We start from the raw sequence: 288,358 nt of genomic DNA, 5'->3' as shown, positions 1-288,358 counted from the left end.
TAATCAAAAATCTCTTTTGTTAAATTACTAGATAATATTTAGTTTCGAAGAGGACAAATGAAAAAAGTCAGCTGATAAAAATAGCATCATTTTTAACTTGTATTTTTGAGCCAGATTTCAGGGGTTGTCACAGTATGGTTTAGTGGACGTTGACATAAAAGTATTTCTTACCACAAAAAGCTTAAGATACTGTATTGAATCTGTGTAAGTTTTTGATGTCTTAGAATTTTCTACACGTTCATGAAGTTTTTACTCGCACTATGTTAGTACATCGATTTGACTCAGCAGATAGCCCGATGTGGCTTTGCTATAAGAAAACACACACTGATTTCTGGACAAAATGTCAAAAGTGCGGTATACCAGAAGTCAATGCTACATACAACACCGACTGTTCCACATATAGGTACAGAAAATCCATACCAGTTTGCACTCTTACTTGTACCACCCCTTGCGATAGGTTTGTTTTGAATTTCGCGCAAAGCTGCACGAAGGTTACCTGCGCGAGACGTTCTTAATTTTGCAGTGTAAAACTTGAGGGAGACAGCTGGTGATCACCACCCACCGCCAACCTTTGGGCTACTCTTTTACCAATGAATAGTGGGATTGACTGTAACTTTGTAACGCCCCGAGTCGGTTTCGAAACTCGGATTACGTGTCGAGTGCCTTAACCACCTGGCCATGCCGGGCGACCCAGGAAATGTATTTTAACACGTTACTTCTTCGTTAGGCGTATCACTGGAATTTATTTAATTTTTTTTTAACAGATAAACTCTGCCTTATACATTTTAAAGTAAGATAAACATGTTTTTGAAAATATTGAAAACTGTTTTCTGACAATAAACCTTCAACTCATTAAAAATATATATGCATATATTAGGGAACAACCACACGTATTTTGCTTCGTAATTTGTTTTTAGATTTCAAGGCCACCTAAACCTGACGTACTTGGGATATGATAAGAGTGTATTTGTGTAGAGCATTTTTTTTTTGTTTGGGAATTTCGCACAAAGCTACTCGAGGGCTATCTGTGCTAGCTGTCCCTAATTTAGCAGTGTAAGACTAGAGGGAAGGCAGCTAGTCATCACCACCCACCGCCAACTCTTGGGCTACTCTTTACCAACGAATAGTGAGATTGACCGTCACATTATACACCCCCACGGCTGGGAGGGGCGAGCATGTTTAGCGCGACGCGGGCACGAACCCGCGACCCTCGGATTACGAGTCGCACGCCTTACGCGCTAGGCCATGCCGGGCCAGAGCAGAAATAACAAACAGCAAACTTGTTTTTAAAGAATGGAAAACTTTCCCATTATTGATATTGAGGAAATCGGTAAGTAAAATATTTATTGGTAAATATCACAGAATGGTAATGCGTGTTTCATGTTACATTAATAAAATTGCATCACTCGTCACTGGTTTTTCTGATATTTAACTGTAGATTCTTTATTGTCAGCCATTGCTGAATGGTGACGACATCTTTTTCATGTTACATTATACAAAGTCTTTATCGAAATAATTTATAAGCATTTATATATATATATATAACGTTTAACCTTTTATTAACTTTAATAGGAAATCAGTGTATTGTGTAGTAGTTGGAATGAATGAATTTTGCGTCATTTTAATTTAATAAACCAACGATTACACTTTCAAGTGTGCGAGTACAGGGAGAACCAAGTATTGGTGCATTTCGAAAAGTTGCATCGGAGACTCATCTCGCTTCATCTGAATGTTGTTTTTTATATATTAAAAACCACGGAATTCCTGAAAATCTGGTATGTTAAATAATCATTTTTGCAGTTTTACAACGCTTTTTGTACAAGTGACTGAACGTAAAATATTTCGAAAAGAGATTTTTTTATTCACTTATTTCCGAAAACATGTTTGTATATTGATTTTTATAAGCAAAACTCAATTACTTTATTCAGGAAACCTAACGCAATGGGTTATTATTGATAGATACTTAGTGCCCAGTAGAGCTTAACAGTATATCATTTCTATACGTGCTTGTAAAAAAAAAAAGAAAAAGTGATCTCTATTGGCGTGTGGGATGAGTTAGCTAAATTGGATAGACAAGAGGCTGGATGGAAGGGAACAGTCGATTGTTATAAATGGAGTTCAGTTAAGTTAGATAAATGTCTGAAATCTTAGGACATTTGCTCTTTTTGATCTACGTTAATCACTTAGATAAAAGAATGGTCAATAAATTAAAATTTGTTATGATGTTAAGGTCTTTGGTGTTGCTGGCTGTGAAGAGGATGCTGCTGCTTTACAAAAGGATTTAGATCATTTAGTGAGTTAGGCAAATAAGTGGTAGATGGTTTAATTATAATAAATGCAAGTTAATATATGTGTGTTATAATAATTTGGATTGTAATAACTTCAACAGTGTTATTAAAGAAAGGAATCTTAGTGTAGTGCTTTATCAATTTCCCAAGCTATCCAAACAGGGTGGTGCTGTTCGTGGTAGGGTGAATAGAGATTTAGGTCGTATCTACATAAATATTGAATACAGGCCTAAAGAAGTTATAGTTTTATTTGTATAGACCACTGGTTAGGCTACATTTGTAATATTGTGTTCGGTATGATCCCACTTACCTCAGGAAGGATATTAAATGGGTTGGAAAGGGTGCCTTTCGAAGGTGCCTGGGACGAAGTAGTTGCCATACGAGGAAAAGCTGAAATCTCTTAAATTGTTTTTTTCTTGAAAAAGAAAAGTTAGATAAAATCTGATTGAAGTGTTTAAGATTGTAAATGGAATTGATAATGTTGATGCATCATTTTTTCATACTTAACGGCGAGAATAGTAGGTTTTTCTTCTAAATTTCTCTCAAAGTTGCACAAGAGCTATATGCAATAGCCATCTCTGAGGTATCAGCGTAAGACCAGAGCTAGAAGGTCACTCACGGTCAACTGTTGGGCTGCTCTCTTACCAAGGAATAGTAGGATTGACCAGTGGCTGAAAGGGCGAGCATGTTTGATGTAAAGGGAATTCAAACGTCTGACCCCCAGATTGTGAGTCGAGCACACTAACTACTCAGCTATACCAAGCAGAATAGTAGGAAAAGGGGACAGAAATATAAATTTTGGAAAGGTACGAGTCATTTCAGTTAAGACAGTTTTATTTTTCTAACAGGATGGTTGGCCTTTGTAATAGATTGCCTTCGGATGTATGAAAGCAGTAAATTTATTTGAGTTTGAGATAACAATATGAATGATAAGGGCTAGCTTTAAGATTTTTTGTTTTATTGCTTTTAAAGTTATTTATTTGATAGTTTTAGTTTAGTTTCCAATATGGGACTTCTTGTTTGGTTACGAAAAATTTTCTGTGTATAACTAACAGAAATAACTTCGATCTAAATTTTGTAAACGAGATGATTGGACAATTTATAGAAAAAAATAATAATACGATATTAATTTTAGTTAGTTATCACCAGTAGATTCAACCTAGGAACATAGGGCCGCAATCGCTTGCGGATTCTGCAACAAGTATTTAAGTGAGTAGGTTGTTAGCCCACTGCACCGAGCCGTCTCTAATTTAGCAGTGTAAGACTAGAGGGAAGGCAGCTAGTCATCACCACCCACCGCCAACTCTTGGGCTACTCTTTTACCAACGAATTATGGGATTGACCGTAACATTATAACGCTCCCCACGGATAGGAGGGCGAGCATGTTTGGCGCGACGTGGATGCGAACCCGCGACCCTCAGATTACGAGTCGCAGACATCGCGGGATGTCTATAGACTCACAATGCTTGAAAACGGGTTTCGATAACCTGGTTGGATAGAAAACAGATAGCTCATTGTATATCTTTGGGCTTATCTTCAAAGACGTTATAAATTCGTATAGAACAGTACTTGCAACGTAATATCAAGATAAATAAATAATATGACGACGGTTACCTACTGTGTCCACCGAGTGGAATTGAACCCCTAATTTTAGCGTTGGAAATTCGAAAACTTATTGTCCCAGCAGGGGACATGATGACTGTCTATGCAACTATTGTTTATTATAAGATCATACAAATTTAGACGCTATTTGGTAGTGTAAAGACTTAATATGCTTGCCTGACTGAAAATGATTTCGTGAAGGATTTCGATCTTACGATGCGCAGATTGTCCTAACAACAAGGTTAATATAGTTTATGACTTAGGTTTTACTGCACAAAGCTATGAAGACAACTCGCACCATTAAAAACATAAAAACAAAAAAATATTTTCTCTACACCTTAGCCTTTACTCAGATATCGAGTATGAGTTGAAAGAAGCATTTGCTGTGACAAATGAAAACTATTGTTTTCCATCTGAAGAACACGCACCGGGATTGAATCAGGCGTGGCGTGTCTTGAATGTATTTCAGCCACTCTGACTTTAGCTAACCGTTTCTTGAAAGTTCTGGCAATAACATTAGGTGAGTTAACTTATTCAGTTTCTGATCTTTGAGAAACATCCGTTAAGTTTGTTGATGTCTTTGTTCTATGTACATTTTAAATTATTTTAAAAACGTTCTTCTTATATCTGGATCTGTGGATCCAATTTGTCGTCGCACTCTTATAAAAACTTGCCCACATTCTAGTTTCCTTTTTAATTGGCTTCAGTGATTATAAATATTTTATAACAAAATATTTTTAAACAATTGGAACAAAAGAATTGACTACATTTTATTACTCACGTCGTTATGTTTTAATGTAATAAATAGTTCCGTATTTGCACATTTCTTACACATTAAATACAGGTGTAGATGAAGATTTCTTCTTAAAACGTCACAAACACCGACAAAATACAACAGATGGATCCTTCCGAATGTTGTATTATCCTCCTGTGGGAGATGTGAAAAATCCTTATGTTGCTCGTTTCGGAGAACATACAGATTTTGGAACCATAACGTTCTTATTCCAAGACGATTGTGATCGAATGGAGGTGAAGATACTGAGAAAAAAATCTATTTTCGATAATGTTTGTATTTGCTGTCTCTTTTATTGCATTAAGGTTAATTACTTATATGTAAATTAAACAACATAGGTTTAGCTTACTTTCTTAATTTACAAGACAAAGGTTTCTGTGTAACAGGTTCTAGGATTCAGCCACTTATTTTAAATAACTCAAACTGTACTTACTGTACAAACTTACTGTACTGTACTTGAAAGATATAAATTAAAAAGGCTTAGCATTTATTATTTTATCTTGCTAATCCGTGAGGCGAAGTTATTGTAATGATATTTTTAGGCATAACAGCTGTTCCTTATGGCCCTCCAACGGATCAATGATCTAATAATCAATTTACCAGTACCGTTGTCATATTCCGTACGTTTGACGATGTTACTATCTTATAGCTGAAGACGAAGTCAGGAGAATGGATCCAGGCCACTCCAATAAAGGGTACTGTTCTGGTTCCTGTTGCAGACTTTCTGTCCATCAGGAGTAATGGACTATATCCAGCAACAATGAGTAGATAATGTTTACAAGTTATGTTCGGTTCGTCTTTGTAAAATATCAAGCAACAAAAAGAAGCAACGTGTGAATAAGACACAAATAACATGTGTCTCCTTCCTCATGTGACTTTCAAATGTCGTTTGTAAATTCTTTTACTATTCTTATATTGTTAGGATTTTTGACGATAAAAGGGAAATTATTTACTTAATATACTAACAGTATAGATGTCAGTTAACGTTCTTTTGCCATACATTGGAATAACACCAGCATATCAACAATTGAGTTTTATTTCTATGTAACGTCATAGATCTGAAGTAAACTCGTGTTATGTGTTCTTCACCCACCAGCCTGACAACTAATAGTTATCTCAATTAAAGAGGTGCATATATGATACAAATTATTAGTTGAATTTAAGTAACAAACTAGAGGTAAGATTGTTGTTCCCGACGATGACGTCACATTGGAGCCACTCCATAGCTCGAGCCCAACGACTCCACTTATAACTTCGGATTATATTCCTAAAACATTTTATGATATAATGGAGTATTAAGCTATTTACTTGAAAGTATAATTTCTTCTGTGGCAACCACAAATTTCATCATACTTAATTAAATAATCAGAGATTATAATTTCTTATTTTTCTGTTATTGTTTTGCATCTCCAATGTTATTTGTTATGAATGTAAACATACACCACTATTCAGGAAATAAGGCTATAATCAGACAGCCTGACTTATTAAAAGAAAACAAGTATAACTAGAATACAAACTTCCTTATGGAAAGGGAATACGTTTTATTAACAGATGTATCTGATGATTTATGGTTCACATAACAGTACGGATACACAGTCTATCAGATTCAACCTCAATTTGCAAGCCTCGTTTGTGTAAAAATAAGAAAAAATGATAACAGTAACAGGGGATGTGGGTGCCTAAACCCAAATCTAAAACTGTCTTTCAACGCATGCAGATGAGTTATCGAAAGTTGGTTGCTGTCAGTGAAACAAAATTACAAACTAATATTCAAACAGTTGAGTATAACGGAACCCATGAAGATACAAACATGTATATTATTTGTAAATGGCTATAGTACGTGATTATGCAATACTGTTTATTTTCAGCACGTTTGAATGAGTTTATAGCATATTTTGTGTTACTAATTTGGCAAGAGTAACTTCATTTTCAGGTGTTATCACCAGCAATAATTAATTTCTGCATATTTAATTACTAAAACCACTAATTAGAGGTAATTCCACAATGTTCCTAAAAGGGTCCAAGAGTTGGCGATGAGTGGTGGTGACTAGCTGCCTTCCTTGTAATTTTACACTGCTAAATTAGAGATGACTAGCGCAGATAGCCCTCGTGAAGCTTTGCGCGAAGTTCTTTAAACTAAACTTTAAAATGTTGTGTTTGAAGAGTAAATAACACCAAAGTTAAGATTACCAAATATAATTCATTTTTAGGCCTGTAGGTGTATTTATTTCCATTTCTCAAGGTAGTTTTCACCTTAATTCATAGTAACTCCAATGTTTTCCTAGTATATTTTTCAAAACGTAGAAAACTGTGAAAGATAAAGGTAATTTTTCTACATTTTAGCCTCCACCCAGATGTCCAGTATGAGATAAAAGATTCTTTCGCAGTGGCAAATGAAAACTCTTGTTTTCCTTCTGAAGAACACGCACCGGGATTGAGACAAGGATGTCATGAATGTATTTTTTTCACTCTGACTTTAGCTGACTGTTTTTTGAAAGTTCTGGCAATAACATTAGATGAGTTAACTAATTGAGTTCCTGATCTTTGAGAAACATCCATTATGTTTGCTGGTATCTTTGTTTTATGCACATTTTAAATCTGGATATGTGGATCTAATTTGTCATTGCACTCTTATAAAAAACTTGCCCACATTCTAGTTTCCTTTTTTTGTCTTCAGCAGTTATAATTATGTGCAACAAAATATTTTAAAAGATTGGAAAAAAAGAATTGATTACATTTTATTATCAATAGTACCTACAGTTCTAAGTGGAGGTTTGAAATGAGAAAACAGACAAAAAGAAGTATACAGTAGATAATTGGAACATTCAAGTTAAATACACTGAAACAACAAATACGTTATGATCCATGAGTTTCTAATATTAAATTTTGTGTACAAGAATATCATGGCATATGAATGTATGTTTCTTGTCAGATGATTACCTATAAAACTTTTGAATCATTGAAATTTAGTGTTGTTGATGTGAAGTAGTTAATAAACATTTATTTGTTGAAGTATATTTCTTTGTATCAAATCCACAAACTGTACAGTGTTTATTGTTATATCGAGTTGTTAAATCAAATATAATAGATTTTTGAGTTTTGTTTTATAACTTCAAAAAATGGCATCATTCTTTACCTGTCTTCTAACCCAAAGAAAAACATGCATTAATGTCTTTAAAAAGCTCCTTGCAACAAGAAAGGTGTTTCAAACATAACTGTTATGTCTAACTATGACACAAAATATTTTATGTTGGCATGAAAGTTAAGTAGAGAAACTGGTCAAAAGAAAAGGTTTTTTGAAAAACCCAAATTTTGAGGATCTTTGTGTTTATGTAAGCTTCCTGATGAGCTTAGTTTTTAAACTTGTTACTGAAAATGGGTTGAATTTTTTTTCTACACTTTTCTTTTAACATGTTTGATTTTAACTTAATCTTTTTCATTTGCTGTGGAATTACAGAGAAGTGTAGTAGATACTTAGCTGATTCTACGTAATGTTGTTAACTTTTTCATTGTAAATTTATGTGTATATAGAATTATATACTTTTATGAAATTTAATAACTAAAAAATGTCATTTTATATTTACACGATTTTATAAACTTTATTGAAGCTGTCAATAGAATTTATCTTCAGCTATTAAAAGCCATCAGTGTATTAGAGAACTCTGATCTCACAATTCTTGTAATAAATATCAAGCGTTGATGTTATTGACACTTGAAACCTCGTATAATACTGTAGATAAATTTATTACTGAGCTTGATTGAGGTATTGACTGAGAAATTTGGAGTGCGCATTTCGACAGAAGAAGGCTACACAATAGCAAGAATACATGGTAATAAATCTCAGTGGGAAAGATAGGATGCTTTGTGGTCTTTTTGATCAGGTCGTAGTCCTGTTTTTGTAGCCACAGCTGTAGGTATCATAATTTAATGCGGTAAAAGTAAGGTAAATTCACGGAGAAAAATGGGCTCTGTTTAAGAAATATTTAGTTAAGTTTTTCTAATGTGATTATTTAATCCTTTACACTAAATTAACCTTTTTTCAATGAGCATTATCACACAAAAATAAAATTTATGAAAAAAAAGAATAAAAGATTGGTACCACAGCTTTTAAATTTATGTTTGTTTGTGGTTGCTATTGGCATGATAATGTATTAAAACTTCACAGTGGACAACGATTTTTTCACTGTGCACATCGTGATGTTTTAGTGAATTATATTCAAAATTTAACGTTATACAAGATTTAAGTTCTGAATTTTATAATATTAAAATTAAATCCTCAGTTTTCCTAGTGTGAAAATTGTAACATTTGATTGTGGATAATTGCCAATCATTAATATATTTATTACTCTTTCAAAAAGTATGAAATTTAATGTAAATTACTCCTCATGATGTTGTAATCACTTAGGCAAAGCATAATTGTTATAGTCTCCAGTCTAATTTGGTTACAGAGTCTAAAAATGGAAAGTCAGGCCCCCCTCTTTCCATATTCACATATCACATCCTTTTTTTCAGAAGTTGCAAGTAGATCTCTCTAATGTTTAATGTTATTTACATATAAATAATAGAAAGCCAAGATTATAATTTATCCAATGATATATTCTACTATGTTGGTTTCTGTAAAGAGGAGTTTATTTTGCTTCTAGTTCAAACTTTATTCCCATGGAAGATACATAAGTCAGTTCAGCTGGATATTAAACAGCATAGTTAGGGTCATATGAGGTATTCATTAGTAAAGTGATTTACAACTCATATGGCACAAATATTAGTTAAGACGTGGGTTTAAAGGTCAGTGAAACAAAATTTAAGTATAAAAAGATGTTTACTGTTATCAGGTAAGAGATGTTTAGGATAAACAAATGTAGTTAATGTTACAATTTGAAGTTGTTTAAGAAAGGAAAAAAGTGATTGAGATTTATTTTGAATTTTGTTTTGGTGATTACAATATTAGTCAAATTGACCAACCTTATATAAAGAAGAGAAAGTAACAAACTGAAGTTTTAATGAAAAATAACACTTAGAATTATTTAGGAGGTATCAGATATATTACCCAAATGAAAAAGTATATTTAATTTTAACATAAATTACTTAATGCCTCGAGCAGTCAATTAACGTTTGCTTAAAGATTGTGAAATTTCATGAAGATACTCAAAATGTCAAAAGTTAGTGTGGAAACTGTAAAGGTTAATTTGTTGTCATGAATTATATTTGAATGAGTGCATGGTGAGAAAGATAATCAGTAAAATAGAAAGATGGTGCATTTTAATCTTTCTAATATTGTTGTACATGACCAAATTGTATTTACAAAATTTAAGAGAAGTGTGGAAAAATAAGTTGTTTATCTGTTTAACAACTTGTTTCAGAATATTACTTGTTATCCCTAACATTGCACACCAGCTGCCACATTTTGCTTCTTATTGTTATTCCCCTAATGTTTTTATTTTGCTGGAAATATGATTCTATGAGATTTGTGAATTATCAAAGTGTTATATTTTAAAATATTTAACTTTCATTTTTTTCCCATTATGATATTTCATGGTGTTTAAAATGACTTCAATGTTGTAAGCCAATGGCCACATCTTAAATTAAGTGGTTGAAATAAATTTTATGTTGTGTAGTATGTGGAAATTGTTGATTCCTTATAATTTCATTTGTATATTTTTAGCACTTTTGGTATATTCACTGTTATTTTTTATACTGATAATCATTGCCTGGCCTTATGGTAAGAGTGGTTGACTTAGTCTGTTGGCCATGGGTTTAAATACTATTATCAAATGGGTTCTTCTTTTTATCTGTGTGAGTAGGTGATATATTCTAATTGCCATTCCCACTATTCAATTAGAATAGCCCAACAGTTACAGGTAGGTGGTGTTGACCAGCTCATTCCCTGTAGTTTATCACTTCTAAGGAACTTAAAAAAAACCAAAAAACAATTAAACACTTAGAACAGAAATTGTGATGTGCATAATTTTTGTATTGCATAAACCGAACATGATCAGTTTTGGTTCAAGCACAGAATATATGTCATCATTAGTTTTAAAACCTGTTATTGGACGAAAGTGAAACATCAATGAAATCAAAACACTTGAGTAATTATCTGATTTGACCAAAAATGAATAAAATAATTTTCATAGGTTGGTTCTAGAGGTTTGGATATACCGAATGTGAAACATGTGATTAATTATGACCCACTGATTTATGTTGAAGAGTACGTTCATCATATTGGTCGTACCAGAAGAGTTGGGAATTTAGGTTTGTCATTTGTCCATTGTTTTAAAGTTAAAAAATTTAAAAAGCTGTGATTTAATATATTAATAGATTTATAAGGAAAAGAAGATTAAAACACCTTCAACAGAAGTGGTTACCTCTAAACCCTGGGATTATCTTTTATCATTGAATATTTTACTGTGTAGCATAATTTGCAACGCACAAGTTCATTAATAAAGTTGAAAGCAAACTAGAACACAGTTCCTTGTGTCCCAAAAGTACTTAGTGAAATCAAACATTCTCAAAATTAAATTCTTCCAACAATTGATATTAACAATTGTATATAAACGATACATGTAAATCAACAGCTAATCTGTTAAAAGAATATCTTTGTTATGTGACTTTTCCTATGACATATAGATGGAGACACAATAAAATTGAAGATACTTGTAAATTTTACCAAACTCAATCAACATTCCTGATTAAATTCTAATGTGCATATTTCTTACTTTTAGGTTTAAGTGATTGAACTCACTCATTTGATGTTGTGATTTAGTTAACTTAGTCTGTTGGATAAGATCTTAACATTACATAAAATGTTTTCCGTTTATGGTATCCCGGTGTCTTCAGTATAATGTGTAGCAATAACATTATTTTTGTTGAGGTTTTGGAAGCCCCTAACTTGTGATGTTCTGTCATACAGAAATTAGCATGTGTCCAGTGTAGTTTTCTGAATATTTCCATTTGTTGGTTTGATATACAATGTCATTAAAATGCTATTGACCTGCAGCTTGTGATCAATGGCTTTACATTTACCTTCTGCACTTTATTTCTATATGTGCTGATCTAATTATTAAAGATTTAAGAAAGATGCTTTTAGTACTAGCTCATTAGATAGACCCAAGTATTGTTTCTTGGCCCTTGTGCTTAATGTTAAAATAATGAATAACATTCAACATTAAAAGGACACACAATGAGAAAACATTTTAAATTCAGGCTGATCTATGGTTTTCAAAAAGTTAACTACATGTTTTGACACCTCAGTGTCATCATCAGGAGTGATTTGTACCTTTTAAAAAGATGATGCAATCTTTCTTTCACATTATTATTTCCAAAGTTTTAAAGGTATTATTGGCCCTAATACTGGTTGGTTTCATCAGTATTACTGTTCTTCCCTCTAATATCTCGTGTGAAATTCCAAACAAACCATATTTTCCCACCAAGAATGTGTCATCTACATATCCAAATATCAGGTATACATTATGCACCATTTGTGGCTATTGTTTTGAATACATCCATATATGTCACATAACAAAGGTGAGAGGAAGGGTCCCATTGGTAAGCCTTAATTTCATTTAGAAAATTTAATCTGAAATAGTGTATTCTTTACTTTGTTATTCATGATAACTATTGTTCAAACTGCAGAAAATGTCACTGAGCATTCCTTGTTCATTTTGATTTTTCATTTATTCTACAAAATCTAAAATATTTTTAGTTGTACGTTTATTTTTATTTTCAAACATGAATAATTGTGAGCTGTATGCTTCACTAGTTGATATAATGTACCTATACTTGGTGCTTTTGGACTAAAACTATCAATCATTTTATGTATTTTTATATGGTTTGTTAGCATTGTGATTTGGCAATTTCTACTGGAAAATGCAGTTGTTTTAAAATTACTGTTACAAGTTAAAACTTCAACAGTTGTGAAACTAGAGATGTATAATTAATCTAACAATGTTGAGTGTGAATTCATTTTTTTTTGAAGTAAAGAATAATTTTTATAAATAAAATGAAGGATTAACAATGGGATCTCTTTTAATGTGTGGCTTTTATATAGATGTATTAAATGGGACTAAATTTTTTATTGATGTTCACAAAAATTTGAAGTTATGTACAAAAACATGAGGATTTAAAAATGAGTTGTTACTAATGGAATATGGAGCAGGTGAAAAGGGATTTTACCCCGATCACATGACAGCTAAAAAGGTAGATTTTGTTATGTCTCCCAACTTAACTCCTGACAGTGAATGTTGAAGTGTTTAAAGATTTTCAGTCCTTTGGAAGTCATACAAAAGTCTGAATTCATAATTTTATATATCCATTTGAATGTTGTGTGCTGTTTATTATATTGGGTATACCCAGTATTCTTATCCCAAAAGTTTTGCTGTAATGTTATCACTTGTACCAACACAGGACCTAAGAAACTTGATTGATATTTGTTCATACTTTCTATGCATCCGAAAAAGTTATTTGGATCTTTTTTTTTTGCTATGTGATTTTTATTATTCTGTGTGCAAATATTTTTCTTAGAATAATAATTATCTACACTTTTTTCATCACTTTCTTGTATTTTTTCTCTCCAATCTTGTGCACACATAACAAGTACTACATCTATTTTCATTCCAGGGAAAAGTTTGTTAAAAATATTAGCAATAATTTCCCTGCCACAAACATGAATGGTAGTATAATAAAGAGATGTAAATATTTACAATTTCTGATGTTACTTCATATATATTGATGTGTACGGGTATATCATTTTATCTTTTTTTATACATATTTGTATACATCTTATATTCACAAATCAGAATTTGTTCCAGGCACTTGTTGGGCTGTATTTATTGTAATTACAGTTTTGCTAACAAAGAGTGTTGTCTTATCGAACCGTTGTATTTTTTTTACAGGCTTGGCAACGTCTTTTTTTAAAGAAAAGAACATAAATATGTTGCTGGACTTGGTGGAACTTATGGCTGAAACGAAACAGGAATTGCCTGACTCTCTAGCTGCAGTGGCTAAAGAGATTCAGACTGAAAAATAAGCCTCAAATTCCCATAAATATGGAGGTGGTGCTTGCAGGTAAAGTTCGATGGATCTGTTTGACCTCTATGTTTAAAAACAAATAGCATGTAAACTTGTGTGGTAGGAGCATTTCAAAAAACTATAGAAACGTTACCATAGGTAAGAATTTTAGCCTATCTGTGTACATGTACATTCTTATAAAATTTCCAACTTCTAACAGGCACCATTGATTTATCTTTCTGTTTAGGTGCATTTTAATAATGAAAAATAAATCTAGATAGGTTATTTCAGCATACATACTTATTCAACTGAAATACCTATCATGAACCAGATGTTTGATCTATTTTTTATCTTATCACACTCGAGTTCCTGTAGTGCTCTGAATTCTTTTGTATCACAAGTTTTGAAGGATCACTGTTTTTCACCATTTTATAGAAGTCACACAGAATATATGAAATTTACAATATAATAAAATTGGTAAGGAGGGAGACTCCCACACCGGAGCTTTCACAGCAGAATTGGCTTCTAATGCATGCTGTATCTTATAACATGCATTTGTCTAAATGTTTTGCTGATGCACATGTGCGTTCAGAGGTAATGAATATATTAATTCAGTAGTCTGAAGCTTTAAGAAGATTTCATCATTTGAGACAAAAGTGATACTATTTTTAAAACGTGCTTGCAGTTGCCAAACAAATCTGAAAATTGTAATTTGTTCCTCTGGTGTTTACAGAGCTTGATAATTCTAGGCATACATAAATATGTTTTACGTGTGAGAAATAAAGGAAGAATGTTGGAATAAATATCCAGATTTTAAAGTTATAAGTAAAGAGTTCATATTTTGAACTGTTAATGAATATCAGTGTGACCTTTTATAGATGGAACTGCAAGTCTTTTATCTCATTCCCATTAGAACTGCAGAACACATTTCAGATTTCAAGGTCGATTAGAAATTTATTTTACTTATTTCAACAATAATTAACCCAGAAAAGTTTAAGGATTTGTTATTTTGTCACTTTGTAACATTTTTCTTTGAAACATCTATTTATTTTCAGTGAAAAGATTTAATCTGAAAATATGGTTGCATTCATTACATTTTTGTCTGTAGTTCTTATAAAAGTTTAAAAAATACTTCAATTATGAACTAAACTTCTCATTAAAAGAAATGGCAGCATATGTCATAATTTTAAAATGTTTAACATTTGTTATCATGAAACAACTCCCGACAATAGTAAATTTTTTTAAGTAAGAAAAACCATACATAGAATTGTTTCATATAATGCTCGTGCCGTATTAGATATGGGCCTGGTGGCTTTGGTGGTCGAGATTTCAGACTATTTAACGCTCACAATTGACAAGGAAGAGGAGCTTTAGGACCTGAGCTAGCCACCGAGCAAGTCAGACGTGCCAATATGCTATTCCTGAATAGAACGAATCGTTCATCCTCGCCAGTCAGGCCGTTAGTGCCGCCTGTAATCGTCGACGGCTTACCGCCGAACCTCACGCCGTACCAAGTCGCCACGTTGATCGCCAGAGCCAAGCCTGGGGCAACCATCGAACCGTCCAGGACCCGTATTTTACGCCGGGGAGGAATCCTCATCCAACCAGCCACTACTGCAGACCAAACCTATCTGTGCCAGCCATGGAACACTGAATTTAAAGTAAGTTGTTCCCCAACGAAAAGTCCAGTCAATCTTTATTCTGTATTCCTCAGGGGCGTCGACCCATCAATTCAACCAGAAGAAATTAGACAAACCATAGAACCCCAAATACAAGCCAAGGTATACGCAGTTCATCGAATTTATTCTAAGAACAGTAATCATCCCACACACTTCATGAAGATAGTGACAACATCGAAGTACAGTGCCGACTGTATTTTACGAGATGGCTGCTATTATCATATATTTCATTTTAGAGCCGAACGCCCACATCGACGACCACTCAAGAATGGTTCAAACCAAGCACCCAGATATCGTAAACAACCAACGGAAATCTTCCAACAGGAAAATACCAAAATACCGCCGATTCCAGACCGTATTAGAAGAAACACGAAGACGGATTCAGACATCCCGACTCAGAAGAAGACAACACCCATTGTTGGCAACACGCCAAGTTGCAGTAGTTCAAGAAAGAAAAAAGGACAGTTCCTGCCAGACTTCAATCCCAGTTTTACAGAACTCAACAACCAGCCAGACTCAAACCATTACGAAGATAACCATCGACGCGACAGCACAAACTGAAAAACAATCTACCTCCACGCAGAAAACTCAAACCAAAATCTCGAGAAGAAACAAAGCATCACAGACCAGCGAAGAACAACTCACCGAAGAAGAGCCAGTAGTTCCACCACCAAGGCCACGTTTCTCAGTTGCACCAATGGGCTTCAAGTGTGGAAACAAGTTCATGATGAAGTTGCCACCCGATCTACAAGACTGCAGCTAACAGTTTTCACGTACACCATCAACGTAGTTCATCAGTTTTTTTTTTGTTTGTTTTTTTATAAATTTTTTGTTGTTTTTTTTCCTTTTCTTTCCCAGCTACTTCCGGGCACGGTCTGGGTAGACTATTCGGCGCCCAGGCCGTGAAAGTGGGTTTTCTCGGGGTACTCCCGTTTCCCCCCACAGCAAAATCTCTGGCATCGGACCTGTAGGTCCCAGCCTCATTCTGAAAAGGGCCGTTTACCCAGTCAAGGGTATCTAATCAATTACAGTAAATTTTAAAAAACCAATTCGCCAGCCGCCAGGGTTCTCCATCCTCGAGCTAAAGTCTGGCTCACTTCACTTTCGCTGCTTTCGTCCAGTTCTCCCGTCCTTCCTCTCACTCACAAATATTTTTGAAATGTTAAAAATAAAGTAAAAACTCCATGGATATTTTAAAACATTTCTCACGTAAGGGGACGAAGAGGAACTATAAAGTTCCTGAACACCCCAGTTGGAGAGAGAACTCTTTTGATTTCTCTCTCTCTAAACTGAACCCCTGCCACGTTAGTTTAGTTTAGTTAGGAAGAGGAGCACGAAAGTTGGTGAGCAATGGCTTTCCATCTCCTTGCTGTGGAGCCAATCAGATTGTCAGCACAATTAATCAAGTAACCGCTGGATGAAATTATGGATCTGGGACTGAATGGTGGACAGGGGCGTAGATCCATTATAGGTGGGGGTATGGCGCATACAATCATCCCCCCTACAGTTTGGTCTGTTGATTTGTTTTATTGCATCACAGGGCTGCAAATTGTTTGTTCTTGTGATTCTCGTGTTCTTACCAATCGAATTACATAATTAGGCTTAGATGTAGGCTTTTTTCAGTAGCCGAAATGTAATATGAGCGTGCTTCTAAGCTTTTCGATATAAGTGATAGTTCGTAAGTATCAGTCAGTAAGCCTTAAGTATATATGCAAGTATTGTAGCAACAAGATTACTCTGTGACTGCATGTTTACAGCTTTCAGGTTTACGTGATCAGATATTACCAATTTGCAAATTGAACAGTCTACATAAGTGGTTGCAAAAATCATCCCCTCTCATCGGGTGTAAAAATCTACGCCCCTGATGGTGGGGGAACCGATTTCCGTATATTACCAACAACATTTTTGTTTGATCATATGAGATGAAGTTTACAGTTACCACACAGTAGGCTAAACGTGAACTAAGTTTTGTTCTCTGCCTTGCAGTATTTAAAATTGACAGAGGTTTGGATTTGTACCAGGATAATTCTTTTGAAATGTTCATTAAAAACTTGCATGTATAAACTTCATGTTTCCAATGTTTTAAAAATATAGTGCATATTTTAAAATAAAAAAAATCATAGTAGAAGAAACAAATTTTAAATGAGATAAGGAAAATGATGAAAATGAAAAAAATTCCCTCAAACTTGTTTATCATATTTCAGTTCAGAACCTATTTAGTTAAGGAATATATTTGAAATAATATATTTCCAATTTTGTTTTATTTACTTCCTACTTATTAAATACACCAAAAGAAATAATGCATCAAATCCTTTGAATTTCCCACAATTCATAAGGAACTTATTATTACATCTTATTACATGTCTGAAAACACTTTTATGTATAAAGTACTTTGTTGTCCTCCCCAGTGGACAAAGTTTAGATATTGCATTGTGTTTAAAAGATAGTTCTTTTGTAATATTAAAAAGCTCATATTTTATCGTTAAAAGTATAATAGATAATTTCAAAGTTATAACACTTTATATATAACATTTATTTATTATTTGATGAAAACTACAGTTTCTACTCTTGAACATGTACATGTGGTGTTCTTATACACAATTTGATATTAGAAACTTTGGAATCATGGCGAATCAGTTCTGTTTTTTTTGTTTTTTTTTCAAATCTGCACAATGGGTTGTCTGGGTTGTGGCCACTACAGCAATAATCTCCGAATCGTACTATTAAAAGGCTCCTTCGTGGCACAGCAGTATGTCTGTGGACATACCAGAATAGAAAGTGGCTTTCGATACTCACAATAGGCAGAGCACAGGTAGTCCATTGTGTACCTTTATTAAAGGTTCTAAAGCTTGTTGCTTAGTCACCAGGAGTGACTGGACTCTTTTTTTTTTTTTTTTTTTTTTTAGCTGTATAGTTTTGGACACACACAAAATACAAGCATTGAAAATCCATAACCGATTTTATTTCATTGCTATGTTTTAGAAGTAATTTCGTAAGTGTCACACAAGAATGTAATATGAAATCTAAAACTACCAATAGAAGAATTAAAGTTAGTCCAAGTGCTATAAGAAGTTCAGCAGTTAGTTCAATAAGACAATATATTTATAAGTTCTGTATAATTATGAGTTTAAGTGCCGTAATCTAACCAACCACGACGTCCAAAAAATATTTTCTAGTTATATAGTTTTGTAGGTCTTTAACTGTATATTTATGAAGATTGCAGAACTTTGGTACTGATATTTAAAAGGAAGTGTGACTAAAGATAGTAGCATTTCTGTTATTTGTGATGCTTTTTAATACAGCTAATTAAACTGTAAGTCCAACTATTATAAGCGTCACATAAAATAAATGAAAGTAGGGTACTTGCAACGTGTTGGTTATACTTCACTATATTAGTGAAAGTAGTGTCTGGAACGGAAGATTAAACTAGCTAATGAGGGGGTTACATTTTTAAACCTATACACTTTTTATTTAATGCACGTTATGTATCATTGAAGGTTTCAGACAGTTTACATCAGACCAGTAATATAATGCACATAGCAGTTCCGTATCACATTAGAGTTAAAGAAACGGATAATGCTAATTTCCTTCACTCTATTGTATGTTGTTTATCATTACATTTTAACCCGAGTTTAGGTTTTTCAAAAGTGGGGACACTTTTCTTAAACTATATGTGGGAAATGAACCTTTGGTTCTACATTTCAGGCAGATATTAGAATAAAAGGAACAAATGTGAGAAGACAATTTTTTGTTATCTTTCTTGGCTTAATGCTCTTATTTACAGTCTGCAGTTAGACTTAGGAATACACTGCTGTTGATGGAAACTCTGTGATGGTGAATAATCCTCGTAAACAGTATAAGGCCATCTTAGATGCAAAAAGAAATATTACTATCAAACTATGAATGTGGAGTTCCCGTTATCCAAGTTAACAGTATATTCATCGTAATAACGTGGTGTACGTTGTGAATAGAGGTTAATTCTGAAGAATGGTTGATCTGTCCTGTATGTGAGCTATACCTCATCAGGTAATTTAACCATTCCCACAGTGTAGTCATACTCTATGTTTGCATTTTTTATGAGCGAAACTTTGGGAACCTGTTCAGACAACGTCAAAATCAATGGCACAGCGGTATATCTGCGGATTCACCGCTAGAAACCAGGTTTCGAAACCTGTAGTGGGCAGAGCACTGATATTCCATTGTATAGTTTTGTGCTTAATCCTAAACAAACAAAATTGCCTAAATAATCGTGTTTATTTAGATACGTAAACACTGGAAGTACAAAAACAAAAGGAATTAGGGAAAGTAAATATCTAATTATATTATGCCATTTATTTAAAAGAAGACCGAATATCTAGTCATAATCGAATAAATATCAGTTGGAAGGAAAAGTTCGTTATTTCAATGTAGCAAGGTATCTTTCAGTAATATGTTTTGAAGAATTTAATGGAATCGTTGGAATCGTGCTGTGGAATGGTTCCACTGTAACATTCTTTTCAGGAACAACAAAATAGACAAAGAAACTTCTTTCACGTCGTCTTTTGCCCTCATCATTTGGAACAAGCAGTCGATGAAATTGTAAAGTGCAACAGAATAAAATATAAGTTTTGGTACAGCAGAGAGGAGAACAGTCATCAGGGGTAAGATGGATTTACGTAACATAAAAAGTTGGTTAAATGTATCTTAAAATGGGAACCAAGTACAAGGTGAATCATTTTTATCCAAATTACTGCTTCATCAAACAACATCACCGTCATCTAAGTGAGTGCACCACAACGTACCTGAAAAATATGGGCTTGAGGAAGACAGTGAAGGAGCTTCAAGACCACTGTAATTTGCAGACGTGCACAACCAACATGTAATTTACCCGCATTTGGTTCTTCGGCATTTTAATGATTCGGAAGCTCAGATTGAAGCTGATTAGAAGTCGATCATGCATTCGATACAGAATTGTTTACCTTATATGTTCAGATGTGAAAAGACAAGGAGTTGATGTCAAAGATCTCGCTGGTCAAGGACATGATAACACCGCCGTCGTGAGCGGCGAGTATTTTGTGGTGGAAGAGAAAATAAGACAAATCACACCTCAATGTTTGGCACAACTTGATATTCGTGTACTGTATGCTTACGTGAAGTAAAAGAAGTGTCAGATATGCTGAAGAGTTCCAGGTTAGGTTATTTAAAACAGGCAGATCTCGTTGGAAATCTTCTGGCAGAGTTGTAAACCTTGAGATGTTATGACAAAACAGCTCATTATTTTCAATGCACTCGTGATATCGCTATTTGAAATTCCCCAGTGAGACAACAGTAATTCTTTGAATTTACAATTGTAGAATAAGGAATTCAGTTTCCTTCCGTGGGCGAAGAAGACAGCCCGAGGGGACTTTGCTATCAGAAAGAACACGCAAATACTACTTGAAATGTTGCAGTCGGCGTCAGTTACAGAGCAATGTTTGTGGTCCTAACCAAACTTCTAAGAAAGACGCCATACGATATGAAATGAGCCACGTTATTTGCAGCCGTTTACAGTTTTCCTGGAGGACTGAACAAACGATTTATCATGGAAAATATCGAAATTTCATTCCCTATCGGCAACTGACCCCAAATTTGAAGAAATAATTCATCAATATTGACTATTAAACCTCCTACAGCTCATTACAGGCCGAACCTTGAACACATAAAACTGTAAATGAGGCCAACTAAGAGAATGAATGAGTATTCAGGTGTCACATTTGGAGCAGTCGAGGAAGTTTAAAACCTCCAATTATGGCTTTTCCTAAACTTTACAAGATTATAATGATAGCAATAACTATTACAATTAGCAGAAGAGATTGTAAAAGGAGCTTCAGTAAGCTAAAACTAATCAAAAATCACAGTAGAATAGGCCCGGTATTGCCAGGTGGTTAATGCACTCGATTCTTAATCTGTGAATCGTGGGTTCCCCATGTTCCCCATTCAGCCGTGGGAGCGTTATAAAGTTACGATCAATCCCACTATTTGTTGGTAAAAGATTAGCCCAATATTTGGCTGTGGATGGTGATGACTAGCTGCCTTTTCTCTAGACTTACACTGAAAAATTAGGGTCGACTAGTGCAGATAGCCCTCTCGTTGGTATGCACGAAATTAAAAAACAAACAAACACATTAGAACCAATATGTCTAACAGTAACTAATTTGTACAGAGAACGTGCTCGTTCAATTCATATTGATCACGTGTTTCACAGTATTTTGATATATTGGTTTTATTCAAAACGGAGTATGAAACGTTGACTGTAATCCACTGATAGCAGATTAGCTGAAAACGTGTTTAAATGTTAAAACAAATTTTTAATCAAAAAAGTAATAAAATATGGATGAGAATTTCCAAATGACATTTAAAAGTCGAACAACGAAGAGAACGTGTAATAAAAACATGCCTCAATCAGAGGTTGCCCATTTTTTCGTGTTTGATATTTTACTGAAAAAGATTATCGAACATTATCTACTCACTGTTGCTGGATATAGTCCATTACTCCAAATGGACAGCAAATCGTCTACAAAAATAATAACAGTGCCTTTTATTGGAGTGGCCTGGATCCATTCTCCTGACTTAGTTTTCAGCTAGAAGATAGTAAAACTTTTAAATGTCAAGGACATCTATATCAAGACAGTATTGATAAACTAATTCTTAAAAAAACTTAAATATTCAACCCACGGGTAACTGTAACTTTGAATTTCAGCGTTTAAAGCCCATGAGCTGGTCTCTGATCCATGGAAGGGGCACAGTAGAGCAAAAGTATGTGTGTTTGTTTTTAGTGGCCATTACTATCAGGTTTAGTGTCTCATCCCACTTTTGTGCCAGAGTTATCTTACAGTGACATCGTTTGGTGGATGAGCAAGGAAAAATAATTAACGCTAAGCCTTTTTGGGTAATATCTTTTAAGTAAAAGTATGTTGGATTTAACAGTTATTATGTTTTAAAAAAACAAGCAACATTAGGATCTTTGATATCTCCCATAGGAGGATAATACAACATTCGGAAGGATCCATTTTTATCTTCTTGGTATCTGTGACGCTTCAAGAAGAAATCTTTATCTACGCCCGTATTTAATGTGTAAGAAATGTCCAAATAGGGAACTATTAATAATAAAATGTACTGAAGTATTTTGTTCTAATCTTTTAAAATATTTGGTTGCACATAATTATAATTATTGATGAAAAAAAACAAGGATGTGGGCAAGTGTAAGTAAAGTACGACGACAAATTGGATCCCCAGAAGAATGCTTTTAAAATGTACCAACTTACCTAAAGCTATTGTCACAACCTTTAGAAAACGGTTAGATAAAGTCAGAATCGCTGAAATACATTCCAGATATGTCTGCCTCAATCGCGGTGCGTGTTCTTCAGGTGGAAAACAAGAGTTTTCATTTGTCACTTCATGGCCGACATCCGGATCTAGGCTAAGGTTTACAAAAAATTATACTTATCTTCTACAGTTTTATCTATTAGAGTTTTCTATGTTTTTCATAAACACACAAAGAAAGTTATGGATTAACTCTGAATTAAGCTGAAAACTGTCTATAGGAATGGAAATAAATATACTTAAAGATCTGAAAATGAGTTTTACTTGGATTACTGGAAATTATCTGTATTTAAGTGGAATTGTAATATTAGCAAGAAATGTGGATTTTAAAAGCCAGAAATCTGATAATATTTATCAAGATATGAAAATATTAAACATACCAGACTTCTGTTCGAATATTATTGATAAAAGGAAATTGTTATAATTCTGAGAAAGGCAAGAAATAGTCTATGTATTCAGATCGAGACAATATTTTAAAATCAAAAACAAGAAATAATCTGAAACTATTTACGTCTTTCCATTGGAAAATCTATATATCAAAACTGTTATTAAGCACAAAGCTACACAATTGGTTATCTCTGCTGTAACGACATCAGTACGGGAATCGAATATCTGTTTTTAGCGTTTTAAATCTTCAGATTTGCTTTTAAACTTGTGTAGATCTGTTAGTTTTTTAGTGTCAGACGTTTTGTATTCATATTCCAACATTCCAGTGACGTACAGATGATCTATGTTTACCTATACAGTTTGTAGCGTACAGATAGGTGATTTATGTTTATCTATAAAGTTAATGACGTACAGATTATCTATGTTTACCTAAAAAGTTAGTGACGTACAGATGATCTCTGTTTATATAATTTAGATTCATTGAACACCAAATATCTTTTGTGTATAATTGTTTCCACCCAGATATTAAGATTATGATATAATAATAAAGAACTGAGAAGAAAATGGTATAAAGTGGTAAACAGGTGATGAAATAAAAAGGGTTAAAAGCCTACAACCCACATATTTATTTATATAAAACTGATTCGTTAAGAGTGGGAATATGAAGATGAACCTTCTGCTATATGAGAACCTCATTGCCAATTTACAACAGTTTCATAATGGTATTAATATAAAATAAATCTGTACTTCTTATCTCACGCACAGAATACGATACATATTATCTATCAGGCTGTTCTTGTTGTTTTAGTCTCTTCTGCAGTTTGTTTACCGCACTGAATTGTACTCCGAATTTTGGTGCTGTAACTACGAAGAACCCTTTTGTAATTTTTTTGTTTTATTTTATAATGATTAATATTGAAAATGTAGTATTTTGTTTCACGCTTAGAAAAATAAAACAAAAATAGATATAACGAGGAAGAGTTTACTGTTGGAACAGATTGTGATTGATTGCACTTCAGTTGTGTGGAAAGGACCAAATTAGTTCCACAAAAATGAGAATAAAATTATTTCATAGGACCGAATCAGACGTATAGAGGTTGTAATGTGAAACAAGTGCATGTTGAAGACTTAGAACTTCGAGACTATGAAATATTATCTATTGTTATTCGTTTTTATGCCCCTCTCACCACAGTGGCATAGCGGGATGTTTGCGAATTTACACCGCTAGAAATCGGATTTCGATGCCCGTGGTAGGCAGAGCACAAATGACCCATTGTATAGCTTTGGGCTTAATTTCAAAACAAATTTTCTTTTGCATCGGATCTTTAAGTATCGTCAAATTAAATACTTTAAGCTGATGTTGTGTTACTTTGTTTATTGTTGAGCACAGAGCTACCTACACAATAGTTTGTTCTAGTTGTGCTCACCTGAGGTATCAAAATTCAATTTTTAGCGTTATAAGCTTTCAGATTTATCGCTGATTCCTTGGGAGAGGAAGGAGGTTGTTAATATTCTGTAAACCTATACAAATCGATACAACGCAACGAGCCAGTTGAGTACACACTTTACATATGGGTCAGTTGTGACAGATACATCTAACTAAACACCTAAAATGCCAGTCAAAGTTATCTAAATCTTTCGTAAGTATTGAAATACAACATTAAAGTAACAATTTATTACATTTTCTATTCTACTGTAGTTGTTCGATGCATGAGAGACTGTTACATTAGAACATGAAAACATTGATTAGAAATTATTTGGATAATCTCGCGACCTCGACACTTCCAAACAATATAGTTTAAACCAAAATATTCTTACTATTGTTATGGTGTGAATATTTGAGCTGATAAAGCATAATTATAATTAATTGTCTGTGTTATGAGGCGTTATTATATAGGTTTCTTATGTTTAAACTGTATTATATTTTCATTTGATATTTTTAGGATTTTCCAATAAAAGATAAAGTGTAAAGTATTTCAACCACACTGCGTATGTCATGAAATACATAATATTACGGACACAGTAGTGTTGAAATGATATTACATACAATTTTAGAAACCCTCTAAAGAAAAGAAGATCGAATTTTCTTTTAAATTCCATAGTCAGCCTAATATTAATATGTTATGACAAATAGAAATAATCAAAACACACACTTAACTCTTGTAACAATTATAAAGTTAATAATATCTTCCCTTTAATTATTGAGAATAAATATTTTAATGTATTTTTTCATAAACATTCGAGAAATATCTATTAAAATGCTGAAAAAAACAGCTATAATACATTAGTAATATAAGAAATAATAAAAGTTATTAAATACTTACTTTTATAACATGTTTACTGGGATATATATGTTTATATAGATACAATTCAACTTTCGTAACAAAATTATGTATTTGATGTATTGTTTTAAACCTGGGTGGCGAAAGATCAGTGTAAAAGCTATTATCGTAATTAAACATATAAATAATCAGATAGAATATTTCGAAGATGATGGCGCTTTGAAAGGTTCTCAAAAGTTTATTCACAATACTTGGAGTCATCGTTATACACGTAGGGGTGAACTATACTGGGAAGAGTGAGTCAGGGGAACTCACTGGTAACTTCAAGGGGTTGATAAAATCATTTGAAGATAATGGCCAAAAATAACTGTAAATATGAAATTTTGAATAGATCACTAGGGCTGGACTTGTGGGACTAGTTCAGTAGGGGGCCCTGCATGGCCAGGTGGGTTAAGGCGTTCGACTCGTAATCCGAGGGTCGCGGGTTCGAATCTCCGTCGCACAAAACATGCTCGCCCTTTGAGCCGTCAATCCCACTATTCTATGGTAAAGGAGTATCCTAAAAGTTTGTGGTGGGTGGTGATGACTAGCTGCCTACCCTCTAGTCTTACACTGCAAAATTAGGGACGGCTAGCACAGATAGCCCTCAAGTAGCTTTGTGCGAAATTCAAAAACAAACAAACAAAAACAAAAATACAAGCATAATCAGTGCCCTCTCTCGCAATTTTCAAAACACTGACTCAGGAAATCGGTATCCACATGAAGCCCTAGCGGCACAACAGTAAGTTGTTGGATTAATAACGCTAGAAACTCCGTTTCGACGCTCGTTTTGAAAACAGGAGAGATATCCACGAGGCGGAACAGCCGTAAGTCTGTGGACTTATGACGCTAGAAACCAGGTTTTGATATTCGCAATGGAAACAAACAATAGATATTCTACTTTGTAGTTTTGTGTTGAACCACAAGCAAACAAACACAAAAAATGTGCACATTAAAAATATTATAGGTTAGTTTCAATTTGACTTTCAATTCACTCATCGCAGTCCTCCCCTATCCCCTCAGTAGCAAGTTCTGTAAATATTGGTTTAGGCAGTGAGTACTACACAGGTAGACAGATGGACAACGTTTATCAATATCGATATCAACATCAAGTTTCCTTCTTGCCTCCTTCTTCACTTGCAGGATAAAATAAATTTTATGAAATTTGTTTTTAAAAAGTTTCCACTTACATAGATTTCAGGTAAGCTCAGATATTTAGTTCTGTTCAGCGTCAAAATACTTTCCAACTAGTAGAGACACAACAATTTACAGCAATGTACAAGTGTTCAAGTAAAGTCCACAATAATTTACAGCTATGTACAAGTGTTTAGGTAAACTCCACAAAAATTACAGTGTTTTAAAAGTGTTCAAACAATTTCCAGGAGTGTACTGTGTATAATTAAATGTTCGCAACACTTTGCAGAAGTGTACAAGCGTTCAAGTAAAGAATACAATAATTTACAGCAGTCTACACGTGTTCAAGTACTGTCGAAAACAATTTACAGCAGCACACTGGTGTTCAAGTGAAAAGCACAACAATTTACAGCAGTGTAAAAGTGTTCCAGTAAAGACCACAACAATTTACAGCAGTGTGCAAGTGTTCCAGTAAAGTTCACAAAATTTACAGCATCACAAGAGTCTTCAAGTAAAGAAAACAATTTACAGCGGTGTACTAATGTTCAAGAAAACCAAATCACTTTACAGCAGTGAACAAGTGTTCAAGAAAAGTCCACAACAATAAACAGCAGTGTACAAGTGTTCAACTACAGTCCACAACAATTCACACCAGCATACTAGTGTTCAAGTAAAAACTAGTACAATTTACACCAATGTACAAGTTTTCAAGTAAAGTACACAACAACTTACAGCAGTGTAAAAGTGTTCAAATAAAGTCCAAAACAATTTAAATAAGTGTAAAAGTGTTAAAGTGAAGTCCACAATAATTTACAGCAGTATACAATGTTCAAGTGAAGTCCATAACAACTTAGCCGCAGTGCACAAAAGAGCGGCATGGCCAGTTGGGTTAAAACGTTTGACCCGTAATTTGACGAACACGTGTTGGAATTCTTAACGAACAAAAGTAGTCGCCCTTTCAGCAGTGTGGGCGTTATATTGTGACGGTCAATCCCAATATTCGTTGGTAAAAGAGTAGCCCACGAGTTGGCGGTGGGTGGTGATGACTAGCTGCCTTCCCTCTACCCTTACACTGCAAAATTAGGAACAGCTAGCGCAGTAGCCCTCGTAGCTTTGCGCGAAATTCAAAATAAACAAACAGTGCATAAGAGTTGAAATAAAATTCACAACAATTTACAGCAGTGTTAAGGTGTTCAAGTAAAATCTGCAACAATTTACAGACGTTTACAAGTGTTTAAGTAATGTCCAGCAGCATACTTGTGTTCATGTAAAAACCACAACAATTTCAGAAGGATACAAGTGTTCAAGTGAAAACCACAACAAATTAGAGCAGTACACTAGTGTTCAAGAATGACCACAACAATATACATCAGCATACTAGTCTTAAAGTAAAGACACAACAATTTACAGCAGTGCACAAGTGTTCAAGTAATGACCATAATAATTTACAGTTGTGTAAAAGTGTTGAAGTAAAGACCACAACAGTTTACACCAGTGTACTAGGGTTGAAGTGAAGTAAAAAACAATTTACAGCAGCATACTAGTTTTCAAGTAAAGATCGCAGCAATATACAGAAGTATACAAATGTTCAACTAAAGTCCACAACAATTTACAGCAACATACTAGTCTTCAAGCAAATACTACAGTTTACAGCAGGGTACAAGTGTTCAAGTAAAGAACACTACAGTTTACAGCAGGGTACAAGTGTTCAAGTAAAGACCCCAACAACATACAGCAGTGTACTAGTGTTAAAGAAAAGACCACAACAATGTTTAGTATTGTACAAGTATTCTAGTAAAGTGCACAACAAATAACAGAAATGTGCAAATGTTCAAGGAATAAAACCACAAAAATTTATAGCAGTGTACTAGATTTCAAGTAAAACCAATAACAATTTACAGCAGTGTACTAGATTTCAAGTAAAGCCAATAACAATTTACAGCAGCATATGAGTGTTCAAGTAAAGTCCACAAGAACTTACAGCAGCAAGCAACTGTAAAAGTAAAGCCCACACAATTTACACCAGTATACTAGTCTTCAAGTAATGAGCACAACAACTTAAATCAGGATGCAATTGTTCAAGTAAAGTCACAACAGTTTACAAAAATGTAGATGTGTTCAAGCCCACAATAAATTACAATAGCATTAAAGTGCTCAAGTAAAGTCCACAACAATTTACAGCAGCATATTAGTTTAGAAGTAAAGACACAACAATTTACACCAGTTTCCTAGTGTACAAGTAAAGCCCACAACAATTTACAACAGCATACTAGTCCTGAAGTAATGTTCACAACAATGTTCAGCAGCATACTAGTGTTCAACTAAAATCCACAACAATTTACAGCAGCATACTGGTGTTCAAGCCAAGACCACAACAATTTACAGCACAATACTAGTCTTCAAGTAAAGACACAATAATTTACAACACTGTACTAGAATTAATGTAAAGATCAAAAAAAAATTCAGCATTGTACAAGTATTCAAGTAATGTCTACAACAACTTATAGCATCATTGTCGTGTTCAAGTGAAGTCTTTAACAATTTACACTAGTGTCCTAGTGTCCAAGTAAAGCCCAAAACAATTTACAACAGCATACTGGTCCTCAAGTAATGAGCTCAACAATTTACAGCAGTGTACAATTGTTCAAGTAATGTTCACAACAATTTACAGCAGTGTAGAAGTGTTCAAGTAAAGTCAAGCTGTTTGATTATGGCCTTATTTCCTGAATAGTGGTGTAGCTTCACAGATGCAAAACAAAAACAACAGGCAAATTTGAAATTATATATCTGATTATTTTATTTAAGTATGATGAAATTTGTGGTTGTCACAAAAGAAATTATACTTTTAAGTAAATAGCTTAATACTTCATTATACCATGAAGTCTTTTATGAATATAATTCGAAGTTTTTATTGGTGTCATTGGGCTCGTGCTATGGAGTGGCTCCACTCTAAAGTTTCGTTGGGAACAACGAAATAAACGAAGGAGCTTCTTCCACGTCGTTTTTGTGCTTCATCATTCGGAATAAGGAGTCGATGAAACTGTAACATGAAACATGTGGTACTGACTTGCAATCTTACCTCTAGTTTGTTACTTAAATTCAACTACTAATTTGTAACATATATGCATCTCTTTAATTGAGATAACTTTTAGTTGTCAGGCTGGTGGGTGAAGAACACATAACATGAGTTTACTTCAGATCTATGACGTTACATAGAAATAAAACTCAATTGTTGATATGCTAGTGTTATTCCAATGTATGGTAAAAGAACGTTAACTGACATCTATACTGTTAGTATATTAAGTAAATAGTTTTCCTTTTATCGTCAAAAATCCTAATAATATAAGAATTGTAAAAAAAATTACAAACGACATTAGAAAATCACATGAGGAAGGAGACACATGTTATTTGTGTCTTATTCACACGTTGCTTCTTTTTGTTGCTTGATTGTTTACAAAGACTTACCGAACATATCATGTAAACATTATCTACTCACTGTTGCTGGATATAGTCCATTACTCCAATGGACAGCAGGTTTGCAACAATAACCAGAACAATACCCTTTATTGGAGTGGCCTGGATCCATTCTCCTGACCCAGTCTTCAGCTATAAGATATTAACATCGTCAAACGTCCGGATTAAGTATATCACAACAGTACTGGTATATTGATTATTAGATTATTGATCCGTTGAAGGGCCATAAGGAACAGCTGTTATGCCTATAGATATCATGACAATAACTTCATTTAATGGGTTAGCAAGTTAAAATAATAAACGCTAAGCCTTTTAATTAATATCTTTGAAGTAAACGTACGTAACTCGTGTTTAACAATCATTACATTAAAATAAATATCGTTAATTCGTTTAGTTTACTCTTGACCATCTGATCCTATGTTATAAAAGAAAATCAACGTTCACAGTCCGTTTGTACTGTAAGTACTCTTTAACTTATTTAAAATAAGTGGCCGAATCCTAGAATCTGTTACACAGAAACCATTGTCTTGTAAATAAAGAAAGTAAGATAAACCTAAGTTGTTTAATTTACATGTAAATAACTAACCTCAATACAATAAAGAGACAGCAACTACAAGAATTATCGAAAATAGATTATTTTCAGTATCTTCACCTCCATTCCACCACAATCGTCTTCGAATAAGAACGTCATGGTTCCAAAATGTGTATGTTCTCCAAAACGAGCAACATGAGTATTTTTCACATCTTCCACAGGAGGATAATACAACATTCGGAAGGATCCATCTGTTGTATTTCGTTGGTGTTTGTGACGTTTTAAGAAGAAATCTTCATCTACACCTGTATGTAATGTGTAAGAAATGTTTAAGTATGGAACTATTAATAATAAAATGTACTCAATTCTTTTGTTCCAATCTTTTAAAATATTGTGTTGCACGTAATTATAATTACTGAAGACAAAAAAAAAAAAGAAACTAGAATGCGGGCAAGTTTTTATAAAAGAGTGCGATGACAAATTGGATACATCGTTCCAGATCTGAGAAGAACGTTTTTAAGATCATTTAAAATGTACATAAAACAAAAACAAAGCTAATGGATATTTCTCAATGATCAGGAACTGATTGTTTTGGAATTTCGCACAAAGCTACTCGAGGGCTATCTGTGCTAGCCGTCCCTAATTTAGCAGTGTAAGACTAGAGGACCTAGTCATCACCACCCACCGCCAACTCTTGGGCTATTTTACCAACGAATAGTGGGATTGACCGTCACATTATACACCCCACGGCTAGAGGGCGAGCATGTTTAGCGCGACGCGAACCCGCGACCCTCGGTTAGGAGTCGCACGCCTTACGCTCGGCCATTCTCACCTAATGCTATTTCCAGAACTTTCAAGAAACGGGTAGCTAAAGTCAGAGTGGCTGAAATACATTCAAAACATGCCTGATTCAATGTGTTCTTCAGATGGAAAACAAGGAGTTTTAATTTGTCACAGTAAATGCTTCTTTCAACTCATACTCGACATCTGAGTGGAGGCTAGGGTATAGAGAAAGTATTTCTTTTTTTTGTTTATATGTTTTTAATGGTGCAAGTTATTTCGTAGCTTTGCGCAGTAAAACATAAGGCACAAACTATATTAACCTAGTTGTTGGGACAATCTGCGCATCATAAGATCGAAATCCTTCACTAAACATGTTCGCCTTTTCAGTTGTTGGAAACGTCATAATCTGACGGTCAATCCAACGATTCTATCAATTAAAAATTAGGGACGAAGTGATATACGGAAAATTAAATGGTCAAGCAAATTATAAGTTATTAGCATTTTTTAAAAGTATTAACATATTAAGTTAGGTATCTTTTGAATTTCACGCAAAGCTTCACGAGGGCTATCTGCGCTAGCTGTCCAGAATTTAGCAATGTAAGACTAGAGGAAAGGCAGCTAGTCATCACCACCCACCGCCAACTCTTGGGTTACTCTTTTACCAACGAATAGTGAGATTGTCCGTCAATTATAACGCTCCCACGGCTGAAAGGGCAAGCATGTTTAGTGTGACAGGGATTCGAATCCACGATCCTTGGATTACGAGTCGAGTGCCTTTACCACCTTGCCATGCCCGGCCAACGTATTGTGTTATTACGCTACTAAATAATGTCTGAATTTGTATAATCTTATAATAAGCAATAGGTGTACATACCGTCATAATGTCCCCTGCTGGGATAATAAGTCTTCGGATTTCCAACGCTAAAATCAGGGGTTCGATTCCACTCGTTGGACACAGCTGATAGCCGTCGTCATATTTATTTATTTATCTTGATATTATGTCAAAAGTACTGTTCGAAACGAATTTATAACTTGTTTGAAGATAAGTACAAAAATATACATCTTGTTCCATTTTGGAAACCTAACTAAAATTGTCAAATAAATAATTTTAAAAGCAATAAAATAAAAAAATCTTAAAGCCAATTCTTATAATTCATATCGTTATCAGGCTTTCTCTTAAACTCAAATAAATTTACTGCTTTCATACATCTGAAGTTAACCTATTACAAAGGCCAACCATCCTGTTAGAAAAATAAAACTGTCTTAGCTGAAATGACTCGTATCTTTCCAAAATTTATATTTGTGTCCCATTTTCCTACTATTCTGCTTGGTATACCTAAGTGGTTAGCTATCTGGGTGTCACAGGTTCGAATTCCCTTTACATCAAACATGCTCGCCCTTTCAGCCACTGGTCAATCCCACTATTCCTTGGTAAAAGAGTAACCTAACAGTTGACCGTCAGTGGCGATGACCAGCTGCCTTCTAGCTCTCGTCTTACACTGCTTATTTAGGGACGGCTATCGCATACAGCCCTCGCGCAGCTTTGAAAGAAATTTAAAGAAAAGAACAAAAACCAACTATTGTCGCCGTTAAGTATGAAAAAAATGATGCATCAACATTATCAATTCTATTTACAGTCTTAAACCCCTCAATCAGATAGATTTCATCTATCTTTTCTTTCTTCAAGAGAAAAAAATTTTTAGAGATTTCAGTTTCTCCTTGTATGGCAACTCCTTCGTCCCAGGCACCTTCACAGAACCATTTCCAACAATTTTATATCCTTTCCTGAGGCAAGTGGGATCGTACCGAACACAATATTACAAATGCAGCTTAACCTAAAAAATAAAACTATAAGTTATTTAGGCCTGTATTCAATATTTCTGTAGATACGACCCTACCACTAAAAGCACCACCCTTTTTGGATGGCTTAAGAAAATGATAAAGCACTACACTAAGATTCCTTTCTTTGGTAACACTGTTAAGGTTATTATAATCCAATGTATAATTCAAATTATTATAACCTACATACATTATCTTGCATTTATTATAATTAAACCAATCTGCCATTTATTTGCCCAACTCACTAAATGATCTAAATACTTTTGTAATGCAACACCATCTTCTTCACAGCCAGCAACACCAAAGACCTTAACATCATAACAAATTTAAGTAATTCATTGACTATTCTTTTATCTAAATCATTAATGTAGATCAAAAAGAGCAAATGTCCTTTGACTTGAGACATTAATCTAACATAATTGAATTCCATTTGTAACTTATCCCACAAGCCAACAGAGATCACTTTTCCTTTTTTCCTTTTTACAAGGATATAGAGAACTGATATACTGTTAAGCTCTACTGGGAGCTAATTATCTATCGATAATAACTCATTGCGTTAGGTTTTCTGGATTTTTGGTAACTGATTTTTGGTTATAAAAAGCATTATCCAAAGGTGGTTGCGGAAATAAGTGAATAAAAAATCTCTTTTTGAAATATTTTACGTTCAGTCACTTGTACAAAAAGCGTTGTAGAACTGCAAAAATGATTATTTAACATAACAGATTTTAAGGAATTCCGTAGTTTTTAATGTATAAAAAACACATTCAGATAAAGCGAGATGAGCCTCCGATGCAACTTTTCGAAACGCACCAATACTTGGTTCTTTCGGTACTTGCACACCTGAAAATGTAACCGTTGGTTTATTAAATTAAAATGACGGAAAAGTCATTCACTTCAACTACTACACAATACACTGATTTCCTATTAAAGTTAATAAAAGGTTAAACGTTGTCATTATATATACATATATATAAATGCTTATAAATTATTTCGATAAAGACTTTGTGTGATGTAACATGAAAAAGACGTCGTCACCATTCAGCAATGGCTGACGATAAAGAATCTACAGTTAAACCTCAGAAAAACCAGTAACGAATGATGCAATTTTATTAATGTAACATGATACACGTATTACTATTCTGTGAAATTTACCAATAAATATTTTATTTACCGATTTCCTCAATAACAATAATGGGAAAGTTTTCCATTCTTTAAAAACAAGTTTGCTGTTTGTTATTTCTGCTCTACACAAATACACTCTTATCATGAATCAAGTAGGCTTAGGTGCCCTTGAACTTTGAAAATAAATTAGTAAGCAAAATACGTTATGGTTGTTAAATAATATATGCATATATATTTTTAATGAGTTGAAGGTTTATTGTGAGGAAACATTTTTCAATATTTTCAGAAACATGTTTATTTTTCTTTTAAATGTATTAGGCAGAGTTCATCTATTAAACAATTAAATAAATTCCAGTAATAGGCATAGCGAAGAAGTAACGCGATAAAATACATTTCTGATTGGTCTGGCATGGCCAGGTGATTAAAGCACTTTACTCGTAATTCGAGGTTCGAGGATTCAAATCTCAATGATACCAAACATGCTCGTCCTCACAGCCAGAGGAGCGTTATAATGTGACATCAATCCCACTATTCATTGGTAAAAGAGTACCCCAAGAGTTGGCGATGGGTGGTGATGACAAGCTGCCTTCCTTCTAGTCTTACATTACTGAATTAGGGACGGCTAACGCAGATAGCCTTCGTGTAGCTTTGCGAAAAATTCAAAACAAACTCATTGCAAGGGGTGGCACAAGTAGAAGTACAAAATGGTTTGGGTTTTCTATACCTAAATGTAGCATTGACTTCTGGTATGCCGCACTTTAATATTTTTTCAAGAAATCAGTGTGTGTTTTCTTAGAGAAAAGCCACATAGGACTATCTGCTGAGTCCATCGAGGGGAATCGAACCCCCTGAACTAGATTTCCTCGTCTTTGTAGTTTTCTGTGATGACTTTTCCAAAAATGCCTTTCGTCGCTCTACTGTCAAAACATGCAAAGTTGAAGTCACAATAAAATTACAAACTGGTCAGTAGGCGAAATAACAACGCATGTTCTTATTTTATTGTGTATAGAACAGATTTGGTTTATTTGTTCACTTGTTTGTGTGTTTCTTTCCTTCACTTTTGAAGCTCCAGAAAAAAGTGTGTTTTATTGAACCACTTCCAGAGGGTGATATTTTCACAAATTTCGCGGAGGATTTGACGGAAATTTATCACATTTGAAATGGTCCATTAGAAAAGTCTGGTTAGTTTTGTTCTATCTCAGAAATACAAAGCAGAATTAAATAATGTTTTCATGTATGGCACTACACGCACAACAGTTGATTACTCGTTTTCGCGCAAAACTACTTAAGGGATATCTACGCTATTCATTCCTAATTTTCAAATGACAGACAAGAAAGGCAGTTATTTAAGACAATCCACTGCTAACCTTTAACCAGCGACATAGTGATTGAAGTTTAACTGATTTTAGAATTTAAACTCTTCAACCACGCAGTTTAAAGATTACATCACGTGTGTATCACAATTTTGCATATTTTAATTATGTAATTCCATGCTTACTGTAATAGAACCATTTACTTAAACATTTGGATAAAGTTTTGCAACCAATTAGCTTGCTCTGAAGGATGTACTACAATGTTAGTTTATGTCACTATACTGTATCAGCATTACATGCAAGGAACACAAAACAGTTTAATTTTATCATGATATTTATATTTCTAAAAACCAATATCAATATGAGTCATTTACACTGCATCAGCTAGGTTCTGTGCCCACGAAGCCTTTCCCAGAATACCAGAGTTTAAGATAGGTGGGATGCGATGGACACGGTTCGTAGCGGTCCACACGTTCTGTTCGTGTGAACAGTAATTTGCAAATTAGATTTTCAAGGTGGGAATTAATAACCTAATAGTGTTACTGTACTTAACCCTTACTATTTATTTGTCTTATTTGCTTATAACGTACCGGTGTTCGATATGTACTGTGTAATTTTGAAGAAAGCGTTGATAATAAACAACCAAAGAATGCACATTACTAGCATTTCTTTCAGTTTTTCAAGTGCTAACATTTCTTAAATACATTGTTTTCTCACAGAAAAAAAAACGTATAACTTGAAAGAAGTTACATTTAATATAGCTAACTAGTGTATATTATAAACCTGATCTCATATTTCCGTTGGAGGTGGCACTGGCAGAAATATGTTGCTTTCTATGTTGAAGACAATTCGATCTGTGCCTTTAAATATATTAATACAGAAAATTACAAACCAAGTGGTTAACGAGAAACAAGTTTTTACATAGAAATAAAAATAGCCATATAAAATAATTACAGGTATTTAACTCCTTTTAATATTTATGTGAGTCCTTTCCATGCGTATTGCAAGAGTGTATAAGCTCAAAGACCATCATCGCGTTTTCCATTGTTCTAATCTTTATTCAGATCATTTCTTTAGAATACAATGATTTTTGTCACAAAAGTTCAACGACTTCTAAAACATTATAGAAAAGTTTATTACCTGGAGAGTCACTATAATACAAGTCTATATAAAACTGTCATGGAGTACTGAGATAGTGCCAGTAAAAACTTCATGAACGTGTGGAAAAATTTGAGACGTCAAAAACTTCAATACAGTATCTTAAGCTTTTTGTGGTAGGAAATACTTTATGCCAACGTCCAGTAAACCATATTGTGACAACCCCTGAAATCTGTCTCAAAAATAAGTTCCAAATGAGGTTATTTTTTATCAGCTAAGTTTTTTCATCTGTCCTCTTCGCTACTAAATATTCACTACGAATGTAACAGAAGAGATCTGAGATTAAAATACTTTCATCACAGAACGAACTGAACTGTTTTATTATCATCAATTATCCTAAATTTCTAAAGATATCGTTTTGCTACAACTAACATTTAAAAAAAAATCTCGATCAGTTTCAAGTGGAAGAATACATGATTTTAGAAACAAAATTAATATGCAAGTATATAAATATCAACTCAAAACATACGTGGATTTAGTGTTAAATACAAACATTTGAAACGCAGTGAGAACTTTTAAATTTGACTTTGGAAGACATGGTTTTTTCAGTTTGTTGCCCGTAAAAATCTTTTACCAAACTTTATGAACTTATAAAAATCTTAAACAGCAACTAGAGTTAGTCACTGATATCAATATTCGTTTCTTATGCAAGTTTTAAGAAAAGGTTTCGTTCACACACAATGGCTGAGACAGCCTGTTAACGAATGAATCGAATTACTCAATGTTCTCAACAAAATTACACCTCAAGTACTGTTATCACAAAATGAATTACCAGTCTTTAATACTTAAACAGCTTTGAGCTATTTCGTATATCAAAATGTATTAACAATCACAGAAAGATTAGAAATCTTGATGGATAAGGAAGAAAGCTTACAGTGCAGAAACAAATGTTCAACAATTAAGAACACAGAATAGATCAATGAACAAAGAAGGAAACACCTGAAATCAAATGTTAATAAAAAGAAGTTATATATCAAGACTTAATAAAATCTACAAAATAAAAGAAACGAGAAAAATATCAAAGAAACAAAAACTAAATAATCAGTGATGACGAGAAAACCCACTTGTAAAGAAATATACATGTAAACGGCTGGTTTGGGTTGAGAAAATATGTATGTAGAGGAGCGAAAACGTTTCGACCTTCTTCTATCATCGTCAGGTTCACAAAGAAAGAAAGAGGTAACTGACTGATAGTTGACCACATGTTTGAAAGGGGTTGTGTAACTAAGTGTAGGAATGTAGAGGGCGTGCTTAGATGTTTGATTATATTTATTGATATCGGCACAAAGGTGTTCCTTTGTATTGGTTTATTTTGGGCTTGAGTTGTGTAAGTTGTGTAATTTTGCGTTTGTTTATGTTTGGTTTTTATTTAGTATTTAACCACGATTTTCTATGGTTATGTTGTGTTTATTTGATTTGCAGTGTTCGAAAACGTGTGAGGTGACTTTTTCAGCTCTTTGAATCTGGTTTCCATTTTTCTACTTGTTTCTCCAATACAAAATTCGCAGCACGAAAGTCGAAAAGTGAAGTCATATGTACGTGTAGTTTTGTAATATAGCACGGAAAAACTAAACTATGGCAGGAAAGCTAAGTCGAAGCTAGAGAAGTTCAACGGTGAGGCAAGTGATTTTTTGTTGTTGTTGTTGAAGGTAAGGCAACTTAGATAGAACTTAATTCACTGGGACTTAGAAATTAGACTTAAGTGCCATTATGGCACAGAAGATAAAAATCAATAGAAGGAATTCGGTATATACCGATATTCCTGAAGATGCCCTACCGCATGATGTTATCAACGCGGTAGAAGAAAATTCAGGTCCCGAAGCTGTTGAATGTTTGCAGCTGTTAGGATGGAAAAAGTTATGTTGTACTTTCTCGTCGTACAACATAACAGTAAAAGCATTAAGTATTGGGTATTTTACCTTTAAAAGGTAAAGAATACAAGTATATCCCAGCCACCTCAAATGTAATCGTGGTAAGAATTAGGTACTTTCCACATGAAGTTCCTAATGAGCTACGGAAAAGTCTTAAATGTGATAAGAGAAACCCACGACAACACGAAAGTTTTCAACGCTGCCAGAAGGGTACGGATCGACATGTTGACCCCGATACCCAATTATTTCTACATCAGCCAGTTCAGGATAATGGCAAATTATCCTGGAATGAAAAGGCTGTGTGCAAAATGTGAAGAAGGCCACTTCGCGGCCGATTTTACAACTGTAGTGTGCCATAAGTGCGACGGAGTCGGTCACCCACCCAGTGAATGTAAGAAATGTGGAAGAGGCCACCTTCACAAATTATGTAAAAATAAACCTTTCGCTGCAGCCCTTAAATCGGGTGAAAAGGAAGAACACGTGGAGAAAGTAGTGGAAGAAGTAGTTAACGACATAGTAGAGAAAGTAAAAGAAAAAGAAGTTACTAACATGTAGGTGGAAGAAGAGACAGAAAATGTAGTAAAGACAGCAGAAGAAAACAAAGAAGATACAGAAAATGTAGAAAAGAAACAGAAAACAACTGAAGTAGAAAAGAAACAAGAAACTACAAACGGGAAAACAAAAGTGAACGAGAAGAAAACAACAACCGAAGTGTACACAGGAAAACAATGGACAATTCTCAAGAAGAAGAACAAAGAACAACAACAACCTAAAAATACGAAGGAAAAGTACAAACAATGCAGACCAGGGCTAAAGACCTCCTACTGTCGGAGTCATCTTCGGACAGCGAGGACGGAATGGAAGAAGAAAACAAGACATAAAGATCAACGTCAGCAACATCGTTTGAGAAGAGCACTAAGAAATACAGGAGAAACGTAAGTACATAATTCCTTATGTAGTTGTAGGAGCCTCATAGTCAAACTTTTAATTGTAAGTATTCCTAATATCTTATTCTATTTAATTTACTGCTCACTCCATGTTTCATTATAAAATTACACACACACACACACACACACACATATATATATATATATATGTACAATGCAACTTAAAATAATCACTCCAAACACTCAAGGTTTTCTAAAAACCACAAAACAACAGCTCGTAATAGATACGATGAATAGAAATGGAGCTAACATTCTTGTACTACAAGAATGTTATCTCAATAACATAAAACAGATTCGACAATTCAATAAGAAACATAATGTCTTATCGTACTGGTCATTGGGAAAACCTAATGAAGCAGGTGCAGACATTATAATAAATAAAAACTACACAGGTAAAGTTAAAGCAGTAAGACATGATCATTATGTTAGAATAATATAAATAGACATAGAATACAATAGGAAGAAAAGAAAACTAATCAATGTATATGCACCAGCAGACCACACAATTTGAGCAATTTTCTATAAGAATCTCAAACAATACCTATATACAACAAATTAAATTATTCTAGTAGGGGATTTTAACTGTGTGTTAGGTCCTCGAGTAAATAAAATAGGTGGTAATGGAGAAAAATAGACCTCGGAGCAAAATTGTTTAAAGATATTATTGATACTTTTCAATTTAAAGACACATGGAGACACCTGGAAAAAGACAATCCAGGTTTAAATTTCTGGAGTCGTAATGGGTGAGAAGTAAATTGAATAAATTTTATGTGGCTGAAGCTTTACTCCTGAAGACAGACGGAATAACGGTTAGTCTAACAGGGACCCCGAACAATTATGTCAGCGACCACAATTTTGTAAAATTAAAATTTAAAATAGGAGAAACACAACAAATAAGCAGCGGATGTTGGAAGCTTAATGTATCTCTGTTAGGGAAAGATCATGTCACAGAGGAAGTTAGCACTCTGCTGACAGAGCTCTGCGACACCAGAAAATACGACGCTGAATGGTGGAAAATCCAAAAACCAGAATAGCAACTAGGTTCTAACATCTAGGAAAGACAACAGGAAAAAAATACATAAAACAGAAAGACAGCTAACTAGTCTAGCAAGATTTTTAAATGGCGACCCAAATTTCTTAAAATCAGTACACTCAAAATAAGAACTAGTCAACGCGACTACTTTTGAATAGTAAATCAGGTAGTCAAGCGGTGCCAAAAAGACTCTCCAAGTAGTCGCTAAAATTGATGACTACTTAATATGACCATTAAATATTAATCATTTGTACAATTCTGTAGTCGGCAAATAGTCAAGTGATGGTGGCAGGGATACCTGGCAGGTAGTAAATTTGACTGCTCTATGATAGGCGTTATGACTTTCGTTAGGTAGTCATCCTGACCAATGCTGACCACCTGACAATAGTCTCATTGCCTACCTGCAAACCACTACAGAGTAGTCATGACATAGTCAGTTGGACCCTATTCGTCCAAGGAGCGGTTGTCATAATGACCGTCCATTAACAATGTAATGTTGTCATTATGACTGTCCAACGACCATGGAAGATAAGTCATGTTGATCCGGTCAAGACCACCTCTGCAATGTCACTGTTAAGCAAAGATACCATCTTCAGTCAGTTGTGGTCAGCAGAACCATCACTGAGCAGTCAACCCCGCTGCCATCTGATGATTCAACCTAAGTCCCAGTAACCTGCCACCATCCTGAAAATTATAAAATGCATTTTAGCAGCACCATTTTTATTCCAAACTGAACACAAGTGTAGATCAATATACATGTACCAAAATAAAATTGAAAATGCAGCAACAAATTGAAAATAAACAACTGAACTTTACACTTGGTTTTTGAAAATTCACCCTGGATCAAATACACATGACAAGTTACTATTACCAGATCTAATGTAACCTTATGGCTTTGAACACTTTCCTCTTCCTTTACCTTTGGACGTTTTGACAGATTTCCCGCTGCTATGTTTTTGACATTCAAGAGATCAAGCAACTGAAGAACACATCTGTCTGCATCTTTTTTAGATTTGGTAATTTTCCTGGACTCATCATAGAGCTTCAGAACAACTCTTTTAACAAAGATGAAAATTTTTCTTGAGTTTTGTTGGAAATGCAAAGTTGAAGATATAAACACTCCGAACATACATAGCGAACGCTTCCACAAAATCTTCAGTGGCACAAATATCAAAGCCATCAACATATAGTTTGAATTCCTGATCACAAAACTGAGAAACTGAAATACATTGAATGTATATACCACTCTCAGCAGGTTCCTCAACTTCAGTACCCACAATGATACTTTCACTTTCTTTTAGAAGTAAAAGAGATAAAAAGAATGGCAATACTAGATGTAACATCAAGCATGTGTGAGGACTGTTTCATAAGAAATGCTAGCAATGAATTATTTTCTATTGATATGTTTCTGTCCGGCAGGTGAGAATTTACTGAGTCCTTATATTGAGAAAGTTGGACACTCCTTTTTCTGCATCATTTCCTAGCCGCTTAAATTCATTCAATAGCTGTGCTGGTGATGCCACAAGGAAAGGATAATGCTCTATAAGTTCATTGACAGGAGTGTTGTCAATGACCAGTTTCCTACGATCATGCAGAGTTTTGTCCATAAGCAAGTCCACTTTACAAAGATCACCCCTTTTTTCTGCAATGCAGACGAGTTTTCATCCATTCCTTGTGTTTTTCGGTGGAAGTTTTATCCCCCACTGGATTTTCACACAAGTATTGCTTTAATCCATATAGCCTCTGTTCCGAGATGTGGTTTGGAAATGGGATTTAATCTGTTGCAGTTTTCGTCTTTTTCTTTCTTTCTTGGACTATAGTCAATGATGAATCCTTCCGCTTTCTATTATTCTGGAATTTCTGACGAAGCCTCATCCTCCACAGCTCCTGCAATTAGAATTCACAGAATTAGTTCTATTGAGAATGAATAACAAAACTGCCCTTATTAGTTATGAATAACTATAATTATTTTAAACAGTATTTCTTTTAAACCACTTTTGGCAATTTTCAGATTTAATCTGAGAAACTGAAAGTCATACACATACTGGTTAATAAATCAGTTGTACGAGTTCATCTTGACAATGTATTCTCTTTAGCGTCAAATTAGTTGAGTTTCATTAGTTGAGTCATGTTACATCGTATACAAACAAAACAAATATTTCAAAGTATCAAAATAGTATTTTCTACAGCCCATCCTTGGTAGATATATGTACTTGTGTGTGTTTTAAAAAATATAACTTCACACAAAATTTTCACTTGTTTCTTCACTAATATTATGCAACACAAAATATGCCATTTAATTTATTTTGTAACTAATGAGCATATTTCTTGCAGAATACATTTACACTCTTACAAGTGGTGATATGGTCATTCCTGATATGCACTTTCGGACGAATTTTATTGGGCTCATTGGCTTTGGTGCTCATAAAATCAAATGTTTTGATAAAGAATATATTTGTGATGAAAATATATTTCACAACAAACATAACATAATGCACATGTGGATAGTACTTACACGAACACCTTAGGTGTTAGATTTGGCAGCCATAATAGAACAGGACAAATTTAAAACATTACTTGTAGTTTTGTAAGTAACTTTTTCATTTTCACGCAGCTGCAGAATTGTTTTAGCTAAGGTTCTTTGCTTGTCTGTGACAACCATCTCCTTATTACCATCAACTGTCTCATCACTGTCAAAGTTTTTATACCTATGTTCCATAAAGTATTCGGCACATTCACCACCAGCTTCATTATCATGCATACTGGTAGTAGCAAACCATTCATGCTTTTTATTTATATGTCTTTTCAAACATCTGATGTTTTTGAATGGTTTTTCACATCCATTAACCTCACATGGGACAACAAATCTAGGCTCATGATCATGAACCAAAGAAAAATGTGAAAGAAGCTTGCTAAAATGCATAACCTTATAATTACATTAATGCAAGGAAAAATATTGAAAACTTCTGACTGTTCTGTCATGTTTAACTCCAAAGTTTACCAAACGTCACAGTGCCTATTAATAAATATCATGCAAGACATGCGTTCAAATGTCACGGTTTTTCATTCTGGAACGTAAAATGTATCATTTATTCAACTAAATTTAATGATAAATTTCAACAATAACAACTAGCAAATGTCGGTTGCCCTCAATCTAGCGAATAAAAACGTACTTCAAAATGCAAATTCTTGCCACAACCCCCCCTTCCCCGGGGGTGGCCAAGTACATTCATTGGCCAGACCTCAACCTAACAAACATATTCACCAAATTGGACAGAAATCCGAAAGGAATTGTGGACTGTGGTGAACACAAGGAATTTTCTGCAGACTCATATGCATGCTGATGCGTGATCCATAGTATCCCCCGATTTTCGTAAGGGTGTACAATATTTATTATTTTAACTACACAACTCGGTTGCTCATGACTCGATGTAATATTCCCCGGATCCTACATTTCTCTTACCGGTATGGATGTGGTATGGATTATGGAAGGGACACTAAGTCTGAGAAAGTTCCCTGGGAGCAAAGAAGGGAGAGGGGTTGGGGGTATATTTTGCAGGATCACAGACCTTCTATTCATAGTGTACGGCCTGGCGCTGGCTCCTATCTCGCACCATTCGAATTCAAAGTATAGAGTTTAAAATTTAAATACATTTTGTACCTAAAAGAGATTTTTAGATAGTTTATAATATTAAATTAAAATAAACCCACATTAAACACAATATATGTTTCACTTTTTCGCTGTTTTCAAATGATTTATCTTGCCACCCCCATTTGTAACTCCATTGTTGGCTGCACCAGTAGATCCCACCATAATACACACGTCGCATAAAGTGTGTACGCTTTAGCATTTGTAGCTCTGCTGATTTAATAAAAATAAAGATTTATTATTTTCGTATTATCGTATGTCATCTGTCATTATCAAAGGTCTATAAAATAATAACAGGCGAGGTCCCTTTTAATGAGTATACAACTTTCACCTGTGTAGCGGTGGCTGTAACAAATCTTTTAGCAGTGGTGTAGTTGGCGCTAAATTTAACAGAGCAGCAACATGGATCATTGCGGGCTGTTGATTCTACTACAGGATATGCATTCAAGATACCAAATATGTGCATTTGTGATGTCAAGACTGGGGAATGTTTTCGATTTTGGTTTGGTTTTTGGAATTTCGCACAAAGCTACTCGAGGGCTATCTGTGCTAGCCGTCCCTAATTTAGCAGTGTAAGACTAGAGGAAAGGCAGTTAGTCATCACCACCCACCGCCAACTCTTGGGCTACTCTTTTACCAACGAATAGTGGGATTGACCGTCACATTATAACGCTTCCACGGCTGGGAGGGCTAGCATGTTTAGCGCGACGCGGGCGCGAACCCTCGACCCTCGGATTACGAGTCGCACGCCTTACGCGCTAGGCGATGCCAGGTCTGATTTTATACTTGCTTCAAAGTATTACCTAAATATAAATATTCCTACTCTACTACTACTACTAGACTACAGTAGTACAGACCTACACAATGTAACGGTCAATCATCCTTGTTTACACATAACGAATTGTACAAAAAATACGGATGAAATCACTTCAGCTAATCTGGAAAGTTAAACATTCGTATTCTTATATTGTTTTATTGAAACATAATATAGGAAAATAAGACATAAACGATTAATATTTACCTGGATTTCTTCTTTCCGTCAACTGCGCGGTTGTGTGGCAATTGTGCAATGTAAGTACAAGTTTCGTTTATTATAAATTCTATAAACGTCTTATGTAATTCTCTAATGTGCGACAAAATATTGCTGTGTGTGATTTCTCCCTCTCGCCCCCTTTGAGTTTATAGTGTCATCCCTACCTTCGGCTGTCGCTAAAGGGTGGACCGTGCCGTCTTCACTCCCCGTGTATGTATTATTGTATGTGAGCCCCTAAATCCCCCTCGACCACTTTGAGAAATGATCAACCTCTCTCCACAAATAACACCTACAGCCCTCCTTGCACAAGGAACTCCCGCCTTCAGATAAACTCGACCTGGTACACCCCACTGGTAAAAGAGATAGTCTCGCTCGCACCTGATGTAGTTGCCTTCCATTTTTACTCGATTTGCGATCGGACCACTGGACGAATCGGATGCATTTCCCGGACGTGTAGTGTCAGCGCGGTGTTAACCACGTGGGGAAAGCTTATTTCAGTCATAACTTAGATCGTTGTGGATTGTAATAATAAATGTATTGATTATTGGATTTCATATTCGAATATTCCAACACACGCAAACAACAATATAAAAACACAATTGTCAAATAAAACTGTGAAGAAATAGTAGTGGTCGATAAATAAGATTTGTTTAGGTAGGATTTATTTTCTGTGAAAGAAATTTATTCCCCCCCCCCCAAATTAAAGTAAATAAATAAATTCTTGCAAAGTTTAGTCCTGGTCACGTTTCAATTGTTGCATTTACGGAACAAAATGCATGTATACAGTCATTTGCTTGAACTGCGCCTTAATGCTATAAGAAACATTAAGTGTAAATTCATGAGATAATGTTGACTATGGTGTTGGTCTTCCTGACCACAAAGTAGTCCTTAAGACGAGCAGCATAGCAGTGATGCTATGAAGTAGTCAAACAGACTGGGACATGGTCATTCTGACTGGGAAGAAGTCAAACTGACTAATTGCTTAAATTGACTAAGAGTCAGTCAAACTGACAAGTAATAGATCATCGTTACCACTTAATAGTCAATTTCATATCCACGACTACACAATGATAGTCATCTTGATTACTGATACATCTCAGATAGTCAATTTGACAGCGACCACGATAGCTCTAAAGCAGAAAACAGACGTGACTATGCCCTGGTAGTCGTAATGAACAACTTTTATTTAGAGTGAAAGAAATCCTAAAACATGAACTAGATGATATATATAACGAAAGAATCGAAGGACTTCAAATAAGAACAGAAATAAAGGAATTAGATAGCGAAGAAATCTTCAACAATGAATTTTGTTGACAGTATAAGAACAGACTTAAAAAATCCAACATAGCAGTGCTAAAAAATTCAGAAGGACAAACTACCACCGACCAAAAAGAAATAGAGGAAATAATATTAAAATTTTACAAAGACCTATACAAATCTAAAGAAACAGGTGAAAGTAAGTGGGCTGAGGTTACAAAATTCCTCCTCTCCCTTTCATCAGAAGTAAACAATCTTGTTAAACCATTTGAATTAACAGCGATTACTGCTGTGATAAAACGGTTCAGCAGGGAAAAAGCCCCACGTAAGGACGGACTCCCAGTTGAGTTCTACGCACATTTCTGGGGAATAATAGGAAAACTCTTTACAGACATGATAAACAATAGTTTGGAAAGAAGTAAGTTACCTCCATCCTCTACGGAAGGTTTTATCAGCTTGCAGTGTGAGAAGGACTCTTCGGATCTGATAAAAGATTACAGACCTGTTACACTCAACAATGTAGACTACAAAATATTTAGTAAGTGTATAAATAATAGAATTTCAAGTGTTTTAAATGAACTAGTTAAATCAGCACAAACCTCTGCAGTTTCTGGAAGAGACATACTTTTTAATGTCAATATGCTCCGGGATATAATACAAATATCCAATAGCAAAGGCACTCCTACTTGTATGATCTCACTAGATCAGGAGAAAGCCTTTGATAAAATGGATCATAAATTTTTGTTTTAAGTAGTAAAGAAGTATAATTTTCCACGTAAATTAATTCAATGGATATAACTTATATGTAAAAAGGTAACCGCAAAAATAAATACAAACGGACACTTGATAGACAGGTTAAAAATTGAGACAGGAGTAAGACAAGGATGCCCCCTTTCTCCAACTTTATATGTATTAACAGTTGAAACTTTCCTCAGCAGCGTTAACGCAGACCCGGAAATAATAGGAGAACACATCCCAGGTAATTACGGCATTCAACAAAAATGCATTGTACACGCTGATAACGTAACCCTGCCTTTAACTACAGAAAGAGCGATAGCAAAAATCATGCAGACATTGAACACCTATTGTAGTGCGAGTGGAGCAAAAATAAATAAAGAAAAGTCTAAAGGTTTCTGGTTTGGTAGATGGAGAATCAGAAATGACTCCCCACCTAATATCAGCTAAACAAAAACCTCCATAAAAATCTTAGGAGTATGGCTGGGTACATACAACCCAATAGTCTACAACTGGAAACTCAAAATAACATAAATAGAAGAAAAAATAGAAAACTGGAGAGAAAACGACTTGTCTAATTAAGTAAACGCACAAGCCAAAAAACAAGTCATGAATCCAACCGTGATACAGCTAGGCAGAACGATTTCACCCCCGGAGACAGAAATAAATAAAAAAAAAGAGAATAATTTAAAGTTTTATATAGAACTCCGAAAGAGAACATTTGTTACGTGAAATAAATAATCTCCCGACTAACGAAGGAGGCCTACGTCTACCCAAGTTGGATAACTACCTTACCATGACGGACGACCCATGACTTCCCACAGTAAGGATATAATTAGAATAGTTAGTTTGTTCTCTAAGCTGAAGGGATGGAGGTAGGATACAGGAGATGGAGTTAGGAAGTATACCCCATGGTACAGACCGTATCCTGGGGCCTGACGGGTGGCGGACGGCCCTTGGCGGCGGACGGCACAGGAACCCCTGCGTTGTTAGCTGTCGAGTGGATAGTTCGTCATACTGGCAGGTGTTGGGTACAAGGAGGTGAACCCAGAATACTCAGGTCAGTGATAGAAGCCAACTTATTGAAAAAGGAAAGACCTACATGGTCAAGTACTGACTTGGAGTATGGCGACCACACAAACTTGATGATCCGGAGTAACGATCCAAAGTCGCTCAAAGTAGGTAAGACATTAAATTCCGAGCAAAAATCGAATGTAGACTACAGCCAAGTTTCAACGGCAAAGTCAACACGTAAAGTTAAACAATTGATGTCATTGGCAAATGTAGTACATAAAATAATCATATGTAATAGTTCCTCTAGCACATGGTTCTGGGTGACAAAGAGCTATCTTCATCACCCAAGCCTCTATCGTGCTTGGAGAAAACATCTGTGGGAAGATGACGTGTAAAATGTAGGAAATAATACGTAAATCTTAGGTGGGGTTACGTAAGCGTGTTGCCCACAAAAACATCGCACCTCTACATAAAAATTTTCTCAACCCACACCAGCTGTTTTTACATATATAAAAACTAAATAACTCAACATACTCAACAGAGAATCTTCACAAAGCCAACAACCGATCCCTAGGATTTATTTTCCAGGTCAGAAATTATCTTTAAATTCTATACTATTTCTAATATAACCCACAAAATGTTTAACAAGTGTGAAAAACACAAATAAAATTTTCCTAACATGTACAAAACAATCAAAACAGAACTGGCAGTTTTCTAGAATTTATTACAGCAAGTTTTACATATTTCCTGTGTTACTAATATCACTTTCAACCGCACTAAAAATATAAACCGTTTCCCATTGAACACAAGTTTGGAGCAGTTACGAAACACAGTCTCCTAAGTTTCTCTTTAAAAGAGTAAGTGTTTGACTCATCACACTAAAATATCAGTTATTTACCTATTCCTATTTAACTGAAGACTAACATATAACACACATCTTTAATTAGAAATTTCAGAATTGATTCCAATTCCACAAGAAAGTTAGTTCACAACATTCTAACCACAAGATAACGACATTAGCACTGTGTGATTATGTTATTTTTAAACAATCAAAAGTTTAGAAGAACAGATTTTAAATGGTAACAATATATGGAATTTGCAATAAAATCCAAAGCATGTACATATTTAATAACATTATTGAGAGAAAACTTCATAAAGAGAGTTTAAAAGTAAGCGTAAACACAGCATATTTGGAACTGATTAAGAGGAGAAGTTGGTGTTATTAACTGGTGTTGGGTGATTATTGAAAATGGAAAGGCTTTATTTAGTAAAGATTTCATAGTCTGTATTTCCAGAGTCGAAAGGTATGAGGGTGACTTATTATCACCATGCGATCGGAGAAAATTCCAAAACAATCATAGTTAAAGATGTTTTCTGGTATTAATGTGTTTTTAGTATTTATTATGATACTTGTGTTCCATGTGATGAATCATTTTTAAAAACACTGACACAGTGGCATGAATATGATGGGTTATACAATAAAATCCGAGGCATATACATATTTAATAGTATTATTGAGAGGAAACTTCATAAAGAAAGTTTAAGTACAAGTGTAAACACACCATATTTTGAACTGATTAAGGGGAGAAGCTGGTCTTATTACCTAGTGTTGGGTGATTACTGAAAATGGAAAGACTTTATTTAGTAAAAGATTTCATTGTCTGTAGTTCCAGAGTCGAAAAGTATGAGGGTAACTTATTATCACGATGCGATCGGCTAAAATTCCAAAACAACCATAATTAAAGATGTTTTCTGATATTAACCTGTTTTTGGTATTTATTATGAGACTTGTGTTCCATCTGATGAATCAATTGCAAGAACACTGACACAATGGCATGAATATGATGGGTTATGTTTGTTATTACACACTCATTATACCATGTTAAATTAGCTTGCTAGTAATTGAAACATTGTTATTTGAAGAGTTAAACATATAGGTATTATTATTTCAAACAGACTGATTATGTTTCAAAAATGGAAGACATTTTAAATGAAAGAACACATCTTAAGTCCCTCAATAACAACTGTTTAAGTTTACTGTAAGTATGAGTAAAAGCTCCAGACTTTAAGATGTTTTGACACTTGTAAACTTGTTTCTGACACCACTTTTACAGAGCTTTATCCTCCAGGTACACATCTAATTTTTTCGTGTGGCTGACTAGAATTACACTAAATGGTTCACTCGTCAGACCTATTCTATCTACTCTATATCTTCATCTATAGAGTTCCTCCATATTTTAAACCTGAAATAAGCTCAACAACTGAGAACAAATTTACCGTTAAAGGCATATTTTACTTCGTTTAAGAGATATCTAAGTCTTCTAATGCAAACCAATTAGTTTTGGCCATCTTTGTTATTCAGTCCTTATTCCCTAATTTATAAGTTGAGGAAACAAAATAATTATTAAACAGTTATCCCCAACCAACATTACCCTGCACTCTGACTTCAACCAACAAAAATTCACACAAATCCTTAAATTAGTCCTCAAGGACAGTCCGTTTGCTTTTAATGGTCATCTTTATGGACAGAAAGATGGATTGGTAACAATACGTGGGTCTGACTCCTCAAAACGTTTTTATCCATCACTACGAATGTCAACCACTGAATAATTATACCGTTTATTAAAAACGTTTGTTATACAGAAGATGTGTTTATAACACTATTCTATTCTTTTACAACACTAACCATGCAAAGAAGTTTCAGGTTACCTAAACTCACAACATCACAAGTTAGATGAAAGACAACTATAACAGTTTTTTTAGATGTCCAAGTCAAGAATATAAATCATCTCTTTACCACATTCGTTTATTGTACGGAAACATTTACTTGCTTATACGGTCGTTTCGACAGTTTTATGCCAGGCTCTTTCAAACATAACTGTGTTCTAAATCTTCTAAGACAGAGCACATAATGTCTGTTCCGACTACTTCTGTCATGTATTATTATATTGTTGTCATTTTAGTTTGTTCTTTCTGAACTTCTGATTAAATACCATGTTTCTCCGAAAATAAGACAGGGCTTATATTAATTTTCACTCCAAAATATGACACTAGGGCTTATTTTCGGGGGATGTCTTATTTTGATATATTAAAAAAAATGAAGTTACAAAGTAAAACTATTAAACTAACCATTTAAAATAAACTATTATTAAACTATTAAACTAACTGATTAATACTTAAACAAACTAATTAACTAACTATTAAACTAATTAATAAATTAATTTTTTTTATTTATTTCCTCTTCCTGCCACTCTTAACTAGGGCTTATTTTAAGGGTAGGGCTTATATTAAAACTATCCCCAAAAATCACACTAGGTCTTATTTTATGGATAGGTCTTATTATCGGAGAAACACGGTAGTTTCCTTATTTATTCAATAGCTAATATTTTTTTTGTAATAAGAATATTCTGAAACAATGTTTTGAGTTTTAGATATAGATGGGAGTTAAATCAATTCCAAATCTTTCATAATTAAATATGGTTTTTGGTTTTACTATATTTTTAATATTTGTCATTTAGAAATTACTTAAAATCTTAAATAATTGAAAAGGTGTAGAGCTCACAACTTACAGCTACATGTACGTGGCTGAAATTACGTATGTAAGGATCACTAAATATATTTTTCATTTAACCTGTTAACTTTTCTTGTATAATTATTAAGGTTTTTATTATTACATTCTATTTACTTTTGTTAAAAATATACAAATAAAGTAAGTAACTTTGCATTATCTGAGCACTAATAATTATCATGTGCCTACTTTAATAAGTTTTTTCTATGTTTGTTGTCCAAAAGGTAATTCGCATAGCTTAAAAATATACATTTTAGAAGACAGATATAACTTTAAGCAAGAAAAAAGAATGTTCGAAAATTATTTTAATTTCCTTACACCCTTGTGCAAATTAATTGAAACAAATTGTTATTTTACAATATTTTCAGCATGGCGGCCGGTGTAGGCTCGCTGGACACACTGATTTCCTTTAATAGTCATTTTTTTTCACACAGATGGCGTCATTAGCTGTGTTTTGCAGTTCGGTCGATCTATTTTTGGGATATATGACGAAATTTTGAGGAATATTACGCCATTCGAAATTGCGTTAGAAGGGCAAGGAGACCAGTCAGAAAACAACTTCTTACCAACTCAATAAAGAAAAAATCAATGGGGTCTGAAATACAAGAACTGGACGCAAAAACAATGGAGGAAGGTGTTATTCAGTGACGAGACTAATTTCTCCGTACAGAGTCAAAGAAGTTTACATGTTCGCAGATCTCCAGGTGAGAAACTTCGAGAATTTCACATCAATCGGTTCGTAAAACATCCCTTGAAGAAGATGTTTTGGGGCTTGTTCAGCTACTATGGCGTCGGAGGCTTACACATCGTAGAAGGTATGATGCGAGGACCACAGTACATCAAAGTTTTGTAGAGAAGAGTCGTTCCAGAATTGAAAAAGAGATTTCCAGATGGATCTGGCATTTTTCAACAAGATCTGGCTCGTGCCACACATCAAAACTTGTGAATAATTTTATGATTACAACGCAAATAAAGGTGCTGGACTGGCCTGGAAACTCTCCGAACTTAAATCCTATTGAAAATCTTTGAGCGATTTGTAAAGAAAGACTTCGGGGAAAAGACTATACTACGAATATCAAGCTAATTGAGGCCATAATTGAGGTGTGGTACCGCAATCCAAAAATTGGTAAAGATTGCAGTCAACTCATGGACTCGATGCCAAAGCGGATTAATGATCTTCTGAAAAATAAAGGCGGACATATCATGTATTTGTGAGTAATTTTTGGATTCTCAAAAATAAAACGCAAAAAATTGAAGAAATCGTAATATTCCGTCTTGTTTCAATTAATTTGCACAAGGGTGTAGTTTTCTAATTAAACTATAAATAGGTAAAAAAATTATTACTCATTATAATATCAATTTCAGTTCGCATATATCAAGATCTTCTTCATAAATATTGAATTTTACCACATAAACTAAAACTGTAGTCACAGTAATGTGTTTTACAAAGTGACCTTTCTATTGGTTACAACCATGCACTAGTGACAAGTGAACATGAGCAAAGAAGTAATTTCATGAAGACGGACAGTTTGGGGAACTTTGTGAAGGATGCGGTAAATTAAGATATATTTCAGAAAATAAAGAATGTGAGAGGTTCCTATTTTAAATTTTGGCCCATCAAATTTTATAGTTGGTGTATGTATTTGGTGTAAATTTCGAATCCCTTATAATTGAAGAAACAAAACCTAGAGAGAATTCAAAACTCGTGACACAAGGAAGTGAAGACTGAAATTTCATTTAAATATTTCCTTTTCAGATTAAATATTGGATAATATAAAAATTGAATCAATTTCTACTTTTAATGCTATTCTATTGCTATACACTGTTGATAAATTTTAATTAGACATTGAATGTAACCTTGTAAAAAGGTTGTGACATGCACTTTGTTAAACCTCCCACTTGTTTCCAAAGATTTATTTAAATGTTAATTTTAGTTTACGTTTTCCCTTCAAATATGAAGATGTCCAGATAGTTCCCAAACCTTCTTTCATTTTTTAAAATACAGATCACATTGTACTTTTAAGAACTGTTATAAATTTATCAGGTATCAAAACTCCTTTGGAATATCAACATTTATAACGTCCTCTTGGCTGAAAGGGCAAGCATGTTTGATGTGACATGGATTAGAACCCTATGACCCTCAGATTATGCCGTTTGGAGGAGAGTCTTGGTTTGGTTTGGTTTGTTTTGAATTTCGCTCAAAGCTACTGCGCTTGTCGTCCCTAATTCAGCAGTGTAAGACAGGAGAGAAGGCAACGAGTCCTCACTACCCACCGCCAACTCTTGGACTACTCTTTTACCAACGAATAGTGAGATTCACCGTCAAATTATAACGCCCCCAGGGCTGAAAAGACGAGCATGATTGGTGTAATTGGGATTAGACCCGCGACCCTCGGATAACGAGTCGTGTGCCTTAATAACTTTGGCCATACTAAGAGAGAAACCTGTTAGGGAAATAAAACCGTCTTATTTGAAGACGACTCCTACCCTGCCAAAATGTATACTCTTGTCTCCCAGTTCTACTATTCTCACTGTTGAATATCGAAAAAGATTGCGAGTCAAGCACACTAACCACCTGATTGTACATGAAAAGAAAAGCCTTGTACTACCTAAACTAATTACCATATTCAATAGTTTTTTCAATGCAAAAATATAGTTAAGTATATAAAACAAATTGACTGTTTAATTTAACGAATCGTGCTTCTATCTTAACTGGTTTAAGCACTAACAACTGTAGCCATCTGTTTAAAATAAAATATTTTGTTGGCATTTAATTTGACATTTCCTCTCGAACACTTCCAGCATTACACAAATAAATGTTTCCCATGAAAATAAATTACATTGATAGAGCAAATTGCCATTGTATAAATCGTAAGATCACCTGCCTTGTTCAAACTGTAAAATTAATTTGTTGTTCAGTCTTACTTGCTTTGGACAAAAGATGTTTATTTGAGAAGAATGAAATTTACCTGTTTAAAGGTTTAGCTTGTTAAGATGAAGCTAAATTTTGTTCTGCCTTTAACTGTATGATTGTATCTGGTTATCAGCTTCACCATAGCTGAATGCACATTTCTCATGATTTCTCATTGCAGGATTTTTTTTCTATTACAAGTGTTTCTTATTGTGCATCTTAAACACAAAATTCGTTTAATTCTTTGGGAAGTTTAACAGTATTCGTTTTACAATTTAAGGGTTTAGAAGTTTCACAGAGTATCACATCATCGGATATATTCTTTAATTTTTTGGAATATTGTTTAAAGTAATAATTAACAGCTTATGTTTAATGGCCGCCGTTAGATTTATCTCCTGTTAATTTAAGTTAGAACATACGTAGTTTATATTGGCTGTGTGAAGGCTCTGCATATAGAATAACGTTACGTCATTTGTTTTATTACTTTGAATTTCTTTTTCATATGAAAGTCTTTTATATCTTTCCTTACTGTGTGTTTTATGTTGTATTTTCTTTCTGGAATGTCTTGCTATGTTTTCATTTTTGCTTTTATGCAAAGATTTAATACAGTTATTACTTCCTGGAGCCATCTGTTTGCTGCAGGGAATATTTAAAGTAAGATGTTAGTGAACGTTTTAAACACTGTATGTTATGTTTAAGACGTTATTATATTATAATGGTCAATTCAGATCTTTTATTTTATTTCTCCATGCCCACCGCTAGTACAGCGGTATGTCTCCGGATTTACAACGGTAAAATCAGGGGTTCGATTCACCTCGGTGGGCTGAGCAGATAGCCTTTGTGGCTTTGCTAAAAGAAAACACACAAACACACATATTTCTCTATAAATATTAGTTTTTGGTTGTACCATGAGAAAATTACCGCCAGGAACTCGTCACGATTTAAACTGTAACGAATGTCTTAAATTGTTACCGACGTAAGTCGCCACTGCTTCTATACGGTAGGAGTGGTTAAATGAGTTTTTTTGGTTAAAAAGCACGAGGGAGAAATGGAGAGCGAGTTTACAATTTCCAAAGAAATTTTCTTCCACGCTAATAGTTTAAGCCAACAATGAGTTGTGTTCGTTATTAAGGTATACCTAATTTACATTTTAATAAGAGTATTGGCTGTACTAGTTAATATATTAAATGTTATTACTTTTGATTTTTCTTCTTATTATAATTTTGTGATAAAGATTGTTTTGGTTTGTTAGCTTAGAAAATGTATTTAGGCCTAACCTCAGTCTTCTAAGCTGGCTAAACCAAGAAAATAATTTTAACAGTGATGGTACCCAGCTGAGGGAACTATGCATTATATACTTTATAAGTAGGAACATAAGAAAGGTGTATTTAATTAACTGTACTGATGGACAAGGTAATTTTACGTTTTGCTGTAAGCACATTGTTTATTCTTATTTACTCGTGACATCAAAGCATAAAATTGTATGTGTTTTGTACGAACTTAATTCTTATTTTGTTTTCTTTATATAACCGGTTCTGGGAAAACTGCAGCATTTTTGGTTACCATTCTGAACCATATCTTTGAAAATGGACCTTCAAAGGACTTTCCAGAAGTAAGTTTTATGTATGTATAAGTAATGTGTTTGTATGTTTGCTTTTGTTGTTAAGTATAGGCTGATTTTGGTTATGAACTATTTCGTACAGTTTTTCTAAGTATAATTGTTTCTTTCATTCCTTCAAAGATTGGAAGGAAGTGAAAAGGGAAAGTCAAAATCAGCATGAAAAACGATTTCAAATCAACAACCAATCATTTTGGATGTGAATAAAGAGATGATTTTAGTGTAGCCTTCCAATTAATTTTCTTATCCACTTGCGGCCCGCTAGTACAGTGGTATGTCTCCGGATTTACAACCCTAAAATCGGGAGTTCAATTCACCTCAGTAGGCTGAGCAGATAGCCCTATGTGGCTTTGCTTTTAGAAATGCAAATCTTATCCACTTATTTTAGCCTCAGGCAAAATATTGTTGAAATTTATTAAATATCCACTTCTAATTAATTTATAAGTAAATACAGATCAGCAGAAAATGAATGCTCAAAAGTAGGATTTCATCAGTGTTTTAAGTTGCTTTTAGTTTATAGTTCAGGAGGAGGAGCTTAGGTTTTCAGTGTTTGTTTAAAATCATTTTAATCCTGTGGGTTTTGGTGCCATCTTTAAATTCCTCTTTTTGTGTGTGGTACAGATGAGATTCAAAATATAATTAAACCACATTAATATGAAAATCAAATTAATATTATATGTTAATTTTTGTAATTTTGTTACTAATGTTTTAGTTTGTTTAAAAGAAAATCTTTCTAAAAAATACACATTGGAGTTTGTGTTGTGTTATTCACGTGCTTTGAAGAATCTTAACTTCAGCACTTTTTCTCTTGCACTACCATGTACAATAATTTCTATACACTTAAGGACATATGTTTGACCTGATTGACATGTGAGTTCTGAAATCTGTAAGCTGGCTTGCCTGAGAAGCATAAATATTTTCCAACCTTAACTCTTTCACTCCTGGAGGTTAATGTGCACGTTTGGAACATTATTTTTTATTAACACAAGTTTTTATTAAATAATATTTTTTACTAACACCAATGAGACTGGTAACTAAACAGTTTATAATTTAAATTTAAAATTGTCTTAGTTTTTTTTTAATTTAAAAGGAAATATAAAGAAAATTAGGTATCAGTGTTGTTACATGACATGTTCAGTTTCAATTTTATTACATCAACTGTAAAATGCATATAAGTATCTAAATAAATTAGAAATTCAGGTTTGAGATACAGACAAGCTATATATGAAATAAGAGCCTCCTATCTTTATGATTTACTGAGATATCAATATATTTGGAAAATCTGCTAGTGGCTTTGTCCTTCAAACCCATAGTGTGAAAGTTCTAAACCAGTACCACCTATCACAAAGTAGCTCAAGCTTTTAACCAACAGAAATAGTTTCCCCTATATGTAATTCTGACAGTTGTTTATCAGTGACTTGAGGGTAAAAGAAAGAATTTTGCTGAAATTTTAGGTGTGATCAATAAGTCCTGTCCCTGAATTGGAATGGGATTTTTTTTCAACCCACATATGCTTTACTTAGACACTACTAAATTTCAGGGATTTTAAGGATTCTAATACTGTAATTTAATGTCTTTTCTTATAATTCAAAGGTTACTGTTTGAAGCCACAAAAATGCTCTACACACCCCACCATCAAGCCTACTCAAGGCTTAGTGATAGTATGTATGCACGAGTGCAAAATTTCGTAACACTGGTACGTGCTCAAAATAAATGTTTTTCAATGTTTTTCATTTACCTTCTATATTTGAAGAAATGTAACAAAAATTTACACATTTATGAGTAAATTGTAATGTGTACATTTATATACATAAGTAATGTATGATAACCTAAATAGTATACTTTCGTAGGCCAATATGTAGTTGCAAAAATGCAGTAGGCATAAATTAAGGAAAATTTAAAACCACATTTGAAACTTGACAGATTTAAAACAAGAGGGTAATAAATCTTGCACGTATGTGCCCAAATAACACCATATGCACATTGTGAGATTTGACAGACATCAAATAGATGAGCAGTAGTACTGAAACACCTGCAATGTAAATGGATCTGTGAGGCTCGGAACCTACAATGCTTGTTGGACCAGCACATCTTTGAACAATATAATAACTGTTTTCACACAGTCCAGTTGCAATTTTATTACCCTTGGAAATTGTAAATGTTATAGGAAACATAAGCTGCTCCTATAATATTGTGTTCTTAGAGCAAGGACATGAATGAATGACAATTTTCTGCATTACGTAAAGTGACTAGTCAAGGGAATATCAATTGTTAACAGCAGAGATTGACTTTTCTCTAAGGCTGTCAAAAACTTCTCTCTATAGCAGGAAACGACAACCATTCATGATCTTGAAATAACTGCCAGACACTGGGAGCGTGCCAACATCTGGAAGCATGAGAGGGAAATGCAAGTATAAACAATCCCTCAGCTCTGTCCCTAACTGGTAGATGATGCAAGGCACTCATGCACAGAAATATTAGCTGATTGCCATACCTTCTCTGGGTGTTTACAATAATTGAGGTAGGTTATTGATGCCATAACATCAAGATATAAGACAGTGTCTTGTACATCATGATGCTTATTACAGAATATTTTTTGTAATATGTATGACAGCAAAATATGCAGTTACTTTACAATGTCACTGTGATGGAGAAGCGATGTTGACTAGGGACTGACAATGAAATCTAATTATGTAATAGAAGGGTTTAGTGTTATGTAAATCATAATTTGTGTATAAAAGGCCATACTTATAAGTATGTGAAAGTGTTTTATACAATAGTTTTGTTCACAGTTTGTCTGGTTTAGCATATAATTTTCTCACTATTCACAAGTAAAAAAATTGTAATTGGAAGTAATGGCACTGAAAATTGAAAAACTAATATGATTTTATAGTTAATACAAAAAAAAGTAATCCTGACACTATGGTAATGCATCTTTTCTGGGAGTATGTATGATACTATGAAACAAAGTATCACAGAAACAAATTTTTACTACATTTTAGACATTTACAATACATGTGGAAATATTTATGGAGATTTTACCAACTGTAAAACAGTCTTATTTTTTTCCTGAAAATGTATTGAATGACATTTGAGAGATGTGCCCTTTGGAGAATATTCTCCAAGACTATCAGTAAAGAGGAAATATATTTTCTACAAGATTACTGATTATTTATTCTTGATTAAATTTTAGAGCCACAAAAGTTTGATACTTGTGCTAAGCAGTATCCCCTAGCTCTAGTTATTTCTCCAACAAGAGAACTGGCTTGTGAGATTTATTATGAATCATCCAAGTTTGCTGATTGCTCTCGCATAAAGTCCTGTGTTGTCTATGGAAGAGCTGAACCCATTCAGCGAATGAAGAACTTAGACAGAGGTTGCCGCTTACTGGTGGCTACACCAGGAAAACTGATAGATATGATTTAGCTGTGAAATATAGCTTGGAACTTGTGAAGTAAGTACAGGGTGTTTGGAAGGTCACTGTGCAGTTTTTTAATCATGTTTTATTCAGTTTATTTCAAGCCAGCAACTGATAGCAGTGTTTAGAAACAAAATAAAAAGGATCCAGGCCTGTATTGATGCCAACAGGGGTTGCTTTCAACATTGTTTGTAATTGTCATTCACATTTACCTCCTGCATTCTATATTGAAATATGTCTGTTAATAAATATGTGTACAGTGACTTTCCAAACACCCTATATTAGGAGTAGTAATTATGAGAAATTACTTGAATATACATGTCCCATTGAGAAAAGAGGAGCATCAGTATTTAATTGCGGATCTTACATTTAAAGTCATCATTGAAAATCACGAGCTTCTAATTATAAATAGTACTCTATTCAAATAGCATCACAGCTTACATTGTCTCATGGAACATAGGTTGTTTTCTTGAACACAGCCTATTTTGAATATTTTTTTTATATTTGTTTCAATTGGTCAAAAATTCAATCTAATCAGTGGACTTTTAAGAATTATACCTACAATGTGATAATAGTTGAAGTTTAATTCCAACTATTAACCTTTTCCTGGCAACTTCGACATTCAGGTCACTTGCAACTCAGTCATAAAGATCTGTTTATGAAATATGGTTCTTTCTTTTTCAAACAATTTTTTAAAATTCACAAATACCGCAGAATTGGTATTGTAGTAGTTTGTGAAGGCATTTAGTTTCATAGATAAAACGTGAAATTTACACTTCTATTATGTACTAATATTATATTTGTAGTTGGTGGTTTCTTTTAGTGTCTTAAACTTTTATTTACTTTTTCCAATTAAATTTTTACATTTTTGGTTCTCCTTTATTACCTTAATTGTTGCATTCTTAACTGAAGGTACTGTTTGAAGATGTTTTGACTGGTTCTTATTTTTAGAATAAGGATAGTGTAAAACCAGTAACCATATAAGATGCTTGAAACTTAAGCAAAAGAAGGTTAAACAATTTATATAAACCTATATACACCATTTAAAAGAATAAACATATTAAATAATTATTTTCTCACTTCAAATGAATAATTTGGTAAAAACATAATTAGTGGAGTTGATAGGGAATGACTACTACCTGAGTAAACGAGTTAGACAGTGAAATCATATTTTTGCATGTTAACATTAAAAATATCTTAATTGTAAAACATTACTCAGAAGGAAAAAGTGTTTGAGATTTTCACATGTTTGTTAAAGCCAATCATAACCAAGATGGATGAATGTTAAGCTGATTCCATTTACAAGCTCTTAACTAGAACGGCTATCAGCTGTAATTAATCGGAAAACAAAAATATCTGATGGGAAAATAGAAACAATTTAATTAAATTATTGTCGTGCTAAGCTTATGGATCACATTAACTGCAAAAAAAGCTGAAGAATTAAAGCAGGTATCATAGAATTAAATAAGTAGTTGTTTTTGGACAAAGAAAAATACATTGTTTAGTTTTATGATTTTGTAATCGACTCAGTTCAAGAATCGGAGAAGAAAGAAAAAGGTTTTACAGACTGTATATATAAATGTATGTGTAGACTACGTTAACAGATCAGTGTATTTTGTGTTTTATGAAAAGTCATGATAAACCTGGTGGAAATTTTCACTCCAACTCTGTAAATAATTAGCTGCAGCAGTGATTAGAGTTAAGATGTTTGTATGTGAGGTTTAATGTTAACTCTGAGATAGGTCAAAGGCCAAATCATTGCATTTGTTGACTTGCCATCAGAATTTAGCTGAATTTATGATTTTATATCCTTCAGTTATGGATCAAGCTGTGGACTGTAATTCAAATGTTTGTATAATACATTATTTCATAACAAAATAGTTACAAGTCAATTCTGAAAGAGTTAATCTTAGCTTGTGTTTATTTTATGAAACTGCTCATATGATGTATAGATGTTTTGTTTTTTGGTTACCTTTGTATCACTTGTTCTTCCCACTCTTAAGAATACCTTGGACAGTCACAACTGTACGTACAAAACAAAAAATTCTTTTGATATTTAAACACAATTGCAAAAATACAAACAGGATGAACACTTCACTAGAGACCCACAACACCTTTACTTCTGTGGTTGCATTTTCAGACTTTTTTGCTTTTTATCTACAAATGCATAAATACATGAAAGTATGTGTTAGCTCTGTTGGAAAAATGCTAATATATTAAAAAATTAAAGCAATCTCAACTTTATAACGGCAAATTTGTTTACAAATGACTTTAAAAACAAATGAAAATGTTTAATGTATTATAGAAAAGTAAATAATTTTACTCTAATTTATTCTTGAATAAATGGAAGCTTTTTAGTTAGAAATTGTGCTTTAAGTGAAAGCAAAAAATATTCTCCATTGCTTGTGATTTGATGCCTCTTAGATTATTACTGAAAACATATTTATGTTACTTCATTGGAATTCATCTTTCATTAAAATTGCCTTAAAGTTGTATGTTTTTGAAATTCAGTAGATTGACAACTGGAAATTTGATTTTCCTGATAATTCTACATTGTTTTTTATTGTGAAATAAAATTTTATTTGTAAGATGGAGTTGGGTTATTTCCATGCTCACTGATATCATTAAAGTGTGTGTATTTAGTGTTATATTGCCCACATTCATCTTGGATCTCAGTTTTAAGCTTAGTATCTAAAAGAAGTATGTATGTGAGATTTACTGCTGTTTAATTTTCTTCATTTTCATAAAAAGTTACAAGAATATTTACGCAAATTCAACCTCATAATTATAACACATCAGCAGTGACAGTTTTTACTTGTGGAGAAACATTGAAACATAATTTTCTTAAAATTTCTAGTGAAGCTTCTTCATTAAGGTACCTGGTGTTAGATGAGGCATATGCTGATATAGCTGTTGAACCACAGATTCATTGCCTTGTTTTAGAGCACAATATGCCACCAACAGGGAATAGGCTAACAATGATGTTTTCTGCAACATTTCCAAAAAACTATAGGTTAGTATTTCTGTTCTATTTAACATACACTAAATGGTGAAAGTATAATTGTTTATAGTTATTGCATCAATGGGTTTGTAAAGAACCATTCATATGTTTTTCTGTGATGAATAAAAACCCACTTGAAGTAAAAATGTATTTCAGTTTGCCTGGTATGGGTATTAATGCTTTTACTAATAAAGCAGAGTACAACATTTCAACCTTCTTAGGTCATCTCTTTGATAACTTTGTTAACCAGAGGATGACTGATGTTTTCTACTTTGTTAAGAAAAGTGTTAATACCCGTATCAGCTGTTCTAAGATACATGTTTGTATGGTTTTGAATAGACGTAAATACTAATTCTTGCTGTTTTTCGTATAGTTGCAGAATAAAATTGTGTAGTTTACTGCAGGGTGAACCATTTCCAAATATGTATTTCTTTAAATGCTACCAACCCTTAAAAATGAAAACAAAAACAGTATTTTTTATTATTTCATTTATAACTAGCAGAGTACAGAACAAATGTCACTTATTTTAAACCACATTTTTATGCTTAAATATTTAATCATCAGTAAGCCTTAAGACACATAAAAGGAGGTTATAGCTGAATAAAAAATATACCAAAGTATCTACAGACCTACAGAGTTAATGATAATTATATGCAGAAACGTAGTAAGTAGCAAAATTAAGTAGTAGTGCAGTTAAATACAAAAATTAAAAATTAACAATCGATGCTGTGTAACCTCAAATGCTCATTTTGAAACACTGCTGGACTTTTAGGGATCTGTAGTTAAAAGGGTGATCTAGCTGAAAGGTTCTCTGTTGTTATTACCTTTATAGATAGTTAGTGTATAAGAAACTTTCTACTCTCTTTTTTAGGCAAAAATAGACTGTTAGTTATATTTTATTTTTTACCTATTAAGAACTGGCTATGAAGTTTTTACATAACTATATTTTTTTTTCCGTGAGTCGTGTTGCAAGTACATAAAAAAAAAAACATCACTCAAAAGATAGTATGGGCAGATGAACTAGATAAACGGTCCTCTTTGCTGGACCTTTTTAAATGCAGCAGTACTAAAATGTGCAAATACACAAGAAGGATTTCCAATATATTTCAATCCATACTTTAATTAGTGTGGTATTTTTTTTATGTAAACTGTAAAAACAGAATGATCATGTCATGTGAATGAGGGTTTCTTTTCAGATGATTGCCTATACAACCCTTGAATCATTGAAATTTGGTGTTGTTGCATTGAAGTAGTTAATAAAATGTTTTATTTTTATATTGTTATTAAATCAAATATCATAAATTTTTTTCATAATTTAAAATATTTTACGTTGGCATAAAAGTTAACTGTGGAAACTGGTTAAAAGATTTTTTTGCAAAACCTAAATTTTGAGAAGCTTCATGTTTATATAGGCTCCATGATCAGTGTAGTTTTTCAGCTTGTTACCAAAAATGGGATGGATTTTTTTTCTACACTCTTCTTTTAACATGTTTGATTTTAACTCAATCTTTTTCATTCACTCTGAAATTACAGAGAAGTGTACCAGTTGTTGGATACTTACAGCTGATCCTACATAACCAACTTTTTTCATTGTAATTTTATGTGTATGTCAAATCATATACTTATATAAAATTTAATAATTAAAATTCATATTTTATATATACACGATTTTATGAACTTTATTGAATCTGTTAATGGAATAGATCTTCAGTCATTAAAAGCAGTGTATTAGAGAACTCCGATCTCATAATTTTAGTGATAAATATCAAGCTGTGATGTTATTGACACTTGAAACCTGATATAATACTGTAGATAAATTTATTACTGAGCTTGATTATATTTTAGAAAAAAACTATGAAAAAATATTGACTCCAAAAAGTTTTATACTGAATGTTTTTTCAGTATTTACTTAGAAATTTAGTGCACATTGAAACTGTTTCCATTAGCACCTGACTCTTTAATCTTGACCTTTATGGAAACCAAGAAAGGGGCAGATGCACTTCCTGACAGAAGGCTACCCAGTAGCAAGTATACATGGTAATAAATCTGTGGGAAAGAGGATGCTTTATGGTTTTTTCGATCAGGTCATAGGCCTATTTTTGCAGCCACAGCTGTAAGTATTGGAATTTAATATGGTAAAAGTAAGGTAAAATTCATGAGAAAAATTGGCTCTGTCCAATAAATATTTATTTAAGTGTTTCTAATGTAATTATTTTTTCCTTTACATTAAATTAACTTTTTTTAATAAGCATTATCACACAAAAACAAAATTTATGGAAAGAATAAAAGATTGGTATTACAGCTTTTAAATTTGTTTGTTTGTGGTTTTTATTGGCATGATAATATATTAACACTTTTCACAGTGGACAACTATTTTTGGCTGTGCACGTCATGAGATTTTGGTGAGTTATATTCAAAATGTAACACTGTACAAGTTTTAAGCTCTGAATATTATAATATTAAAACTAAATCCTCAGTTTCCCTAGTGTGAAAATTGAAACATTTGATCGTAGATAACTGTCAATCTCTAATATATTTATTACTCTTTCAAAAAGAATGAAATTTAATGTAAATTACTCATCATAATGTTGTAATCACTTTGGCCAAGAATAACAGTTATACTCTCCAATCTAATTTGGTAACAGTCTTCAAATGGAAAGTCAAGCCCCCCCTCTTCCCATATTCATATATCACATCCTTTTTTCAGAAGTTGCAAGTAGTTCTCTAATGTTTAATGTCATACATTTGAATGATAGAAAGCCAAGATTTTAATTTATCCAGTGATATATTCTGCTATGTCTGTTTCTGTAAAGAGTCGTCTATTTTGCTTCTAGTTCAAATGTTATTCACATGGAAAGTATATCAGTGAGCTCAGCTGAATTTTTAACAGCTCTTGTAGCATAGTTAGGGTAATATGAGGTATTCACTAGTAAAGTGATTTACAACTTCTATGGCACAAATATTAGTAAAGACATGGGTTTAAAGGGCAATGAAACAAAATTTAAGTATAAAAAGATGTTTACTGTTAAGAGTTTAGAGCTGTTTAGGATAAACGTGTGTAGTTAATGTTACAATTTGAAGTTGTTCAAGAAAAAAAAAAGTAATTGAGATTTATTTTTAGTGATTACAAGGTCAGTCAAATTGATCAACCGTATATAAAAAAAAAAAAAAAAAAATAATAAACTGAAGTTTTAATGAAAAATAACATTTAGAATTATTTAGGAGGCATCAGAGATATTACTCAAATGAAAGTGTTTAATTTTAACATAAATTACTTAACACCTGGAGCAGTGAATTAATGGTTGCTTAAAGCTTGTGAAATTTCTGGAAGATACACAAAATGTTAAGTTTGTGTGGAAACCATAAAGGTTAATTTGTTGTCATGAATTGTATTTGAAAGAGTGCATGGTGAGAAAGCTGTCCAGTAAAATAGAAAAATTGTTCATTTTAATCTTTCTAATATTGTTGTACATGACCAAATTGTATTTAAAAAATTTAAGAGAGGTGTGGAAAACCAAAGTTGTTTATCTGGTTAATGAATTTCAAACACAGTATAACTAGTTATGCCTAACATTGCACACCATCTGCCACATTCTGCTTCTTAATGTTTTTCCCTTAATATTTTTTATTTTCCTGGAAATATGATTCTATGAGATTTGTTAATTATCAAAGTGTTATATTTGAAAATATTTAACTTTCATTTGTTTTTTTGTCCCATTGTGATATTTCCTCATGTTGGAAATGACTTCAATGTTGTAAGCCAACTGCTACATTTTAAGTTGTTGAAATGAAATAAATTATGTAGTTTGGTTTTAAAGTAAGCGAAAATTGTTGATTCATCATAATTTCATTAGTATAATATTGGCACTTTCGGTATGTTCACTGTTATTTCTCATACTGATAATCCTAACGTGGCCTTACGGTAAAGGTGATGACTTAGTCTGTTGGTCATGGGTTTAAATCCCATTATTAAATGGGCTCTTCTTTTCATCTGTGTGAGTAGGTGATATATTCTATTTGCCATTCCCACTATTCAGAAAGAATAGCCAAAGAGTTAGAGGTAGATGATGTTGACCAGTTTCATTCCCTGTAGTTTACCACTTCTAAGGAACATAAAAAAAACAACACTTAGAACAGTGCATAAACAGAACATGATGGGTTTTGGTTCAAGCATAGAATAGATGCCAGCTTCAGTTTAAAACCTGTTCTTGGATAGAAGTGAAACATTAATGATATCAAAACACTTGAGTAATTATTTTTGATTTGACCAAAAATGAATAAAATAATTTTTACAGGTTGTTTCTAGAGGCTTGTATGTACGAAACGTGAAACATGATTAATTATGACCTACTGACTGATGTATAAGAGTATGTTCATTGTATTGGTCATACTGGAAGAGTTGGGAATTTAGGTTTGTATTTTGTCCATTGTTTTAAAGTTAGAAAGTTTTGTAAAGGCTGTGATTTGATATATTAATAGATTTCTAAGGAAAAGAAGATTAAAACACCTTTTAAACAGAAATAGTTACCTCTAAACTGTGGGATTATCTTTTATCATTCAGTATTTTACTCTGTAGCTTAATTTGTAATGTACTAGTTCATTAATAAAGTTGAAAGCAAACTAGAACATAGTTGCTTGTGTCCCAAAAGCACTTAGTAAAATCAAACATTCTCAAAGTTAAATTCTTTCAACAATGGATATTAACAATAGTATATAAACAATGCATGTAAATCAACAGCTGAGCTGTTAAAAGCATATCACTGGTATATGACATATAGATGGAGACACAATAATAAAAATTGAAGATACTGGTTAATTTTACCAAACTCAATCATCATCCCTATATTAAAGGCTAATATGTATATTTCTTACTTTTAGGTTTAAGTGATTGAAATGTCTCGTGTAATGTTGTGGTTCAGTTAACCTTGTCTCTTGGATAAGATGTTAACATCAGGTAAAATGTTTTCTATTTATCGTATCCCAGTGTCTTCAGACTAACGTACAGCAATAACATTATTTCTTTTGAGGTTTTGGAAGTCTCTAACTTGTGTTGTTCTGTCATACAGAAACTAGCATGTTTCCAGTATACTTTCTTGCTTCTTGTGCATAATGTTAAAATAATGAATAACATTCAACATTAAAAGGACAAAGTGAAAACCATTTTAAATTCAGGCTGATCTGTGGCTCTCAAAAAGTTAACTATATATTTTACCACCTCAGTGGTATCATCAGAAGTGATTTGTACCTTAATAGGTCGTGTGACTTTTGTATATATTTATGGTTTCTGTGTAATTCTTAGAAGTCCTGCCACAGGTATTTGCTTGGACATTCATCTCTGTTTAATAATTTGTGATCTTTCTTTCATTTTTATTTCCAAAGTTTTAAACGTATTATTGGCTCTAATACTCATTGGTTTCATCCGTTACTGCTTTTTCCCACTAATATCTGGTTTGAAATTACAAACAAACTATATTTCCACACCAAGAATGTCATTTACATATCTTGTCCAAATGTCAGGCTTACATTTTCCACCATTTGTGGCTATTGTTTCAAATACATCCATGTATGTCACATAACAAAGGTGAAAGGAGGATCCCATCGGTAAGCCTTAATTTCATTTAGAAAAATTAACCTGAAAAAGTGGATTCTTTACATGTAACTTTGTTATTCATGATATCTTTTGTTCGAACTGCAGAAAATGTCGCTGAGTATTCCTTGTTCATATTTGTTTCACATTTTTTCAACAAAATTTAAAATATTTATAGTTGTATGTTTATTTTTATTTTCAAATATGAATACTTCTGAGTTGTATGCATTACTGGTTGATATAATGTGCCTGTACTTGGTGCTGTTTGACTAAAACTAATCATTTTATGTATTTTTGGAAGATTTGTTAGCATTGTGATTTGCCAAGTTCTACTAGAAAATGCAGTTGTTTCAAAATTACTGTTACAAACCACAACTTCAACAGTTGTGAAACAAGACATGTATAATTAATCTAACAATGTTGAGTGTAAGGAACTAATTTTTTGAAGTAAACAATTTTCATAAATAAAATGAAGGATTAACAGTCAGATTTCCATTTGTATGGTATTTATATGGATGTATTAAGTGGGACAAAAGGTAAGTGTCATACTTGGATAAGCTGTATATGCAACACATTCATATATATGGAGGTACATTAACAAACATTAGTGGAGTTTGCATGCCATTTGAATAGTATAGAATCCATCTGTACAGTTTACCATTGAAAATGAAAAAAAGAAATAAAAGATTGCTCTTTCTTAGATATCTTGGTAAAAAGGAATGAACAAAGAAATTAAAAAATATCTATTTGCTGGAAACCTTCTTCTGTTCTTATCTCAGCACACCGGGAATCACATCATACTGAAGCAAAAACAAATTCCAAAATTTGTTATGTTCACAGAATTTTGAAGTTATGTACAAAAACACGAGGACTTAAAAATGAGTTGTTCCTAATGAAATATGTAGCAGGTGAAAAGGTACTTTACCCTAATATTATGGACAGAACAATTAAGAAATTCACTGTTACTGTAATAAGGGATAAAAGTATTACTTTGTCAAAATTGAACATTTTTAATTTATTTTAAACTTTCCAGGCTTGACTACTAGTTTATTTAATGAAATTAAGAAATGGCAAATATCTCACCTTGTATATATAAGATTGGAAAATTTGGTAATTACAAAATTGGATGTAAAAAAAGACCAATGATAACATAAACCTTTTCTGAGAATTAATTTAATATTTGTGATTTTAATTAATTATTTGGTCTGGTTATTTTACTAGAAGAAATAAAAACGTACAAGTTACCATTATTTTTATTATTTTTTGTCAATTACAAATGGTATTTTTATATGTGCATTATAATTTCAAATTTTTATTCAATAATCTCAGAATTAGTATGATAGAAATAGTGGACGGTTAAGAAAATGGTTGGAATTCTGAGTTAAATTACCTTTCTTGTAATGTTTCTCATATTGAAATCATCTTCTCACCCACCTTGGTTAATCTAAAATATGAAGTTTTTCAAATTTTTTTTTTTTCCCTTATCAATTTCTATTGGAAATATTTTTCTAACTATTTATTTTCATGTCTGTAAGGTTTCAGAACCATCTTTTTAGTATACGACACTACTGTTTCATACATTTATTAGAATTTTAGTTAAATTTGTGAGATTGCCAACAAAGTTTTGTATAGCTTTAACTCTTTCTCTTTTAACTGACTTTGCTGTAATTATGTCCACTGTGGTTTGTGCAAAGGACTCCATGTATATATTTAAAACATGTTTTGTGCAGATGTAATCTGGAACTTTTGATATAACACAAGGTAAAAGAAATTTATATTCATAGAGTAAGGTAGTTAATTTACTGTACCGTGTAAAAGGTTTTATCTCTGAATTATATAAAAAATCGTATTTGTGTATCACTTTACCTTCTAGTCTGTTTTAGATATTGAAAAAAGATTGGTCTTGTTATATTAAATTCATTGAAGTGTTGATTTGTTTTCTTAATTTCCAGTGTAAGCAGCAAGGGGACCTGTATGTAAAAGTTTGACCTATTATTTTATTTACTATTGTGTATTTACTGTAGTAGTAGTAGTAGTAGTTAAAAATTGTGTTATTGAATGGGTGCTTTTAAGGATTACAAGATACCAAAAAAGATTTTTTGCCTTTCCAATTTTTTAACCTTTCAAATTGCCAGAGTTCAAGACAGAAGAATAGACATTATTTTGTGACCAGTAACTGTAACTATATACGACTGAAGTTAGCTGTGTACTTGATAATTCATAATTCATGTAAAGTTCACTGACCAGTTTTCTATCCCCTTTGTGATATGAAAGGAATTTGTCTTGTATATCATTTAAGAACACCTCTCTAATAACTTTCTTTACAGACAAACTGGTTCTTGCATCATGTTTAATACCTCTTATGACAGCTTGTTTTGCAGATATATTGATCTTAGATCTAGTTTAACCATTCCCATCTAGTTGTAATTTGTGTTTGTGAACCTGTATAGTGGTGCTAATTTTGTATGTGGTTGACAGTGTCCTGACAGTCAAATAAAATGTTCAGGTGTAAAATCTGTTCTATTATTCCAAGTACATTAACAGTCTTACAGTGACTTATAATGTTGTATTGATTATGAAGTCTTAATTAGTCAACATTGAAGGAATAGCATTATAATGTTAATACAGATCATCAGCTTTCTCTCGATCTGTGTTATATAATACTTCACATACTACCATGTATTGTGTGATGGACCACTTAGTTAATAGTTCTATTGCAGAGACCTACCTGGTATATTATTTGATTACGTTTGGTTTAATGCTTATATAGATAAATGAAAACTGTCATGAGAGGCTGTGTTTTATCCACAAAATACAGCTTCACTCTGGATTTGGTTGGTTTGACCGTGTTGTAAATAGACTTTACTTGATCCAAGGCAGTATTTAGGAAGACTGAAATACAATACTCTACTGAAGTTCAGTTTATTTAGGTGTGTGTGGGATAATTTTGTATCTACAGTAAAAATGTATATATATAGGAGTATAGTGAGAGAGACTTGGTTACAGATTTTACTCTTTGTTAACTGTGTATTACTGATGTACTAATACTGAAATTTTAAAGTGCACTCTTAACCTTTTGCAATAATTATGCAATAATGCTTAAACACTACTGTTTTATTTCAGTTTCTCAAAGCTGTAGGTGTGGTTATACATTTTCACTTTCACATTTCCCATGGTACCAAAGCAATGCATCAGAAAACGAAAATATTAATATACAGACAGAGGCTACAGGCACACTAATTTTTCTGTGGAAGTTTTCATTTTTTGCTTGAAGAAGTGACTCGGGCTTAACCAAAAAGGAAACTTGCTTCGTCTGTAGGCACTGTACATTCAAGCTTCTATTGTATTAGACATTTACCTTTGAGTATTGTTGTGTTTGTTTGCTTGATATCATTGTCATACCTTTCTTGTACTTCTTAAGATAAAGATGTTTGTTTTCTTTCTCTTTTAATCATGCGAGTTCAGGTCGAGTGTAAATCAGTTCAAACCTTATATCTGCATGTAGATATGTATTGTCAGAATCTTTCAAAATGTTTTAAAATTGTTGCCCTACTGTTTGTAATGGAACGAATCAGCCACTGTGCTATTCAAGTGGGGCCATCTAGTGTCAAGTACTTGCACATTTCATCAAAACTTTCAGAGCATTGATGGGACGAATGTGAAACTAGTTTTCCATTGTATAATTTTAAGTGCCTTAACTGGAATATTTGTGTGTATTTCAGTTTTAAGAGGTGTATATGAGAATCAGTAACTGTAAAAATGAATTTTAGTTTTCATTAATTATTTTGATGGTATAAACCAATGACATATTACCAAAAAGATGGGTACAGGGTGTTTGGAAAGTCACTGGGCACTTGTATATTTATTAACATACAAAATTGCACAGTGACTTTCCAAACACCCTGTACTTCTAGCAACTTCAGATGTTTCAAATAATGTTTTTAAGTTCCCCTTGGTGTGGATTCCTGTACATGGTGAGGGGACCTTGCATGGTAGGTTCTGTTCTTTAAGTTTACCTCCTCTGGGATTTAAACATCTACCCACGTGTTTGCCGTGCATGGCAACCCATGAAGGGGATGAGAGGATCCTGGTTGTTGAGGGGTCCAACCCAAACATACCATTTTGGCCTTGAATTTTTGTAGATGGGCAGCCCTGGGTAGCCCCCTTTGGGTCAGCTAGCTGGTCTACTCAGGCTAGGGTCAACCAACTACCAGTGTTGGGTGTTCTCAACAGGTGTTGCGGACATTATATCTGATGCTGGTGTTTGGGTATAGTGCTTACGAAACCCTGGCATTGCTGCAATGTCCTTGTTTGACATGGTAGTGCGTTCCCTCATAGGGCTCCATGGTGGGTGGAGTCAGTGGGTACTGAAATTTCCCTTTCTTTATTATGGATACTGCAATTAAAAATCTTAGTAAACTAGCGAAAAAACAGTCTAAAGGTAAACGAACACCATCTGTACCACCTGTTGTACCTCATTTTTTTTTATATTGCACTCACTTTCAGACAAACCTTAAAGGCAAATGCCTTCCTTTTTCATTCAGAAGGGACTAGAAGGACTTGCTGGCTCTCCAAAGTCAGTAAAAAGCTTTGCTCTGGTGACATATTGGTGGAAACATCCACATCTCAACACAGTGAACTCCTGTTACATTCAAAGGCAATTGGAGATATACCTATAGAGGTTATACCTCATGCTACTTTGAATTCATTATGAGGAGTTATTGTTGAGAGGGATTTGAAGAACATCCCAGAGTCAGAGATTCTTGCTGGTTTCTTCACCCAAGGAGTTTTTGCAGTGAGAAGTATCTCCACTCGCAAAGATGGATTATGGTGCTGACCAATGTCCTCATTCTGACATTTACGTCACCATGTCTGCCTGCCACCATCAAGACAGGTTATCTTAATTACATAGTATGGCCATACATTCCAAACCCTCTCCGATGTTTCCAGTGTTAACGGTTTGGTCACTAGAAGATATCATGTCATGGTTGTTTGATGTGTGCTCGTTGCAGTGGCAAGGACCATGATGGCTATGAGTGTGAAATGGACCTTCATTGTATCAATTGCAATGGCTCTCTCCTGTCCTACTTTTGTTGCCCTAAATGGTTGGAAGAAAAAGAGGTGTAGAATTTGAAAACAATTTATAACATTACTTATTCTGAGGCTTGAAAATTGCTGTCCACCACCGAATCTCGGATGTATGTTTCTGCACTTTGTTCCACAGCTACTGTGAGAGTGCAGACAGATCTCTCTGTGCCTTCTAAAGAATCATGCTCCAAACAAATAAGTCTTTTGACCTTCATGGTTAGAAAGGTTGAATCAACTTTGGCACCTATCTCTATCCCTTTATATACATTCCAACAAACCCCAAGGTTCACATCCTTTGATTCCAGGCACAGGCATTTCCTCAGATTCATCTTTCTCTCTCACTCTAAGATGCAAAACAATCATTTGTTCACATCCTCAGTCTCTGGAATCCCCTTCCAACAGCAAAGAGCTGACTAATCAATCCAGGGCAGGATCCATGGATGTCTATAGATCTCCCTCAAATAAGGAAAGTAAGGAAAAAAGACGTGGTCGTAAACAAAAGGGTTCTCTGCCCAATTCTCCTACACGTAAATAAAAATGGCCACCCTAATACAATGGAATTGTCAAGGTTTATGTTCTAATCTGGATAACGTTAAAACACTGAATGCTTCCTACCATACTGTTTGCCTCTCCTTACAGGAAAAACCTGCCGATACAGTCACCTTTTGGCAGTTTTCTTTATACAGAAATGACAGGCTGTGTGATGGATGAGTGCATGGAGGGATGACACTGTTGGTTGATCAGCATCTGCCCACTGTTTTTGCCACTCAACACACCCTTGGAGGCTGTAGCCATCCGTGTTTCCTTGGGTCATACCATCACTGTTTGCTTTTTCTATCTGTCACTTGGAGAAACTAATATCAATCAGACCTTGATGGTCTCATTGAACAGTTGCTTTCTCCCTTTTTCATCCTGAGGAACTCTAATGGTCATCATCCCCTCTGGGGAAGTGCTGGTATTGGTAGAAGAGGTCATTCTGTAGAGCATATGCTCTCTGATCACAACCTTTCTGATTTCAATACTAGTTCTTCGACTTATTTCCATGTGCATAGTCAGTCCTTTACTCCTATTGATCTCTGTTTGTTCCCCTTCATTATTTTCCCATTTTTCATGGAGGGTTGACAATAATTCATGAGGCAGTGATCATTTCCCAATAATCTTGAGAGAGACTGGCCGTAGTTGGTGCTTCCTGACCCGCGTGCCCTGGTGGAAGCTGGATCAGGCAAACTGGCCTTCTTTCACTGCTCTCACGGAACTTGATCCTACCATTGTCTGTAAGCCATCAATAGACGACTGTGGCAACAGTAACTGACTTATTATACAAGCAGTTGCTCAGTCTTTCTACAACCTTAATACTTTTTTCACTATATTCTCGTCCATGGTGGAATCCTGTCTGCCACATGGCATGGAAGGCTCAAAAATGAGCCTGGAATACTTTTTGTAGATATCTTACACTCTATCCACATTGCTTTTCAGTGGGTCCGTGCACATGCTCTGTGGGTAAGACGTCAAAACCAGAAGAAATCTTGGATTAAGTTCACAACTAGCATATTTTCTACCACCAGTTCCAAAGTCACATGGAACAGGGTTCGAAAGGTCAGTGGGCACTACACTTTTGTCCCCCTTTCGATCTTATTCTCTGATGGCCAAGAAGTAGCTGATATCTGGAGCATCACCAATATTCTTGGTGATAGCTTTTGCCGGGTATCTAGCACTTCTGCTTGTTCCTCCACTTTCTTGGCCATCAAGACTCGGGCAGAGTGATCACCTCTTTCCTTTCGAACTGATTGTCTTCATGACTATAATCGTCCCTTTACACTCGTGGAACTGAAACTGGCCCTTCATCAGTCTGACAGTACATCTGTTGGACCAGATGATATACGCTATGACACGCTGCACTGTCTCTCTCCTGCTTCTCTTGATATTCTTCTAATTGATTTTAACTGGATCTGGCAGGAAAATGTTTTTCTTAAAGTCTGGTGCCAGGCTATTATCTAACCAATGTTTAAGCCTGGGAAAGATCCAAAGATTCATTCAACCTACCATCCAGTTGCTTTGAGTTGTCTCTGAGACCTTAGAGAGGATGGTTAATGCTCGTTATGTTTGGTTCCTCGTATCAGACAACCTCCTCTTGCCCACCCAATGTGGGTTCCGACAACAGCACTTCACCATAAGCCACCTGATTTGACTTAACGTCAGTCGAAGTCTTTCTCAAACAACAACATCTTGTGTCAATATTCTTTGACATTTAGAAGGCTTATGACACAACATGGAGGTATGGCATTTTGCAAGACCTCCATATATATGACCTATGTGGCCATTTACCCATTTTTATTAAATTTTTTTAATGGACAGGAGATTCCAAATTCGTGTGGGTTTGACACTTTCCTTTTCTACAGGAACTTGGAGTTCCTCAGGGCTGTGTTTTGAGTGTCACTTTTCAGTATAAAGATTAATGCCATCACTGAAGAACTCCCTCTCACTGTTGCAAATGGGCTCTGTGTCAATGACTTTCACATCTCATGTCGGTTGTTGAACATGAAATATATTCAGGGGTTTACTCTAAAACTGTTTGCATGCACTTTTGCCACCAACGGGGTATTCATCCTGATTATGAACTCTGTATTGGTGAAGTTGTGCTGCCTGTGGTCTCTGAGACAATTCTTGGGGCTTATCTTTGACTGTAAGCTTACCTTTATACCAAACATTAAGCAGCTATGGGTCAAATGTACAAGAGCACTGAACATCCTCTGTGTCCTCTCTACCACCAGTTGTGGAGTGGATCAATGTTTTATGTTAAAGATAGATTGTGCTCTTATTCAATCGAAACTCGACTATGGATCACTAGTCTATGGCTCTGCCAGACCCTCGGTCTTAACGATGCTGGACCCAATTCATCATCAAGGACTTTAGCTCTGCACTGGGGCTTTCTGCCCCACCTCAATTCAGAACTTATACATAGCAAATTTGCAAAGAAGGTTCATGAGACTATCTGCAACTATCTTTTACTATATTCTTCGAAACTTCATTACCAAAGCATCCCACCTGGGGTTGTGTTTTCCTTCCTCGGTGGGCCATACTTTTTCAGAACAGAAGATCTGCCATTGCTCCTTTTGACCTTTGCATCCAGGCACAGTTCAATGAATTATGTCTGTCCTTGGATAACATTGCAGAATCCTCTGGTCAGCCCATCCCACCATGGCTTATTACAGTCCCCAAATGTGACCTTTCTTTAAGTCATCTGAGAAGAGCAGATACTCCCGATTGGAAGTACCGTCTTTTATTTACTGAACATCTTTCGAACAATCTTTCCATTCCCATTTATGTGGATGGTTCCAAATAAGGCGACTGTGTTCACTGCTGAATTGTACGCCATTTCTTTTGCCCTGGATCATATTGTAACTAAGCAGTACCTGACTGCATTATTTATACTGACTTGCTTAGTTCTCTACTGGCTCTGGAATCTCTTCACGTTGGTTCACACCCTGTTCTCACTGATATTCAAACCCGACTCGCCCATTTCTCATTGACATTAACTTCTATCCAGTTTTTCTGAATTGCAGGCCGTGTTGGTATTTGTGGGAATGAGCTTGCAGACACAGCAGCTAAATCTATCTGCTCTGACACTCACTACTGTACCTGTTTCATACATGAACTGTGATCCTGTATTCAAGGTTTGGCTCTGTGCCAGCTGGCAGTCAACTTGGAGTGAGCAACGCAAAAACAAGCTTTTCCAAATAAAACCGTATATTGGACTTTGGTAATCTTGCTTCCATAAGGACCAAAAGGAGGAAGTTGTTCTAACTAAACTATGCATTGGTCACAGTTTTTTAACTCATCATTTTCTTTTATCTGAAACTGATGCACCAGTGTGTAGTCTATGTAGCACTCAGATTACTCTAAGCCACATTTTACTTTCTTACCATTGTTACGATTCTCAACGACGGCACCATTTTAAACATGTTCCGTCTCAAGGTTTGTCCATAACATTAGACAGTATTATTGGTGACACTGTCCACCTTGATAAAGTTTTTCGTTTTTTCAGGCCATTAATCTTTTTAATGTCAGTTAGGTGTTTTATATTTATTCATTAAACGTTTTTTATTGTGGTTCACTTTTAAGAATCACAATCTCTAGTTCGATTTGAAATTAGAAAACGGCCAGAACATTGAATAACTCGACACCAGGACTGGAAAGGCCAATTTCAGGTGAATAACGATGCTGTTTGAACTACCCGTTAGTCATCCTGGTGAGTTATTATTACAGTTTTGCTGCATGTCTTTTTAAACTTTTATTACTTTACTTTTTGATAATAGCCGTAATGACACAAAACCCAGAACCAGGACTGGAAAGGCCAACCTCAGGTTCTCGTACTTACCTGTTAGTCTTCCTGGCGGATTACGATAATTACCATTATCCTACAGAAAGTCCTTTACAAATTCTGTTACTGTAGTTTCTCTCAACATTATAGACTGAATGTTAACTTTTGTTTTATGCTATTTGTTTTTAAATGCTGTTTTGTTACACCTTCATTTCCTTTTATGAATTTTACTACATTTACTTTAGCTTTACCTTTTTACCGGACTTTGGCGCAGATAGCCTAGCTGCTATGTGCCATAAAACACTAAATCAACCAACTAATCATATTGTATCATATTATATATAACCTTTATTTATTATTAGATGAAAGCTACAGTTTCTACTCTTGAACAAGTACATGTAGTGTTCGTGTACACAATTTGATATTAGAAACTTTGGAATCATTGCGTATCAGTTCTGTTTTGTTTTTTAAATCTGCACAATGGGTTGTCTGGGTTGTGGCCACTATAGCAATAATCTCCGAATCTTACTATTAAAAGGCTCCTTAGTGGCACAGCAGTATGTCTGTGGACATACCAGAATAGAAAGTGGATTTCAATTCTCACGGTGGGCAGAATACAGGTAGCCTATTGTGTACCTTTATGCTTAATTACAAAATAATTACTGTTAAGTCCTAAAGCTTGTTGCTTAGTCACCAGTAGTGACTGGACCCATTTTTGTTTTAGCTGTAAAGTTCTGGACCCACACAAAATACAAGCATTGAAAATCCATAACTGATTTTGTTTCATTGTTGTATATTAGAAGTAGTTTCGTAAGTCTCACATAAAATTGTAAAATGAAATCTAAAACTACCAATAAAAGAATTAGTTAGTCCAAGTGTGAAAAGAAGTTTTAGCAATTAGTTCAATAAGACAATGTATTTATAAGTTCTATATTATTATTGGATTAAGTATCGTAATCTAACCAACCACGACGTCCAAAATTTATTTTCTAGTTATATCGTTTTGTCAGTGTTTAACTACATATTTATAAAGATTGCAGAACTTTCGTACTGATATTTAAAAGAAAGCGTCGCTAAAGACAGCAACATCTCTGTTATTTGTGATGCTATGTTAATACAGCTAATTAGACAATATGTCCAACTATGAAAAGCGTCCCCCAAAATAAATGAAAGTAGGGTACTTGCTACATGTGATGGGTTGGTTATAGTTTACTGTATTAGCGAGAGTAGTATCTATAACGGAAGGGTTAAACAAGTTAATGAGTGGAGTTTCATCTCTAATCGCAATCCACTGGTGTGAAAGAAAGAGATAACTGATGAGGAATAAAAAAGGTGATGGAGGAACTGCAGAAGTGGTGTGGGTGATTATTGCAAAACTGCGTATCTGCAAGATGGTTATGTGAAAAAGTTCGACAATACGCAATGTCAACCATGCATTATAAATGCTGAATTGAAATAAATTTTATAATGGTTTTTAAACCTATACCTTTTTATGTACGTAATGTGTCATTGAAGGTTTCAGACAGTTTAGATCAGACCATTAATATGATGCACATTGGTGTTAAAGAAACAGATAATACTAATTTCCTCCACCCTATTGTACGTTGTTTATCATTACATTTTAAATCGAGTTTAGGTTTTTGAAAAGTGGGGATGCTTTTCTTAAACCATATGTGGGAAATGAACCTTTGGTTTGACGTTTCAGGCAAATATTGGAATAAAAAGAACAAAGGCGAGAAGATAAATATTTTATCTTTCTTTGGTTAAAGCTCTTATTTATTGTTTGCAGTAAGACTTAGGAATACACTACTGTTGATGGAAACTCTGTGATGGTCATTAAACATCGTAAAACACTATAAGGCCATCTTAAATGCTCAAAAACATTATTAAGCTATGAATGTGGAGTTCCCGTTTTCCAAGTTGAGAGTAAATTCATGGTAATATACGTGGTGAACGTTATTTACAGAGGTTAATTCTGATGGGTGGTGAATTTATCCTGTATGTGAGCTCATCAGGTAATTTAACTATTCCCATTGTGTAGTCGTACTCTGTTTGCATTTTTTATGAGCAAAACTTTAGGAGTCTTTTCAGACAATGCCAAAATCAAGGGCACAGCAGTATATCAACGGATGCACCACTAGAAATCAGGTTTCGATACCTGTAGTGGGCAGAGCACTGATATTCCATTGTATAGCTTTTTACTTAATCCTAGACAAACAAACTTGCCTAAATAATCGTGTATATTTAGGTACGTAAACACTGGAAGTACAAAAGGAAAAAAAATTGTCAAGTAAATATTTGATTATATTTTGCCTTTTTTTTTTTTTTACAAGACAGAACATCTAGTCGTTACAGAATAAATCAAAGTTGGAAGCACGAGTTAATTATTTGAATATAGTGAGGCATCTTTCAGTAATATATTTTGTAGAACTTAATGGAATCGTGCCACTGAGTGACTCCACTGTGACATTCTTGTCAGGAACAACAAAATAGACGAAGGAACTTCTTTCACGTGGTCTTTCGGCCTCATCATTTGGAACAAACAGTCAATGAAACTGTAAAGTACAATAGAATAGAATGTAAGTTTTGGTACAGCAGAAAGGAGAACAGTCATCAGGGGTAAGATGCATATATGTTACATAAAGAGTTGGTTAAATGTATCTTAAAATGACAGCTAAGTACAAGGTGAAATATTTTCATCCAAATTACTGCTTCACTTCATCAAACAATATCACCGTCATCTAAGTGTGTGCACCACAACGTACCTAGAAAATGTGGGCTTGAGGAAGATAGTGGAGGAACTTCAAGACTACTATAATTTGCAGGCGTGCACAACCAACGTATGCTTTACCCGAATTTGGTACTTCGGCATTTTAATAATTCGGAAGTTCAGATAGAAGTCAATGATGAATTCGATACAGATTCGTTTGCCCTATATGCTAAGAGGTTAAAAGACAAGGAGTTGATGTCAAAGATCTTGTTGGTGAAGAGCATGATAGCATCGCCGTTGTGAGTGGCGAGTATTTTGTGGTGGAGCAGAAAATAAGACAAATCGTACCTCAGTGTTTGGTGCAACTTGACATTCGTGTACTGTATGCTTATATGAAGTAAGAGAAGTGTTGGATATGCTGAAGAGTTCCAGGTTAGGTTATTTAAAAGCAGCAGGTTTTGTTGGAAATCTAGCAGTATTGCAAGCCTTGAGATGTGACGACAAAGTAGCTCATCATTTTCAATGCTCTGGTGACATCGCTACCAGAAATCCCCCAGTGAGACAACAGTAATTCTTTGAATTTACAATTGTAGAATAAGGAATTCAGTTTCCCTCCGTGGGCACAAAAGATAGCCCGAAGGGACTTTGCTATAAGAAAGCACACGCACATACTACTTAGAATATTGCAGTCGGCGTCAGTTACAGGGCTCTAGTTTGTAGTTCTGACCAAACTTTGAAAGAATGATGCCATACGATATAAAATGAGCCACCTTAATTTCAGCCATTGATAGTTTTATTGGAAAACTAAATGAACGGTTTAATATGGAAAATATCCGAATTTCACTCCCTTTCGGCAACTGTCCCCAAATCAGAAGAAATAATCGATATTCACTATTAAACCTCCAACAGCTCATTACAGACCAAACCTCAAACACAAAAATGTAAATGAGGCCAACTAAGATAATGAATGAGTATTCAGGTGTCATGTTTGGAGCAGTCGAGGAGGTTTAAAACCTCTAATTACGGCTTTTGCTGAACTTTGCAATATTATAATGATAGCAATAACTATTCCAGTTAGCAGAGCAGATTGTAAAAGTAGCTTTAGGAAGCTAAAACTAATCAAAAATCGCATTAGAACAGACCCGGTATGTCCAGGTGGTTAATGCGCTCGATTTGTAATCTGGGGATAGTGGTTTTGAATCGCTGTCACACCAAACATGTTCCCTAGTGAGCCGTGGGGGTGTTAACGTGACGGTCAATCCCACTATTCATTGGTAAAAGAATAGCCCAAGAATTGGCGGCGGGTGGTGATGACTAGCTGCCTTGTCTCTTGTTTTATACTGCTAAATTAGGGATGACTAGCACAGATAGTCCTCGGGTAGCTTTGCGCGAAATTCAAAACCGAACAAACCCATTAGAACCCATATGTTTAACAGTAATTAATTTGAACAAAGAACGCGCTCTTTCAATTCATATTGGTCAGGTTGTTGACATATTGGTTTTATTGAAAACGGAGTATAAAATTTTGACTATAATCCGTTGATAGCATATTAGCTGAAAACGTGTATTGTAAAAACAAATTCTTATATCACAAAAGTAATAAAATATGGATGAAAATTTCCAAAACACATAAAGTTGCACAAGGAAAAAACATTGAAACATCCCTCAGTCACAGATTGCACATTTTTTTACTTGTGTTTTATCTGCTCACTGTTGCTGGATATAGTCCATTACTCCAGATGAACAGCAAGTCTGCAACAAAAATAACAGTGGCCTGGATCCATTCTCCTGACTTAGTTTTCAGCTCGGAGATAGTAAAAGTTTCAAATGTTAAGGACATCTGTAACACGACTTAAAGTATGGCATTGTTTGGTAGGAGTATCTCAAGAGCTTTCTTAGCAATAAGAGGGTACGCTACAATTTGGTGACATTGAGAACGTTGTTCTGAAAAGTTGCTGTTGAACCTGGCTCTGCTGAAGTTCAATGATTTCTTCGAGGTATTCAACTATGACGTCTGCTGTCGCAACACTAAACGTGAACGGCTGTCTCACTGTGACTCTGGTGGGGAAGTATCCATCGGGAGACTTTGCGAGTTCATCTAAGTGCATGTCAATTCCTTGCATAGTTCCCCTGGTACAGAAATGTCTCCGATTTCAGACACATCTTCGATCTTACTTACACAGTCGTCCAGCAGGGGAAGTTTGCGAAGTTATCATTCTCTGTTCGTCGTTTCCATAACGGTACCTTTTTTTGAAAAGTGTGTCTTGACCTTTGCCGAATCCCTGGGGTTCGATTGAACTCAGGTTAAGAACTTCTGGGTTAGATGAAGTCAGAATCGCTGAAATACATTCCACACGTCTGTCTCAATCCCGGTGCGTGTTCTTCAGGTGGAAAACAAGAGGTTTCATTTGTCTCTGCAATAGCATCTTTGACTTCATAGTCGACATCTGGATGAAAGCTAATGTGTACAGAAATTACACTTATTTACTACAGTTTTCTATATTTTCAAAAACACATAAGGAAGGTTATGGATTAACTCTGAATTAAGCTGAAAACTGACTATAAGAATGGAAATAAATATACTTAAAGATCTGAAAATGAGTTTTACTTAGATTACTGGACATTATCTGTATTTAAGTGGAATTGTAATATTAGCAAGAAATGGGGATTTTAAAAGCCAAAAATCTGATAATATTGTTCTAGGTATCAAGATATTAATCACACCAGACTTCTGTTCGAATAGTATTAATAAAAGGAAATTGTTATTTTTGAGAAATGCAAGAAATAGCCTATGGATTCAGATCGAAACAATATTTTAAAATCAAAAACAAGAAAGTATCTGAAACTATTTACGTTTTTCTATTGGAAAATCTCTATATCAAAACTGTTTTGTTATTAAGCACAAAGCTACACAATTGGTTAGTTCTGCTATGAGGACATAAGTACGGGAATCGAATCTCTGTTTTTAGCGTTTTAAGTCTTCGAATTTGCTGGTAAACCACTGGAGGGGCACTCCAATTTTGTGGAGATTAGTTAGTTTTTAGTGTCAAAAGTTTTGTGTTCATATTCCAACATTTCATAGCTGTTAGAGAAATCTCAGAGGAGATATAAAGTGACGTACAGATTATCTATGTTTACCTACAAAGTTAGTGTCGTACAGGCGATCTGTTTTTACAAATAAAGTTAGTGACGTACAAATGGTTTGGTTTATATAATATAGATTTACTAAACAACAAATCTCTTGTATATATTATTGTATGCACAGACATTAACATCATGATATAATAACAAATAATTAAGAAGAAAATGGTATGAAGTGGTAAACAGGTGCTGAAATAAAAAGGGTTAAAAGCCAACAAGCTACATTTTTAACTATTTACATGAAACTGATTCGTCATACTGGGGACTTTAAGATGAACCTTCTACTGTGTGAGAACCTCGTGCACAACTTAGTTTCGTAATGGTAGTAATATAAAATAAATCAGTACTTCCTATCTCACATGATACATATTATATATCAGGCAGTTCTTGTTGTTTTAGTCCCACCTGTAGTTTGTTTACCGTACTGAACTGAACCCCGAATTATAGCGTTGTAACTGCGTATAATCTTTTAGTAAATCTTTTGATGTTTTATTTTGTAATGGGGTAAATAGAGAAAATGTAATTGTTTCACGCTTAGAAAAATAAAACAAAAATGAAGAGGAAGAGTTAACTGTTGGAGAAGATTGTGATTGATGGTACTTCAGTTGTGTGGAAACCACCAATTTAGTTGTATAAAAATGGGAAGATAATTATTCCAAAGGACCGTAATAAACGTGTAGAGGTTGTAGTGTGCAACAAGTGCATGTCGTACCTTTGTGTTTATGTGAAGCTAAAATTACCTGCTGAATTTCTGTTATGTTTAAGACTAAAAACTTCGAGACTATAAAGTAATGTCTGTTGTTGTTTGTTTCTTTTGCACTTCCCATCACAGTGGCATAGCAGGATGTCTGCGAATTTACACAGCTAGAAAAAGGATTTCGATATCCGTGGTAGGCATAGCACAAAAGACTCATTGTGTAGCTTTGACCTCAATTTCAAAACAATTTTACTTTTGCATCGTATCTTTCAGTATCGTTAAATTAAATACCTTACGCTGATATTGTGTTAGTTTGTTTATTGTTGAGCACAGAGCTACACAATAGGCTGTTTGGAGTTGTGCTCACCTAAGGTATCAAAATTCGATTTTTAGCGATATATGCTTTCAGACTTATCGCTGATTCCTTGGGAGAGGAAGGAGGTTGCTAATGTTCTTTTAGTCTTGAGTCATTTGTTTTATAAATATGAAAATTTATCAGCACAAATGGCCTTAAGCCGACTCGTGCAATCAAATTCCAATTTTCAAACTGTAACAGCATGGCTAGGACGCTCGTCTTGCGATCTGCGGGTCGCGAGATTGAACCCTGACACCTTTACAACCGTAGGGGCATTATAATGTATTCTACCTTAAACTCTAAAACGAACTAATATCAAGTACCGGAAGAATTTTACCTCTTTTTACACCTATATATTTTTTTGAATTATGGTTTAACTCGTACTTCGCATCTTAATTTCTTCTAATAATCAAGCCTATGAAACTATTTCCCATCACAAATGTAGACTAATCTTGTCATTATTTAGTGAACTTACTGTTCATTTTCTCCATTTAACATAACCGTCTATAACGGGGTAATTTCGGTTGAAATTCTGTTTTAATTCTTTTGGCAACATGAGAAAATCCTTTGATTTCTTATGTATATCGGATATCTTTTGAAAACACAAATCATCCAATGCTAGTTCTATGTTAACGCACAATAAAAAATAGAGTTTTTACTTTCACATATGCAAACACAAAAATATAATCAAACTTGTACAAATTGATACAACGCAACGATCCAGTTGAGTACACACTTTACATTTGGGTCAGTTGTGACAGATATATCTAACTAAACACCTAAAATGCTAGTCAAATGTACCTAAATCTATCGTAAGTATCAAAATACAACATTAAAGTCACCATTTATTTCATCTTCTATTATAGTGTATTTCTTCAGCGTATTAGAGACTTTCATTAGAACATGAAAACATTGATAAGAAATTATTTGGATAACCATGTGACCTCGATTCCTCCAAACAATATAGTTCAAACCAAAATATTATTACTGTTGTTAAGGTGTGAATATTCAAGCTGACAAAGTGTAATTATAATTAATTATGTTTGTGATAAGTCGTTATTATACAGGTTTCTTATGTTTTAATTGTATTATATTTTCATTTGGTATTTTTAGGATTTTCCAATAAAAGGAAAAGTGTAAAGCATTTCAACTGCACTACGTATGTCATTAAATACAGAATATTACGGATACAATAGTGTTGAAATGATATAACATACAATTTTTGAAAACCTCTAAAAGTAAGAATAACGAATATTTTTTAAACCAATATTAAGCCTAATACCGATATGACGAATACAATTATTCAAAACACACACACACACTTAAAATGAGAAAGCTTCTTTTGTCCGTTAACACTTGTCAAAACCACAAAGTAAATAATATATCCCCTTTAATTACACTGGTTTACAAAAAAATATTTTTTGTCTGAGGCTTTGTTTTGTAATTTCGCACAAAGCTACTCGAGGGCTATCTGTGCTAGCCGTCCCTAATTTAGCAGTGTAAGACTAGAGGGAAGGCAGCTAGTCATCACCACCCACCGCCAACTCTTGGGCTAGAATGTGAATAGGTGTTTTTTACTAATTTGGGTGTGCTGAATTCAAATTTATAAACAGTTTTGCTCTATCACCTCTAGTTTTCTGGCTTTTAAATAGTCTCATTTTAGTATATACAGAGTATATACGTGCTTATTTCAACAGTTGCAGCAGCTTATTACAGATAAAACAGGATAGATAAAGAACATTGACGGAATAAATATACTTGGATGACACAATGTACACAATTCATAGTACCGCAGACAGTTAGAAGTGTGTTTTCTTAGATGATCTGGTGTATTTTGCCTCCGGGATGTCACGCAAGAGCATCCAGCAGAAGTCTCCCATCATGCTGGGGTTCCACTTGCCTTGGTAGTTGCTCTCCATCTTCGTAATGTCTTGGTGGAATCTTTCTCCGTGCTCATCACTCACTGCTCCAAGGTTTGGAGGGAAGAAGTTGAGGTGGGAATGGAGAAAATGAATTTTGAGTGACATTCGGCATCCCATATCCTCATAAGTCTTTAGCAACTTCTCAATACAGGCTTGGTAATTTGGTACGCGTGTGTTACCAAGGAAGCCACTACAGACTGACTTAAATGCTTCCCATGCTCTCAGTTCCTTTAAGGTAAGAAGCTCCTCAAAATCAGTATCCTTCAGCACTTCTCGGATTTGAGGTCCGACAAAGATGCCCTCTTTGAGCTTAGCAGCACTGAGACCTGGGAACACAGTAGACAAGTGTTGGAAGGCAGCACCATTTTTGTCCATGGCCTTCACGAAATTCTTCATCAAACCAGGCTTGATGTGAAGAGGAGGAAGAAGCACCTTCTTCATGTCAACCAGAGGATTCTCTTTGACGCTGTGTTCGCCAGGAACGAAAGTGCTTCTAGACCCCCCAGTCTTTCTGCTTGTAATGCTGGGATACAGCTCGACTATCCCAGAGACAGAGAAAGCAACAGTACTTTGTAAAATTAAATCATATGTAAGGCAATAATAATTATGTGCGTCGTTGGAAATTGTAATACAAATATATACCCAAAAGATTGTGTAACACAATTGTCGAGGGACACCAACCTCCTGCGCTGACTGCCAGTGCACTACTGGCTGTTGATTGAGACGTGTTGGCTACGCTTAACTGCCAAAATCCGTCTTGATATATAGCTATATATATATATATAATGTAATGCTATCACTTACATTTATTGCATAATAACTAAAAAAGAAGACATAAGTCACACAATATTAGAAATTAACCCTGAATGCATATACGCCTTTATGTACAGTATGTGTACAAAATGTACAGTATGCATATCTAAAAAACTAGAGGTGATGAGTAAAAACGGATTTCAAATCTGAATTCAGCACCCCCAAATTAGGTTAAAACAGCTGTTTTTTGTGCTTGCTTCAATTTCTTTGTAAACCAGTGTTATTCTTAATAAATATTTTTGTTTTATTTCACAAACATTTGAGAAATATCTATTAAAATACTAGCACGAATGGGAGGCTGGGGTTACAGCACACGTCAGTTTGGAAGGAAAGAGTAGATAAGTTATTTTTATTTATTCTACTGCATTGAAGGCTTTAGTTACATAGATTTTATAAACGTACGATAGTTATGGTAATTGTATTATGCGCAATCAATAATTTAGGAGTGGATGAATTGAACGTTTTTTATGTCAGTTACAAAGAGTGTTTGCATTTGATATAAAATATTCGTATCTTAATTATTTTTCTCGAATTAAGGTGACCGTAAATATCTGGCGCTCGGACATTTAAACGAAAATGACGCTGTAATACTTATTCTTTGTATTGTGAGCTATATTTTGTCGTTGTTATGAGTTATATTTTTAATGTGTTAATTTACTTATTTGGTTGAAGTATGGCATTGCTTGATCGCTAGGAATCTAAGCTCATAACCGGAGGATTATGAATTCGATTCCCATCCCCTAACATGCTTGTTTCTTCAGTCATGAGGTTGTTATTAAGTGATATTTCCTTAAACCGTGTATTTCTCAGTGGTTAGGGCACTTGACTTGTAATCTGAGGACTCCAAGTTCGAATCATGTCCTTGAACATGTTTGCCTTTATTATGTGTCCATCAACCTATATAAACCATAGGAAAAAACGAATTGGTAAATTCTAGGGCTAACCCGAAACTACTTCTACCACTAAATGCATCACCTCAATTCCTGAAGTACTTAAACACGAACTTCTAATAGTGATAGTGTAGAAGAATTGAAAGAATTAAAAAATGAGCAATTAGTAACACAGAAAAGCAGGTGTTTCTTGAAAGGATATGTTACATGATCATTAGAATCAAATATATATGGAAAGAGTATTTGTAGATGATGCTAAAAAGAGGAAACTGGCAGCTATAGTGAAGATTTCCATGAATGAACAGCTATTTATAACAAGGATACAATGCCCTAAGGACGTATGTCACAACCAAAATAAATAAAAGGAACTACAAAGAGCTAACCAAACATCAAAACGATTGAAATTAGCTAAAAGTATGGGGCGAAGTTCAGCTGCGAATACTCCATTTGTTCCAAATTACTTAAAAAATTCATTATTTGAAGGTAGTTCTCCACAAGTTCATGCGCTTATTGCTGAAAATTTTTTATTATGTTGGCTGACACTTGTTCTACATCTACAATCGTTTGACCCGATTTGTTAATGAAAGATGGGAAATTACCTCTTCAGATGAAGCGAGAACAGGAATTAATGCAGACAAAGGACAGACATTACGTCTTATAGCTTGTCTTATATTCACTGACTAAATTGATCAGATTTTTTTCACGTCAAAAACAGTATCGAAACTTTGTTAATAATAATGATAAACACTATTTTAAAGTTTATTCGATTGCACAAAAAAAGTGTTATACGGTGCGAAAAATACTATTTTACAACGTACCAGATTTTTATGAATCTCGTGGTTTTTAATGTATAAAAACAAATATGTATGTTCAAACAAAGCGCTATAAACCTTTGATGCAACTCTTCGAAGTGCATCATTACTTTTCTTGTACCTGCACGTGTAAACATTGGTTTGTTGAATTAAATATTGGAAAAAATCGTTCACTTCAAAGGCCATAAAATATACTGAGTTTCAATTAAATATTGATAATTTATTGTACATTATTATGTTTTATTCCAACTAACGGTCCCCTGCTGATTCAGCAGTAAGTCTACTGAGTTACAACGCTAAATTTAGGGGTTCGACTCCCCTCGGTGGGCTCAGCATATAGCCCGATGTAGCTTTGCTATACGAAAAGACACAATTCTCCATAAGGATTTGTTTCTCTTATTTCGACAAAGGACGTCGTCAACACACAGCAATGGCTAACAAGAGAGAATGAATAATTGAAATTGTTATACGCACTTCTTACAAAATTCTCTTCCGGACCAGTAACTAATAATATAGTTTATTGTGAATGTAAGCTGACACAGTCGTTACTATTACAGGATAATTAGATATAAATCGTTCACTCACCGATTTCTTGCATATCAAGTAATGGGACTTTTTTCCATTATTAACAAACACATTTATTTTCAGTTCGAACTTTTCAATCATCTCTAGACTGTGTTACTACTAGGTTGCTCGCCAGCTAGGGTCACAGAATTGATGCTCTAAGTTAATTTAATCCCTAAATTGTCGATTGTAACTGCCTTCAATAGGTGATTGACTTATCTCTAGTAACAGTTTCTCAAGTTAGAGGGCAGTAAAACATTTAATTTCGTCGCTTTCCTCATGATTTGATTTCCTTCCAAATGATACGATATGTATCAATTGTAGATCATATCGCACAAGAGCACTCTCGTAATTGGTCAATCCAAAGGTCAGAGTTCTTGTATTGCTGTGACGAGAATAACAGTGCAAATAAGACTTATTTATCTGAGAGATTGTAAAAGTTTTGGTATGATTTAATAATTAAATAGAAGCCATCGTATTTGGTTGATACGAGCAGCTGTTATATCAATATTTAATAGGTACAATAGTATTGAAATGGTGTATCACAAGCAACAGTTTAGTTTGTGTTTAGATTTTATGGAGACGTATAAATAAAGCGGGTAAAAGACATACATTCCATAGTTATAAAGCAGCAAAGTTGATATATGGGATTATTTAGACACATCTAAATGGATAAATATAAATCATGCCAAATATTAACTTTTATAACGTGTTTACTGAGATATATATCTTATATATATATATATATATATATATACAGTGGAGCGCTATTAAGCCGCGGACCAGTAAACCGCGAAATCGCTTAAGCCGCTGCAACAAATCTTGTGAGCGATGATTATCGCGGCTCACTGCTAATTTAAGATCGTGTAAAAACGCGGTTTACGAATTTAATCCTGGCTTTATAACTTACGGGGATATTTAAAAAGGATTTGCTTTAATTTGGGAAATAAATAAAATATATCACAATAGAAATCGACTGTTAATTTACCTTATCCGCTCTCTATGTCAGCTTCATGGAGGCCGCCATTGTTACCGAATTACACCTCTCCATACATTAAAGTTAATCCGTGAAAAAAGTGATCAATAATTAAAGTATTATTTTTAATTCGATAATCCCATTATAATGATCACGCAATGACCTGGATGAGGCTCCTCGGCGGAGCTGTTGGCGACTTTGGCTTTTCAGTCACAAAGGTTTAAGCCGCGAACCACTTAAGCTGCAGTTAAGCAGGTTGATCCCCCCCAAATACCGCGGCTTAACGGCGCTCCACTATATATTTCAACTTTTCTAACAAAATTATGTATTTCATGTATTGTTTTAAACGTCGGTGACTAAAGATCAGTAGAAAAGCTACTAAAATATCGAAATTAAACATATAAATAATTAGATAGAATATTTCGAAGATGATGACGCTTTGAAAGGTTCTCAAAAGTTTACTCACAACACTTGGAGCCATGGTTGTACAAGTAAGCATTAACTATACAGGGAAGAGTGAGTCAGAGGAACTCATTGATAAGTTCAAGGGGTTCATAAAATCATTTAAAGATAATGGCCAAAAAATAACTATGTGAAATTTTGAATAGATCACTAGGGTTAAATCTAGGCTTAAAATAATATATAAGAATGTGAAGGTCAGCTGGCTAGACTTGTGGGATTAGTTCAGTGGGGGCCCAGCATGGCCAGGTGGGTTAAGGCGTTCGACTCGTAATCCGAGGGTCGCGGGTTCGAATCTCCGTCGCACCAAACATGCTCGCCCTTTCAGCCGTCAATCTCACAATTCATTGGTGAAAGAGTGGCCCAAGAGTTGGCGGTGGGTGGTGATGACTAGCTGCTTTCCATTTTTCCAAATTAGGGACGACTAGCGCAGATAGCCCTCGTGTAGCTTTGCGCGAAATTTAAAAAACAAACAAGTTTTGTAGACTCCCCTTGTGGCACAGCGGTATGTCTGTGGACTTATAACGCTAGAAACTGGGTTTCGATACCTCTGGTGAGTAGAGTACAGCTAATTACAGTACAGTGGCTTGATGGATGAACACAGAGGGTTGTTATAAATGGTGTTTTCTCAAACTGGATTAATATCACAAGTGGGGTACCTCAGGGGTTAGTGTTAAGATCACTGCTGTTTCTGACTTACAACAGTAAAATAAGTGAAGGAATGGCCAATAAATTACTTGAATTTATTATGATGTTAAAGTATTTGGTGTTGCTGGTTGTGAAGAGGATGTTGCTGCTTTACAAAAGGATTTAGATCATTTAGTGAGTCGTACAAATACCCATTGGTAAATGGGTTTTAATCAGGATAAATGCAAGATGTACAATGTGGATTTTTATACTTTAATTATAAGTATAATTTAGATGGAAATAACCATAACAATGTCATGAAAAAAAAGGGTCTTAGTGCAATGGTTGATCAGTCTTTTCTAAGCAATGTGATAGGATAAATATGATTTTAGGTTGTATATATAGAAATATTGAATACAAGTGTAAAAAAGTTATAATTTCATTGTAAAGATTAATGATCAGGTTACATTTGAAGTATTGTGTTCAGTCTTAAGCTCATTACCTTATGAAAGACACTGAATTGTTGAAAAGGGTTCAGAAAAGGGCTAATAAAATGGTACTTGGAATGGAGGGGTTGTCATGTGAGTAGAGGTTTGTTTTCTATTTCGCGCAAAACTACATGAGGGTTATCTGTGCTAGTCGTCCCTTATTTAGCAGTACCTGACATCGATAATTATAGAACTAGGGGATACAAATACAGATTTAGACAAGGTAGAAGCTGTCTTAGCTGAAGACACTGTTATTTTTCTAACAGGGTGGTTACCCTGTGGAATAGGTTAACTTCAAATATTTTGAAAAACAGTAAATTTGAGTGAGTTTAAAAGAAAGCTTGATAAATACAAATTATAATGGCTGGCATTAATGTAATTTTTAAAAAATTTAATAGGTTATAGATTGACTTAGAAACAACAGAAATGTAACTAGCTTACTTGTTGTCTCTAAACGTTACGTTAATCAACATTCTTTAAATATTGTTTGATGCGCAATGTCATTCATCTTTTCACATGCGATGACATACGAACAAGGCCACGTGAGGTTATACGGGTAGTGAAATCAATATAAAGTGAGAATAAACACAAGTTGAAAGCTTTGACCTTTCACAAACTTTGAGAAAAGAAGAATCAACTTCGCCTATCGTTTTGGAGTATGCCTACTGTGTAAGTTGACATGGCAGTGGTTTCATTTACTGACACTGGTGTAGCTTATCAGTGGAACGAATCCACTGTATTGACGTATTCGTACACTGTACCATTTCAACGGAACACTAGCTCATGTATCATGGGGCTAGCTATAAACAATTTATTTGTTTTTTTTTAGACCATAATCCCAGTTTTTAGTTGAAAGCCACATCAGCCGTAATAATAACGTAATAAGACGAGAACAGAGGAAGAAATTATTCTTTATTGAGATATCTTTTTTTAGATCTAATAACGACTGTTAGAAACTGTAAAAAGTGAGAAATACAATGGAACCTATAATGATAATAATAATAAATAAATAATATGAAAAAAACTGTTATATTTTATACGGATTCTTCGTTACTTTATCCGTGTTAATATAAAGCTTATATTTATATTTTCGTTTTTTCATAGAATGAAAATACAAGCATAATCATAGCCCTCTCTCCTCCAATTTTCAAAACACTGACTTGCTCAGGAAATCTTTACGGTGTGCACATGAAGCCCCAAGCAGCACAACAGTAAGTTGTTGGATTAATGGCGCTAAACACTGCATTTCGACGCTTGTTTTGAGGACAGCAGAGACTGTTGATTATGTAGCTTTGCGCTGACCTGAAAACAGACAAAATATCCACGAGGCGGAACAGCGGTTAGTCGGTGGACTTATGACGCTAGAAACCAGGTTTCGATATTCGCGATGGAAAGAAACAACATATATTCTACTTTGAAGTTTTGTGTTGAACCACAAGCAAACAAACACAAAAAATGTGCACATTAAAAATATTATAGGTTAGTTTCAATTTGACTCTCAATTCACTCATCGCAGTCCCCCCTTCTCCCCATTTTGCAAGTTCTGTAAATATTGGTTTAGGTAGTAAGATCCACACACGTAGACAGATGAACAACGTTTATCAATACAGATATCAACATCAAGTTTCCTTGTTACTTCCTTCTATACTTGTAGGATAAAATAAATTTTATGAAATTTGTTTTTGAAAAGTTTTCGCTTACGTAGATTTCAGGTAAGCTCGCATATATAGTTCTGTTCAGCGTCGAAATACTTTCCAGTTGTTAAATAATCATCTTATCTTCATATAGATCACTAATGGTGAGGTATGCATATCGTTTCATGCGAAGTCATTTTGCTATTTCGTGTTACAACACCCACTGTAAATAATTGACCTAAAGATGAGTGAAAACATTAATTTTCTACCTACGACATATTTTGGACTTCGATGGTAAATCAGGGGGAATAACAATGGCATTTCTGTTTACAAGCTTTGTGTAATTTTTATGCCATTAGAAAACCTCGAACTATTAAAGGTAAGAAAACCCATACGCGATTTTGTAATTACCTTGCTGGTAATTCTGGGGTTAGATATTTGACAGAAGCCGTACAACAAATAAAAGCTTAGTAGATGAAAATTATTTCTCTGTTAAGATTTTTAATAGAAAATATTATTTCTAGCCAGTGAACCATCTCCTGACGAAAGTGAGAATGAATTTTTAAAAGTTACTTCATATTTCTGTTGGGAATGTTTGTTTTTTTTTAATTTCGCGCAAAGCTACACGAACGTTATCTGTGCTAGTCATCCCTAATTTAGCAGTGTAGGACTAGAGGGAAGGCAACAAGTCATCACCACCCATTGCCAACTCTTGGGCTGCTTTTTTACCAATGAATAATGGGATTGACCCTCACTTTATAATGCCCCAACGGCTGAAAGAGCGAGAATGTTTGGTGTGATGGGAATTCGAACCAGCGACTCTCGGATTACGAGTCGAGTACCTCAACCACGATAAACGCAACAATCGAAAATGAATTTTGTCGCCAAAACTTTAAGTTCAAGTGTGACACATGCTATAGTATTTTGCAATAAAGACTTAAACTTTCCTAATTTTAAGGGTCGTGAGCCGCACTATTAAATTTCAAACTCAAACTAACGTGGCAAAGGTTCAGTTTAGAGAGAGAGAAATCAGAAGAGTTCTCTCTCCAACTGGGGTGTTCAGAAACGTTGTGGTTCCTCTTCGTCCACTTTCGTGAATTGTTATTAGGAATAAGTTGTTGTGTTTTTTTTAATTAATTATTATTATTATTTTGAACTCTTTGGGTGGAGGATGTCTCTCTAAATGTTGTCTTGGGAACTATTAAATTTGTAAGAGAAATGAAATTTTTAACAAAGAATTTCCTAAAAATCAAGACCATTAAAACATAATTTATTATTATCGCTTTCAAGAAACACGTGGATGTTTTCTTGACTTTTTGTGACCCGTTATCTTCGTTATTTGGTCCTGTCGTAGAAAATTCCGTGTTTCAAAGATTTGAAACAGTTTCGTTGTTTATATATTACTTCAGCTATCGAGTGTCAGCTCAAAGGAACTCGGTAATTTTTTACTGGATTCAAGAACAGGCACACTTAATCTAGTTTTTATTTGTTTACAAGGACACTTCACGACAAACACGTTAAATAAAACTACAAGGAATCAAACGCACGATCCTCAGATTACGACTCGAGGGCCTTAACCACCTGGCCATGCCAGCCCTATGAAAGAGGTATTTTGGACTATCTTTACCGAGGTCACACGGTAAATCATTTTATGCCCATTTTTAGCAAAATTTTAGTGTATTATGCAAGAGTCTATCGGATAATGTTTCTAAATTTGCTTATTTATTTATGGATGAATGCTGATGAAGTGCTGCGCGGTACTTTATATGATGTGATTATGACAGAATTTTGTATTTTCTGCAGTTTGTGTAGTTTTTGTGTTATTTTTAACCAGGCTGGACATGCGTATTCTATAATGAGTCTAATGTTTGTTTTGTAGATTTTTATTATATTATCTGGAGAAGTGCATTGATTTTTACCCGATAGGCTTCTTGCATAATTTGCTCATTTCCAGATTGTAGTCACTAGCGTACTGTTATCTGGTATCGTAGGCTAAGCCTAAAAATTTTGTCGAGATAGCAGTCTGTAAAAGTGATCCGTTCATGTATAACTTAGGTGGATCTCTTTTTAGTTTACTTAATCTTGTGAATAGTATTACTTGGTTTTTCGGTATGTTTACTTTTATTCTATGTTTTTGACAGTATTCTTCTATGTTGTTTAAGACTGGATGAAAGTTTGTTGCTTCTAATGAAGGAGTGGGGCGCTTGTCCAAACCGCTACATCGTCTGCATATTGTGACGCAAAACCTAAGTTTAGTTCCAATAGTGGCATGTTACCCACGTACGTGATAAATAAGATAGGACTAACTACCGTGATGACAAGAAAACCCACTTGTAGAGAAAATTATATATTTAAAAACCGCTGGTATGGATAGAGAAAGCACTAGTAGAGGAGCGAACAACAATTTTGGAGCAGCATGTAAGTGTTCAAGTAAAGTCCACAACAATTTAAAGCAACATACTAGTGTTCAAGATAAGACAACAACAATTTCCAAAAGCATTCTAATCTTGAACTAAAGACAACAATTTACAGCAATGTACTAGTGTTAAAGACCACACAATATACAAAGCATATAAGTGTTCAAGTAACGTCCACAACAAGTTAGAGCAACATACAAGTGTTCAAGTGAAGGCACAACAATTTACAACAGTGTACTAAAGATTAAGTAAAGTCCACAACACCTTAAAGCATTGTAGAGAAGTTCAAGTAGAGTGGACAAAAATTTAGAGCAGCATACAAGTATTCAAGTGAAGTCCACAATAGTTATAACAGCATACTAGAGTTGAAACAAAGTCCTCCAGAATTTATGGAACATTACTAATATGTAAGTAAAGACTACATCAATATTCAGCTGTGTAAGTAAACACCACAACAATATACAACAGTGTACAAGTGTTCAAGTAATGTCCAAAACAATTTCCAGCAGAGTACAACTTTTTAAGTGAAGTATACAAAAATGTACAGAAGTATATAAATGTTGAAGTCCATAATAATTTACAGCAGCATATAAGTGTTCAAGTAAACTCTACAGCAATTTAGTGCAGCATACCTTTGCTTAAGTAAAGACAACAATTTAAAGCAGTATCCTAGTGTTCAAATAAAGTCCAAAACACCATAAATCAGTATACGTAAGTTGAAGTAAAGTGCACAAACATTTAGAGCAGTGTACAAGTATTCAAGACCACAACAATTCACAGTAGCATACTAGTATTAGAATAAATTCCACAAAAATTTACAGCAGAGTACAAGTGTTCCAATAAAGTCAACAAAAGTTACAGCAGCATACTAGTGTTAAAATAAAGTCCACCACAATTCCAGCACATTAATAGTCTTCAAGTAAAGACCACAATAATATACAGCAGTATACAAGTGTTCAAGTAAAGACAGAACAATTTATAGCAGTGCACTAATATTAAAGTAATGACCAAACAACTTACAGCAGCATATAAGAGTTCAAGTAGAGTTCACAACAATTTATAGAAGCATACTAGTGTTCAAGTAGAGTTCACAACAATTTATAGAAGCATACTAGTATTCAAGTAGAGTTCACAACAATTTATAGAAGCATACTAGTGTTCAAGTAAAGACACATCAATTTATAGAAGCATACTAGTGCTCAAGTAAAGACACATCAATTTACAGCAGTGTACTATGGTTCCAGTACAAAAAAAATGTACAGAAGTGTACAAGTGTTCAAGACCACAACAATTTACAGCAACATACTAGTGTTCAAGATGAAGACAACAATTTACAGCAGAGATCAAGTATTCAAGTAAAGTCAACAACAATTTTGAGAAGCATGCAGGTTTTCAAGTAAAGACAACAACAATTTACAGCAGTGTAAAAGTTTTTAAATAAGTGTACATGTGTTTCAGTAAAGTCCACAATAATGTACATCAGTGTACTAGTTTTAGAGTAAAGTCCACAGCAATTTACAGCAAAGTACAATCTTTTTAAATAAAGAACACAACAAATTACAAAGGCATACAAGTGTTCAAGTGAAGTATTCAACAATTCACAGTAGCATACTAGTGCTCAAGACAAGTCCCCAATAACTTTCACCTGCATACTAGTGTTCAAGTAAAGTCCACAAGAATTTACGCTAGCATACTAGCCTTCAAGTAAACACCACAACAATTTACAGCAGTGTATAACTGTTCAATTCAACTCCACAACAAATTACAGCAGTGTACCAATTTTCAAGTAAAGACCACAATAATTTTTAGCAGCATACAAGAGTTCAAGTGGAAATCACAACTATATTCATCAGTGTACTAGTGTTCAAGTAAAGAACACAACAATTCCCAACGATGTACAAGTGTTCAACTAAAGACCGCAACAATATACAGCAGTGTACATTTGTTCAACTAAAGACCGCAACAATATACAGCAGTGTACATTTGTTCAACTAAAATCCACAACAATTTACAGCAGTGTACAATTTAAACCTACGAGTTTATAAGGTTTTGGTATTTTCATCAATGGACGGATTGCCTACTTGATTATGTAACTAATAGTGCAGGTTATATGAGTTGACACTGGAATCGTTTTATCAGTTGAGAAATTACGATATTATACTTGGTAGAAACATCGGAAGTTGATTGTTTAACTGAAATATGAAAATAAGAAATACTAATTAGAAGTACCTAAATGGCATTTCATCGGTAACTGTAAATGGTCAGTGTATTTGTTACGAACATACCACGCAAACAATTTTTTTCGCTAATATTCAAATAAACTGCATGTATAGTTTGTTACTGACAAGGATGTGGAGCGGACGCGAAGCTATAATATACCACATACTCATGTCACAAGTAAATACTTGAAATGACCGTTTTTGGTTTTACAATTTTTTAACCCCTATGGAATCACGGGTGATTTTCGGGCAGATTATTTTTTTTGTCTTTTCTCCAGTTAACTTTATTTATTTGGTCTCTCCAAGGCTACAACAAAAACCCAGACCTCCCACAGCCACCTCGACTACTCTTTTACCAACAAACAGTGTAACTTACCATAATAATATAACGCTGGTTTTCTATTCCCCTCGGTGGACTCAGCAAATAGTCCGATGTGGCTTTGCAATAAGAAAATACATACACACACACACACACACACACACACACACATAATGATATAATGCATCATCAGCGACAAAGATTCGAACACATGACTCATAGCTTGGGAGTTATGTGCTTTAAACACAAGCTAAGTCCCCCTTTTCAAAAATGTAATGTGCTTATATAATATCGAAAGATAACTAGAGCTTTCGCAACTCAGCTCTTAATATGCTAGTTTTATTCCAATGTATAGAAAAAAAACGTTAAATGACAACTGTATTGTTAGTATGTCAACCAAATGGTTTCCATTTAATTGTCAAAAATCCTAACAATATAAGTATAGTAAAAGAATTTACAAAAGACATTTGAACGTCACATGGGGAAGGAGACACATGTTATTTGTGTCTTATTCAGACGTTCTTTATTTTTAGTGTTTGATATTTTACAAAGACTTACCGAACATAAACTATAAACATTATCTACTCACTGTTGCTGGATATAGTTGATTGATCCAGACGGACAGCAAGTCTGCAACATGAACCAGACTTTATTGGAGTAGCCTGGATCCATTCTCCTGACTTAGTGTTCAGCTATAAGATGGTAACATTGTTGAACGTCCAGAATAAGTATGTCACAATAGTACCGTTAAACCGATTCTTAGAATACTTAAATATTCAACACACGAGTAACTATTACTGTGAATAACATATATATAAACACACAGGTCTAGAATCGCGGCAAGAAATATGGTTTCGTTCGTTTTAAATAAAAAATGCCAAATGCGCAATGATACACCGGGGTTCTAGGTCCGAATTCCAGCGTTAATAGTCTACATACCTGTCGTTGATCTAACGAGAGACACAACAGAAGATAATAAGTTACAGTGTTTGTTATGTCTCCATCTTTAGGCCTATAGATAATCTTACAAGAGCTCCGCCCGATGGGGTCAGCAAAACAAAATAATGAACACTGAGCTTCTTAAGGTAACTATTTGGAAAAAGTTGACCAACTCATCCTGAGAAATGTTTATTTCCATGGTTTGTCGTGTTTTAATTAACGGACTGAATATTTGAAAAGTTTGGACCGTTTGTTACACAGCTGACCTGTCTTGTGAACTAATAATGTAATATTAAGTAAAGTAGTTGAGTTTCTATATAATTTAATCAACTTCAACATAAAACAAACAGCTCGTATATAATTATAATACACATGTAATTTTTTTTTTCTCATTATCCTCACCTCCATTCCACCACAATCTTCTTGGAACAAGAATCTTATGGTTCCAAAATCTGTATGTTCATCAAAACGAGCAACATGAGGATTTTTCACATCTCTCAAAGGAGGACAGTACAACATTCGGAAGGATCCAATTTTTGTATGTCGTCGGTGTTTGTGACGTTTCAGGAAGGAATCTTCATCTACACCTATATTTAATGTGTAAGAAATGACCATATAAGGAACTAATAAAATGTACTCAATTCTTTTTTCCAATCTTCTAAAATATTTTGTTGCACCTAATTATAATTACTGAAGACAAAAAAAGGAAACTAGAAGGTGGGCAAGTTTTTATAAAAGAGTACGATGACAAATTGGATCCACAGATCCAAATCTGAGAAGAACGTTTTTAAAATTATTTAAAATGTACATAAAACAAAGACATCGACAAACTTAATGGAGGTTTCTCGAAGATCAGGCACTGAATTAGTTAACTCACCTAATGCTATTGCCAGAACTTTCAAGAAACGTTCACCTAAAGTCAGATTGAATGAAATACATTCAAGACATCCTTGTCTCAATTCCGGTGCGTGTTCTTCAGATGGAAAACAAGAATTTTCATTTGTCACGGCGAAAGAATATTTTATTTCATACTTTACATCTGGGCGGAGACTAAGGCGTAGAAAAATTACCTTTATCTTTTACAGTTTTCTACATTTTGAATAATACACCAGGAAAACTGTCGAGTTACTTTGAATTAAGCTGAAAACTACCTTGAGAAATGGAAATAAATACACCTACAGGCCTAAAAATGAATTATATTTGGATTGCTGGTTTAAGAGGAAGTGTAATATTTGCGAGAAAGTTGGATTTTAAAAGCTAACAACCTGGAAACATTCAACAAAATATGATAATATTATTTAAACCAGATTTCTGTGTGGATATTATTGTTTAAAGAAATTGTTATAGTCTGAGAAAAGCAAGTTATAATCTATGAATTCGGATGGAGGGAATAATTTAAAATTAAACATAAGAAATAACTTGAAACTTTATGTCTTTGCATTGCAAGATCTATGTACCAAAACTGTTGGTTATTAAGAGCAAAGCTACACAATTGGCTATCTCTGCTGTATTGACCATACTACGGGTATCGAAGCTCTTTTTTAGCGTTGTAATACTTCGGATATTCTGTGAACCACTAAAGGGTGGAAGGAAGAGGCACTCCAACTTTTTTAGAGATCATTTAGTTTTCGGTGTCAGACGTGTTATGTTCATATTCCAACATTCCACAGCCATTATTAGTGAAGCCTCTGAAAACAAATCGTAAAATATTTAGTGAGGGACAGATTATCTATATTTACCTATAAAGTTAGTGATGTACAGATGATCTGTGTTTACATAAAAAGTTAGAGACGGAAAGATAATCTATGTTTGCCTATAATGTTTAGCTAAACATCGAATCCCAAAAATGGACAATTTTTAACTTTCTCACATACAAACATAAAAATATTATTAAATCTATACAAATCGAAACAATGCATTGAGCCAGTTGAGTATCCACTTTACATTCGTGTCAGTCGTGACAGATACATCTAACTAAACACCTAAAATGCCAGTTAAAGTTATCTAAATTTATCGTAAATATTAAAATACAACATTAAAATAACCATTTATTTCATCTTCTATTGTAGTGTGGTTGTTCGGTGCAGCAGAAACTGTTAGATTAGAACATGAAAACACTGATTAGAAATTACTTGCATAACCATAACCCAGACACCTCGAAACAATATTTATCAAACAAAATTTTCTCACAATTGTTACGGTGTGAATATCTAAGGTGACAAAGCATAATTATAATTAGTTATAATTGGATATTATATAGTTTTCTGACATTTTAACTCTATATTATTCTATTTAATTCTATCTTCTTTATCTAGTCTTTTCCAATAAAAAGAAGAGTATATGGTATTTCAACCAAACTTTGTCTTTCATGTCCATGGTCAATAAAGTATTTTGTTAAAAACAGATTATTGCAGACACAGTTATGTTGAAATACTATTGCACACAATTATTGATAAAGCCCTGAAAGAATGAATTAAGAATGCTGTGCTATGAACTAAAGAAATTCTATTAATAATATCTTATGGAAAATATGATTAATCAAAATGCATTCACTTAAAATGAAAATGTTTCTGATGCTCATTTATACTTATTACATTGATAAAAGTAAAGAATAATGATATTTTGAAGATAAATAGTTTTCATTTGATATCGTAATCATACTGTAGAATAGAATAAAAATGCCAAGAAGCTGTAATATATTACTGCCTTAAAATATAAAAAAAAACATATCAAAATTCCGTTCTCTCTCAGTTTGTGCTTAACATTCTGTCATTGCTATAGTTTTAATCTTTTCTTTTGTTGTTAGATTTAACATGCTTCATATCTAAGCCATTTGTATTAGTTACAATGAAGTAAATTATGTTCATCTTAAGGATAGAATATTTTTTGTTTGTTTGTAGTTAAGCACAAAGCTACATAAGGGGATATCTGTACTCTGGCCACCATCGGATGTCGAATCTCAGTTTCTAGCGATGCAGATTCGCAGACATGCCGCTGTGGGGCAAGAAGAGAAGGATAGGACTACAGTACACTAGTCTGGAGAGAAACGGGATGTTTTTCTTTTCTTTTTTACTACGTTCCAGTTGCCTCATCTGGTAGCCTTTAGTCATTTAATATTTGTAGATGTACGATAGCTATTGTATTTGTACTATGTGCAATCAATAATTGTAGAGTGGCCAAAATGTACGGTAACTATGGTACGTACATAGAGTGCTCGCGTCTGAAATAAATCTTTTTATATTTAATCAGGTTTTCATGTTGAGGTGTCCTTAAATTTCTGACATTTGGAGGTTCAAATGGAAAACTTTCATGTCGCATTTATATCTGTACTTAGTGTTGTGAGCTGTATGACTGACATTGTTGTGGGTTATATTTTCAACGTTTTAATTTTCTTCTTTAGTAGAAGCATAACATTCCCTGGTTGTTAAGGCACTAGACTCGCAATCTGAAGATTGAGAGTTCGATTTCCCTCATTTAACATGCTTGCTCTTTCAGTTGTGAGGTCGTTATTAAGTGACAGTCAATGGTGATTCCCTAGTTAAAGAGAAACTCAAAATTTGTTGGTAGGTCGTCTTGACTTATCTCGTGTCTATCACTTCAAAATTAGGGACAACGCAGATATTTCTGGAGTATCTTTGACCCAACATTCAAAAAACAATCTGTTTGCAAGAGGGAGGTGTTAGTATGACATTATATGTAGAAAGATTTAAAAAAAATCATCCAGGAATGCCAAGAATGTTTATGAATGTTAATGATCAAGAAAGTTTGTAAAATATGGAGGAATAAAATTACAGTTATAGATACGAGTAAACAGCTGTACAGAGTGCTGGTCATTTAGTAAAGTATTTCTTTCGAAGTTAGTTCAGTGATTGAGAAGTCAGTGAAATATTTAGATCAGTATTAGTTATCGTATATTCAGATACTCGATATGTTAGCTGTGGGATTGTAAAAGTAAAATTAGTTGCAGTTAGTCGTATTATCAACAGCGAATACAATTTTATTTAAAATGAAAACTACTTGTGAAGTTAGGACAACAACTGTGTACTCCTGAGTCACTTGGATTGGATTGAGAGAGAAAATTAAAATAAGACAAAGAGAAAGGAGACAGTAATTTAAGAAAAGGTAAAAATAAAGGAATATATATTATTAAAAGAAAAAAAATAAAATAAATCTGTCTGAAAACAAGATGGATGGAATTATTGGAAATGTTCAATGTGCTTACAACAGCGCGAATGAAGATATGCAAAACGACATCAATGAAGTCAAAATCAAAGGTTAGAAAAGTATACATGAAGTACAGCAAGGTCAATGAAATAGAAAACACACATATACTAGTAAAACGATAAAATATTTGGTTATAGAATTGATATATTGAAAGGCAAATCCAGTACTACCTTTTTCCACCTCTGTTCCTAAATTATGATATATAATAAGAAAAACAACAACATTTATTATAAAATGTGGAATATGTTGTGTGATCAATAACATAATCTTTATGGATTACTCCAGTCGTGTAACTCCTAACTCTAGTTCCAGAATTCAAATGGACAATCCAACAATACTGTCTGATGGAAAAGTGCTGTGTACTGTCAGACTCTGTTATAAATAATATACAAAGTAAAGAGAAGGAATAGTTAAAGAAAGGTTATTCGTATTTATTGGTACCATTTTAAAAGCAACGACTTTAAAAACATACGTATCATTCCAGATGAGAGCCACAACGACTATCAAGCATGCCTTATCCAACAGGACTAGAGTGGCACACTATAAGGAAATATCTACAATAAAGTTTCATAAAAGGATATAGGGAAGGAAGATACCTTAATCACACTTGTAGAAGATTTGGAAAGACATGCCCAATTATATAACCCATGTGAAACGGTGTATTCTTTGGCAATGGATTATGAATCCATTACAATTACAGATAAACTACTAAATGCATCATCTAGCATTTGTGGAATTCTCAATTTCTGTAGTGTTGAAACATGAACTTCTCACAGTGACAGTCTAGAAGAATTGAAAGAATGAAGCGGACAACTCGTAACCCAGAAAAACAGTCGTTTATTAAGAGCACGTGTTACAGTAAATGTAAAATAAAATTTGTATGTAATAAACAATATTTCTATATGATACTAAAAAGAGGAAATTGTTATAAATGGAGAAACTGTGACAGCTGCAGCAAAAACAACTATAAATGAACAGCTATTAATATACCAAAGAGATAATGGCTCAAGGACGTTTATTATAGTCCAAAACAAATCAAAGGATTCACAAAGAGCTAATCAGACATCAAAACGATAGAAACTAGCTGAAATTATGGGGTAATGTTTAACTCGAAGTTCTCCATTTATTTATATTAAGTTCATTAATTTTGGAAAATCTTGTACAATCTCCTGAGTATATTGATAAAGAAAACCTTGTAATCCGTTGCTTGATAATACAAATACAGTTGTTTGACCCAATAAGACATGAGAAATTGTTTCTTATGCTACTAACATTAAGTTCCAGGAAAAAAATATTTACTCTTATTGTAAGAAGCTTATCTTATCCATACCTCATTATATAATTGAGGAATAGAGGATGTTAGAAACTAACTTGATGGAAAGGCATGGTTTTTTAACCGATTTCAACTCGTTATATATTAAATTGATTCAAGTCGGTGAATAATATAACGTCATTGCGCGTAATTTTTTATTTGATATTATTATTATCGCTTTTGTTTTTAAGTAAATTTTTTATTTCACACATAATCTGCTACCTGGTAACATAGTGCTTTACTTGATGGTGCGATGAAGAACCTCACCGTTTCAAGTATAATGTCATCACTTCGTAGTCTTTTATTAAAAGGAACGAAATTTCACCCAGAGTTAAGATAGCATTGAGGTTCCAATTCAATATTTTGATTCATCAGATGGGACAATATTGACCAATTAACATCACGACCTATTTTATGAGATTCCTGTAATATTACAGGTTGATTATCACAGACGATTCATGATATTTTTGTCTACGCTTATTTTTTATTTTAATTATCCAAATTCAAAAGCAAAATTGATTGAATATTTCAAAAATCACACTGTTTTGATGCTCTACCACTTTAAATTCTTAGTAATTAGCTCATAAATAATTCGGTTCCGCCTTTGCGATTTCCTGCAACGTAATATTATTTTTCTAACCACTGTATTCACGAACAAACAACCCATTTGGTAATTAAGAATTCAGTGCGTCTTGTATATAATTATGGCCAACAGAACATTTGCCGTAAGCTAAATTACCTTATCAATTATCCTTTAAGTTGCCAAGATTGTTAAAAATGTTTTTATTTTAAATATAGTAATCATATATATGTTGATATGTCGTTTACCCAGTGTAACAATTTCATTACAATAACATGGTCAATCTTCCAGTTGGAGTTCATCGGTTGTTAGTAGGTATACGTCAGTGTTTAATAATCCATTGCGTTACATTATTTTGAATAAAAAAATGAAATTTCTCATGTAAAAAACAACATCAAATCTTATTGTACATAAAGCTAATAATAATAATAAACACTTTCTCTTTATGGCCTGTCTTTAAATTTATTCGCATGTGTTAAGAGCGTTGTAGGGTGAGAAAAATACTATTTTACAACGTACCAGATTTTCGGGAATCCCGTGGTTTTTAATATATAAAAAAACATATTCAAACAAAGCGCGATGAACTTCTGATGCAGTTCCTTGAAATGCATCATTACTTGGTTCTCCTTGTACCTGAACACCTGAAAGTGTAAACATTGATTTGCTAAATTAAAATGATAAAAAATCGTTCACTTCAAGGACCACACAATACACTGTGTTTCAATTAAATTTTAATAAAATATTAAACGTTATCGTGTGTTTTTTTTCGACTAAGGCTTTGTTTGTTGTATCCCGACAAAGGACGTCGTCAAAACTTACCAATAGCAGATAAGAGAGAATGAATAGTTGAAATAGTATTATACACACTTCTTACAAAAGCCTCTCCCGGACCAGTACCTAATAATATGATTTATGGTGAAAATAACATGACACATTCGTAACTATTACAGGATATTTACAAATAAATGTTTCACTTACCGATTTCTCGAACATCAATAATGGGAATGTTTTTCATTATTAACAAACACGTTTCTGCCAGTTTTTACTGTCTTAAGTTTCTTAGAGCGTTAGGACGGCGGAGTTGCCAATACTTAAATCCACATCAGAAAATACTCTATTGCTATATGTGAACTTCAGTAGGTAGGTCAAACTGTACACTGGCACTGCCATAATTGGTCAACCAAAAATCGATTTTTTTGTATTGCTGTGACGAGAATAACAGTGCAAATAAGACTTCTTCATCTGAGAATTTGTAAACGTTTTTAGTTTGATTTACAAAATAAACAGAAGCCATTGTATTTGGTTGATACGAACATCTGTTACATCAATATTTCATATGCACATCAGGTTTATCCCAAGCACGAATTTAGATTGTGTTTAAATTTTATGGAAACATTTAAATAAAGCAGGTAAAAGATAAAAGGTAAAAAAAATCCATAGTTATAAAGAAGCAAACTTGATATACGTGATTATTTAGACACATCTATATTCTATTTTTTACAAGTTTTTATTGTTTATAGACTATATTTAATATTTAACATGATTTATATTAACTTTTATAACATGTTTTGGTACAAAATTATCTGGTTGAGGTATCGTTTTAAATTAGGTTTATTATAGAGCAGTGTCTGTTTGTTTTTGAATTTCGCGCAAAGCCTCACGAAGGCTATCTGCGCTAGCCGTCCCTTATTTAGTAGTGTAAGACTAGAGACAAGGCAGCTAGTCATCACCACCCACCGCCAACTCTTGGGCTACTCTTTTACCAACGAATAGTGAGATTGACCGTTACATTATAACGCCCCCACGGCTGAAAGGGTGAGCATGTTTGGTGCAACAGGGATTCGAACTCGCAACCCTGAGATTAAACGCCTTAACCCAACTGACCATGTCTGACCAAAGAGCAGTGTAAAAGCTACCAAACTACCGAACTGAAAATGTAAAGAATTAGATACAATATTTCGATCATGATGACGCTTTGAATGCTTATATGTATTTATTACTCTCAAGAAGATCACACCCTTATATTTCATGTCTGGGATATACAAATGTGCAACATGGATATATATATATATATATATATATATATTCCCTTTCCCTCTTTGTTTTTGTGTTACCTACTTCACGAAATATAGCATGATGTCAAATATATACGAAACAACAACTTCACAATTATTTTTTCTTAATATATTAAAACTACAATTTCTACTCCTCAACTAGTATATATTGTGATGTTCTTGTGCACAAAATTTGAATTAGAAACTCATGTATCATAACGTATTTGTTGCTTCAGTGTGTTTAACTTGAATGTTCCAATTATCTACTGCATACTTCTTTTTGTCTGTTTTCTCATTTCAAACCTACACTTAGGACTGTCGGTATTGTGACGACTTCAGGAACTGAACTATGAATGTTAAATCTCTTACACTTGCTGCTGAATCACCGGATATTTTTATTTTAGATGTGTAGTTATTTCACTAAATAAAATAAAAGTAATGAAATTCAATAAATGATTTTTTCATTGATGTAATTTACAAATAATTGCATAAATAACAAACAAAATAAGAATATAATTGCTAATAAATGAATTAAAGATACTTTGAGAGTTTAATCTAGTGCTGACTTAAGGTTAGTTGGATAAAATAAGTTTTGTATGTTCTGTATAGTTATGGTTGAACATGTAGTCTAACCAAGATGGCTACATATTTATTTAAAAATATTACACAACTTTTATACTGATATATAAAGGAGTGTGTGGGTAAAACCAATAGCATATTTATTATTTGTGATGCTATTTTAATACAGCTAATTAGACTAGATAACATGTCTAACGAGCATACGCAAAACGAGCAGAATCATGCTCTCTGTACGCTTACAACACAGCATGAGCTATGAACTTCAAAAGCAAAAAAATTAAAATATTGGTAATCTTAACTTTGGTGTTATTTCCTTTCAAACACAACACTTTAAAGTTTAGTTTCCTTTCGAACTTCGCGCAAAGCTTCACGAGGGCTATCTGCGCTATGCATATCTAATTTGGCAGTGTAAAACTACAAGGAAGGCAGGTAGTCACCACCACCCATCGCCAACTCTTGGATCCTTTTAGGAACGCTGGGGATGTACATCTAATTAGTAGTTCTAGTAATTAAATATGCAGAAATTAATTATTGCTGGTAATTACACCTGAAAATGAAGTTACTTTTCCCAAATTAGTAAAACAAAAGTAGCAAAAATCTCATTCAAACGTGCTGAAGATAAACAGTATTGCATAATCACGTACTATAGCCATTTACAAATAATATACAAGTTTGTATCTTCATTGGTTCTGTTATACTAAACTGTTTGAATATTAGTTTCTTAATTTTGTTTCACTGACAACAACCAACCTTCGACAACTTATCTGCATGCGGTGAAAGATAGCTTTAGATTTGGGTTTAAGCACCCACATCCCCTCTTAAAGTTATCATTTTTTCTTATTTTTACACAAACGAGGCTTGCAAATAGAGGTTGACTCTGATAGACTGTGTATCCGTACTGTTATGTGGACCATAAATCGTCAGATACATCTTTCAATAAGACCCATTCCCTTTCTATAAGAAAGTTTGTATTCTAGTTTTACTTGTTTGCCTTTTATAAGCCAAGCTGTCTGATTATAGCCTTATTTCCTATACTTTTAGTAAATAGCTTAATACTTCATTATACCATAAAATCTTTCAATAAGACGCATTCCCTTTCTATAAGAAAGTTTGTATTCTAGTTTTACTTGTTTGCCTTTTATAAGCCAAGCTGTCTGATTATAGCCTTATTTCCTATACTTTTAAGTAAATAGCTTAATACTTCATTATACCATAAAATCTTTCATGAATATAATCCGAAGTTTTTATTGGAGTCGTTGGGCTCGTGCTATGGAGTGGCTCCACTGTGACGTCATCGTCGGGAACAGCAAAATAAACGAAGGAACTTCTTCCACGTCGTCTTTGAGCTTCATCATTCGGAACAAGGAGTCGATGAAACTGTAATATGGAACATGTGGTACTGACTGACTATTTTACTTCTAGTTTGTTACTTAAACGACGTCACATAGAAACAATGTGCTAGTTTTCTTTCAATGTATTGTAAAAAGCGTTAAGTGAAAACTCTATTGTTAGTATATCAACCAATTGGTTTCCCTTTTATTATAAACAATCATAACAATATAAGAATAGTAAAAGAATTTACAAAAGACATTTGAAGGTCACGTGGGGAAGGAAACACATGTTATTTGTGTCTCATTCAGACGTTGTTTATTTTGGGGGTTTGATATTTTACAAATACTTACCGAACATAAACTATACACATTATCTACTCACTGTTGCTCGATATAATCGATTACTCCAGACGGACAGCAGTCTGCAACAAGATCCAGAACAGTACCATTTACTGGAGTGGCCTGGATCCATTCTCCTGACTTAGTCTTCAGCTATAAGATAGTAACATTGTCAAACGTCCAGAGTAAGTACATCACAATAGTATTGTTAAACCGATTCTTAGAATACTATATATTTAACTCACGAGTAACTATTACTGTGAATAACATATATATAAACACACAGGTCTAGAATCATGGCAAGATACATAGTTCAGTTCGTTTTAAATAAAAATAACAAATGCACAATGCAAACCCCGGGGTTCTAGGTCCGAATTCCAGCGTTAATAGTCAACATGCCTGTCCTTGATCTAACGAGAAACATAACAGAAGATAATAAGTTACAGTGTTTGTTATGTCTCCATCTTTAGGCCTATAGATAATCTTACAAGAGCTCCGCCCGATGGGGTCAGCAAAACAAAATAATGAATACTAAGCCTCTTAAAATAACTGTTTGTTTATAAGTTGACCAAGAGTACGATGACAAATTGGATCCACAGATACATATCTGAGAAGAACGTTTTTAAAATAATTTAAATCGTACATAGAACAAAGACATCAACATGAATGTTTCTCAAAGATCAGTAACTCAATACGTTAACTCACGTAATGTTACACCCTTGTGCAAATTAATTGAAACAAATGGTAATTTTAAAATATTTTCAGCATGGCGGCCATTCTAGGCTCGCTGGACACACTGATTTCCTTTAATAGTCATTTTTTTTCACACAGACGGCATCATTAGCTGTGTTTTGCAGTACGGTCGATTCATTTTTGGGATATATGACGAAATTTTGAGGAATATTACGTCATTCTAAATTGCGTTAGAAGGGCAAAGAGAGTTTTCAGGAAACAGCTTCTTACCAACTCAATGAAGGAAAAATCAATGGGGTCTGAAATACAAGAACTGGACACAAGAACAGTAAAAAATGGTGTTATTCAATGACGAGACTCATTTCTTCGTACAGGGTCAAAGAAGTCTGCATGTTCGCAGATCTCCAGGTGAGAAACTTCGAGAATCTCACATCAATCACTTCGTAAAACATCCCTTGAAATAGATGTTTTGGGGCTTTTTCAGCTACTATGGCGTCGGAGACTTACACATCGTAGAAGGTATGATGCGAGGACCACAGTACATCAAAGTTTTGCAGAGAAGAGTTGTTCCAGAATTGAAAAAGAGATTTCCAGATGGATCTGGCATTTTTCAGAAAGATCTGGCTCTGTGCCACACATCGAAACTTGTGAAGAATTTTATGACTTCAACGCGAATAAAGGTGCTGGACTGGCCTGGAAACTCTCCGGACTTAAATCCTCTTCAAAATCTTTGGGCGATTTTTAAAGAAAGACTTCGGGGAAAAGACTGTACTACGAAAAATAAGCTAATTGAGGTGTGGTACAGCGATCCAAAAATTAGTAAAGATTGCAGTCAACTCGTGGACTCGATGCCAAAGTGGATTAATGATCTTCTGAAAAATGAAGGCGGTCATACCATATATTAATTTGTGAGGAATTTTTGGATTCTCAGAAATAAAACTCAAAAAATTGAAAAAATCGTAATATTCCGTCTTTAAGTCTACGTTAAAATATGCAACATAGAAATAAAATGTACAAAAACAGCCAAATTCTTAGGCGGTTCAGTTGATATATGACACTAGATTAACCAGGAACTACTCCATACTTGCAGATAACCTTCTTTGATCGTTTTAAGGCTAATTGTAGAAAGAAGATTTAATAAACTACAGCAAGTGCACAATACTTTGTATGGAAAAATGTAACTAAAATTATGAAAAATTCAAGTATTTACGTAAGCCACTGTTAGAATTAAGTTTTGAGATCATATTTGTACAGATCTTGTATAGAGTGCGTTCTAAAAATACAGTTTTTATATATTTCTGTTATCTCATAAAAGATATAACAAATTTACAACATTTTCAGGGGAAGGCACTTTTGTCCATCTTCTCCACACTGAAGAAAGATTTATCAGATTCAAAGAACTCCATAGGTCAATTAATTATACACCAAAGACAGTTTGTTTGTTTGTTTTTGAATTTCGCACAAAGTTACTCGAGGGCTATCTGTGCTAGCTGTCCCTAATTTAGCAGTCTAAGACTAGAGGGAAGGCAACTAGTCATCACTACCCACCGCCAACTCTTGGGCTACTCTTTACCAACGAATAATGGGATTGACCGTCACATTAAAACCCTTTCACGACTGGGAGGGCAAGCATGGCGCGACCGGGATTCGAAACCGCGACTCTCGGATTACGAGTCGAACGCCTTAACATACTTGGCCATGCCGGGCCAAGCCTAGGGTAGGATAAATTCGGCTATATTTCAGTTTCACCTCTTTTGGCAACTTGAGAGAAACCTGGATTTATGATGTATATCAGATATCTTGAAAAAAAACCACAAATTAGCGAATATTTATTCCGTCATACAAAAAAATTGATAGTTTTTGTAATTTAGCGTAGGGTTACTTTATTTTCAACAATACATTGGTTATTTAATTCTCAATGTTTTTCAGTAGAGTGTCACATGTTTCACTCACACTATGTCTATTATATTCATAGCTAGCGACGCGTTTCGCTCGATGCAGAATACAGCAGATATAAAAAAAAACCAATCGACTGAATAAAGAAAGTTGTGTTAAAAAATAAACTAAGCGTAAAATTAATATCTATTTTACAAGAAAACAGATCTTCTGTCTATTACTACTTTTTTCTATAAATTGTCCAGTCATCTCGTTTACAAAATTTAGATAGAAGTTACTTCTATTAGTTATACAGAGAAAATTTTTCGTAACGAAACAAGAGGTCTGAAACACGTGAACCTCATTACTGCGATATCTAACACGCGATTCTCACATAACACGCATCTCGAAAACAAAATAAAACAAACATAAAAAACCAGTCTGCAATTCTACTGCACTACAAGACTTGCACAAGAAATCACAAATTCTACAAGATATGATATGTGAAAATGAAGCACAAACATAGTTGTAGATAAGTAAACAAACCCAGAAAAACCATTTCTGTTAAGACATACGAAATGGTTACGTTTGAAGTTATTCTACCAATAATAAAGGTAGTTAGGGATAACCCATAAGGTAAAATAAAAGTCGATGTAAGCACTGAGGCCCACTTATGTTATAATGCAGCACACTTTGTAATTTTACGCCCACTAATAATGCTTAAAGTAATCATGTGTTTTTTCCTGCTTACTAACAATATCAAAATGTCACGAAATTCGCAGTCATAAATAATATAAAATTACAACGTATTACACCATAAATAAAATTGAATCCTTCCAACTGTTTTTAAAAGTTAAGCCTAACTCTCATTTCACGTGAAAAAGAGCTTCTTCAAGAGTTGTTAAAAGTAATCTTCCTTCTATTCAATTTACGTCTGACTTCTTACTACATTCCGCCTAGTAATGTAGCATAGGATGTTTTGAAAGTTATTCCAAGACGTCAGATCATATTAATATTTCTCCGCATATTGAAAGAAATTGTCTTCTAAATGCTTATAATAAACAATAGGTGTATAAACCGTCATACACTTTCCCTGCTGGAATAATAAGTATTCGGATTTCCAACGCTAAAATCACGGGTTCTATTCCATTCGTTGGACAAAGCAGGTAAGTGGGATCGTACCGAACACAATATTACAAATGCGGTCTAAGCAGTGGTCTACAATAAAATTATAACTTCTTTAGGCCTGTATTCAATATTTTTGTTGATACGACCTAAACCTCTATTTGCCCTACTAGTAACAGCACCACCCTGTTTGGATGGCTTAAGAAATTGATAAAACACTACACTAAAATTCCTTTCTTTGTTAACACTGTTAAGGTTATTACAATCCAATTTAAAATTCAAATTATTATAACCTACACATAGTATCTTGCATTTATTATAATTAAACCCATCTGTCATGTATTTGCACAACTCACTAAATGATCTACATTATTTTGTAAAGCAGCACCATCTTCTTCACAGCCAGCAACACAAAAGACCTTAACATCACAACAGATTTTTTGATAATTTACTGATCATTCTTTTATCTGAGTTGCCAACAGAGATCACTTTTCCTTTTTACAAGGACGTAGAAAACTGATATACTGTTAAGCTCTACTGGAAACAAAGTATCTATCGATAATAACTGATTACGTTAGGTTTTCTGGATAAAGTAACTGATGTTTGCTAATAAAAGCATTAGCCAAAGGTGGTTGTGGAAATAAGTGAATAAAAAAATCCTTTTTGAAATATTTTACGTTTAGTCACTTGTACAAAAAGCGTTGTAGAACTGCAAAAATGATTATTTGACATACCAGATTTTCAGGAATTCCATGGTTTTTAATGTATAAGAAAAAACACATTCAGATAAAGAGAGATGAGCCTCCGATGCAACTTTTCGAAATGCACCAATACTTGGTTCTGCCTGTACTCGCACATCTGAAAGTGTAAACGTTCGTTTATTAAATTAAAATGACGAAAAAGTCATTCACTCCAAATACTACACAATACACTGATTTCCTATTAAAGTTAATAAAAGGTTAAACGTTGCCGTTATATATATATATATACGCTTATAAGTTATTTCGACAAGACTTTGCATGATGTAACATGAAAAAAAACGTCGTCATAATCCAGCAATGGCGGACGATAAAGAATGTACAGTTAAACTTCAGGAAATCTCTGATGGGCCGGTAACGAATGATGTAATTTTTTTAAGGTAACATGACATAAGTATTACTATTATGTGATATTTACCAATAAAAATTTTACTTAATGATTTCCCCAATATCAATAAGGGGAAAGTTTTCCATTCTTCAAAAACAAGTTTGTTGTTTGCCCCTTTTGTTTTTTACAAATACACTCTTATCATGGCTGAAGTACATCAGGCTTAGGTGGCCTTGAACTCTTAAAACAAATTACTAAACAAAATACGTGTGATTGTTAACCAATATATGCATGTATATTTCTAATGAGTTGAATGTTTATTGTGAGGAAACAGTTTCAATATTTTCAGAAACATGTTTATTTTCCCTTTAAATGTATCAGGCAGAGTTTATCTATTAAACAATTAAATAAATTCCAGTTATACGCCTACCGAAGAAGTAACACCATAAAATACATTTTGAGGTTGGTCCGCCATGGCCAGGTGGTTAAAGCACTCGACACGTAATCCGAAGTTTGAATCCAAGTCACACCAAACTGGCTCGTCGTCTTAGCCAGGGGACGTTATAATGTGAGGGTCAATCCCACTATTCACTGGTAAAAGAGTAGCCAAAGATTTGGCGGTGGGTGGTGATGACTAGCTGCTTTTCTTTTAGTCCTACACTGCTAAATTAGGTGCGGCTAGCGCAGATAGCCTTCGTGTAGCTTTGCGCGAAACTCATGATAAACTTATCGCAAGGGGTTGTACAAGTACAAAATGGTTTGGGTTTTGTGTACTTAAATGTAGCCTTGACTTCTGGTATACCGCACTTTTAACATTTTGTCCAGAAATCAGTGTGTGTTTTCTTATAGCAAAGCCACAACGGGTTGAGTCCATCGATGTACTGATATAGTGCCAATAACAAACTTCATGAACGAGAAGAAAATTCTGAGACATCAAAAACTTACACATATTCAATACAGTATCTTAAGCTTTCTGTGGTAGGAAATACTATTATGTTAACGTCCAGTAAACCAGATCGTGGCAACCTCTGAAACCTGGCTTAAACATACAAGTTCAAAATGAAGCTATTTTGTTATCAGCTAACTTTTCATCTGTCCTCTTTGAAACTAAATATTCACTACGAATGTAACAGAAGATATCTGAGATTAAAATACTTTCATCACAAAGAACTGAACTGTTTTATTATTATTAATTATCCTTAATTTCTAAAGATATCGTTTTGCTTCAACTAACATTAAAAAAATTCTCCATCAGTTTCAAGTGAAAGAATACATGATTTTAGAAACAAAATAAATAGATAAGTATGTAAATATTCACTCAAAACATACGCGGATTTAGTGTTAAATACAAACATTTGAAACGTATTAAGAACTTTTAAATTTAACTTTGGAAGACATTTTTGTATCAGTTTGTTGCCCTAAAAATCTTTCAAAATTAACCACAATGTTACTGTTTGTTCACCAAGAGTACACTGACTATCTCTTTTCTTGATTATGGTCTATAGTGTAGAGTAATGTTACAATACCCGATCACCAAACTTTATCAACTTATAAAAATCTTAAACAGCAACCAGAGTTAGTCATTGGTATTAATATTTGTTTCTAATGCAAGTTTCTGAGAAAAGATTTTGTTCACACACTACGGCTGAGACAGCCTTTTAAGGAATGAATTGAATTACTCAATATTCTCAACAAAATGACACCTCATATAGTGTAATCACAAAATTAATTACTAGTCTTTAATACTTAAACAGCTCTCAGCTGTATACCTTCAAAAGTTATCATCTCGGTTACGATACAACATAAAACAAACTAGACAACACACGAGTGTCTAGAGTGTTCGAGCATGAAGCGTATGTAAGAACACTAGTTACATTCTGTAATTATGTCTTACATTTTATTGTTTTGATAAAGTAAAACGGTCCGTGAAGAATATTAAACGAGCCTGTTGAAGTTGGAGAAACATTCATTACATCTACATTCTTATAAATATCCCACGTCAAATTCCTCATTATATCCACGTGTTTTTGTGTTTTAAACGTAAAAATTATTGACCTTCTAACAGCGTCAAAACTAAACTCCCAGTTTAGTGTCAGTAGTTCAAAAGTTGTTATTACTGGGTAGCAAGTTACAAATTTAGAACACGTCAAACCATGTTCTATTAACTTCCATTTCTTACAATTATGGAAGAGAAAGGTAATTAAAAATAATAAAATAAAATTACTTGTTTTTCACAAAAAATGAACATTATAATATGCATATACAGGTAAATATCTTTAACTTTGATACGATTTTAACAAAGTAAAATAAGTTAAAGCAGAAAGTGTAAAAAGAACATCAGTGTTTCCCAAACTGTCACAGAATTTTTGCAATTAAGTAATTTTTATTTATTAACGTAGGTTTACTTTAAATGTAATTGTTTTTTTTTTTTTTCAAATTTGATTCATTTTCTTCTTGGTACACAGTCATTTTTATCTTAGTCAAGGAGGCGCTATTAGGCTAGCCATAGAAACTTGTTTGCAAGTGCTGTAAAAGGTTTGAGATAATAAAAGTGTGTCGTCAGTAAAGAAAGTTTGGGAAACTGCAGTAAATTACAATGGTTATAAACGAAGTAGTTTGATATATTAAAATATATTAATAATCACAGAAAAATTAGAAATCTTGATGTATAAGGAAGAAAGTTATCTTACAGTGCAGAAACAAATGTTCAATAATTCAGAACGCAGAAGAGATCAATGAACAAACAAGGAAACTGAAACCAAATATCAAATGAAATAAAAAGTTATATATCAATAAAACCATTAAATTAAAAGAAACGAGAAAAATATCAAAGAAACAATAAATTAAATAATTCAATATATTCAACACAGAATCTTCACAAATCCAACAATAGATCGCGAGGATTTATTTTCCAGGTCAGAAATTATTTTTAAATTCTATACTATTTCTAACATAACCCACAAAATCTTTAACAAGTGTGAGAAAAACCCAAAAACTTTGTATAGGTGTACAAAACACAAAATCACCAAAAACAAAACAGAACTGGCAGCACTTTAGGATTCATTAAAGCAAGTTTTATATATTTCCTGTGTCAATAATATTATTGTGAAATAAACAAAAAATATAAACCGTTATACTTGGTACACAAGTTTGGTGCAGTAACAAAACACAGTCTCCTAAGTTTCTCTTTAAGAAAAGTAAGTGTTGGACTTGTCATGCTAAAATATCAGTTATTTACCTGTTACTATTTGACTGAAGACTAACATATTATACCTCAAACACATCTTTAATTACAAATTTCAGAATTGATTCAAATTTCACATTAGCACTGTGATTAGTTTTATTATAAAATCAGAAGTTTAGAAAGAACAGATTCTAAATGTTAACAATATAATAAAATATACAATAAAATTAGATGCATATACATATTTAATAATATTATTGAGAGAAAAACTTCATGAAGAAAGTTTAATTATAAGTGTAAATACAGCATATTTGTAACTTAAGGGAAGAAGTTGGTGTTGTTACATAGTGTTGGGTGATTATTGGGAATGGCTTTATTCAATAAAATTTCATAGTCTGTAGTTCCAGAGTCGAAAGGTATGGGGACGACTTTTATTATCACCATGTTATCAGAAAAAATAAAAAAACAACCATTGTTAAAGATGTTTTCTGGTATTAATCTGTTTTTAGTATTTATTAAAAGACTTGTTTTCCACGTGATGAATCATTTGTGAGGATTCTGATACAGCAGCATGAGCATGATGGGGTATGTTTATTGTTACACTCTCATTAAAAGACGTTAAATTAACTTGCTAATAACTGAAACGTTGTTATTTGAAGAGTTAACATATAAATGCCATCATTTCAAACAGAACTGATTATGTTTCCAAAATGGAAAACATTTTAAATGACGCAACAAAACTTAAGCCCTTCGATAACAACTGTTTAAGTTTACTGTAAGCATGAGTAAAAGCTCCAGACTTTGAGATATTTTGACATTTGTAAACCTGTCTCTGACACCAATTTTACAGAACTTTATCCCACAGGTACACACCTTATTTTGTCATGTGGTTAACGAAAATTGCACAAAATGGTTTACTCCTCAGACCTATTCTTTCCACTCTCAATTCCCTCAGCTATAAATATCCTATATATCTTACACCTGAAATAAGTTCACTAACTGAGAACAAATTTACTGTTAAAGGCACATTTTACTTTGTTTAAGAGATATCTAAGTTTTCTAATGCAAACCAATTAGTTTTAGCCATCTTTGTTGTTCAGTCCTTATTCCCTAATTTCTGAGTAAACAAAATAATTATTAAACAGTTATCTCCAACCATCAATGTTCCACACTCTAACTTCAACCAACAAAAATTCACACAGCTTCTTAAAGTATTCCTCAAGGACAGTCAGTTTGCTTTTAATGGTCATCTTCATGGAAAGAATGATAGAGTGGCAACAATACGTGGGTCTGACTTCTGAAAATGTTTTTCTCCATCACTACGAATGTCAAGGAATAATTTTACCTTTTATTAAAAACCAGTGTTATATAGAAGATGTGCTGATAACACTTTTCTATTCTTTCACAACACTGACCATGCAAAGAAGTTTTTAGATGACCTAAACTCACAACATCACAAGTTAGATCAAAGACAACAATAACAGATTTTTTAGATGTCCAAGTCAAGAAAATAAATCATCTCTTCACCACATTCGTTTATTGTACGAAAACATTTACTGGCTTACACGCTCGTTTGAACAGTTTTATGTTAGGCTCTTTCAAACATAACTGTGTTCTAAATCTTCTAAGACAGAGCACATAATGTTTGTTCTGACAACTTCTGTCATCACTCAGAAATTTCAAAAATTCATAACACGTTACAAAGTAATAGTTTTGTCTTTAATTTCTTATACTCATCATACGAACATTTTTGACAACTAAAACAAAACAAACACAATCTCCAACTACCCACTAGTTCTTATCACATCTTTCAGGGTTAAACAAAGTTAAAATTCAAATATCAAATTAAAAAAATCAAAGATATCACCCACAAATTAAGCTACGTTTGGTATCTATGTTAACATTTATCATTAAAACTAGTTTAAAATCAAAGACACTTTAATCATTCCTATATGCTCACGAGTCATATGTAAATGCAGTTATGGTAGCAGTAATGTTACCTATACTGGTAAAAGAACTATATGTTTACTACAAATTAGTGTGCAGGAGTACATGGAAATTTCAGTTAGAAGCAGAAATAAACTAACTAATCCGTCTGAATCTTGTTTTCAGTTACACAGTGAGAATAACAACCACACCATACTTCTTGAAAAATTTCATATCCTCGACTCTAGAACTACAGATTATAAATTCTTTATTAAAGAAAACTTCTCCATTTTCAATGACCACTGAAACCTAAACATTAACCTCACCTCCACCTTGTTGTCATTAATCTCATCCATTCCAGATTCTCAGCATTTTAATTTGATTATTATTACTTTAAAGACGTGGTGTTTACACTTATTGTTCCATTATATTGTTATCATTTTAGTCTGTTTTTTCCGAACATCTGATTAAATAGTTTTCTTATTCACTCAACAACTGATATTTTTTGTAATAAGAATATTCTGAAACATTGTTTTGAGGTTTTAATGATATAGATGGGAGTTAAATCAATTCCAAATCTTTCATAATTAAATATGGTTTTGGTTTTACTATATTTTCAATATTTATTATTGAGAAATTACTTAAAACCATAGATAATTGAAAAAACCACAATTAACAGTCACATGTACATGGCTGAAATTATGTGTGTTTTTCTTTCATAATTTTAAAATTTAATTACAAATTCTTAGCTACCTTGAAAACAAAAAAGTAACCACTTTAACTTTGTTTTGTGCTATTTCAAACAACAAAATATACATATTAAATGTTAAACTACAAACTAACAGGACATTTGATGAATACATTTAAACTTGTACAATTTGTTTTCATTGTTCAGCATTTATTATGTTCACATTACTTAATATCAATATAGACCATGAGTAATACATTTACAACAAATTATACTGCCCTGTATTCTCTATTAGCATACAAGTTGGTTTCACAAACTAGCAAAAAGTCAGAGTTCAATCAGTGAGTGTGATGAAGAGCTAACATGAAACTTACCCAGAGAATGAAGTGTGCGTGGGTGTGTGCCTTCGGGTTGAAATGAAGACATACACTTTGAATAACTCAGTTCCACAAAATATATTTCTGATTTTGAACAAATAACAGAAATGAAACAGGTAAGTGTACAAGTTATTTAATCTTTACCGAGTTAATCTGAGATATACAGACCATATTTAGTTAAGTCTGATTTCATTTATTTCTTATACGTCAGAATAATTCTTTTCTCCTGATAGGCTGAATATTCAATAAAACATGTCAACTTATGAGAAACTGAATGTAAAAAAAAAAAAAACTTACGAATTTAAGACTATGAACTTAATGCAGCAAGAAACTGTTTAATGAGATTCAAATACATTTAAGAGAAGTTAATTAAGTTCTTCCTTTGTATTGCTTGAATTGAAAAAAAGTTCTTTTGTGATGAAAACCCTCAGATGCAAATTCATACAGGACTAGAAAGTTGTCAAACATCATGAATCAGAAGCTGGCTTATGTTTCATAATCATGTAACAAATAAATAAAGATATAGGTGGAAAGAAACTGGATATGTCTCTTAGTCGTAGTGTTTTCATCTAGCTCACATGAGAAACCTTAAACAGCTGGTGTCCATAATACTCTCAGAGTCCAAAGTTACAAGAACACCGATAAACATATTTTTGTTATAGACTTGAGTGTAATGGTTTGTTTGATTAGGTTCAACAGGCCGAAACTAATTGATCTGAAACTAATAATACAGTTATCTGATTAACAAATAATAACTCTTACCTTTAGATTTGCTTCCTTTAGTAATTTTAATGATGTCGCATGTTTTATATTAGATTCCCAACCCAGATTGTGTGCCTCCTGTAGGAAAAAAGTGACCAATAATAACAAGTTAAATTATCTGAATTAAAAACAGGAAAGTTTCTGATCAATAACAAAAACAAGTAAAAACAAGGTGTGAATTTGAAGGTTAACTCATTAAAATACGAAAATATGGATATACAATAAGTTGCAAAAGAATTATTTTCAGAAGTAAAAATATATATAAATATATTTTAAAATAAGTGTATTTCTCAACTTCTGCATATCTACGACACTTTGCAGAGATTTGAATAACCGTTTTTTTATTTGGTCATTTTAAAATCAATACATTGTATATTCTCTCTGTGCAATATATCTATTAAGTAAGTGATCATTCTGACACACCACAAACAATTTTTACTGAAAAACTGAAACAAATTAATTAGTAGTAAATATTTTTTCTGCTCAGTTTTTTTATACTATACTTTAGACAACAGATGGCACAGGAAACAGTTTTTGTTTCTGTTGATTCAGAATGCTTAGCATTGATAGTTCCAACAAATTAACTTTAGTTGGTTCAAATTTCCGTGTTCATAATTATCACTGGATTATGTTTATCTAAGATTTACACATTTTCAGTGAATGTGCTTGAAAAAATGAAAATAAAAAAATACAATTGTGATTTGATGTTATCTAACATGATGAATGAGAAGTTATTATTTAGAAAATAACATGGAACATATGTGTAGTTAAATCTGTGATGAAAAGAAAAAACACTGGGTAACTCATTACTCAATGATAGTTTCATTATGTATTTAGTTCCATAACATTTTTTCTAAGCAGTAAGTCGACATATAGCTTCAGAATGCAGAATGTTCATTGGATGAAACAAAAAGCTACAGATATTATGTTTATTTTTCCTCAGCAGAAAGTTGTACACATTTTACACAAACCATACTTCGTTTAATATAAAGATGAATGAAAAGTGAAACTTTAATTATCATTAAATTGATTAATGTGAAAAATAATCAACCAACTGAAGGTGTTTCTAGTTGTTACTGTTTTTGACTATTGTGAAAATAATCAATTAATAAATTTCATGAATAATGGATTAGCAAGTTCCAATAATCTCTCAATTTTACAACAAGCAATCAGCAGCCTTGCATGAGGCTACGACAGTTGCTTTTTATGTCTGTGTGTGTAAAATCCCTATTATTTACTCTTTCCATTAATCCTAAACAGTCAAAGAACTTTGGATATTTTACCAAAATTCGCACATTCTCCTTTCTTTCACAACATACATTTCTCAGCAACTCAAAATTCTTTACAAACTTCTAAATTTCAAAACTATAAGTTTCAATATCAAAATTCACTTTCCAATGTTATAGCCTGTTTACTATGATTGTCACTTTCTTCTAAATATAAAAAAATATTATCATTAGATTCATCTCTTTCCAAATTTGGAACATTATCGGCAAATTTACAAACACTACTATTTGAGAAATTACCCAAATCACAAACAATAAAGAACTTGCATCTTCCTAACCACTGGCTACATTTTTTACAGTTGCGAACTTTTCTACTTATTCGTTTCCTGTTGTTTTCTTTACTAATAAACCTTCTTCCTAAGCAAGTTTATGAATTTTTCCCACCAATCCATCCACAACTTACATATATCCAATGTTTGGATTACTCTCTTGTGATGGACCTCAAAGACTTTCTGAAAATTAAGGTTAAAATTGTCATCTAAAACGGCAGAGGAATTATAAGATACTCGCGGAAAGTGGTCACACAAAAAGACCTTTTCAAAAATGGAGCTGAAAATTAATGACCTGGTCATTTTGGCCAAAGTTGTAACCACAAATATTAAGTAGTACAGCTCTTAATGTAATAAGTTGACTTCATAAAGTTTGGTGAACTTGTCATAAACATTACGTGTCATTTCTGTATAATAAAAATCTGATCTTTTGAAATAAAATATTTTTATCAAAGACATATCTGTGATATTAAAAAACCATTTGTTGAGTTTAATCTGAGAGAAAAGTGATTTTCATGTTAAGAACCGAAATACTTCATCTTACAGTTTCATATTTTATTTGCACAACATTTAAAATCTGCAAACGGAAATGAACTCGTTTTTCTCTTTGGATAACTTTATACTTTTATCTTCCCTTCTCTGATGCTACATATAGCAAAATAATCTGTATTGAAAATTACAAGAACTATGTAATAAAATCAAGAACACTTTTATTTTTCTAAAATGACTGCAGACTGTAATATACAATTACTTATCTTAAGATTCTTAGGCCTCTTAAGTTTTCACAAATGCTTTCATTTAACTTTAATGTTTTATCACTCTTTTAATCTTGTCTAACCCTCTAACAAACATGTTACTCTTTCTTTTGAATTTCGCGCAAAGCTACTCGAGGGCTATCTGCGCTCGCCATCCCTAATTTACTCTTGGGCTACTCTATTACCAACAAATAGTAGGATTGACCGTCACATTATAATGCCCCCCACGGCTGGGAGGGAGAGCATGTATGGTGCGACCGAGATTCCAACCCGCCACCGTCGGATTAGGAGTCGAACGCTTTAACGTGCTTGGCAATGCCGGGCCTAACAAACATGTTACCCAGTAGGAGTGTGGACTTGATTTCAGATTCTTCTGAAAGAGTTGTTCCACAAGATATGAAAAGGCAAATTTTGATACGATATAAAAGAATAAGTTGAAACGTTAAAATTAAAACTTTTAAACATGTCGATTTAACTTATTTATATTTAAAAATTATAATAGAAAAAGTTTTCATTCAATGCGTGAATTGTTATTTATCCGTAATTTCATATCAAAATGTCTAAATACATATATTCTTCAAGGATCTCGAAATATATTATCACTTAATATTTCTTGTATAAGTATCATTTTTAAAATTTTTATATTCTGTTTACTTTTCTTAAAAATATCCATAAAACAATAGGTACTTTTTCATTTATCTGAGCACTCTGTTGGTTTGCCCTCTGCAGGTGCCTCCTCTAATAAGTTTTTTTTTTCTGTGTTTGTTGTCCAAAAGGTAATTTACACAGTTTTAAAATATACATTTTAGAACACAGATAACACTTTATGCAAGAAAAAAGAATGTTCCAAAATTATTCTAATTTACTTAGCTTTCTAACTAAACTATAAATAGGTCAAAATTATTACTCATCATAGGACCAATTTCAGTTTGCATGTATCAAGATTTACTTCATAAATAGTGAATTTTACCACCGAAACAAAAACTGTAGTCACAATCATGTCTTTTACAAAGTGAACTTTCTAGTAGTTACAAGCATGCACTAGTGACAAGTGGACATGTGCAAAGAAGTGATTTCATGAACACGGACAGTTTGGAAAGTTTGTGGTGGATGTGGTAAATTCAGAGATATTTCAGAAAATGAAGAAGGTGGGAGGTTCCTATTTTATATTTTGGCCCATCAATTTGTGTAGTTGGTGTATCTTATTGGTGGAAATTTGAAGCCCTTATAAGGGAAGAAACAAAACCTAGAAAACATTCAGAACACGTGACACAAGGAAGTGAAGATTGAGATATCATTTAAATATTTCCTTTTCAGATTAAATTTTGGATAATATAAAAATTGAATTACACTCAACTTTTAACGCTAATTTATTGATATACATTGATGATAAAGTTTAATTAGACTTTGAATATAACCCTGTAAAAAGGTTGTGATGTGTACTTTTATTAACCTCCCACTTGTTTCCAAAGATCTATATAAATGCTAATTTTAGTTAAAGATTTTCTCTTCAAGTATAAAGAGTTCCAGATTGTTCCCAAGTCCCCTGTCTTTTTTTCTAATTTAGATCACATTGTACTTTTAATAATTGTTATGACTTTATCAGGTATCAAAAATACTTTTGGAAAATTAACATTTCATGTATCTGTAATCTTTGGTCAACCTGAAGTTTTATTAAACCTTCTGAAGGTCATGGTATTTAGTTTAGAAGTTCAAGATTTTTACACACAAACAGATCTTAAGAAAAAATTCTCACCACTATTATAAAGATTTCTCAGCTTCCACACTTGAGATAACTTGTAAAAAACTGGATATACACTTCAATCACTTTCCCTTATTGTATGCCGCCCTCTACAAAACCTTTAAAAAGAGTAAATGTCATCTTTGTGCAGTGAATATAAACATTAGAACTCTTCAAGGTAACAGAATTAGAAAAATTATGGATTTACTTTACATAAATGGTACCTGCATGAATTTCAGTCATCACATAAAAAGTGTAGGACAAAATGTTTGAATAAAAAACACAATATAAAAGTTACTTTCATCAATTTTGTGTACAACTGAAGTGGATTTTATCACATTTACTGGAGTATTACCTCTTGTTCCTTCCTCAGCTTTTTTCGCAACTGTCCATAGGCATGTTCCTTCACCTCAGCTACCGAAATATTACGTGAATGCCAGTTGCTAGGGCAGCGGCAAACTTGTTCCTCAGAGTTGGTAACGAAACTATCTTTGCAATCATCTCCAGATATGGATATATCCTGTTGTCTGAGTTCCCAAAGAAAACTGTTTAAATTACATGTATTCTAACAGGAAACGCCAAATGTTTATTACTTAACAAGAAATAAAAATTTAGAAATAAATATGTTTTGAAACACTTAAAATTGTAGCCATTTATTTAATAAAAACACCCTACTGTCATTAACATTTCTTTTAATATAGTTACAATGATTTTATTTGTTTGTTTTTGAATTTCGCACTAAAGGTACACGAGGGCTATCTGCGCTAGCCGTTCCTAATTTATCAGTGTTAGACTAAAGGGAAAGCAGCTATTCAACACCACCAACTGCCAACGCTTGGGCGACTCTACCAACAAATAGTGGGATTGACCGCCGAATTGTAATGCCTCCACGGCTGAAAGGGCGAGCATATTTGGTGTGACATGGATTCGAACCCGTGACCCTCAGGTTACGCCGTTTGGAAGAGAGTCTTGGTTTGGTATTTGTGAATTTCGCTCAAAGCTACTCGAGGGTCATCTACACTAGCTGTCCCTAATTTAGCAGTGTAAGACTAGAGAGAAAACAGCGAGTCATTACCATCCACCATCAACTTTTAAACTACTCTTTTACCAAAGAATAGTGGGATTGACCGTCACATTTTATAACGTCCCCACGACTGAAAAGCCGAGCATGTTTGGTGTAATGGGATTCGAAACCGCGACCCGCGGATTACGAGTCGAGTGCCTTAACCACCTTCGCTGTACTTAGAGTGAAACCTGTTAGTAAAATAAAACTATCTTAGCTGAAGATCACTCCTACTCTGCCAAAATTTATACTCTTGTCTCCCAGTCCTACTATTCTCACTGTTGAATATGGAAAAAAAATTACGAGTCAAGCACCCTAACCACTTGTTTTTAAATGAAAATAAAAGCCTTTTACTACCTAAACTGATTACCATATTCAATAGTTTTTCAATGCAAAAATATAGTTAAGTATATATAAAACAAAATGACTGTTAAATTTAACGAAACATACTTTTATCTTAACTGATTTAAACACTAAAAATTGTAGCCATCTGTTTAAAATAAAATATTTTATTGGCATTTGATTTGACATTTCCTCTAAAAAACTTCCAGCATGACACAAATAAACGTTTCCCATGAAAATAAATTACATAGACAGAGCAAATTGACACACTATAAATCGCAAGATCACCTACCTTTTTCAAACTGTAAAATTAATTTGTTGTTCAGTCTTGCTTGCTTAGGACTAAAGATGTTAATTTAAGAAGAATGAAATTTTGTTACTTGTTTATAAGTTAGCTTGTTAAGGTGTAGCTAAATGTTGTTCTCACTTTAACAGAATGACCGTATCTGGTTATCAGCTTAAACATAGCCTAATGCACATTTCTCATGATTTCTCATTACAGGATTGTTTCTATCACCAGTGTTTCTTGTTATGCCTGTTAAACACAAAATTCATTTAATTCTTTGGGAAGTTTGACAGTATTTGTGCTACAATTTAAGGGTTTAGAACTTTCACACAGTATCACATCATCGGATATACTGTTTAATTCCTTGGGATATTGTTTGAAATAAAATTAACAGCTTCAGTTTATCGGCCACCAGTGGATTTATCTCCTGTTAAATTAAGTTAGTTCATATGTCGTTGATATTGGCTGTATGAAGGCTCTGCATATAGTATAACGTTACTTCATTTGTTTTATTACTTTGAGTTTCTTTTTCACATGAAAGTCTTTTATAACTTTCCTTACTGTGTGTTTTATGTGGTATTTACTTTCTAGATGGTCTTGATGTGTTTTTAACTTCGCTTTTATTGCAAAGATTTGATATAGTTGTTACTTTCTGGAGCCATCTGTTTGTTACAGGGAATATTTAAAGTAAGATGGTAGTGAACGTTTTAAACACAGTATATTAGGCTTAAGACGTTATTATATTATAATGATAAATTCAGATATCTTTTATTTTATTCCTTCATAAATATTAGTTTTTGGTTGTACTATGGGAAAATTAATGCCACTAACTTGTCACAGTTTAAACTGTAACGTATGTCTTAAATTATCACAGATGTGAGTCGCTACTGATGTTATACAGTAGGAGTAGCTTAATGAGTTTATTCGGTCAAAAGGCACTCGTGAGAAGTGGAGAGCAAGTTTACAATTTCCAAAGAATTTTTTTTTCTTGCCAATAGTTGAAGCCAACAACTTGTGTTTCTGTGTTAGTTATTAAGGTCCCCTATATTTACTTTGTAATAACAGTATTGGTTGCACTAGTTAATATATCAAATTTATTACATTTACTTTTTTCTTTATTATAATTATGTGATAGAGATTGTATTGCTTTGTTAGCTTAGTATGCGTATTTAGGCCTAACCACCATCTTCTAAGCTGGCCAAACCATAAAAATAATTTTAACCGTGATGGTACCCAGTTGATGGAACTATGCATTATATTCTCTATAAGTAGAAACATAAGAAAGGTGCATTTAATTAGCTGTACTGATGGCCAAGGGAATTTTACATTTTGGTGTAAGCACATGGTTTATTCTTATTTACTCGTGGCATCTAAGCATAAAATTGTATGTGTTTTGTGCGATCTTAATTCTTATTTTGACTTCTTTATATAACAGGTTCTGGGAAAACTGCAGCATTTTTGGTTCCCATTCTTAACCATATCTATGAAAATGGACCACCAAAGGACTTACCAGAAGTAAGTTTTATGTATGTACAAGTAATATGTTTATATGCTTGCTTTTGTTGATAAGTATATTGTGATTTTGGTTATGAACTATTTTGTATAGTTTCTGTAAGTATAATTGTTTCTTTCATTCCTTCAAAGAGATTGGAAGGAAATAAAAAGAGAAAGTAAAAATTAGTATGAAAAACAATTTCAAATCAACAACTAATCATTTTGGATGTAAACAACGAGTTGATTTTAAAGTAACCTTCTAATTAGTTTTTTTATCCACTTATTTTAACCTAAAGCAAAATTTTGTTAAAATTTATTATTATATATCAATTTCTTATTAATTTATGATAAGTAAATACAGATCAGCCGAAAATGCTCAAATGTGGGTTTCCATTACAATTTTAAGTTGCTTTCATTTTATTGTCCAGGAAGAGGAGCTTAGGTTTTCAGTCTTTGTTCAACATCATTTTAATCCTGTGGCGTTTGGTGCCATCTTTAAACTCCTCTTTTGTGTGTCGTACAGATGACAATCAGAATATAATTAAACCATTTTAATATGAATACATGAAAATGAAATTAATATTATAATATATGTTACAACTTGAATTTTTGTTTCAGTTTGTTTAAAAGAAAATCTTTCTAAAAAAGACACAAACTGCAATTTGTGTCGTGTGATTCACGTGCTTTGAAAAATCTTAACTCAGCACTTTTTTATCTTAAACTTCCATGTACAGGAATTTCTATACACCTCAGAACATCTGTTTGACCTGATTGGCACGTTTGTTCTGAAGTCTGCAAGCTGGCTTGCCTGAGAAGCATAAACATTTTCCAACCTTAACTGTTTCAACCCTGGAGGCTAGAGTACACGTTTGGAACATTGTTTTCTAATTTTTTATATAAAGAAAAAATTAAACTACTATGTCCAGGAATTTCTATACACATAAGTACATACGTTTGACCTTATTGACATGTAAGTTCTGAAGTCTGTAAGCTGGTTTGCCTGAGAAGCATAAACATTTTCCAACCTTCATTGTTTCAACCCTGGAGGCTAGAGTACACGTTTGGAACATTGTTTTCTAAGTTTTTATATAAAGAAAAAATTAAATCTCAGTTTTTGTGTGTTACATAACATGTTCAGTTTTTATTTTATTACAGCAACCAAGCAATATGTATAAGTATCTAATGAATTAGAAATTCAAAGTTGAGATACATACCAGCTAAATATTAAATGAGAACCTCCCGTCTCTGTGACTTGCTGAGATATCAATATATTTAGCAAATCTGCTGAAGTGGCTCTGCCCTTCTAATCATTCATTTGAAATTTCTTAAGTAGTACCACCTACAACTAAGTAGCTCAATTTTATAACCAATAGAAAGAGAACTTTCCCTTCTGCATAATTCTTAGAGTTTATAAGTGACTTGAAGGTGAAAGAAAGAATTTTGACAAAAATGTATATGTGTGTTCAATAAGCTGTTTCTTTGAATCGAAATGAGATTTTGTCAACTCACATATATTTTACTTAGATACTACTAAACTGCTGGGATTTTGAGGATTCTAATACTGTGATTTAATGTCTTTTTATTTTTCAAAAATTACTGTTTGAAGCCACAAAAATGCTCTACACATCCCACCCTCAAGCATAGTCAAGGCTCAGTGATAGTACGTACGCACGAGTGCAGAATTTCGTAACACTGATATGTACTCGAAATAAATGTTTTTAAGGTGTTTCTCATTTACCTTCTATGTTTTAAGAAATGTAACTAAAATTGAAACATTTATGAGTAAATTGTAATGTGTATATTTATACACATAAGTGATGTATGGTAACCGAAATAGTATACTTTTGTCGGCCAATGTGCAGTTACTCAAATGTGGTAGGCATAAATTGAGGTAAATTTAAAAACACATTTGAAACTTGACAGCTTTAAAACAGGTTTTTTTTTTATTGGCGAGAGACGAGACAGGTAGATATTTGTTTCGGCTCATAAGAAATATGAATTTATATTGGACTTTTCGAGAAACTATTGAGCCAAACAATTTATGTGGGCTACATACTGGTTAGCTGCAACCAAAAGACTGGGACAGAGGATAAACTAAATCATAAGAGCAACAACAACAAAGAAAAACAGAGGCTCTCAAGCTTGACTTCGTTGGCGAAGCTGCGTGTCGTACCGGTCAAGAAGCAGGAGCAAACAACCAAAGAAAACGAGGAAATGACTTCGAATGCAGAAAAGCAGGATCCGGGCTCAACAACAAAAAGTAAGTCCAGTTACGTAAGTGACCTAAAACCAAATACTAAGTTATATTTAAATGATATAAGATCCTCTTCACTAATGTTCCTTTGTAATGAAGCTAAATAGCAACTAAGTACCGTAGAAAAAGAAAGAAATATTAGAAAAAAACGTAAAGCTAAGAGAAAAATATTGAACCATCTAATTCTGCTGAAAATTCAGAAAATGAAGACAAATTGGAAGGTACTTCTTGTACTGTGGTACAGCAAAAATCTACCAAAGAAATTAACAGTCAAACTAATTCAAAAACAACCTTGGATGTTAATAAAGCAATAAGTAATAAAGTAAGAACAAATACTACAAAAAACACTGAACACAACACTGAAGATGATGGATTCCAATCAGTAACTTAAAAAAACAACAAAAAAAAAAAACTCCAACGCAGGCAAATAATGCACAGTATAACGGTCCAATCCACCTCAACACTTCACGATAATTGAAGGAATACCAGGTACATATAAGCAACCCCATCTGCCTGCATAATTCAAATGTTGTAGGCCGAGCGCGTCTGTCGCCACCATTAAGCGTTTACCCGGAGTGGTGTCCTTGTCTGAGGTCAAGAGGCAGCTGACCTTAATAAACTGCTTAAGGAGTAGCCGGAAGACACGTTCAAACCAGGCAGGATTATTATACAACCTGGAAGCAAACTGCAACCAAAATCTGTCGTCATTCGTGGGGTCCATTACTCAGTCGCCACTGACGACATTAAAAAGGAATTAGATGAACAAAATATTTCACACACTCATGTAAGATCGCATTGTATGTTAAGTAACGCAATAACCAACAAACCTTGTACGAGTTGACACCGAATACACTTACAACACACTAAATTTAATCAATAATGGAATTATACTTTTGTATCAAAAATACCAAGTATAGCAAACGCAAACTCCAGCAATTGTAGTAACACAATGCTACAATTATCAGAGATGTTGTCATGTCAAGCAACACCGAGGTGTTGTGGGGAACATAACACATCACAGTACGAAAAAGAAGAAAAACCGAAATATTGTAACTGTGGGCAAGAACACACTGCAAACTATAAAGGCTGGGAAAAATATAAACGAATAAAGTAAATAATTTACGAAATAAAAACACCATTTAAAGATAAGGAAACAACAGATAACAATACACAACAAACAAAACCAACTCTGAAACAAGACAAAATAAATTATGCACAAACACTTAAAAAGCTATCACACAAATACCAAAACTAAACACACAGCAAAACCCAACAGAAGCGATAAAAATCAACACTGAGATTAAACAGAACAATACTCATGCTTCAAAACATCAAGATAACGATAACTTTATCAAGGAAACAAACACTAATAACAAAATAAACTTATTTATAAATATAATTACAAATTTCACAACAGACTTTGTAGCCGAATACACAAAACCAACACAAACAATAAACTGCTTTGACCTATTCATAAGTACATCATACCTTACATCCTTCAATTATTAATACTAACGGAATACCTCTCAACTTAAATTCACTGTTGTATATATCAACATCCAAGGTGCACTGGCTTCCAAGAAACATAAGATCCTCGACATGATTCAACAAACTAACTCAGAAATTGTGATATTAAGTGAAAATCTCTCATACAAAAACAAAAGATTTAAAATACCGTATTATATAACTATTAAAAAGACAGATTAAATAAAACGGATAAAAACAGAGGAATATTGATGCTATACAAAAATCTTTCAGTTTCTGAAATACAAATGGAAGACTTTACAATTTATAGATGAACACAACATAGCCATCCTGAGTAACGATACTTGAACGGATTAAACGTATGCCACTAATACAAGTGACATACTAGACGTATGCGTAATCTCGTATAACATGAACCAAAAGCTAATAAACTTTAATATGGGAAAATATGTAAACAGCGACCATTTACCTATATGGTGTGTCTTCGATCTCATTCCCCTTAAAAATGCTATACATAGAAAATAAAAATTTGATTAGAAAAAACAAATTGGAAAAATTACCAAAAACAAATAGATCATTGACTGCCAAACAAAATTATAACAACAGCTAAAAATAAGATAGATATTGATAACTACTGTCAAATAATCACAAAATGACTACAAACCGCAGCAAATCAGGCAATACCAAAACAACAACATAAAACTATAAATAATACATGGAAACCACATAAACAACTGTTAACACTAATCAAGCACAGACGACAGTTAAGAAGACAATACATGTAGATAAGAGATAGCGAATTAAAAACACAAATAAACAGATTAAGAAACCAAATCAGAGCAGAAGTTGAATTACTAAAACAAGAAAAATGGGATGATTTCTGCACGAAACTTAACGAAAAAAACAGGTCCGAAACAATTTTGGACAAATCTAAAAATACTCACAAATGGAGACACAACAACAAGAAATACCCGCCACAACAATGCAATAATACCACAGCCTATAGAAATAAGGGAAAAGCCGAAATATTCAAACAACAACAAAACACGTTTAAAACACACAACGACCGAGACATTAACACATACTTTTATAATAAAGCAAACAACTTTATAATGAATAACAGTGAACTATTTAAATCACTCTTCTCAGTAGATTTAAATAACTGTTAAATCAATAACTCAAGCACAATTTCAGCACAAGAACTCATAGAAGCAATAACAAACACCAAAAATATATCAAAAAGAGAAGATGGTATACAAGTAATTCTTCTCAAAAAAGGCACTCCAAAATTATTTGAATATCTCACAGCAATTTTTATTTTATCATTATACTCTGGTTATATCCAGATTCCATGGAAGCATACAAATGTATTGATGTTCCACAAACAAGGAAAGCCAGCCAATAACCCAAATAGCTACTGTCCAATCAGCCTGACTAACTGTGCAGGCAAAATTCTAGAGAGAATAATCAGTAACAGACTTTCCACATTTCTGGAGACAATATTAAAATTACCAGTAAAACAAAATTGTTTCAGAAAATTCAGACAAACAACATACCACTTAGTCAGAGTAACCGAAGCAATTGTTGAAGGGACTTTCTCTGAGAGTTTCACTCCAGAAGCTGGAATCCCTCAAGGAGGGGTAGTTAGCTCTATCCTATTCATCATGTATGTGAATTATATCCCTCTGAAAGATCCAAATAATGGATACTCCTCACAGTTGGCAGACGATGTAGCAATCTGGAAAAGTGCACCAACACTAGCAATAGCAGCCACAAACATACAATCACAATTAAATAGAATAAGTGAATATTGTCAGAAATATAGAATGAAAATAAACACAACTAGTAGTATTCACTTAGTCAACTAAACATAAAAAACACAACCACAGATCTATATGAATGGAGAACTTCTCCAGACTGCTACATCTGCAAAATTCTTAAGACTAACATTCGACTCTAAATTAGCATGGAAAAACCACATAAATAATATTAAAACAAAAATTTGGTGAAGAACAAACTATGCTAGGAGTCTAAGTGGTGAAAATAAAAACAGCGGAGAAACAGCAAACACTATTTTAAAAATATATAAAACACACATCAGACATATAATTGACTATGCAGCCCATGCATGGATAAATGTAAGTAAAAACTATAAAAGACCAAACTGTAAACGATGCAAAGTACACCACTCACAACAACTTATAAAGTACCCAGAGCAACATCATCTGAATTCATGCATAAATATGCATACGTTGAAACAACAGCAGATAGACTCCCACATAGTACAATTAACTATTGTGACAAAAATTGGAGAAAAAATGAACTAGTAAGGTAACTTGACAGGTACTATTTACACGATGATGATAGACCTAAGCACGTTTTCCCAGTGAATATATATTTTCTAATAAATAAAATGCCACCTATATACTAGACTCCACATTAGATTAGGAATTAATTACTAAACACTGAAAGGGATTTTTATGTAAATGTTTTATAGTTAACACCTAACTCATGAAAGTGCAAATAATCTATGGAACTATAATAAAAATTTTTAATTTGCACCAAGTGTATGTGTAGATTGTGCATGGAATTACCTTGAAAGGGGCCTGAGTAAGTGCAGGTTACTCTGGCCCTCGTGTACCATATATAAATACACTTGACACTTGTAGAACCAAAATTTCAAGAAAGGAGGAAGAGGTTAACGAAACCTGACTCTCCTGGGTGGATAAACATCTTAATCCAAATACCTATACAAGAGAGAGAGCTTTAAATCAAGAGGGTAATAAATCTTATAAGTGTGTGCCCTGACAACACCGTACACATGTTGTGAGATTTGACAGACATAAAATAGATGAGCAATAGTACTGAAATAGCTGCAATGTAAATGGATCTGTGAGGATCAGAACCTACAATGTTTATTGGATCAGAACATCTTTGAACTATATAATAAATGTTTTCACACATTCCAATTGCAGTTTTATTACCATTGGAAATTGTAAGTGTTACAGGAAACATAAGCTGCTAAGTGCAATATTATGTTCTTGGAGCAGGGACATGAATCAATGACACTTTTCAGTTTTTCAAGTGGGTTCTTACTCAAGGGTGTCATACGTATTACAGCATGCTGCTCAAAGAAAGGATCAAGAGGTCAATTATTTGAGCTTTATATACTGTGGGTTTAGCCTTAGATGTTGAAAGTAAAATAAACACAAAATTTATGCGATATGTTTAACAGTTGAAACTTTCAGGGTACGTACTTTGAAACCTCTTGATTAATAATGAAGAAAAAAGGACATAGCTGCTAATTTTATTTCTGAGTTTACAGATTCCCTTTTCAGTATATTTCAGTTTCCTACAGGCTAAAGAATCAAGTTATAAACATAATAACACAAAATATAAAGTTCTACTGAAAAAAGTTATATTCATTTAAGAAGTTCTAGAGGTTATAAGAGTGAAATATGAGACTTTTGAGACAAAGAAAAGTATTTTTAATCTCAAAATGAATTCATTTACTCTTGTACTAGTTAGAAAAGAATTGACAATTTCACAGACAAATATTAATAAAAAAATACTTCATTAAAAATCTGAATTTTCATGTGCAAAAACTTCGTAGTATTTACTAAAAGTGTCAAAGTTTTGTTAAGATACATTTAATGTATTAGAGTTAATGCTAAGTAAATTGTAACGAATGCATATGGTTGAGTCAGGTCCAGTGGAAATAGATGTGTCCATACATTTAATGGTTGCAATACCCACCTTCTATACTTCACCTTGAGACCTACATTATACGAGGGCTGTTCAAAAAATACGCGGACTGACGTCATAAAACAAAATGTACTTTATTTAGAAGTTACAGGTCTGGGACTCCTTCAAAGTACTCTCCTCCCCAACGCACACACTTATCCCAACGGTGTTACCACTTGTTGAAACAGTCCTGGTACGCTTCTTTTGTAATGTCCTCCAGCTTCTTCGTCGCATTTGCCTTAATCTCGGGAATCGTCTCAAATCTTCTTCCTTTCAGGGGTCTTTTGAGTTTGGGGAACAAGAAAAAATCGTAAGGAGCAAGGTCAGGTGAGTAGGGGAGGGGGAAGAACAGTGATCGAGTGTTTGGCCAAAAACTCACGAGTTCTGAGGCACAAATTTCGCAGCAACGCGGTGCATCTTCAATTTTTCGGTCAAAATCTCGTAACAAGATCCAACTGATATCCCACACTCCTCAGCAAGCTCCCTGACAGTCAGACGTCGATTTGCCCGCACTAGGGTGTTGATTTTGTCGACGTGTGGGTCGTCAGTTGACGTGGAAGGACGTCCAGGACGCTCATCATCTTCAATGGACTGTCGACCATCTTTAAAACGTTCATGCCACTTGAAACATGCCGTACGCTTCAATGCAACATCACCGTAAGCCGTGTTAAGCATAGCAAAAGTTTCAGTCGCAGATTTTTCAAGTTTAACACAAAATTTCACAGCAAGTCGTTGCTCCTTCAGGTCATTCATTCTGAAATCCGCCAAACGAAAAAATCGCACTTCATTTAAAACCGCGTAGCTAATACACAAATGAAGATATCTGCAATCTGGAAATGGCGTCGTAATCAGCTGATCTGTGCGAACCTAGCGACACCAAGCGGATTCTTCTGGAACCAACTGGAGCCGCGCAATTCAAACAGTCCGCGTATTTTTTGAACAGCCCTCGTATATGTCGTAAGTTAACTCAAGTGTATACAGTCATTAGAAAGAGCTCAGTTTACAATATACTCTCTCAATGATTAATTAAATAAAGTTATATCAGTTTAAAACTTGCAGATATATCATTTAGTTAGTGTTAATTGTTTTGTTTTGGAATTTTGCACAAAGCTACTCGAGGGCTATCTGTGCTAGCCGTCCCTAATTTAGCAGTGTAAGACTAGAGGGAAGGCAGCTAGTCATCACCATCCACCGCCAACTCTTGGGCTACACTTTTACCAACGAATAGTGGGATTGACCGTTACATTATAATGTCCCCACGGCTGAAAGGGCAAGCATGTTTGGCGCAACCGGGATGCGAACCCGCGACCCTCAGATTACGAGTCGCATGCCTTAACACGCTTGGCCATGCCGGGCCTAGTTAATGTTAAATCTCTTTTCTTAATTTTTATGTACTCAAAGATTTAGGTCAGATTGACTGATACTGTAGTGAGCGAGTTAATCCAAATTCTGATTGCTCTAGCTTACTGATCAAAGTATGTGGTGTGTCTGGAAGGGAGTTTCATATGTTTGTACCTGGTTGTTTTTACTTTGGGAATAAGACCTGCTATTATAAATTGGTAGCTCGTAAGCTTATTGAATCTGCATATAAAATAATTTGAAGTAAAATTAATGTAAGCTTTCTTGCTTAAAAAGAGAAAGAAAATTAAAATCGTTGTACATCAGTTAATTAATCCTGCATTGCATATAGCGACTCTCGTCAAGGGAAGATTAATTGTTAAGAGCAGAGATTGACTTTTCTCTATGGCTGTCAAAAACTTTTCTATCTACAGCAGGAAACAACAACCATTCATGATCTTTAATTAACTGCCAGACACTAGAGGTGTGCCAACATCTGGAAGCATGAGAGGGAAATGCAAGTATAACCAATCCCTCAGCTCTGTCCCTAACTGGTAGGTGATGCAAGGCACTCATGCACAGAAATAATAGCTGATCGTCATACTTTCTCTGGGTGTTTATAATAACTGAGATAGGTTATTGATGCCATATCATCAAGATATAAGACAGTGTCTTGTATATCGTATTGCATATTACATAATATTTTATTGTAATATGTATTACAGCAAAATATGCAGTTACTTTACAATATTACTGTGATGGAGAAATGATGTTGACTAGGGACTGACCATGAAATCTAATTATGTAATAGAAGGGTTAAGTGTTATGTAAACCATAATTTGTGTTATGAAGGCCATACTTCTAAGTAAGTTCTGCTGTGAAAATGTTACATACAAAGTTTTGTTCAGTTTGACTGGTTTAGCATATATAATTTTCTGATTATTCACAAATAAAACAAATATATAACTGAAAGTGATGGCACTGAAAATTTAAAAACTAAGATATGATTTTATAGTTAATGCAAAAAAAGAAAAAAAGGTGGTAATCCTGATATTATGGCAACTCATCTTTGCTCAGGAGTATATACGATACTATGAAACAAAGTATCACAGAAACAAATTTTTGCTACATTTTAGACATTTACAATGGATGAAGATTTTACCAAATGTGAAACCAAGTCTTATCTTTTCATGAAAAGGTATTAAATGAGTTCTGAGAGATGTGCCCTTTGGAGAATATTCTCCCAGACTATTAGTAAAGAAGAAATATATTTTTTACAAGAATACTGATTTTTTTTTTTTGATTAATTGTTACGGCCACAAAAGTTTGATACTTGTGTTAAGCAGTATCCACAAGCCCTAGTTCTTTCTCCAATAAGAGAACTGGCTTGTCAGATTTATGACGAATCATCCAAATGTGCTTATTGCTCTCGTGTAAGGCCCTGTGTTGTCTGTGGAGGAGCTGAACCCATTCAGCAAATTAAGAACTAAGACAAGGTTGCCACTTAGTGGTGGCTACACCAGGAAGACTGATAGATATGATGGAGCAGGAGAAATTAGCTTGGAACTTGTGAAGTAAGTATTAGAATTAAGAGTGGTAATTATGAGAAATTACTTGAATATACATGTCCTGTTGAGAACAGAGGAGCATAAGTATTTAATTGTGAATCTTGAAATTTAAAGTCATCATTAAAAATTACGAGCTTCTAATTATTAATAGTCCTCTGTTCAAATAGCATCATAGCTTACATTGTCTCATGGAACATAGGTTGTTTTCTTGACCACAGCCTATTTTAAATTTTTGTTACATTTGTTTCAATTGGTCAAAAATTCAATCATATTAGTGGACTGCTAAGAATTATACCTACAATGTGAAAGTAGTTAAAGTTTAATTCCAACTATTAACTTTATCCTGGCCACTACGACATAAAGGTCATTTGCAAATCAGTCATAAAATCTATTTATGAAATATGGTTCTTTCTTTCTCTAACAATTTTTTAAAATTTACAAATATTGCAGAATTGGTATTTTAGCAGTTTGTGTAGGCAGTTAGTTTCATAGATAAAACTTCAAATTTACACTTTTATTATGTGCTAATATCATATTTGTAGTTGGTGTTTTTTTTAATATCTTAAATTCTATTTACTTTTTTCAATCAAACTTTGACATTTTTGGTTCTCCCTTATTAAATTAATTGTTGCATTCTTAACTAAAGGCACTGACTGAAGAGATTTTGATGTTTTGACTGGTTCTTATTTTTAGAATAAGGACAGTGTAAAACCAGTAATCATATAAGATGCTTGAAATTTATGCAAAGGAAGGTTAAACAAATTGTATAAACCTAAATACATCATTTAAAAGAATAAACATATTAAATAATTATAATTTTCTCACTTCAAATGAATTATTTGTTGAAAACATAATTAATGGAGTTGATAGGGAGTGACTACTATCTGAGTAAAGGAGTTGGACAGTGAAATCATGTTCTTGTTCATCAGCATTAAAAATATCTGAAGTTGTAAACCATTTCTTAATAGGAAAGATTGTTTGAGATTTTTAAATTTCCTTAAAAGCCAATTGCAACCAAGCTGGATGAATGTTAAGCTGATTCCATTTAGAAGCTCTTAACTAGGACTGCTGTCATCTGTAATTAATCAGAAAACAAAAATTGCTGATGAAAGTAGAAACAATTTAATTAAATTTTGGTAGTGCTAAGTTGATGGATCCACATTTAGCTGAATAAAAAGCAGAAATATTAAAGCAGTTATCTAGGAATTAAATAAGTAGTTGTTTTTGAACAAAGAAAAATACATTTTGTTTCATGATTTTGTAACAGAGATTTAGTTTAAAAATTGGAGAAGAAAAAGTTTTACAGACTGCATTATTGAATGTATGTTTAGACTCAGATAACAGATCAGTATATTTAGTGTTTCATGAAAGTGATGATAAACCTGGTGCAAAATTTCACCCCACCTTTGTGAATAAATAGCTACAGTAGTGATTGGAGAGTTAAGATGTTTGTATGTGAGGTTTAATGTTCACTCTTTTGAGATGGCTCACAGGTCAAAGGCCAAGTCATTGCTTTTGTTGACTTGCTTTCAGAATGTAGCTGAATTTATGATTTTATCTCCTTCAGTTTTGGATCAAACTGTGGACAATAAAGTTTCTGTATAATACATTATCTTGTAACAAAATAGTTACAAGCCAATAGTGAAAGAATTATTTTTAGATTGTGTTCATGTTATGAAACTGCTCATATGATATATATATATATATATATATTTTTTGCTTTTTGGTTACCTATGTATTACTTGTTCTCCCCACTCTCAAGTAAAGCTTGGATAGTTACAACTGTACTTATATAAAAAAAAAAACTTCTCTGGAATTTAAAACAAATATAATAACAAATATACACACAAGATGAACATTGGACTAGAGATCACAACACCTTAACTTTGGTGTTGCATTTTCAGACTTTTTATCTTTTTATCTACAAATACATAAATACATCAAAGTATGGGTTAGCTTCGTTGGAAAAATGTTGATACATGTTAAAAAATCTGAAGCAATCTTAACTTTGTAATAGCAAACTTGTTTAAAAATGACTTTAAAAACAACTAAAAGTATGTTTAATGTATTACAGAAAAGTAAGTATATTTCCCTCGTTTTATTCTTCAATAAATAGAAACTTTGTGATGAGAAATTTGAGCTTTTTTCACTCAAAGCAAAAAATATCCTTCACTGCTCATGTTTAGATGCCACTTTATTACTTAAAACATATTTATGTTATGTTAGTTAGTTGGAACTCATTTTTTGTTACAAATTGCCTTAAAGTCATATGTTTTTCAAATTTAGTAGATTGACAACTAGAAACTTGAATTTCCTGATAATTCTACATTAATTATGACCTCCAGATGATGTTGAAGAGTTCGTTCATCTTATTGCTCATACCGGAAGGGTTGGTAATTTGGGTTTATCTTTTGTACATTGTTTTAAAGATAGAAATTTTTTAAAAGCTGTGATTTAATATATTAATAGATTTCTAAGGAAAAGAAGATTAAAACACCTTAAACAGAAATAGCTACCTCTAAACCCTGGGTTTATCTTTTATTATTCAATATTTTACTTTATAGCTTAATTTGTAAGATACAAGTTCATTAATAAAGTTGAAAGCAAACTAGAACACAGTTCCTTGTGTCCCAAAAGCAACTAGTAAAATCAAACATTCTCAAAGTTAAATTCTTCCAACAATGGATATTAACAATAGTATATAAACAATGCATGTAAATCAACAGCTAAGCTCTTAAAACCATATCACTGATATGTGACATTTGCAATGACATATAGATGGAGACAGAATAAAAATTGAACATACTTGTCAATTTTACCAAACTCATTCAACATCCCTAATTAAAGGCTAATGTGTATGTTTCTTACTTTTAGGTTTAAGTGGTGAAGTTACTCATTTAATGTTGTGGTTCAATTAACTTTGTTTGTTGAATAAGATCTTATCATCAGATAAAATGTTTTCCATTTATGGTATCCAAGTGTCTTCAGTATAATGTGCAGCGATAACATTATTTTTGTTGAGGTTTTGGAAGTCTCTAACTTGTGTTGTTATGTCGTACAGAAACTAGCATGTTTCCAGCATAGTTATCTGAGCATTGCCATTAGGTGGTTTGGTATACAATGTTATTAAAATAGTATTGACCTGCAGCTTATGTTCAGTGGCTTTATATTTACCTTTTGCACTTTATTTCTTTATGTGCTGATCTAATTATTAAAGATTTAAGAAAGATGCTTTTAGTACTAGCTCATTAGGTAGACCCAAGTATTGTTTCTTGGCTCTTGTGCATAATGTTAAAATAATGAAAAATTAACCTGAAAGGAATGGATTCTTTACACGTAACTTTGTTATTCATGATATCTATTGTTCCAACTGCAGAAAATGTCGCTGATTATTCCTTGTTTATTTTTATTCTTCATTTTTTTAGAAAATCTAATATATTTTTAGTTGTATGTTTATTTTCAAACATGAATAATTTTGAGCTGTATGCTTTACTTGTTCATATAATGTACCAATACTTTGTGCTTTTGTACTGAAACTGTTAATCATTTTATGTATTTTTGGAAGTTTTATTAGTATTGTGATTTATCAAGTTCTACTAGAAAATGCAGTTGTTTTAAAATTACTGTTACAAAATAAAATTTCAACAGTTGTGAAACTAGAGATTTATAATTAATCTAACAATGTTGAGTGTGAGGAATTCATTTTTTTGAAGTAGACAATAATTTTTATAAACAAAATGAAGGATTAACAATAGGATCTCGATCTATATGCGACTTTTAAATAGATGTATTAAATGGGACTAAATTTTTTATTTATGTTCACAGAATTTTGAAGTCATGTACAAAAACATGAGGACTTAAAAATGAGTTGATGCGAATGAAATATCTAGAAGGTGAAAATGGATTTTACCTTAATATTGTGAACAAAGCATTTAAGGAATTCACTGTTGCTGTAATAAGGGATAAAAGTATTACTTTAAAATCAAAAAGAAATGTTTAATTTTGACAAACTTTCCAGGCTTGACTACAGTTTATTTAATTAATTTAAGAAATAGCAAATATCTCACCTTGTGTATAAAATAATGGAAAATTTGGTAATTATAAAATTGAATGTAAATATGGAAGTGTTTATTTCAATCAGACAAAATGTAATCCACAATATTGTTTATTAGAACACAGATGTGTAATAAATAGATTGAGCATTTAACCATAACAGAACATGTAGAAAAACACAACAAAATAAACATGAGGTATTATGGGAAAAATAGTAATTTTGGATAAACCAAATAATATTAAAGAAAAGAAAATCCTCAAAACTTCAGAAATAATGGAGTATTAAATATAAAAAAAGAATTATTAAATAGAGATGTAGGTTTTGAGAATTATCTACGTAAGAATGTGGCAGAACCTTATATAAAGTTTATAGCAAAATAGCAAAACTACATGCAGATCACATGATAGCTAAAATGGTATACTTGGTTGTGTCTCTCAACTTAACTCATGATAGTGATCGTTGAAGTACTGAAAGGTTTTCAGCCTTTTGGAAGCCCTACATATATCTGAATTGATGTTTTTGTATATACATTTGAATTCTGTGTGCTGTTTGTTATTTTGTGTCTACCCAATAATTTTATCCAAAAAGTTTTCCTGTGATGTTATCACTAGTACCAAAACAGGACCTAAGAAACTTGATTGATATTTGTTCATAATTTCTATGCATCTGAAAAAGTTATTGGCTTTGTTTTCTTGCTATGCAACTATTATTATTCTGTATGTAAATATTTTACTAAGAATAATAATTCTTTACACTTTTTTGATCACTTTCCTGTTTTATTTTCTCTCCAATATTGTACACACATACCAAGTACTACATCTATTTTCATACCAGGGGAAGGTTTGTTAAAAATATGTCTGTTAACTGTGTTAACTCCTGTTAACGTTTAAAAAGAAATATGTATGTTTGTGTATTGCTTTTACGTGCATAAATAAACATTGTTATATCTTAATTAATAAATAAAAAATTGGTACACAGCAAATGCTTGAGTATTACAAACATTATATGTATTTACTAAGCAGATGTAAGTGGATTATTACAACTTCAAGAATTGGTAAACTCTGTCTGTTATATTCACAGGCCAGAATTTGTTCCAGACACTTGTTGGGCTGTAGTTATTGTAATTACAGTTTTGCTGACAAAGAGTGTTGTGTTATCGAACAGTTGTATTTTTTTTTACAGGCATGGCAACGTCATTTTTAATGAAAAGAACTGAAATATATTACTGGACTTGATGGAACTTATGGCTGAAACAAAACAGATGTTCCCAGATTGGCTAGCTGCACTGGCTAAAGAGGTTCAGACTGAACAATGAGCCTCAAATTCCCATAAATATGGAGGTGGTGCTCACAGGTAAAGTTCAATAGGTTTGTTTGACCTCTATGTTTAAAAACAAATGCTATATAAACTTGTGTGGTAGGAGCATTTCAAAAAACAATAGAAATGTTACCATTGGTAAGAATTTTAGCCTATCTGTCAACATGTATGTTTTTATCAAGCTTCTTACTTATAACTGGTACCATTGATTTATCATTCTGTTTAGGAGCATTTTAATAATGAAGAATAACTCCAGACAGGTTATTTGAGCATACATGCGTATTCAACTGAAATATATACTGTGAAGCAGATGTTTTATCTATTTTTTATCTTATCACCTTCAAGTTTCTGTTGAGCTCTGAATTCTTTTACATCACAAGTTTTGAAGGAGCGCTGTTTTTATCCATTTTATAAAACTCAAATGCAGAATATATGAAATTTACAATCAAATAAAATTGGTATGGGGGGTGGGGAGACTCCCACACCAGAACTCTTACAGCAGAACTGGCTTCTAATGCATGCTGTATCTAATAACTTGCATTTGCCTAAATGTGTTTGCTGATGCACATGTGGATTCAGAGATAATGAATATGTTAATTCAGTTGTCTGAAGCTTTTAGAAGATTTCATCATCTAAGAAAAAAGTGATACTATTTTAAAAAAGGTACTTGCATGTATTGAACACATCTCAAAATTGTAATTTGTTGCTCTGGTGTTTACAGAGCTTGATAATTTTAGGCATACTTAAATATGTTTAACATATGACAAATAAAGGGAGAATGTTGGAATAAACATCCAGAATTTTGAAGTAATAAGTAAAGAGTTCATATTTTGAACTATTGATGAATATCAGTGTGACCTTTTCTAGAAGGAAGTGCAAGTTCTTTTATCTTATTCCCATTGGAACTGCAGAACACATTTCAAATATCAAGTACACAAAGTCTGATTAGAAATTGATTTTACTTATTTCAACAATATTTAACCCAGAAATGTTTTAAGATTTGTTATTTTATCACTTTCTAACATTTTTGTTTACAACATCAATTTATTTTCAGTGAAAAGATTTAATTTGAAAATATGGTTGCTTTCATTACGTTTTTGTCTGTAGTTCTTATAAAAATTTAAAAAATACTTCAAGTATGAACCAAACTTCTCCTTAAAAGAAACAGTTGAATAAGTCATAATTTTATCATGGAGCAAATCCCTGACAATAGTGCGTTTTTTTAAATAATAAAAAACGTAAAAGAATTGTTTCATACAATGCTTGTGCGTTAGTAAGTATTATTTTGTCATATTAGATATGGACCTGGTGGCTTTGGTGGTTGAGATTTAAGACTATTTAATGCTCACAATTCACAAGGAAGAGGAGCACGAAAGTTGATGACCAATGGCTTTCCATGTCCTTGCTGTGGGCCTAATCAGATTGTCACTCCTTGCTGTGGGCCCAATCAGATTGTCAGCACAATTAATCGAGTAACCGCTGGATGAAATTATGGATCTGGGACCCAATGGTGGGGGAACTGATTTCCCTACTTTTAGCAACAGCATTTTTGTTTTATCATATGAGATGAAGTTTACAGTTGCTACACAGTAGGCTAAACGTGAACCAAGTTTTGTTCTCTGTCTTGCTGTATTTAAAATTGACAGAGGTTTGGATTTGTTCCAGCATAATTCTTTTGAAATTTCCATTAAGAATTTGAATGTATAAACTTGATGTTTCCAGTGTTTTATATAAAAATCATAGTAGAAGAAAGAAATTTTAACTGAGATTAGGTAAATGATGAAAGTGAAAAAAAATTCACTCAAAACTTGTTTACTATATTTCAGTTCAAGCTCTATTCAGTTAAGCAGTTTGAAGGAATATATTTCCAATTTTGTTTTATTTATTTCCCACTTATTAAATACACCAAAAAGAAATAATGCATCAAATCCTTTGAATTTCCTACTATTCATAAGGAACTTATTATTACATCTTATTATATTTCTGAAAAATTTTTTGTTTAAAGTACTTTATGTTGTCCTCCCTAGGAGACAAAGTGTGGATATTTTGCTAAAAAGATACCTATTTTATTATTAAAAAGCTCATATTGTGTCATGAATAGTGTAATAGACAATTTCTACGTTACAACACTTTATATATAACATTTATTTATTATTAGATGAAAACTACAGTTTCTACTCTTGAACAAGTACATGTAGTGTTCATGTACACAATTTGATATTAGAAACTTTGGAATCATTGCGTATCAGTTCTGTTTTGTTTTTTAAATCTGCACAATGGGTTGTCTGGGTTGTGGCCACTATAGCAATAATCTCCGAATCTTACTATTAAAAGGCTCCTTAGTGGCACAGCAGTATGTCTGTGGACATACCAGAATAGAAAGTGGATTTCAATACTCACGGAGGGCAGAATACAGGTAGCCTCTTGTGTACCTTTATGCTTCAATACAATATAATTACTGTTAAGTCCTAAAGCTTGTTGCTTAGTCATCAGTAGTGACTGGACCCATTTTTGTTTTAGCTGTAAAGTTCTGGACACACACAAAATACAAGCATTGAAAATGCATAACTGATTTTATTTCATTGTTGTATGTTAGAAGTAATTTCGTAAGTCTCACATAAAATTGTAAAATGAAATCTACAACTACCAATAAAAGAATTAGTTAGTCCAAGTGCTAAAAGGAGTTCAGCAGTTAGTTCAATAAGACAATTTATTTATAAGTTGTATATAAGTATGGGTTTAAGTGCCATAATCTAACTAACCACGACGTCCAAAAAATATTTTTAGTTATATAGTTTTGAAGGTATTTAACCACATATTTATAAAGATTGTAGGACTTTGGTACTGATATTTAAAAGGAAGCGTGGCTAAAGACAATGGCATCTCTGTTATTTGTGATGCTTTTTTAATACAGCTAATTGGACAATATGTCCAACTATGAAAAGCGTCACACAAAATAAATGAAAGTAGGGTACTTGCAATGTGTGATGAGCTGGTTATAGTTTACTGTATTAGTGAGAATAGTAACTGTAACGGAAGGTTAAACAAGCTGATGTGGAGGATTACAATTTTAAACCTATACACTTTTTTAATGTACACTATGTTTCATTGAAGGTCTCAAACACTTTCGATCATACCAGTAATATGATGCACATTAGTGTTAAGAAAACAGATAATTCTAATTTCCTCCACCATATTGTATGTTGTTTATTATTACATTTCAACCCGAGTTTAGGTTTTTCAAAGGTGTGGACATTTTTCTTAAAAATTGGTGGGAAATGAACCTCTGGTTCTATGTTTCAGGCAAATATTGGAATAAAAAGAACAAGTGTAAGAAGACATTTTTTTTATCTCTCTTAGCTTAAAGGTCTTACAGTCTGTAGTTACACTTAAGAATACACTGCTGTTGATGGAAACTCTATGATGATCATTAATCCTCGTAAACAGTAAAAGGCCATCTTAGATGCCAAAAATATATTACTATTAAGCTATAAAGGTGGAGTTTCCAATTTCCAAGTTGAGAGTAAATTCATAGTAATAAACGTGGTGAACGTTATGAATAGAGGTTAATTCGGATGGATGGTGGATTTGTCCTGTATGTGAGCTATACCTCATCAGGTAATTTAACCATTCCCACAGTATAGTATTACTCTATGTTTCCATTTTTTTATGACCGAAACTTTGGCACAGCGGTATATTTGCGGACTCGCCGCTAGAAACCAGGTTTCGATACCTGTAGTGGGCAGAGCACTGATATTTCATTGTATAGCTTTGTACTAAATTCTAAACAACCAAACATGCCTAAATAATCGTGTATATTTAGATACACAAACACTGGAAGTACAAAAAAAATGGTAGAGTAAATATTTGATTATGTTACGCCATTTTTTAAAAAGAAGACCGAATATCTAGTCGTTACCGAATTAATCAAAGTTGGAAGCTCGTTATTTGATTATAGTAAGGTATCTTTCAATAATATATTCTGAACAATTTAATGGAATCGTGCTGTGGAGTGGCTCCACAGTGACATTCTTGTCAGCAACAACAAAAGAGACGAAGGAACTTCTTTCACTTCGTCTTTCGGCCTCATCATTCGGAACAAGCAGTCGATGAAACTGTAAAGTGCAACAAAATAAAATGTAAGTTTTGGTACAGCAAAGAGGAGAACAGTCATCATGGGTAAGATGGATTCATGGTACATGAAAAGTTGGTTAAATGCATCTTAAAATGGGAGCCAAGTACAAAGTAAACCATTTTTATCCAAATTACTGCTTCACTTCATCAAACAACATCACCGTCATCTAAATGTCTGCACCACAACGTACCTGGAAAATACTGGCTTGAACAAGACAATAAAGGAGCTCTAAGACAACTATACTTTGCAGACGTGCACAACCAACATGTGCTTTACTCGCATTTGGTGCTTTGGGATTTTAATGATTCGGAAGATCAGATTGAAGTTGATTAGAAGTCGATGATGAATTCGATACAGATTCGTTTGCCCTATATGTTAAGAGGTTAAAAGATAAGGAGTTGATGTCAAAGATCTGGCTGGTAAAGGACATGATGTTACCGCCGTGTGAGCGGCGAGTATAATGTGGTTGAACAGAAAATAAGACAAATCGCACCTCAGTGTTTGGCGCAACTTGACATTCGTGTGCTGTATGCTTACGTGAAGTAAAAGAAGTGTGAGTTATGCTGAAGGGTTCCAGGTTAGGTTATTTTAAACAGGCAGATTTCGTTGGAAATCTTCTAGCGGAATTACAAACCCATAGAGGCGATGACAAAACAGCTCATTATTTTCAGAGCTCTGGTGACATCACTACCAGAAATCCCCCAGTGGACAGCAGTAAGTGTTCGAATTTACAATTGTAGTGTAAGGAATTCAGTTTCCCTCCGTGGGCACATACTACTAGGAATGTTGCAGTCGGCGTCAGTTCCAGTGCTCTAGTTTGTAGTTCTAACTAATCTTGGTAGGGTAGACGCCATACGATATGAAATGAGCCACCTTATCTGCAGCCGTTGATAGTGTTGTTGGAGAACAAAAACGATTTAGCATGGAAAATATTTAAATTTCATTCATCTTCGGCAACTGAACACAAATCTGAATAAATAATTAATCGATATTGACTATTAAAGCTCCTACAACTCATTACAGGCCGATCCTTGAAGACATACAAATGTAAATGAGTCCAACTAAGAGAATGAATGAGTATCCAGGTTTCACATTTGGAGCAGTCAAGGAGGTTTAAAACCTCTAATTATTGTTTTTGCTGAGCTTTACAAGATTATAATGATAGCAGTAACTATTTCAGTTAGCAGAGCAGATGGTAAAATGAGCTTTAGTAAGGTAAAACTAATCTAAAACCACATTAGAACAGGTCTAGTATGGCCAGGTGGTTAATGCAATCGATTAACAATCTGTGGATCGTGGGTTTGAATCCTTGTCACATCAAACGTGTTCCCCATTCCGTCCATTTATCTTCTTTGTATGTGTCATGTATCAAGAAGAAATCTTCATCTACACATGTATTTAATGTGTAAGAAATGTTCAAATAAGGAACTATTAATAATAAAATGTACTCAGTTCTTTCGTTTCAATCTTCTAAAATATCTTGTTGCACATAATTAAATTTACTGAAGACAAAAAAAAAAAGAAACTATAATATGGGCAAGCTTTAATATAGTACTATGACAAATTAGATCCACAGAAGAATGCTTTTAAAATATACGCAACTCATCTAAAGCTATTGTCAGAATATTTAGGAAACGGTTAGATAAAGTCAGAATCGCTGAAATACATTTAAGACATGTCTGTCTCAATCCCAGTGCGTGTTCTTCAGTAGCTTTGTGCGAATTTCAAACAAACAAGCATCGGATCTTTAAGTATCGTCAAATTAAATACGTTACGCTGATGTATTAGTTTGTTCATTGTTAAGCAAAGAGCTACAAAATAGGCTGTTCGAGTTGTGCTTATCTTAGGTATCACAATTCGAATTTTAGCGTTATAAGCTTTCAGACTTATCGCTGATTCCTTCAAAGAGGAATGAGGTTGATAATATTCTATTATTCTTGAGTCGTTTGTTTTATAAATGTGAAAATTTATCAGCAGAAATGGCCTTAAGTTAACTCGTGCAATAACATTCCAATTCTCAAACTGTAACAGCATGGCTAGAATGCTCGACTTGCGATCGAAATCGAACTCTCACACCAGATATATTCACTTTACAACCGCAGGAACATTCTAATGTATCCTACCTTGAATTCTAAAATGAACCAATATCAAGTACTAAAAGAATTTCGCCTCTTTTTACATCTACTTATTTTTTAAATTATGGTTTAACTCATAGCTCACATCATAATTTCTTCTAATAGTCAAACCTATGAAACTATTTCCCAATACAAATGTAGTCAAATCTTGCATTATTTAGTGAACTTACTGTTCATTCTCTCCATTAACATAACCGTTTATAACAGTGTAATTTCGACTGTACTTGAGATAATCCTTAGATTTCTTATGTATATCGGATATCTTTGAAAATACAGATCAGCCAATGTTAGTTTTATGTTAAACACACAATAAAAAATGGACAGTTTTTAACTTTCACACAAATAAACATAAAAATATTATTAAACCTATACAACCCAACGAGCCAGTTGAGTACACTGTACATTCGGGTCAGTCGTGACAGATACATTTACTAAACACCTAAAATGCCAGTCAAAGGTATCTAAATTTATCGTAAATATTAAAATACAACATTAAAGAAACCATTTATTTCATCATCAGTTCTAGTATAGTTGTTCGGTGCATCAGAGACTGTTACATTAGAACAGGAAAACATAAGAAATTATTTGGATAATCACGCAACCTTGACATCTCCAAACAATTATTTCTAACCAAAACATTCTTACACTACTTCACGATGTTATGGACAAATTGTACACTGATGAAAGTTTGGGCATTACTTGAACACTAACATGCTGCTCTGAGTTGTTGTGGAGTTGAACACCAGTATGCGGCTGTAAATTGTTGTGGACTTTACTTGAACACTTGTATACTTATTTAAATTGTTGTGGGCCTGACTTAAACACTTGTACTCTGATGTAAACTGTTTGACATCGCTTCAACTCCTGCACACTACTGTATATTGTTGTGGTCTTTACTTCAATACTTGTATACTTATGTAAATTGTTGTGGTCTTTACTTGAACACTTGTAATCAGCTGTAAATTGTTGTGGTCTCGACTTGAAGTCCAGTATGGTGCTGTAAATTGTGGTATACTTTATTTGTACACTAGTATGCTGCTGCAAGTTTTTGTGATTTTACTTAAACACTTGTACACTGCTGTAAATTGTTGTGGTGTTTTTTGCAAGTTATTAGGGACTTCTCTTGAACATTAGTATGCTACTGTAAATTGATGAGTACTTCACTTGAACACTTGTATGCTGTTGTAATTTGTTGTGGTTTTCGCTTAAAAAATCTTGTACACTCCTGTATGTTATTGTGAACTTTACTGGAACACTTGTACACTTATTTATAAACTTTAACACTGCTGTATTTTTGTTGTTGTCTTTACTTGAAAATCTGCAAGCTTCTCAAAATTGTTGTTGACTTTACTGGAATACTTGTTCACTGCTGTAAATTGTTGTGGACTTTACTTGAACACTTTTATGCTGCTGTAAACTGTTGTGGTCTTGAACACTTGTTTACTTCTGTACATTTTTGTGTGCTTCACTTGAACAGTTGTACACTGCTCCAAATGTTTGTGAACTTTACTTGAACTTTTTTACACTCCTTTAAGGTGTTGTGCACTTTACTTGAACTACAGTACACTGCTGTAAATTCTTGTGCCTTTACATAAATATTAGTACGCTACTCTTAATTGTTGTAGACTTTAACACTTATATGTTGCTGTTAATTGTTGTGAACTTTATTTGATCACGTGTACACTGCTGTAGATTGTACGTTGTCTTTATTTGAAAACCTGTACACTTCTGAAAATTGTTGACAACTCTACTTGTATACTTGTTAACTGCTCTACACTTTTGTGCACTTAACTTGAACCTTTGTACACTGCTTTAAAATGTTGGGTACTTTTTTGAACATTATTACACTGATTTAAATTGATGTCTCTTTACTTATAAAACTAGTATGCTTCTCTAAGTTGTTGTGAACTCTACTTATATGCTGCTGTAAATCGTTTGGTCATTACCTGAACACTAGTACACTGTGTAAATTGTTGTGTCTTTACTTGAACACTTGTACACTTCTGAAAATTGTTTTGAACACCACCTGAACACTTGTATACTGCAGTATATTATTGTGGTCTTTACTTGAAGACTATTAATGTGCTGTAATTGTGGTGGACTTTATTTGAACACTTGTATGCTGCTGCAATATTTTGTGGAATTTATTCTAACGCTAGTATACTACTGTAAACGCTTGTGTTTTTTACTTGAATACTTGTACACTGTTCTAAATGTTTGTGCAATTTAGTTCAACTTTTGTACACTGCTTTACGGTGTTTTGGACTATATTTGAACACTAGGACACTGCCATAAATTGTTGTGTCTTTACTTAAATATAAGTATGCTGCTCTACATTGCTGTAGAGTTTACTTTAACACTTATATGCTGCTGTAAATTGTTGTGCACTTTAACATTTATATACTTATGTACATTTTTGTCTACTTCACTTGAACACTTCTGGGAATTGTTTTGGACGTTAATTGAACACTGCTGCATATTGTTGTGGACTTTACTTGAAGACGAATATGCTGCTGTAAATTGTTGAGGAATTTACTTGAACACTTGTACGTTGCTGTAAATTGTTGTGGTCTTTACATGAACACTAGTATACTGCGGCAAGTTATTTGTGACTTCACTTGAAAACTAGTATACTACAGTGAATTTTCGAGTACTTTACTTGAACTCTTGTATGCTGTATTAATTTCTTGTAGTCTTTACTTAAAAACGTGTACACTCCTGTAAATTATTGTGGTCTTTACTTAACACTAATACACTGCTGTAAATTGTCGTGTCTTCACTTAAAGACTACAATGCTGCTGTAAATATTTTTGGACATTACTTGAACACTTATACACAGCTGAATATTGTTGTCGTCTCTACTTGAAGATTAGTAATGTTCTCTAAATTCTGGAGAACTTTATTTCAACTCTAGTATGCTGTTATAACTTTTGTGGACTTCACTTGAATATTTGTATGCTGCTGTCAATTGTGGAGGGCTTTACTTGAAATACTTGTACGCTGCTCTAACTTTTTTGTCCACTCTACTTGAACTTCTCCACAGTGTTTTAAGGTGTTGTGGACTTTAGTTGATCTCTAGTACACTATTGTAAATTGTTGTGTCTTTACTTGAACACTTGTATGCTGCTCTAAATTGTTGTGGAAGTTACTTAAACACTTATATGCTGAAAAGCGCCAGAGGAAGTGTGGGCTATTCTGACCCTCAAGCACCACAACTTCATCAAAATAGTAGCTGGGAATTGAAGTTATGGATGGAGGAATAGGTTTTTGCACCTGACCCTCCTGCGTATATAATTATCAACATACCCTAATACCCATAAAGAAGAAGCAAGTTCTCGTATTTCCGTAGTATTTCCTTAAGCTGACTTGTACAATAAAATCCCAATTCCCTAACTATTACAGTATGGCTAGGACGCTTGACTTGCGATCAACGGGTCACGGGATCGAACCCTGACACCATATATCTTCTTTTTTACAACCGTAGGAGCATTATAATATATTCTACTTTGAACTCTAAAACGAACCAATATCAAGTACCGGAAGAATTTAACTTCTTTTTACACCTATATATTTTTTGAATTTGGTTTAACTCATAGTTTGCATCTTAATTTCGTCTAATAATCAAACTCATGAAACTATTTCCCAACATACATCTAGACAAGTCTTGTCATTATTTAGTAAACTTACTGTTCATTCTCTCCCTTAATATAACCGTCTATAACAGGCAGGGGCGTAGATCCTGGGAGGGATGGGGGATACACCCCCTTCATTTTAGGTGGGAGTATGGTGCATACAATCATCCCCTTTACAGTTTGGTCTGTTGAATTGTTTTATTGCATCACAGGCCTACAAATTGTGTGTTTGTTCTTGTGATGCTCGTGTTCTTACCAATCGAAAACATAATTAGGCTTAGGTGTAGGCTTTTTCAGTAGCCGAAATGCACATCTTTAATATGGGCGTGCTTCTAAGCTTTTCGATCCAAGAGATAGTTCGTAAGTATCAGTCAGTAGGCTTAAGTATACATGCAAGGCTTGCAAGCACTATCACAGAATCTAGTCTTGTACAATGTGTAAGATTAAGTAAAATTTTCATCACAACAGATTGAACAGAGCATGAAATTCGAAAATATTACTCCCAAGTGTAAACTCCTGTGATCTGTGAGCTACAGGCCATTTGTAGCTTGTAGCTGCATCAATCTGTGCTCCAATCTTATGTGTATATTGTGCGGTTTTCCTACGCCATTTGTTCTTATGCATGACTAGCCGGTTTTATTGTCGAACGCCTTACTTTACTTAGCTCACCACAGTGTACGTTTAGTGTACAGTTAAAAACAGGTTCGGGCCACTCGGATCCAGATGCGCCCTACATCACCCCCCTCCGCTCCCTTTAGTCTGAGCCTCGATTTTACAACAGGGCTCATTAGACCTGTGTTTATGGCCCTCATTAATCCATGAAATTTTCAGATTATCACCGCCCTTTAATAAAGTGCTGGTGCTTTATGGGAAAAGAACAATATATTCTCTTATCAAAGATAGTAAAAAATATTATATTTTCTTTTATAATTAGAACACAAAAGGAGCAATTTCAACGGCCTGAAGCCTATACTCGAATTGTATTGCAATTTTTTTACGTGTTTTTATTTAACAGACGTTTTTATGGACATTATATCACAACGTGTTTGCCTTTTGATGAGCTTTAACAGGAATATAATATATTTGTGATTGTTTAAGTGTTTTTCGAGAAACTTGCAATTACTTATGTTGTAACTAGCACACATTATTGTCCCAGCGATGCCCAGGCGGTCAGTCAGCTCGGTAGTCACTGTGAGGTTCGCGTGTTCGACTTAAATACATTGTACAGTTCAGTCCTACTCCCATTCTGTTCTATCTTCGTTCATTGTAGGTTAGAATTTTTCAATAAAAACTGTATTTTAGCCTGTTGAGACATATTGGAAACAGATTCCAATTATGACAAGCAACCGATATTAGACAGTTCTCCAAGCCAGGTACTAGTACTACAAGTGACAATGCTGGTGCAGATAATCCAACAACCTCAAGCAAAGGAATAGAAACTTGCCATACAAAGGAAATACCATGTTCATCAGAGGACGAGCCTGAAAATGCTTGTGCAACTATAACACATCATGAACCACCAGATAGTTGTGAAACAAGTTTGTGCAGTAATGAAAAATCTGACACCCCACAGATACAGTGTGAAAAGCCATATCATCCAGACGCACAACTGACACCACGGCAGAAAGCGAAATATCAACTTCCAGGGCAAGTGGTTGGATGAGTTCCCGTGGCTGCACTTCGACAATCAGACTCAAAAAGTCATATGCTTTCATTGTGCCAAGGCGGAAAATAGAGGCCTTTTTACAGGGAAATTGGAGAAGTCAGTGGAGTATACCTTCATATCCACCGGTTTTTGCAACTGGAAATAGCAAAACAAAAATTCAACGAACACCAATCCTCCTCTCAGCACAGATTCGCTATATCTCCAGAAGGTTCACTTGATGTGACTCCAGTGACTATCCAGCTACATGATGGAAAAAAGAATCAGCAGGAAGAATGGAAAAGAAGTCTAGCCAAAATATTCAGAAGTTTACGTTTCTTATTGCCTCAAGGTTTAGCATTACGTGGACATACTGATACGGAGAGAAACTTTCTGCAGTTAATGAAGCTCCTGGAAGAGGAAGATCCTGAGTTGACGGCCTACTTGTCAAAGAAGACCACATTCACATCACCCCAGGCTCAGAATGAAATAATGGAGATGTTCAGCCATCAAATACTGAGAAACATAGTACACGAAGTGCAGCAAAGTAAAATCTTTGCACTAATGGTTGATGGCACTTAAGATGTTACAGGTGCCGAACAGGAAGCAATATGTGTACGATACGTAGATGAGAACCCTGACGTCCATGAGACATTTCTGAGGTTTGCACACTGTTTCCAGTACAACTGGTGAAACAATATCCTCGACTATACTTGACGTACTGACTAGACTCGATTTATTACTGTAAGGATTAAGAGCACAAACTTATGATGGGGCCGCTAACATGAAGGGTGCGTACAGTGAATACCAGGCAAAAATAAAAGTGAAGCAACCGTCAGCTTTGATTTTTCACTGCAGAGCACACAAGGCTAATTTAATAATGCAACTTGCAGTTGAAGCTTGTGAATGTGTTCGAGATTCTATCCAATGGATATAAACTAAGTGTCTTGCTTCAGAAGTCAGGCAAATACAAGACAGTCTTTGAAAATATTGTATCGTCAGACAGCCACAATGGTCCAGTTAAATACATCTGCCCACTGTGTCCAACACGCTGGTTGTGCCGCCTATCGGCAATTACATATGCTAACGATCACTACAGTGACACTGTTGATTCTTTGTCTGAATTAGCAAATGAAAAATCAGATGTAGCAGTGAAAGCACGAGGTCTGCTGGACAGATTTGAGAAAGAAAAGACAGTTTTAGGATTGTTGACGGCTCAGCATCCATTAGCTGCATTAGAGGAACTAAACCGTGCATTCCAAGCAAAATCAGCGACAGTATCTGGCATGATTGAAGCATCTGCAATTACAGTTGGCCAATTGCGGGTATTGCGAACAGAGGAAAATTACAACAAGATATTTGATGAAGCTGAGAACTTCCCTAGATCTCGTGCCCATTGAACTACCACGCATTTGCAGACCCCCCAGAAGGATCACAGGTGATGGCTCAGCACACCATTCTGCAACAGCTAGAGATTACTACAGAAGCCAATATTTTGAATTTGTGGACACAGTCATAGAACATCTGACCACTAGATTCAATGCAGACAACAATGACTTGAGACAATATCTGGCACTTGAGAACATGATCACATCTGGCAAGATTGACAACTCGGTTATAAACTTCTATTCAGAAATCTCTGCACAACGGCTCGAGTTTTAGTTGCCCATGTTCAAAGGAACAACAAAAGCAGTATCTCTGAAAGGTGCGAATGATGCTTATTGTAAAATGCATGAAACAAGCCAGCAGATGTTTAGTGAAGTGTTTCTTCTCATGAAAATTTTGCTTGTATGTCCAGTATTCAGCTGCATTAATTAAGACGGTTGAAGACGTGGTTAAGGTCAACTGTGTCTCACTGCCGCCTCAACCATGTGGCAGTTTGCTACACTCACAAAGATGAGATCGACAAGATAAATATAGAAGAGCTTATGAAAGAATTCATAAACAGATCATCACAGAGGAGGTCTACGTTTGGGAACATGTAAACTAGAGGACTAAATGAATCTTACTTCAATTAAAAGTATAAATAATTATGTGCTACATTGTATTGATGTGTAATTTTCAAGAGTTCGCAAGACATTTTAATTATTTTTTATCAAACAACATGTACAGTTTTTCAGTAGATATAAACTTATCAAGGGTAATTACTAATTTTATTAATATTTGAAAACGTAATTCATGCAATGAAAGTTATAAGTAACCTTGTCAAGTATAATGACCATTTTTTTTATACTGTGCAGTGTGCAGGAATAAATTCATGTGGCAGTTAATTTGTGACACATTTATCTTTATTCTATTAACATTTTGAAAACTGTTCACAACACCTCACTTATACAAACCTACATGGAAACCTTGAAGTATCGTGGCAACAAGATTACTCTGTGACTACATGTTTACAGCTTTCAGGTTTACGTAATCAGAGATTACCAATTTGCGAATTGAACAGTCCACAAAAGGGTTACAAAAATCATCCCCCCCATCGGGTGTAAAAAATCTACGCCCCTGATAACATGGTATTTTCGTCTGTACTTCTGTTTTACTTCTTTTGGCAACTTGAGAAAATCCTTGGATTTCTTATGTATATCGGACATCATTGAAAACATAAATCAGCCAATGATAGTTTTGTGTCAAACAGACAATTAAAAAATGGAAATTTTAACTTTCAAACACACAAACATGAAAATATTATTAAACCTATACAAATTGATACAACGCAACGAGCCAGTTGAGTACACACTTTACATTAGGGTCAGTTGTGACAGATACATCTAACTAAACACCAAAAATACCAGTTAAAGTTGTCTAAATCAATCGTAAGTATTAAAATACAACATTTCATCTTCTATTTTAGTGTAGTTGTTCGGTGCATCAGAGACTGTTACATTAGAACATGAAAACATTGTTTAGAAATTATTTGGATGACCACACGACCTTGACACCTCCAAACAATATCGTTCAAACCAAAATATTTTAACTGTTGATATGGTGTTAATATTTAAGCTGAAAAAGCATAATTATATTTAATTATGTTTGTGATAAGCTATTATTATGTAGGTTTCTTATGTTTTAACTGTATTATATTTTTATTTCATGTTTTAGGATTTTCCAATAAAGGGAAAAGTGTAAGGTATTTCTGCCGCACTACGTATGTCATTAAATACAGAATATTACGGACACAATAGTGTTGAAATGCTATTACAAACAATTTTTGAAAACCTCTAAAGGACCGAATATCATTTTTTTTTCTTAAACCTATAGTAAGCCTAATTCTAATCTGTTATGACAAACAGAAATTATCAAAACACACACACACTCAAAAAAGAGAAAGCTCCTCATGTCCGTTATCACTTGTTATAATTACAAAGTAAATAATATATCCCCTTTAATTATTGAGAAAATATTTTTATGGTTTATTTCAAAAACATTTGAGAAATATCTATTAAAATACTAAAAATGAGATATAATATATTATAACTGTAAAAAGTAACAAAAGTTCGTCCGATGTCTTTGTGTGCTTATACGCGAAATCTATGCCATCTTTACTTATTAAACACACTGCATAAAATTATGGCAACGTTACGAATGGGAGGCTAAGGTTATCGCACACGCCAGTTTGGAAGGAAAGTGTGTATTTTTTTATAGTAAAGCCACAAAGGCTATCTGCTCAGCCCACCGAGAGAAATCGAACCGCTGATTTTAGCGTTGTAAATCCGGAGACGTACCGCTGTACTAGCGGGGGGCTGGAAGGAAAGAGTAGAGAAGTTATTTTTATTTATTCTACTGTATTGAAGCCTTCAGTTACATATTTTTTGCAGACGTACGACAGTTATCATAACTGTATTATGCGAAATCAGTAATTGTGGAGTGGACAAATTGAACGTTTTTTATGTCAGTTACAAAGAGTGTCCGCATTTGATATAAAATATTTGTATCTTAATTATTTTTATCGAATTAAGGTGACCGTAAATTTCTGATGCTGGGACATTCAAACAGAAAACTAATACGACGCTGTAATATTTATTCTTTGTATTGTTAGCTATATTTTATCATTGTCCTGAGTTATATTTTCAACATGTTAATTTACTTGTTTGGTTGAAGTATGGCATTGCCTTGTCACTAGAAATCTCAGCTCGTAACTGAATATTACGAATTCAATTCCCATCCCCTAACACGCTTATTTTTTCAGTCGTGAGGTCGTTCTTAAGTGATAATTCTAGGTCCATTGAAACTTTGTATTCCTCGGTGTTTAGGGCACTTGACCTGTTATCTGAGAACACCAAGTTCAAATCATGTCTCTGAACATGTTCGCCTTTATTATGTGACAATTAATCCATATAAACCATGTAAAAAAACAAATTGGTAAATTCTAGGGCTAACATCAAACTTCGTCTACTGTTAAATGCATCACCTCCATTTCTGTAGTACTCAAACATGAACTTCTAATAGTGACAATCTGGAAGAATTGAAAGAATTAAGCGAGCAAACAGGTGTTTCTTGAAAGGATATGTTACATGATCATTAGAATCAAATATGTACGGAAAAAGAATATTTCTAGATGATACTAAAAAAAGGAAACTGTGACAGCTACAGCGAAGATTGCCAAGAATGAACAGCTATTGATATAACAAGAATACAATGCCATAAGAGCGTGTGTTACACTCTTAAAACAAATCCAAGGAACCAAAAAGAGCTAATGAAACATCAAAACGATAGAAACAAGCTGAAAATATGGGGCGAAGTTCAGACGCGAATACTCCATTTGTTCCAAATTAGTTGAGAAATTCATTATTCGAAGATAATCCTTCACCAGTCCATGCGCTTATTGCTGAGAAATCCGAAGACATAAAACGCTAAAAGCAGAGATTCGATTCCCGTGCTGATGTCGATACAGCAGAGATAACCAATTGTGTAGCTTTGTGCTTAATAACAAACAGTTTTGATATAGAGGTTTTCCAATGGAATAATATAATTGGTTTCATATTATTTTTTGTTTTTAATTTTAAAATATTCTCTCGATCTGATTCCATAGACTATTTCTTTCCTTTCTCAAAATTGTGAAAATTTCCTTTTAACAATAATATTCAAACAGAAGTATGGTGTGTTCAGATATCTAGATGAATATTATCAGATTTCTGGCTTTTAAAACCCACATTTCTTGCTAATATAACAATTCCTCCTAATCCAAGTAAAACTCATTTTCAGATCTTTAAGTATATTCATTTCCATTCCTATAGCCAGTTTTCAGGTTAATTCAGAGTTAATCCATAACTTTTCTTGTGTGTTTTTGAAAACATAGAATAAGTATAATTTTTCTACACCTTAAATTGATCCGGATGTCGATCATGAAATCAAAGATGCTATTGCAGTGACAAATGAAAACTCTTGTTTTCCACCTGAAGAACATACACCGAGATTGAAACAGACATGTCTTGAATATATTTCAGCGATTCTGACTTTATCTAACCGTTTCCTAAAGATTCTGGCAATAGCTTTAGGTGAGTTATGTACATTTTGAAAGCATTCTTCTCAGATATGGATCTATGGATCCAATTTGTCATCGTACTATATTGAAACTTGACAACATTCCAGTTTCTTTTTTTGTTTATTTTCAGTAATTATAATTACGTGCAAAAAATATTTTAAAAGATTAGAATAAAATAATTGTGCACATTTTATTACTCTTGTCTTTATATTTTAATGTAATAAATAGTTCCCTATTTGCACATTTATTTCACATTAAAAACAGGTGTAGCTGAAGATTTCTTCTTGATACCAAGAAGTTAAAAGTGGATCGTTCCGAATGTTGTATTATCCTCCTGTGGGAGATATAAAAAATCGCAATATTGCTCGTGTTGGAGAACATACAGATTTGGGTGTGTTTCTCTTATATGAAAGCCACATCGGGCTATCTGCTCAGCCCACCGAGGGGAATCGAACCGCTGATTTTAGCGTTGTAAATCCGGAGACATACCGCTGTACTAGCGGTGGCACACAGATTTGGGAAACATAACGTTCTTGTTCCAAGATGATTCTGGAGGAATTGAGGTGAGGATACTTTGAAAAATTATACAAAAAGTCATTTTTGTTATGATTTTATAGATTTTGTTTCTTTTATAGTGAAGTTGATGAATCATATGAAAACAAAACAGTTTTACCTAATATTGCATTCTTAGTTCGAAATGCAGGTCAGGTTAAGGCCGCTCTATAAGAAATGGTTGACACTTATCAAAAATTCATCCCTTTTTAAAGGGTGTCATAAGGACCCAACTGAAAATATCCAAACTAATATAAACATTCCTTAGAATCAGATGGTAAAGAGTAGACAATAATAATTAATCCTTTTTAAAACTAAATAACTGTAAAATTCAAAGTAATTTTACTTGAAAGATATTACCCTAAAAGGCTTAGCGTTAATTATTTTTCTTCCTAATCCATCAGACAATGTCACTGTAAGGATATCTTTAGGCACAAAAGTGGGAGGAGACAATAAACTTGACAGTAATGGTCACTTATAACAAACACAATTACTTCTGCTTTACTGTGCCACTCCCATGTATCACAGACCGGGTTAAGGGCTTTAATTCTAAGTTATAGCTACTCGTGGGTTGAATTAGTTTACCAATGCTGTTGTGATACAAATATCTTTAACGTTTAAAACTTTTGCTATCTTCTAGCTGAAAACTAAATCAGGAGAATGGATCCAAATCACTCCAATAAAGGGCACTGTTATTCTTCTTGTTGCAGACTTGCTATCCATCTGAAGTAATGGACTATATCCAGCAACAGTGAATAGATAATGTTCGGTAATCTCTTTTAGTAAAATATCAAACACCAAAAAATGGGCAACAACCGACTGAAGCATGTTTTTATTAAATGTTTTCTTTGTTGTAGGACTTTTAAATGTCATTTGGAAATTCTCATCCATATTTCATTACTTTTGTGATTTAAGAATTTGTTTTTACAATAAAACATGTTTTCAGCTAATATGCTATCAATGGATTACAGTCAACGTTTTATACTGCGTTTTGAATAAAACCAATAAATCAACAACCTGTGAACAACGGGATCAATATGAATTGAAAGAGCACGTTCTCTGTACAAATTAGTTACTGTTAGACATGTTGGTCCTAATGTCTTTGTTTGTTTTTTAATTTCGCGCATAGCTACGAGAGTGCTATCTGCGCTAGTCGTCCCTAATTTAGTAGTGTAAGACTAAAGGAAAGGCAGCTAGTCATCACCACCAACCGCCAAATCTTAGGCTATTCTTTTACCAACGAATAGTGGGATTGGCCAACACATTATAACAACCACACGGCTCAATGGGGAATATGTTTAGTGTGACAGGGATTCGAACCAGCGATCCACAGATAAAGATTGTGCATTAACCACCTGACCATACCGGACCTGTTCTAATGTGATTTTTGATTAGTTTTAGCTTACTAAATCTCCTTTTACTATCTGCTCTGCTAACTGGAATAGTTATTGCTATCATTATAATCTTGTAATGTTCAGGAAAAGTCATAATTAGAGGTTTTGAACCTTCTCGACTGTTCCAAATGTGACACCTGAATACTCATTCATTCTCTTAGTTGGCCTCATTTACATTTGTATGTCTTCAAGGTTCGGCTCATTTGTTGCTTCCATCATACACTCTTTGATGAAGTTGCCGTCAGTAAAAGGTTTTCCTCGCTCTGCAATCCTATGCACTATTTTGTAACTTGTACGAGTGACAGATTCATTTTCAGCAAACATTCTCGTGAAGAGATTCTTTTGAAATTGAAAAACACGTTTTATGGATTCAAATTTCTCAGAACGGAACTTCCTGAAAATTTCAAATATGTTGATAGATGTTTTGTTTCATAGTGACGCCAAAGATTGTACTCTTTCAAAACGGCAACACTTTCGATGCATATCAATCACACAAGTAACTTTCTGGTTTTTTGTTTCCACAAAGTACTTTTCTCCCCATTCTTCATTGAAAGCACGACACTTAGTGTCCACTTTTCTTCTTTTAAAAGCAGCCATAACGATGAGTGAAAAAACAAACAAACAGGGCCTGAAAATGAAAAACACAGAATGCTGTGAGAAAAGTAATGTACTGGTCCAAGAACGCACAAACAAAATATATTGAAACGTACGTTTGCCACGACACTTACCTACGAACAAGTTACTAAGAGAAATGAGCTTGCTGAAGCGGTAACCCTGGGCCACTGAATTTACAAGACGAGTCGATAAGGCGAGGGTTAAGTCTGTACTTGTTTTCGAAATCCTAATACTTTCATAGATACGTGCCTCGATATGAATAAACGGGCAGCAAGGTCGAAATATGGTTAAAAATGCGCGTGACAGCCTTGTTTCTTTTTATCATAACGTCTTGTGTTTGCCAGCTTAAAGCGACCATCGGTGTGATTTATTTTGTTATGACAGTCGAACATTTGATGAAATGTTACGTTTTATTTCCAAGCGGCTAGCTGCTGGCGAACCGGACAAAATGACCTCGAGGGCCGTAGTTTGGTGACTCCTAGTTTATACCATCAAAAAATACTTAACGAAAACCAAAATTCATTTTTACAGTTACTGATTCTTATATACACCTCTGAAACTGAAATACACACAAATATTCCATTTAAGGCACTTAAAATTACACAACGGAAAACTAGTTTTGCATTCTTCCTATCAATGCTCTGAAAGTTTTGATGAAATGTGCAAGTACTTAACACTAGATGGCACTACCTGAATAGCACAGTGGTTGATTCATTTCATTACAAACAGTGGGGCAGCAATTTTAAAACATTTTAAAAGATTCTGACATATAATCTACATGCAGACCCAAAGTTTGAACTGATTTACACTCGACCTGACCTCACATGATTAAAAGAGAAAGAAAACAAATAAACACCTTTATGATAGAAGTACAAGAAAGGTATGACTATGATATCAAGCTAACAAACACAATAATACTCAAAGGTAAATGTCTATTAATACAATACAAGCTTGAATGTACAGTGCCTACAGACGAAGCAAGTTTCCATTTTGGTTAAGCCTGAGTCACTTCTTCAAGCAAAAAATGAAAATTTCCACAGAAAAATTAGTGTACCTATAGCTTCTGTCTGTACATTAGTATTTTCGTTCTCTGACCCATTGTTTAGTACAATGGGAAATGTGAAAGTGAAAATGTATAACCACACCTACAACTTTGAGGAACTGAAATAAAACAGCAGTGTTTAAGCATTATTGCTTAATTATTGCAAAAGGTTAAGAGTGCACTTAATATATCTCTTTTTAAAATTTCAGTATCAATACATCAGTAATACACAGTTAACAAAGAGTATAATTTATAACCAAGTCTCTCTCACTATACTCCTATATATATATACATTTTTACTGTAGATACAAAATTATCCCACACACACCTAAATAAACTGAACTTCAGTAGAGTATTGTATTTCAGTCTTCCTAAATGCTGCCTTGGATCAAGTAAAGTCCATTTACAACACGGTCAAACCAACCAAATCCAGAGTGAAGCTGTATTTTGTGAATAAAACACACAGCCTCTCATGACAGTTTTCATTTATCTATATAAGCATTAAACCAAACGTAATCAAATAATATACCAGGTAGATCTCTGCAATAGAACTATTAACTAAGTGGCCCATCACACAATACATGGTAGTATGTGAAGTATTATATAACACAGATCGAGAGAAAGCTGATGATCTGTATTAACATTATAATGCTATTCCTTCAACTAATTAAGACTTCATAATCAATGCAACATTATAGGCCACTGTGAAGCTGTTAATGTACAGAGAATAGAACAGATTTTATACCTAAACATTTTTTAAACTGTCAGGACACTGTTAACCACATACAAAATTAGCACAACTATACAGGTTCACAAACAGCAAAACTGTAATTAGACGGAAACGGTTAAAGAGATTTATGATCAATATGTCTGTGAAACAAGCTGTCATTAGACAGGTGTTTAATTATGTCTGCAAAACAAGCTGTCATTAGACAGGTGTTTAACTACGTCTGTAAAACAAGCTGTCTTTAGACAGGTGTTAATTACATCTGTAAAACACACTGTCATCAGACAGGTGTTAATTATGTCTTAAAACAAGCTGTCATTAAACAGGTGTTTGTGATATCTGTGACACAAACTGTTATAGACAGGTGTTAAACAAGATACAAGAACCAGTGTGTCTGTAAAGAAAGTTATCATTAGAGAAGTGTTCCTAAATGATATACAAGACTTAAATTCCTTTCATATCACAAAGGGGATAGAAAACTGGTCAGTGAAATTTACATGAATTATGAATTATCAAGTACACAGCTTACCTCAGTCCTATATGGCTACAGTTACCGATCACAAAATAATGTCTATTCTTCTGTTCTTCAATCTTGAATGCTAACAATTTGAAAGGTTAAAAACGTCAAATGGCAAAATAACTTTTTTTAGTATCTAGTAATCCTTAAAAGCACCAATTCAAAAACACAGAATTTTACTACTACTATGGTAAATACATAAATAAATAATAACTGCTACATATTGGTCCCCTTGCTGCCTTACATTGAAAGTTAAGGAAAATCAACACTTTAATGAATTTTTGAATATAACAAAATTAATCTTTTTTAACATCTATAACAGATGAGAAGGTAAAGTGATACACAAATATAATTTTTACATGAATCAGAGATAAAAACTTTTACACAGTAAAACAATACAAATAACTTTTTTCAGATAAACAGAAATTATGAACAAATATCAATCAAGCTTCTTAGGTCCTGTGTTTGTAAAAGTAATAATATTACAGCAAAACTTTAGGGATAAGATAACTTGGTATACTCGAAATAACAAAGAGCAGAAAACATTAAAATGGATATACAAAAACACCAATTTAGATTAATGTATGGCTCCCAAAAGGCTGAAAACCTTTCAACACTTCAACATTCCCAATCAGGAGTTAAGTTGAGAGAAATGACCAAGTCTACCTTTCTAACTGCCATATGATCTGCATGTAGGTTCACTATTTTGGTATAAACTTTAGATAAGGCCCTGCCACATTCTTACACAGATAATTCTCAAGACCTACATCTCTATTTGATAATTCTTTTTTTTCTTTATTTCCATTATTTCCAAAGTTTCAAGGATATTATTTGCTATAACATTATTTGGTTTACCAAAAATTACTGCTTTTTTTTATAATACCTTATGTTTATTTTGTTATGTTTTTTTACATGTTCTGCCATGGTTAAATCTTCAATCTATTTATTACATGTCTCTTATGTTCTATTAAACAATAGTGTGGGTTATATTTTGTCTAGTTGATAAAAACACTTCCATATTTACATCCAATTTTATAATTACCAAATTTTACATAATTATATATAAAAGGGTGAGATATTTGCTATTTCTTAAATTCATTAAATAAAGTAGTAGTCAAGTCTGGAAAGTTTGTCAAAATTAAACATTTCTTTTTGAATTTAAAGTAATACTTTGATCCCTTAGTACAACACTAGTGAATTTCTTAATTGTTCTGTCCATAATATTAGGGTAGAATCCCTTTTCACCTACTACATATTTCATTAGTAACAATTCATTTTTAAGTACATAACTTCAAAATTCTGTGAATGTAAATAAAAATTTATGAATTTGTTTTTGCTTCAGTGTGATGTGATACCTGGTGTGCTGAGATAAGAACAGAAGAAGGTTTCCATTAAATCGATGTTTTTATTAATTTCTTTGTTCATTCCTTTTTACTAAGATATCTTGGAAAGAGCAATCTTTTATTTCTTTTTTTTCAATTTCAATGGTAAACTGTACATATGGATTCTATACTATTCAAATAGCATGCAAACCCTACTAATGTTTGTTAATGTACCTCCATATCTGAATGTGTCACATATACAGCTTATCCAAGTATCAGGGATACTTCTTGTCCCATTTAATATATACATATAAATGTCACACATAAATGGAAGTCCCACCATTAATCCTTCATGTTATTTATGAAAATTGTTTACTTCAAAAAATGAATACCTCACACTCAACATTATTAAATTAATTATATACCTCTTGTTTTATTACTGTTGAAGTTTTAGCTTCTAACAGTAATTTTAAAACAACTTGGCAAGTCACAAACCTTCCAAATTTAGTTTTAGTCCAATAGCACCAAGTACAGGCACATTATATCAACTAATAAAGCATACAGCTCAGAAGTATTCATGTTTGAAAATAAAAATAAACATAGAAATGAAAATATTTTAGAATTTGTAGAAAAAATAAAGAAAATGAACAAGAAATAATCAGTGACATTTTCTACAGTTGAAACAATAGATATTATGAATAACAAAGTTACATGTAAAGAATCCACTTTTCCCAGGTTAATTTTCCTGAATGAAATTAAGGCTTACCAATGGGACCTTCCTTTCACCTTTGTTATGTGACATACATGGATGTATGTGAAACAATAGCCACAAATGGTGCAAAAAGTAAACCTGATATTTGGATAAGATATGTAGATGACACATTCTTGGTGTGGAAATATGGTTTGTTAATTTTTGATTTGTTTGGGATTTCACACGAGGTATTAGTGGGAAGAAGCAGTAATACTGATGAAGCCAATGAGTATTACAGACAATAATACCTTTAAAACTTTGGAAATAATAAAGTGAAAGAAAGATCACAAATTATTAAACAGAGATGAATGTCCAAGCAAATACCTCTTGTAAGAATGTGGCAAGACTTCCTCTAAGAAATACATAGAAACCATAAACTTAAACAAAAGTCACACAACCTTTTTAAAAGGTACAAATCACTTCTGGTGATGACACTGAGGTATCAAAACATGTAGTTAACTTTTTAAAAACCATAGATCAGCCTGAATTTAAAATGTTTTTCACTGTGTGTCCTTTTAATGTTGAATGTTATTCATTATTTTAACATTATGCACAAGGGCTAAGAAACAATACTTGGGTATACCTAATGAATAAGTACAAAATGCATCTTTCTTAAATCTTTAATAATTAGATCAGCACATAAAGAAATAAAGTGCAGAAGGTAAATGTAAAGCTATTGAACACAAGCTGCAGGTCAATACCATTTTAATGACATTGTATATCAAACCACCAAATGGAAATACTCAGATAACTATACTGGACACATGCTAGTTTCTGTATGATAGAACAACACAAGTTAGAGACTTCCAAAACCTCAACAAAAATAATGTTATTGCTGCATATTATACTGAAGACACTGGGATACCATAAATGGAAAACATTTTATCTGATGTTAAGATCTAATCCAACAGACTAATTTAACTGAACCACAACATCAAATGAGTCATTTTGATCACTTAAATCTCAAAGTACGAAATATACTAATTAGCCTTTAATTAGGGATGTTGATTGAGTTTGGTAAAATTAACAAGTATCTTCAATTTTGTATTGTGTCTCCATCTATATATCATAGCAAATGTCACATACCAGGAATATGCTTTTAACAGCTTAGGTGTTGATTTACATGCATTGTTTATATACTATTGTTAATATCTATTGTTGGAAATATTTAACTTTGAAAATGTTTGATTTCACTAAGTACTTTTGTAACACAAGGAACTGTGTTCTAGTTTGCTTTCAAATTTATTAATGAACTTGTATCTTACAAATTAAGCTACACAATAAACTATTGAAAGAAAAAAGATAAACCCAGGGCTTAGAGGTAACTATTTCTGTTTAAGGTGTTTTAATCTTCTTTTCTTTAGAAATCTATTAATATATCAAATCACAGCCTTTACAAAACTTTCTAACTTTAAAACAATGGACAAAATACAAACCTAAATTCCCAACTCTTCCGGTATGACCAATACAATGAATATACTCTTATACATCAGTCAGTAGGTCATAATTAATCATGTTTCACGTTTCGTACATACAAGTCTCTAGAAACAACCTGTAAAAATTATTTTATTCATTTTTGGTCAAATCAAAAATAATTACTCAAGTGTTTTGATATCATTAATGTTTCACTTCTATCCAAGAACAGGTTTTAAACTAAAGCTGGCATCTATTCTATGCTTGAACCAAAACCCATCATATTTGGTTTGTGCACTACAAAAATTATGCACATTACAATATCTGTTCTAAGTGTTTAATTGTTTTTTTTTTAAGTTCCTTAGAAGTGATAAACTACAGGGAATGAAACTGGTCAACACCATCTACCACTACCTCTTGGGCTATTCTAATTGAATAGTGGGAATGGCAATTAGTATATATCACCTACTCACACAGATAAAAAGAAGAGCCCATTTGATAATGGGATTTAAATCCATGCCCAACACACTAAGTTAACCACCCTCACCATAAGGCTATGCAAGAATAATCAGTATAAAAAATAATATACCCAAAGTGCTAAAATTATACTAATGAAATTATGATGAATCGACAATTTCCACATACTTTAAAAATAAACAACATAATATTTATTTCAACCACTTAATTTAAAATGTAGCATTTGGCTTACAACATTAAAGTCATTTCCAACATGAGGAAATATCATAATGGGAAAGAAAAAGACAAATAAAAGTTAAATATTTTAAACTATAACACTTTGATAATTAATATTTCAAGCAAAATAAAAAAAAAATTAAGGGAAAACATTAAGAAGCAAAATGTGGCAGATGGTGTGCAATGTTAGGTATAACTAGTTATACTCTGTTTGAAACAAGTCCTTAACCAGATAAACAACTTATTATTTTTCCACACTCCTCTTAACTTTTTTAAATACAATTTGGTCATGTACAACAATATTAGAAAGATTAAAATGAACAATTTTTCTATTTTACTTGCTTAGCTTTCTCACCATGCACTCATTCAAATACACTTCATGACAACAAATTAACCTTTACGGTTTCCACACTAACTTTTGACATTTTGGCTATATTCATGAAATTTCACAAGATTTAAGCAACTGTTAATTGACTGCTCTGGGTGTTGAATACTTTTCATATTAAAATTAAAAGTATTTTTTAATTTGAAAATCTTCAAATTTTATTTGACTAATGTCTCTGATTCCTCTTCAATGATTCTAAATGTTACTTTTCATTAAAACTTCAGTTTGTTACTTCCTTTTCTTTATATAAGGTTGGTCAATTTGACTAATCTTATAATCACTGAAACAAAATTAAAATAAATTTCAATTATTGTTTTATTTCTCGAATAACTTCAAATTGTAACATTAACTACACATGTTTATCCTAAACATCTCTAAACTTATAACAGTAAACATCTTTTTATACTTAAATTTGGTTTCATCGCCTTTTAAACTCATTTCTTAACTGATATTTGTGCCATGTAAGTTGTAAATCACTTTGACAATGAATACCTCACAAGTACATTTGTGACTGTCCAAGATATTCTTGAGAGTGGAGAGAACAAGTGATACAAAGGTAACCAAAAAACAAAACAACTGTACATCATATGAGAAGTTTCGTAACATAAACATAATCTAAAATTAACTCTTTCAGTATTGGCTCATAACTTGGTTTGTTGTGAAATAATGTATTGTACAAACATTTGAATTACAGTCTACAGTTTGATCCCAAACTGAAGGAGATAAAATCATAAATTCAGCTAAATTCTGAATGCAAGTCAACAAACGCAATGACATAGCATTTGACCTGTGACCCATCTCCAAAGAGTTAACGTTAAACCTCACATACTAACATCTTAACTCTGCAATCGCTTCTATAGCTATTTATTTACAGAGGTGGGGTGAAAATTTCCACCAGGTTTATTATGACTTTTCATAAAACACTAAATATACTGATCTGTTATCCTAGACTAAACATACGTTCAATTATGCAGTCTGTAAAACCTTTTCCTTCTCCAATTCTTGAACTAAGTTTTTGTTACAAAATCATGAAACTAAGCATAACGTATTTTTCATTGTCCAAAAAGAACTACTTATTTAATTCCACGATAACTGCTTTAATTTTTCTGCTTTTTTTTTCAGCTAAATGTGACACATGAGCTAGCACTACCAAAATTTAATTAAATTGTTTCTACTTTCTATCAGCTATTTTTCTTTTCTGATTAATTATAGCTGATAGTAGTTCTAGTTAAGAGCTTTAAAATGGAATCAGCTTAACATTCATCCAGCTTGGTTGTGATTGGCTTTAATGAACATTTAAAAATCTCAAACAATCTTTTCTTCTAAGAAATGTTTTACGACTTAAGATATTTTTAATGTTAACGAGCAAAAATATGATTTCACTGTCCAACTTGTTTACTCAGGTAGTAGTCACTCCCTATCAACTCCATCAATTACGTTTTTACGAAATTATTCATTTGAAGTTAGAAAATTATAATTATTTTTAACACATTTATGCTTTTAAATAGTATATTTAGGTTTATATAAATTATTAACCTTCTTTTGCACAAGTTTCAAGCATCTTATATGATTACTCGTTTTACACTGTCCTTATTGTAAAAATAAGAACCAGTCAAAACATCAAAATCTCTTCAGACAGTGCCTTTACTTAAGGGACAGAGCTGAGGGATTGTTTAAGTAAAAACGGCTCATTGACCGAAGAAGGTCGAAACGTTGTTTGATCCTCTACATAAAATATTTTATCAACCCAAACGAGCCGTTTTTACATACATATTTCTCTACAAGTGGGTTTTCTCGACATCACTGAGGGATTGTTTATACTTGCATTTCCCTCTCATGCTTCCAGATGTCAGCCAACCCCTAGTGTCTGGCAGTTAATTCAAGATCATGAATGTTTGTTGTTTCTGCTGTAGAGAGAAAAGTGTTCGACAACTGTTAACAATTAATCATTCCTTGACTATAGTCGCTTTATGCAATGCAGGATTAATTAACTGATGCAGAACGATTCTAATTTTCTTTCTCTATTTAAGCAAGAACGCTTACATTAATTTTACTTCAAATTATTTTATATGCACATTCAATAAGTTTACTAGATTGTCAATTTATAACAGCAGGTATTATTCCCAAAGTAAAAACAACCAGGTACAAACATATGCAGCTCCCTTCTAGACACACCACATACTTTGATCAGTAAGCTAGAGTAATCAGTATTTGGATTAACTCTTCCACTAGAGGCTCAATCAATCTGAACTAAATCTTGACCCCTTTGTATACATAAAAATTAAGAAAAGAGATTTAACACTAACTAACTGATATATTTGCATTTTTTTTTGCTGATATAACTTTATTAATTAACAATTGAGAAAGTATATTTTAAACTGAGTTCTTTCTAATGACTATATACACTCGTGTTAACTAAAAACGTATGTACTGTAGGTCTCAAGGTAAAGTATAAAAGGTGGGCATGACAACCATGAAATGTAAGGACACTGTCTATTTCTACTGGACATGACTCAACCATATGTATTCGTTACAGTTTACATAGTAGCAACTTCTAATATATTAAGTGTATCTTAACAAAATTTTCTACACTTTCAGTAAACATTACAAAGCTTTTGCACACGAAAATGCAGATGTTTAATGAAGTATTTTTATTGATATTTGTTTGTGAAATTGTCAGTCCTTTTCTAAGTAGTACAAAAGTGATTTCATTTCGACATTAAAAATACTTTTCTTTGTCTCAAAAATCTCATATTTCACTCGTATACCTCTAGAGTTTCTTAAATGAATATAACTTTTTCAGTGAAACTTTATATTTTTTGTTATTATGTTTATAACTTGATTCTTCAGTCTGTAGGAAACTCAAGTATAATGAAAAGAGAATCTGTAAAATCAGAAATAAAATAACAGCTGTGTCGTTTTTTCTTCATTGTTAATCAAGAGGTTTCAAAGTACGTACCCTGAGAGTTTCAACTGTCAAACATATCCCATAAATTTTGTGTTTATTTTACTTTCAACATATCAGGTTACACCCACTGTATATAAAGCTCAAATCATTGACTGTCTAAACGTGTTTTTGCGCAACATGCTGTAATACATACGACACGCTAGAGTAAAAACCCACATGGAAAACAGAAGCGTACCATTCATTCATGTCCTTGCTCCAAGAACATAACATTGCACTTAGCAACTTATGTTTCCTATAACACTTAAAATTTCCAAGGGTAATAAAACTGCAATTAAAATGTGTGAAAACATTTATTATATAGTTAAAAAATGTGCTGGTCCAATAATAATCTTAGTTTCTGAGCCTCATAGATTCATTTACATCACAGGTATTTCAGTACTATTGCTCATCTATTTGATGTCTGTCAAATCTCACAACGTGCTTGTGATGTTATTTGGGTAATACTTGTGACATTTATTACCGTCTTGTTTTAAAGCTGTCTAGTTTCAAATGTGGTTTTAAACTTACTTCAGTTTATGCCTACTGCATTTATGTAGCCACATATTGGCGTCCAGAAGTATATTGTTTCAGTTACCATACATCACTTGTGTATATAAATGTACACATTACAAGTTACTCATAAATATTTAAATTTTAGTTACATTTCTTAAAACATAGAAGGTAAATGAGAAACATATGGAAAAAATATATCGAACACATATCGGTGTTATGAAATTCTGCACTCGTACATATGTATTTTCACGAAACCTTGACGAGACTTGAGGGTGTGTGGAGTTTTTTGGCTTAAAACATTAGTAAACTTTTGAAAAATAAAAAGGATATTAAATTACAGTATTAGAATCCACAAAATCTCAGTAATTTAGTTGTGTCTACGTAAAATATATGTGGGTTGGAAAAATCACATTCCTATTCAGAGAAACGACTTATTGATCACACATACACATTTTTGGCAAAATTCTTTCATTCACCTTCAAGACGCTTATACAGTGTAAGAATTATGCAGAGGGAAAGTTCTCTTTCTATTGTTTATAAACTTGAGCTACTTAGTTGTAGCGGTACTAGTTAAGAACTTTTAAATAACTAATTTGAGGGGCAGAGCCACTCCAGCAGATTTGCTAAATATGTTGATATCTCAGCAAATCATAGAGATGGGAGGTTCTTATTTCATATTTAGCTTGTTTCTGTCTCATATTTGAACTTCCTATTTATTAGATATTTATACATGTTGTACGGTTGATGTAATAACCAAAAACTGAACATTTTATGTAACACACAAAAACTGATACTTAATTTTTTCTTTATATTTCCTTTTAAATTAAAACTATTTTAAATTTAAATTATAAACTGTTTTGATACCAGCTTCAATGATGTTAGTAGAAAAAATATTTAATAAAAACTTTGAAAATAACGTTCCAACTTAAAACTATGATACAATCCTTCTTTTGAGCATTCATTTTCTGCTTATCATAAATTAATTTGAAATTGATATTTAATAAATTTTAACAATATTTTGCTTAAGGCTAAAACACGTGGATAAGAAAACTAATTGGAAGGTTACTCTAAAATCAACTCTTTGTTCACATCCAAAATGATTAGTTGTTGAATTGGAATTTGATTTTCATTCTAATTTTGACTTTCCTTTTTTATTTCTTTACAATCTCTTTGAAGGAATGAAAGAAATAATTATACTTACAGAAACTATACGAAATAGTTCATAAACAAAATCACCATATACCTATAAACAAAAGCAAGCATACAAACATATTACTTGTACGCACTTAAAACTTATTTCTAACATCAGTGGCGTGTCAAATCTGTGACGACTTAAGACGTACGTTACGGTTAAATCCAATGGTAGCCAAAAAACTGAGGCTGTTAATTATTACTTTAAACAACATCCCAAGGAATTAAAGAGTATATCCAATGATGTGATACTCTGTGAAACTTCTAAACCCTTAAATTGTAAAACGAATACTGTAAAACTTCCCAAAGAATTAAACGAATTTTGTGTTTAAGATGCACAATAAGAAACACTTGTGATAGAAAAAATCCTGCAAAGAGAAATCATGAGAAATGTGCATTAAACGATGGTGAAGCTGATAACCAGATACGATCATATTGTTAAAGGCAGAACAAATTTTAGCTACATCTGAACAAGCTAACTTATAAACAAGTAACAAAATTTCATTCTTCTTAAATTAACATCTTTAGTCCAAAGCAAGCAAAATTGAACGACAAATTAATTTTACAGTTTGAACAAAGCAGGTGATCTTGCGATTTACACAGTGTCAATTTGCTCTGTCTGTGTAATTTATTTTCATGGGAAACATTTATTTCTGTAATGCTGAAAGTGTTAGAGAGGAAATGTCAAATTAAATGCTAATAAAACAATATATTTTAAACAGATTGCTACAATTGTTTGTGCTTAAACCAGTTAAGATAGAAGCACGCGTCGTTAAATTAAACAGACAATTTTTTATACATACTTAACTATATTTTGGCATCGAAAAACTATTGAACATGGTAATCAGTTTAGCTAGTACAAGGCTTTACTTTTTATTTAAAATCAGGTGGTTAGGGTGCTTGACTCGTGCTCTTTTTTCGACATTCAACAGTGAGAATAGTAGGACTGGGAGACAAATGTATACAATTTGGTATAGTAGGAGTCGTCTTCAACTGAGACGGTTTTATTTCCTTAACAGGTTTCATTCTAAGTATGGCCAAGGTTGTTAATGCACTCGACTCGTAATCCGAGGGTCGCGGGTTAAAATCCTCATTACACCAAACATGCTCGCCTTTACAGTTGTGGGAACGTTATAAAATGTAATGGTCAATCTCCCACTATTCGTTGATAAAAGAGTAGCCCAAGAGTTGGCGGTGGTTGGTGATGACTCGCTGCCTTCTTTCTAGTCTTACACTAGTTTCACTGTGTCGGTATTTGGGTATTGATGTTGTTATTTACCCAGGAGGGTCAGGTACATTTGACCTCTTCCTCCCTCCCGAACGATTATAGCGTCTGTCTTTAGGGTTTTTTTTTGTTTTGTTTTTTAAGCTTTCGGCCAGAGTAAAAGTATATCATCATACTCAGGCCCACTTCAGGGCTCAGTCCATGCATGGACGAACAAGAAGTTTTTTTTTCTTCATTTATTTTTTTATTTTTTTGTATTTTCATATATATATATTTTTTTTGTATTTTTCTCCTTTTTCTCGATAGAGAGAATGCTACTACTACTTGTAGTAACACACACACGCACAAAAAAGTAATAATAATTATTATTATTCAATACTTGAATAATAATTCAAAAAGAGAGGGAAAGAAAAAAATGATTAAAAAAAGGAACTAATAATTATAATAATAAAAAAGAAACAAGGACTAAGTGTCTAGTGCAAAGTGGCCAGCTTGTGTTTCATTTCTTAAATATATGTTAAAAGGGGAGAGGTATTTAGGACCATTTACACCATGTACGTGATATCTGTCGAGATCACACATTAAGTCATTTTTATGCCAATTCTTATTGAAATATTTTAGAGAATTATGCAAGAGTCTTTCAGATATTGTGTCTATGTTTGCATACTTGTGCATGAATGTGGTTGAGGTGCTACGTGGTACTTTATATGCTGAAGTTAGTACTGAATTTTGTATACGTTGAAGTTTCTGTACATGTGTGGGTGCTATGTTAATCCAGGCAGGTGATGCATATTCTATTGTTGGTCTAATGTACGTTTTGTAGATTTTAAGAATGTTGTCTGGTGATGTTCCTTGGATTTTACCCGAAAGACTTCTTGCATAGTTTGCTCTTTTCCAGATTCGTATCAGTACATTTTTAATACGTGGTAGCCACGTTAATTTTGAATCATAGGTTAGACCTAGAAATTTAGTAGAAGTAGCAGTCAGTAAAAGTGATCCATTCATATAGAGTTTTGGTGGATCTTTTTTCAGCTTATTCAGTCTGCTGAATAATATGACTTGGGTTTTTGGAATATTGATTTTGATTCTGTATTTCTGGCAGTATTCTTCGATGTTATTTAGGACTGGTTGTAGGTTCGTTGCTGCTATTGACGGAGTGGGGGCACTTTTCCAGACCGCTACATCGTCAGCGAACTGTGATGCATAACCTAAATTTAGGTCCGACAGAGGCATATTATTCACGTACATGATAAATAATATAGGGCTAACAACCCCTCCCTGCGGGACTCCTGCTTCGGATGAAAAGGACCCTGAGTGGGCCCCATTTACATTTACTTTACACATTCTGTTATCCAGGAAGTTGGACAGCCAGCGAATAGTTTCCTGGGGTAATGCCATTTCAAGTAATCTATGACGTAAGCCATTATGCCACACTGTGTCAAATGCTTTCTCAATGTCGGGAAAGCAAGCTACAGTGCATTCTTTTTTTGTTGAAGCTGTCGGTAATTGATTCTGTAAGTCGAATCAGGTGGTCTGTAGTTTGGCGGTTTTTTCGAAATCCGTTTTGAATTTCTGGTAATTTTAAATTTTCTTCTAAGTAAACTGACAGACGATTACTAATTATCCTTTCTAATACTTTGCCAATACAACTGGTTAAGCTAATCGGGCGGTAGTTGTTTGGTTTATTCGCTGGCTTTCCTTCTTTCTGGAACATTAATATTATTGTTTCCTTCCAAGAAACGGGGATATATCCAGCTGATAGTGAGAGATTAAATAACGCTGTTAGGTGTTCATATAATCTCTGAGTGCCTTGTTTTAGGAGGATAGCTTGAATACCATCTTCTCCAGGGGCTTTGTTTTTTGTGTTGTTAATAGCAGTTACGACTTCTGTTACAGTGATATGTTTTATCAGTTGATGAGTGCTCCAGTCTTTTGTTTTTTCTTGGTGTGTAATAGTGTTGACTGGAAATTTGGGTGTAAAAATGCTTCTGTTTTGGTCAATAAAGTTTGTGACTGTATTATAAAAGTATCTGTTCATGTCTGGTTCATGATGTGTCTTGAACGTGTTTTCTAGGTGTTTTTTTAAATATCTCGGCTTTTTCTGTGTTTGTGTATGCTGTTTCTCCATCCAGTTCTAGTGGTGGATATACTGTGTTTGTTGTTCCTGTATTTGTAAATCTTTTCAAGTGTGTCCAGAATTGTTTAGGATCAGTTTTGTGATTTAGATCGGAACAGAAGGTGTCCCAGTTTTCTTGTTTCTGTTGTCTGATTAAGTTTCGTATTTTATTCCTTATTGTTTTTATCTGAGTTTTAAGTGTGGGGTTGCGATTTTGAATGTACTGTCTGCGGAGTATACGTCTGTTTTTAATTAAGTGTATTATATCTTTACGTGGTTGCCATGAATGAGTTGTTGTGAAGTGTTTTTGTTTCGGTATCGAACTGTTGGCTGCATGTTTTAGACACTCAGAGATGATATGACAGTATGCATCTATATCTGATGCGTCCGCGGCAATATGTAGTACTTCGGGAGGTAAGGTTTCATTTAATATAGTTTGAAAAACTGGCCAATTAGCTTTTTTTAGTTCAGTTGGTCTTTAACTATGATTTTATTTAATGGGGGGTGAGATTGAAGATACACCAAACTAGGAGGTGGTCACTATCCAAATCGTGACCAACATGAAAATTTACGAATTTGCGATTCATATTTGACGAACACAGGCATAGGTCCAGTATTTCACTGGTGCCGTGTGCGTACGAGATATGTGTCGGTGTTGCATCGTTTAATAAAGTCATGTTTGATTCATCCAAAAATTGAAAAAGTAGATTGCCATTTGCGTTTGTACTACGACAGTTGAATGCTATATGTTTACTGTTTAGGTCGCCGATAATAATAAGATTACAATTGCTATTATACAATATATTCAATAGATTTACATCTAACACTGTACTAGGCGAGCAGTAGATGCCCGCCACAGTAACGTCTGTATGATTTTGCGTTTTTACATTAATAGTTATAGATTCATTGCTGGAAGGGATACTAAGTTCCTGAACTATAAGTTCAGTCTTATACAATAATAAAATACCTCTGTTTGGATCTCTATTATCCTTCCTGTGATGTCTAATAATGGAGTAGCCGTTTAATTTAAATCGATGGTAGTTATATAGGAGAGTTTCACTAATTATAATTACATCAGGTTTTATGGAGCTTACACTACTGCGCGAAATTCGAACAAAAACAAATGTCCGCTTCTCATTAGTGCATGCTTGTAATCAATAGAAAGGTCATTTTGTAAAATACATGATTGTGATTACAGTTTTTGTTTCGGTGGTAAAATTCACTATTTATGAAGTAGATCTTGATACATGCAAACTGAAAGTTGTCCTATAATGAGGGTACCTCCGCTAGTACAGCGGTATGTTTTCGGATTTACAACGCTAAAATCAGGGGTTCGATTCCCCTCGTTGGGCTGAGCAGATAGTCAGATGTGGTTTTGCTATAAGAAAAACACACACAAACACCGTATGATGAGTAATAATTTTTTTACCTATCTATAGTTTATTTGGAAAGCTAAGTAAATTATAATAATTTTGGAACATTCGTTTTTCTTTTTTAAAGTATTATCTTATTCTAAAATGTATATTTTAAAACAGTGCAAATTACCTTTTGGACAACAAACATAGTAAAACTTATTAAAATAGGCATCTACACAGGGTAAAATTTAATACTGATGCAAGAAAAGTTAACAAGTTAAATGAAAATATATTAAGTGATCGTTAATGAGTATGTGTAATTACACATTTTAATATGAAATTATAGATAAATAACAATTATGAATAAATTCACGCATTGAATGAAAACTTTTTGTAGTATAATTTTTAAGCATAAATAGGTGAAATCGACATGTTTAAAAGTTTTAATTTAAACGTGACAACATATTTTCCTATAACTTATCCAAGTTTTTGTTTTCATGTCTTGTGAAACAACTCTTTCAAAATAATCTGAAATAAACTCTTCACTCCTACTGGGTAACATGTTTGTCAGAGGGGTGAGACAAGATTAAAAGAGTGATAAAACATTAAAGTTAAATGAAAGAATTTGTGAAAACTTAAGAGGCCTAAGAATATTAAGATAAGCAATTGTATATCACAGTCTGCAGTCATTTTAGAAACAAAAAGTATTTTTGATTTTGCTACATATTTTTTAACATTCAATACAGATTATTTTGCTTTATGTAGCATTAGAGAATGGAAGATAAAAGTATAAAGTTATTAAAAGACTAAACGAATTTCATTTCCATTTGGAGATTTTAGAAGTTGTGCAAATAAAATATGAAATTGTAAGATGAAGTATTGGTTCTTAGCGTGAAAATAGCCTTTCTCTCAGACTAAACTCAATAATGGCTTTTCAGTGTCACGGATATGTCTTTAATAAAAATATTTTACTTTAAAAGATCAGATTTTCTTAGAAATGGCACGTAATGTTTATGACATGTTCACCAAACTGTGTGAAGTACACTTATTATATTGAAAGTTATGCTAAAAAGTTATGATTACATCTTTGGCCGAAATGACACAGTCATTAATTCCCAGCTCTATTTTTGAAAGGGGCTTTTTGTGTGACCAGTTTCCATGAGTATCCTATAATTCCTTTGCCTTTTAGAATGAGGATGTTTAACCTTAATTTTCAGAAAGTCCATCACAAGAGCTAATCCAAATGTTAGGTATATGTAAATGTGGATGAATTGGTGGGAAAAATTCATAAACCTACTTAGGAAGAAGGTTTAATGGTAAAAAACCCAAAGAAACGAATAAATAGAAGATTTCACAACTGTGAAATATGTGGCTAGTGGTTAGAAAGATGCAAGTTCTTTATTGTTTGTGATTTGGGTAATTTTTCAGACAGTAGTATTTGTAAATTTGCCGATAATGTTCCAAGTTTGGAAAGAGATGAATCTATTGAGAATATTGAATAAAGAAAGGAGAATTTTTAGGTGAAAATTTTGTAAAATATCCAAAGATCTTTAATTGTTTAAGATAAATGGAAAGAGTAAATAATAGGAATTTTACACACACACAGACACAAAAAAAAGTAACTGTGGTAGTTTCATGCAAGGCTGTTGATTGCTTGTTTGTAAAATTGAGTGATTATTGGAACTTGCTAATCCCTTAATCATGAAGTTTATTAATTGATTATTTTCACAATAGTCAAAAACAGTAACAACTAGAAACACTAATTTCAGTAGTTGATTATTTTTCACATTATTCAACATAATGAAAATTCCTGTTGATGGTCTTAGCTGATACTAATTAACTTAATCAATACGTATAGATAATTTATTACACTCCTGAAGCCCGTATTGTTAGTAAAACAAAATGGAGTAAATGTCAACTTTCCATATTTTTGAATGGTTATTATTTTATTTTTTAAGATATTAAGAAGATAAGCCTTTTTTATTTTTCTATTTAATGAACTATGTCATACATCACATGTAAACGAATGAACTGTAATTAAGAACAAAAACAATTATCATAGTTAAACTTTTATCACATATGAAGGTTATATTGTGTATGTAGGTATACGCTGTTATTAGTAGTAATAACATATAAATCAGAATCCGTGTTTCTTTTATATAATACTTAGTTTTTATACATATCAATACAGCATTGTTAACTTTTTTATCCTTATCATTATTGTATTTCATTTTATAAAAAAGCTCAAACTGAAAGATGAAGAACTTGCTTGTCTCAGCCAGATCAAGGATAAAGATGGGACCGAGCTGGAGGAATTGACTGCCAGCCTCTTTGAAGTCACTCTTTATTCATCTTTACATTGAACGAAGTATGGTTGGTTTAAATGTATAAAACGTTCTGCTGAGGAAAAATAAACATAATATCTGGAGCTTTTGTCTCATCCAATGAACATTCTGCATTCTGAAGCTATATGCGACTAACTGCTCAGAAAAAAAATTGTTTCGGAACTGAATACATAAGGAATCTATCATTGACTAATGATTTTCCTAGTTTTTTCTTTTCATCATAGATTTATCTACACATATGTTACATCTTATTTCCTAAATAATAACTTGTCATTCATCATGTTAGATAACATCAAATCATAATTGTATTTTTTTACTTTCATTGTTTCAAGCACATTCACTGAAAATGTTTAAACCTCAGTTAAGCATAATCTAGTGATAATTATGAACATGGAAATTTGAACCAACTAAAATTAAATTTGTTGGAACTATCAATGTTAAGCATTCTGAATCAACAGAAACAAAAACTGTTTCCTGTGCCATCTTTTTTTTTTTAGTACAGTATAAAGAAACCTAAGCAGAAAAAGTATATACTACAAAATAATTTGTTTCAGTTTCTCAATAAAAGTTGTTTATGGTGTATGAGAATGTTCACTTACTTAATAGATATATTGCACAGAGAAGAATATAAAATGTACTGATTTGGAAATGACCAAATAAAGAAACGGTTATTCAAACCACTGCAAACTGTCGTAGACGTGCGGAAGTTGAGAAATGCACGTATTTTAAAATATATTTATATATATTTTTACTTTTGAAATTAACTCTTGTGTAACTTATTATATATCAACATTTTCGTATTTTAATGAGTTAACCTTCAAATTCACATCTTGTTTTTATACCATTGATCGTTGGTGAGGTCTGCATTTTTTAGTGTGTTGGTTTATTTTATTTTGTGTCTGCTAACATATTCAGTATAAAAATTCCTCATTTTACTGTGTAAAGTACATAGTTTCAAAGAGAAACAGTATGAATTAAAGGAGTCAATTATTGATAGCGTTTATGATTAAGCCTTTCTGGATCATAAAAATGTCATTGACTTACCTCTGTTTTCCTTCCCATTGTACAAATACTTAACCATATTAAATTTAGGGCAAACTTATTAATTAATATCAAATTTTTAATTTTGAAAAATTGTAAAATTTGACTATTTTGATCATTTTATACGTTGAAAAATTTCAGAAAAAAGTTTGTTGTGAAAAAAACAAAACATTAAATATGCTCCATTTCCAATTACTTGTTTCTGTTATTGACGAGAAAGTTTCCTTTTATTTCATCTGGGTAGTTTTAACTTGTTGTGCTTATTGACATATTTCTTTTATGGCACTTCACTCATTTCAGTAGGCATCACTTTTAGCTATAAGTTGCTAAAACCGGGGAAAAAAATTGTTAGTGACCTACGATCTCACCTTTTATAATGCTGTCACTGTTACCTTTTTCAGCCTAATATCATGGCTTTTCCAATAGTAATTCTAGAATTAAAAATTTAATTTATTGCATTGTGAGATGGCCACAGATAAAAAATAATTATATACAAATGATACTTTTTGTTTTGTTTTTTGCCTCTACACATTTCCCAGTGTAGTATTTTGTTCCTTTATTTGTACAGGGTAGATCATAATTCGGCAACTGTCATACATAAAATGTTTCTGTGTATAAGTTAAACTATCTGTCTCAGAAAGAAAACAAATTTCCCAAACATGCAAGTTTGTTTTTATAATCAATGGTTGTTATTATTGGTCAACTTTTTATTACAGGAGGCAAACAATATGGTTCGGAAATCCAACATGGAACATGTGATATCATTAAAATAACTAAAGGAAGCAAATCTAAAGGTAAGAATTATTATTTGCCAACCAGATAACTGTATTATTAGTTTCAGATCAATTAGATTTCGGCCTGTTGGCATTTAATCAAACAAACCATTACACTCAAGTCCATGAAAAAAGAATTTTGAATGGTGTTCTTGTAACTTTGGTCAACTGAGAGTATTATGGACACCAGATGTTTAATGTTTCTCATGTATGGTAGATAAAAACACTACGACTAAGACACATCTCCAGTTTCTTTCCACCCATATCTTTATTTATTTGTTACAAGATTATGAAACATAAGCCAGCTACTGATTCATAATGTTTGACAACGTAGTAGTCTCGTATTAATTTGCATCTGAAGGCTTTCATCACAAAAGCCTAAGAACTTTTTGAATTCAAGCAACACAAAAGAATTTAATTAACTTCTCTTAAATGTGTTTGAATTTCAATAAATAGTTTGTTGCTACATTACGTTCATAGTCTTAAATTTACAAGTTTTTATAATTTTTTTAACATTCAATTTCTCATAAGTTGGCATGTTTTATTGAATACTCAAACTATCAGGAGAAAAGAATTCTTCTGACGTATAAGAACTAAATGAAATCAGACTTATCTAAATATGGTCTGTACATCTCAGATTAACTCTGTAAAGATAAAGTAACTCGTACTCTTACCTGTTTCATTACTGTTAATTGTTCAAAATCAGTAAGATGTTTTGTGAAACTGAGTTATTCAAAGTGTATGTCTTCATTTCAACCCGAAGGCACGCACACACCCACACAAACTTCATTCTCTGGGCAAGTTTCTTGCAAGCTCTTCATCACACTCACTGACTGAACTCTGACTTTTTGCTAGTTTGTGAAACCAACCTGTATGCTAATAGAGAATACAGGGCAGCATAATTTGTTGTTAATGTATTACTCATAGTGTATATTGATATTAAGTAATGTGAACATAATAAATGCTGAACAATGAAAACAAATTGTTCAAAACTCCCCTGTTAAGAAAAACACCTCCTGTTGACAGTGGTGTGGAAAATTTGAAAGTAAGTTTGTTTTTTCTTATATAATCTGTGTAATACATGCATAGAATGTAATCTCATTATTTCCATATGTATTTGTAAATCTTCAGATAAGTCTTCCTATAAGTGGTTAAAGAAAAGAAAACGTCATTTTATACATTTAAGAACGTTTTGTCAATCGTCTATGTATGGTAAAGTTTTATTTTGTGTCAAACCACCAAAACATATGAGTACTAAACGTATTATACAAATTAAATAACATAGAAACTGTTGAGAAAAATGTTTTTCTCTTCAAAGTGTGAGTTGTGTTTTATGATCAAGAAGAAATCACAAGACTGTTTCCAGAACAGAATTCCGATCCTACTACAGAAAACTTCCTTCCTTAGAATAGACGAACTGTGTTATAAGTTAGGTTTGTACTGAAACAAAATTTTGTTGGAAGCTTAATGAAGTCAACCTATTTATTAGAAGTGTAAAATTTGAATAACAAGTATTAATTTTCTTTTAAAGATTGATCCAATATGTCATGAAGAATTTATCAATTGGAGAAAAAAATCTCTGTTAATAAAGACACACCCTTTTCTTTTTATGAAGAAGATATTTGGCCTTGTTTGCAGTTTGCAAATGAACAAGTATCCAAAAACATATAAAAACAGCCTTTGTTTTCTTCACAACCAGTACAACTTTCGTTCTTATCAAGAAAATAAATTAAGTTTGTAAGTAATTTATTGTAAAAATACTAAGTTTGATAAATAAGATTTAATAATAATTAATTTTTTTTTCTTTCATTACAACTTGGTTCAGCGTAACTTAGGGTTGCCAGTCGGGGTGGAATTCTCTGAAATCAATATCATTTGGAAGAATTGATTGTAATGAAAGAGAGAAAACATTTTAGATTTTGTTTCACAAGGAACTGATGTACGTAACTTTATGAAGCATGTACATTGTAATCTAGATTGACAGGAACGTATGAAAAATAATTCAAGTGACATCTATAAGTAACAGCATTACAATAATTGTCAAGGTGTATATCAAATACTTGTCAAAGAAATTGACAATTGTCAAATTGTGTGACATGAATAGTCAGTTGGGGTTGCTCTGAGAACTGGTCAAGAATAATATACATGTAAAAACGTTTTTACATATATATTTTTCTCCACAAGTGTGTTTTCTCATCATCATGGGCAAGAATAATTATTTTTGTGTGTCACTGGAGAAGTTAACCCTTCCCAGCATGGTGGCCTTTGATAACAACTTAGTTTCATAGTCCTAGGGGAAGCTCTCTCTCAAACATCCCCAAAATAAAAATAGAAATATAATGAATAGATTTAGGATTTTGATCTAAATCAGTGGTGCACAAAGTCCGGGCCATGACGAGACGCCGAGTGGACCACGATATCTAACGGAAAAGTCAAACATAGAAAGTTTGCGCCTACGCGAAGATTAAGCGCTATAGAAGAATATGCATTTGATTAGATACTGGATGGTTCCATATTTGTGCCGAGCAATAAATAAAATTTAACAAGCAAATCTCGTTAATACATGGACATTTAATCATTGGCACAATGACATAATATTTCCGTAATTACGAAATCTCAGGCGTTCCAATTGTTCTTCAAGATTTACCAAGGAGCCCTATTTTGATATTATTTCGTAACAAAAGTGGCAGTTAATCGTAAAAGAAAAGTTCACGACGAAAACCAGCAGTTTCATGATGATTGGACTGTGCTATACTGTTTTCTTGAACAACAGAAGAACGTGATTTGTCTGCTGTGTCATTCGACAGTAGCAGTGGCGAAGGTATCAATATAAAGCATCATTATGAGTCGAAGCATAAAGATTTCCACAACGTTGTCGGTGATGAACGAACAGCTCGAATTGAATCTCTGCGGCGGTCGCTGAATCACTAGCAGAACATTTTCTCAAAGCAGTCAGCAGATTTAGATCCAACATATGAGGTCAGTTACGATATTTTGTTGATGATAGCAAAATCTGGCCGGCCGTTCACTGATGATGATTTTGTCAAACAATATATGATTACTGCATTGGAAAAGTTGTGTCCTGAAGCAGTTCGCAAGCTACAGACGGTGGCTTTAAATTGTGTAACATTCAACGAAGAATTTTACACCTCTCAGCAGACGTGACTAGGCAGCTTACAAATGTAGCAGCCAACTGAATGACATCAGTTCAACAGCACAGCTACAAGTTTTTCTTCGTGGTGTGTCGTCATCGTTTGATATCACAGAGGAACTAATCGGCATGGGTTCCATGAAGGGTCAGACAACTGGGTCTGCTCTCTTCGAGGAGCCAGTACGACTGTGTTGTAGTGTTTGATTGGATTTCACGAAACTAGTAAGTGTGACAACTGATGGAGCACCAGCCATGACCGGATAAAGTAGCGGGCTGGTAGCACTGTTGATGAAGCATCGAGGAAAGCATAACAGACAGTTGGTGAAGTTACACTGTATTATTCACCAACAGAACCTTGCAGTAAAGAACTTGGTTTTCAGACACTGATGGCATTAGTGACGAAAACCATTAATTTAATCAAATCACGAGAGATCAATCACCATCAGTTTCGAAGTCTTCTTGAAGAAATTGATTCAGACTATGGTGACCTTGTGTATCACTGTGAAGTACGCTGGCTGAGTCGAAGAAAGATGCTCAGAAGAGTCTGGGAGTTGGTTGATGAGGTGATAAATTCCTCAGAAGCAAGACGCAGAAGTGACTTACATGACTAATCCAGCATGGCAAGCTGATTTGACCTTTCTGATCAACATGACACAACACTTGAATGATCTGAATTTGAAGTTGCATGGCAAAAATCAGCATGCTTGTCAGCTTGCAAATCACGTCTCAGCTTTCAGGTCAAAGTTGCAGTTGATCCGGCAACAAGCAGCATCACGTAACTTTGTGCACTTTCCCACTTTTTCAGTCACAGCTACAGAAGAATCAGGACATTGACACACAAGGTTATGTTGGGAAGCTAGATACCTTGACTCAATCCTTCAACTCACGGTTTCATGACTTTGACCAATGCAGACTGATGATGAAACTTTTTGCTGATCCGTTCAGTGTGTTAGTGGATGACTTGTCAGCAAAATATCGTCTCGAACTTACTGATCTCCAGGCATCTGGTGAGCTGCGTGCTATTTACCGATAAATCAGTTTGCTTGACTTCTTCAAAACATTGCCTGATACATTTGCTAATCTGAAAGAGAATGCACTTGTCCACATCAGCATGTTTGGCAGCACGAACTGTGAACAGGCTTTCTCGCATATGAAACTGAACAAAAACAACACTCGCAATCAGCTGACTGATGATCATCTGGAAGCAGTTTAGCGTCTTTCAACGTCAAACGTCAAGACGGACATTTCTAAGCTCGTAGATGACATGCAGCACAATTCATCGCACCGACTTTGTGACAATTGACGTTTCATAACATTTCTTAGAATAATGTGCAAACTCTTTGATGCAATCGTTATTTATGTGTTCTTAAATGTGATGTCCATCTTGGGTGAAACAATTGTGGGACGATTTTAATCTTCACTTTTTGTGGCTCCCAACGGTTACGAAAAGTCAGTGGCTACAAACAGACTCAAAAAGTTTGTACACCACTGATCTAAATTTTATTTTGAATGAAATAATAGTAGTATTTAGTCAAATAAAGAAACAGTACAAAAGGATTGAACACTTCGTACACTAAAATCATTTAATATTTATCTTGCTTTGATTTTAATGTCAATCTATTTAAATATATTGTAAAATAAGTGTATTAGACGCACAATGTGATTTATACAGTGCAAGATCAAAATCCAACAACTTGGCTGGAAAGGGTCAATGTAAAAGACATAGGTGACATGCAGATCTGTTAACCATATAGCTATAGCTTTTCCTGTGGTTAGAAGACAAGGCATGGGATCATGTTTGTTGATTGTTTGTTTTTGAATTTCGCACAAAGCTACTCGAGGGCTATCTGTGCTAGCCGTCCCTAATTTAGCAGTGTAAGACAAGAGGGAAGGCAGCTAGTCATCACCACCCACCGCCACCTCTTGAGCTACTCTTTTACTAACGAATAGTGGGATTGACCGTCACATTATAACGCCCCCACGGCTGAAAGGGCGAGCATGTTTAGAGCGACGGGGTTGCGAACCCGCGACCCTCAGATTACGAGTTGCACGCCTTAACACGCTTGGCCATGCCAGGCCCATGTTTGTTGACTTAAATTGAAAATGTTATTGAACTACTATTTTATCAATAAATTGCAATATATTTTGCATCAAATTGTTGACTATAATTCATACTTGAATACTATACGTTAGTTACTTTTTAATTTAAATCTACATATTGAAATTTCTAAATATCAGTGTTTGTGTGTTATGTGGTATGTTGAATATATCTTTGGTTTGAATAAAATGTTTTGATGCCCAGGTACAAAGTTTATAGTTTCTTCTGAAATAGAAACTCAAATTACTGATACTGACAATGTGAAATATTAAATAAGAATTTTGTGTTTTTTTATTTACTTAGTTTGAAGAGAAAGGATACAGTTGAAATGGTGATCAAAAATATGTTTTTTAGGTACAAATACATCTTAGTAAGTCTGAAAAAAATTACAGTGGAATTCTGTGGTATTGGTATTGAAATTGTGGATAAGATATAAAATGTCACAAAAAACAATGTTTGATAATTATCTGGAGATTCTTAGGTTCTAGAGATTTCACAAATGAAATTTGACAATTTTCTCATGCATAAAAGCATTTTTAATCTTAAAAACTAAATTACTTAGGTGATTAGATAGTCAACATTCAGAAAGAAATCATGCACAAACAAATCTTTAATTTAAAATTCATAAAATATGATTAAACGAATTGATGTCTTACGTACAAAAGGCTTGGAATGCTTACTGATAATATGCAAAATTTTGTGAAGATATACTTGCATTATAAGAAGTTATTGTATATCACGGTTACGAGCTGGGTAGATTTCACCCAGCCCTTAGCTAGAAATAATTGAACTGAAGCATATGCTGTGGTATATAGACATAGACTTTGCTAAGTTTAAATTAAAGAAGAATATGTTACAGGTATGAATAGTTTGGTATGAGTTTTTGTTGATTATCAAAAATTAAACATATACAGAGTTAATCTATCTCAAATACATAAAAGTAATTGATAAACTCAGATTGTCTTTATGCCTGTCTGCAAAGTATATAGCTTCTAGATAAGATAACCTATAACAACATCTTCCACCATCAAATAGATAAAAATGACTTGAAACTTACAATAGTAATTGGCTGTCAAAGTTCTTAACTTATTATTTTAATTTTACTAAAATCTAGCCTAGACCAAATTTACTTTAATTCAAACAGAATGTTCCTGTTATTAGGATTTCTTTCTTGAAATTTACATGAAGATGCTTAGTATTGCATCCAGAATGTTTACCATTGATGTTTATCCAAGGATATTTACACTGTGTTCATAAATTACTCTTTCTGAGCTTTAATAGAACCATTATTAATAACTGCACAAGAAATAACTGAAATTTTGTGTGCATATTAATTTGTTCTTGGGGCTTATAATAATTTAAAACTTAATATAATATGTATATTTATTAACTGATTACTGCTCATGACTAATTATTGTTTACTAAGTTATAATATATTAAGAATACAAGTACAATGTCTAAAGACAGTTCACAGTATTACTTACCCAGAGGCTTGGAAATTACTATTCCCAATTCCATCTCAGAGTTATGTTGCTGTAATCTGATGCACTACTAAGGTAGAAGTCCAGACAGACCTTTCTGTGCCTCCAACAGAATCAGTGGAACAGTATGTTTCCTCTAACACTAATATGATTTACCCAACTTTCTAGATAAGATATATACATATAAAACACTTAGTATTCATAGCAACAAAATTTGATAACCTCAAGTCAAAAAACTGCACTGACTAACAGTTTATGATGTGGAAACTTAACAATATAACTTGTAAGACTTGTGTAAAAAAGAAACAACTTTCTCTGTTGATTATAAATATGCCCATAAGCCAAGTAAAGGTAATTAGCAAATAATCCTGAAAATCAATGAAGAGAGGAAAGGCATCTCTTACAAGATTAACTTTTATATTCTTATTTGTAATTGTCCATAATTTGGGTTTCTAATTGGTTGAAAACTGTAGTAGCCTATTTTTGGTATTAGAAAATTCTGAAAGGACAAACCCTAGGTTAGGTAATATGTAAATCTGAATCAGAAACTACATGTTCATACCAAGTTTACTGATACAGACAGATAATAGTTTTTTAAAGAAACATTGAAAGTAACGTGATATTTGTAAAAGAGAATGTATTGGTTAAAATAGTCCATTAAATTTACTACCTTAAAATAATTTTTGTTTCCAGTTAGATATTAACAAATTTAATACAAAAAATGTATTATCAGTTATGAAGAAAATCATTATCATACTTTATACACTCAAGTTATTTCTCTTTATGTCCAAGCTAAGTTTATATTACTTGCTGACCTGTGTATCATTATAATTACATTACCTGCAGGTGGACAGGGAATAATTTTTAAATAGTTTTAAAACTTGCATAATGTAAATTGAGGAGGTCTGTGCTTCTATTTGAATGCTACATTTGGATAATTAAAAAGAAAGAACAATTAAATTTATATATTCAATAATTTTTTCTATATAGACTTAAATTCAAAGTATTAAAAAATACAAAACATTTATAACTTAATGAAACTTTGTCTGAACAGGATGTTCCAGAAATAAATTCATATTTTCATCTTTAATAAAACCATTTATATTAAACATAAGTAACTAAAAAACACCTCCAAATGTGTACCAATTTGACTGGGATTTATGATAACATTAAAATTAATGAGTGTTTTTTATTAATTAATTACTAATTAATTCACCATTACAGAATAATTTATTAAGTGTAAGTGTTTAATACAGCTTTCATTGATGATCAACATCTACCAACATATTTGATTCACTAAATATAGTGATATTTTAGTAAATAAAAAAGACAAAATTCTTATTTAATATTTCACCTTGTCAGTATCAGTAATTTGAGTTTCTATTTCAGAAGAAACTACAAAGTTTGTTACCTGGGCATCAAAACATTTTATTTAAGCCAAAAATACATTCAACATACCACATAACACACAGAAACTGATATTTAGGAATTTTAATATGTAGAATTAAATTAAAAAGTAACTAATGTATAATATTCAATTACGAGTTACAATCTACAATTTGATGCCAAACTTATTGCCATCCATTCATAAAATAGTCGTTCATTAACATTTTAAATTTAAGTCAACGAACATGATGGTATGCCTTGTTTTCTAACCATAGGAAAAGCTATAGCTGTATGGCTAACAGGTCTGTATATCACCTGTGTCTTTTACATTGACCCTTTCCAGTCAAGTTGTTGGATTTTGATCACGCATTGTATAAATCAAATTGTACATCTAATACACTTATTTCACAATACATTTAAATAGTTTGACATCAAAAGCAATGCATGATAAATACTGAATGATTTTAGGGTATGAAGTATTCAATCCTTTTGTACTGTTTCCTAATTTGAATAAACACCACTATTATTTCATTCAAAATAAGATTCAGATCAAAATCCTAAATCTGTACATTATATGGCTATTTTTATTTTGTGGTTGTTTGAGAGGGAGCATCCCCTAGGATTATGAAACTAAGTTGTTATCAAAGGCCACCATGCTGGGATGGGTTAACTTATCCAATGACACACAAAAATAATTATTCTTACCCATGATGATGAGAAAACTTGAAGAGAAAAATACATGTGTGAAAACGTTTTTACATATACAGGGTGGCCCATAAGTCCCTACCAATCCATATGTTATCATGTTATATACAATTATGCATCTATTAATTTTTTTTTTTTTTTCCCATAGAAATATGGCCAATTTAAGCCCATTTACACTTGAAAATGTCTCGCAAAACATGGTGTTGGATAATATTATGCAGCAAGAATGAGCACACAGCACACAGATATATGGATGTGTAGGGACTTACAGGCCACCCTGTATATTGTTCTTGCCTAGTTCTCATAGCAACCCCAACTGACTGTTCATGTTACACAATTTGACAGATTTCTTTGACAAGTATTTGAGATACACCTTGACAATTATTGTAGTGCTGTTACTTATAGATGTCACTTGAAATTTTTTTCGTACCTGCCTGTCAATCTTGATTACAATGTACATGCTTCATAAAGTTACGTACATCAGTTCCTTGTGAAACAAAATCTAAAATGTTTTCTCTCTTTCATTACAATCAATTCTTCCAAATGATATTGATTTCAGAGAATTCCACCCCCTTCTAGCAACCCTAAGTTACGCTGAACCAAGTTGTAATGAAAGAAAAAAATTTAATTATTGTTAAATCTTAGTTATCAAACTTAGTATTTTTACAATAAATTACTTACAAACTTAATTTATTTTCTTGATAACAACAAAAGTTGTACTGGTTGTAAAGAAAACAAAGGCTGTTTTTATATGTTTTTGGATACTTACTTGTTCATTTGCAAACAAGGCCAAATATCTTCTTCATAAAAAAGTACTAGAAAAGGGTGTGTCTTTATGAACAGATAATATTTTCTCCAATTGATAAATTCTTCATGACATATTGGATCAATCTTTAAAAGAAAATTAATACTTGTTATTCAAATTTTACACTTCTAATAAATAGATTGATGATTTCACTAAGCTTACAACAAAATTTTATTTCAGTAAAAACCTAAATTACAACACAGTACGTCTATCCTTGGGAAGGAATTATCCTGAAGCAGGATCGGCATTCTGTTCTGAAAATAGACTTGTGATTTCTTCTCTGTCATAAAACACAACTTACACTTTTATGATAAAAACTTTTTTTCTCAACAGTTTCTATGTTATTTGATTTGTATAATACGTTTAGTACTCATATTTTTTAGTGGTTTGACACAAAATAAAACTTTACCACACATAGACGATTGACAAAACGTTCTTAAATGTATAAAATGACTTTATTTTCTTTAACCACTTATAGAAAGACTTATCATCTGAAGATTTACATATACATATGGAAATAATGAGATTAGATTATATGCATATATTACACAGATTATATAAGAACAAAACAAATTTACTTCCACCTTTTACACACTATTATCACAGATGTTTCTTTCACGAGTTGTTCAACAAGACATGAGAAGGAAAACTTGGATACGATATGAAAGAATAAGTTGACACGTTTAAATTAAAACTTTTAAACATGTCGATCTACCCTATTTATATTTAAAATTATGCTACAAAAAGTTTTCATTCGATGTGTGAATTCATTTTTAATTGTTATTTATCCATAATTTCATATTAAAATATCTAATTACACATATTCCTTAAGGATCACTAAATATATTTTCATTTAACCTGTTAACCTTTCTTCTATAGGTATTAATTTTTTTATTATTACATTCTATTTACTTTTCTTTACAATATCCATAAAACAATAAGAAATTTTGCATTTATCTGAGCACTTTGTTGGTTTGCCCTCTGTAGGTGCGTACTTTAATAAGTTTTTTTTTTTCTGTGTTTGTTGTTCAAGAGGTAACTTGCACAGCTTTAAAATATACATTGTAGAACACAGATAATACTTCAAGAAAGAAAAAAGAATGTTCCAAAATTATTATAATTTACTTAGTTTTCTAAATAAACTATAGATAGTTAAAAAATTATTACTAATCATGGGACCAATTTCAGTTTGCATGTATCAAGATCTACTTCATAAATATTGAATTTTACCACCGAAACAAAAACTGTAGTCACAATCATGTATTTTACAAAGTGACCTTTCTATTGGTTACAAGCATGCACTCGTGACAACTGGACATTTATTGTTGTTTGAATTTCGCGCAAAGCTACTCAAGGGCTATCTACGCTAGCCGTCCCTAATTTAGCAGTGTAAGACTAGAGGGAAAACAGCTAGTCATCACCACCCACCGCCAACTCTTATGCTACTCTTTTAGCAACAAATAGTGGGATTGACCGTCACATTATAACGCCCCCACGGCTGAAAGGGCGAGCATGTTTGGTGCGACGGGGATTCGAACCCGCAACCCTCAGAATACGAGTCGAACGCTTTAACACACTTGGCCATGCCGGGCCCGAGAAGTGGACATGAACAAAGAAGTGATTTCATGAACACGGACAGTTTGGAGAAGTTTGTGGTAGATGTGGTAAATTCAGAGATTTTTCAGAAAATAAAGAAGGTGGGAAATTCCAATTTTATATTTTAACCCATCAATTTCCATAGTTGGTGTATCTAATTGGTGGAAATTTGAAGCCCTTGTGAGAGAAGAAACAAAATCTAGAAAGAATTCAGAACATGTGACACAAGGAAGTGAAGACTGAGTTTTCATTTAAATATTTCCGTTTCAGGTTAAATCTTTGATAATACAAAAATTGAACTACACTCTACTTTTAATGTTATTCTATTGATATACGCTGTTGATAAAGTTTAAATCTGTAAAAAGGTTGTGACATGAATTTTGATAAACTTCCTACTTCTTTCCAAAGATATTTAAATGTTAATTTTACTTTAAGACTTCCCTTCAACTATGAAGATTTCCAGATTGTTCCCAAATCTCCTTTCATTTTTTTAATACAGGTCACATTGTACTTTTAACAACTGATATGAATTTATCATGTATCAAAAATCATTTGGAAAATTAACACTAAGAGTCTCTGTAATCATTGGTCTCCCAGAGGTTTTATTAAACCTTCTTAAAGTCATGGGTTTTATATTAGAAGTTGCCCCCCGCTAGTACAGCGGTATGTCTCTGAATTTATAACGCTAAAATCAGGGGTTCGATTCCCCTCGGTGGGCTGAACAGATAACCCTTTGTGACTTTGCTATACGAAAAAAAACACACCAACAAAACACACAGATTAGAAGTTTAAGACTATTACATACAGATCAACCACATCTACAAAAAGTTTGTTTGTTTTGGAATTTCGCACAAAGCTACTCGAGGGCTATCTGTGCTAGCCGTCCCTAATTTAGCAGTGTAAGACTAGAGGGAAGGCAGCTAGTCATCACCACCCACCGCCAACTCTTGGGCTACTCTTTTACCAACGAATAGTGGGATTGACCGTCACATTATACACCCCCACGGCTGGGAGGGCGAGCATGTTTAGCGCGACGCGGGCTCGAACCCGCGACCCTCGGATTACGAGTCGCACGCCTTACGCGCTCGGCCATGCCAGGCCGCTACAAAAAGAGACTTCAAGAAAAAACTCTCACCACTATTATAAAAATTGCTCAGCTTCCACACTTGATATAACTTGCAAAAAACTGAATATACACTTCAGTTACTTTCTATTATTGTTTCACATCCTCTACAAAACCTTTAGAAAGGGTAGAAGTTATCTTTGTAAGTGTATGTAAACAGGGGCGTAGATTTTTACACCCGATGGGGGATGATTTTTGCAACCACTTATGTGGACTGTTCAATTTGCAAATTGTTAATCTCTGATTACGTGAACGTGAAAGCTGTAAACACGCAGTCACAGAGTAATCTTCTTGCCACGATACTTGCATGTAAACTTAGGCCTACTGACTGATGCATACGAACTATCGCTTAGATCGAAAAGCTTAGAAGCACGCCTATATTAAAGATGTACATTTCGGCTACAGAAAAGCCTACGTCTAGGCCAAATTATGTAATTCGATTGGTAAGAACACGAGAATCACAAGAACAGACACACAATTTGTTGGCCTGTAATGCAATAAAACAAACTGTAGCCCAAACTGTAAGGGGGGATGATTGTATGCACCATATTCCCATCCTAAGATAAAGGGGGGATGCATCCTACCCATCCTCCCCAAAATGTACGCCCCTTAATGTAAACATTAGAACTATTCAAGGCAACAGAAATAGAGAAATTATGGATTAACTTTACATAAGTGGTGGCTGCATTAATTTTAGTCATCACAGAAAGTTTAGGACAAAATGTTTTAACAAAAAGCACAATAGAAAAGTTACTTTTATCAATTTTATGTACAGCTAAAACAGATTTCATCACATTTACTGAAGTACTACCTCTTGTGCCATCCTCAGCTCTTCTCGCAACCGTCCATAGGCATGTTACTTCATCTTAGCTACCGCAACACTACGGCAATGCCAGTTCCTATGGCAATGACAAACTTGTTTCTCAGAGTTGGCAACGACACTATCTTTGCAGTTATCTCCAGATGTGGGTATATCCTGTTGTCTGAGTTCCCAAACAAAACTGTTTAAAATTACTTGTAATCTAATGGAATATGCCAAATGTGTATAACATAACAAGAAATAAAATTTATAAATAAATGTATTTTAAAACACTTAAAATGTAGCCATTTATATAATATAAAACACCCTATCGTCATTAACATTTCCTCTAAAATATTTACAATGATTATATTTGTTTGTTTTTTAAATTTCACACAAAGGTACACGAGGGCTATTTCCGCTAGCCATTCCTAATTAACCAGTGTAAGACTAAAGTGAAAACAGCTAGACATCACCACCAACTGCCAACTTTTGGGCTACTCTTTTTACCAACAAATAGTGGGATTGACCGTCGCGTTGTAATGCCCCCCACGGCTGAAAGGATGAGCATGTTTGGTGTGACAGGAATTCGAACCCGTGACCCACAGATTATGCCGTTTTGAAGCTAGTCCCTGTTTGGTTTCTTTTGAATTTCGCTCACAGCTTTTCGAGGGTTATCTAGGAAAGCTGTCCCTAATTTAGTACTGTAAGACTAGAGATAAGGGACAAGTCATCACCACCCACCGCCAACTCTTGGGCTACTCCTTTACCAACGAATAATGGGATTCACCATTACATTTTATAACGCTCCCACAACTGTAAAGGCGAGCATGTTTGGTGTAATGAGGATTTTAACTCGCGACCCTCGGATTACGAGTCGAGTGCATTAACAACCTTGGCCATACTTAGAGTGAAACCTATTAGGGAAATAAAACCGTCTTAGTTGAAGACGACTCCTAACCTACTAAAATGTATACACTTGTCTCCCAGTCCTACTATTCTCACTGTTGAATATCGAAAAAGATTGGGAGTCAAGCACCCTAACCACCTGATTTTAAATGAAAAGTAAAGCTGGGTACTACCTGAACTGATTACCATGTTCAATAGTTTTTCGATGCAAAAATATAGTTAAGTATGTATAAAAAAATTGTTTGTTTAATTTAACGAAGCGTGCTTCTACCTTAACTGGTTTAAACACTAACAATAAATTATTTTATTGGCATTTAATTTGACATTTCCTCTCTGACACTTTCAGCATTACAGAAATAAATGTTTCCCATGAAAATAAATTACACAGACAGAGCAAATTGACACTGTATAAACCGCAAGATCACCTGCTTTGTTCAAACTGTAAAATTAATTTGTCGTTCAGTTTTGCTTGCTTTGGACTAAAGATGTTAATTTAAGAAGAATGAAATTTTGTTACTTGTTTATAAGTTAGCTTGTTCAGATGTATCTAAAATTTGTTCTGCCTTTAACAGTATGATCGTATCTGGTTATCAGCTTCACCATAGCTTAATGCACATTTCTCATGATTTCTCATTGCAGGATTTTTTTCTATCACGAGTGTTTCTTATTGTGCATTTTAAACATAAAATTCTTTGGGAAGTTTGACAGTATTCGTGTTACAATTTCAGGGTTTAGAAGTTTAGCGGAGTATCAGATCATTGAATATACTCTTTAATTCTTTGGGATGTTGTTTAAAGTAATAATTAACAGCCCCAGTTTTTTGGCCACCATTGGATTTAACCGTAACGTATGTCTTAAGTAGTCACAGTTGTGACTCGCCACTGATGTTATACGGTTGGAGTGGCTAAATGAGTTTCTTTGGTTAAAAAGCACAAGGGAGAAATGGAGAGCAAGTTTACAATTTCCAATGAAATTTTCTTCCACGCTAATAGTTCAAGCCAACAACTAGTTGTGTTCGTTGTTAAGGTATACCTAATTTACATTTTATTAACAGTATTGGCTGCACTAGTTAATATATTAAATGTTAATACTTTTGATATTTTCTTATAATTATAATTTTGTTATAAAGATTGTTTTGCTTTGTTGGCTTGGAATATGTATTTAGGCCTAACCTGAATCTTCTAAGCTGGCCAAACCATGAAAATAATTTTAACTGTGATGGTATCTAGCTGAGGGAACTATGCATTATATACTTTGTAAGTAGAAAGGTAAGAAAGGTGTATTTAATTAGCTATACTGATGGCTAAGGTAATTTTACATTTTGCTGCATCTAAGAATAAGATTGCATGTGTTTTATACGAACTTAATTCTTATTTTGTCTTCTTTATATATAACAGGTTCTGGGAAAACTGCAGCATTTTTGGTTCCCATTCTTAACCATATCTAAGAAAATGTACCATCAAAGGACTTACTAGAAATAAGTTTTATGTATATACAAGTAATATGTTAGTATGCTTGCTTTTCTTGATAAGTATTTGGTGATTTTGTTTGTGAACTATTTCGTATAGTTTCTGTATGTGTAATTGTTTCTTTCATTCGTTCAAAGAGATTGGAAGGAAATAAAAAGGGAAAGTTGAAATTAATATGAAAAACAATTTTCAATCAACAACCAATCATTTTGGATGTGAACAAAGAGTTGATTTTAGTGCAACGTTCCAATTAGTTTTCTTATCCACTTATTTTAGCCTTAAGCAAAATGTTGTTGAAATTTTTTGAATATCAATTTCTTATTAATTTATGATAAGTAAATACAGATCAACAGAAAATGAATGCCCAAAAGTAGGATTTCATCATAGTTTTAAATTGCTTTTATTTTGTAGTTCAGGAAGAGGAGTTTAGGTTTTCAGTCTTTATTCAATATCATTTTAATTTTGTGACTTTTGGTGCCATCTTTAAACTTCTCTTTATTTTGTTTGTTTGTTTGTTTGTTTTTGGAATTTCGCACAAAGCTACTCGGGGGCTATTTGTGCTAGCCGTTCCTAATTTAGCAGTGTAAGACTAGAGGGAAGGCAGCTAGTCATCACCACCCACCGCCAACTCTTGGGCTACTCTTTTACCAACGAATAGTGGAATTGACCGTCACATTATACGCCCCCACGGCTGGGAGGGCGAGCATGTTTAGCGCGACGCGGGCGCGAACCCGCGACCCTCGGATTACGAGTCGCACGCCTTACGCGCTTGGCCATGCCAGGCGTCAAACTTCTCTTTTATGTGTGGTACAGAATGACATTCAAAATGTAATTACACCGCATTAATATGAATATATGAAAATGAAAATATGATAATATCTGTTACAACTAGAAGTTTTTTTACTCTTGTTTTAGTTTGTTTAAAAGAAAATATTTCTAAAAAATGCACAAACTGCAGTTTCTGTTGTGTTGTTCACGTGCTTTGAAAAATCTTAACTTCAGCACTTTTTCGCTTAAACATTTTCCTACCTTAACTCTTTCACCCTTGGAGGTTAAAGTGCACGTTTGGAACGTTATTTTCAAAGTTTTTATTATATAACTTCAGCACTTTATCTGTGCTTTGAAAAATCTTAACTGCAGCACTTTATCTCTTAAACTACCATGTACAGGAATTTCTATACACTTAAATACATATGTTTGACCTGATTGACACGTTTGTTCTGAAGTCTGTAAGCTGGCTTGCCTGAGAAGCATAAACATTTTCCAACCTTAACTTTTTCACCCCGGGAGGTTAATGTGCACGTTTGGAACATTATTTTTAAAGGTTTTATTTAATTTTTCACTAACACCAATGAGACTGGTATCAAAACAGTTCATAATTTACATTTAAAATTGTTTTTAGTTGTTTTTAATTTAAAAGGAAATATAAAGAAAAAAGTATCAGTTTTTGCGTGTTACATAACATGTTCAGTTTTTATGTTATTACATCAGCCATGCAACATGTATAAGTATCTAATGAATTAGACATTCAAATTTGAGATATAGACAAGCTAAATATGAAATGAGAACCTCCCGTCTCTATGACTTGATAAGATATCAATATATTTAGTAAATCTGCTGGAATGGCTCTGCTCCTCAAATCAGTTAATTGAAAGTTCTTAACTAGTACCACCTACAACTAAGTAGCTCACATTTATAACCTATAGAAAGAGAACTTTTCTTCTCCATAATTTTTACAGTTTATAATCGACTTGAAGGTGAAAGAAAGAATTTTGCCAAAAATGTGTATGTGTGATCAATAAGTCGTTTCTCTGAATAGGAATGGGAATTTTTTCCAACCCACACAATTTAGACACTACTAAATTACTGAGATTTTGAAGATTCCAATTCTGTAATGTAATGTGTTTTTTATTTTTCAAAAGTATTTTTCGGAATAGTAAACTTTTGCAGATCAATATGTAGTTACACAAATGCAGTAAGCATAACCTGAAGTAAATTTAAAACCACATTTGAAACTTAACAGGTTTAAAACAGGTTTTTTATTGGCGAGAGGTAGATATTTTTTCTGCTCATTAGAAATACGACTTTATTTCGGTCTTCTCAAGAAATTATTGAGCCAAACAATTTATGTGGTCTACATACCAGTTATCTGCAACCAAAAGACTGGGACAGAGGATAAACTAAAACATAAGAGCAACAACAACGAAAAACAGAGGCTCTCAAGCTTGACTTCGTTGGCGAAGCTGTGTGGCGAACCGGTCAAGACGCCGGAGCAAACAACCAAAGAAAACAACGAAATGACTTCGAATGCAGAAAAGCAGGACCCGGGCTCAACAACAACAGAAAGTAAGTCTTGTTACGTAAGTGGCCTAAAACCAAATATTAAGTTAAACTTGAATGATATAAGCTCCTCTCCACTAATGTTGCTTTGTAATGAAGCTAAAAACCAACTAATTACTGTAGAAAAAGAAAGAAATACTAGAGAAAAAAACGTAAAGCTAAGAGAAAGGTAATTAAATTATCTATTTCTTCTGAAAATTCACAAAATGAAGACGAATTGGAAGATACTTCTTGCACTGCGATACAGCAAGTATCTACCAAAGAAATTAGCAGTCAAACTAATTCAAAAACAACCTTGGATGTTAATATAACAATAAGTAATGAAGCAGGAACAAATACTACAGAAAACACTGAACAGAACATTGAAGATGATGGATTCCAATTAGTAAAGTAACTTCAAAATGAAAAAAAAAACTCCAACGCAGATAAATAATACACAGAAAAACGTTTCAAACCTAAACCACCTCAACACTCCATAATAATTGAAGGAATACCTGATATATATAACCAACCCCTACTGGCGGCAGAAATCAAACGCTATATGTCGAGCGCGTCTATCCCCACCATTAAGCGTTTAACCCGAGGTGGTGTTTTTGTTTGAGGTCAAGAGGCAGATGACCTAAATAAACTGCCTGAGTGGCCGGAAGACGCGTTTAAACTAGAAAAGATTATTGTAAACCCACTTGGAAACAAACCGCAGCCGAAATCTGTCGTCATTCGTGGGGTCCATTACTCAATCACCACTGACGACATTAAAAAGGAATTAGAGGAACAAAATATACCACACTCATGAGATCGCATTAATATTTAAAGAAACGCAAAAACCAACAAACCTTGTTCGGGTTGACACTGAATACACTTACAACACACATAAATTTAATCAATAATGGAATTATACTTTGATATCAAAAATACCAAGTACAACAAACAAAAACTCCAGCAGATAGCCCTCGAGTAGCTTTGTGCGAAATTCCAAAAACAAACAATAACTGTGGACAAGAACACACAGCAAACTATAAAGGCAGCGAAAAATATAAACAAATAAAACAACGAATTTACGAAATAAAAAATACACCATCAAAGGACAACGAAACAACAGATACCAATACTCAACAAACAAAATCAACTCTGAAACAAGACAAAATAACATAGGCACAAACTCTTAAAAGCTATCTCACAATTACAAAAGCTAAAGAAACAGCTAAAACGAACAGAAGCGACAAACAACAGAACTGAGATAAAACGGAACAGTACCCATACTTCAAAACATCAAGATAACGATAACTTTACCAAGGAAACAAACACTAATAACAAAATAAACTTATTTATAAATATAATTACAAATTTCACAACAGACATTTTAGCCGAATACACAAAACAACACAAACAATAAACTGCTTTGACCTATTCATAAACATAGCGAAAAAACACATCATACCTTAAATCCCACAATTATAAACAATACCACACACAATACCTGCTCTCAACTTAAATTCACTGTTGTATATATCAACATCCAAGGTGCACTGGCTTCCAAGAAACATGAGATCGAAGACATAATTCAACAAACTAACCCAGAAATTGTAATATTAAGTGAAACCCTTTTGTACAAAACCCACAGATTTAAAATACCATATTATACAACTATTAGAAAAGATATTAAATAAACACGATTAAAACAGAGGAATGCTGCTGCGACACAAAACAAAATTTTTCAGTTTCTGAAATACAATCAGTTATAACGAAAACGTAATTATCTATTTCCTGTTAAGTAATCATTCAACAGTCACAATAGCAGGAATTTATTGTACACCAACAAAACAAATAGACGTAAACGTAATAAACAATATCTTTTCTCACAATCAAAATACCATTTTAATAGGAGATCTAAACAGCAAGCATTAACTTTTGATGTAATTCAACAAATGCAAATGGAAGGAAAATGGGACGACTTCTGCACCAAACTTAATGAAAAAACAGATCCGAAACAGTTATGAACACACCTAAAAATACTCACAAATGGAGACACAACAACAAGAAAATACCCGCCACAAGAACTCAATAATACCACAGCTTATACAAATATGGAAAAAGCTGGAATATTCAAACAACAACTACAAAACACGTTTAAAACACACAACAACCCAGATACGAACACATACTTTTATAACAAAGCAACAACTTTATAATGAATAACAGTGAACTACTCAAACCACTCTTTCTAGTAGACTTAAATAACTATCAAATCAACACCACAAACACAATTTCAGCACAAGAACTCGTGAAAGCAATAACAAACACTAAAAATAAATCACCTGGAGATGATATGCAAGCCATTCTTCTTAAAAAAGGCACTCCGAAATTATTTGAACATCTCACAGCAATTTTTAATTTATCATTATAGTCTTGTTATATCCCGGTTTCTTGGAAGCATGCAAATGTATTAATGTTCCATAAAGAAGGAAAGCCAGCCAATAATCCAAATTGCTACCGACCAATCAGCTTGACCAGTTGTGTAGGCAAAATTCTAGACAGAATAATCGGTAACAGACTCTCCACATTTCTGGAGACAACATCAAAATTACCAGAAGAACAAAATGGTTTCAGATACTTCAGAGAAACAACAGACCACTTAGTCCGATTAACCGAAGCAATTGTTGATAGTTTTAATAAACGAGAATGCACTGTCGCTTGCTTTCTTGATATTGAGAAGGCATTCGACACTGTATGCCATAACAGTCTCCATTTCCGAATGGAAGAAATGGGATTACCGTGGGGAATTATTCAATGGCTGTCAAATTTTCTGGAAAACAGATAATGTAGAATCAATGTTGAAGGGACATTCTCTGAGAGTTTCACTCCAGGAGCTGGTGTCCCACAAGGAGGAGTAGTTAGCCCTGTCCTATTCATCATTTACGAGAATAATATGCTTTTTAAAGATCCAAATAATGGATACTCCTCAGTTTGCAAACGATGTAGCAATTTGAAAAAGTGAACCAACACCAGCAATAGCAGCCACAAACATACAACCACAATTAAATAGTATAAGTGAATACTGTCAAAAATATAGAATCAAAATAAACACAACTAGCAGTTTCACAAAGTTGACTAAGACCTAAGCACCTTTCCCCAGTGAATATCTATTTTCTAAATAAATAAAAAGCCACCTATAAACTAGACTTCACATTAGATTAGAAATTAATTACTAAATATTGAAAGGTTTTTTTTTTTTATGTAATCGTTTTATAGTTAATACCAAACTCACGAAAGTGCAAATAATCTATGGAACTATAAGAGAAATAATTAATTTGCACTAAGTGTATGTGTTGATTGTGTATGGACATTACCTTGTACCATATATAAAAACACTTGACAGTTGTAAAACCCGACCCTCCTGGGTAGACAAACATATATTCTCAAATACCTATACAAGAGAGAGAGCTTTAAAACAAGAGGATAATAAATTTTATAAATATGTGCCCAAATAACACAATATACAGGTTGTAAAATTTGACAGACATAAAATAGATGAGCAATGGTACTGAAACACCTGTGATGTAAATTGATCTATGAGGCTCAGAACAACAATGTTTATTGGACCAGCGCAACTTTGAACTATATAATAAATGTTTCCACACATTCTAATTGCAGTTTTATCACCCTTGGAAATTGTAAGTGTTGTAAGAAACATAAGCTTTTTAGTACAATGTTGTGTTCTTTGAGCAAGGACATGTATGAATGACACTTTTCTATTTTTCATGTGGGTTCATACTCTCTAGGGTAGTAGTGCACAAAGTCCGGCCCGCGACGAGTCGCCGAGTGGCTCGCAATATCCAACGGGAAAGTGAAATATAGTTCGCGCCTGCGTGAATATTAAGCGCTATAGAAGAATATGCATTAGATTACATACTGGATGGTTCCATATTTGTGTCGAGCAATAAAGAAAATTTAATAAGGAAGTCTCGTTAATGCATAGGTATTTAATCATTGGCGCAATGACGTAATATTTCCGTAATTACGAAATCTCACGTGTTCCAATTGTTCTTCGAGATTTACTTACGAGCCCTATTTTGATGTTATTTCGAAACAAAAATGGCAGCTAATCGTAAAAGAAAAGTTGACGACGAAAACGGCAGTTTTATGATGATTGAACTGCGCAATACTGTTTTGTTGAACAACAGAAGAAGAATTTTCGTGATAATTCTACATTGTTTCTTATTGTGAAATAAAATTCTATTTGTAAGATGGACTTATCTTGGGTAATTTCCATGCTCATTGATATTATTGAAGTGTGTGTGTTTAGTGTTGTTATATTATTGACATTGCTCTTGGATCTCAGTTTCAAGCTTAGCATTTGAACGAAGTATGTATGTGAGATTTACTGCTGTTTAACTTTCTTCAACATTTTCATAAAAAGTTATTGGAATATTTTCTCAAAATCAACCTCATAATTATAACACATCAGCAGTGACAGTTTTCACTTTTGTATATTTTACTTGTAGAGAAACATTGAGACAATTTTCTTAAAAATTCTAGTAAAGTTTCTTCTCCCTTAAGGTACCTGGTGTTAGATGAGGCAGATGAATGCTGACGTGAGTTTTGAACCACAGATTCATCGCACCGTTTTAGTGCACAACATGCTGCCAACAGGAAATAGGCTAACAATGATGTTTTCTGCAATATTTCAAAAAAAGTACAGGTTAGTATTTCTGTTGTGTTTAACATACACTAAATGGTAAAAGTATAATTTTTTTACAGTTACTGCATTGGTTGGTTTGTAAAGAAGCGTTCATATGGTTTTTCATGATGACGAGAAACCCACTTTAAATAAAAATGTATTTCAGGATTTTTGGTCTGGGTATTAACACTTTTACTAATAAAGCAGAGTACAATGTTTCAACCTTTTTTGGGTCATCTTTTTGATAACATTGTTAACCAGAAGATGTCTGATGTTCTCTGCTTTGTTAGCAAAAGTGTTAATATCCATACCAGCTGTCCTGAGATACACGTTCATATAGTTTTGAATAGACCTAGATGATTATCTGTAAATCCCTTGAATCAATGAAATTTAGTGATTTTGAAATTTTATAAAATTTAATAATTAAAATTACCATTTTATATTTACACAATTTTATAAACTTTATTTAAGCTGTTAATGGAACAGATCTTCAGCCATTAAAAGCAGTCAGTGTATTAAAGAACTCTGATCTCACAATTTTTGTACTAAATATCAAGCAGTGATGTTATTAACACTTGAAACCTCATATAATACTATAGATAAATTTATTACTGAGCTTGATTATATTTTAGCAAATAACACGATATGAAAAAATATTGGTTTCAAAATGTTCTATTAAATATTCTTTTGGTATTGACTTAGAAATTTAGAGTGCACTTTCTGACAGAAGAAGGCTACACAATAGCAAGTATACATGGTAATAAGTCACAGTGGGAAAGATAGGATGCTTTATGGTCTTTTTGATCAGGTTGTAGGCCTATTCTTGTAGCCACAGCTGTAAGTATCAGAATTTAATATGGTAAAAGTAAGGTAAAATTCATGGAAGAAAATGGGCTCTGTCCAAGAAATATATAGTTAAGTTTTTCTAATGTGATTACTTAATCCTTTACATTAAATTAACTTTTTTTAATGAGCATTATCACACAAAAACAAAATTTATGGGGAAAAAAAGAATAAAAGATTGGTACCTCAGTTTTTAAATTTATGTTGTTTGTGGTTGCCATTGGCATGATATGTTTACTCTTTTGACAGTGGACAACTATTTTTGACTGTGCACGTTATGAGGTTTTATGAGTTATATTTAAAATTTAACATTTAAAAGTTTTAGGTTCTAAATTTTATAATATTAAAACTAAATTCTCAGCTCCCCTGGAGTGAAAACTGTAACATTTGATTGTAGATAACTCCCGATCTCCAATATGTTTATTACTCTTTCAAAAAGTATTTAAATTTAATGTACATTACTCATCATAATATAGTTTTCAATCTAATTTGGTTACAGAGTCTTAAAATGGAAAGTCAGGCTCCCTCTTCCCATATCCACATATCACATTCTTTTTTCAGAAGTTGCAAGTAGTTCTGTTTAATGTTTAATGTTATTTACATATAAATAATAGAAAGCCAAGATTACAATTCATCAAATGATATATTCTGCTACATTGGTTTCTGTAAAGGGTTGTCTATTTTGCTTCTAGTTCAAACTTTATTCCCATGGGAAATACATCAGTGAGCTCAGCTAGATTTTTAACAGCTCTTGTAGCATAGTTAGGGTTATATGAGGTATTCATTAGTAAAGTGATTTACAACTTGTATGACACAAATATTAGTTAAGACATGGGTTTAAAGTTCAATAAAACAAAATATAATTATAAAAAGGTGTTAACTGTTATGAGGTTGGAGATATTTAGGATAAACATGTGTAGTTAATGTTATGATTTGAAGTTGTTTAAGAAAGGAAAAAAGTAATTGAGATTTATTTTGAATTTTGTTTTGGTGATTACAAGGCTAGTCAAATTGACCAACCTTATATAAAGAAGAGAAAGTAATAAACTGAAGTTTTAATGAAAAATGACATTTAGAATTATTTAGGAGGTATCAGATATATTAATCAAATGAAATTTGAATATTTTCAACTGAAAAGTATATTTAATTTTAACATGAAAATTACTTTACACCCAGAGCAATCAATTAACGGTTGCTTAAAGCATCTAAAATTTCATGAAGATACACAAAATGTAAAAAGTTAGTGTGGAAACCATAAAGGTTAATTTGTTGTCATGAATTGTATTTGAGTAAGTGCATGGTCAGAAAGCTAAGTGGTAAAATAGAAAGATGGCGTGTTTTAATCTTTCTAATATTGTTGTACATGACCAAATTGTATTTAAAAATATTAAAAGAAATGTGTGGAAAACTAATAAGTTGTTTATCTGATTAATGACTTCTTTCAAACAGAGTATAACTAGTTATGCCTAACATTGCACACCATCTGCCACATTTTGCTTCTTAATGTTTTTCCCTTACTTTTTTTTATTTTCCTGGAAATATTCTGTGAGATTTGTGAATTATCAAAGTGTTATATTTTAAAATATTTAACTTTCATTTGTTTTTTTTTCCCATTATGATATTTTCTTATGTTGAAAATGACTTCAATGTTGTAAGCCAATGGCTACATCTTAAATTAAGTGGTTGAAATAAATTTTATGTAGTTTAGTTTTAAAGTATGTGGAAATTGTTTATTCCTTATAATTTCTTTAGTATAATTTTGGCACTTTTGGTATATTCACTGTTATTTCTAATACCGAAAATCCTTGCATGGCCTTATGGTATGGGTGGTTGACTTAGTCTGTTGGTCATGGGTTTAAATACCATTATCAAATTGGATCTTCTTTTCATCTGTGTGAGTAGATAATATATTCCAATTGCCATTCCCACTATTCAATTAGAATAGCCAAAGAGTTAGAGATGGATAGTGTTGACCAGTTTCATTACCTGTAGTTTACCACTTCTAAGGAACTTGAAAAAAACAAAAAAACAATTAAACACCTAGAACAGAAATTGTAATCTGCATAATTTTTGTAGTGCATAAACCAAACATGATGGGTTTTGGTTCAAGCATAGAATAGATGCCAGCTTTAGTTTAAAACCTGTTCTTGGATAGAAGTGAAGCATTAATGATATCAAAACACTTGAGTAATTGTTTTTGATTTGACCAAAAATGAATAAAATAATTTTTATAGGTTACTTCTAGAGGCTTGGATATACTAAATGTGAAACGTGTTTTATTATGACCTATCTACTGATGTTGAAGACAACATTCATCATATAGGTTGAACCAGAATAGTTGGAAATTTAGGTTTGTCATTTTTCCATTGTTTTAAAGTTAAAAGATATAAAAAAACTGTGATTTAATATAATAATAGATTTCTAAGAAAAGAAGATTAAAACACCTTAAACAGAAATAGTTACCTCTAAACCCTGGGTTTGTCTTTTTTCTTTCAATAGTTTATTTTGTAGCTTAATTTGTAAGATACAAGTTCATTAATAAAGTTGAAAGCAAACTAGAACACAGTTCCTTGTGTTACAAAAGTACTTAGTGAAATCAAACATTCTCAAAGTTAAATTTTTCCAACAATAGATATTAACAATAGTATATAAACAATGCATGTAAATCAACACCTAAGCTGTTAAAAGCATATTCCTGGTATGTGACATTTGCTATGATATATAGATGGAGACACAGTACAAAATTGAAGATACTTGTTAATTTTACCAAACTCAATCAACATCCCTAATTAAAGGCTAATTAATATATTTCGTACTTTGAGGTTTAAGTGATCAAAATGACTCATTTGATGTTGTGGTTCAGTTAAATTAGTCTGTTGGATTAGATCTTAACATCAGATAAAATGTTTTCCATTTATGGTATCCCAGTGTCTTCAGTATAATATGCAGCAATAACATTATTTTTGTTGAGGTTTTGGAAGTCTCTAACTTGTGTTGTTCTATCATACAGAAACTAGCATGTTTCCAGTATAGTTATCTGAGTATTTCCATTTGGTGGTTTGATATACAATGTCATTAAAATGGTATTGACCTGCAGTTTGTGTTCAATAGCTTTACATTTACCTTCTGCACTTTATTTCTTTATGTGCTGATCTAATTATTAAAGATTTAAGAAAGATGCATTTTGTACTTATTCATTAGGTAGACCCAAGTATTGTTTCTTAGCCCTTGTGCATAATGTTAAAATAATGAATAACATTCAACATTAAAAGGACACACAGTGAAAAACATTTTAAATTCAGGCTGATCTATGGTTTTTAAAAAGTTAACTACATGTTTTGATACCTCAGTGTCATCACTAGAAGTGATTTGTACCTTTTAAAAAGGTTGTGTGACTTTTGTTTAAGTTTATGGTTTCTATGTATTTCTTAGAGGAAGTCTTGCCACATTCTTACAAGAGGTATTTGCTTGGACATTCATCTCTGTTTAATAATTTGTGATCTTTCTTTCACTTTATTATTTCCAAAGTTTTAAAGGTATTATTGTCTGTAATACTTATTGGTTTCATCAGTATTACTGCTTCTTCCCACTAATACCTCGTGTGAAATTCCAAACAAACCATATTTGCCCACCAAGAATGTGTCATCTACATATCTTATCCAAATATCAGGTTTACATTTTGCACCATTTGTGGCTATTGTTTCAAATACATCCATATATGTCACATAACAAAGATGAAATGAAGGGTCCCATTGGTAAACCTTTATTTTATTTAGAAAATTTGACCTGAAAAAGTGAATTTTTACTTTGTTATTCATGATATCTATTGCTCCAACTGCAGAAAATGTCACTGAGTTTTCCTTGTTCATTTTGATTCTTCATTTATTCTACAAAATCTAAATTATTTTTAGTTGTATGTTTATTTTTATTTTCAAACATGAATACTTTTGAGCTGTATGCTTTACTAGTTGATATAATGTACCTATACTTGGTGTTTTTTGACTAAAATTGTTGATCGTTTTATGTATTTTTGGAAGGTTTGTTAGCATTGTGATTTGCTAAGTTCTACTATAAAATGCAGTTATTTTAAAATTACTGTTACAAACTAAATCTTCAACAGTTGTGAAACTAGAGATGTATAATTAATCTAACAATGTTGAGTGTGATAAATTCATTTTTTTTTTAAGAAAACAATAATTTTTAAAAATAAAATTAAGGATTAACAATGGGATCTCTATTTATGTGTGGCTTTTATATAGATGTATTAAATGGGACTAAATTTTGTATTTATGTTCACAGAATTTTGAAGTTATGTTCAAAAACATGAGGACTTAAAAATGACCTGTTAGTAATGAAATATGTAGTAGGTGAAAAGGGATTTTACCGTAATATTGTGTACAGAGCAATTAAGAAATTCACTGTTGCTGTAATAAAGGATCAAAGTATTACTTTAAAATAAAAAAGAAATGTTTAATTTTGACAAACTTTCCAGGCTTGACTGCTAGTTTATTTAATGAATTTAAGAAATAGCAAATATCTCACCTTGTGTATAAAATAATGGAAAATTTGGTAATTGTAAAATTAGATGTGAATATGGAAGTGTTTATATCAATTAGACAAAATATAACCCATAATATTCTTTTATAGAACATAAAAGATGTGTAATAAATAGATTGAAGATTTAACCATAGCAGAACATGTAAAAAAACACAACAAAATAAACATGAGGTATTATGGGAAAACAGTAATTTTGGGTAAAGCAAATAAATAAATAAAACTTTAGAAATAATGGAGTATTAAGGAAAAAAGAAGAATTATTAAATAGAGATGTGGGTTTCAAGAATTATCTGTGTAAGAATGTGGCAGGGCCTTATCTAAAGTTTATACTAAAGTAGTGAACCTACATGCAAATCACATGACAGTTAAAAAGGTAGACTTTGTTATTTTTCTCAACGTAACTCCTAACAGTGAACGTTGAAGTGATGAAAGGTTTTCAGCCTTTTGGAAGCCATTCAAAATTCTAAATTCATCAATTTTGTATATCAATTTTAATATTTTTTGCTGTCTGTTATTTCAGGTATACCCAATAATCTTATCCCAAAAGTTTTGCTGTGATATTATCATTTTTACCTACTCACTACCTGAGAAACTTGATTGATATTTGTTCATTATTTCTATTAATCGGACTGAACAACGAGCCTCAACAGTTCAATGGATCTGTTTGACCTCTACGTTTAGGAACAAATACCATATAAACTTGTGTGGTATGAGCACTTCAAAAAAGTATAGAAATGTTACCATAGTCTATCTGTATACACGTACATTCTTATCAAATTCTATGCTTACAACAGGCACCATTATTTATCTTTCTGTTTAGGTGCATTTCATTAATGAAAAATAACTCTAGATTTGTGATTTCAGCATACATGCTTATTCAACTGAAATACGTTCCATGAAGCAGATGTTTAATCTATTTTTTATCTTATCATATTCAAGTTTCTGTAGGGCTCTGAATTCTTTTTTGTCACAAATTTTGAAGGAGCACTGTTTTTATCCATTTTATACAAGTCAAACACAAACTATATGAAATTTACAATCAAATAAAATTGGTATGGGGAAAGACTTCCACACAAGAGCTTTCTTACCAGAAGTGGCTTCTAATGCATGTTGTATCTTATAACAAGCATTTGCCTGAATGTGTTTACAGATGCACATGTGCATTCAGAGGTAATGAATATGTTAATTCAGTTGTCTGAAGCTTTTAGAAGATTTCATCATCTAAGAAAAAATTTTACTATTTTAAAGATGTGCTTGCAATTACTGAACAAATGTGAAAATTGTTTTGCATGTGATAAATATAGGAAGAATGTTGGAATAAACAATCAGATATTTGAAGCAATAAGTAAAGAGTTCATATTTTGAACTGTTTATGAAAATCAATGTGATCTTTTATAAAGGGAACTGCAAGTCTTTTATCTTATTCCCACTGGAACTGCAGAACACATTTCAGACTTCAAGTAAGCAAAGTCGATAGAAATTGATTTTTCTTATTTCAACAATATTTAACCCAGAAAGGTTTTAAGACTTGTTATTTTGTCACTTTGTAATGTTTTTGTTTTAAACATCTATTTATTTTCAGTGAGGAGATTTAATCTGAAAATATGGTTGCAACCATTACGTTTTTGTCTATAGTTCTTATAAAAGTTTTAAAAATAATTCAACTATGAACTAAATTTCTCATTAAAAGAAACGGTAGAATACGAGGGCTGTTCAAAAAATACGCGGACTGACGTCATAAAACAAAATGTACTTTATTTAGAAGTTACAGGTCTGGGACCCCTTCAAAGTACTCTCCTCCCCAACGCACACACTTATCCCAACGGTGTTTCCACTTGTTGAAACAGTCCTGGTACGCTTCTTTTGTAATGTCCTCCAGCTACTTCGTCGCATTTGCCTTAATCTCGGGAATCGTCTCAAATCTTCTTCCTTTCAAGGGTCTTTTGAGTTTGGGGAACAAGAGAAAATCGCAAGGAGCAAGGTCAGGTGAGTAGGGGGGTGGGGAAGAACAGTGATCGAGTGTTTGGCCAAAAAACTCACGAGTTCTGAGGTACAAATTTCGCAGCAACGCGGTGCATCTTCAATTTTTCGGTCAAAATCTCGTAACAAGATCCAACTTATATCCCACACTCCTCAGCAAGCTCCCTGACAGTCAGACGTCGATTTGCCCGCACCAGGGTGTTGATTTTGTCGACGTGTGGGTCGTCAGTTGACGTGGAAGGACGTCCAGGACGCTCATCATCTTCAATGGACTGTCGACCATCTTTAAAACGTTCATGCCACTTGAAGCATGTCGTATGCTTCATAGCAACATCACCGTAAGCCGTGTTAAACATAGCAAAAGTTTCAGTTGCAGATTTTCCAAGTTTAACACAAAATTTCACAGCAAGTCGTTGCTCCTTCAAGTCATTCATTCTGAAATCCGCCAAACGAAAAAATCGCACTTCACTTAAAACCGCGTAGCTAATACACAAAGGAAGATATCTGCAATCGGGAAATGGCGTCGTAATCAGATGATCTGTGCGAAACTAGCGACACCAAGCGGATTCCCTTGGAACCAACTGGAGCCGCGCAATTCAAACAGTCCGCGTATTTTTTGAACAGACCTCGTAAGCCATAATTTTAAAATGTTTAAAATCTGTTATAATGGATTAAATTCCCGACAATAGTACTTTTTTTTAAATAAAACGTATGAGAATTGTTTCGTATAGTGCTCGTGAGTTAGTAAGAATTACTTTGTTGTATTAGATATGGGCCTGGTGGCTTTGGTTGTCGAGATTTCAGACAATTTAACACTCACAATCTACAAGGAGGAGGAGCACGAAAGTTGGCTTTCCATCTCCTTTCTATGGACCCAATCTGATTGTCACTCTTTGCTGTAGGCCCAATCAGATTGTCAGCACATTTAATCACGGAACCACTGAAGGAATTTGGGGATTTGCGACCGATTGGTGGGGGAACTGATATCCCAACTTTTGGCATCAGCATTTTGTTTTATCATATGTGATGAAGTTTACAGTTACCACACAGTAAACTAAACGTGAACCAAGTTTTGTTCTCTGTCTTGCGGTATTTAATATTGACAAAGGTTTGGATTTGTACCAGGATAATTCTTTTGAAATTTTCATTAAAATCTTGTATGTATAAACTTAATGTTTCCAGTGTTTTGAAAAATTAAGTGCATATTTATTAAATAAAAATCATAGTAGAAGAAACAAATTTTAACTGAGATAAGGTAAATGATGAAAGTGAAAAAAAAATCACTCAAAACTTCTTTACTATATTTCAGTTTTGGTCCTATTCAATTAAGCAGTTTGAAGGAATATATTTCCAATTTTGTTTTATTTATTTCCTATTTATTAAATACATCAAAAAGCAATAATGCACCAAATCATTTGAATTTCCTACTATTCATAAGGGATTTTATTATTACATCTTATTAGGTTTCTTAAAACACTTTTCTGTTTAAAGTACTTTATGTTGCCCTCCCCAGTGGACAAAGTGTAGATATTGCATTTTGCTTAAAATATACCTATTGTAAGTAATTTTGTAAGTCTCACACAAAATTGTAATATGAAATCTAAAACTACCAATAGAAGAATTAAAGTTAGTCCAAGTGCTATAAGAAGTTCAGCAGTTAGTTCAATAAGACGATGTATTTATAAGTTCTATATTATTATGGGTTTAAGTGCCGTAATCAAACTAACCACGACCTCCAAAAAATATTTTCTAGTTATACAGTTTTGTAGGTCTTTAACTACATATTTATGAAGATTGAAGAACTTTGGTACTTATATTTAAAAGGAAGCGTGACTAAACACAATCGCATCTCTGTTATTTGTTATGCTATTTTAATACACCTACTTAAACAATATTTTCAATTATGATAAGCTTCACATAAAATAAATGAAAGTAGGGTACTTGCAACGTGTGATGGGTTGGTTATACTTCACTGTATTAGTGAGAGTAGTATCTGGAACGGAAGATTAAACCAGCAGATGAGGGGGTTACATTTTTAAACCTATACACTTTTTATTTAATGTACGTTATGAATCATTGAGAGTTTCGGAGAGTTTATATCACACCAGTAATGTAATGCACATTGCAGTTCCGTATCACATTAGAGATAAAGAAACAGATAATGCTAATTTCCTTCACTCTATTGTATGTTGTTTATCATTACATTTTAACCCGAGTTTCGATTTTTCTAAAGTGGGGATACTTTTCTTAAACTATGTGTGGGAAATGAACCTTTGGTTCTATGTTTCAGGCAAAGATTAGAATAAAAAGAACAAATGTGAGAAGACATTTTTTTTATCTTTCTTGGCTTAATGCTCTTATTTACAGTCTGCAGTTAGACTTAGGAATACATTACTGTTGATGGCAACTCTGTGATGGTGAATAATCCTCGTAAACAGTATGAGGCCATATTAGATGCTAAAAAAGTATCACTGTTAAGGTATGAATGTGAAGTTCTCGTTTTCCAAGTTAGGAATAAGTTAATCGTAATAACGTGGTGAAGTTATAAATAGAGGTTAATTCTGATGGATGGTGCGTCTGACCTGTATATGAGCAACACCTCATCAGGTAATTTAACCATTCTCACAGTGTAGTCATACTTTATGTTTGCATTTTATATGAGCGAAACTTCGGCTGTTCAGACAACGCCAAAATCAATGACACAGCGGTATATCTGCGGATTCACCGCGAGAAACCAGGTTTCGATACCTCTAGTGGGCAAAGCATTGATATTCCATTGTATAAATTTGTGCTTAATTCTAAACAAACAAACTTGCCTAAATAACCATGTATATTTAGATACGTAAACACTGGAAGTACAAAACAAGAAATTAGGTAAAGTAAATATCTGATTATGTTATGCCATTTTTTAAAAAGAAGACCGAATGTCTAGTCGTTACCAAATAAATCTAAGTTGGAAGCAAGAGTTCGTTATTTGAATGTAGCAAGGTACTTTTCAGTAATATATTTTGAAGAATTTAATGGAATCGTTGGAATCGTGCTATGCAGTGGTTCCACTGTGACATTCTTGTCAGGAACAACAAAATAGACAAAGGAACTTCTTTCACGTCGTCTTTCGGTCTCATCATTTGGAATAAGCAGTCGATGAAACTGTAAAGTGAAACAGAATAGAATTAAGTTTTGGTACAGCAAAGAGGAGAACAGTCATCAGAGGTAAGATGGATTTACGCAACATAAAAAGTTGGTTAAATGTATTTTAAAATGGGAACCAAGAACAAGGTGAATCATTTTTATCCAAATTACTGCTTCATTCATCAAAGAATATTACCATCAGCTAAGTGTGTGCACTACAACGTACGTGGAAAATATAAGCTTGAGGAAGACAGTGAAGGAGCTTCAAGACTACTTTAGTTTGCTGACGTGCACAACCAACAGGTGCTTTACACGCATTTTAATGATTTCGAAGTTCAGACAGAAGCTGATTAGAAGTCGACGATGAATTCGATACAGAATCGTTCACCCTATATGTTAAGAGGTTAAAAGACAAGGAGTTGATCTCAAAGATCTGGCTGGTCAAGGACATCATAGCGCCGCCGTCGTGAGCGACAAGTATCCTGTGGTGGAACAGAAAATGAGACAAATCGTACCTCAATGTTTGTCACTACTTAAAATTCGTGTACTGTATGCTTACGTGAGGTAAAAGAAGTGTCAGATATATTGAAGAGTTCCAGGTTAGATTATTTAAAAGCAGCAAATCTCGTTGGAAATCTCGCAGATTTGCAAACCTATAGATATGATGAAAAAACAGCTCATTATTTTCAATGCTCTGGTAACATCGTTACCAGAAATCCCTCAGGGCAGCAGTAAGTCTTTGGATTTACAATTGTAGAATAATGTATTCAGTTTCCCTCAGTGGGCAAAGAAGATAGCCCGATGGGACTTTGCTATAAGAAAGCACACGCGCATACTACATGAATTGTGGCAGTCGGTGTCAGTTACAGAGCTCCAGTTTGTAGTTCTAACCAAACTTGGTAAGAGAGGCGCCATATGATATGAAATCATCCACGTTATTTGCAGCCTTTGATAGTTGTACTGGAGAACGAAACAAACGATTTAGCATGGAAAATATCCAAATTTCATTCCCTTTCGGCAACTGTCGAGGAGGTTCAAAACCTCTAATTTTGGCTTTTGTTTTATTTTACAAGATCATAATGATAGCAAAAACTTTTCCAGTTAGCAGAACAGATTGTAGAAGGAGCTTTAGTAAGCTAAAACTAATCAAAAATCACATTAGAATAAGCCCAGTATGGCCAGGTAGTTAATGCGCGCGATTCTTAATCTGTGGATCGTTGGTTCGATTCCTTGTCACATCAAACATGTTCCTCATTCAGCCGTGGGAGCGTTATAATGTGTCGGTCAAACCCACTATTGATTGATAAAACAATAGTCCAATAGTTGGCGGTGGATAGTGATGACTAGCTGTCTTTCCTCTGGTCTTACACTGCAAAATTAGGGACGACTAGCGCAGATAGTCCTCTCGTAGCTATGCGCCAAATTAAAAAAAACAAACACATTAGGACCAATATGTCTAACAGTAACTGATTTGTATAGAGAACGTGCTCTTTCAATTCATATTGATCACGTTGTTCACAGGTTGTTGAAATATTGGTTTTATTCAAAACGTAGGATAAAACGTTGAATGTAATCCATCGATAGCATATTAGCTGAAAACATGTTTTATTGTAAAAACAAATTCTTAAATCACAAAAGTAATAAAATATGGATGAGAATTTCCAAATGACATTTAAAAGTCGAACAACGAAGAAAACATGTAATAAAAACATGCTTCAATCAGAGGTTGCCCATTTTTTCGTGTTTGATATTTTACTGAAAAAGATTATCGAACATTATCTACTCACTGTTGCTGGATATAGTCCATTACTCCAGATGGACAGCAAATCATCTACAAAAAGAATAACAGTGCCTTTTATTGGAGTGGCCTGGATCCATTCTCCTGACTTAGTTTTCAGCTAGAAAATAGTAAAAGTTTTAAACATCAAGGACATTTGTTCCACGACAGTATTGGTAAACTAATTTTTGAAAAAACTTAAATATTCAACCTACGGATAACTATAACTTTGAATTTTAGCGTTTAAAGCCCATAAGCTGGTCTCTGATCTATGGGAGTGGCACAGTAGAGCAGAAGTATGTGTGTTTGTTATAAGTGGCCATTACTGTCAGGTTTAGTGTCTCCTCCCACTTTTGTGCCAGAGATATCTTACAGTGACAGCGTTTGGTGGATGAGCAAAAAAAATAATTTACGCTAAACCTTAAAAAAAGATTAATTATTTCTCTTTACTCTTGACCATCTGATTCTAAGGAATATTTATTTTCATAGTTTGGATATTTTCAGTTGTGTCCTTATGATACCCTTTGAGAAGTTTAACTCTATGAATTTTCGATGAGTGTGGACCATTTCTTATATAGCGGCCTTAACCTGACCTGCATTTCGAATTAAATATGGAATATTAAGTAAAACTGTTTTGTTTTTACATGATTAATCAACTTCGATATAAAAGAAACAAAATCTATGAAATCATAACAAAAATGACTTTTTGAATAATTTTTCACAGTATCCTCACCTCCATTCCCCCAGAATCGTCTTGGAAGACGAACGATAGGGTTCCAAAATCTGTATGTTCTCCAAAACGAGCAACATTAGGATCTTTGATATCTCCCACAGGAGGATAATAAAACATTCGGAAGGATCCATTTTTATCTTCTTGGTATGTGTGACGCTTCAAGAAGAAATCTTCATCTACGTCTGTATTTAATGTGTAAGAAATGTCCAAATAGGGGACTATTATTAATAAAATGTACTGAATTACTTTGTTCTATTTTTTAAAATATTTTGTTACACAAAATTATAATTACTGTAGACCAAAAAAAAGAAATACGAATGTGGGCAAGTTTTAATAGAGTGCGATGACAAATTGGATCTCTATATCAGAGAAGAATGCTTTTAAAATGTACATAACTCACCTAAAGCTATTGCCAGAATCTTTAGGAAACGGTTAGATAAAGTCAGAATCGCTGAAATACATTCCAGACATGTCTGTCTCAATCCCGGTGCGAGTTCTTCAGGTGGAAAACAAGAGTTTTCATTTGTCACTGCAATAGCATCTTTGATTTCATGGTCGGCATCCGGATCAAGGCTAAGGTGTACAAAAATTATACTTATCTACTGGAGTTTTCTATGTTTTGAAAAATTCACACAAGAAAAGTTATGGATTAACTCTGAATTAAGCTGAAAAGTGGCTATAGGAATGGAAATAAATATACTTAAAGATCTGAAAATGATTTTCACTTGTATTACTGGAAATTATCTGTAATAATTTTGTAATTATTACAAAATAATAAGTGGAGTTGTAATATTAGCAAGAAATGTGGATTTTAAAAGCCTGAAATCTGATAATATTCATCTAGATATCAGAAAATTAATCATACCAGACTTTTGTTGGAATATTATTGATAAAAGGAAATTTAAAGAAATGCAAGAAATGGTCTATGGATTAAGATCGAGGAAAAAAACAAGAAATAATCTGAAACTTTACACGTCTTTCTTTTAGGAAATCTATATATCGAAACTGTTTGTTATTAAGTACAAAGCTTCACAATTGGTTATCTCTGCTGTAACGACATCAGTACGAGTATCGAATCTCTTTTTTTTTAGCGTTTTAAGTCTTCGGATTTCCTGATAAACTTGTGTAGATCAGTTAGTTTTTAGTGTCAGAAATTTTCTGTCCATATTCCAACCTTCCATAGCTATTACGAGATAAACCTCTGGAGACAAACCATATAAAGTGGCGTACAGATGATTTATATTTATGTTATTTAGATTCATTAAACACCAAATCTCTTGTATGTATAATTGTTTACATATAAACAGGCCCGGCATGGCCAAGCGCGTTAAGGCGTTCGACTCTTAATCCAAGGGTCGTGGGTTCGAATCCCGGTCGCACCAAACATGCTCGCCCTTTCAGCCGTGGGGGCGTTATAATGTGACGCTCAATCGCACTATTCGTTGGTAAGAGAGTAGCCCAAGAGTTGGCGGTGGGTGGTGATGACTAGCGGCCTTCCATCTAGTCTTACACTGCTAAATTAGGGACGGCTAACGCAGATAGCCATCGAGTATCTGTGCGCGAAATTCAAAACAAACAATTCACGCTTACAAAAATAAAAATAGATATGACGATAAAAAATTAACTGTGGGAACAGATTGTGATTGATGGCACTTCAGTTATATGGAAAGTACCAATTTATTTCTACAAAAATGAGAAGAGAATTATTTCATAGGACCGAATCAGACGTATAGAGGTTGTAGTGATACAAATGCCTGTTGAAGACTTAGAACTTCGAGACAATATACTATTTTCTTTTGCGCCTCTCATCACAATGACATAGCCGTATGCCTGCGAATTTCCCCCTCTAGAAACCAGACTTAAATACCCGTGGTAGGCAGACCACAAATGACCCATTGTATAGTTTTGGGCTTAATTTCAAAACAAATTTTCTTTTGCATCGGGGATTTAAGTATCGTCAAATTAAATACTTTAAGCTGATGTTGTGCTAGTTTGTTTATTGTTGAGCACAGAGCTAGCTACACAATGGTTTGTTCTAGTTGTGCTTATCTAAGGTATCGAAATTCGATTTTTAGCGTTATAAGCTTACAGACTTATCGCTGATACCTTGGGAGAGGAAGGAGGTTGCTAATATTCTGTTAATTTTGAGTCGTTTGTTTTATAAATGTGAAAATATATCGACACAAATGGTCTTCAGCCGACTCGTGCAATAAAATCCCAATTTCCAAACTATAACAGCATGATTAGGACGCTCGACTTGCGATCTACGGGTCGCGGGATCGAACCCGGACACCAGATATGTTCTTCTTTACAACCGTAGGGACATTATAGTGTATTCTACCTCGAACTCTAAAACGAACCAATATCAAGTACCAGAAGAATTTCACCTCTTTTTACAGCTATATATTTTTTTAATTGTGGTTTAACTCATAGTTCGCATCTTAATTTTGTCTAATAATCAAGCCTATGAAACTATTTCCCAACACAAATGTAGACTAATCTTGTCATTATTTAGTGGACTTACTGTTCATTCTCTCCATTAACATAACCGTCTATAACAGGGTAATTTCGGTTGTACTTCTGTTTTACTTCTTTTGGCAACATGAGAAAATCCTTTGATTTCTTATGTATATCGGATATCTTTGAAAAAAATCAGCCAATAATAGTTTTGTGTTAAACACACAATAAAAAATGGAAAGTTTTAACTTTCACACACACAAACTTAAAAATATAATAAAACGTATATAAATCGATACAACGCAACGAGCCATTTGAGTACACACTTTACATTAGGGTCAGTTGTGACAGAAACATCAAACTAAACACCTAAAATGCCAGTCAAAGTTGTCTAAATCTTCCGTAAGTATTAAAATACAACATTAAAGTAACCATTTATTTCATCTTCTATTCTAGTGTACATGATCGGTGCATCAGAGACTGTTATATTAGAGCATGAAAACATTGATTAGAGATAATTTAGATAATCACGCAACCTCGACACCTACAAACAATATATAGTTCACACCAAAATATTCTTACTATTGTTAGGGTTTAAGCTGATAAAGCATAATTGTAAATTATTATCTTTGTGATAAGTTGTTATTATATAGCATTGTTATAGTTTAACTGTATTATATTTTCATTTGGTATTTTTAGAATTTTCAAATAAAAGGTTTGTTTTGTTTGGAATTTCGCACAACGCTACTCGAGGGCTATCTGAGCTAGCCGTCCCTAATTTAGCAGTATAAGACTAGAGGGAAGGCAGCTAGTCATCACCACCCACCGCCAACTCTTGGGCTACTCTTTTACCAACGAATAGTGGGATTGACCGCCATGCCAGGCCCTCAAATAAAATGAAAAGTGTAAAGTATTTCAATCACACTACGTGTGTCATTAAATACAGAATATTACGGATACAATAGTGTTGAAATGTTATTACATACAATTTTTGAAAACCTGTATAAAAAAAGAATATCGAATTTTGTTTTAAAACCTATAGTAAGCCTTACACTAATGTGTTATGACAAATACAATTAATCAAAACACACACACTTAAAATGAGAAAGCTTCTTATGTCCTTTAACACTTGTAACAATTACATAGTAGATAATATTTCACCTTTAATTATTGAGAATAAATATTTTTATGTTTTATTTCACAAACACTCGGAAAATATCTATTAAAATACTAAACAAAGAGATATAAGGTATTAGTACTGTAAGAAATAAAAAAGTTATTAAAAGTTCGTCCTGTCTCATTGTGTACTTAAAGTGATTAAAATACTCGAAATGTAAGCCATCTTTATCTTCCAGCTTTACTGCATAAAATTATACCAATGTCACGAATGGGAGGCTAAGGTTACAGCACACGCCAGTTTGGAAGGAAAGCGTAAATAAGTTATTTTTATTTTATTCTACTGTATTGAAGCCTTTAGTTACATAGTTTTTGTAGACGTACGGTAGTTATGGTAATTTTATTATGCGCAATCAGTAATCGTGGAGTGGATGAATTGTATGTTTCTTCTGTAAGGTACAAAAAGTGTCCGCATTTGATATAAAATGTTTGTATTTTAATTATATTTCTAGAATTAAGGTGACCGTAAATATCTGGTGCTGGGACATTCAAACAGAAAACGAATACGACGCTGTAATTTTCATTCTTTGTATTGTAAACTATAGTTTATCATTGTCCTGAGTTACATTTTCAATGTGTTAATTTTCTTGTTTGGTTGAAATATGGCATTGCCTGGTCGCCAGAAATCTCAGCTCGAAACCTGAGGATTATGAATTCGATTCCCATCCCCAACACACTTGCTTTTAAAGTCGTGAGGTCGTTATTAAGTGATATTCCTATGTCGATTAAAACTTTGTATTCCTCGGTGGTTAGGGTACTTGACCTGTAATCTGAGGAGTCCAAGTTCAAATCATGTTCCTGAGCATGTTCGCCTTTATTATGTGACCATCAACCTATATAAACCATTGGAAATAAGGAATTGGTAAATTCTAGGGCTAACACCAAAGTACGTCTGCTGCTAAATGCATCACCTGAATTCCTGTAGTACTAAAACACGAACTTCTCATAGTGACAGTCTAGAAGAATTTAAAGAATTAAGCGAGCAATTAGTTACACAAAAAAGCAGGTGTTTCTTGAAAGTATATGTTACATGATCATTAGAATCAAATACCTGTGGAAAAATAGTATTTCTAGATGATACTAAAGAGAGGAAACTGTTACTGCTACAGCGAAGATCACCATGAATGAACAGCTAGCTATTAATATAACAAGGATACAATGCCCTTAGGACGTGTGTTACAACGAAAACAAATTAAAGGAACCACAAAGAGCTAACCAAACATCAAAACGATAGAAACCAGCTGAAAGTATGGGGCGAAGATCAGCCGCGAATAATCCATTTTTTTTTTTTTCAAATTAGTTAACAAATTCATTATTCGAAGGTAATCCTTCACAAGTTCATGCGCTTATTGCTGAAAAAATCTTTGTGATGTAGGTTGACACTTCTTCTACATCTACAATCATTTGCCCCGATTTGTTAATAAAAGATGGAAAATTGCCTCTTCAGACGAAGCGATTAATGCAAAGGACGGACATAACGTCTAATAATTTGTTGTCTTATATTCACTGACTAAATTAATCAAATAATTTTTTCACATCATTAACAATATCGAAACTTTGTTAATAATAATAATAAATAAAATTTTAAAGTTTATCCGATTGCATAAAAAGTATTATACGATGAGAAAAATACTATTTTACAACGTACCAGATTTTCAGGAATCCCGTGGTTTTTAATGTATAAAAAACCATATTGAAACAAAGCCCGATGAACTTCTGATGCAACTCTTCGAAATGCATCATTACTTGGTTCTCCTTGTATCTGCACACCTGAAAGTATAAACGTTGATTTGTTAAATTAAAATGATGGAAAAAATCGTTCTCTTCAAAGGCCATAGAATACACTGAGTTTCAATTAATGTTTAATAAAATATTAATCGTTACCATGTTTTATACCGACTATGGGTCTTCCGCTAGCACAGCAATAAGTCTACGGATTTACAACGCTAAAATTAGAAGTTCGATTTCCCTAGATGGACTCAGCATTTAGCCTGATGTGGCTTTGCTATAATAAAACACAAAATTCCGATTAAGGTTTTGTTTATTGAATCTCGACAAAGGAAGTCATAAACACTTAGCAATGGCGAACAAGAGAGAATGAATAATTGAAATAGTGTTATACGCACTTCTTACAAAAATCTCTCCTGGACCAGTAACTAATAATAATAATATAATTTATTGTGAATGTAACGTGACATATTCGTCACTATTACAGGATATTTACAAACAAATTGTTCACTTACCGATTTCTTGCATATCAATAATAGGAAGTTTTTCCATTATTAACAAACACGTTTATTTCCAGTTCGAACTTTTCGCTTATCTCTAGACTGTGTTACAATCAGGTTGCTCAGTGGCCAGTGTTACGGTATTGACGCTGTAAGTCAATTTAATCCCTAAATTGTCGATTGTAACTGCCTTAAATAGGTGATTGACTTATCTCTAGTAACAGTTTCTTTAGTTAGAGGGCAGAAAACGTTTAATTCCGTCGCTTTCCTCGTGATTTGATTTCCTTCCAAATGTTACGATATGTATCAATTCTAGATCATATCGCACAAGAGCACCGTCGTAATTGGTCAATCGAAAGATCAGAGTTCTTGTATTGCTGTGACGAGAATAACAGTGCAAATAAGACTTATTCATTTGAGAGTTTGTAAAAGTTTTTGGTTTAATTTACAAAGTAAATAGAAACCAATGTATTTTATTGATACGATCAGCTGTTATAGCAATATTTAGCATGTACAGTAATATTCAAACGGTTTATCTCAAGCAACAATTTAGTTTGTGTTTAGATTTTATGGAGACGTCTAAATAAAGCGGGTTGAAGACGTAAATTCCGTAGTTATAAAGCAGCAAAGTTAATATATGGGCTCATTTAGACACATCTAAATAGGTTAATATAAATCATGCTAAATATTAACTTTTATGGCATGTTTACAGGGATATATATTTTATATATATATATATTACAACTTTCGTAACAAAATTATGTTTTTGATGTATTGTTTTAAACTAGGGTGACTAAAGATTAGTGTAAAAGCTACTAAAATATCGAAATTAAACATGTTAAGAATTAGATAGAATATTTCGAAGATGATGGCGCTTTGAAAGGTTCTCAAGAGTTATTCACAATACTTGGAGCCATGATTATACACGAAGGTGTGAACTATACAGGGATGGGTGAGTCAAAGGAACTCATTGGTAAGTTCAAGGTGTTCATAAAATCATTTAAAGATAATGGCCAAAAATAACTATGGATATGAAATTTTCAATAGATCACTAGGGCTAAATCTAGGCTTAAATTAATATGTAAGAATGTGAAGGTTAGCTGGCTAGCGGGATTAGTTCAGTTTGGGGCTTGGCATGGCCAGGTGGGTTAAGGCGTTCGACTCGTAATCCGAGGGTCGCGAGTTCGAATCTCCGTCGCACAAAACATGAAAACCCTTTGAGCCGTCAATCCCACTATTCGTTGGTAAAAGAGTAGCCCAAGAGTTGGTGGTGGGTGATGATGACTAGCTGCCTACTCTCTAGTCTTACACTGCAAAATTAGGGACGGCTAGCGCAGATAGCCCTCGTGTAGCTTTTCGCGAAATTAAAAAAGCAGAGAAACAAAGCTTAGTTGGGCCCCCTAGTGGAACAGCGGAATGTCTTCAGACTTATAACGCTGGAAACTCTGTTTCGGTACTACTGGGCGGCAGAGTACAGCTAATTTATTAGATAGAACAGTGGCTTGATGGAGTTTAACAGAGGGTTGTTATCAATGGTGTTTACTCAAACTAGATTAATATCAAAAGTAGGGTACCTCAGGGGTCAGTGTTAGGATCACTTCTGTTTCTGATTTACACGAGTAAAATAAATGAAGGAATGGCCAATAAATTACTTGAATTTTTATGATGTTAAAGTCTTTCGTGTTGCTGGCTGTGAAGAGGATGTTGCTGCTTTACAAAAGGATATAGATCATTTAGTGAGTTGTACAGATACATTGTAGATGGGTTTTAATTATAATAAATGCAAGATGTTCTAAGTGAATTTTAATACTTTAATTATAAATGTAATTTGTGTGGAAATAATCGTAACAGTGTCATGAAAAAAGAAAAAAGTCCTAGTGCAATGGTTGATCAGTCTTTTCTAAGCAATGTGACAGGATAAACATGATTTTAGGTTGTATATATAGAAATATTGAATACAAGTGTAAATAATTTTATTATAAAGATTAATAATTAGGTTACATTTGAAATATTGTGTTCAGTCTTAGGATTATTACGTTAGGAAAGACATTGAATTGTTGAAAAAGGTTCAGAAGAGTGTTAATAAAATGGTACTTGGAATGGAGGGGTTGTCATGTGAGTAGAGGATAGTTTGTTTTGAATTTCACACAAAGCTACACGAGGGCCATCTACGCTAGCCGTCCCGAATTTAACAGTGTAAGACTAGAGGGAAGGCAGCTAGCTAGTCATCACCACCGACCGCCAACTATGGGGTTACTCTTTTTCCAAAGAATAGTGGGATTGACGGTAATATTATAAAGTCCCCACGGCTGAAAGGGCGAAAATGTTTTGTGTGATGGGGATTTGAATGAGCAACTTTCTGATTACGAGTAACGTGCATTATTCAACCAGCCATGTCGGGCCCAACAAGAGGTTAAGTTTGGAGTTAAAGGGGATCTGAATGAAATGTTTAAGATTGTAAAAGGAACTGATAATGTTGATGAATCAAATTTTTCGTACCTAACATCAATAATTATGGAACTAGGGGATACAAATATAGATTTAGACAAAGTAGAAGCTGTCTTACCTGAAGACAATTTTATTTTTTTAAAAGAAGCTTGATAAATGATAATGGCTGACTTTAATATATTTTGTAATTTTAATAGTTTTAGTTTGGCTTGGAGGATGAAACACCCGAAATGTACCAATAGCTCACTTGTTGTTCCTAAACGTTACGCTAATCAACATTTTTAAAATATTGTTTACTGTGCAATGTCGTTGATTTTTTCACATACGATGACGTACGAACAAGGCCACCGTAGTAATTAATATTATCGCGGCCTAGTATCTAAAATTACTTTTCATCTTCTGGAGTCGTGAAAAAGAAGAAATAACATAGTGAGGTTATACGGGTAGTGAAATCAATATAGAGTGAGAATCAATACAAGTCGAAATCTCTGATCTTTCGGAAACCATGAGAAAAAAAAAAGATCGACTTTGCCTCTCGTTTTGGGGTGCTCCTACTTCTCTGTAAGTTGATATGGCTGTGGTTTCCTTTACCGACACTGGTGTAGTTTATCAGTGGAACGAATCCACTGTATTGACGTATTCCTACACCGTACCATATCAACGGAACACCAGCTCATGTATCATGGGGCAAGCTACAAACAATTTATTTTTTTCCCTTTAGACCTTAATCCCAGTTTTTAGTTGAAAGCCCTAACAACCACATCAGCCGCAATAATAACCAATCATAAGACGAGAGCAGAGGAAAAAAAAACTATAATTTACTTAGAAATCTTTTTTAGATCTAATAACGACTGTTAAAAATTGTGAAAGAGAGAGAAACAATGAAACCTATGATGGTAATAATAATAAATAAATAATAAGAAAAATACGTGTCATATTTTATATAGATCCGTGTTAATATAAAGTTTATATTTATATATCCGTTTTTTTATAACAAAAATACAAGCAAAATCAGAACCCTCTCGTAATTTTTAAAACACTGACGTGCCTCTAGGTGCACAACAGTAAGTGGATGGATTAATAACGCTAAAAACCGCGTTTCAATGCTCGTTTTGAGGACAGGAGAGACAATCAATTATGTTGCTTTGTGCTTACCTAAAAACAGATAAAATATCCACATGAGGCGAACAGCGGTGTCTGTGGACTTATGAAGTTAGAAGCCAGGTTTCGATATACGCGATGGAAAAAAACAACAACTGATATTCTACTTTTTAGCTTTGTGTTGAACCAAAAGCAAACAAATAGAAAAAATATACACATTGAAAATACTATAGATTAGTTCCAATTTGACTTTTAATTCACTCATCGTAGTCCTCTCCTTTCCCCTCAGTAGTAATTTCTCTAAATTGGTTTAGGTAGTAAGTACCACACAGGGAGACAGATGGACAACGTTTATCAATACAGATATCAATATCAAGTTTCTTTCTTACCTCCTTCTATACTTGGAGGATAAAATAAATTTTATTATTTTTTTTTTGTACAGTTTTCACCTACGTAGATTTCAGGTACGCTCAGATAATTATGTTCAACATCGAAATACTTTCCAATAATCATAAAATAATCATCTTATCTTTATATAGTTCACTAATGGTGGGGTCTCCATATCGTATCATGCGAAGTAATTTTGCTCTTCCGTGTTACAACGCCCGGTGTAAATAATTGACCCAAAGGTAAGTGAAATCATTAATTTTCAATGTACGACATATTTTGGACTCCAATGGAAAATCATTGGGAATAACAACGTATTTTTATTTACATGTTTTGTGTAATTTTATGGCATTTGAAAACCTTAAAGTTTTACAGGTAAAAAACATCCACACGCGATTCAGCAAATAAATATTTGTTTGTTTTTTTTGTTATTTTGAAGTAAGCACAAAGCTACACAATGGGGTATGGGTGCTCTGCGCACCACGGGTATGGAAACCCGGATTTAAGTGTTGTAAGTCCGCAGAGATAAAGCTGAGCCACTGGGGGCAAATAAATATTCAGAACATACAAACCTTGTTGGTAATTCTATGGTTAACTATTTGATAGAAGCAGTACAACAAAGAATAGCTCAGTGGATGAAAAATTATTTCTCTGTTAAGTATTTATTATAAAATGTTATTTCTACCCCATGAGACCTTCTCCTGACGGAAGTGAGAATGAATTTTTAAAAGTTACTTCATATTTCTGATAGCAATGGTTTGTTTGTTTTTGAATTTCGCGAAAAGCTGCACGAACGTTATCTGTGCTAGTCATCCCTAATTTAGCAGTGTAAGACTAGAGGGAATGCCGCTAATCATCACCACCCACCACCATCTCTTGGGCTACTCTTTTACCAACGAATAGAGGGATTGACAGCCACACAATAACGTACCTACGACTGAAAGGGCGAGAATGTTTGGTGTGATGGGGATTCGAACCCGCGACCCTTGGATTACGAGTCAAGTACCTCAACCACGATAAACGCAACAATTGAAAATGGATTTTGTAGCCAAAACTTTAAGTTCAAGTGTGATACATGTTATAAAATTTTGCAATAAAGACTTAAACTTTCCTAATTTTGAGGATCGTGAGCCTCACTATTAAATTTATAAGAGAAATGAAATTTTTAACAATGAATACCCTAAAAATCAAGACCACTAAAACAGAAGTGATTACAACACTTCATTCAACAAACACCTGGATGATTACTTGACTTATAGTGGCCCGTTATCTTCATTATTTGGTCTTGTCGTACGAAAGTACGTGTTTCAAGGATTTTAAACAGTTTCGTTTCAAATATCACTTTAGCAGTGGCGTAGCTAGGATTTTCAGTGCCCGAGGACAAAGTCAGTTTTCGCGCTCCCTCGTGAGAAAATGTAAGCTATGATTTCTAATAATGTAACATCAAATTGGCGCCCCCCGATGCTGCGCCTGGGGACAGATGTACCCTCTTGCCCCCCGTAGCTACGCCACTGTACTTTAGCCCTAGAGTGTCAACTCAAAGATAATATTTACAAGATTCAAGGACAAGTTCACTTAATATAGATTTTATTTGTTTACAAGGACACTTCACGACAAACACGTTAAATAAAACTGCAAGAAAGCATTTTCTGGACACAGTAGTTATTTATTTTCTAAGGCGTTATTTAAATATTTTCTTTTCTTCGGAATTGCCTGTATACGGTACTGGTTGATTCTCGACCTGAAAGTATTACGGAAATACAAGAGCTTACTTCTTCTTTAATGGTATTAGGGTATGTTCGTAATTATATATCCAGGATGGTCAGTTGCATAAAACCTCTTCCTCCACCCCTAACTTCAATTCCCAGCTACTATTATGATGAAGTTGTGGTGCCTGATGGCCAGAGTAGCCTACACTTTCTCCGGCCCCTTTCAGGGCAGTGTTCATATATTGTCTACAATGGTCTAATTTAAAAAAACAACAACTAATTATATAGACATTTTTATAAAATATGTATATAAAACTAAACATCTGTTGTTTGGTGGCTGGCTTTATATATATTCTTTGGAGAGAGGTTTGGTTTGAATTCAGCGCAAAGCTACAAGAGCTACAAGTGTTCAAGTAAAACCCACAACAACTTACACAGTGTAAGTGTGTTCAAGTAAAGACCAAAACAATTTAAAAAGTATACAAATGTTAAAGTGAAGTCCACAACAACTTACAGCAGTATACAATGTTCAAGTAAACTGTACAACAACTTAGCCGCAGTGCATAAAAACGTGGAATGGAGGTTGGGTTAAGACGTTTGACCCGTAATCTGAAGAACACGTGTTCGAATCCCCATCGAACAAATGTACTCGCCCTTTCAGCAGTGCGGGCATTATAATGTGACGGTCAATTCCAATATTTGTTGGTAAAAGAGTAGCCCAAGAGTTAGCGGTGGGTAATAATGACTAGCTGCCTTCCCTCTATCCTTATACTGCAAAATTAGGAACACCTAACGCAGATAGCTTTCGTGTAGCTTTGTCCGAAATTAAAAAAAACAGTGAACAAGAGTTGAAATAAGATAGACAACAATTTAGAGCAGTGTACAAGTGTCAAGTAAAGTCCATAAAAATCTAAAGCAGTGTTAAAGTGTTCATGTAAAAACTGCAACAATTTACAGCAGCATACTTGTGTTCATGTAAAAACCACAACAATTTTCAAAAGCATAGAAGTGTTCAAGTAAAAACCATAACAATTTAGAGCAGCACACTAGTGTTCAAAAATGACCACAACAATATACAGCAGTTTACTAGTCTTAAAGTAAAAACAAAACAATTTACAGCAGTGCACTTGTGTTAAAGTAAAGACCACAACAATTTACACCAGTGTACTAGGAATGAAGTGAAGTAAAAAGCAATTTACAGCAGCATACTAGTTTTCAAGTAAAAACCACAACAATATACAGAAGTATACAAATGTTCAACTAAAGTCCACAACAATTTACAGCAGTGTATAAATGTTAAAGTCCCCAAGTACTTAAAGCAGCGTGCTAATGTTCAAGTAAAGTCCACAACAATTTACAGCAGAGTACAAGTGTTCAAGTAAAGTTCACAACGATTTATAGCAACATACAATTCTTCAAGTAAAGACCACAACAATTTACAGCAGAGTACTCGTGTTTAAGTAAAGTCCACAACATTTTTCAGCAGCATACAAGTGTTCAAGTAAAGTTCAAAAACATTTACATGAATGTACTAGTGTTCAAGTAAAGAGCACAACAATTTTCAGCAGCATACAAGGGTTTAAGTAAAGGCTAAAAAATTACAGATGTGTAGAAGGGTTCAAGTAAAGACCACAACAATTTATAGCAGTGTACAAGTATTCAAGAAAAACACAATAATTTTCATCAGTGTACAAGTGTTGAAGTAATGTCCAAAGGAACTTACAGCAGCATTATAATTTTCAAGTAAAGACCACGACAATTTACAACAGCATACTTTTCTTCAAGTAAAGACCACTAAAATTTACAGCATTGTAAAGTGTTCAAGTAAAGTCCAAAACAACATACAGCAGCATACTAGTGTTCAAACCCAAAACAAATTAAAATATCATGCAAGTGTTCAAGTAAATTCCACAACAATTTACAGCAGCACATTTGTCTTCAAGTAAAGACCCAACAAATTATAGCAATGTACTAGTGTTAAGGTGAGGACTATAATAATTTACATGAGAGTACAAGTGTTCAAGTAAAGCCCACAATAATTTACAGCATTAAATAAAGGACCACAATAAATACCAACAGCATAAAATTGTTCAAGTAAACTCTAAAACAATTTACAGCAGCATACTAGTCTTCAAGTAAAGACACAACAATTTAGAGCAGTGTACTAGTGTTAATGTAAAGTCCACAACAATTTACAGCAGCATACTAGTCTTCAAGGTACACAGTCTGAGGTAAACAGTGGATGGGCTTCCTAAAATGCCATCAATATGAAGTATAGATAGTAAATTATAATAATGTAAATACCAAGGTGCATTTCAGAAAGGTGTGCTAGTTTGAACTGCGTTTTCAATGCAGTTTTCATTCGAAACTCATACTCTGATTATGATTAATAATTCATTATTACAAGTTAGAAATAATCTGTTTATGAAAATATGCGTATATCTAAAAGAGGAAGTGTTTTTCATATTTTATGAATATATGTAGGTAACAATATTGGGGTCTCAAGCTCCCCTTGGCGCCGCCACTGTATATATCTGATTATTTTATTTAAGTATAATGAAATTTGTGGTTGTCACAGAAGAAATTATTCTTTTAAGTAAATACCTTAAGGCTTCATTTTTCTATAAAATCTTTCATGAATATAATCCAAAGTTTTTATTGGAGTTGTTGGGTTCGTGCTATGGGGTGGCTTCACTGTGACGTCATCGTTGGGAACAACAAAATAAACAAAGGAGCTTCTTTCACGTCGGTTTTGTGCTTCATCATTCGGAACAAGGAGTCAATAAAACTGTAACATGGAACACAGCAGATAGCCTTCGTGCAGCTTTGCGCGAAATTCAAAACAAACTCATCGTAAAGAGTGGTATGGGCAGAAGTACAAACGGGTATGGGTTTTCTGTACCTAAATACAGCATTGGCTCTGGTATACCACACTTTAACATTTCGTCCAGAAATCAGTGGGTGTTTTCTTAGAGCAAAGCCTATCTGTTGAGTCCATCGAAGGGAATCGAACACCCCAGAAATCAGAAGTTTTCGTCTTTGTAGTTTTCAGTGATGACTTCTTTAAAAATGCCTTTCTTCGCCCTACTCCCAAAATATGCACAGTTGAAGTCACAATAAAATTGAAAACTGGCCAGTAGGCGAAATAACAACACATATTCTTATTTTATTGTGTATAGAACATATTTGGTTTATTTGTTCTTCACTTTTGGAGCTCCAGAGAAAAGTGTGTTTTATTCAACTACGTTCAGAGGGTGATATTTTCACAAATTTCGCGGAGGATTTGACGGAAATGTATCACGTTCGAAATGGTCCATTGGAAAAGTCTACTTAGTTTTGTTCCATCTCAGAAATACAAAATAGAATCAGATAATATTTTCATGTATGGCACTACACGCACAGCAGTTGATTGCTCGTTTTCGCGCAAAACTACTGTCATTTTCAAATGACAGACCAGAGGAAAGGCAGTGATTTAAGACAGACCACTGCTCACCCTTAACCAGCGACATAGTGATTGATGTTTAACTGATTTTAGATTTTAAACTCTTCAACCACGCAGTTTAAAGATTGTATCACGTGTGTATCAAAATTTTGCATATTTTAATTATGTAATTCCATGCTTACTGTAATACAACCATTTACTTAAACATTTGGATAAAGTTTTTGCAACCAGTTAACTTGCTTTGAAGGATGTGCTACAATGTTAATTTATGTCACTGTACTGTATCAGAATTACATGCAAGGAACACAAAACAGTTTAATTTTATCATGATAGCTATAATTCTAAGAACCAATATGAATATGAGTCATTTACACTGCATCAGCTAGGTTCTGTGCCCACGAGGCCTTTCCCCGAATACCAGAGCTTAAGATAGGTGGGATATGATTGATACGGTTCGTAGCGATCCACACGTTCTGTGTGTGTGAACAGGAATTTACAAATTAGATTTTCAGGTTGGGAATTAATAACCTAATAGTATTATTGTACTTAACCATTATTATTTATTTGTCTTATTTGCTTATAACGTACCGACGTTCGATATGTACGATGTAAGTTTAGAAGAAAGCGTTGTTAAGAAACGACCAAAGAATGTACTTCACCAGCACTTGTTTCAGTTTTTCAGGTGCTTACAGAAAAAAATGAATACCTTGAAAGAAGTTACATGTACTGTAGCTAACTAGTGTAGATTAGAAACCTGATATCATATTTCTGAGGGAGGTGGCACTGGCAAAAAAAAGTTGCTTTCTATATTGAAGACAATTCGATCTATGCCTTTAAATATATTTATACAGAACATCACAAACAAAAAGTTCAGCAGAAACAAGTTTGTACATAGAAATAAAACTGGTCATATAAAACAATTGCAGGTAATTAACTCCTTTTAAGATTTATGCGAGCCCTTTTAATGCGCGCTAAATTAGGGACGGCCAGCACAGATAGCCCTCGAGTAGCTTTGCGCGAAATTCAAAACAAACCTTTCAATGCGTATTGCAATAATTTGTAAGCTCAAAGACCATCCTTGCACTTTCAGTTGTTCTAATCTGTGTTCAGATCATTTCTTTAGAATACAATCATCATTTTGTCACAAAAGTTCAACGACTTCTAAAACATTATAGAAAAGTTTATTACCTGGAGAGTCACTATAATACAAGTCTATATAAACTGTCATGGAGTACTGAGATAGTGCCAGTAAAAACTTCATGAACGTGTGGAAAAATCTGAGACGTCAAAAACTTCAATACAGTAGCTTAAGCTTTTTGTGGTAGGAAATACTTTATGTCAACGTCCAGTGAACCATATTGTGACAACCCCTGAAATCTGGCTCAAAAATACAACTTCCAAATGAGATTATTTTTTCAGTTAACTTTTTTATCTGACCTCTTCGTTACTAAATATTTCATTACGAATGTAACAGAAGAGATCCGAGATTAAAATACTTTCATCATACAAAGAACTGAACTGTTTTATTATTATTAATTATGTTTAATTTCCAAAGATATCGTTTTACTACAACTAACATTTAAAAAAATTCTCGATCAGTTTCAAGTGGGAGAATACATGATTTTACAATCAAAATTAATATACAAATATCAACTCAAAACATACGTTGATTTAGTGTTAAATGCAAACATTTGAAACGTAGTTAGAACTTTTAAATTTGACTTTGCAAGACATGGTTTGTTTCAGTTTATTGCCCGTAAAAATCTTATGTTGTGAAAGTTACGACTTTAATACTGAGTTTTATATTAATTAATATCTAGATGATTTTGTTTATAGTTTGTTTTGAATAGTGTGATTTACCATCACATTATAACGTTCCTACGACTGAAAGGGTGAGCATGCTTGGTGCGACGGAGATTCGAACCCATGAATCTCAGATTATGAGTCGAACACCTTAACCCACCTCGTCACGCCGGGCCCTAAATTCTGGCTGGAAATACTTGGCAAACATGTGACAAAGACGGATCTGTTATTAGTTATTGATTTCATTAAAACATTTAATGTTTCTTAATAATTTGAAATATTTTTTATAAGCTAGATTAAATATGTTGTTGTTTGTTACTAAGCCCAAAGGTACACGAAGGGCTAATTGTGCTCTGCCCAACTCGGCTGTCGAAACCCGTTTCTAGCGGTATAAGTCTATAGACAGATTAAAATTAACATGAGCTTTTCTTAAACTAGTGATAGCTACTCGTGTCCGATATTTCATAAAATATTTATAAAAATATGACATATATGAATTAAAACATTTGCACGATTTTTTAAATATTGATAGGTGTAGGGGTGCTCGAAAAAACCCAACAATTTTAGAGTAAATAGTCACTGATTTACGTCTTAAAGTTTTTATAGTAATTTTCCATCACTGAAAAAATAAGTTTTGTTTCGAACTTCCAAAATCTAAGTGAAAAAAACAAAACAAATACACGAATTTCGATAAAGTCGGTGAAACACAGCAGTACTGTCAAAATGGGAAAATAAATATTGTAAAGAAACAAATTATTCCCGTGTATATTAAATGAATTAATTATGCTTCCAATACATTAAAAACGAATGAAGTGCTTTATAAATTAGCGCCGCCTAGTGACATATCAGGATGTCTGCAGACTTACAATGCTAGAAAACGGGTTTCGATAACCTGGTTGGATAGAAAACAGATAGCTCATTGTATATCTTTGTGCTTATCTTAAAAGAAGTTATAAATTAGTACTGAACAGTACTTTCAACGTAATATCAAGATAGATAAATAAATATGACGACAGTTATCTGCTGTGTCCACCGAGTGTAATCGACACCATGATTTTATCGTTGGATATCCGAAGACTTATTATCCCAGCATGGGACATGATAAGATCATACAAATTCAGACACTATCAGGTTGTGTAATGCCTTATATGCCTACCCGACTAAAAAGACGAGCATGTTTCGTGAAGGATTTCGATCTTACGATGCGCAGATTGTTCTAAGAACGAGGTTAATATAGTTTATGACTCAGGTTTTACTGCACAAAGCTACTAAGACAACTCGCACCATTAAAAACATGAAAACAAAAAATATACTTTCTTAGCCTATACTAAGATTTCGAGTATAAGTTGAAAAAAGCATTTGTAGTGGCAAATGAAAACTCTTGTTTTCCATCTGAAGAATACGCACCAGGATTGAAGCAGGCATGTCTTGAATGTAGTTCAGCCACTCTGACTTTAGCTAACCGTTTCTTGAAAGTTCTGGCAATAGCATTAGGTGAATTAACTAATTCAGTTCCTAATTTTTGAGAAACATTCATTAAGTTTGTTAATGTCTTTGTTCTATGCACATTTTAAATAATTTTATTCTTTTCAGTTCTGGATCTATGAATCCAATTTGTCATCGAACTTTTATGAAACTTGCCCACATTCTAGTTTCCTTTTGAATTGTCTTCAGTAATTATAATTATGTGCAACAAAATATTTTAAAAGATTGGAACAAAAGAATTGAGTACATTTTAAAACTCACATCGTTATATTTCAATGTATTAAATATTTCCATTTTGCACATTTCTTACACATTAGCCCCCCGCTAGTACAGCGGTATGTCTCCGGATTTACAACGTTAAAATCAGGCGTTCGATTCCCATCGGTGGGCTGAGCAGATAGCTCTTCGTGGCTTTGCTATACGAAAACACACACACACACACTTACACATTAAATATAGGTGTAGATGAAGATTTCTTCTTGAAACGTCAAAAACGCTGACAAAATACAGAAGTTGGATCCTTCCGATAATTGTTCCTGTGGGAGATGTGAAAAATCCTCATGTTGCTCGTTTTGGAGAACAAAGAGATTTTTGAACCATAACGTTTTTGTTCGTAGACGATTGTGGAGGTGAGGATACTGAGAAATATATATTTTCGATATTTTTTGCATTTGCTATCTCTTTTATTGCATTGAGGTTAGTTATTTATGTGAAAAGTAAACAACTTAGATTTATGTTACTTCTTAATTTACACGACAAAGGTTTCTGTGTAACAGGTTCAAGGATTCGGCCACTTATTTTAAACAAGTCAAACGGTACTTACTATTCAAACGAACTGTGAATGTTGATTTCCTTTTATAATTTCAGGTCAGATGGTCAAGAGTAAACTAAATGAATTAACAATATTTATTTTATTGTAATGATTGTTAAACACGGGTTACGTACGTTTACTTGAAATATATTAACTAGAAAGGCCTAGCGTTTATTATTTATTTTGCTAATCCATTAAACGAAGTCATTGTAATGATATCTTTAGGCCTAAGAGTGAGAGGAAACATGAGAATCACAGCTGTTTTTTATAGCCCTCAAATGGATCAATAATCAATAATCTAGTTTACTAATGCTGTTGTGATATACAATTTCTAGACGTTTGACAATGGTACACTCTTCTAGCTGAAAACTAAGTTGGAAGAATGGATCCTGGCCATTCCAATAAAGTCTGGTTCTTGTTGTAGACTTGCTGTCCATCTGGAGTAATGGACTGTATCCAGTAACAGTGAGTAGATAATGTTTATATTTTATGTTTGGTAAGTCTTTAAAATATCAAATACCAAAAATAAGCAACGTCTGAATAAGACACAAATAACATGTGTCGCCTTCCTCGTGTGACTTTCAAATGACGTTTGTAAATTCTTTTATTATTCTTATATTGCAAGGATTTTTGACGACAAAATGGAAACCATTTGTTTAATATACTAACAGTATAGATGTCAGTTAACGTTTTTTACGATACATTGGAATAACACTAGCATATCAACAGTTGAGTTTTATTTCTATGTAACGTCGTAGATCTGAAGTAAACTCATGTTATGCGTTCTTCACCCACCAGCCTGACAACTAATAGTTATCTCAATGAAAGAGATGCATACATGATAAAATTATTTGTTTAATTTAAGTAATAAACTATAGATAAGATAGACAGTCTGTACCATATATTCTACGTTAGTGTTTTATCGACTCCTTGTTCCGAATGATGAGGCCCAAAGACGACGTGAAAGAAGCTCCTTCATTTATTTTGTTGTTCCTGACGATGACGTCACAGTGGAGCCACTCCATAGCACGAGCCCAACGACTCCAATAAAAACTTCGGATTATATTAATAAAAGATTTTATGGTATATTGAGGTATTAAGCTATTTACTAGAAAGTATAATTTTTTTCTGTGACAAACAAATTTCATCCTAGTTAATTAAATAATCAGAGATTATAATTTCTTATTTTTCTGTTATTGTTTTTGTTTTTCATCTCCAATGTTATTTGTTATGAATGTAAACATACACCACTATTCAGGAAATAAGGTTATAATCAGACAGCCTGACTTATTAAAAGCAAACAAGTATAACTAGAATACAAACTTCCTTATAGAAAGGAATACGTTTTATTAAGAGATGTATCTGATGATTTATGGTCCACATAACAGTACGGATACACAGTCTATCAGATTCAACCTCAATTTGCAAGCCTCTTTTGTGTAAAAATAAGAAAAAATGATAACAGTAAGAGAGAATGTGGTTGCCTAAACCCAAATCTAAAGCTGTCTTTCAACGCATGTAGATGAGTTGTCGAAAGTTGGTTGTTGTCAGTGAAACAAAATTAAAAACTAATATTCTAACAGTTTAGTATAACGGAATCCATGAAGACATAAACTTCTATATTATTTGTAAATGGCTATAGTACGTGGTTATGCAATACTCTTTTTCTTCAGCACGTTTTAATGAGTTTATAGCTAATTTTGTGTTACTGTTTGTTTTAAATTTCGCACAAAGCTACACGAGGGCTATCTGTGCTAACCGTCCCTAATTTAGCAGTGTAAGACTAGAGGGAAGGCAGCTAGTCATCACCACCCACCGCCAACTCTTGGGTTACTCTTTTACCAACGAATAGTGGGATTGAGCGTCACATTATAATGCCCCCACGGCTGAAAGGGCGAGCATGTTTGGCGCGACGTGGATGCGAACCCGCGATCCTCAGACTACGAGTAGCACGCCTTAACACGCTTGGCCATGCCGGGCCCATTTGTGTTACTAATTTGGTAAGAGAGAGTAACTTCATTTTTAGGTGTCATCACCAGCAATAATCAATTTCTGCATATTTAATTATTAGAACTACGAATTAGATATACTTCCACAGTGTTCCTAAAAGGGTCCAAGAGTTGGCGGTGGGTGGTGTTGACTAGCTGCCTTCCTTGTACTCTTACACTGCTAAATTAGAAGAAGCTAGCGCAGATAGTCCTCGTGAAGCTTTGTGCGAAGTTCGAAAGCAAACTAAACTTAAAGTGTTGTTTTTGAAGGGTAAATAACACCAAAGTTCAGATTATCAATATTTTAATTTTTTTTCTTTTGAAGTTCATTCTGTATTGTAGCATACAGAGTGCATAATTCTTCTTGTGATGCTCGTGTTTTACTGACGTCGCGAGTGTACAAATTTCAACTTAAGTGTCACTTAAGTTATTTCACTGACACCAATGGTATTACCAAAACTATCTACAGACAACGAATGGTAGTTTTTAGGTGTAGAAAACTAAAGGTTTGAGTTTCTCATTTCTGTTATCTTTTTTTTCCATGAACGCAAGAGACATGAGGTCAAAGGTCCATTGCATACTTGCCTTTTAAAGCAGGTCCAGTACCTTCACATTAATAACCAGAGGTCGTGTCAAATATGTGTTTCTAAAACAACATAAAAAACCAGGTGAGAAAATAAATATTTTCAACTCTTAAACATCAAATTAAACTGACGGATAACTATACTAATTTTTTAAGAAAGCACTAGTTATGCACAGAGGCGTAACACATAATATTAGTAACAAGGGGTGTTTAGTTTTAAAGACAAATCTTTATATAGTGTGTAAAATGCCTGGTTACAATTCGGTATTATATATTTCATTCAGAGAACGAACACACCCGTGAGACGCTGTAACACAAATTTAACGTTTCACCTAATAGTTTGCACTTTTTCAGTATAGTGTTCATTGCTACTACGATGGAAGTTCAGTATCTTTAACCAGGTTACGAACTTTAATTAGTAGGCCTACTTATTTACGTGCTTTAATGTAAATTTATGCCAAATCTGGGATCTGTTTTCGAGGAACCTCCGCAGAAATATTTTCCTGAAATACACAGGTTCTCCCTGAGGAATTGGGTGATAATTTGTTTGTACCTTTCTGCAAACCTTGAAACTGAAACTTTTTTTTGTGGAACCATTTAGCGAACCCGTATGTCTGTGGCCCACATTTACATGTCTGATATATTACAGCGATAGTGGTTGAACTACTATATTTATGTGCTATCGTTTAAATTAGTGCCAAGATTTTCGTCTGCTTTTGGACTTTTTGCGAAAACCAATAAGGGGTGGGATTATGTACAAACCTGCGTTTGGTATTATTTAGCAGTTGATGAGTTTCGCAATTGATACACAGACTCTGAATCCTGTTATATCGGTATTGAAGATATAAAATAAATTAATTTCCTATTTCATCTCCCCTTCACCTTTCAGTCCTCAGGTGACCATTACTGACAAGGTATGTTTTCACCCGTCCACCACATTACCTATGTCATGGTTTCATTAATTCTTCACCTCTTACTATTTTAGTTTTTAGACATGTTATCTAGTCTATTTTGCTGTATTAAAATATTATCAAAAATAATAACTATGCTATTGGTTTTACCCACACACTCCTTTATATACCAGTATAAAAGTTGTGTAATACTTTTGAATAAATATGCAGCCATTTTGGTTAAACTACTAGATGTACAACTATAACTATACAGAACTTATAAAACTTATTTTATCCAACTAACCTTAAGTGAGCACTTGATTAAACTCTCAAAGTATCCTTAATTTATTTATTAGCAGTTTTATATTATAATTTTGTTTGTGATTTATGCAATTATTTGTAACTTAGAGCAATGATATAAAATCATTTATAGAATTTCATGACTTGTATTTTATTTGGTAAAATTACCAAACATCTAATATAAAAATATCCGGTGATTCAACGATAAGCTTAGGACTTTTAAGACTCATAGTTCAATGCCTGAGGTCGCACAGTACAGAGAGTCCTAAGTGTAGGTTTGAAATGAGAAAACAGACAAAAAGAAGTATACAGTAGATAATTGGAACATTCAAGTTAAATACACTGAAGCAACAAATACGTTATGATAAACGAGTTTCTAATATCAAATTTTGTATACAAGAACATCACAATATATACAAGTGGAGGAGTAGAAATTGTAGTTGTAATATATTAATAAAAAATAATTATGAATTTATTGTTTCGTATGTATTTGAGATCGTGTTATATTTCGTGAAATAGGTAACACAAAAACAAAAAGGGAAAGGACATACATATATATATATATCCATGTTGCACATTTGTATATCCCAGATATGAATATAAGGGTGTGATCTTCTTGAGAATAATAAATACATATAAACATTCAAAGCGTCATCATGATCGAAATATTGTATCTAATTTTTTATATTTTCAATTTCGGTAGTTTGGTAGCTTTTACACTGCTCTTTGGTCAGACATGGTCAGTTGGGTTAAGTCGTTCGACTCGTAACCTGAGGTCGCGAGCTCGAATCCCCGTCGCACCAAAACATGCTCACCCTTTCAGCCGTTGGGGCTTTATAATGTAATGGTCAATCTCACTATTCGTTGGTAAAAGAGTAGCCCAAGAGTTGGAGATGGGTGGTGATGACTAGCTGCCTTGTCTCTAGTCTTATACTACTAAATAAGGGACGCCTAGCGCAGATAGCCCTCATATAGCTTTGCGCGAAATGAAAAAACAAACAAACAAACAGACACTGCTCTTTAATGAACGTTATTTAAAACGATACATAAAATAGATAATTTTTTACCAAAATGTTCAAAAGTTAATGTAAATCATGTTAAATATTAAATATAATCTATAAACAATAAAATCTTGTAAATAATAGAATATAGATGTGTCTAAATAATCCGTTATATTAACTTTGCTGCTTTATAACTATGGATTCTATATCTTTTACCCGCTTTATTTATAGGTATCCAATACATTTAGACACAAACTAAATTGTTGCTTGGGATAAACATTTTGAACACTGATGTACACATGAAATATTGATGTAACAGCTGTTCGTATCAACCAAATACAATGGCTTCTGTTTAGTTTCTAAATCAAACCAAAATCTATTACAAATTCTCAGATGTAGAAGTCTTATTTACACTGTTATTCTCGTCACAGTAATACAAAATATCGAATTTTGGATTGACCAATTAAGGCAGTGCCAGCGTACAGTTTGACCTTCGTAGTGAAGTTCACAGACAGCAATAGAGTAGTTTCTGATGTGGATTTAAGTATTGGCAACTCTGCCATCTTAACATTCTAATAAAGCATAAGACAGTAAGAACTGGCAGAAACGTTTTTGTTAATAATGAAAAACATTCTCATTGTTGATGACGTCCGAGAAATCGGTAAGTGAAATATTTATTGTAAATACCCTATAATAGTAATGAATGTGTCATTTTACATTCATAATAAATTATATTATGAGGTTCTGGTCCGGGAGAGTTTTTTTCTAAGAAGAGCGTATAATACTATTTCAATTATTCATTCTCTCTTATCTGCCATTGCTAAGTTTTGACGACGTCCTTTGTCGGGATACAACAAACAAAGCCTTAGTCGGAATGAAACAGGATAACATTTAATATTTTATTAATATTTAATTAAAACACAGTGTATTGTGTGGTCCTTAATTTAATAAATCAATGTTTACACTTTCAGGTGTGCATATACAAGAAGAACCAAGAAATGATGTATTTCGAAGAATTGCATCAGAAGTTCATCGCGCTTTGTTTGAATATGTTTTTTTATACATTAAAAACCACAGGATTCCTGAAAATCTGGTATGTTGTAAAATAGTATTTTTCTCACCCTACAACGCTCTTAATACAAGCGAATAAATTCAAAGACAGGCCATAAGGAGAAAGTGTTTATTATTATTATTAGCTTGTATGTGCAACAAAATTTGATGTTGTTTTTCATATAGGAGATCTCTGTTGTTTTTTTATTAAAAGTAATGTAACGCAATGGATTATTAGAAACTGTGATGCATACCTACTAACAACCGACGAACTCCGCCTTAAAGATTGACCATGTTATTATAATAAAACTGTTTCACTGGGTAAACCACATATCAACATACATATGATTACTATATCTAAAATAAAAGCATTTTTAACAATCTTGGCTGCTAAAAGGATAATTGATAAAGTAGTTAAGCTTACGACAAATTTTCTGTTGGCATAATTTTATACAAGACGCACTGAATTCTTAATTACTAAATGGGTTGTTTGTCCGTGAATGCAGTGGTTAGAAAAATAATATTAAGTTGCAGGAAGACGCAAGGACGGAACAGAATTATTTATAAGCTAATTACAAAGAATTTTAAGTAGTACAGCATCAAAACAGTGTGATTTTTAAAATACTGAATCAAATTTGCTTTTGAATTTGGATAATTAAAATCAAAAATAAGCGTAGACAAAAATATCATGAATCGTCTGCAATAATTAACCTGAAATATAACAGGAAACTCATAAAATAGGTCGTGATGTCAATTGGTCAATATTGTCCCATCTGAAGAATCAAAATATTAAATTGGAATCTTAAATCTGTATAAAATTTCGTTCCTTTCAATAAAGGACTACGAAGTGATGACATAATACTTGAAACAGTGAGGTTCTTCAACGCACCATCAAACAGACATTGTTTTACTTGAAAGCACGAGATGGAGAAATATAATTAGTCTCACAGCAGACAACTTAACAACTTACATTGCTAATGATAAGTGCGTATAGGATTTATGAATGACCCTAGAACACAAAAACAGACTATATATACTTTACGAATAAAAGAGGTCTAACTATATTTCTTTTGTTTTCTCACCCAAGCTGTGAGAATTTATAACAATTTCCTCTTTTTGGTATCATATAGAAATATTGTTTATTACATACAAATTTTATTTTACATTTACTGTAACACGTGCTCTCAATAAACGACTGTTTATTGGGTTACAAGTTGCCCGCTTCATTCTTTCAATTCTTCCAGACTGTTACTGTGAGAAGTTCATGTTTCAACACTACAGAAATTGAGAATCCCACAAATACTAGATGATGCATTTAGTAGTTTGTTTGTAATTGTGATGGATTCATGTTCCATTGCCAAAGAATACACCGTTTCACGTGGAGCATCTGGGTTATATAATTGGGCATGTCTTTCCAAATCTTCTACAAGTGTGATTAAGGTATCTTTCTTCCCTATATCCTTTTATAAAACTTTATTGTAGATATTTCCTTATTGTGTGCCACTCTAGTCCTGTTGGATAAGGCATGCTTGATAGTCGTTGTGGCTCTCATCTGGAATGACATGTATGTTTTTAAGTCGTTCCTTTTAAAATGGTAGCAATAAATACGAATAACTTTTCTTTAACTCTTCCTTCTCTTTACTTTGTATACTATTTATAACAGAGTCTGACATGATTCCCACAGCACTTTTCTATCAGACAGTATTGTTGGATTGTTCATTTGAATTTTGGAACTGGAGATAGAAGTTACACGACTAGAGTAATCCAAAAAGGTTATGTAATTAATCACACAACATATTCCACATTTTATAATAAATGTTGTTGTTTTTCTTCTTTTACATCAGAGTTTAGGAACAGAGGTAGTAAAAGCCATGACTGGGTTTACCTTTCGATTTAGAAGTTCTATAGCCAAATATTTTATTGTTTAACTAGTATATGTGTGTTTTTCTATTTCTTTAACCTTGCTGTACTTCGTATATACCTTTCTAATCTTTGAAATTGTCTTCATTGATGTTCTTTTGCATATCTTCATTCGTGCTATTGTAACCACACTGAACATTTCAAATAATTCCATCCATCTTGTTTTCAGACAGATTTATTTTAATTTTTTTCTTTTAATAACATATATCCCTTTATTTTGACTTTTTCTTAAATTACTGTCTCCTTTCTCTTTGTCTTATTTTACTTTTCTCTGTCGTTCTTGGTTTCTCTTAATCCAATCCAAGTGACTCAGCAGTACATAGTTGTCCTAACTTCACAAGTAGTTCTTATTTTCAATAAAATTGTATTCGCTCTTGATAATACGACTAACGTGCAACTAAATTTACTTTTACAATCCCACGGCTAATACATCGAGTATCTGAATATACGATAACTAACACTGATCTAAATATTTCACTGACTTCTCAATCACTGAACTAAGTGAGAAAGAAATACTTCACTGGATGACTGGCACTCTATCCAGCTGTTTACTCGTATTGATAACTGTATTTTTATTCCTCCATATTTAACAAAGTTTCCTGATCATTAACATTCACGAACGTTCTTGGCATTCTGGGATGATTTTTATAATCTTTCTACATGTTGTGTATACTAACACCTCCCTCTTGGAAACAGATTGTTTTTTGAATGTTTGGTCAAAGATACTCCAGAACTATCTGTGTTGTCCCTAATTTTAAAGTGATAGACAAGAGAGAAGTCAACACGACCTACCAACAAATTTTAAGTTTCTTTTTAACTAGGGAATCACTATTGACTGTCACTTAATAACGACCTCACAACTGAAAGAGCAAGCATGTTAGATGAAGAGAATCGAACTCCCAATCTTCAGATTGCTAGTCTAATGCCTTAACAACCAGGCAATGTCATGCTTCTACCAAAGAAGTAAATCAAAACTTTGAAAATATAACCCACAACAATGTCAGTCATACAGCTCACAACACTAAGTAAAGATATAAATGCGACATGAGAGTTTTCCGTTTGAACATCTTAATGTCAGAAATTTAAGGACACCTGAAAATGAAAATCTGATTAAATATAAAAAAAACTATTTTAGATGCGAGCACATTCTGTATGTTACCGTACATTTTGGACACTTGACAATTATTGATTGCACATAGTACAAATACAATAACTATCGTACAAATATTGAATGACCAAAGGCTATAAGGTTAGGCAACCGGAACGTATTAAAAAAAAAAAAAGAAAAGAAAAAATAAATCCCATTTCCTTCCAGTCTGGTGGACTGTAGTCCTATCCTTCTCTCCGTGCCCCACAGCGGCATGTCTGAGAACCTACATTGCTAGAAACCTTATTTTCGTTCGTATAACTAGTAAAAATGGCTTAGATCTGAAGTATGTTAAATACAACAACAGAAGAAAAAGTTAAAACCATAGTATTGATAGAATATTAAGCGCATACTGAGAGAGAACGGAATTTTAATGTTTTATTATATCTTAAGGCAGTAATATATTATAGCTTTTCAGCATTTTGATTGCAAAGTTACAAAATGATTATGAAATCAAATGAAAACTATTTATCTTCAAAATAAAATTTTTCTTTACTTTTATCAATGTAATAAGTATAAGTGAGCATCAGAAACATTTTCATTTGAAGTGAATGTATTTTGTTTAATCGTATTTGTCACAAGATATAAGAAATAGAATTACTTTAATTTATAGCACAGCATTCTTAATTCAGTCCTTTAGGGCTCTTTCGATAATTGTGTGTAATAGTATTTCAACTGTGTTTGCAATGATCTGTTTTCAACAAAATACTTTATTGATGATGGATATGAAAGACAAAGTGTGGTTGAAATACCATATACTCTTCTTTTTATTGGAAAACCATAAAAAAAGTAAATAAAGAAGATAGAATTAAATAGAAGAATATAGAGTTAAAACATCAGAAAACTATATAATAACTAATTATGACAAATATAATTAATGATAATTATGCTTTGTCAGTTTAGATATTCACACCATAACAATAGTAAGAATATTTTGGTTTGAAAATTATTGTTTGGAGGTGTTTGGGTTATCTGGTTATCCAAATCATTTCTGGTCAGTGTTTTCATGTTCTAATCTAACAGTTTCTCATGCATCGAACAACTGCACTTGAACAGAAGACGAAATAAATGGTTACTTTAATGTTGTATTTCAATACGTACGATAGATTTAAATAACTTTAACTGGCATTTTAGGTGTTTAGTTAGATGTATTTGTAACAACTGAGCCGAATGTAAAGTGTGTACTCAACTGGCTCGTTGCGTTGTATAGGTTTAATAATATTTTTATGTTCGTATGCGTGAAAGTTAAAAATTGTCCATTTTTTATTGTGTGTTTAACACAAAACTGACATTGGCTGATTTGTGCTTTCAAAGATATCCGATATACACAAGAAATCCAAGGATTTTCTCAAGTTGCCAAAAGAAGTAAAACAGAAGTTCAGCCGAAATTTCCCTGTTATAGACGGTTATGTTAATAGAGAGAATGAACAGTAAGTTCATTAAATAATGGAAAGATTAGTCTACATTTGTGTTGGGAAATAGTTTCATAGGGTTGATTTTTAGAAGCAGTTAAGACTTGAGCTATGAGTTAAACCACAATTAAAAAATATATAGGTATGAAAAGAGGCGAAATTCTTCCGGTACTTGTTATAAGTTCATTTTTGAGTTACAAGTGAAATATAGTACAACGCTCCAGCGGTTGAAAAGACGAATATGTCTGGTGTTGGGTTTCGATGTTTACCAAATCCCTTTTGTTATACGTGAACACGTTCTGAAAAAATATTCATGAACAAGTTTTTGCTGCTTTACACTCCAAAAGTAGGTAATTATAGATTACCTATAATTATACGTCACTAACGTTATAGGCAAACAAAGATCATCTGTACGTCACTGAGTTTTTAGGAAAACATAGATTATCTGTTTATATGGTTTGTCTTCAGAGGTTTTACTAACAATGGCTGTGGAATGTTGGAACATGAATATAAAACATAACATGAATATAAAACATCTGACACTGAAAACAAACTGATCTTTAAAAAATTGGATTGCCCCTTCCCTTCCCCTTCCAGTGGTTAAATAGAAAATTCGAAGTATTACAACGTTAAAAATGAGTTTCGATACCCGTAGTATGGTCAGTATAGCAGAGATAGCCAATTGTGTAGCTTTGCGCTTAATAACCAACGGTTTTGGTACAGAGATCTCCCAATGTAAAGATATAAGGTTTCAAGTTATTTCTTGTTTTTAATTTTAAATTATTCCCTTCACCCGAATTGATAGATTATAACTTGCTTTCCTTAGAATTATAACAATTTCTTTTAATAATAATATCCATACAGATATCCGGTTTAAATAATGTTCTGATACTTAAACAAATGTTTCAAGATTTTTAGCTTTTAAAACCCAAATTTCTTGCAAATATAACAATTCCTATTAAAAAAAACAATGTAATTCATTTTTATGCCTGTAGGTATGTTTATTTCCATTTCTCAAGCTAGTTTTCAGCTTAATTCATAGTAACTCCAATGTTTTCCTTGTGTATTATTCAAAACGTGGAAAGCTGTGAAAGATAAAGATAATTTTTCTACACTTTAGCCTCCACCCAGATGTCCAGTATGAGGTAAAAGATTCTTTCGCAGTGACAAATGAAAACTCTTGTTTTCCATCTGAATAACACGCACCGGGATTGAGACAAGGATGTCATGAATATATTTCAGCCACTCTGACTTTAGCTAACCGTTTCTTGAAAGTTCTGGCAATAGCATTAGGTGGGTTAACTAATTGCGTTCCTGATCTTTGAGAAACATCCATTAAGTTTGCTGGTATCTTTGTTTTATGCACATTTTAAATCTGGATCTGTGGATCTAATTTGTCATCGCACTCTTTTGTAAAAACGTGCCCGCATTCTAGTTTCCTTTTTTGTCTTCAGTAATTATAATTATGTGCAACAGAATATTTTAAAATATTGGAACAAAAGAATTTAGTACATTTTATTATTAATAGTACCTACAGTTCTAAGTGGAGGTTTGAAATGAGAAAACAGACAAAAAGAAGTATACAGTAGATAATTGGAACTTTCAAGTTAAATACACTGAAGCAACAAATACGTTATGATCCATGAGTTTCTAATATTAAATTTTGTGTACAAGAACATCATAATATATACTAGTTGAAGAGTAGAAACTGTAGTTTTAGTACATTAATAAATAAATAGTTGTGAATTTGTTATTTGGTATATATTTACTATCGTGTTGCAACACAGAAGGGACATATTATTCTTTTTTGTTGTGCGAAATAAACTTAAAACTTTTATATTAAGATTATGTTTGACGCAAAACATGGTAGTATGGTATTTCTGCTCTATCAGTTGCGTGAACAACATCTCAGACGTTTATGAATTGAATTATATTAAGAAATTTGATATAATATAATAGTTCGTTTGTTATATTTCTTTAGAATTTAACGCAAGCTACGCCAGTAATATTTGCACCAGCTGTTTTTAATTTAGCATGAAGACTAGAGGGAAAGCAGATAGTCATCACTAACCACTCATGGCCTATACTTTTACCAACAAATATTCGGATTGACCATCACTTGTAAGCTTGTTTTTGTTTGTTTTTGGAATTTCCACAAAGCTACTCGAGGGCTATCTGTGCTAGCCGTCCCTAATTTAGCAGTGTAAGAATAGAGGGAAGGCAGCTAGTCATCACCACCCTCCACCAACTCTTGGGCTACACTTTTACCAACGAATAGTGGGATTGGTCGTCACATTATAACGCCCCCACGGCTGAAAGGGCGAGCATGTTTGGCGCGACCGGGAGTCGCAAGCCTTAACACACTTGGCCATGCAGGGCCCACTTGTAACGCCTCCACATATGAAAGAGCAAGCATGTTGGTAGAACGGGGCCAGTTCTTTTATACATAGCAAGAAATCCATAAAAACGCGGTTTTTTATATACTTTCACGTATTGGAACTCATGTTTCAAAAATCAGATTTTCAGTGTCAAGAACACATTTACTAATGAAGATCAGCTGTGTCCTAAAAGTCCTCAATTTTGGACAAATTAATTCGAAAGAACTTCATATATTCTCCCTAAGGCGCTCTTCTTGGTTGAGCTGTTGAAAGACAAAGGTTAAGTAGTAAAAACAGATGGAGGGAAGAGAAATTTTAAAACGTAGCATGAAGAAGGTCATTCTAACAAGGAATATAACACTGAAAAATGCAGGTAACACTCAGTGTAAGAAAAAATAAAATGCAAATTGAAATAAATTTTCAAGAGGGAAAAAGAGAAAATTTTACCCAAAACAGAAAAGAATGTTATCTTTATCATGATAATACAGTAGCCAAAGAGTTGGCGGTGAGTGATGATGACTAGCTACCTTCCTTATAGTCTTCCATTGCTAAATTAGGGAGGGCTAGTGCAGAGAGCCCTCGTGTAGCATTGCGTGAAATTCAAAACAAGTCAAGCCAAACATGCTCGCCCTTTAAGTCTTGTTAGCGTTATAAATTTACGATAAATCCCACTATTTCTCGGTGAAAGGGTAGCCCTAGAGTTGGGGGTGGGTGGTGATGACTAGATGCCTTCCCTGTAGTCTTACACTGCTAAATTAGGTACGGTTAGCGCAGATAGCCATTGTGAAGCTTTGCGCGAAATTCAAATACAACGACTCTTACAGATACAAAGTTGCACATGATTTGAACACATGGGATATTTGCGAAACTACTTTAAATTGTTGTGGTGTTTTACTTGAAGACTAGTATGCTACCATCAATTGTTGTGGAATTTTCTTGAACACCTATATGCTGCTGTAAATTGTTGTGGACTTTCTCTGAACACTAGTACACTCTTGTAAATTGTGTTGATCTTTATATTAATACTAGTACGCTGCTGTAAATTGTTGTTTCTTTACCTGAATTATAGTATGCTGCTGTAAGTTGTTGGGGACTTTACTTAAACACTTGTACTCTGCTTTAAATTGCTTTGGACATTGCTTGCACTACTTTATATTGTTGTGGTCTTTACTTGAACACTTGTGCACTACTGTAAATTTTTGTGACCTTTACTTGAACATTAGTATGCTACTTTAAATAGTTGTGGTGTTTACTTGAAATCCTGTATACTTCTTAAAATTGCTGTGGACTTCACTTTAATATTTGTACACTGCTTTATATTGTTGTGCACTCTACACTGCTTTAAGTTGTTCCGGACTTTACTACTTGAACACTAGTATACTGCTATAAATTGTTATGTCTTTACATGAACACAAGTATCGTGTTTTAATTGTTATGGACTTTACTTGAATACTTGTACACTTGTATAAATTGTTGTTGACTTTACTTCAACACGTGTATACTGCTGTAAGTTGTTGTGGTCTTTACGTGAACTCTAGTACACTTCTGTAAATTGTTATGGTCTTTAACACAAGTGCACTGCTGTAAATTTTTGTTTCTTTACTTGAAGACTTGTGTGCTGCTGATTTTTGTGGTCTTTCTTGAACACTGGTATGCTGCTGTAAATTGCTTTGAACATTACTTGAACACTTGTGCACATCTGTTGTTGTGGACTTTACTTGAACACTAATATGATGCTCTATATTGTTGAGGTTTTACTTCTGAAAATTGTTCTGGGCTTTACTTGAACACTTGTACAGTCCTGTAAAATTTTGCGGTTTTTTTAACATTTGTACATTGCTGTAAATTGTTGTGGATTTTCCCTGGACACTTGTGCACTGTTTGTTTGTTTTTAATTTAACGCAAAAGTGAACGAGGTCTATCTGCGCTAACGGTCCATAATTTAGCGATGTAATACTAGATGGAAGGCAGTTAGTCTTAACTACTTACCGCAAACTCTTGGGCTACTTCTTTACTGACGAAATGTGAGATTCACCGCCACATCATAACGCACCCACTGCTGAAAGGGCGAGCATGTTTTGTGCGACGGGGATTGGAACCCGCGTTCCATGGATTATGAGTCGAACGTCTTATTCCATCTTCTCATGCCTGGCCCTTGTGCATTGCAATAAGTTGTTGTAGACTTTACTTGAACATTTTACACACCTGTAATTTCTTGTGGACTTTATTTGAACACTTCTACACTGCTGAATATTGTAGTGGACTTACTTCAACGATACTACACAGCTGTAAGATGTTGGGGTGTTTATTTGAACACTTGTGCACTGCTGTAAATTGTTGTGGATTTTACTTGAACATAAGTATGCTGCTGTAAATTGGTTTTGGGCGTTACTTGAACACTATAAACTGTTGTAAATTGTAGTGGTTTTTACTTGAAAACTTGTACAATGCTCTAAATTTTTGTGGACTTTACTGGAACATTTGTACACTGCTGTAAATTAATCAAAATTTTATTTGAACACTTATGCACTGTTTGTTTGTTTTTTTGAATTTCCGACAAAAGAACACGAAAGTTATCTGCGCTAACCGTCACAAATATAGTAATGTAAGACTACAGGTTATGCAGCTACCTATCACCATCCACCGCCAACTCTTGGGCGACTCTTTTAACAAAGAATAGTGAGATTGACCCTCACATTATAACGCTGATACTGTTGATTGAAAGGACGAGCATGTTTGGTGAGACGGGGATTCGAAACCGCGTTCCTCAGATTACGAGTCAAACACCTTAGCCCATCTGGCCAGACCGGGCCCTTGTGCACTGTGGTACGTTGTTGTGGTCTTTACTTGAACACTTGTACATTGCTGTAAGTTGTTGTGGACTTTATTTGAACACTTTTATACTGCTGTATATTGTTGTGGCCATTGCTTAAAAACGTCTACACTGATGTATATTGTTGTGGTGTTCACTTAAAATGTGGTACACTGCTATAAATTGTTTTGGACATTGGTTCAACTCTTGTTCACTGATGTATATTGTTGTAGTTTTTACTTGAACAGGGGTATAGTGCTAGAAATTGTTTTGGACATTACTTGAACACTTGAATCTGCTGTAAATTATTGTGGCCTGCAGTTGAAGACTACTATGCTGCTGCGTATTGTTGTGGAGTTGAATTTAACACTTATATGCTGTTGTATATTGTTGCGGTCTTCACATGAACACTAGTATGCAGCTCCAAATTGTTGTGGTTTTTACTTGAACACTTGTATGCATCTGGAAATGTAAATATAAGCTATATATTAACACGGATAAAGTCACGAAGAATCCGTAAAAATATAACGTTACTTTTTTATTATTCATTTATTATTATTACCATTATAGGTTCCATTGCATTTCTCTCTCTTTCACAGTTTTTAACAGCTGCTACTAGATCTAAAAAATATTTCTAAGTAAAGTATAGTTTCTTCCTCTGCTCTCGTCTTATGATTGGTTATTATTATGGCTGATGTGGTTGTCAAGGCTTTGACTAATAACTGGGATTAAGGTCTAAAAGGAAAACAAATAAATTGTTTATAGCTTGCCCCATGATACATGAACTAGTGTTCCGTTGAAATGGTACGGTGTAGGAACACGTCAATACAGTGTTTTCGTCTCACTGACAGGCTACACCAATGTTAGTAAATGAAACCACAGCCATATCAACTTACACAGAAGTTGGCGCATTCCAAAACGAGAGGTGAAGTCGATCCTCCTTTTTCTCAAGGTTTGCGAAAAGTCAGAGCTTTCGAAATGTATTGATTCTCACTTTATATTGATTTCACTACCCGTATAACCTTACCTTGTTATTTCCTCTTTTGTATTTTAATTATCATGACTCCAGAAGATCAAAAGCAATTTCAGATATTAGGCCACAATCATATTAATTACTACGTGGCCTTGTTCACATGTCATCGCATGTAAAAAAACCAATGACATTGCACAGTAAACAATAATTACAAAATGTTTATTAACGTAATGTTTATTGAGAACATGTAAGCTACTGGTACATTTCGGTTGTTTCATCCATTAAGCCAATCTAAAACTATTAAATGAAAAAAAATAAAGCTAGCCGTTATAATTTATGTATTTATCAAGCTTTCTTTTAAACTCACTCAAATTTACTGTTTTCGAAATATTTAAAGTTAACCTATTCCACAGGGCAACCACCCTGTTAGAAAAATAAAATTGTCTTCAGCTGAGACTGCTTCTACCTTGTCTAAATCTATATTTGTATACCCTAGTGAGTCTAGTTCTATAATTATCGATGTTAGGTATGAAAAATATGATGCATCAACATTAATTTATTGGCCATTCCTTCACTTATATTACTGTTGTAAGTCATAAACAGCAGTGATCCTAACACTAACCCCTGAGGTACCCTACTTGTGATATTAATTTAGTTTTAGTAAACACCATTTATAACAACCCTCTGTTTTCATTCATCAAGCCACTCTTCTATCTAAACTGCATTGTCCCACCAGAGGTATCGAAACACAGTTTCTAGCGTCCGCAGACATGCCGCTGTGCCACAAGAAGGCTCTACAAAACTTTGTTGTTTTTTTTTTTAATTTCGCGCAAAGCTACACGAGGGCTATCTGCACTAACCGTCCTTAATTTTGCAGTGTAAGACTAGAGGGAAAGCAGCTAGTCATCACCACCCACGGCTAACTCTTGAGCTACTCTTTTACCAACGAATAGTGGGATTGACCGAAACATTATAACGCTCCCACGGCTGAAAGGATGAGCATGTTTGGTGCGACGGAGATACGAACCCCGTATCCTTCGGATAACGAGTCGAACACCTTAACCCACCTGGCTGTGCCGGGCCCCCTACTGAACTGATCCCACAAGTCCAGCCAGCTAACCTTCAAATCTTTACATATTAATTTAAGCCTAGATTTATTCCTAGTGATCTATTCAAAATTTCATATTCACAGTTATTATTTTGCCCATTATCTTTAAATGATTTTATCATCCCCTTGAACTTACCAATGAGTTCATCTGACTTACTCTTCCCTGCATAGTTAGCCCTTACGTGTACAACCACGACTCCAAGTCTTGTGAATAAACTTTTGATAACCTTTCAAAGCGCCATCATCTTTGAAATATTCTATCTAAATATTTATATGTTTAATTTCGATATTTTAGTAGCTTTTCTACTGATTTTCAGTCACCCTAGTTTAAAACAATACATTAAATACATAATTCTGTAACGAAAGTTGAAATATATATATATAAACATATATTTCAAAGTAAACATGTTATAAGAGTTAATATTTAGTATGATTTATATTAACTCATTGAGATGTGTCTAAATAATCCCATATATCAACTTTGCTGCCTTATAACTATATAATTTACGTCTTCTACCCGCTTTATTTAGACGTCTCCATAAAATCTAAACACAAACAAAATTGTTGCTTGAGAGAAACGTTTTGAATACTGATGTACACATTAAATATCGATATAACATCTGCTCGAATCAACCAAATACATTGGTTTCTATTTTTTCATAAATCAAACCAAAACTTTTACAAACTCTCAGATAAATAAGTCTTATTTGCACAGCAATACAAAAAAAAGGTCTTTGGATTGACCAATTACGATAGTGCTCTTGTGTTGTGTAATCTGGAATTGATAGATACCGTATTATTTGGAAGGAAATCAAAGCACGAGGAAAGCGACGAAATTAAATGTATTACTGCCCTCTAACTTGAGAAACTGTTACTAGAGATAAGTCAATCACCTCTTTGAAGCAGTTACAATCGACAATTTCGAGATTAAATTGACTTAGGGAGTCAATAATGTGACACTAGCCAGTGAGCAACCTAATAGTAACACAGTCTAGAGATAAGCGAAAAGCTCGAACTGGTAATAAACGTGTTTGTTAATAATGGAAAACATTCGCATTATTGATATGCAAGAAATCGGTAAGTGAACAATTTGTTTGTAAATATCCTGTAATAGTAACGAATATGTCATGTTACCTTCACAATAAATTATATTATTAGTTACTGGTCCAGGAGAGATTTTTTTGTAAGAAGTGCGAATGATACTATTTTAATTACTCATTCTCTCTTGTCCGCCCTTGTTTAGTGTTTACGACGTTTTTTAATCGGAATTGTGTGTTCTCTTATAGCAAAGCCACATTAGGCTACATGCTGAGTCCACCGAAGGGAATCGAAACCCTAATTTTAGTGTTGTAAATCCGCAGACTTACCGCTGTACTAGAGGGGGACCCTTAGTTATAATAAGACACGATAACGTTTAATATTTTATTAAAATTTAATTGAAACTCAATGTATTGTATGGCCTTTGAAGTGAATTCTTTTTTCCACTTTTTTTATTTAACAAATCAATGTTTACACTTGTAGGTGTGCAGATACAAGGATTATCAAGTAATGATGCATTTCGAAGAGTTGCATTAGAAGTTCATCGCGCTTTGTTTGAATGTTGTTTTTATACATTAAAAACCACGAGATTTCTGAAAATCTGATACATTGTAAAATCGTATTTTTTAACCGTATGCAATTGAATAAACTTTAAAATATTGTTTATTGTTATTATTAACAAAGTTTCGATATTGTTTTTGATGCGCAAAAATCTGATCAATTTAGTCAGTGAATATAAGATATATTATTAGTCGTAATAATCGGGGCAAACGATTGTAGGTGTAGAACCAGTGTCAATCAACACAACAAAGACTTTTTCAGTAATAAGCGCATGGTCTGGTGGAGGATTACCTTCGAATAATGAATTTCTTAAATAATTTGGAACAAATGGAAGATTCGTGGCCCGATACTTACAGGTAATTTCTATCGTTTTAATGTGTTGTTAGCTCTTTGTGGTTCCTTTGATTTTTTTGGCTGCAACACACGTCCTTAGAGTATTGCATACTTGTTATATTTATACACTGCTGGTCAAAATCTTAAGGCCAATGAACATAAAGAAAAAATATGCATTTTGCGTTGTTAGACTCAACCACTTATTTGAGTATAGCTTTGAAAGATGAGAATGAAATAAGGGAAAATAAAATTAAAAAACCTTTTCAACATTTAATATAAAATGCGAACACTATGAAGTAGCCTAAATATTAGCTGGTGAAAAGTTTAAAACCACACTGAAACGAATCGTAAATCGGTAAACACGTAACGAAATTTAGTCATTTGTGTTTAAGCATTAGCGTTGTCAACATCTCCCACTGACATCTCCTGTGTTACATTGGGTAAAAACATGAACGTGGCAGAATTGTCGAGCTGCAAAAGCAAGGTCTCTCTCAACGTGCCATCGCCGTTGAGATTGGACGGAGTAAAACTGCTGTTGCAAATTTCTTAAAAGACCCTGAAGGATACGGAAAGAGAATTACAAGTGGTCGGCTAAAGAAAATTTTGCCGGCGTTGAGTACGAGGATTTGACGAGTTATCCGGCAAGACACCAGCCGACCGTCAAACCAGATTAAGGCCCTTACGGACGCAGAATTCAACTCAAAAACAATAAAAGACGGCATCTACGAGAGAGAGGCTTTAAAAACCGTAATCGTCTTCAAAGACCACGCCTCCTTCCACAGCTCGGATAAACTTTGCTGAGAAGCACTAACATTTGTACGTAGAAAACGAAGAAGGTTTTGTTCTCTGATGAGAAAAATTTTAACCTGGATGGTCCATTTTATATCAAATGCGGGGACTCTTTGTACCTGACAGAAAAAACGTTCAATTCATCCACTCCACAATTACTGATTGCGCATAATACAATTACCATAACTATGGTACGTCTGCAAAAAGGGTTCAATGCAGTAGAATAAATAAAAATAACCTATCTTATCTTTCCTTCCAAACTGGCGTGTGCTCTAACCTTAGCCTCTCATTCGTAACGTTAGTATAATTTTCTGCAGTGTAGATAGTAAATAAAGATGGCTTAGATTTCGAGTATGTTAATCACGTATAAACACACATTGAGATAGGACAAACTTTTATTATTTCTTTAAGTACTAATATATTATAGCTCTTTTCTTAGTATTTTAATTGATATTTCTCGAATGTTTGTGAAATAAAACAAAAACATTTATTCTCAATAATTAAAGGGAAGATATTATTTCGTAATTGTGACAAGTGTTAACGGACATAAGAAGCTTTCTCATTTTAAGTGTGTGTGTGCTTTGATTAATTGTATTGGTCTTACTATATTAGTATTAGTCTTACTATGGGTTTTAAAACAAAATTCGATCTTCTTTCCTTTAGAGGTTTTCAAAAATTGTATGTAATAACCTTTTAACACTATTGTGTCCATAATATTCTGTATTTAATGACATACCTAGCGTGTGAAATACTTTACACTTTTCCTTTCATTGGAAAATCCTAAAAATACCAAATGAAAATATAAAACAGTTAAAACATAAGAAACCTATATTATAACGACCTATCACAAAGATAATTAATTACAATTATGCTTTGTCAGCTTAAATATTCGCACCTAAACAATAGTAAGAATATTTTGTTTTGAACTATATTGTTTGGTGGGGTCGAGGTCGCGTGGTTATCCAAATAATTTCTAATCAATGTTTTCATGTTCTAATGTAACAGTCTCTGATGCACCGAACAACTGTACTAAACTAGAAGATGAAATAAATGTTTACTTTAATGTTGTATTTTAATATTTACGAAAGATTTAGATAACTTTAACTGGCGTTTTAGGTGTTTAGTTAGATGTATCTGTCACAACTGACCCTAATGTAAAGTGTGTACTCAACTGGCTCGTTGCGTTGTATCGATTTGTATACGTTTTATTATATTTTTTAAGTTTGTGTGCGTGAAAGATAAAAACTGTCCATTTTTTGTGTGTTTAACACAAAACTAACATTGGCTGATTTGTGCTTTCAAAGATATCCGATATACACAAGAAATCCAAGGATTTTCTCAAGTTGCCAAAAGAAGTTCGAGCCCGAGTCGCGCCAAAGATGCTCGCCCTCCCAGCCGTGGAGGCGTTATAATGTGACGGTCAATCCCACTATTTGTTGGTAAAAGAGTAGCCCAAGAGTTGGCGGTGGGTGTTGATGACTAGCTGCCTTCCCTCTAGTCTTACACTGCTAAATTAGGGACGGCTAGCACAGATAGCCCTCGAGTAGCTTTGTGCGAAATTCCAAAACAAACAAGCCAAAAGAAGTAAAACAGAAGTTCAGCCGAAATTTCCCTGTTACAGACGGTTATGTTAATGGAGAGAATGAACAATAATTTCACTAAATAATGACAAGATTAGTCTACATTTGTGATGGGAAATAGTTTCATAGGCTTGATTATTAGAAGAAATTAAGACGCGAGCTACGAGCTAAACCACAATTAAAAAAAATATATCGGTATAAAATAAGGTGAAATACTTCCGGTACTTGATATGGGTTCGTTACAGAGGAATCAGCGATAAGTCTGAAAGCTTATAACGCTAAATCCGAATTTTGATATCTTAGCTGAACGCAAGTCGAACAGCCTATTTTGTAGCTCTTTGCTCAACAATGAACAAACTAACACATCAGCGTAACATGTTTAATTTGACGATACTTAAAGATCCGATGCAAAATAAAATTTGTTTAGAAATTAAGCCCAAAGCTACACAATGGGTCATCTGCCTCTGCCTACCAAGGGTTTCGAAATCCGGTTTCTAGCGTGTAAGTTCGCAGGCATACCGCTGTGCCATTGTGGTGACAGGCGTAAAATAAACCAACAACAGACAATACTTTATAGTCTGAAGTTTTAAGTCTTAAAAATAACAGAAATTTAGCAGTTAACTTTACGTTCACTTAAACACAAAGGTACAACTTGCACTTGTTTTACACTACAACCTCTATACGTCTATTTCGGTTCTTTGGAATAATTCTCTTCTCATTTTCGTAGAACTAAATTGGTCCTTTCCACACAACTGAAGTGTCATCAATCACAATCTGTTCCAACAATTAACTCTTCCTCGTCATATCTATTTTTTTTTTATTTTTCTAAGCGTGAAACAAAATATTACATTTTTTCTGTTAACCCTATCACAAACTAAAAAACAACAACTAAATGGTTCTATGCAGTTACAACTGCAGATGGCAATAAAACAACAAAAACAACCTGATATATAATATGTATCGTGTTTTGCGCGTGACATAAGAAGTGCAGATTTATTTTATATTAATACCATAACGAAATTGTTGTAAGTAGGGCATGAGGTTCTCATTTAGTAGTTGGTTCATTTTCAGGTCCCCAGTCTTGACTAATAAGATTCAAAAAATAAATAGATATTTAACATTCAGCTTGTTTGCTTTTAAACCTTTATTTCAGCAGCTGTTTACAACTTTATACTATTTTCTTAATTCTTTGTTATGTCATCATCATAATGCGGCGTTTTATAAATCTAAATGTATATAAACATACATCATCTGTAAATCCACAACCTTCCTTGCGTGTTTTTGAAAATATAGACAACTGTAGTAGATAAGTATAATTTCTGTACACGTTAGCCTTCATCCAGATGTCGACTATGAAGTCAAAGATGCTATTGCAGTGACAAATGAAAACTCTTGTTTTCCACATGAAGAACACGCACCGTGATTGAGACAGACATGTCTTGAATGTATTTCAGCGATTCTGACTTTATCTAACCGTTTCCTAAAGGTTATGGCAATAGAATTAGGCGAGTTATGTACATTTTAAAAGCATTCTTCTCTGACCTGGATCAGTGGATACAATTTGTCATCGTACTTGTCCACATCATAGGTTTTTTTTTCAGTAATTATAATTATGTGCAACAAAATAATTGAGTACATTTTATTATTCTTGTCGTTATATTTTAATGTAGTAAAAAGTTCCCTATTTGCACATTTATTACACATTAAATACAGGTGTAGATGATGATTTTTTCTTTAAACGTGACAAGAAGATAAAAATGAATCCTTTCGAATGATGTATTTTCCTCCTGTAAGAGATATCAAAGATTCTAATGTTGCTCGTTTTGGAGAACATACAGATTTTGGAACCATATCTTTCGTCTTCCAAGACGATTCTGGGGGAATGGAGGTGAGGACACTGTGAAAAATTATACAAAATAAACATTTTTGTTATGATTTTATAATTTTGTTTCTTTTATGTTGAAGTTGATGAATCATGAAACCAAAACGGTTTTACCTAATATTGCATTCTTAAATCGAAATGCAGGTCAGGTTAGGGCCGCTCCATAAGAAATGGTCCACACTTATCGAGAATTCATCCAGTTAAACTTTTTAAAGTGTGTCATAACGACCCAACTGAAAATATCTAAACTATGAAAATAAACATTCCTTAGAATCAGATGGTCAAGAGTAGACAAAAATAATTAACCTTTTTTAAAACATAACTGTTCAATTCAATGTACTTTTACTTGAAAGATATTACCCGAAAAGGCTTATCGTTAATTATCTTTCCTTGCTAATCCACCAGACAAAGTCATTGTAAGGATATCTTTTGGCACAAAATTGGGAGGAGACAATAAACCTGAGAGTAATGGCCACTTATAACAAACAATTACTTCTGCGCTACTCTGCCCCTCCGATGTATCAGAGACCAGGTTAAGGGCTATAAAAGCTGAAATTCAAAGTTGCAGTTAGTCGTAGGTTGAATATTTAAATTTTTTAAGAATTAGTTTACCAATACTGTCATGATAGAGATCTCCTTAACGTTTAAAACTTTTACTATTTCCTAGCTGAAAACTAAGTCAAGAGAATGGATCCAGGTCACTCCAATAAAGGGCACTGTTATTCTTCTTGTTGCAGACTTGCTGTCCATCTGGAGTAATGGACTATATCCAGCAACAGTGAGTAGATAATGTTTGGTAAGCTTTAGTAAAATATCAAACACCAAAAAAATGGGCAACCTCTGATTGAGGCATGTTTCCATTAATTTTGTTTTTCGTTGTGTGACTTTGAAATGTGTTTTGGAAATTTTATTACTTTTGTGATTTAAGAATTTGTTTTTACAAAAAAACATGTCCTCATCTAATATACTATCAAAGGATTATAGAAATTGAAAGTTCGCGTTCTCTGAACAAATTAATTACTGTTAGACATATTGGTTCTTATGTGTTTGTTCATTTTTGAATTTCGCACAAAGCTACGCGAGAGCTATCTGCGCTAGTCGTTCCTAATTTAGGAGTGTAAGACTAGATTAAAGGCAGCTTGTCATCACCACCCACCGCCAGTTCTTGGGCTATTCTTTTACTAAAGAATAGTGGGATTGATCGTCACATTATAACGCCCCCACGGCTCAATGGGGAACATGTTAGGTGTGATAGGGATTTGATCCTCGGATTACGAATCGAGCACATTAACCATCTGGCCATACCGCGCCTGTTCTAATGTGATTTTTGATTAGTTTTAGCTTGCTAAATCTCCTTTTACAATCTGCTCTGCTAACTGGAATAGTTATTGCTATCATTATAATCTTGTAAAGTTCAGAAAAAGCCGGAATTACAGGTTTTAAACCTCCTTGACTGCTCCAAACATTTGTATGTCTTCAAATTTCAACCTATAATGAGCTGTAGTAGGTTTAATAGTCAATATCGATGAATTATTTCTTCGGATTTTGGGGTCAGTTGCCGAAAGGGAATGAAATTTTGTTATTTTCCATGCTAAATCGTTTGTTTAGTTCTCCAATAAAACTCAACGGCTGCAGATAAGGTAGCTGATTTTGTATCGTATGGCGTCTGTCTTACCAAATGTGGTTAGAACTACAAACTAGAGCTTTGTAACTGACGCCGATTACCACATTTCAAGTAGTATGTGCATGTGCTTTCTTATAGCAAAGTCCCTTCTGGCTATCTTCTGTGCCCACGGAAGGAATCTGAACCCCTTATTCTATAATTGTAAATTTGAAGACTTACTGCTGTCCCACTGGGGGATTTCTGGTAGCAATGTCACCAGAGCATTGAAAATAATGGGCTGTTTTGTCATCACATCTATAGGTTTGCAACTCTGCTAGAAGATTTCCAACGAGATCTGCTGCTTTTAAATAATCTAACTTGGAACTCTTCAGCATATCTGACACTTTTTTTACTTCACGTAAGCACACAGTACACGAATGTCAAGTTGCGACAAACATTGAGGTACGATTTGTCTCTTTTTCTGTTCCACCACAAAATATTGTCGCTCACGACGGTGTTGCCATCATGTCCTTCACCAACTAGATCTTTGACACGAACTCCTTGTTTTTAACCTATTAGCATATAGGGTAAACGATTTGCATCAAATTTATCATCGACTTCTAATCAACTTCTATCTGAACTTCCGAATCATTAAAATGCCTTAGTACCAAATGCGAGTAAAGCACTTGTTAGTTGTGCACGTCTACAAACTACACTGGTCTTGAGCTCCTTCACTGTCTTTATCAAGCCCATATGATGGTGATGTTGTTTGATGAAGCAGAAACTTGGATAAAAATGATTCACCTTCTACTTGGCCCTCATTTTAAGATACATTTATCCAAATTTTTATGTTGCGTAAATTCATCTTACCCCTGATGAGGTCGAAAGACGACGTGAAAGAAGTTCCTTTATCTATTTTGTTGCTTCTGACAAGAATGTCAAAGTGGAGCCACTCCATAGCACGATTCCATTAAATTCTTCAAAATATATTACTGAAAGTTACTTTGTTATATTCAAATAACGAACTTTTGCTTCCAACTCTGATTTATTACCAAGGTTAAAATGGATATAAAAAAACATCAATTCAGACCTATGTATGACTTCTAAAAGGCCGAAAACCTTTCAACACTTCAACGTTCCCAATCAGGAGTTGGAGAAATGACGAAGTCTACCTTTCTAACTGTCATGTGATCTGCATGTAGGTTCACTATTTAAACTGCTGCTAACCTTCAGAAAATTTGTGACAAATAATAAACTAATAAGAGTTCCAGATGCTTGTATGAAATGAATGGACATAACCTCAATCCTGTGCACTGAAGATTGCTATCCAAATATGTACTCCAAGATAAAATATGGCAGTGATATTTCATGATGGTCCTTGCAAGTGATAAAATTACTAGGAAGAACAACAAACACAGAACCAATGTTTATTGGTTAATTTGTGTAACTTCAGTTTCACTGAGGAGTGATTTAATAGACAAGGAATTCTGTTCACGATCATACAAAATGTTATCCATCCATCCCATACAATAATTAATAAATACTTCGTATGTGGTAGGTTATAACAAGCTTATGATTTTCTTTGCAGAAACCTCCCAGTCAACCTCTCCCAACAACCCTCATGGCTTAAGAATGTGCAGTATATTTCAAACAGTTGATGATCTAATCAAGTTCCATGCTGTTCCACTTAATACTGGTTCCCTTGCTGCCTGCACTGGAAATTAAGAAAACAAATCAACTCCTGAATGAATTTTTGAATATAACAAGACTAGTCTTTTTTTAATATCTAAAACAGACTAGAAGGTAAAGTGATACACAAATGCAATTTTTATATAATTCAGAGAAAAAAACTCTCACATGGTGCAGTAAATTACCTACCTTACTTTATGAATGTAAATTTCTTTTGCCTTGTGTTATGTAAATCAAAAGTTCCAGATCACAGTTGCAAAAAGCATGTTTTAAACATGTACATTGACTTCTATGCACAAAGCACAGTGGACATAATTACAGCAAAGTCACATAAAAAAGAAAAGCTGAAACTATACGAAACTTTGCTGGAAATCTCTCACGAATGTAACTAAAATTCTAATAAAGGTCTGAAACAGTAGTGTAGTATACTAAAAAGACGGCTGTGAAACCTTACAGACATGAATAAATAGTAAGAAAAACATTTCCGATAGAAATTGATAAGGAAAAAAAAAACCTTTGAAAAACTTCATATTTTAGGTTAACCTCAATGGGTGAGAAGATGACTTCAATATGAGAAACATCAAATAAGAAATGTAATTTAAATCAGAATTCCAACCATTTTCTTAAACGTCCACTATTTCTATCATACTAATTCTGAGATTCTTTAATAAAGGTTTTTGAAATTATAATGCATATATAGAAAAAAATACCATTATTAATTAACAAAAATTTTAGCTGTTAAAGTTACATTTTTCATTGACCTAATCTTAAGAAAATCGACACTTTCTGCAGCAATGGAGACATTAGAAAATACACAACTTCTATGATAAAAAGTCTAATCAACATAAAACAACACCATAATATAAAAATGGGGAAATTTATGAACCATAATACTGGCAACAGCAATACTTGGTGTACCAAGGCATGACTGATAGTTTAAATCTTTCCATTGGACATCTTAAAAGAGCCATACTATTTTACTTTTGGTAAAAAACATTACAAGTTATCAAAGTCACACATGTAACAACATTAGCTTGTCAATCACACACATTCAATATGGTGCTAAGTGAACTAATTTTGGTTATCAACCATATACTCAAAGAATGACATGCACAATTAATATTAAACTGCTGCTAACCTTCAGAAAATTTGTGACAAACAATAAACTAATAATAATAAGAGTTCCAGATACCATACATGAATGTAACTGTACTTTAATAAAAACATGGTCCACATTTAGCCAACTGTGTGGCAACTGTAAACTTCATCTCATATAATAAAACAAAAATGCTGTTGCCAGATGAAGGGAAATCAGTTACCCCACCAATCAGTACTAGATCTATAAGTTCCTCGATTAAAAGTGCTGACAATGTGATTGGGTCCACAGCAAGGAGATGGAAAGCCCTTGATTACCAACTTTCATGCTCCTTCTCCTTGTGGATTGTGAATGTTAAATAGAATGAAATCTCGACCACCAAAGTCACCAGGCCTATATCTAATACAACGAAATAATCCTTACTAACTCACGAGCACTGCATGAAACAATTCTTATATGATTTTTTCTTGTTTAAAAAAATGTACTATTGATGGGGATTTGCTCCATGATAACAAATTTTAAACATTTTAAAATTATGGCTTATTCTCCCATTTCTTTTAATGAGAAGTTTAGTTCATAGTTGAAGTATTTTTAAACTTTTATAAGAACTACAGCCATATTTTCAGATTAAATTTCCTCATTGAAAATAAATAGATGTTCAAAACAAAAATGTTAGAAAGTGACAAAATAACAAATCATAAAACCTTTTTGAGTTAAATATTGTTGAAATAAATAAAATCAATTTCTCATCAAACTTTGAGTACTTGCTATCTGAAATGTGTTCTGCAGTTCTAATTGGAATGAGATAAAAGACTTGCAGTTCCTTCTATAAAAGGTCACACTAATTATCATAAACAGTTCAAAATATGAACTCTTTACTTATTACTTCAAAAATGTAGATGTTTATTCCAACATTCTTCCTTTATTTGTCATACGTAAAACATATCTTAGCATGCCTAAAATTATCAAGCTCTGTAAACACAAGAGCAATAAATTACAATTTTCAGATTTTTTTCAATAACTGCAAGCATTTTTTAAAAATAGTATCACTTTTTCTTAGATGATGAAATCTTCTAAAAGCTTCAGACAACTGAATTAACATATTCATTACCTGTGAATGCACATGTGCATCAGCAAAAGCATTTAGGCAAATGCATGTTATTAGGTACAGCATGCATTAAAAGCAGTTCTGCTATATAAGCTCTGGGGTGGGAGTCTTCACCTCCTACCAATTTCATTTGATTGTAAATTTCATATATTCTGTGTTTGACTTCTATAAAATGGATTAAGGGTCATTCCATGTCAAATAATCCAGGGGGCTGCAGGTGACCCCCACAGAATGTCTTGAAAAAATTCACATGTGCTCATCTACCCATATAATGAAAAATTGCCAAAGATTAGGTCAATATCTCTTATAGTATGTTTCAGCTGCATGCAACTTATGATTTAGCTAAAAATAGCCCTACTTCAGGCCACAGTTTGACCATGTCATCAGTTATTCAGCCTTTTCAAATTTTTACCATATATTCTTACATCTCTGAATACGATCTACAAACACAAATTAGGATGGTGTTCAACTTACTTTTTGAGGTATAATTTTTTAAAGTGTCCTCTGACCATACGTTGTTTAGTTAAAATAAAATATTCAGTTCAGGTGTGTTACTGTGTGCAAATATGTCCATAGATTATCCATATATTTTTAGCTAAATCATAAAAAGTTATATGCAACTACGTTTTTTTACAGGAGATCTAATAGTTGTTGTTGTTGTTTTGAATTAAGCACAAAGTTACACAATGGGCTATCTGTGCTCTGCCCACCATGGGTATCCAAACCCGGTTTTTAGCATTGTAAGTCTGCAGACATACCGCTGAGCCACTGGGGGGCAGAGATCTAATAGACTTTTAATTACAATAATTGCTGATTTATCAATTGATATGTTATAGGAAATTTGAAAACAAAATTCAGCTTTGTATCATATTAAGTCTTAGAGCTATGGCTTATTAAATATATCAATGTTTTTTTTTATAATTTTGGGTTTTCAGGTGATTTACAGCCTCACTATGAAAATCCTAAGAGAGATAAACTTGGTTTAAGACCATGTTTGAATTCTGTGAGATTAATTCCGTCAGTGTAGCAAATTTCAGCCTTCTACCACCATTACTCTTGCAGCTTTAAGCAGCCAAATTTGCCCAAAAATGAATTTGCCAAAAATAAAAAAAAAATTAATTAAATTTTACAGGGCTGTAAATCAGAAACTATTAGAGATATTGATCTAATCTTTGGCAATTTTTCATTACATGGGTAGATGAGCACATGTGAATTTTCCAAAATCTGGATGATTTGACATGGAAAGACCCTAAACACAGTGCTCCTTCAAAACTTGATATAAAAGAATTTAGAGCCCTACAGAAACGTATATGTGATGAGATAAAAAATAGATAAAACATCTGCTTCATGGTACATATTTTAATTGAATAAGCATGTTTGCTCAAATAACCTATCTAGTTATTTTTCGTTATTAAAATGCTCCTAAACAGAATGATAAATCAACGGTGCCTGTTATAAACATGAAATTTGATAAGAATGTACATGTATACAGATAGAATAAATTTGTTACATATGGTAACATTTCTATAGTTTTTTTGAAGTGCTCCTACCACACAAGTTTGTGGTATTTGTTTTTAAACATAGAGGTCAAACAAACCTATTGAACTTTAGCTGCGAACATTACCTCCATATTTATGGGAATTTGAGGCTCGTTGTTCAGTCTAAACCTCTCTATCCAGTGCAGCTAACCAATTAGGTCTCCTGTTTTGTTTCAGCCATTAGTTCCACCAAGTCCAATGACATATTTCAGTTCTTTTCTTTAAAAAATGAAGTAGCCAAACCTGTAAAAAAAGTACAACAGTTCAATAACACAACATTTTTTGTCAGCAAAACTGTAATTCCAATAACTACAGCCCAACAAGTGTCTGGAACAAATTCTGACCTGTGAATATAACAGAGAGTTTTCCAATTCTTGAAGTTGTAATAATCCAATTACATCTGCTTAGTAAATACATACAATGTTTGTAATACTCAAGCATTTGCTGTGTATCAATTTTTTTATTTATTAATAAAGATATAACAATGTTCATGCACGTAAAAGCAATACACAAACACTCTTTATTACACTACCATTTATGTTAGGGGCAGGGAAATTATTGCTATTATTTTTAACAAACCTTCCCCTGGAATAAAAATTTATGTAGTACTTATGTGTACAAGGTTGGAGGGAAAAAAAACAGGAAAGTGATCAAAAAATGTAAAACATTATTATTCTAAGAAAAACTACAACATACAGAATAATAATAATCGCATAGGATAAAAAACAACACAAATAACTTTCAGATGCATAGAAATTATGAACAAATATCAAGTTTCTTAAGTCCTGTGTTGGTACAAGTGATAACGTTACAGCAAAACTTAGGGATTAGATTACTAGGTATACCCAAAATAACAAACAGCACACAATGTTAAAATCGATATACAAAATTATGAATTCAGACTTTTGTATGGCTCCCAAAATGCTGAAAACCTTTCAACACTTCAACGTTCCCAATCAGGAGTTAAGTTGAGAGAAATGACCAAGTCTACCTTTCTAACTGTCATGTGATCTGCATGTAGGCTCACTAATTTGGTATAAACTTTAGATAAGGCCCTGCCACATTCTTACACAGATAATTCTTGAATCCTACATTTCTATTTAATAATTCTTTTCGTGTTTTTTTTAATACTCCATTATTTCCAAAGTTTCAAGGATATTATTTGGTTTACACAAAATTATTGTTTTTCTCATAATACCCTATGCTTATTTTGTTGTGTTTTTATACGTTTTGCTATGGTTAAATCTTCAATCTATTTATTACACATCTTTTATATTCTATTAAACAATATTGTGGATTACATTTTGTGTAATTGATATAAACACTTGCATATTTACATCCAATTTTATAATTACCACATTTTCCATTATTATTATATATACAAGTGAGATATTTGCTGTTTCTTAAATTCATTAAATAAACTAGTAGTCAAGCCTGGAAAGTTTGTCAAAATTAAACATTTCTTTTTGATTTTAAAGTAATACTTTGATCCATTATTACAGCAACAGTGAATTTCTTAATTTCTCTGTCCACAATATTAAGGTAGAATCCCTTTTCACCTGCTACATATTTCATTAGTAACAACTCATTTTTAAGTCCTCATGTTTTTGTACATAACTTCAAAATTCTGTGAATATAAATGAAAAGTTTAGTCCCATTTAATACATCTATATAAAATTTGCATATAGATTGAGATCTATTGTTAATCCTTCATTTTATTTATAAAAAATTATTGTTTTCTTCAAAAAATGAATTCCTCAAACTCAACATTGTTAGATTAATTATATATTTCTAGTTTCACAACGATTGAAGTTTTAGTTTGAAAAAGTAATTTTAAAACAGCTGCATTTTCTTGTAGAACTTGGCAAATCATAATGCTAACAAACCTTCCAAAAGTACATAAAATGATTAACAGTTTTAGTCCAAAAGTACCAAGTATAGGTACATTATATCAACTTGTAAAGCATACAGCTCAAAAGTATTCATGTTTGAAAATAAACATACAATTAAAAATATCTTAGAATTTGTAGAAAAAATGAATAAAAATGAACAAGGAATAATCAGCAACATTTTCTGCAGTTGGGACAATAGATGAATAACAAAGTTACATGTTATGTGACATATATGGATGTATTTGAAACAATAGCCACAAATGGTGCAAAATGTAAACCTGATATTTGGATAAGATATGCAGATGACACATTCTTGGTGGGCAAATATGGTTTGTTTGGAATTTCACACGAGGTGTTAGTGGGAAGAAGCAGTAATACTGATGAAACCAATAAGTATTAGAGCCAATAATACCTTTAAAACTTTGGAAATAATAAAGTGAAAGAAAGATAAATTATTAAACAGAGATGAATGTCCAAGCATCTACCTCTTGAAAGAATGTAGCAGGACTTCCTCTAAGAAATACATAGAAACCATAAACCTAAACAAAAGTCACACAACCTTTTTAAAAGGTACAAATCACTTCTGATGATAACATTAAGGTGTCAAAACATTAAGTTAACTTTTTGAAATCCATAGATCAGCCTAAATTTAAAATGTTTTCACTGCGTGTCCTTTTGAAGTTGAATGTTATTCATTATTTTAACATTATGCACAAGAGCCAAGAAACAATACTTGGGTCTACCTAATGAGTTCGTACAAAAAGCATCTTTCTTAAATCTTTAATAATTAGATCACCACATAAAGAAATAAAGGGCAGAAGGTAAATGTAAAGTCACCAAACACAAGCTGCAGGTCAATACAATTTTAATGACATTGAACATCAAACCACCTGAGGGAAATGCTCAGACAACTATACTGGAAACATGCTAATTTCTGTATGGTAGAACAACACAAGTTAGAGACTTCCAAAACCTCAACAAATATAATGTTATTGCTGCACATTATACTAAAGACACTGGGATACCATGAATGTAAAACATTTTATGTAATGTTAAGATCTTATCCTACAGACAAAGTTAACTGAACCACAACATTAAATGAGTCATTTCAATCACTTAAACCTAAAAATAAGAAATATACACATTAACCTTTAAATGTACGGATGATGATTGAGTTTGGCAAAATTAACAAGTATCTTCAATTTTTATTGTCTCTCCATCTATATATCATAGCAAATGTCACATACCAGAAATATGCTTTTAACAGCTTATTTACATGCATTGTTTATATAATATTGTTAATATCCATTGTTGGAATAATATAACTTTAAGAATGTCTGATTTTACTAAGTGCTTTTAGGACTCAAGAAACTGTGTTCCAGTATGCTTTCAACTTCATTAATGACTTGTACATCACAAATTAAGCTACAAAGTAAAATATTGAATGATAAAAGATAATCCCAGAGTTTAGAAGTGTTTTAATCTCATTTTCCTTAGAAATCTATTTATATATGACAGCTTTTACAAAATTTTCTAAGTTCAAAACAATAGACAAATGACAAACCTAAATTCCCAACTCTTCTGGTACGACCAGTATGATGAACGTACACTTCAACATCAATCGGTAGGTCATAATCAATCATATGTTTCACATTTGTCATATCTAATCCTCTAGAAGCAACCTATAAAAATTATTTTATTCATTTTTGGTCAAATCACATAATTGATCAAGTGTTTCGATTTCATTGATGTTTCACTTCTATCCAAGAACAGGTTTTGAACCAAAGCTGGCATCTATTCTGTGGTTGAACCCAAGCCCATCATGTTCTGTTTATGCACTGCAAAAATTATGCATATTACAATTTCTGTTCTAAGTGTTTAATTATTGTTTTTTTTTAAGTTCCTTAGAAGTACTAAACTACAGGGAATGAAACTGGTCAATACTATCTTCCTCTAACTCTTTGGCTATTCTAATCGAATAGTGGGAATGGCAAATAGGATATATCACTTACTCACACAGATGAAAATAAAAGCCCATTTGATAATGGGATTTATACCCATGACCAACAAACTAAGTCAACCACCTTTACCATAAGGCCATGCAAGGATTATCAGTATTAGAAATAACAGTGAATATACCCAAAGTGCTAAAATTATACTAATGAAATTATAAGGAATAAACAATTTTTCCATACCTGGAAACCAAACTACATAAAATTTATTTCAACCACTTAATTTACAATGTAGCAGTTGGCTTACAAAATTAAAATCATTTCCAAGATGAGGAAATATCATAATGGGAAAAATAAACAAATAAAAGTTAAATATTTTAAACTACATCACTGATAATTCACAAATATCATAGAATCATATTTCCAACAAAATTAAAAAATTAAGGCGAAAACATAAACAAGCAAAATGTGTCGCTAACCAGATAAACGACTTATTAGTTTTCCACACTCCTCTTAAATTTTTTAACACAATTTTGTCATGTACAACAATATTAGAAAGATTGAAATGCACCATCTTTCTATTTTACTGCTTAGCTTTCTCACCATGCACTCATTCAAATGCAATTCATGACAACAAATTAACCTTTACGGTTTCTGCACTAATTTCTGACATTTGTATATTCATGAAATTTCACAAGCTTTAAGTAACCATTAATTAACTGCTCCAGGCGTTAAGTAATTTTCATGTTAAAATTAAATATACTTTTTCATTTGAGTAATATCTCTGATGCCTCCTAAATAATTCTAAATGTTATTTTTCATTATAACTTCAGTTTCTTAATTTATCTTCTTTATACAAGGTTGATCAATTTGACTGACCTTGTAATCACTAAAAATAAATCTCAATTACTTTTTTTCTTTCTTGAACAACTTCAAATTGTAACATTAACTACACATGTTTATCCTGAACAGCTAAAAACTCGTAACAGTAAACATCTTCCTATACTTAAATTTTGTTTCCTTGCCCTTTAAACCCATGTCTTTACTGATATTTGTGCCATACAAGTTGTAAATCACTTTACTAGTGAATACCTCATATTACCCTAACTATGCTACAAGAGCTGTTAAAAATCCAGCTGAACTCACTGATGTATTTTCATCATGGGAATAAAGTTTGATCTAGAAGGAAAATAGACAACTCTTTACAGAAACCAACATAGTAGAATATATCATTTGATCAATAAAAATCATGATTTTCTATTGTTTATATGTAAATAACATTAAACATGAAACAGAACTACTTCAAACTTCTGAAAAAAGGATGTGACATGTGAATATGGGAAGAGGGGGCATGACTTTCCATTTTAAGACTGTTACCAAACTACATTGGAGAATATGACAGTTATGCTTTGCCAAAGTGATTACAACATAATGATGAGTAATTTACATTAACTTTCATACATTTTGAAAGAGTAATAAATATATTAGAGATTGGCAGTTATCTACAATCAAATGTTACAATTTTCACACTAGGGAAACTGAGGAATTAGTTTTATTATTATAAAATTCAGAGATTAAAACTTGTACAATGTTACATTTTGAATATAACACTAAAATCTCATGATGTGCACAGCCAAAAATAGTTGTCCACTGTGAAAAGTGTTAATATATTATCATGCCAACCTCAAACAAACAAACAAACTTAAAAACTGTAATACCAATCTTTTTTTCTTTTTTTTTCCATAAATTTTTTTTGTGTGATAATGCTTATTAAAAAAAAGTTAATTTAAAGGTTTAAATAATCCCATTAGAAATCTTAATTAAATATTTCTTGGACGGAGCCCATTTTCTTCCATGAATTTTACCTTACTTTTACCATATTAAATTATGATACTTACAGCTGTGGCTACAAGAATAGGCTTATGACCTGATCGAAAAGACCACAAAGCATCCTCTCTTTCCTGTTGAGATTTATTACCATGTATACTTGCTACTGGGTAGCCTTCTTCTGTCAGTAGGTGCACTAGTACATCTGCCACTTCCTTGGTTTCCACAAAGGTTCAGGTTAAATAGCCAGGTGGTAATGGAAAATGCAAACAATTTAAATGTGCTCTAAATTTCTAAGTCGATTCCAAAAACACATTCAATAGAACTTTATGAAATCAATATTTTTCCATATTATATTACTTGCTAACATATAATAAAGCTCAGAAATAAATTTATCTACAGTATCAGGTTTCAAGTGCCAATAACATCACAACTTGTGAGATCAGAGTTCTCTAATACACTGCTTTTAATGGCTGAAGATCTATTCCATTAACAGCTTCAATAAAGTTCATAAAATTATGTAAATATAAAATGTTAATTTTAATTATTAAATTTTATAAAAGTATATAATTTAACATACACATAAAATTACAATGAAAAAGTTTATGTTACATAGGATTGGGTATAAGTATCAAACAACTAGTACACTTCTCAACTTCCACAGAGAATGAAGAAGTTAAAATGAAACATGTTAAATGAAAAGAGTGTAGAAAAAAATTCATCCCCTTTTCAGTAATAAACTTAAAAACTAAGCTGATCAGAAAGCCAATATAGACATGAAGCTTCTCAAAATTTGGTTTCTTCAAAAAATATTTTCTTTTAATCTTTTTTTTTTTTTAAAGGTAACAAGACAGGTAAGGAATGATGCCATTTTTGGAAGTTATAAAAACTTTTTCAAAATCTACGATATTTGATTTAACAACTAGATATAAAATTAAACACTGCATAGTTTTTGTACTTGTTCAAAGAAATATACTTCTACAAACGAGAAATGTTTATTAACTACTTCAAAGCAACAACACTAAATTTCAATGATTCAAGGGTTAAATGGTAATCATCTGACAAGAAACACACATTTATATGCCATGATCATTTTGTTATTACAGTTTACATAAAAAATACCATAATGATTAAAGTATAGATTGAAATATATTGGAAATCCTTCTTATATGTATTTGCACACTTTAGTCCTGCTGCATGTAAAACGTCCAGCAAAGAAAACCGTTTATCTAGTTCATCTGCTCATTCTATCTTTAAGAGTGATGTTTTTTGATGTACATCCAACATGACCCACAGCAAGTAAAATGTAGTTATGTAAATACTTCCTAGCCAGCTCCTATTAGGTAAAAACAAAATGTAACTAAGAGTCTATTTTTGCCTGAAAAAGAGAATAGAAAGTTTCTTATATGCTATCTATAAAGGTAATAAAAACTGAGAACATTTCTGGTGGGTCGCTCTTTTAACTAAAGATCCCAAAACATCCAGCAGTGTTTTAAAATGAGCATTTAAGGTTCCCCAGCATCGACTGTTATTTTTCATTTTTCTTATTTAACAACATTACTTCTTAGTTTTGCCATTTAACAAGCTTCTGCACATAATTATCATTAGGTCTGTAGATACTTTGGTATATTTTTATGCAGCTATAACCACCTTTTATGTGTGTATATCTTAAGGCTTACTGATGATTAAGTATTTAAGCACAAAAATGTGGTTTAAAATACATGACATTTGTGCTGTACTGTGCTAGTTCTAAATTAAATCAAAAAATACTGCTTTTGTTTTCATTTTTAAGGGTTGGTAGCATTTGAAGAAATATATATATTTGGAAATGGTTCACCCTGCAGTAAACTACACAATTTTATACTGCAACTATGTGAAAAACAGAACAAATTAGTATTCTAGGTGTATTCAAAACCATATGAATGTGTATCTTAGAACAGCTGGTATGGGTATTAACACTTTTACTAACAAAGCAGAGAACATCAGTCATCTTCTGATTAACAAAGTTATCAAGGAGATGATCTAAGAAGGTCGAAATGTTGTACTCTGCTTTATTAGTAAAAGCGTCGATACCCATACCAGGCATCCTGAAATACATTTTTACTTCAAGTGAGTTTCTCATCATTATGGAAAACCATAAGAATGCTTCTTTACAAACCAATCATTGCAATAACAATAAACAAATATACTTTCACAATGTAGTGTATGTTAAACAGAACAGAAATACTAAACTGTATTTTTTATGGAAATGTTGCAGAAAACATCATTGTCAGCCTATTCCCTGTTGGTGGCATATTGTGCTCTAAAACAATGCAATGAATGTGTGGTTTAAAAGCAATATCAGCATACGATCTGCATCATCTAATACCAGGTACCTTAAGGGAGAAGAAAGTTCACTAGAATTTTTTTTCAATGTTTCTCTGCAAGTAGAATATACAAAAGTCAAAACTGTCACTGCAGATGTGTTATAATTATGAGATTGATTTTGAGAAATTTTATTGTTATAAATTTTTATGAAAATGTTGAAGAAAGTTGAACAGCAGTAAACCTCACATACATACTTCTTTCAGATGGTAAGCTTGAAACTAAGATCTACTAGCAATGTGTATAATGTAACAACACTAAACACACACACTTTAATGACGTCAGTGAGCATGGAAATTACCCAAGGCATGTCCATATTATATATAGAATTTTATTTCACAATAAAAAACAATGTATAATTATCAGGAAAACCAAGTTTTCAGTCATCAATCTACTTAATTTGAAAATACATATGATTTTAAGGCAATTTGTAACAAAAGATGAGTTTCAACTAACTAAGATAACATAAATATATTTTTAAGTAATAATCTAAGTGGCATCTAAACATGAGCAGTGAAGGATATTTTTTGCTTTCAGTTAAAAAAGCTCAAATTTCTAACTAAAAACTTCTATTTATTCAAGAATAAATTAGAGGCAAATTACTTACTTTTCTGTAATATGTTAAACATATTTTTAGTTCTTTTTGGAGTCATTTTTAAAGAAATTTGCTGTTACAAAGTCGAGATTGCTTCTGAGTTTTTAATATATTAACATCTTTCCAAAAGAGCTAACACATACTTTCATGTATTTATTCATTTGAAGATAAAAAAAAAAGTCTGAAAGTACAACCACCAAAGTTATGGTGTTGTGATCTCTAGTGAAGTGTTCATCCTGTTTGTATTTTTGTTTTTAAATATCGAAGCTTTTTTTTTGTAATACTGTTGAGACTGTCCAAGGTTTTCTAAAGAGTGGGGAGAACAAGTGATACAAAGGAAACCAAATCATCTATACATCATTTGAGCAGTTTCATAACATAAACACAATCTAAAATTAAGTCGGTCTGTAAAAACTTTTTCTTCTTAGATTCTTGAAATGAGTCTATTACAAAATCATGAAACCATACATGACGAATTTTTCTCGTTGTTCAAAAAACAACTACATTTTGAATTCTTTGATGACTGCTTTAATTTTTCTGCTTTTTTTCAGCTCAATGTGATCATAAGTTTAACACTACCATAATTTAATTAAACTGTTTCTACTTTCCATCAGCTATTTTTGTTTTCTGATTAATTACAGCTGATAGCAGTCCTAGTTAAGAGCTTGTAAATGAATAAGCTTAACGTTCATCCAGCTTGGTTGTGATTGGCTTCAACAAACATTTGAAAATCTCAAACAATCTTTCCTTTTGAGTAATGTTTTACAACTAAGATATTTTTAATGTTAACATTCAAAAATATGATTTCACTGTCCAACTCATTTACGCAGGTAGTAGACACTCCCTATTAACTTCACTAATTATGGTTTTCACCTAATAATTCATTTGAAGTGAGAAAATTATAATTATTTAATATGTTTATTCTTTTAAATGGTGAATTTAGGTTTATATAAATTGTTTAACCTTCTTTTGCTTAAGTTTCAAGCATCTTATATGATTACTGGTTTTACACTGTCCTTATTCTAAAAATAAGAACCAGTCAAAACATCAAAATCTTTTCAGACAGTGCCTTTAGTTAAGAATACAACAATTAAATTAATAAGGGAGAACCAAAATTTTCAAAATTTGATTGGAAAAAGTAAAAAAAAGTTTAAGACACATAAAAGAAACCAACACCTACAAATATTAGTACATAATAAAAGTGTAAATTTGAAGTTTTATCTTTGAAACTAAATGCCTACACAAACTGCTAAAATACCAGTTCTGCAGTATTTGTAAATTTTAAAAAATTGTTTGAAAAAGAAATAACTACTTCATTAACAGATCTTTATTACTGAGTTGCAAGTGACCTGAATTTCAGAGCAGCCAGGAAAAAGTTAATAGTTGGAATTAAACTAACTACTTTCATATTGTAGGTATAATTCTTAACAGCCCACTATTTACATTGAATTTTTGACTAGCTGAAACCAATGTAACAAAAAATTTAATATTCACTGTGGTAAAGAAAACAACTTAAGTTCCATGACACAATGTAAACTATGATGCTATTTGAACAGTGGACTATTAATAATTAGAAGCTCGTAATTTTTAATGATGGCTTTAAATCTCAAGATTCACAATTAAATACTTATGCTCTTCTTTTCTCAACAGAACATATATATTCAAGTAATTTCTCATAATTACTACTCTTAATTCTAATACTTACTTCACAAGTTCCAAGCTAATTTTTCCCTGCTACATCATATCTATCAGTCTTCCTGGTGTAGCCACCAGTAAGTAGCAACCTCTGTCTAAGTTCTTCATTTGCTGAGTAGGTTCAGCTCCTCCATAGACAACACAGGGCTTTATGCAAGAGTGACAAGCAAACTTGGATGACTTGTCATAAACCTAACAAGCCAGTTCTCTTGTTGAAGAATGAACTAGAGCTAGGGGATATCACTTAACACAAATATCAAACTTTTGTGGATGTAAAAATTAATAAAAAATAAAAAATCAGTATTCTTGTAGAAAATGTATTTTCTCTTTACTAATAGTCTGGGAAAATATTCTTCAAAGGACACATCTCTCAAAAGTCATTCAACACCCTTTTGGAAAAGATAAGACTTGGTTTAACATTTGGTAAAACCTCCATAAATATTTCCACATGTATTGTAAATGTCTAAAATGTAGCAAAAATTTATTTCTTTGACACTTTGTTTCATAGTATCATATATACTCCTGAGCAAAGATGTATTCCCATAATGTCAGGATTACCACCTATTTTTTTTTGTATTAACTATAAAATCATATCTTAGTTTTTAAATTTTCAGTGCCATCACTTTCAATTACATTTTGTTTTACTTACGAATAGTCAGAAAATTATATGCTAAATAAGAAAACTGTGAATGAAACTTTTGTACAAAACATTTTTCACAGCAGAAATTGCTTAGAAGTATGGCCTTTTATACACAAGATATGATTTACATAACACTTAACCCTTTTATTACATAATTAGATTTCATGGTCAGTCCCCAATCAACATCGTTTCTCCATCACAGTAACATTGAAAAGTAACTGCATATTTTGCTGTAATACATATTACAATAAAATATTCTGTAATAACCATTATGATATTCAAGACAATGTCTTATATTTTGATGTTATTTATTACATAATTAGATTTCATGGCCAGTCCCCAGTCAACATCATATCTTCATCATAATTTTAAAGTTATTTTATAAACTGTTTTGATACTAGTCTCATTGGTGTTAGTGAAAAAGTTATTTAATAAAAACTTTGAAAATAACATTCCAAAAGTGCACTTTAACCTTCAGGGGCAAAAGAGTTAAGGTTGGAAAATGTTTATGCTTCTCAGGCAAGCCAGCTTACAGATTTCAGAACTCGCATGTCAATCAGGTCAAACATATGTATTTAAGTGTATAGAAATTCTTGTAAATGGTAGTTTACGAGAAAAAGTGCTGATGATAAGATTCTTCAAAGCACGTGAATCACACGACACAAACTGCAGTTTGTGTATTTTTTGGAAAGATTTTCTTTCAAACAAACTAAAACATCAGTAACAAAAACTCAAATTGTAACATACATTATAACATTAATTTCATTTTCATGTATTCATGTTAAAGTGGTTTAATTATATTTTGCATGTCATCTGTACCACACACAAAAGATGTTTAAAGATGGCACCAAAACCCACAGGATTAAAATGATGTTGAACAAAGACTGAAAACCTAAGCTCCTCTTCCTAGACTCTAAAATAAAGGCAACTTAAAACTGTGATGAAATCCTACTTTTGAGTATTCATTTTCTGCTGATCTGTATTTACTTATCATAAATTAATTAGTAATGGATATTTATTAAATTTCAGGTTAATATAGCTTCAGGTTAAAATAAGTGCATAAAAAAAACTAATTGGAACGTTACACTAAAATAATCTCTTTATTCACATCCAAAATGATTGGTTGTTGATCTGAAATCGTTTTACATACTGATTTTGACTTTCCGTTTTTATTTCCTTCCAATCTCTTTGAAGGAGTGAAAGAAACAATTATACTTAGAAAAACTGTATGAAATAGTTCACAACCAAAATCACCATATACTTATCAACAAAAGCAAGCATACAAACATATTACTTGTACATACATAAAACTTACTTCTAGTAAGTCCTTTGATGGTACATTTTCTTAGATATGGTTAAGAATGGGAACCAAAAATGCTGCAGTTTTCCCAGAACCTGTTATATAAAGAAGACAAAATAAGAATTAAGATCGTAAAACATATACAATGTTATTCTCAGATATCACGAGTAATAAGACTAAACTGCATAACATCAGTGGCGAATCACACCTGTGATCACTCAAGACATACATTACATTTTACACCGTGACGAGTTAGTGGCAGTAATTTTCCCATTGTACAACCAAAAACTTATATTAATGGAGGAATAAAATAAAAGATATCTGAATTGACCATTATAATATAATAACGTCTTAAACCTAATATACAGTGTATAAAACGTTCACTACCATCTTACTTTAAATATTCCCTGTAACAAACAGTTGGCTCCAGGAAGAAATAACTATATTAAATCTTTGCATAAAAGCAAAAATGAAAACACAGCAAGATATTTTGAAAAGAAAATACTACATAAAACACATAGTAAGGAAAGATACAAAAGACTTTCATATGAAAATGAAATTCAAAGTAATAAAACAAATGGTGTAACGTTACACTATATGCAGAGCCTTCGTACAGCCAATATTAACTGCATATGTACTGACCTAAAAATTAACAGGAGATAAATCCAATGGTGGCCAATACACAATATCCCAAGGAATTAAAGAGTATATCCGATATTGTGATATTCTGTAAAACTTCTAAACCCTTAAATTGTAACACAAATACTGTAAAACTTCCCAAAGAATTAAACGAGTTTTGTGTTTAAGATACACAATAAGAAACACTTGTGATGGAAAAAATCGTGCAATGAGAAATGTGCATTAAGCTGTGGTGAAGCTGATAACCAGATACGATCATACAGTTAAAGGCAGAACAAAATTTAGCTACATCCTAACAAGCTAACCTATAAGCAGGTAACACAATTTCATTCATCTCAGATTAACTTCTTTAGTCCAAAGCAAGCAAGACTGAACAACAAATCTTGCAATTTATACAATGTCAATTTGCTCTGTCTATGTAATTTATTTTCATGGGAAACATTTATTTCTGTAATGCTGGAAGTGTTCGAGAGAAAATGTCAAATTAAATGTCAATAAAATATTTTATTTTAAACAAATGGCTACAATTGTTAGTGTTTAAACCAGTAAAGATAAAAGCATGCTTGGTTAAATTAAACAGTCAATTTTTATATATATATATACTTAACTATATTTTTGCATTGAAAAACTATTGAATACGGTAATCAGTTTAGGTAGTACAAGGCTTTTCTTTTCATTTAAAATCAGGTGGCTAGAGTACTTGACTCGCAATCTTTTTTCCACATTCAATAGTGAGAATAGTTGGACTGGGAGGCAAATTTGGCAAAGTAAGAGTCATCTTCAACTGAGACGGTTTTATTTTCTTAACAGGTTTCACTCTAAGTATGGCCAAGATGGCACTTGACTCGTAATCTAAGGGTCAAGGGGTTTGAATCCACACTACGCCAAACATGCTCGCCTTTCTTAGCCGTGGGGCGTTAAAATTTGACGGTAAATCCCATTATTCGTTGGTAAAATAATAGTTCAAGAGTTGGCAGTTGGTGATGATGACTAGATGCTTTCCCTCTTCTCCTACACTGCTAAATTATGGACGGCTCGCGCAGATAGCTCTCGTGTACCTTTGTGCGAAATTTAAAATCAAATAAATAAAATCACTATAAGTATGTTAGAGTAAATGTTTATTTCATGTTAAGTAATACAGATTTGGCTTTTCCTGTTAGAATACATGTAATTTTTGAACAGTTTTGTGTGGGAACTCAGACCACATTATATACCCATATCTGGCGATAATTGCAATGATAGCGTCGTTACCAACACTAAGTAACAAAGTTTGCCATTGCCATAGTAACTGGCATTCGCGTAGTGTTTCGGTAGCTGAGGTGAATGAACATGCCTATGGACGGTTGCGAGAAGAGCTGAGGAAAGCACAAGAAGTAATACTTCAGTAAATGTGATGAAATCCATTTCAGTTGCACATAAAAATTGATGAAGGTAACTTTATATTGTGCTTTTTATTAAAACATTTTGTCCTAAACTTTCTATGTGATGACTGAAATTAAAGCAACCACCATGTATATAAAGTCAATCCATAACTTCTCTATTTCTGTTGCCTTGAAGAGTTCTAATATTTACATTTACTGCAAAAAAAAATAGCATCTACCCTTTTAAGGGATTGTAGAGGACGTCATACAATAAGGGAAAGTGATTGAAGTGTATATCCAGTTTTTTTACAAGTTATATCAAGTGTGGAAGCTGAAAAATCTTTATAATAGTGGTGAGAGTTTTTCTTAAGGTCTGTTTTGTAGATGTGGTTGATCTGTATGTAAAAACTTAAGGAAGTTCTAAGCTGAAGCCCATGGCCTTAAGAAGGTTAAACAAAACTTCAGAAAGATCAAAGGTTACAGAGACAAAAAGTGTTAATTTTCCAAAGGATTTTTGATACCTGATAAATTGATAACAGTTGTTAAAAGTACAATGTGATCTGTATAAAAAAAAAGACAGGGGACTTGGGAACAATCTGGAAATCTTTATACTTGAAGAGAAAGTTTTAAACTAAAATTAACATTTAAATAGATCTTTTGAAACAAGTGAGAGGTTTATAAAAGTGTATGTCACAACCTTTTTACAGGGTTACATTCAAAGTCTAATTAAACTTTATCAACAGTGTATATCAATAGAATAGCATTAAAAGTATAGCGTAATTTAATTTTTATATTATCAAGATGTAATCAGAAAAGAAAATATTTAAATGATATCTCAATCTTCACTTTCTTGTGTCAAGTGTTCTGAATGTTTTCTAGGTTTTGTTTCTTCCTTTATAAAGGCTTCAAATTTCCACCAATTACATACACCAACTACAGAAATTGATGGGCCAAAATATAAAATAGGAACCTCCCACCTTCTTCGTTTTCTGAAATATCTCTGAATTTACCACATCCACCACAAACTTCTCCAAACTGTCCGTGTTCATGAAATCATTTGTTTGCTAATGTCCACTTGTCATTACTACATGCTTGTAACCAATAGAAATTTGCTTTGTAAAACACATGACTGTGACTGCAGATTTAGTTTCTGTGGTAAAATTCACTATTTATGAAGTAGATCTTGATACATGCGAACTGAAATTGATATTATAATGAGTAATCATTTTGACCTATTTATAGTTTAGTTACAAAGCTAAGTAAATTATAATAATTTTGGAACATTCTTTTTACTTGCTTAAAGTATTATCTGTGTTCTACAATGTATATTTTAAAGCTGTGCAAATTACCTTTTGGACAACAAACACAAAAAAAAAGGTATTAAAGAACGCACCTACAGAGGGCAAACCAACAGAGTTCTCAGATAAATGCAAAATTACTTATTTTTATGCATATTTTAACAAAAATAAATAGCAAGTAATAATACAAAAATTAATAACTATACTAGAAAAGTTAAGAAGCTGGATGAAAATATATTTAGTGATCCCTACGTACGTAATTTAAGCCATGTACGTGTGGCTGTTAATTGTGGTTTCTACATCTTTTCAGTTATTTAGGGTATTAAGTAATTTCTCAATGATAAATATTGAAAATATAGTAAAACCAAAAACCATAATTAATTATAAAGAATTTAGAATTGATTTAACTCCCATCTATATCATTAAAACCTCAAAATAATTGTTTAACAATATTCTTATTACAAAAAATATTAGCTTTTGAGTGGATGAGAAAACTATTCAATCAGAAGTTCAGAAAGAACAGACTAAAATGATAATAATATAATGGAACATGATAAAATCTGAGACATAAACCTGTTTATAAACATTAAGTGTAAACACCACGTCTTTAAAGTAATAATAATCAAATGAAAATGCTGAGAATCTGGAATGGATGAGATTAATGACAACAGGGAGGAGGTGAGATTAATGTCTAGGATTTGGTGGTCATTGAAAATGGAGAAGTTTTCTTTAATAAAGAATTTATAATCTGTAGTTCTAGAGTCGAGGATATGAAATTTTTCAAGAAGTATGGTGTGGCTGTTATTCTCACTGTGTAATTGGATACAAGATTCAGAAGAATTAGTCACTTTATTTCTGCTTCTGACTGAAATTCCCATGTACTTGTGCACACTAATTTGTAGTAAACATATAGTTCTTTTACCAGTATAGGTAACATTACTGCTACCATAACTGAATTTATATATGATTCGTTAGCATATAGGAATGATTAAAGTGTTTTTTATTGTAAAATATTTTTAATGATGAATGTTGATGTAGATAACAAACGTAGCTTAATTTGTGGGTAATATGTTTGCTTTTTTTGTTTTTTAACTTTTTTATTTGAATTTCGGACTTTGTTTACCCATGCAAGGCGTGCGTGATAAGAACTAGTGGGTAGTTGGAGATTGTGATTGTTCTGTTTTAATTGTCAAAAATGTTCGTATGATGAAGCATAAAAAATTAAGGACATAACCATTAATTTGAAACGTGTCATGAATTTTTGAAATTTCTGAGCGAAGACGGAAGTAGTCGGAACAGACATTATGTGCTCTGTCTTAGAAGATTTAGAACACAGTTGTTTGAAAGAGCCTAACATAAAACTGTCGAAACGAGCGTATAAGCCAGTATATGTTTCCGTACAATAAACGAATGTGGTAAAAAGATGATTTATTTTGTTCACTTGGACACCTAAAAAAATTGTTATAGTTGTCTTTCATTTAACTTGTGATGTTGTGAGTTTAGGTAACCTGAAACTTCTTTGCATGGTTAGTGTTGTGAAAGAATATAAAAGTGTTATCAACACATCTTCTGTATAACACTCGTTTTCAATAAACGGTATAATTATTCAGTGGTTGACATTCATAGTGATGGATAAAAAACATTTTGAGGACTCAGATCCACGTATTATTACCACTGATATTTCTGTCCATGAAGATGACCATTAAAAGCAAACGGACTGTCCTTGATGACTAATTTAAGAAGTTGTGTGAATTTTTGTTGGTTGAAGTCAGAGTGCAAAGCATTGTTGGTTGGTAATAACTCTTTAATAGTTATTTTGTTTCCTAAACTTGTAAATTAGGGAATAAGAACTGAAAATGAAAGCTGGCCAAAACTAATTGGTTTGCATAAGAACACTCAGATATTTCTTAAACGAAGTAAAACATGCCTTTATCAGTAAATTTGTTCTCAGTTGGTGAGCTTATTTCAGGTTTAAAATATGGAGGAACTCTATAGATGAGGATATAGAGTAGATAGAATAGGTCTGAGGAGTAAACCATTTTTTGTAATTTTGGTTAGCTACACGAAAAAATTATATGTGTACCTGTAGGATGAAGTTCTGTAAAAGTGGTGTCAGAGACTAATTTACAAGGGTCAAAGTATCTTAAAGTCTGAAGCTTTTACTCATGCATACAGTAAACTTAAAGAGTCATTATCGAGGAGTTTAAACTTTGTTCTTTGATTTAAAATGTCTTCCATTTTTGAAATATAATCAGTTCTGTTTGAAATAATGACACCTATATGTTTAACTCTTCAAGTAACAATGTTTCAATTACAAGCACGTTAATTTAACATTGTATAATGAGTGTGTAACAAACATAACCCGTCATATTCATACCACTGTGTCAGTATCCTTACAAATGATTCATCACATGGAACCCAAGTCTCATAATAAATACTAAAAACACATTAATACCAGAAAACATCTTTATCTATGGTTGTTTTGGTATTTTATCGGATTGCATGGTGATAATAAGAGTCACCCTCATACC

At 33.2% G+C, this 288,358-nt stretch overlaps 6 protein-coding genes, 2 long non-coding RNA genes and 1 pseudogene across 51 annotated transcripts; 5 read left to right on the top strand and 4 right to left on the bottom strand.

Moving 5' to 3' along the window:
* The first annotated feature begins 1,255 nt into the window (after positions 1 to 1,255).
* Positions 1,256 to 30,870, top strand: LOC143244004 (ATP-dependent RNA helicase DDX3Y-like). Of its 3 annotated transcripts, none has more exons than XM_076487936.1 (3): positions 1,256 to 1,330; positions 13,572 to 13,743; positions 30,655 to 30,870. In XM_076487936.1, exons 1-2 carry the CDS (start codon positions 1,294 to 1,296, stop codon positions 13,703 to 13,705), a joined length of 171 nt encoding a protein of 56 aa, XP_076344051.1. In that variant the 5' UTR covers positions 1,256 to 1,293; the 3' UTR covers positions 13,706 to 13,743; positions 30,655 to 30,870. The 3 variants fall into 3 exon arrangements, with proteins under 3 accessions (XP_076344051.1, XP_076344052.1, XP_076344050.1); XM_076487937.1 differs by lacking the exon at positions 30,655 to 30,870 and adding an exon at positions 22,364 to 22,695; XM_076487935.1 differs by lacking the exon at positions 30,655 to 30,870 and having other exon boundaries at positions 13,572 to 14,018.
* A 21,524-nt stretch (positions 30,871 to 52,394) lies between these two features.
* On the top strand, positions 52,395 to 211,900 carry LOC143243996 (uncharacterized). Of its 27 annotated transcripts, none has more exons than XR_013024842.1 (9): positions 55,375 to 55,919; positions 56,338 to 56,399; positions 62,681 to 62,836; positions 64,809 to 64,937; positions 65,188 to 65,226; positions 67,120 to 67,778; positions 69,113 to 69,327; positions 77,622 to 77,748; positions 104,511 to 104,954. XR_013024842.1 is itself a non-coding variant. In XM_076487910.1 (6 exons), exons 2-6 carry the CDS (start codon positions 56,374 to 56,376, stop codon positions 67,151 to 67,153), a joined length of 384 nt encoding a protein of 127 aa, XP_076344025.1. In that variant the 5' UTR covers positions 52,395 to 53,087; positions 56,338 to 56,373; the 3' UTR covers positions 67,154 to 69,104. The 27 variants fall into 27 exon arrangements, 7 of the variants coding, with proteins under 7 accessions (XP_076344025.1, XP_076344028.1, XP_076344026.1 ...); XR_013024839.1 differs by lacking the exon at positions 104,511 to 104,954 and adding an exon at positions 102,703 to 102,974; XR_013024840.1 differs by lacking the exon at positions 104,511 to 104,954 and having other exon boundaries at positions 77,622 to 80,159.
* LOC143243997 (1-aminocyclopropane-1-carboxylate oxidase-like) lies at positions 80,250 to 122,039 on the bottom strand. Of its 12 annotated transcripts, XM_076487917.1 has the most exons (10): positions 121,938 to 122,020; positions 114,649 to 114,772; positions 110,265 to 110,374; positions 109,763 to 109,928; positions 106,897 to 108,392; positions 106,438 to 106,559; positions 100,680 to 101,490; positions 100,205 to 100,389; positions 99,453 to 99,555; positions 80,250 to 82,988 (listed from the first exon to the last, which is right to left on the bottom strand). In XM_076487917.1, the coding sequence occupies exons 8-10, from the start codon at positions 100,319 to 100,321 to the stop codon at positions 82,894 to 82,896; spliced, it is 315 nt and encodes a 104-aa protein (XP_076344032.1). In that variant the 5' UTR covers positions 100,322 to 100,389; positions 100,680 to 101,490; positions 106,438 to 106,559; positions 106,897 to 108,392; positions 109,763 to 109,928; positions 110,265 to 110,374; positions 114,649 to 114,772; positions 121,938 to 122,020; the 3' UTR covers positions 80,250 to 82,893. The 12 variants fall into 12 exon arrangements, 11 of the variants coding, with proteins under 11 accessions (XP_076344032.1, XP_076344033.1, XP_076344035.1 ...); XM_076487918.1 differs by lacking the exon at positions 114,649 to 114,772 and having other exon boundaries at positions 106,438 to 108,392; positions 121,938 to 122,039; XM_076487920.1 differs by lacking the exons at positions 106,438 to 106,559; positions 106,897 to 108,392; positions 109,763 to 109,928.
* LOC143244000 (uncharacterized) lies at positions 129,791 to 147,468 on the top strand. The gene is made up of 4 exons (XR_013024860.1): positions 129,791 to 131,433; positions 139,433 to 139,568; positions 144,799 to 144,969; positions 146,231 to 147,468. It is a non-coding gene; the product is annotated as an uncharacterized LOC143244000 (long non-coding RNA).
* LOC143243998 (uncharacterized) lies at positions 207,299 to 215,918 on the top strand. 2 transcript variants are annotated; one of them, XM_076487930.1, is made up of 3 exons: positions 207,299 to 207,437; positions 214,217 to 214,276; positions 215,565 to 215,918. In XM_076487930.1, the coding sequence occupies exons 1-3, from the start codon at positions 207,310 to 207,312 to the stop codon at positions 215,677 to 215,679; spliced, it is 303 nt and encodes a 100-aa protein (XP_076344045.1). In that variant the 5' UTR covers positions 207,299 to 207,309; the 3' UTR covers positions 215,680 to 215,918. The 2 variants fall into 2 exon arrangements, with proteins under 2 accessions (XP_076344045.1, XP_076344046.1); XM_076487931.1 differs by lacking the exon at positions 214,217 to 214,276.
* Positions 215,919 to 216,143: 225 nt separating this feature from the next.
* Positions 216,144 to 226,582, bottom strand: LOC143243994 (putative iron/ascorbate oxidoreductase DDB_G0283291). The gene is made up of 7 exons (XM_076487906.1): positions 226,315 to 226,582; positions 225,720 to 225,841; positions 222,963 to 223,078; positions 220,839 to 221,011; positions 220,439 to 220,620; positions 219,716 to 219,826; positions 216,144 to 217,946 (listed from the first exon to the last, which is right to left on the bottom strand). Exons 1-7 carry the CDS (start codon positions 226,349 to 226,351, stop codon positions 217,767 to 217,769), a joined length of 921 nt encoding a protein of 306 aa, XP_076344021.1. The 5' UTR covers positions 226,352 to 226,582; the 3' UTR covers positions 216,144 to 217,766.
* A 31,277-nt stretch (positions 226,583 to 257,859) lies between these two features.
* Positions 257,860 to 270,329, top strand: LOC143243999 (uncharacterized). 3 transcript variants are annotated; one of them, XR_013024859.1, is made up of 3 exons: positions 257,860 to 258,124; positions 263,898 to 264,026; positions 266,422 to 270,326. XR_013024859.1 is itself a non-coding variant. In XM_076487933.1 (3 exons), the coding sequence occupies exons 1-2, from the start codon at positions 263,120 to 263,122 to the stop codon at positions 264,018 to 264,020; spliced, it is 240 nt and encodes a 79-aa protein (XP_076344048.1). In that variant the 5' UTR covers positions 263,099 to 263,119; the 3' UTR covers positions 264,021 to 264,026; positions 266,422 to 270,329. The 3 variants fall into 3 exon arrangements, 2 of the variants coding, with proteins under 2 accessions (XP_076344048.1, XP_076344047.1); XM_076487933.1 differs by lacking the exon at positions 257,860 to 258,124 and adding an exon at positions 263,099 to 263,236 and having other exon boundaries at positions 266,422 to 270,329; XM_076487932.1 differs by lacking the exon at positions 257,860 to 258,124 and adding an exon at positions 263,099 to 263,236 and having other exon boundaries at positions 263,898 to 264,008; positions 266,422 to 270,321.
* Positions 270,330 to 270,387: 58 nt separating this feature from the next.
* Positions 270,388 to 277,720, bottom strand: LOC143245514 (ATP-dependent RNA helicase DDX3Y-like; annotated as a pseudogene). The gene is made up of 4 exons (XR_013025635.1): positions 277,706 to 277,720; positions 276,007 to 276,150; positions 273,721 to 273,838; positions 270,388 to 270,507 (listed from the first exon to the last, which is right to left on the bottom strand). The product of XR_013025635.1 is annotated as an ATP-dependent RNA helicase DDX3Y-like (transcript).
* Positions 277,721 to 277,765: 45 nt separating this feature from the next.
* LOC143244001 (uncharacterized) lies at positions 277,766 to 282,731 on the bottom strand. Its single transcript, XR_013024861.1, has 3 exons — positions 282,545 to 282,731; positions 280,600 to 280,736; positions 277,766 to 278,310 (listed from the first exon to the last, which is right to left on the bottom strand). It is a non-coding gene; the product is annotated as an uncharacterized LOC143244001 (long non-coding RNA).
* Between the last annotated feature and the right edge of the window lie 5,627 nt (positions 282,732 to 288,358).

Source organism: Tachypleus tridentatus, chromosome 2, assembly GCF_004210375.1.
Source record: "Tachypleus tridentatus isolate NWPU-2018 chromosome 2, ASM421037v1, whole genome shotgun sequence".
NCBI lineage: Eukaryota > Metazoa > Arthropoda > Merostomata > Xiphosura > Limulidae > Tachypleus > Tachypleus tridentatus.
Note: the sequence above shows the minus strand (reverse complement) of the source record. Positions and strands in the feature narration are given on the sequence as shown.

Coding starts and splice junctions, on each gene's coding strand:
- LOC143244004 (XM_076487936.1), top strand. CDS start 1,294: ATGGAAAACTTTCCCATTATTGATATTGAGGAAATCG. Junction 1,331..13,571: donor TATTGATATTGAGGAAATCG/GTAAGTAAAATA, acceptor TTTTTTTTACAG/GCTTGGCAACGTCTTTTTTT.
- LOC143243996 (XM_076487910.1), top strand. CDS start 56,374: ATGGACCTTCAAAGGACTTTCCAGAA. Junction 64,938..65,187: donor CTATTTTTGCAGCCACAGCT/GTAAGTATTGGA, acceptor CACTTTTCACAG/TGGACAACTATTTTTGGCTG. Junction 65,227..67,119: donor GTGCACGTCATGAGATTTTG/GTGAGTTATATT, acceptor TAATTTTTACAG/GTTGTTTCTAGAGGCTTGTA.
- LOC143243997 (XM_076487918.1), bottom strand. CDS start 100,321: ATGTTGTACTGTCCTCCTTTGAGAGATGTGAAAAATCCTCATGTTGCT. Junction 99,556..100,204: donor AAGATTGTGGTGGAATGGAG/GTGAGGATAATG, acceptor ACCATCTTATAG/CTGAACACTAAGTCAGGAGA. Junction 82,989..99,452: donor ATCAACTATATCCAGCAACA/GTGAGTAGATAA, acceptor TGTACACATTAG/CTTTCATCCAGATGTCGACT.
- LOC143243998 (XM_076487930.1), top strand. CDS start 207,310: ATGAGGCAGATGAATGCTGACGTGAGTTTTGAACCACAGATTCATCGC. Junction 207,438..214,216: donor ATATTTCAAAAAAAGTACAG/GTTAGTATTTCT, acceptor TCTTTTATAAAG/GGAACTGCAAGTCTTTTATC. Junction 214,277..215,564: donor GAACACATTTCAGACTTCAA/GTAAGCAAAGTC, acceptor TTGTTGTATTAG/ATATGGGCCTGGTGGCTTTG.
- LOC143243994 (XM_076487906.1), bottom strand. CDS start 226,351: ATGGAAAAACTTCCTATTATTGATATGCAAGAAATCG. Junction 219,827..220,438: donor ACGATTCTGGGGGAATGGAG/GTGAGGATACTG, acceptor ACTATTTTCTAG/CTGAAAACTAAGTCAGGAGA. Junction 217,947..219,715: donor ATGGACTATATCCAGCAACA/GTGAGTAGATAA, acceptor TTCACTTTACAG/TTTCATCGACTGCTTATTCC.
- LOC143243999 (XM_076487932.1), top strand. CDS start 263,120: ATGATGTATTTTCCTCCTGTAAGAGATATCAAAGATTCTAATGTTGCT. Junction 263,237..263,897: donor ACGATTCTGGGGGAATGGAG/GTGAGGACACTG, acceptor ACTATTTCCTAG/CTGAAAACTAAGTCAAGAGA. Junction 264,009..266,421: donor ATGGACTATATCCAGCAACA/GTGAGTAGATAA, acceptor TTTTCTTTGCAG/AAACCTCCCAGTCAACCTCT.